The sequence below is a fragment of the Nycticebus coucang genome, chromosome 22, assembly GCF_027406575.1.
Source record: "Nycticebus coucang isolate mNycCou1 chromosome 22, mNycCou1.pri, whole genome shotgun sequence".
In the NCBI taxonomy this organism is placed as follows: domain Eukaryota; kingdom Metazoa; phylum Chordata; class Mammalia; order Primates; family Lorisidae; genus Nycticebus; species Nycticebus coucang.
In genome coordinates this window covers 40,240,400-40,484,192 of record NC_069801.1, presented here as the reverse complement: position 1 = coordinate 40,484,192, position 243,793 = coordinate 40,240,400, and the positions used below count along the sequence as shown (strand labels likewise).

The following is a 243,793-nucleotide window of genomic DNA, read 5'->3' as shown; positions in this document are numbered from 1 at the left end:
GCTTGGCCAAGGCTGGAGTTTTCCAGATCACAAACTCGTACCCAGGACTTCCTAGAGAGGCATAACCAAGATGAAAATACACATCTCTGTCTTTGGTCCGAGTTCTCTCCACCTGACTGGAAAGACCAACTGTGGAAGCTTCCCAGAGCTGTGGCCAGAATCCTTCTGAACCTAAAGTTTCCTCTGAATGGATCTGAACAAGTCAGTTCCTGCTTCCTTAGAAAGACCCTTCTGAAGTCTAAGCATTTCCTTTTTAGCCTGAATCCCGCCTCCTCTCAGGTCTTCCCCAGGCCCACATCAGAGAGATGATGATAATTACTTGTTGAATGAACGAATCACGAGAACGTATGATCTAAACAGAATCTGTCACCTTATGCGCCTATATTCACCTCATGGGTATATCAGAGGTGGGAAAAGGAAGGGGGGTGTACCTGGGTCGCTCTAGTCTTTAGAAAGCTTTAGTTTTTTAAAAAAATTCCTTTCACAACTCTTAAGTGCCTTCAGCCCCGCCTTCTCTTTTGAGGACATGCAGGCTGAGAACTACAAGTCCCATAAAGCCGGCAGACGGGAGTCACCATCTTGATACTCCCTAGCGCGCATGTCGGCAGGAGAGCAAGCATTTGGAGCCAAGAAACCCCGCCCCACCACAGCCTATTGGTCAAAGGGGCCGCCGGCGAGCCCAGCGGTTGGCCAGCGAGCCCGCCCGTCGTTTGCATCGGTCGGGGTCAGAGTGCGCGGAGGTGAGTCGGTGTGTTGTGGACTCGTGGTGCGGGCTGCCGCTGTTGAGGCGGCCGGGAACCGGCGGTGGGGGACGGGCGGAGCTGGCCCTGCTTCTGCCTAGCCGTCGTGGCAGTCGGTGCGGGCCGCGCCCGCCGCCGTCAACTGCACTGAGCGCCTGCTGAGGCCGAGGGAGACATCGGGGCCTGCACCTGGAGGGAGCCTGCTGCGCTGGCCCCGAGGAGGGGGCGTTGCCATGGCAACAGCCTCTCCTGCAACTGACGGAGGGCGGGGGCGGCCCTGGGATGGCGGGCTGGTCTCCTGGCCCCCTGCCCCTCCCCTTACGCTTCCCTGGACTTGGATGGGCCCGAGTTGGGGGCAACACCCTGGGGTGGGTTATGCCGAGTGGCCCCCAGATTGGGCCCTGCTTAATGCTTGCAGGGTGAGGGTCGCAGTGCGCACGGTTTGTGCGGCGTGGGTGCTGGCCCGTGTGCTCACCCTGGATGCATGATCTACTGAGTAATGTTCTGGTGGAGGGGGAGAGGGGCAGGGCTTTTGGAGATAAATCGGGTGAATTGATTAAGGGGGCTGACTTTGTAGGTGGGACTACTAGAGAAGAAGAAGAGAGGTTTGACCGAGAGGTTAGAAACAGCAAGAAAATGTAGATAGAGCACTCCTTCCCCCCTCCCCAACACAGACGCACACACTCAGGGTTAGCAGTTTATCTCTTTGTAAATCCGAAGCAGTGGTAGGAGTGATGGAAAGAGTGAATAAGGGCCCTAACTTGGCTAGCTTTATGTTTGCCTTTCCTGCAAATGGTCCAGCAACAAGTGTTTTCTTAAAACAAACAAACAGAAAAAAGCAGGAACTTGGATTGAGGCTTGACTGTGAGTTCTTAAAAATGAAGTGCTTCTTGGTGACTTGGAAGGTGCTGGCTGTGAGGCCCCCTCAGTAGGGTTTTGGATTTTGTCCTTAGGGATGGGTTTTGCGACTAATAGTGACATCATTGGCTCTGCTAGACATCTCTGCCTACCTTAGTGGCGTTTACTCCTGTCAGATGTTTCATCAGTCTCCCAGCTGAAGGGCATAAAACACGAATCTCACTGGCTAAAGACTATAGTCTTTAAACTATAGTAGGTTGTGATTGGCTGAATGATTTTGATTGTAGAATTTCTTCCAGAAATTGGCTTCATCAAATTCTGCTTTATTTTGACTTTATCATACACAGCATGTCTTGTTTTAGTGGGTTCATGCTTAAAGCTTAAGTATATTATACTTGAATCCCCCACCATTTAAAAGCCAATTTATAAACAGGGACTTGGAGTGTGACTCACTAATGTGTGTCTGTGATCTTGGTTAGAAACCCACTTGGCTGCCTTTCATCAGGAGGTGGGGGGTGGGGGAAGGGCTGCTAGGAAGTGATTGATAAGGTTTCCTTTATGGATTCTGTGGTGCTTCATTGGAGCTCAGAGCACTTTGGCAACTTAAGCACTCCAAATTAAAAGCTCATTAACAATTCCTGCCCAAAGATCCTGTAAATAATCCGCTACCTAGGTCATAGAGCTTGACTAAGAGCTCTCCTTCCAACTTGAAATTTCCAAATAAAAAGTGCTTTTATTCCCTTTCATTTTGAAAAGTATTTTCTTTGTGTTGTAGTAAATTGGTGAGTGGCCTTTTCCCAGGGGATCTGAGTTGAATAAAGTCTTAAATGTGTAGAATGTTAGACAGGAATATATTGGTTCTAATCCTAGGTATTTCTTTGTGCAGAGAGCATCACTAGCTTACAAGGGTATGTCTGCAACTTCTAATCCTTTGGAATATCTAAATTAGTTGATAAATATGATACATATCCATTGATGTTTTGACTTTAGGTCACCGTAACATTTTTTAGAACTTGAGGCAGATTTGGAAGTATCCTGAAAGTATTTCTCGGTCCGTGTGGCCATTTGCAATATGGCCTGTGGTTTTGTGGGAGCCAACCCCTCCATGAGTCCTGGTCCAGCCGTAATTCCAGAGTTCTGAATATTGTCGACCTTAACCAGTGTTTTCTTCCTTAACTAGACTAGGATTCTGAACTCATCCAGAGAGCTACCACTTTATGACTATCTTTCTCAGTCCTGGCTCAGATATGGTAAATGTTTAGTGTTTCTAGGAGGTAAGCCTCTGTAGGAGGAAAAGTATACTACTAGAGAACATGAAAATAATTACAAAACAAATGTAATACCAATAGCTTCTGAAATCTCTGTAGGGGCACTGTCTTTTTACATAGATAGACCTGTTATCCCAGAGTTTGAGTTTAGGTGTTTGAGATGTAGTATGATTCTTAATGTGGTTTTGATCCTTTGTGTTGAAATAGACTTGTTGCAGAGATGTGTATTTATCCACAGCATTGGGGCATTCCAGCTCTCACAGAACCTTCAGCATCCCCAGCAGCCAGTCTTGGCATCTTCGAAGTAAGAAGAGGTGAGAATCCTCATGCATGGTTAAGTTTGGTTTGACTTCTTCTAAGTACTTGGACTTGGAGGGTAGAGGGTGGGGGATGGTGCACATTGTATTTTTCTGTAATTTCTTCTGTTAATGCAGCAATGCTCAGCATGCTCAAAGCATATTGAAACTTACCCAAAGTCTGTGAAGTGGTGAGAGTTGGAGGTGGGGGAACCAGACTGAAGTTCTGTCATGATTTCTTTATGGGCATCTCATAAGCAGCCACTTTAGGTTTAGGATGGTTGTATAGAGCCAGAATAGTTCTTTACCCCCAAGAAATATACATCTTAAAACAATAGGAAGAAACACATTTATTTGGCTTTTGATAGTATATTTGACCAAGGCCTTTGGGCTCTTGATTTAATTTGGGCTGTCACCTTTGGATGGGTAGTTAATCTCAACCCATGTCCATTTTACAGGGATTGAGGTTAGCTAAAGAGATCAACTCTGCTGATAGATATCCAGAGATTTGGAAGCTGTTTGTTTAGTAACTAAGGGCCAAACACTTTGATGGTTCCTGGGATTGTGGTGGTGAACAAGATAGCCACTGTCCCTGATATTCTTGTATTCATAAGAGAGATAGATAATAAAAAGGCAGGTATGGTATCCTCTGAGAGTGCTATAGTGAGGGAACTGTGTAGATGCTTTGGGAGTACTCACAGGGGTCACTAGCCCAGACTTGTGGATGCAGGAGAAGCCTCGCAGAGGAAATAACTTCTTCACTTAGAATTAGATGAAGACATGAGGGACCAAGTATCTGAACTTCCTTGAATTTGAGAAATTAGAGTGCTTAGTGGGTATGGGACAGGAGAATATTGGAAAGATGAAGCAGGAAAGGTAAGCAGAGACCAGAATTTTATAAACTCTTAGGATTACATCTGTTTGGGGGGGGGGGGAGTAGAAAAAAGATAAAGGGGCTTGGCCCCTGTGGCTCAAGCAGCTAAGGCGCCAGCCACACACACCTGAGCTGGTGGGTTCGAATCCAGCCCGGGCCCTCCAAAACAATGACGGCTGCAACCAAAAAATAGCCGGGCGTTGTGGCAGGCGCCTGTAGTCCCAGCTACCTTGGAGGCGGAGGCAGGAGAATTGCTTGAGCCCAGGAGTTTGAGGTTGCTGTGAGCTGTGATGCCAGGGCATTCTACCCAGGGGGACAGCTTGAGGCTCTGTGTCAAAAAAAAAAAAAAGAGAAAGAAAAAAGATTAAGGGTCTGCAAACTTTCTGTAAGGGACAATATAGTAAATATTTAGGCTTCCTGAGCCTCTATCACAGTTACTCTGTGGTTATGCATGAAATCAGCCATAGATGATATGAAAATGAATGAGCGTGGATGTGTTCCAATTAAACTTTATTTATAAAAATCAGGTGGCAAATGGATTTCGCCCATGGATCATAGTTTGTTCACCCCTGGATCAGATAAGAAGCCGTTAAAAGGTTTGAAACAGTAGATTGACAGTAGATTTGTGTTTTAGAAAGTTTGTTCTAATTCAGTGTGAAGAATAGATTAAAGGGATAGACAGTATTGAAAGCAAAACCAGCATGATTGTAAGAGGGACTTTACCTAACAAATGCAATCAGTGTAACCTGGTTTCTTGTACCCTCAATGAATCTCCAACAATAAAAAAATAAATTAATTAAAAACACAAAAAAAGAAAGCAAGGCCAGTCAGGAAGCTGTGGCAGTTATATGCATAGCATTTTATATTTCCTCTTTTGTGGCAATATTTTGGCCCTCAAAACTGAATGTAACTGTTCTTTGCATATATGTGTGTATTGGTTCTCTTTACTAACTTCCCAGCCATCTGCTAGAGCTTGTAGGATGTCTATCAAAGAATCTTTTGGAGATACCAGCTCCTGTTTTACAGCCTGGAAATGATGGAGGGAGGGAAAGTTGGTACAGAGTGAATTAAAAGATTTTGGGAAGTATATTCTAACGAAGGAAGTATAGAATAAAAATGGAGCCCTGGAAGGGACCTTGGTTCTAGGGCTCATAGCTTAATGTCCATTATTTTGAACTTCTTGAAAATGGGATGACTCATTTTCCTAAGCTTTCCAGGGTACTGTCCTCATTCTATTTACAACGCGTCCCAAGATTATGAACAAGATAGGTTCTGTCGATTCTTAAACTGAATTTGTATGTAAGTTGGAACAGATATGTTTACTTTTTACTTGTAATAGCCTCCATTTGTAAGTGCGAATCCAACATCAGTCAGATGTTTGTAACTTGGGGACTTACTGTAATGACCTCCATTAAGAAGTGTTAGTTGTACATAAGTGGGATGTTTGTAACTCGGGGACTGCCTCTATGTTCTATTCAGTCTCTCCTTTCCTTGCTTGTAGCAGACCAGTGACCTTTCCCAGTTTTGAAAAAAATCTCTCAATTCACATATTATGTCAGGTGCAGGATCCAAATAAACTACTGTATTTGTTGAATGTCCATTGAGTAGGTTAGACACAATAGTACTGTGTCTGTTCTTTCCCTTTATCTCTTCTTCCTACAAGCCCCAGGTAGACTTGCATTGCTGGAGGGAAGCTTACAGGTTTCTGATGACAGTGTTTATATGACGTTGGGCAAGTGACTTACCTCTCTGAGCTTCTGTTTGCTATCTGTAAAATGGAGATAATGGGACTTGATACGGTTGATTAAAGGATTTAATAATGATAATGTAAGTAAAGCTCTTAGAACAGTGTCTTGATAACTTTTATTACTAATATTTTGCACAATAATTTTTTAAAAAGCAGCTAATAGTTGAGTGACTTGCCCTTTGACTTACTGTGTTTAGTTGTCATTGTATCCATATGATAGAAACATAGACCCTGGTAGTTAGTGGTAGCCAGCAGACAGGAGGAATTAACAAGTAAAAGAAGGCACCACTCTTCATAATGGAAAATTTTCAGACAGCAGGGGTTCCATCCATTCAGAATACCAGAACTTTTGTCAGGGTGGACCTTAGTCCCAGCACCATCAGTAATGTGAATTCAGTGAGCAGCTTCCCAGTAGAAATTCACCAAAGTGTGATCAGTCATTCCTCCCTGTCTGTCTGGGGTCATTTATTGGTGTTGTCACTCATGTGGCCCTACATCTTTGAAAAGTGCTTCTCTAATGTTTTTTATTACTTTTCACCAACACTGAGAAGTGGGTCAGGTGGTCAGCATTCTTGTCCTTGCTATCCCTGTGAGGAAACTGAGGCCCAGGAAGGTTAAGTGGGTTGCCACTTAAGGTCACTGAGGTCATGTTGGGAGGGCCTGTCAAAGCTAGTGCAGATTTGCCTTCAGATGAAATTGAGTTAGTTTATTGCTGTTATTTCTCTTCTCTTGAGTGAGAGATGCATAGTCATTGCAGAACTGCAGTCTAAGGCATGCCTTGTCTGGATTTGTTGGGCTTGATTTGGGCCCACTTTATCTACTTGGTTCTGTTGAGTTTTAATTGATGACTGCTAGGACCAGACCTGTTGGGACACAGATTCCCTTTGGGTCATTGTTTTTAGCCTTTTCCTCTTAGGGGACATTCCTTGGGGAGCTTTGGGTTAGAGGGATTGTTTTGATATGTTCAAAATTGTGCCTTATGCCCCACAGCTACAGGTAAAATCAAAAGGCAGATAATTTATGGGAGTGTCAGAGCTGGCTGCTGGCACCTCAGGAGGCCATTAGTATGCCTGTTCAGACCCTCTGTGTCCTTGCAATTGATTCCTCTTTGCATGAGCCTGATTTGGGAAACTGTAGATCTGTGGGTAGTGATTGGATGTGACAATCCAAACACCAGTCCCTAAATTAATCCTTTTAATAGTATTCTGGCCCAAGGGCAATTCTCTCTCTCTTTCTCTCTCTAACTGGGGAGGACAGAATAGGATAGGCTAGGAGGAAAGATAGAAAGAAAGAAAAAAAGCATTGTTTGGTGCTTAGACCCTGCTCTGTTCTTTCAATGTTTTAATTCCAGAGCACTTGGCATCATGACTTGGGGCATATTAATTCATTGAGCAAACATTTACTCACACTTTGTTCCTGGTCCTGTGCTGGGACTACAGAAATAAATAAAATGTGGGCCTGGCTCTTAAGGATCTAGCTCAGTGTTTCTTAGGCTTTAAAAACTCATGTACTATTTAGATAAAAAAGAAAAAAAAATGAATTTCATGCTATTTGAAAATTTAAAATGCAATAAAGGTCTGACAAAAACCAAGTCAAAGAATTATGCTAAATATGCTTTTTACGTACATGTACACATACACCTTTATGGCTGTCTTCCATCATTTCCCCTAACTCTTTGAAACATTACAACATAGGGAGATAAAAGTGAAATAGGAATAAGTCTGCTACTGGATCACACTTAACCAATTAACTTTATGATGGGGTATCAGAGAACACTACTAAAATGGGGATTATTTGAGCTGGATTTTGAAGGAGTAATAATTTGCCTGGCAAGAAAATGGAAGTGAATTCCAAAACTGAGGGAGTACCACTCAACCAAGGCACAGATTTACAAAAGGGAACATCAATTTGGGGACCCAAGTGAGAGCTAGTTGTAACCCTGCCTCCTACAGATTCTCTTCTAAGATGGAAAGATTTGGTCCTCTGGAATTGTGTTTTGAGTTGGAAGCTTCTAGTTCTTGTGCTGAAGTTGTGTTAATTCAGGGCACTTCTTTCTGTTTCTGCTTTTGTGCTCAGGGGTATACTTTTTAAAGTATAAAACAGTTAATGAATAAATTGGGATGATTTGGACACAATTATTACTTAAAAGTTGAGTTACTTTTAGTAAAGTTTTTTTACCTCTGAAGAAAAACTGAAGTTGATACACCTTGTTGCTCTATGGTTGATGGGGGAATTAGTCGTGGGGACCAGTAAACACGGTGGAGACCAAGACCCCAAAGAGCTGAGCACCTCAGCCTTAGTTTCCTCATGTATTGATAGTTGGGAGGATTAAATGAGATAAATTATGTAAATGGCCAATATAGTACCTGGCTTGTGGTGGATTTTCAGAAAATGTTTTCTCTTTTCTCTTAAATATTAACAACAGTAGCTCCCTTCTTTTATAGAAGTATTTAATAATTCTAGATGTCTCTCTGTGGAGTCAGATGCTGTCTACAAGAGTGGGAGGTACTTAAAGGGATGATAGTACCATACCCTGTCCTCCCTCCACTTCTAGCTTATTTATAGTGTGTTAGGAAACAAGGCTTGGCCCTCTTAGTGTGCAGTGGGGTCACAATTGACTTGGAAAAAGATGTTCTCTGGCTTTCGCCCTTGGAAGGAGTTTGCTTGAGCTACTGGGGAGTGGCTGATGGTTTAGCAAAGGGTAGGCAAATCGCAAGCAGTGGCCTCTTTTTATGTGCTTGAGCTGCTGAGACAGGCCAAAATTGGGAGCAAACCTGCGATGTTGCCACAGGTGTTCCTGAAAGCCTGTAGTAATTTTAGCTCTGCATGGAGTTTGGGATTAGCAGCTGCTTCTAAGCTGGGAGAGCGTTCCCTAGCTGTGCCTTGGAATAGAAGCAGCTACAGCTATAAGCCATGGCAGCAACTGGTTGTAGAGAGGAGGAGACTGTTTTGTTGAGGTGAGAAGCCAGTTTTAGAGTTCCTGCTTCCTTTCTACTGTGGGAACCTTCAGAAAGTTCTGGGATGGGAACTAAGGAAACTATGAGTAGTCCCAGGTGCTTCTAGTCAGCTGGGCTCACAACCTGCTTCTTGTACCTTGAAGTTTCTGGGGAATGTACCCTTGCCTCCCAGTCTGGCTTTTAATGGAATGGATTGAATCCAGGGATGGTTCATACTCTACACTTCCAGAGGGTTCACACGTATGTGGCTGGGGAGGTGTGGTGGGAGTAGAGTAGACCACGTGTTTCATATGGGCCCTCTTCTTTTCCCATGACTGAGGCACCCCTGGCCTGTTGCATGGAGGTTAAAGGATGACCCTCTCCCTTTGTACTCCCTTTCCCCCTCCAGTAATGGAGGCTGTAAAATGTCTATTTACCCAAGACACCAGAACAACTCCTCTGTGGTCCCACTAATCTGGTGATTTGGTGCTTCTTTGGTCTCTCAGGTAAATACAGATTGAGTCTTTTTATAAAGGCATATTATTCCCCTCATTAAATGTGTGTTTTGGCACATATGTTATTTACCTGATAGACAGTAATGGCTGCAGAGGAGTCATTGGTGTCTGTTGTGTAAATACTCTGCACAGAGACTGTCCTCCAGGGGCTGTGGTTAGGACTGTTTCTCCAAATTGGGCTGGCTCTGTGGCCGTCCCTATTTATCCCTCCCCTGTTCCTATTGGGGGGCTGGTCCCTTCATTTTGAGGGGAGAGTCATTGATTTTCCTCCATGCCACAGGCTGTTACCTTTAATTTGCTAGGAGAAAGAAAGAGATGTCTGAGATTAAATGTGTATAAATCTTGGTCTCTGATGAAAGATAGTGTGTAGAAATACACAGAATCATAAATTGTTTTGTTTGAGTTCTGGTCCCAGTTGATGTTATAAGCTATAGACTTACATTCTACAATCCTGTGACTAAAGTATAAAGCATCAATAGAAAAAAGAAATCCTTAGGATGCCAGGGGGTACAAGGGAAGATGGGCTGTTGCTGTAGGGGTACATGGGTGTTTCCTGTTGAGGCTTTATGGTGGCAGGAGTGCCAGTGAGGGCCACTGAGTGGTACTCTTCTGATAGAGATTTAGCTAGGTAGAGAGAAACTATTTGGGTTTAGAGATGCTTTGAGGGCTGGTTTTTGCCTGCCTCCCTGCTAGAGAAGAGTGTGCAGCCTACCTATCTTCTTGGGACACAACAGGAAGATCTCTCCCTCACATACCATCTGTTCTCTGTTTTTAAATTCTCTTTAACCATGTTGCACCTAGATTTTAAAAAATAATTTTTTAAATGTTTGAAATAGCCCTAATTTATATTAAAGTTGGAAGTACAGTACAATACTTTTTCCTCAAACCATTTGTTGGTTAAACTGCTGACCTGATGCCCTATCACCCTGAATATTTCCTACAAGCAAGGACATTTTCCTACCTAGCCACAACACAGTCTTCAACATCAGGGAATAAACATTGAGATGTTACCTTTCTCTAATCCTCAGACACCATTCAGGTTTTGTCAGTTGTCCTGGAATGTCAGTTGTCCTAAAATGATCCAATTTAGAATCATGGGTTGCATTTAGTTATCAAGTCTCTTTGGTCTCCTTTAGCTGTCCTCAGTAAACATTCCCAGGCTGGGTATGGTGTAGATTGTCCCTAAATTAGAATTTGTCTGACATTTTCTCATAGTTAGATTTAGGTTGTGCATTTTCAGCAGGACTGTCACAAAAATGATACTTTGTTCTTCTCATTGTATCCTTTTAGATGTTGTGTAATTTTGATTTATCCCATTATTGATGATATTGATAACTTATTAAGATAATGTTTTTCAGCTTTCTCCATCATAAAATTATTTCTTATTATAGTTAAGAAGTATTTTGTGGGGAGATAATTTGAAACTATGTAAATATCTCCCATCAAACTTTAATTACTCTTTTTGTGGACTCATGGTTTTGTATTTTGTTCAATCCATTATAGTCTATTACTGTCGTTGTTTATTGGCCACCTTCATGGTGCCTTCTGTGTTCTTTAATATGTTCCCATCATTCTTTGGGCATTTCTTTGCTTTCTGGTGCAACAAAATGTTCGAGGCTCATTTTGTACATTCTTACCACAGTCCTGGAATCAGCCATTTCTCTAAGGAGCCCTAATTCTTTTAGTGGGGAATGGTATTCAGAAGGCAACTGGGTGCTAAGTATGCTCATTGCTATTGAGTGTTGCTGCTATTGAGTGTTGCTGCTTCCTGACCCTTCCTTAGACAGAGTTAGAAAATGTATATGCATGTGTGTATATTTGTGTGTGTGTATATATATTCATATTCACATTTAGATTTATGTCTATATTAGAAACGATGAGTTCATGCTCTTCCTGCCAATTCCAATCCAATGACACAGATTTTCTCTCTTGCCATATTTTAACTCCTTGCTCTAACAGTGAGAAACCTGGTTCCTGTTATCCTTAATATATGCACTTCTTTAATCAATCCCTCCCATTGCTGTCACTGCCCTTTACTCCTCACAGGTACCTCTTTTACCTTGCCTATGACTCCCCACATCAGACTGCCTCTAACATGGATGCTGTCTGCACCCCCACTTGGCTTCCACATGCTACACCATCCCTTCTCTACTCCATGTGAATGTCCTCACCTTGCCTGGGCTCTGACACTCCCTCCACACCCCTCCAGCCACCTAAATGACTTTAGGATTGAATTTTTCAGGTAGGAAAGAAGAAGAGTTACTCTGTATCTTGCTTGAGCTGAACTTGGTTGTTAGAAGTAAGGGAAGTGTGGAACCCAGTGATTGTGGATATTTGGAGGTCTGGCCTTCTAATGTCTGCTTTCAAGACTTTCTATAAGAGCTTTTCGATGTGAGTGAAATCAGGTGAGAGAGCCAGGCCTTCAGGAAAGAGGACCACTGGCCATCAGTGTATTGTCCATGGAGGGAACAGGGCATATATAGTATATTCTATGGAAAGTCAAGAACATTTTAGAGATGCAGGAGATATCAGTGCTACTCTCTGACACTGCCTTATGCACTAATTGGATTTATAGACCCAGAATATGGGAATCTAGGCTTAGCCAGGCAGGCAAAGCCTAATACGATAATAGTAGTAATAATAATAGTAGGCTAATATTTATGTGCCAGACACTGCTCTTAGTGCTTTATATGTGTTGTCTTATTTTATTCTCACTTAAGGCATAGGTGCTATTATTACTGTCATTTTATAGGTGAGGAATTGAAGAACAGAGCTTACCCAAGGTACCATGGCTAATAGTGGTGAAAACAGGATTCAAACTTGTAAAGCCTCCTTAATCACAGTGTTTAATTGCCTGTAGTGTTTGGCAGACGGGGTGACTATGTACTGTGTGCATACTGTACACACATTGGAGAACATTAAGACTTCCAAAAATCTTTATGCATGGCTTGACTTCATGGGGTTAGAGGAATTTCCAAGGCCTTGAGTAACTTAAGATCCAAACTCGAATGGGTGATTTGAGCAGCCTCGTTTCTCCCATCTCAGCAAGACTTCCAGTACTATTTAGGAGTGAGTGATGTAAAGAGTTATATTAGCTTCTGGCTTCCAGGGGATATTATCTCCTTTGCCTTCCTGGGGATTCCTTAGTGAAACTCAAGCCAGCCTTTGTCTACTGGGCTGAGAAGTTTGGCTGCATTTTTGGTGAGGCTATAAAATAATGGTGGAAACAAGTGCCATGCTTGCTGACCTTGAAATATTTTCAGTCTTAGTGCTACTGAATCTCCCTGAAACCTCACTATCAGAATAGCAAAATTGAGGACCTAGGCTAGTATATATCCTAATATGCAGGCAAGTATCTGTAGTTTACTCAGTGTGTTAGGAGAGAGGTTGAAAGAAAGGTGATACTTGGCATTGTCCACTTCTGCTCAGGTGGTAGTGACCTTGTTGATTTGAATGCTCTGGACTTTACAAGGTTTTATCCCTCCACCCTACATGGAGGGAGCCCAGTGTCTACTCACAGCCATTCAGAGGCAAGCCTTTTTTTAGAATGGGGCTTCGGAGAGCATAAACTGTGGCCATTGCTGTATTAGTGGTGAGATTTCTTGCTTGAGGATTAAAGTAGAGGGAAATTTGAATGTTGGGTATAACGGGGGAAGGACACAATATTGCTGCTTTGTTCTTTTTTTCTTTTTAAGGAAGCTTGAGTTATTTGTGAGTAAAACTTAGGCTTTGATTTTTATATTTAGCCCTTTGAGGAGCAGGGATTCTGCAAATTTAAAGGGAAAACTTAAAGGAAAAAAATGATTCAATTTTTTTTTTTTTTTTTTGCAGAGGTTCACTCAGAAAACTTTACTGGACTTTTAGTAATGTTCCTGTTACTTCCATATCTGGGTTTTCTTGTTCTTCCCTATTTAAAAAGTCCTGCATTCATTCAGGGCCTCTATGTACAAAGTGACTCTAAAGGTAGAAAATGAGAAGGCCTAAGGCTGTTGCCAGCTGTGCTCTCCAGGCCCTGTTCATCCCCCCAGGGTGCCACTTACTGGCGTGGGGGTTGGGGAATCACCAGAATGTTGGGAGCAAACTCCCTTGTGATTAGCTTTGTTTGCTTTCACCTTGGGAAAAGGGAGGACGCTATGGAGAGATGTCAAGAATCGGACCGGAAAGCCAGGGGCAAATGGCTCCTAATGGAGCTGAGGAGAGAATCTTGGACATTTCTGCTGTGTTACTGTGTCTTATTTATCTCCTAGGACTGGTCACCTCATGTTGCTTTGGGACCCAGAGCTTTAATGTTAACTGTTACCACCTGAGAAGTGACAGCAAAATTTTTCTTTTTTCTCTTTTGAACTTTAGAGCTCCATTTAAAGATGAAGGCCAGTGTTGCATATTGTTTTGAGGATGATCCAGGAGACTCAGAGCTGTAATAATGCTGCAGGTGCTGGTATTAGGATCTTGAACTTTAGTAATAAATGCTATGATTTAGAAACACAAGGGAGCGGCTCATGTTGCCTGGATATTCCTGAAGAGGGACCACAGTGGGAGGGAGTAACCCAGGATCTCTGTTCTTTTTTTTTTTTTTTTTTTTTTAACTTTCCTCCCCTAAGTTTTAGATGCTTCTGGATGTTCAATGCTAGCACCTTTACAGACTGGAGCAGCTCGATTTTCTTCGTATTTACTTTCAAGAGCAAGAAAAGTGCTGGGCTCCCACTTATTTTCTCCCTGTGGTGTTCCGGAGTTCTGCTCCATATCCACCAGAAAACTGGCGGCCCACGGCTTTGGCGCATCCATGGCGGCAATGGTGTCCTTCCCTCCCCAGAGGTATCACTACTTTTTAGTGCTGGACTTTGAGGCCACGTGCGACAAGCCACAGATTCATCCTCAGGTAACTGTTGTATCATTGCTTTAGAAAAGGTGGGGTGGGCAAGGAGGGAGGGAGGATAGTTTTGCTTCCTGGGACCCAAAGGAGCTTTGTCATATCTTCTTAGCTTTTAGCTACTCATTTGGAGTTCCTGCCTAGGAAGCAGAACTTGGTTCAGGTTTGCTAGGATAAGGTAGACCTACAAAGCCTCTGGGGAGAATTGGGCACATTGTTTCACTCTGGTCTGAGCTTTTGGAAATCAAAATATTTCCTTTTCTCCCATTATTTCTCTCTCCGTTTCTTCTCTCCTCCCTTCTCCTGTCACTACTACTTGTTCTTTTAAGGAGCACTGTGGAGCTACCCTCTGTGAAGACCCTAGTGATCCTTACTTCCTAATATCACATGCTTGTAGTTCCCTTCCCACACTGATTCAGAGAGAGCTCTGAATAACTAATGGAGTATAATGGAAGAAATAATGTGTGATTTCTAAGGCTAAGTTCAGGAGAGACCCTCAACGAGACCAGCCAGCTGAGCCACACCCAAACTCCTGTCTCACAAGAACTGCGAGCGATAACAAATGATTATTGGTGTTTTTTTTTTTTTTTTTTGTAGAGACAGTCTCACTTTATCATAGAGGGTAGAGGGTCATGGCATCCCACAGCTCACAGCAACCTCCAGCTTCTGGGCTTAAGCGATTCTCTTGCCTCAGCCTCCTGAGTAGCTGGGACTACAGGCGCCCACCACAACGCCCAGCTATTTTTTGTTGCGGTTTGGCCAGGGCTGGGTTTGAACCCATTACCCTCGGTATATGGGGCCAGCGCCCTACCCACTGAGCCACAGGTGCCACCCGATTATTGGTGTTTTAAGGTACAAGTTTGGGGATAATTTGTTATGTAGCATTAGGTAACCTGAAGGGGTACTGTTGGTCTGCAAAAAGGATGGTTTCTTTGCTTGCTTTTTTTCCTCAGTCTTCCACTTTGTTCAGAGCTTGGATTAGCAGCTAAGAGGCACCTAAGCTAGGTGATATCCAAGAGCTAAGTGTTTGCTTTGAGGGAATGGTTAGGGGCTGATGTGGCAGCTCAATTCTAGTGCTGATGCCAGGGTATGCCTGGCTCTGGGACTGTAACTTTTTCCTCAGGGCTAGGTTTTAGGGTGTGTGATTTGCTTTGGGAGCAGCATTCGGTATTAAGAAGGAGGGGAAGAAGAGGACCTCAACATAGAGCAGTTGGGAGGTGGGGATGAGTATCCATTCAGAGATAAATTGGGTTCATTTCTCATGATTGTTTTTTTCCAGGAAAGGGTCTGTCTGTAGAATGGTAGATTATTTTACCTAAAGACTCCACAACTTCTTTGTTCCCTTTCTCCTCTGCTTTTTCCTATTCTTCCTTAAGGTCTGCCTTTGGGGCATTGGAATAATGCCTTCTAAGGCTAAGAAGACAGGAGCTAGGTAAGGAGAATGTCCTAAGGGAAGGAACTTTGGCTGAAAGGGAGTGCAGCTTGGGAGCCACCTAAGCCACACTTACTTTCTCGGCCTTTTGTTCCTCCCTGTGCTACAGAGTCTTCTCTGCCTCCCCAAACTACTGGAATTTCTCTAGCATGGTAGGGGTGCATGAGTAGTGGGTTGGGAATTTTGCTTATATAGATTTTTCCCGGGTTGGGAATTAGAGATTCATATCCTGATATGCCTTATTTCCATACTGAAGTAAATTTCAGTCACTGAGTAAGCCCTAGTGGGACATGTTAAATAAACTCTAACACATTTCTATTGTATATGATTCATCCCCCTTCTGAATCCTCGTAACTGCTTGGCACTTCCATTATGGCATTTACTGCTTTTCGCTTCCTGGCATGTGCTTGTGTATGTGTGTTTCTTACCTTTTCAGTTAGATTATAAGCTCAGATAATTATGTAGCTCTGTTCTTGTCCTGCAGAGGGTCCAATGTTCCTGAAGGTGAAGCCTGCAGGAGTCATGTCTTAATTTGGTCTGGCAGTGTCATCTTTCATCTCTCTTTCAAGGGCATTGTTTTTATTTATTTATTTGTTTGTTTGTTTATTACAGTGCTAATGATATATTGCAGTACAGATTAAAATAATTTGTATTACCAACTGCCTTAGAATCAGGCACAAAGACCTTTCAATGTAGGCTGAGTTAGGCCTTCATGTTGTTTACCAGGATCTGGGCCTGCTTATAGATTATCTCCAGAATCAATGAACCCTGATGATGTGATTCCAAGGACACTTAAGGAATTGGCTGCCCTGGTTCATTATTAGCATAGCATTAGCTGTTGTTTTAGAGAACTCAGGAAGAAGCATTTGCTGTCTTACTTATCTTTAAAAGGAGAATACGGATGATCTTGGAAATTATAGACCCGTTAGTTTACTGTGATTCTAGAGAAGATACTTGACCTGCTCGTCAGATAATCAATCAGCAAACAGCTAGAAGAGTGTAGGATACTGAGTAATAACTTACATGGGTTTGTGAAGAAGAGCAAATACTGTCAGATCAATCTAAGTTCTTGCTGTGACATAGTGATGGATTTGAGTGGATCTAGGGCAAGTGATAAATGTAATACATCTTAACTTCATTAAGCCTCGACAATACTGTGATCAACAGGTGGGAAGGTGAGTTTGGGGCTAGATGTCTTTGTTGGACTACCCATCAAACCACCCTCAGGAAACGGGTGGGCAGCTTGAGATTTGATGTTAGTGGCAACTTAAAAGTCTCCCTTTTTTGGGGAAGGGGGTGCTATTTAGAGGAAGCTTGGAAGGTGGATTGAAGATGTCATCAGTCCCAGATAGGATAGCATCCTTCCATTGAAGTTATTGTAGGTTAGATGAGAGAGCCTCTGTGCTATTTAGGTCTTCTTTTTTTTTTTTTTTGAGATAGAGTCTCAAGCTTTCACCTTGGGTAGAGTGCTGTGGCATCACAGCTCACAGCAACTTCCAACTCGGGCTTAAGCAATTCTCTTGCCTTAGCCTCCCAAGTAGCTGGGACTACAGGCACTCGTCACAGCACTTGGCTATTTTTTGGTTGTAGTTGTCGTTGTTTGGCGAGCCTGGGCTGGATTCGAACCCGCCAGCTCTGGTGTCTGTGGCTGGTGCCCTAGCCACTTGAGCTACAGGCGCTGGACCTATTTAGGTCTTCTGGTAACAGGGAAGTAGAGAAGTTGGAAAAGCACAGAATGAGAAAAAAAAAGCATTAGAGGCACGAAAATGGGACTTGGTAAGAAAAAAAATAAATTGAATATAGTTTTGGTGACTGATTTTTTTGTCCAGGCTAAATAAATTCATATGTGAGGAATAGTTCCAAGGAATACAATAACTCACTTTTCATTTTAATAAAGACCAAAATGAAATGAATATAAATGGAAGCAAGAAAGGTTGGGATTTGGCATAGAATGAACTTCCAGAAGAGAAAGTAAAAGGACTAGAATAAGGTGGGCAAATTAGTTCAGCCTTGCTGAGTGCTCTTGTGGTGTGGCTTGATGACTGTCCACTTGACAGAGATTCTTTATGGGTAGGGTCTGCATACATGCGTCCTGGGGGTAGAGCTCGAGTTGTAAATGAGAACCATCCCAGCTCTCCTGACTAGCTTCCAGGAACTTTCAATACCCAAGACCTCTGTATAGTATACTTCTGGTTCTTATGAGAATGTTTTATACCTTTTAAGTGTATAAGAGGCAGAAACAGTTTTGGGCCAGGGCCTATTTGGAGGCTCATTTCTCTCTTCTGTCTCAGGTTTTCAGAAGTCCCTGAGTCTGCTTATTGGGACTATCCTAAAGGAATGCCATCATGAAAAACTAACAGGTATAAGCTCTTTTGTACTTGGGTGAGTAACAATATTGGTTATAAACATGGTAAAACATGTGGTATTTTTCCTTTCTCATCATTTTTGCTGTTTATTTTTGTACTTCATTCAACCAGGTGAAACTGGAGATGTCGGTTTGCCAGTAATAGGCTTTCTTTTGTGTTCTGGTTTTTGCACTCATTTTATATGTTTTACATGTTTCAATTCTGATTAACATGATATATAGGTTGAATAGTTGACTTTTTTCATGTGGAAACATTTTTTCACTTAAACATTAATTTAGATGGTTTATAGTGTTTTAGAGGCTCTAAATTTTAGAAATGTGGTTCCTTTCTTGTTTAGGAATTGTTTTCTGATTTAGAAGTAGATTTTTATCTGGTTTAGGAGAATCTGGCTCCTTTGTCTTTGCTTGCAGGAGTTCACGTTGTTCATTTTGGTGTGGATGTGCATCAAATGGTGGTTGTTTTGACCCTGAGGCCCAGAGAGCAGCCTGAAAGCTTTGGTGGGATCTTTAATTGTGCATCTTTAACCTTGGGGCAAGTTCTTTCACCACCTCAGTGTTCAAAAGAGACCAAAGCAAATGTAAGTGAGGAAAATGAGGTATAGGCCACAGCACGTGGGGGAGGAGGAAGTAACCTCAGCTGTCTGGATGGCCAGGAGGGAGGGGGGCAGCCCAGCTCTCGGCATCCTGGGAGCTGCTGTCCTGCTGCTGCCTACCCTCCTTCCCTGGTTCTCTGTGGCCATCCATCAGGCTCCTGGGTAGTCTTTTTCTCACTGCTTTGCAGCAGCCCTGCTGATGGTTTGCTTTCTCATGTGTATTCTAGTGCCCATAACTTTGGTGAAAAATGACCTTTGGGGTTGAGGTTTTCTAGTGTTTGGTCTTTGTCCACATGGGCTTTTTTCTTTTCTTTTCATGGAAACTTTGAAGAGACTCCATCTGCATTTTGAGTTAGAACTATGAGTAAAGGAATTTCTCTTTTATAGAAAATTGTCCAGATGCTAGGCTATTTTTGAAGGGTAGAGTAGGGGGAGGGTTGATGGTGACAGAGGAGAAGGAATAATATAGAAGAGAGACATTTGGAGGATTTCATTATGACCTAGAGCTGGCACATCATTATTAGTCTTGTGTGAAAGAGACATTTTGGAAAACTTTACAGGAAATTGGTTAAGATCTCTATAAAGCAAACTATATTGATTCCTTTTTCTTCCGTTCAAGACTGAAAGACAGGAATCCCCTTGACTCTCCTCCCCATTACTCTTTGCTCCTCATTTAGCTTCTTTCCTTCTCTCTGTTCTTGGTTCCTGTAGTTTCCAAGTGGACAGAAAGGCAGTTCCCTAGAGAAGGAATCCACTGTTCACTCCCCATTCACTTGCCCTGGTTGCAGCTCCTCCAAGTGGGAGGGGTTGGGCCAGGCATTTAGCCCAAGAAAGCCTACTCATTGGATTGTGGTCCCTCTGCTATGGCGTGCATTTTTTTTCTGTACAGACAGGCGAAGGCACTGATGCTATTCTTCTAAACTGGGAAATGAAATGCAAAACTGACATTAATGTAACATTATGGTTGAGATTAAATGCACCAAAATCAGGAAATTCAAAGTTATGCTTCCCACAGCAACTATAACTCAGCCTCATCTGGCGTGTGTAGTATTTTGTATTAGTGTGGATGGTGTTATATGTTAAGACATTAAAGTTAACACCATAAGCAGAGCACAAAATGCTTGAGGGGGCTGAGTTATGATGACTATGTGAGCTGTAAGTGTTCTTGCACAGGCTTCTGACTCCTAGAATAATTTTCCCCCTGCCCATCAGTCCAATTATTGCCTTTCTTTTTAGTTATATCTCTGCCTTAACACATCGCTTCTTTTAGGGTCACTATAAATGAATTTCTGTATTGGTGACCAGTGGTGGCCCACTGTGCCCTTTTGTCCTTTTAATTGCTGCCTCCATGGTGGTGCAAATGTGTGCTTTTCCCTCCCCCTTTCCAAAGCGGTCTTCTTCCAGAGGCTGCTGCTTCCTGGTGGTCTCTCACAGGGATGGGCCTCCCCCTGACTCTTGCTGTGGCTCCTCACTGGAGCTTCTTGAACTGCAACAAGCATTAGCTCTGTCCTGTTCTTTGCTGGATTATAACTTCACATGAAAGCCGAAGGGTCCTTATTTATTTGGAGCAGACATAGCAATGTAGAAGTAAAATATACATCTTGGGGATTGAAGCACTGATGGATAGTGAGTGACACTGCCTCTTATGTTTGGCATAGCAGGAGTGTAGTTAGACTATGGAGTTGCCTGGAGGTGGGGTGGGGAACTTTCCTTGGGGAGACACTGGGTCACTGGTAACAAAATCACCACATAATTTAGTGCAAATCAGGAAACACCTCCCTTCCCCAGCTTCTTATTATCCTGGTGGCCTCCCCAGGGCTGAGACAGCTGTTGGAATGCAAATTTAGTTAGGCATGGGGCTAAGGTTGATGGTGGGGAAGAGCTCTAAAGAATAGGGCCATTGATAAATGGTGAATGAAATCAGGGACTGTAAAATAATGGTGACACTGAGTTGCCTTTTAAAGTTTTTGTTGAACATGACAAAACCAACTAAGTCAGCAAAGGAATGGGGAGGACCTAATCATAACCACTTTAGAGGTCAGGAAAAGACCTCTTTTTACTCTTTGGATAGCAACTTCAAGCTCAGTGTTAGATGCTGGGCATTTGAAGATGAGGAAGAAATGGTCCCTACCCTCAAGGAGCTCATAGTCAAGGAGGGTAAATGTATATATAACAACCCTTAGGCAGTATGACAACTAGCATTATGTAAGTAGGTTCCTGGTACAGTGGGGGCACAGAGGATGGGAGAGATCAATGCTGCTCACGTGGGGGAGGCGTTGCATAGGCTGTGCAGTATAAGAAATTCAGGAGCCTGGAGGGGCCTCTCAGAACTATTATAGCAGGGATAAAAGAAGGGGCTCACAGAGTAAGCTGGGATGGTTGCTCTAAGTCTGAAAAACTGACCTTGATTGCAGGCTTGTTTATGGGAATGTTGAAAATGAGGGAGAGGGCGAATGAAGACTTTGAACCTGGCAAATGTTTCACCATTCAGTTAGTTGGGTTATCTGTATCAGTTATAAGCTGTTTCTCACAGTCAGGTTAGATGGTCTTATTGGGATGCTGTGAGAGTACAAAGGCTAGAAGAAACTTAAGAGCATTTTAGCCAATAAAGTGAGGGTCAAAGTGGAAATATGTGAGCCAAGGCTCTGAGGCATTTTCAGGGAGGTTAACCTGATACCCTAGCTGTCATTGAAGGTGGCAGTTGGGAGGGTGGCTGCCAGATCTCTATGGAAAGGCAAGGGCTGGAGAATGACATGACTTCCCTCCCCCCCCCCCACCAAAAAAAAAAAAATTGTTAGGAGTTTGGTTCTGGATCTGCTAGGACCCACCTTCAGTATACCAGGGAGATTTAGACTGTGCAAACAGATAAATGGCTGGCAGATTAACACTGAGTGAAGTGTGGAAGGAAGGATTAATGGAGAGGCAGGAGGGTCTGGGTGGCAAGAGAAGACTGGCAGGAGCAGAGGTGACTTGCAGATAGAGGGGTGGGGGCTGAGCTCCCTCTGAGCAGCAGCAACAGGTATAGCAGTAGGAAGAAAGCTGAGCAGGGGTAGTGGGGGAAGAAATCCAAAGGAGTGTTTGGGCTCAGTCCATAGGCTTCACAGAAGCCGCCTCACCCCCATCCTATCTTGTTTTCCTGTCCCCTCTGTTGATTACATTTCTTTTCTAGACTGATCTTTGACATGAGGAAACCGATATTAGGAGATCTTTTCTCCATCTCTGTGTCTTGTTGGGGAAAAGGATCCTGCATCATTTTGATTAAGATGCCATTGGGATGATTATTTGTTATCCTCTTATCCAGGGTGTTCACAATACTTAAAGAGCCCCCACAGTCTTATATTTATGTGATGAGTTTTGAGCTCTAGCTATGAAAATTGAGCTGTAGCCTAAAAGCCTGAGATGAGAGTGTTCCCAGATTGACACTAGTCCTCCCCCAGGCTGGCAGATCTGCAACAGAAGGGTAAATAGGCTGGCACGTATCAAGTGCTACCATGGGCAAAGCCTGGTTAGGTGATGGAAGAATGAGAAAGGAGAGACAAACATCAAGGAAGCTTTTATTCTGAAGTAGTGGTGACTTGGGATGGGCTGCCATTCTGGCCCTGTTCTGCATGTAGTTGGCTAGTGTGAGATCTTGAAGATCTGAGGGCAGCAAAATGGGTCATTTACATGAGTGTGTCTCCTTCTGTGGCTGTGCTGTGGTCAGTGCCTAGTCCTGGGGAGGCCACTCCAAGAACTGATTGATTTGAGGGTTAGATGCTGGCAGAGGCTCTTATTTGGAGATGCCAGTCTTGCTCTAACGAAAGGAGTGTGGAGATTCCACAGTGAGGTTGAGGGCAAAGCTGGTGAGCCAGAAATGGAAATTTGAATGTATTGTTAAATGGAAGAGAAGAAAAAGAAATAGATGTTGTAAGCCAGAGTTGCAACTATGTAGGGACATATTATGTGAGAAAGATGTTAGTGAGTTGGACTAAGGTGGTGATGGTGAGAATGGAGTGAAGTGATATAATCTTTAAGTGTGCTAAGAAAGTAACAAGTTTGAGAACCATGCTCTTACACAGCTCATAATTCTTTTGGATACTGCTGGGCTACTGGGTAGTCAGTGGTGCTAAGAAATTTGGTAAGGAGTGGAGTGTGAAATTGATAATTGTTGTAAATGAGGTGCTTTGAGTTAAAGATCCATATAGGGACAGCATAACAGGCAGAACTGTTATAGATGAGTTCCTTAGTAGTAATATAGGTAGTTGTTGTTCTAGGGTCTGTTTGGTCATTGGGCCAAAGCAGGTAGGCAGTTATGTTTAGGTTGATAGAATGGTAACTGGCTAGGAAGATTGAAATCTTTTCTCTCTGAAAGTGTAGTAAAACTGGGAGCCATGATTTGAGATTGCAGTGTCTGAAAATGGAGTCCAGGGACTATGTCTGCATTGTTCACAGTTTGTCCAGCGCTTGCAACATTTGAAAGGCCAGTTGATCAACTGAAAGGAATTGATAGTTGGGGTCAGAGGAGTCAGGGGCTGATGAATGGTATAAAACATCCCATTTTGATAAGGTCTCCTTTCACTGTAAAGGTAACATGACTAGAGAAACAATGTCGGGGGACGCCTGAAAGGAATTTTATAGTGATGGTGCAGAATGTGGTGGTTGGTGGTGCTGTTAAGGAATCCCCAACTTGGTGGCTCAGGACATACAGGAATTTCTGTGATCCTTGATCCTGTACAGATTTGTGGGCAATGTTAGGGAGGCCTTTCTCAGGACTGGAGACGGTGAAATAGACCAGATAAGCTCTTGGCTTATGTCTGCCATGAGAGCTTCATAGAAGAGGCATCCAGCCTTGTTTTCTGATTCATCTGGACAGAAGGAAGGTGTTTTTCTAGAGAGAAGACCTCCCGTTAGCTCCCTGACAGAGATGTGCCAACTTGCCCTGTAAAGTACTTGGATGTGACAGGCCAGTTTTTCTGCCCTGGCAGCAGGGAGGGTAAAATGTCTGATGGCAAGAGCCAGGGATAGTTAGCAGAGCTAAAGGGCTTGACCAGGTGCTTAAAAGTGGGTCAAGTAAGGGTTTGTTTTGAGGAGAGAGCTGAGAGCCTTGGGCTCTGATTCTTACTTGTTCATTACCTTTGTGGTAAGGAGTTAGTTACATTAAGGTTCTATCTAGACTACATTTTTGCTATTTAAAGGTGTTCGAGAACCAGCAGCATCATTATCACCTGAGAGCTTGTTACTAATGCAGAATTATGAGGCAGGCCCTTTCCCTGAGCTAAACAGAACCTGAAATCCAACAAGTTCTTCAGGTAATTTGAAGTCTGAGAAACAGTTCTGCTTTAGTCTGAACTAGAGGTTCTCAAACTCCCATGAGCATAGAATCACTTGGAGGGCTTGCTAAAACAAAAAGTCCCACTTCGAGGGTTTCTGAATCAGAAAGTCTGGGATAAAGGCCAGAAGTTTGCATTTCTAACAAGTTTTTGAGTGATGGAATGCTACTCTTGAGGGACCATGGTTTGGCAACTCCTGACTGTCTTAGCATTTTTATCTGTAAAATAGGAGAGTAATTCTTGCCTACTTACAGAGATGTGGGATTATATGAACCAATGTGTGAACAGAGTGTTCAGTGCATTGTGGGCAGGATGTCTGTGTATTGCTTGCTTACTGGTCAGTGAATTTAGCACATCTGTCTGCTCTTCCTGGCTTCTGGCCATCACTTGTGGATAGAGAATAGGGAATCCGTGAATAGAGAATAGGGAATCTGTGAACCACCTGTGGGATGAAGTCTTCTGTGACTAGATCAGCAGTGTCCAGAGTTGTGGTTGGGGTGCCTGAGCAAGACCTCCTGAAGCCCAGCCAGCTTCTCTGGGCTCCTAGCCAAGTTGCCTGACCAGAGCACTCAATCTGCCTACATGAGTCTGGTCCTGTCTTGATCACCTGCCATCTCCTCACCTCCAGCTTATGTATCTTTAGGGCAGTATTTAGATTGATTTGGAAAACAGCCTTGGTCTAATCAAGCTTATGATTAGTCGTGTGATCCATAGCAAGTCTCATGACTTTTCCCTGCCTTGCACTTTGGCTGCATGTGCCCAAGTCCCAAAATGTGGACTCTGGACCCCCAGAGTGAGAGGAGCTGAGGTAGAGACTTTGATCAGTATAGCATAGTGGACTCTGGGGTTGAGTCTTGTCTCTATTACTTACTTATAGAATGACCTTGGGTAGATTATGTATGCCTCAGTTGTCTAATTGGCAAAATGGGTTTAATAGTAGTACCAATCTTATAGAACTGGTGGGAGGATAAAATGAATTAACATATTAATGCTCAGAACCATGTCTGGCATGTAGTGGCTATTAAGTGTTAGCTCTTATTAGTAGAACTAATACTGGTATTGTTCTGACCCACGGTCTCATAGGAAGCTCTTGGGGTACAGCAGGTGGCTGGGCGGCAGGCCTTACTTCTCCAGAGAGAACCTTTAGGCCCTCTGTCAACACAGTGGATAAAGTCTATACTAAGCAGAGAGATTTTTCTCCCTCCATTGGAATGGTAACTTGGGCTTGGCACTCTTCCACTTCCATGCCCTTCTTTTTTGCAGCCTTCAGGGACCCTCTCTAGCAACACAACCTGAGATTTGTTTAAATTAATTTCATGACACACATGTATGTATATATGTGTAGGTAGCTACAAAGAAATTATTTGGTTGTTTGCTACCCTGAAGGGTCAGCTTCATAGAAGCCACTAATATCTGAAATTATTTACAATTGAATATATAAACATGTTTGAACTGTGGCTGTTTCTGTGCCTATAGGGGTAGACACAGGCCATGCACACCCCTGAGTGAGAATATGGTTTCTAAGACTTGGTCCTTTTCATTTATTGGTGTTATGGTTTTTTTTGAAAAATTTAGATTTCAATAAAAGTAAATTATAATTCACATTATACCCTTACCCTCCTTGAATAAAAAATAGCATCTATTTTCAGCCTCTTTTATACATTTTAATTGCTTTGGGGTCTGTGAGAATGGGTGGAGGGGGACATGTAGGTGAAGAATCAGCCTTTTAAAGCTCTGATTTTTTTACCCTTCCTTGTCCTGAAACTTGGAGCATCAGCTCTCATCTGTCAAAGTGTAAATCAGCAATTAAAACCCAAACAGCCAAATGCCAAAGATGACCCGAAGCACAAAGCAACTGACAAACAAGTCCGGACAAATCGACGGGTAATTTATAAGCTTTGCCCTAAAATCTAATTATTTGGCAATTCGAATTTGCAGCCAGCCAGGGCTCGGCAATAAATTTAACCCGCCATAAATTATTTAGGAGCAGGCTGTGGTGTAAATCAAAACCACGAGTGTTTGTTTAAGAAATAAGCTCCTTGTGCATAAAATGTCTTTTTTTTTTTTCCCCAAGGGAGAAACTGTTAAGTAAACCATGCCCCATTGCCCAGTGTAGCCCTCACTTCTCCCATCCAACTTCCTCTCTTCCCTGTGGCCAGGAGGCTCCTTAATCTCTTGAAGAACAGTCTCACCTTTGCATGGCACTTTCATCTAAAGTATTTGGATAGAACCCACATATTTGCCAAGGACTGCTTTTTCAAGTGGTGTTGCTTTTCAATTTTAACAAATGTGTCAGTGCAGAGGTGCACGCTTTTTGGAATTTTCAGTGGTTTGAAGGAAGGGATAGATTAGTTGTTACTATCTCTGGATTGAGGTAATGGCAGTTTCTTCTTCCTAAATTGAAAGAGGGAAGCTGTGAAAAATGACTTCCTCATTCCCTTACTTCAGATAGGACCATAGAAACATCAACCTAGGCAGAGGAGAATCTGTGCTTAGGGAAAAAGGGGCCGGAATACTATACTGTTAAACTCCCATTCTAACAGTCTAACCCAAGTCCCTTCTGCTTAAAATCTTTTTGTTGTTGCTCTCTACGGGGATAATCTGATCACTGCAGACACTTTAGTTGAAGGGAGTTTGAATGCCCTGAAAGCAACCTACACATTTATTTCTTGTAATCTACTGATTGTGGGTGTGAAATTTCATTTGAAGTGCTGTGGCTGATTTTTGTCCTTAATTTATGGAGGGAATCACTTGGGGGTTTCTAGCTGAGCAATTAGAAAGCAGATGGGTTGAGACCCTGTTCCAATTCACTTTAGAAAGGCAAATAGCTGGGTGTGGGGCCCACCTGTAGGCCCAGCTACTCAGGAGACTGAGGCAGGAGGTTCCCTTGAGCCCTAGAGATGGAGGCTGTGATGCGCTATGATCATACCTATAAATATCCACTGCACTCTAGCCTGGGCAAAATAGTGAGAGTGGGGGTGGGTGGGTGGGTAAATGAATATTTTCTTGGTGCTTCCTTTTTATTTCTCTGTCTTTTGTCCCCTCAACAACAACAAAAAGATTTGCAGGGAAAGAGAAGGTATAATACTTTGGATACTTAGAAAAATCCAAATTCTGAGGTTTTTGTCTTTAGTTGTAAACTTGTGGCCAGTTCCCATCTACCATCAGCAGACCAGCGTTTTGGATAAATAGTGCTTTGCCTTTGTGTGTGGTATAGGATGACCAGCTGTCTCAGTTTTAGCATTGAAAGTCCTGTGTTAGTAGTGCCAAAGAAGATGAAATATTTGGGAGTATACCTAACAAAGGACGTGAAAGATCTCTACAAAGAGAACTATGAAACTTTAAGAAAAGAAATAGCAGAAGATGTTAACAAATGGAAAGACATACCATGCTCATGGCCGGGAAGAATCAACATTGTTAAAATGTCTATACTACCCAAAGCAATATATAATTTTAGTGCAATTCCTATTAAAGCTCCATTGTCATATTTTAAAGATCTTGAAAAAATAATACTTCGTTTTATATGGAATCAGAAAAAACCTCGAATAGCCAAAACATTACTCAGCAATAAAAACACAGCGGGAGGAATCACGCTACCAGACCTGAGACGGTACTATAAATTGATAGTGATCAAAACAGCATGGTATTGGCACAAAAACAGAGAAGTAGATGTCTGGAACAGAATAGAGAACCAAGAGATGAATCCAGCTACTTACTGTTATTTGATCTTTGACAAGCCAATTAAAATCATCCAGTGGGGAAAAGATTCCCTATTTAACAAATGGTGCTGGGTAAACTGGCTGGCAACCTGTAGAAGATTGAAACTGGACTCACACCTTTCACCATTAACTAAGATAGACTCTCACTGGATAAAAGATTTAAACTTAAGACATGAAACTATAAAAATACTTGAAGAGAGTGCAGGGAAAGCTCTTGAACGAATGGGCCTGGGTGAATATTTTATGAGGGGGACTCCCCAGGCAATTGAAGCAGTTATCAAAAATACACTACTGGGACCTGATCAAACTAAAAAGCTTCTGCACAGCCAAGAACATAGTAAGTAAAGCGAGCAGATAGCCCTCAGAATGGGAGAAAATATTTTCAGGTTATACCTCTGATAAAGGTCTAATAACCAGAATCCACAGAGAACTCAAATGTATTAGCAAGGAAAGAACACGTGATCCCATCTCAGGGTGGGCAAGGGACTTGAAGAGAAACTTCTCTAAAGAAGACACACACACAATCTACAAACACATGAAAAAAAGCTCATCATCCTTAATCATCAGAGAAATACAAATCAAAACTACTTTGAGATATCACCTAACCCCAATAAGAGTAGCCCACATAACAAAATCCCAAAACCAGAGATGTTGGCGTGGATGTGGAGAAAAGGGCACACTTCTACACTGCTGGTGGGAATGCCCACTAATACGTTTGGAGAATACTTAAGAGACCAAAAATAGACCTGCCATTCGATTCTATAATTCCTTTACTAGGTTTATACCCAGAAGGCCAAAAGTCACAATATAACAAAGATATTTGTACCAGAATGTTTATTGCAGCCCAATGCATAATTGCTAAGTCATGGAAGAAGCCCAAGTGTCCATCGACCCATGAATGGACTAGCAAATTGTGGTACATGTATATTATGGAATATTATGCAGCCTTAAAGAAAGATGGAGACTTTACCTCTTTCATGTTTACTAAACTAAAAAGCTTGAACACACGGATGGAGCTAGAACATATTCTTAGCAAAGTATCTCAGGAATGGAAGGAAAAGTACCCAATGTACTCAGCCCTACTGTGAAGCTAAATTCTAGCTTTCACATGAAGACTATAACCCAACTATAGCACAAGACTATGAGGAAAGGGCCAAGGTAGGAGAAGAGAGGGGGGAGGTTAGGGTGGAGGGAGTGCAATGGGTGGGGCCACACCTACAGTACATCTTAGAATGGGTACAGGTGAAACAATACAAATGTCTACATACAATAACTTAAGAAAATGCCATGAAGGCTATGTTGAACAGTTTGATGAGAATATTTCAGATTGTATATGAAACCAGCACATTGTACCCCTTGATTGCACTAATGTACACAGCTATGATTTAACAATAAAAAAAAAAAAAGAAAGAAAGAAAGTCCTGTGCTCTGGGAAACCTTTGGTCCTGAGAAAATGGGACAGTTAGCTACCCAACTGTCTTGTGATGCCTAGCAAGTCTCATGACTTTTCCCTACCTTGTGCTTTGGCTGCATGTGCCCAAGGTAAAATGGATTTGGTGGTTTGTAGCAGTTGAGGGAGGAAACCACTTAGAGATGAGAGTGGACCTAGTAGAAAGTGCTTTGGAGTGTTCTGGGTTTGAATCCTCACACTACTACCTACCATCTTTGTCATCTTAAGCAAATTATTTCTCTTCTCTGATCCTGTGGAGAGTTTTGTGACAGTATTGTCTCCTGTTACAGCCAGGTCCTTGGTTTGTATCTGCCAGTTATTGGCTCTTTTATATGTTTGCTGAACAAAAGTTGAGAGAGAACTGTGTGCTGGAATCAGAGCTAGGTTTCGGAGATGCAAACTGAAGGCATGCTGTCCTGTACTCCCTGAGCTCATAGCCCAGTGCCATCTGTGTTGCTGCTGTTTCGTGGAGGATTGTCAGCAGCATTCCTTTAGGACTTTTCTGCCAGGATAGTCCACATTCATTGCTGTTATGAGAGCCTCCTCTCCTTCTAGGAGACGGTAGACTGAGTGCCCTACAGGTAGTCTTTCATACTAAGAGAATCAGATCTTTGTTAACCCATTAGATTTTGAGAGCTACTAGTCTTCCCATTAATACTGTCCTTAAGTCTCCTTTTTTCCATTTGGAGTCCTAACTCTGTCCCTTATTAGCAGTATAATTGTGAGCAAGTGATTTCTTTGGGCCTTAGTTTATTTGTGAAATAGGGATAATGATGATTCCTACCTCTTGAGTTGTTAGGAGGATTAAATGAGATCATTCCTAGAGCACTTAGCACGGTGTCTGCTGCTTAGTAAACAATAAATGGAAGGAATAAAGTGATTCCATTCTTCACGTGACTTGGAGTCCACTTCCTTTCCACACTTTGCCCAGACTTGAGCATCTCAGAGAGAGGAGCCACATCACATTGTACTCATCTGTGTGTCCACTGCCCATGCCTGGTAAATAGCATATGCTTAATAGTATTGGTTTATGACCTCATGATAGTAATGATGATGATGATACAACATATCTCCTAGGGTTAATAAGGGTAGAATAAGAAAATGTGTGTGAAAGCACACTTTTTACGTTCCTCCACTAAAGCACTCATCATAGCGTACTGTTGATTATTTGTTCAACTATCTTTTCTACTCCCTAGTCCCTGCACATCTCCAAAGCAGAAACTACACCTTATTGCTGAAATTCCCCCAATGCCTGTATGTTATCCTGCACAAAGTAGGCACTCAGGTAGTTTAAATAATTGCATATGGCATCCCAAGGAAAGGGAATCATGAAGCTATGATTAGGGGAGGGAAAGGGCTAGAAAAACAAACTAGTTCTTCCTTCTTTCCTGGCACTAGCTTTAAATTAAACTAAAAACTCTCTTCCTAGGGTTGATGAAATTGGATGAGAGGAAAGGAGAGGGGGTGGGATTAACAGTTTCATTATCTGAGCAACTAGACCTACATGTGCCTTGTGCACATCTTCACAAATCCTTGGATTGGAATTAATGCTAGCAACCTGTAATATGGGGGTTATGTCTCTGATCATTATTAGTTAAGAACTTTCAAAGTGTTTGGCATGCCCCAGGTCTTCTGGCTGCAGAGTTGTACCAACTTGGTCCAGATTGGGGCTCCTTTCCCATGACTAGGCTGTTGGTGCCAGTAACTTTGAGGTTCTTGGCTTGCTGGGCTCTATGGGATGGTGAGCAATACGTAGGTGAGGTCCTCTTTGCTCTTACTTCTCAGAGGGTCTTCTGTCAGAAGTTCCTCTTTTGCATCCTCAGTGGCTCACATGAATCTGCCAGTGTGCAGGCCCCTTGTTATAACAGCGCCTGATACTGCTGAGGAAGGGCCCCTGCAAAATCACGTTTTGAGATTGGCCCTTGAAAATTCCTCTTCTTGGTCATGGGGAGAAGGTCTGACAGATAGGCTAGGAACATCAGAGAAGTATGTTTATAATAGACCCTATCTGATGTATATTCAAGGCATTTCAGGGGTCTCCCTCCCCTTTTTTTTTTTTTATTTGCATGGAGCTAAGGCTGGCCTGGTCTTTCACTGATGGTACTGGTGGCACTTACTTTGAGCACTTAGGTTGGCTCTATTTCCCTATAGGTAAGGAAACCAGTAGCAGGAAAATTTGGATAATGAGCTGCAGTGGGGAAACTCAAAGGCCAAGTTTTCAGAGAGACTTCTGGGGATGCTATGTTGGTGCTGGTCAGAGCAGGAGCTGAAGCGTGTACTATTTTATAATAAATACTAATGAAATTCTAGATCTATAATAGCATTTCACATATCTAAAACAAACCATGTGCTTGTAAAAAAGTGGAAAGAGATCAGCTTTAAGCCATAAATTCTTGGTAATAGAGGTGTTTTTTTTTTCTATTTATGTTTGATAGATATTTTTGTTTCTAGAGGAATGTCAACTCTTAATTTCATAATGTATCATGGGCTTAAGAAAATTGAATTTAATAAAAACCAAAGATGAATGGCATCCTTAAAGGTCCCAACACTTGTCTTTATTAGCAGGACAAACTGCAGGTCTCCAAACACTGCTTCTCTCCAAATGAAAGTTTAAATGAAAAGTACAGTTGTGTCACAGGTTAAATTTCATTGTGGGCCAGGCTAACATTGTTAGTGAGGAGCTGGCTGTATTTGTTTCTTTAGACACCAAGGGCAACCAAACTCATTGGGCTACAGAGCTCTTTCTACTGGTGGAGTGTTCTTTCTGCTTAGTGGGAGACAAAGGATATATATCAAAAATTCAGAAGTCAGATGAGCCAGATTCAGATGAGCTATACCTCAGAGTTGGCTCTTGATTATCTTGCATATCTGATTTTTTGGGGGATCAATGTGTATTTTGTGTGTGCATGTGTTCAATTTTGATATTCACGGCAAAACTCCCCTTTACTTGATCTGCTTTGTAATAATTTGTAGGGAACAAAAGGTCCAAGGAATTGGGAAGAGATGTGTCATCTAGTCTAAGCAGCAGCCTGCACTTCTTCTCTGTCTCCCTCTATCTCAGCCTTGTAGCCATTGTGCCCTTTCTATCCTTGGGAATGAGCTCCTGTCGGCTTCCTCATCTTTGGGGATCAACCCTTAGAGACCGGACAATCAGAACCTTTGATTGGCTTGAAATCTGATTGACTTGATTTGGTTTTCAGTACTGCTTTTATGTGTCATATTGAAATAGATGCTTTAAAAACAAGCCTAATATTTAATATTAGTGGGTGTGTTTTTTGGGGAGGATACCTGCCTTCTCTGGGACATCGAAGAGATTGACTGTTTCTCCTTTTGTTTTCCCATCCATTCATTTTCTAAGTGCAGTCAGGTGTCATCAGCTTCTGTGTGGCTTCTCCAGGCAGTCTCTGGAGAGAACCAGTTTGCCTCGATCTTGGTGATACTGGAAAGGTCCTTTCCAGAACAGGGGATGAGTGGTCGGAGTGCCACTGAAGCGGACCATGGGGCCACTGAATGGGCAGAGCCCCCTTTCTCTGCAGTGGAGGCCCCTTTCCACATGCTAATTTTACACAGAGAATTTAGCCTTTTTTTTTTTTTTTATTATTTCCTATTTGTCTCTTCCAGATGTTTTCAGGGCAGTTTTTTTGTGTTGTAAACTAATTCCATTCATGTTTTAAAAATTTATGAAAGCACTAATAAAAATGTCAAAGTGGTAAAAATGTTAGCTTTTCCTCTGCTTTGATTAAATTTTGCAAACTGTTTTTGAATATTAAAAAGCAATATTTTTTTTATTCTCTCTCTTTGCTTTCCCTCTTCTCTCTGGTGTGTGCAGGCTCTCTCCTGCCCTCTCCCCCCTCCGGTGCGTTCCTCCCTTCCCAGGAGCGATGTATGAGGCATGCTGCACAGCCAGCGTTCTGCAAGCCTGTTTGCACACCAGGACCTTGGTGCTGTGCATCTCTATTAAATAACGGAGACAAATTAATCTTAGAGACACCAAACAAATTGTCACTCCTCCTTCTTCCATTATGTTTCAGTGGACTGGGAAGGGCTGGCTAAGCAATTGGGCTGGGGGTTGGAGGTGGGAGATGGGGGAGGATGTACAGCCTGAAAAAAAGGTGGGAGGCACTAGCTCCTATTACTCTTATTCAGTTTTCTCCTCTTTGGGATCCCCTTTGCCTTTATTTATTATGTATCTTTAAAAAAAATCTAATGAAGAAATTCACCAGCTCTATTTAAACTGTGTATGAGGAAATCTGTGCATTGGTCTGATGGCTAGTTGTCTGTATGGCTTTAGGTCAAGACCTACTCAGGACAGAGACCTGGGCAAGGAGAAGGAGAGCCTACTTTGAGGGGGGGCAAGTAAGCAGGCCTCTGCTGGAGAACCTGTTGGTGAAACCAGAGCAGATTATACCGCTATCTTCCTTCTCTTTTCCAGAAACACTGGGGATGGGGTTATGTCTTGTCCCTGGGACCTGTAAAGGTGGTAACAGTGGGAAGGTTGGAATTGCAACTGTGCTGATACCATCTCACTCAATCTTGGGTTTGGCCAGACAGGGGCTAATGAGCCCAAAATACTCAACTCTTTCTTGACTTGGAGTTGTTGTTTGACATGGTTGGTTAAAATAACTTATTTTTCCTTTTCTGTGTCTTTGACCCTCTAGGAAATCATTGAGTTTCCCATCCTGAAGCTAAATGGCCGGACCATGGAAATCGAGTCTACCTTTCACATGTATGTCCAGCCTGTAGTCCATCCACAGCTTACCCCTTTCTGTACAGAGGTAAGGGCCCTGGAGCTGGGTAGCAAGGGCTGTGGGGATCATTGGTGGTCTACACAGGCCACTTAGTGAGAGCTTAAGTTTCACCAGTGGTCAAGGCACATTGGACCTAGCAGTGGCTTTTTATAAAGCCTGCCCTCTACTTGGACCCCTGGAGACCTGGGAGAGCAGTGACACAATCTGCGCCAGTTTCCCCAACATTTTCCCTTCTTATCATCCCTGGCCATCCTGGCTCCTCTTGCACCTGGAGCCCAGGAGCAAGATGGTGCTTCTGGGGCTCAGGCTCTTTCCAGTTCCATTTCCTTCTGGAGCCTTGGGCAAGAGGTAAAGATTTAGAGATCTGGAAGGAAAAGTTAACATTTAAGCCTTCTTAGCTTTCTGGCATTGTTACTCTGTCTTTCTGTAAAGTGGCCCCACATGAAGCATAGGTAGAGTTTGTAGGAAGCACATTGTTACCAATGAAAGAGAAAGGCAGTCTCAGTGGAGCATGAGGACAGGCCATGGCTGAAATGTCCTTATCCTAGTCTAACTGTACGTAGCCACCTTGTCAGCAGGTTAGTGTTGTTGACCCATTTTACAGATTGTAATACTGGGATTAATTGAGATTTGATGCTTGTTGGAGGCTCAGAAGAGCCATTGGCAGAGGGGAGAAAGCCCTGAAAGTCCTGACTCCCAAGACTATGTGGTCAAGAATGCTTGGGAGCAGATGGATGAGAAAACATGAGAATTTCTGGATTCTTTTCAGAGTTTGGGACTGAGGTACATTAGAGACTTTGTGCCTTCATTTAGAGACCTACCTTCTACATATGAATGAAATAGGTGGAAAGAAGTTCTTGTGTAATCCCAGTCTCCTTGGTGTGGAAGAAGTTGGAATGAGTTTACCTGGTGGGAGAGCTCAGTGTGTCTTGAGGCAGAAGTAGCCCAGATATAAGGCTATCTGGAGGCTATATCGAGGGTTACTCCTGGTCTTGATGCCAGTGTTTGCCACCTGACCCAGGTGGGTCTTTTTTTGTAGGCATCCATTTGTTAAGGTACCTATCTGCTGAGGCAACTGGTCTCTTAAGCCTTTGTTATTCCAACTAATGATGTTGAGGTTCTGGTTCCCTCCCTTGTCTATTGGTTTTCTTCCTCTCCTTCCTCCCTCGGAATTAACTATACCACCAGGGGGCACTAATCTGTCTTTTCTGCCCTTTTTGAAAAGTCACCATTTTATTTTATTTTATTTATTTATTTTTTGAGACAAAGTCTCACTTTGTTGCCCCTGGTAGAGTGCTGTGGCATTATAGCTCACAGCAACCTCAAACTCTTAGGCTCAAGTAATTCTCTTGCCTCAGCCTCCTAAGTAGTTGGGACTATAGGTACCTCCCATAATGCCTGGCTAGTTTATTAGAGATGGGGTGTGTGTGTGTGTCTCACTCTTGCTCAGGCTGGTCTCGAACTCATGAGCTCAAGTGACCCACCCACCTTGACCTCCCAGAGGGCTGGGATCACAGGTGTGAGCCACCGTGCCTGGAGAAAAATCACCATTTTAATGATGATGAGAATCTTCTCCCTTATGGAAAGGGAAGAAAAGACTTCCTTCTTTTAAACCAGCCAGTTACCTGAGTCCTCCAGTGGCCTGAAAGTCTAGTATCCTCTTGTCCTTTTCTTCTTCCTTTCTGTATGTGGCCTGCCCCTCTGTGAGGCTAGGCTACTTGGCATTAGACAGGTAGGCCCAAAGTTTAGAAAGGTTGCTGCCTGTTTAGGAATGGAACGGAGTGCTGCTGGAGCTGAACCCAGGATGTAAGTATATCGGGAAAAGAGGGAGTTTTCTCAGAGCAGGACTGCTGCTAATTCTTTTTGAGGGCAGTAGGAGTGGTGGTTGGGATCCTTGTTACAAAGCCTATTATGAATTGCAAATGTGATTATGCTGCAGGGACTGGGCCTCCCATTTTGTCTCAGGCTTCTCAAAACTCTCTGGGACCTGTTCTTTGTTGTCCCTCCTCTTTTGTCCAGCCTCACATCTCCCTGCTTCATCTCTCACCCAACTCCTTTTATACAGTGTATCTTTTTGCGCAATGATTCCTCTGTTTGTGTATGCTTTTCCCACTCTCCACCCCTAACTTGGGCTATCCTCTAAGACTCTACTCAGGGTCACCTTCCCTGGAAAGTCTTCCCTGATCCCCAGGTTAGTTTGTGCTTACTTACCCCCTCCTAGTTACGCTGTAATTATTTATCTGTCCCCTCACTGGACTATGAGTTCTTTGAGAGCAGATCCTAGAGTTGATCCATCTCTGTCCCATCATTAGGGTCTGGTACCAAATAAACACTTGACATGTATTTCTTAAATGAATGAGTATTGTCAAGGAGATTTTCTGTCTCCTCTGAAAGCAACTGTAGTGCTGATTTGCTCTTTTGAATAAGTAAAGTCTTGTTTTGAAAACCTCAGATCATCTAAATATTGCTGTGTCTCCATACCATGTGGAATTGTATTGCAGAGAAAAGTTTGGACATAGGATGGGGGCTGTAGTTCTTAGACCTTATCTACCCTTGGGGTAGCTGCCTTTAGAGCTAGGGATGGAGGTCATTCCAACCAGAGACTCTTTTATTAGTAAGTGCAAGGAACAACCCTGTCTTAGTCTGTTTGTGCTGCTTCTACTCATGGTGGAAGGGGAAGTGGGGGTGTGTGCGGAGATCTCATGATAAGAGAGACAACAAGAGAATGAGGGTAGAGATCTTTCTATAAAGCAGCTCTTGAGAACTAATAGAGTGAAAGGGAAGGCATTAATCTATTCATGAGGGATCTACGCCCATTACCCAGACACCTCAAATTACAGCCCACCTCCAACACTGGAAATCAAATTTCTTTCTTTTTATAATTTTTTTGAGACAGAATCTTACTTTGTTGTCCTGGGTGACAGTGCTGTGTTGTTATAGCTCACAGCAACCTCAAACTCCTGGGCTCAAGTGATCCTCCTGCCTCAAGCCTCCCAAGTAACTGGGACTAGGGGTGCCTGCCACAATGCCCAGCCAATTTTTCTATTAGTAGAAACAGGCTAGATTCCTGAGCACAAGGGATCCTCCCTCCTCGGCCTCCCAGAGTGCTAGGATTACAGGCATGAGCCACGAAGCCTCACTGGAAATGAAATTTTAGTATGAGATTTGGAAGGGTCAAACCAAGTCTGAACTATAGCAAACCCCAAACCTCTAGATTGTACCTATGTAGCAACCCTGTCAGTATTTCCTCTCTTTGCACAAGAGGAAATACTCTCTAGTGTATGTACACATGCACATACAATTGTACACACATGAGCACATGCTTGTGGGGGGAGAGAGGCAGGCTTAGTGCTGGACTATAGGAAGTAAGATTCTGCCTTGAGTCTGTGGCCCATATGCAGACACTTAACTGCCCTAAGGAACATGTTATTAGCCTTCTTCAGGTCCTTTCTTAGTTCTAATTGATAGTCTGCCTGGTGACCTGGTTCTAACATACATGATGAGGTATGTTTCATTCCTCCCCAGTCCTTTCCCTGTGACCTCTAGAATCTGCTCCAACTCATCAGCTCTCTGGCTCTAGCAGCTGGGCTGCTGCACAGTCTTGACCATGTGCAGTTTTCTTTTTGTTGTTATTGTCATGAAAAACTAGAAAAATACCCACTTTGCTAAATGCCAGTGAAGGGTTTTGTCTTGCACCTGTACTACTTCTAAAGGATGAGATTTATTGGTCTCTTTGTCTGAGGAGAAAGAGTGGGTCTGATTATCAGATTGCACACCAGAGACAAGTGCTTATGTAATCAACAAACTGTCTTGGTGTCAGAATACGATCGTGTTGTAGATAAACTCTGAAAGGAGAAAGCGCTGGATGATGACATGCTATTGGCACTGAGTTTCCTGGGCTGCTGCCTGTAGTTGCTAGCTAGTGTTTATAATGAAGCCAGCTCATTCATGGTAAAGCCTTTGTGTGGGTAGGGGATCTCAGTAGCCAGCCATGTTATTGGTCAGGGTCAAAAGCCCCTTGCCTCGTGGTTTCTGAGTCTGGAGAAGTAGGAGTTAATCTGTAATCCCTCAGTGAAAGGAGCCACGGAGCACACATTAATTCTTCCTCTCACCTCTACTGCTTTAAGTGGTTAAGGTCTCTGAGCTCTGTTTAGCTTGTGAGCCCTGGTTCTCAGCTTAATAATACTTGGCTTTGCTGTAGTACTTTTCATTGTGAGGATGTGAAAGCTTTTTACAAATATATATTAACCCAAGTGGGAATGAACTCAAACTATAGCATGACAGATTTAAGTTAGGCATAAGATAGAACTTCCCAGTATTTTGTAAAATTATGTCTCCCTCATGGCTTCTTATGTAAGTCTTACAGTTAATTTATAGGTTGTTAGTATCAGGTGGAGGGACTGACTTCCTTAATTTCATCCCCTCTTTATCCAGTGCTTTGGCAGAGGTAGTCCATCCTTGGAGAGATTAACACAGGTGTGTGAGGTCTTCCCCTACAAGGCTGTGAACTAGTTGAGCCAACATCACAAACTTTTGTGTCTCTGGGCTTGAGTTCAGACTCTTCAGGCTCAGCTTGAAGGCTCAGCTGTGAGTCTTGCTAGACCACAAATAAAAATACCTGTTTTCTGGGAAGCAGAAAACTCATTAGGATCCACCCAGGGTGAAGATTCTAGCATTGCTGAGCACTGGGGTGCAGTTTGTGAAAGTCTGAGGATGCTAGTGCTGCAGCCCTTGGGTGGGAAGAGGTAACCAGTCAACAGTGAGGGATCCCACAGCAGGATGTCAGAGCAGCATCCTGGTTTTCCTTTTTGGCATAGTGATTTTCTTGCCCCTAACAGTGGTTTTTCTGGGGCCCAAGGCAGGCACATGTTGGATACACAGGTATTGACCTAAGCCCCATCTTCAGGGAGGAAGGGTTCTTTGCATAGGTGCATTAATTTTCTCTTTGAGACTTTTTTTTTTTTTCTTTTTTGGGCCGGGGCTGGGTTTGAACCCACCACCTCCGGCATATGGCATCCTACTCCTTTGAGCCACAGGCTCTACCCGACTTACTTTTTTTTTTTCTGAGACGGAATCTCATTATGTTGCCCTATGTCGCCCTCAGTAGAGTGCAGTGGCATCATAGCTCACAGCAACCTCAAACTCTTGGACTTAAGCGATTGTCTTGCCTCAGCCTTCCAAGTAGCTGGGACTACAGGCGCCCACCACAACACTTGGATATTTTTTGTTGTTGTCATTGTTGTTTAGCAGGCCTGGGCTGGGTTCGAACCTGCCAGCTCCTATGTATGTGGCCAGCGCCCTGACCACTTAGCTACCGGTGCCGAGCCCCTTTGAGACTTATTTATTTATTCATTTTAGAGTCAGAGCCTCACTTTGTCACCCTTGCTAGAGTGCTATGGCATCACAGCTCATAGCAACCTCCACCTCTTGGGCTTAGGCGATTCTCTTGCTTCAGCCTCCCGAGTAGCTGGGACTACAGGCGCCTGCCACAACACCTGGTTATTTTTTTGTTGCAGTTTGGCTGGGGCTGGGTTTGAACCTGCCACCCTTGGTATATGGGGCCGGTGTTCTACTCACTGAGCCACAGGTGCCGCCCTTTGAAACTTCTCTGAAGCTCTTTGGTGTTAGCTTACCTGAGTGACTCTTGGTGGGAGCCAAGAGAAGTGGATCTAACTAACCTTGTCCCATTAACCTCAGACCAGACAGAAGGCTGACTGTGGGCCCTCTTTTCTAGGATAATCCTGACCCTAAGCCCCAGCTGTAAGGTTGAGGGCGTATTTCAGCCCTGGACTTAGCAGGAGAGAAGAATGGGCAAGAATGCTTAGTGGTGGGTGCCTGGGTGTCAGTCAGTAACCTGGATATTGGACCCAGAGTTGGGAACAAGTCTGCTCTTGACTCTCTTTGGCACTTGTGTGCCTGAGACAAAAACATGGGGCACCTGCCCACTTAGTTTGTGGCTTTGGAAGGTGGATAGGCTCTGGGCACTGGTGGGGGCTGAGCATGGGTGGGGGCCTGGCAAGGACCCACATTCCATGAGGGCAACATTTTTAGGTTTTTCTTCCCTGCTGGATCCCCAGTTCCTACAGTGGGCCCCAGCACCTAGTGGGCTGTCTGTGAATAGCTATTGACTAAATAAAAGGAGTCCTTTGCACTCCAGGATTATTGAAGCTGCTGACCCAGAGCACATCTCCATCCCCATCCCCCCAGCCTATAGCGGACCATCTTTTCTCTTTGACTCAGGCCCTCCCTCTGCTGGGCAGTTCTTTGGTCTCCCAAGCAAGGAAAGGGTGTGGAGGTGCCAGCCGGGCGGGCACACTGTGGGTTAAAACCTTGCAAAACAACAGTGTAGTTAATCTTTCTAATTTATTTTCCTTTTAGACCATGGGAAGTCTGTAGGCAGCAGCTGTTACCCAATTAAAATACAGATTAATATAAAAACAGTTTCTGGAATATAAAATAGAGTGGCTGTGTCCTTACACTTCCTTAAAATACCACCTAATAATGACTTGATGAACTACAGAAACCCACCTAGAGGAACTCAGCGTTCTTAAAATGAAAATTTCTTCCCTAAAAGGTGTGTATTACCATTCCATGTAAGTCTATGAGAAAATAACCTTCCCTCTTGGAGCCAGCGGTTTCTGTGAGTTGGGTATTTGGTATTCATTAAATGTAATTATGGTTTAATTGGAGTTTAATTCCCCCCTTTTAAAAAATAGGAAGTTTCCACACAAGCATGAGATACTACTCTTTCTGGAAGTAGCCAGGGGCATGTTGGACACGATGATTTCCATTTTGTGTCCAGGACAAGGGGACCTTACGCCCTCAGATCCTTTTAGGCATTCTATCCCTAGTCTGTGTTTCAGGGGTATTTTAAAACCAAAGCAAAACAAGGAGTATTTTAAAACCAAAATAGAACACAGCAAAACAAGCTTGTTTGAACCCAGGCCTGACCTAGGAAGACCATAAGCCTGTAAGCTAGAAGTTCTCCAAACCAGATTCTGTCCATTAGGCCTTTTAGTCTTAGTTTCCCTGTTGATTAAAGATGGTTCTGTTTCCTGCTTGGCTAGTTGGTATTGAGGACCCAGGTCTGCAGGGTGAGGGATAGACATCTGGAGGCCTTCGCTGATGTTCACTGATGATGATGTGGACTTGAAACAAGTGGTGCCTGTTCTGTATGAGCACTCCCCAAGGTTTATAGGAACTTCTGTGAAGCTAGGAGTTGAATTTAGATTGTAATTTGTGGAAAATTATTGGGCCTATTGAATAAAAAAGACATGTAAAATAAATTTTTTTGCAAAATGAGAGCAGAAACCAGTATGAGAACACACTCTGTGGCCAGTAAGTATATATGTTTACCTTTATTTCAGAGCAGGATTTTGTGGGAGAAGCTCTTACTGTGTCCTAAGGCACACACACTAGGCTTTTAGTCAGGTTCTGAGCCTACAGCTGTGCCAGGTTAGAGCCCTTTATAGTACAAGGAGAAAAACAGAAAGTAAAGCATCCAATTCAGCTTTGAGTGTCTATGAGGTGGTTTTCCGCCCATTGGCTATTTCTCTTTTCTTTCAGCTCACCGGGATTATTCAAGCCATGGTGGATGGTCAGCCAAGCCTGCAGCAAGTGCTAGAGGTAGGTTGAATGACCTTTAATTCCTGACCTTTGACCCCTTCCTGCTGCATTACTCTCCCTCCCCTCCTGAGAATGTAGCCATGTAATTTGACTATGATTATGGCTTGATTAGAATAACATTTGCTGTCACATCAGTGACATGCTGTTGAGAGTATTGAACCATTGATCTGTCATCTCCAGCTGTTCCCGTCAGGGTTACTGACAGGATGTCCAACTGCTGCCAGGAGTCGGGCGCAGGGTCCCCCACCCCTTTCTGGCCCATGGTCCTGTGTGCTCAGGGAGCCTGTGGGGGACTTGGGGAATAGGGGAGCTGAGCTGTGGCATTGCGGGACTAGCCCCGGGACTGGAGGTGTTTTTGTTTAGCTTTCGTGTTGGCTTCTTGTGGCATGTGAGCACTTCATTAACTTAACCAGAACTCCCCATCGATGGCTTTTGTTTGCTGTGAGCTACTCCAGGAGCTGTGGCTGGGCCCGCTTGCCCCTCTGCAGCTTGCTGCTAGATGTATTGTGCCTGTCAGGGGTGCAGAGGCTGCACTGGGTAATGATTCCTAATCAGAATAATTACAACAATTGCCTATGTGAGGGAAATCAAATTAAAGACTTTAAAACCCTTGGCAGAGACCACACTTCTAGGATGTTCTCCTTGGGGAGCTGGAAAAGGTTAAAATGCTGCTTCTTATACTCTAGCCCAAGGGAATAGGAAGGGCAGTGCTTGGCCTCAGCTTATCTCGCACCCTGCTCTGGCCTGGAGGTTTTCACAGGGGGAGAAGGTCCCCTTCCCATATCCTCTATAGGGGGAGGAAAGAAGGAGAAAAGCCCCTTGGATCTCATTAGGTGCTTTAAGAGAAAACAGAGTATCTGGAGGAATACAGGGCACATCTGCATTGGAGGTAGGCAGCTAGAGGAGGTTGGATAGTGACAGGGAAAGATACCTTCCTTCACCCAAGAGATCCTGTCATGGGGGAGGGAGATGCAGACTGGATTTCCTGGGGCTCCTCGGGATGAACTAGGGTCAGAGAGGCAGGTTTAGGTTCATTTCAGTGGCAGAGTACACTCCCTGTTCCTGGGAGTATAAGAGCCTAGGCTCTGTGACCAGTCTGGTTAAATCAGGGTTGAGACACCTGCATTAGAGTGGTAAAGGATGAGATGAGCTCTAAGGGACCTCTTAGCCCCATGGACTCTCTTTTTTTGAGGGGAGATTCGCTTTGATGACTGAGAGAGCTCCTTAGTTTTCCTTGCTCCTGTCAGACCAGACTCCAGGAGAAGGAGGGGACCCATCCTTCCCTGTGTCCTGGCCAGCTTCCCCAGCCAGGAATGGCTCCTGAGGGATGCCAGAAAACACAGGCTTCCCTGCCATCTGTGGCAGAGATCCTGGGAAGAGGAAGCTGTTGAGGTTATGGGTTTTTTCGCGTGGCTCCAGCTGAAGACGAGATGTGATATTCCATGCCAGCCCTAGAGTGGGGTGCTCAGAGGATTCTGAGTCGCACCCAGGAAGCTACTTTCTGCTACTTCTGCATACTTTGTGTCTGAGGGGGCAGATTCCTGGCGTCATCCTGAATAGGGAGTTCCTGGCAGTTGGGGAGACCAGACCAGGCTGTGCTTTGTCTTAATAGCGCTGAGTTGGTTATAGAGCTAACGAGGTAATTTTTGTCCTGACTACCGCCCTGAGTAGGAAGCCAGGTAGATGTTTGCCTCACTCATTTGTTCTAAGTAGAGCTCAGGTTGGACCCCTGGACATTTAGTAACTGGGTTGGCTGGCCCACCTGATCGGGTTGTCTTGGTGTTTCTTCCAATCCTTTATTCATTTAAACAGAGAAGAGAAGGAAAAGGACAGGCCTGATTCCAAATGTAGTATCGTTTCCCTAGATAGTAGTAAAAGGTGCTGACCAAATATCTGCTGTGTGAGGGATGACTTGGGTCCGAAGCTTGCAGGGACCCCAGTGAGTGTTAAGTTTTTCCCATGGTGAAGGCCTGGTCTTTTTTGGGTTAGTCTCCTGAAAGTTCTGTTCTGTTCTGCTCTCTTCCACTGTGTAGGAATTGGGGCATTAGGGTGCCCCTCTAGCACACGGGGCACTTACTTTGGGGATGTAAAGTCAGTGAATTGGAGTAAGAGGTTATGCTAATCAAGGGAGCTCCAAGTTTGTTTTATATCTTTAGAAATTTTTTTTTTTTTTTTTTTTTTTTAGTGATAGGGTCCCACTCTGTCACTCAGGCTGAAATGCAGTGGTGTGATCACAGCTCACTATAGTCTATAGTCTCAAACTCCTGGGCTCAAGCGATCCTAAGCCTCCTGAGTAGCTAGTACTATAGGTGTGTACCACCGCACCTGGCTAATGTATTTTTATTTTTTATTTTTTTATAGAGACAGGGTCTCAGTATGTTGCCCAGGCTGATCCTGAACTCTTGGCTTCAAGTGATCCTCCTGCTTTGGCCTCCCAAAACGTTGGGATTATAGGCATGAGCCACCATAGGCATGAGGCCAACCTTACCTCTTTTCTTTTGTTAAGTCTGCCTTATTTTCTCTAGGTAATCCTGGGTAAAGGATTCGGGGGAGTGTGTGTATATATACATAGGTGTGTGTGTCTGCATGTGCATGCAAGGAGTTGGGCCAAAGCGACTAGGGGGACAGACCATTCAGCAGTTAGAAGGTCCAGAGTTTAGTTTCTGGGGAGACACAGCCAGGATATGATCTGTGTAGTCTGGCACTAGGGAGTAGCTCTGACATTCTGAGTGATATGACTGCTCAGCCATAGGACTCAATAGGATCTTTGGCCTCACTAAGCACTGCTTTAGTCAGGGCCAGGCCTTCAGCATCTCTAAAGTGTCCAGAGAGATTGCCTGTCTGCTAGAAGTAATGGCCTGTCTATTACATGCTGAGCAGATCAGGCCCTTCACAGTCTGGCCTAACCTAGTCCCTCAGCCTCATTTCCTGCCCCTTCTTTCTATATGCTATGGACTTTGATCACACTAAACTCTTTGTCTATTCTGGTTTCCATTCAGTCAACAAATACCTCTTGAGTAGATACTGTGCTGGATGAGTATTAAAACATTGAATAAGACAGAGACCCTGCCTTCCTGATACTTATAGTCTGGGAGGGAAGGCAGACATTAAAGAGATAATTGCTTCTCAAATATAAAATTATTGTGCCTTTGCCTCTGCCTTGTCAAGCAAACCCAACCGTCAAGTCCCTAGGTCAATTATCTTCTTTGTGAAGCCTGTCTGACTCCTTTCCCTGTGAAAGGTAGAGCTAGCCATTTCCTCCTCTTGGCCCTACAGCCACTCTGTTCACTTCTCCATTGCCACCCCTTGTCAGCCTACTACTATTTTGTGGTAGGCCCTTAATTAATCACATTTAATTCTCAAAACAACTCTGAGATTAATCATCCTATGCCATCTTATTGATGAGGGAAACTGAGGTTTAGAAGGGTTAAATGACTTTTAAATGACTTCTGATCAGTGACACAGCCAGGATATGGGGAGAGCCAAGAGTTGGAACCTAGATGTGTCTGAATTTCAGTCCTGCCTTTTTAGCTACTATGTGAGATAGCCTTAAAACAAATAATTCTCTTGCATGAGTAGAAGCAGAGGTGTGATCTGTTGCACTCCCTCTCCATGCCTGGGATCTTCTGAAAAATAGGAAATGCTTCATGAATTCTTTATGATAATTCTCTTGCTATATACTGTTTTTAGTATTTGTACTTCCAGTGTGAGTACAAATAATAAAACCAATCGAAGGGATGAAGAGAAGGAAAAACTTAAAGTGTGTTTAGGAGCGTTTTCTTTGCCTGTGTAGGAATTGAGCTGAGCCTTCAAAATATTGTGCTGAATTTGAATCCTCAACCAGCAAGAGGAGAAATACAAAGCTTGATTGGGGGCGGGGGGTTGGAGAGACAGTTTATGAGCAACTGGAGCAGGCAGCACTACCCCAGGTGTCATGATGGGGCTCCAACCCTGAGAAGGGGGCCTCTTCTGAAGGTGAAAATTTTCTTCACTCTCATTTGCCAAATAATCCAGTTCATAAATTTGGTTAATAAACATTTGGTGGAGGGTTAAATGAACAAATGAATGAAAGAAGCTGTGGGTTTGAGTTCCTACTTGGAGCCTCATCTTAGCTTGTTGTTGTGGCCCAGGATAGCCTGTGTTGGTGCTAGACTAGGCCTTTGTCTGAGAACTAATGAATGAGTAACAGGGAGGTCAGAGCAAAGTATTTGCACTGATCTGCTGGGATCTGGGGCAGGTTGCTAGACAGTGGGGGGCTGGAGGGTTCCCTCCTCCCTTACCCTTGGGCTTGTGGTATCTTCCTGAGGGATCATCCTCCAAGTGCCTCCGAAGTTCCAAGCCAAGGCTCAGCGCCCAGAGCAGAGCCATGGCTGGGTAAGATTACAATTTTCTCCTGATCTGATTACAAGCAGCTTATTGGCATTTTACTGTTGTGGCTCTTCACAGGTTCGGGGGGGTGGGGGGGGAAGGGAAAATCTCATCTGTTCTTGTGTACTTTTCAGAGGGTCGATGAGTGGATGGCGAAGGAAGGCCTCTTAGATCCAAACGTCAAGTCAATTTTTGTCACCTGTGGAGACTGGGACTTAAAAGTCATGTGAGTATGAGAAGGGCTGCTTTGCTGGCAGAACTTGGAATCTGTGGGACCAGGTTTTACCTTTTGGAAGCTTAAATGTTCAAGCCTGCAGGGCAGTTAGGTCAGGGCTTCCCAGGGTCCTTGAGGCTACTAGGGCTAGAAGAGAGTTGGAAGCCCTGCCTTTGCCTCTCTGGGGCAGGATGTGTACAGGTCAAGACTCTACCTGGATTGCTGTTGTTGGTGCCTTCCTTCCTTTGCCAAGTTTCCCTACTCATGACAGCCCTTCCAAATTTTTTTTTTAACCAATACCTAGTATATTTCTCCATGTAATGAGAAATAGTAACTTATTTATCAACCCTATAAAGTAGGTATTATTATAACTATTTTATAGCTGAGTAAATTAAGGCACAGAAAGGTCAAGTAACTTGCCTAAAAACACATAGCTAGGATTCAAACCTAGGCAATCTGGCCCCAGGGTCCAGGCTCTTAACCATTATACTATGCTACCCTTTTATCTGACTTTTAAGACCCTGGTGCACCAACTGAGAGCCCAGTGGTAGGATGAGAGAAGCCTACTGCTGGGAGTCAAAATCACTAGCCTCTTCCTTCTTCCTTTGTCCCCCTTAGTTTTTCTCTTTTGTCTCCTGACCCTGCCCCAGTTTTGGAAGACAGAACTGGTTCCTTTGCTGGGTGGACACGTCTGTATTTTGTCTGCCTTCATGGATACCTGGCTTTATATAGCCCCCAGGGAACTAAAGTGGGCTGGAAGTGGGGGGCACAGTTTGCTGAGGATTGACAGAATCGATACCTCTGTGTTCTCTGTGACTGAGGACAGCAGCAAGCATCTTGTGTTGTGTGTGTATGTGTTTGAACCTTTGAGCATAAGGTGGAGTGTTGGTGAGGGGTGGGGAATAGTAGCCCTGGAGTGACATTTCCTTCCACATCAGGCATCATCTCTCACCATGGCCCTCTTTGTGCCTTTCGGACACTGGATGTTGAGATGAAGTTATACACCCAGGTGGGTGTCAAGTGTGCCATTGGACCTCAACTCTCTAGGTGAAGACAGAAGGAAGCACAAGGCCGGATCACAAAAACACACATGAACCTCATCTCCTATGCCTTTCGGATTGTGTACACACACTACACACCTCTGGGTTTACTCTAGAGGGTGTCTGTACTCCCAGATGCCACCTATTTGTCAGGGAAAGTATACAGGCAGGGACTAGTAGTGCATGTGAATCGGGGAGGGTCCATGGAGAAGGTGAGTAGAAGGAAGGCTGCTGTTGTTGTTTGTGATGTCCTGGAGGGCTTTGAGCCCTTCAAGCTGGGAAGGGACTGCTCTTCTTGACCTGCTCTGTGGAGCTCTGCAGCCCAAAAGAAGCTTTTCAGGGTGGGATTGGTTTCAGGCTGACACAGAATTCTGGCATTCGTATGGCCCAGGAGGAAGGCTCATTAGCCTAGTCCAGAGGTCTAGTTCCTCTGAATACCTTTACCAAGACTTCTACTCTTCCAGTCTTTTTCACTCTCAGGTTGTTCATTGTCCAGACACTTGAATTTCAGCTTCTTCTGTTGTAACTCTGCATGGTGTCACCTATATATGTATGTGAAAATTTTTCATTGCCTGGTGTTGAAAACTATCTGGCTGGGCCTCCCAAGCTTGGAGCTGATCTCCCCATGAGTTGGAGAGGGAATTCCGCAGGGTGTTGTCTTCTTTGGATCTGGCCTATTCTGGCCCACAGTACTAGTCCACACCTTGGACCTTATACTACACTGCAGTATACTGGGGCTCTGCATTGAAGTTGGGGACTTCGGAAACTGCTTGGCATCTTCACAAGAAATGTCATCAAGAAGAGGGATTAGGTGGCAATACCCGTAGCTCAGTGGGTAGGGTGCCAGCCACATATACCGAGGCTGGCGGGTTTGAATCCGGCCTGGGCCAGCTAAAATCAATAGTGACAACTGCAATAAAAAAAATAGCCAGGCGTTGTGGCAGGTGCCTATAGTCCCAGCTACTTGGGGGGCTGAGGCAAGAGAATTGCGTAAGCCTAAGAGTTTGAGGTTGCTGTGAGCTATGATGCTACGGCACTCTACTGAGGGTGACATAGTAAGACTCTGTCTCAAAAAAAAAGAAAGAAAGAAAAGAAGAAGAGGGATTAGCTTGGGAATCCAAGCATATCTGAAAGGAAACCAAATTTTAATGAGCACATACCTTATCTCATTCAGACCTCTTAACTACCCTTTCTGGTAGGCAGTATTATCTCATTTACAGATGAAACAAACAAAACAAAACAATACAAACAAAAACCCCCTGGGACTTGGAAAGGTAAAAACTCATAACCTAGACAGAATTGAATTCTAAGACCTGTAGTTTCCAAAAGACATGGGTAGGGCAGACTTTGGTGGCTGCTTTGGGTTTGGACTAGGAAGGCCAGTGAATTTCTGGAAAAGAGTGTGCAGGTGGCTGGTGGCAGGGCTTGGGGGAGAAGAGCTCTGTGGCTGCCTCTTAGAAGCAAGAGTCTGGGTAACTGCTGGGAAGGCTCTTAATTAAATGTGTAACAAAATAAAAATAGCCAGAGAGGAAACCTAAGTAGTTCTGCGTGACAGTGCACAACTTATCGGTGTTCCTGGAAGCTCTCATCAGAACCATCACCTTTTTATGTGCCTGGTAAAGGCTGCTGATGAGCCTGACAAGCATGGTGTTAAATTGACACTCACAACTTGTTAGTATGTAGCTTACTTCTTATTTTGACATCCATTTTCAGATTTAACTAAGTCTAAGGAATTCAGCAGATGTTTTCATTTCACACTCTAGTTTCTGGGAGCCACAGACCCTTCTCATTGCTGTTCTTAGCTCCCCCCGCTCCCCACTACACTCTCGCAATACAGCTTCATATCACTTTGTTAGAAAGGACCTGATTAGTGAGGCACTGAGAAATGGAAACCGAAGTGGCAGTAGAAATCCCACTAGAGAAAAGAAATCTGCTCTCATCCTGACAAAAATCATTTTGTGTCCATCTTTGGTCAAAGCTGGATGAGTTTATACTCCAGGTTTACTTGGCCTTTGATGCTGTAGTCACAGATCCTTCTAAGGTAGGCTTTTATTTAGTGGGTATAATTTTAATTTTTCCTCTTAAGTTTTTAAGAAATGACACGTCATGTGTTTTGCCCTTGGTCAGCTTGCCTTTTGTACATGGTCTACCTTTCCTTCACATTATCTGGTGTTTCTTAAAGCTCTCCATGGCATGTAGTCTTGTTTCTCTTCTTACTCAACTAGGGAATGACTCTTTCAAGGGGTTCATATTTGGCATGGTGGGGTGGGGGTAGGGCTGCACAGGCACCCACTTGAGGAACTTAGATTTTATCATGTAGCTTAAAGATTCAGATTCAGGAGCTGAGTAACATAGTGTGGTGGAGAAGCTAGACCAGGTGGATTGTGGGTTTGAGAAGAAGAGCAGGTCAGGAAAAAGAAAAGACTGGCGGGAAAGAGTGAGCCTGAGGGAGACTCTGGGCTTGGTACAGTTTGGGAAGAGGCCCTTCTGGAGAGGGTCAGGGTAATCGGTGCTGCACTGTCATGGAGAAAGAACCAGAGGCCTCTCTGGGTTTGGTGAGAGGGTCCTCAACTAGGTTCAGCCTCAGCTTTGAAATGGGAAGTTTTCTTCTGCTGGAGGTTGGTGTAAATGCTGGGCTGGCATTTGACTTCAGTTTTTTCCTCACCTTCCTGGGTGGATGTGTGTACTATACCCCTCTGCCTGTGGTGCACACATGTGGATCTGGAGTACTTCAGGTTTTAGAAAGTCTGGAGATTGAAAGATACTTGCCCAGATTAAGTATCCCTGTTGGAGCATGTCCTCAGCAGGGGCTACTGAGTGCAGTCAAGTGCTCAAGGCCACTGAAGAGAGAGGTTGCTGTTACCTGGAGTGAAGGCACGTTGATGGAACCATACCTCTGGCAAGCACTGAGGTGGTGACTGTCCTGTGGGTTGTGGAAGATAGCTGAAAGGGTTGCCTGGTGACATGTTTGCTGCCGGTTAGGCTTGCCTCCTTGGCATCATTCAGAGAAGTTGACTACTTCATCCTTCTTGAAATAGTATTTATGTTTAATTTTGTTGTGTCTTCTGTTTCTCTGGCTTTTCCTCAATCACTTTGGCAGATATTTCTTTGATCTGTATTCTAATTATGTTTTCTACACTGTCATACTTACCAGAGTGATCTCGGCCTTTGATATCAGAATGATCTCATCTGTCTTCTGTATGCTGATGTCTCCTCATTTTTTTCTCCACCTGTAGAAAAGAAATCTCCATCTGCTACCTCAACGCCAAGCCTGCACCTCCACTTACATGCCCACAGTCAGGGGTTATTCTCCCTGCACCCTGTCCTCCAGCATTCCCTCAAATGATGACTGGTTGTTCTGTCAGAAATCTGAGAATCTTTCTTTATCTAGCCATAATCAATTAATTGTCAAAGCCTGTTGCTTCTGCCTCCCAGAGGTTTCTCAAATTCATTCCTTTCTTTCCATCTCCCTGCCACTCTCCTAGTTAAGATGATCGTATTTTTCTTGATTACTACAGAAACCTTCTAACTAGTCTCTTTGACTCCTGCCTTACTGCTTCTGTTTTGTTCTCCTAATTGTAGCAGATTATATCACACCTCTGCCTACCGCCCTTCAAGGTTTGCCCTGGTCTTCAAGGCAAAGGCCACACTGTTTATTGAGTCTGTCAAGGCAGCTTCACCTGTCAATATGCATCTTCCACAGCCACATGCTGCAGCTGGCCAGTTCCTAATGATCTCTCTTAACTTCCTTCTCTAAGTACCTTCTTTTGTGTTCCTAGAACACATGTACTTATTTATAAAATTGTAGCTGCCTCAATTTGTCTGTCTCTCTCACTAGCTTATGAGCACACATGGTAACCTGGGGATGAGGCTCAGCATGTAGTAATTATTCAATAAATAATTGTTGAATAAGTGAAAACTAAATAAATGGAATGGTCTCATGGAATGTCTGCTCAGGAGAAATGACAGATGATATGCAGTGGATAGGCTCAGAGAGCATTAGTTGCCAGTGTATAGAACACGTGGACCAGAAGAGGAAATCTTGGGCCTTGTTGCACCAGCCCGCATGTGAGGAGTGAGGGGATTAGAATGTACCAGTAATGTAAGGAAGCTCCTGGATTTTTTCACTGTCAGTTTGTGCTCTGGATCCTCTGAAGGAGGTACTGGGTGATCTATCCCGCGGCCTAGGCCAGGGGGGAGGAGCGTGGTCCCAGGAGCAGTGTGAAATACTTTCTTGAGAGATTTGTGCTTTCAGAATTGAGGGTTGGGACTCTTCTGGAAAAGTGAACATCAGAGAATAAAGATAGCCAGTGTTTAATGAGCACTCATTACATACCAGGAACCCTGTTGTGCTATTTACACATATTATTTACTCTTTACCAGGATCTTATGAAATAGGTTCTTTTTATAACCCTTTTTTAACAAATTAGGAAATGGGGGCCTAGAAAGGTAAGGAATTTGTCAAGAACATACAACCTGTTTGTGGCAGGGCAGGGATTGGAACCTAGGCATTATAACTCCAGAGCCCGTGTGTTTATCCATTGTCCCATTCTGACTATTGGCTTCTGTCCTTCATGGTCCACGGCCTGGTGATGTGGTGGGAATGCCCTTCTTCTCCTTTATCAGCCACTGAAGGGCAGAGCCTTGGGAGATTCTCTCCCGTACTAGGTTTTCGGTTCCCACTCTGGTGTTGGAGGTTTGGACTGTCATGTTCATTTTGCATATCAAAATGAACCTGGTTGGCCAGGAGATGTGGTGAGAGGTGATTTGAGGCTTCCTGAAAGCCTTCTTATAGGGTTACAAATAAACAAATCCTCAAATCCATTTTAAGGAAACCATAGCCAGCTTGATGCCTGTAGCATAGTGGTTATGGCACCAGTCACATACATTGAGGGTGGCGGCTTCAAACCTGGCCTGGGCCAGCTAAACAACAATGACAATTGCAACAAACAAATAGCTGGGTATTGTGGCGGGCGCCTGTAGTCCCAGCTACTTAGGAGGCTGAGGCAAGAGAATCGTTTAAGCCCAAAAGTTGGAGGTTGCTGTGAGCTGTGACACCACAGCACTCTATCAAGGGTGACATAGTGAGACTCTGTCTCAAAAAAAAAAAGGAAACCACAGCCCTCATCACTTTGGACACCATTATGCTGTATTTATGTTTGGAAGCACATGGGGCATTTCATTGTGTCAGTAAGCTCACAAGAGTCTTGTCCCTTGCCCATGAATGTGCTAGTTGGTCCCAGTACTGAGCTGCTTCGCCTTTGATTAGCAGCCTGCTGGGGGAAGGGGCTTGAGTAAGAACTCCCTGCTACTTCTGACTTGTCTCATTTCCCCTTTACTTTTATCTGTCACTGAGAGTACTTGGGCTCCCCTGCTGAACTAATTAAGTTTGCATGTGTTTAGACACATTGCCAAATAGGGCTTAGCAAAGCGGAACTGAGCTACATCTCTTTCTGAGTAGGGAGGGAAGGGTATACGAATGCTCCTCTTCAAGGGCCAGGGACAGGTGTGGATGAGGGAGTCATTGCATGTGCAGATGATAGGCATCTGCTCCAGCTCTCCTAGGGACATAGTTGGCCTGCAAAGTAGCCTTCTGATTGGCTGACCGGGTCAGCCTCCCCCACCCCCTCTGCAAGCTCTTAGTGAATTGAGCATTGTAGGGAGACTGAAAGCGGAAGGAGGACAGGTTCTAAAATATGTTTTTTCTCTGACCAGGTTTAGTGGGATTTGCATGGGGAATTTGTAGGGCTGTGTGGTATTTGTTGCCAGCTTGAATCCACCTGGCTTCTAGGCTTATAACCACCTAAGTGGCTAGCAGAGTACAGAGTAGCCTTCTTTTTAAGTCTGTGAGAAGTACCTTGGAAATTTGATAAATGAAAGGCTCAAGTTTTCCTTTTTTGCCAAGAAGATCCCAATTACCCCTGCTCAGCCAGGGGGAGATGGAGGGACGGAGAATAGTGTTGTCCAAAAACTCCCCACCTGGGAGGTGGGATTCGGCTTAATGGATCACCTTAGTGAGGTGATGACATGTTTTTGTGTTATACTGATTCCTGGTGCCTGCTGTATGGATAGATGTATGAGATCTATCCATACAGCAGTTATGAGGGAAAACAGTGTTTGGACTCTTTCTCTGAGCTAAGGAATGAGAGCACTGCTACAGAAAGCAGAAGAGCCAGCTGAAGGCCACGGTCAGGACATTGGTCCTGTAGATATGAGGGCAGTGGACCAGCTTCCTGGCCACAAAGAAGCTCTTGACAACAAGATCAGTTCAGAGTCAGCTCAGGCTTCGGTGCACACGAAGTGTGTGGGGGCAGGGGGAGGAAGTTCTAGAGGTTGTATAGGAATTCTGGGCCTTGGAGTTGTAGCCTAAGCCCAGAGACAATGGCAACCAAGACCTTCTGCTCTCCCTTCAGTTTCCCTAGAGCCCTCTCGTCAGCAGAGGTACATCAGGTTAGCCCCAAGAAGGCAGCTTGAGTTGATGAGGTCATGTTTCAGCAGCAGCTAATCCAAGTCACTCGATATAAATCTCTCCCTGCTGCCTCTCCCCTCTCTCCCATCACTAGCCCACAGACAGGGAAATGAATCCTGGCCCTCACCCTGAATACATCATGGCAGGCTTGCCTCTAATGAGAGAGGGCCATTCATAGTGGGGTAAAGCTCCCTGCAGAGCCTGGGATGCCATTAATTAAAGAAAAGCCACCTGAAGCCAGTCGTGCAGTGCAGCCTGCCATGCTCAGATGGAGTGGTGGTGGGGTAGCCTCGTTAGCCTGACAGCTCCTTGGGCTGAGAGTTCTTGGGGTTAGAGGAGCAAGGGCTGCTCCTCTCCCCGCCCCTTCGCCCCCCAGGCTACTCTCAAACATATGAAAGCCCCCTCCTGCACATGTCCTAGGTCTAGAGCTATCACTAAAGGAGCTGCTGATTGTGGGCTTGGCTAGGGATTATCCACTTCTGTGTGCTGGCCCTGGGGCAGAGCAAGTTTCTGTGGAGCCAAAGCAGCTCTGGTTCCTAGCCTTGGCTCTGTTTACACTTCTCAGTGTGGTCCTTGAGCTGCAAGTCAACAGGCATCTTACCCTGCATCCTTCCCTCAGAGGCTAAGTTTGGGATAGGTGCTCTACCCTGGAAGGACTTTGTGCCTGGATACATGCTGGGGAAGAAGCTCTGTTGCCTAGTCAACAAGCACGGCCCCTTCCTGGCAGGCAGAGCCTCTGGTGTTCCACTGTCTGGGCACTTCTGGGACTCCAGTGATAGTCTCCTCTCCTCATACTCTTAGAAGGTGTCAGAGGGTCTAAATCATTTTAGTGATTATAGGAACCCCTGGAATGGAAATTTGGCTCAGTTAAAAACATTGATAAAAGATAAAGATATTTGCTTAATGACTGATCAGACTTTGAGATATTTAGGTGGTGGGAAGGTCATGCTTAGGCCTGCTATAGAATTTGTGACTGAATAGTTTTTACTGCTTGATTGGTCCAGAAGTAAGGATTGCTGCCTAGGTTCTGGCTCAGGTTTGATGTGTGGAGCTCCCCTTGACCATCTCTGAGGGTCTCATCACCTCCTCCTTGCTGGCAGGAGGGGCCGTGTGCCCAGAGACCTTTGCCTTAGCCCAGAGTTGGCTAGCTTAGTCTCTACCTGGCTTGTCAGGCAGACAAATTGGATCCTATGTCTATGGCTCTTTAGGGCAACCTCTGGAGGTCTGGTTCTGTACTCTGGCAAAATCTGACAGACTGCTTCAGAGGCCTCAGTACCAGCCAGCATGTGGCTGGACTTTATGACCCATCTCTGCGTCCCTAAAATTCACTTGGCCAGGGATAGAGACTCCATGCAGGCTCCCACCAGGCCATGACCTCCCAGGCCTAGGACTTAGGCTGTACTCCTTTGTATTTTGAACATTTTTTTATCTTCCTAGGTTGTGGTTGTTTGTTTGGGCCCTTCTGTCCTCTGTCAGATAGAGAGTGAACGCTGACAGGCCTTGTCTCCTAAGCTCTAAGAGGAAACCACTGGTGCTTCTGAGAAATATTTTCCTTTCTCTGAGAAAGTTCCCCAAAAGTTCTCTTGTGCCCTTTCCCAGTAAGTGCTGCCCTCCCCTTGCTAAATAACCTTTGTTCTGACTTGTTTTGCTGATTCTTGACATTCATATAAATGGAATCATACAAGATGCACTCTTGTGTCTGGCTTTTTTGGCATAACATAACATATGGGAAATTTATTCATGTCGTATGTATCAGTAGTTTAGCCTTTTTGTTGCTTTATATGTAGCAGTATTCCATTGCATGAGACTACATTTTATTTACCTGTCCTTCCTTTGTTGAAACATTGACTTCCTTTAGTTATTCAGTGAATGTTTGTTGATTATGTGAGTATTCAATCTGATATGAGAATCCTCCTAGGTCCATTAGCTTGTCCCAATACCCCTCATTTTTTAAGCCCTAATTTCAGGCCTTTGGCCATGTGGTCATCCCTGTCTATTCTGGAACCCACACTGGCCTCCTTCTCTGAGGTCTTGTGATAGGTAGAGGCTGGCCTTGGGTCTGTGGAAGTGGTCTTTGAGCCATAAGAGCTCATTTGTTTATTCTTACAGCAGATGTGTGTTGACAACCCATGTGCCTGCATTGTTGTTGGTATTGAGGATACAGCGGCAAACAAAGAGGGAACTTGCTAAGACATCTTGCCTTCATGGAGTTTGCATTCCAGTGCATACAGCTGGCACTGTTTTCTGCCTTTTGGGCTCCAATGCCTGAAGAATCTTAGTCTTGTTGATGTTCTTCTATCCTTAGGGATTCTGTAGAAGCTAGGTAGCAGTGGCCCTTGCCACTTTTATAGGGCTTCTGTAGGGCTTGTGGGTTTCAGCCTACTGATGCTGGTAGAGGTGGTGTTGGCTGCTTATTGCTGTTGCTTGGAAGTGAAAGGATTTCTCAGTATTGGTGCTTCTCTTCCACTATCCTGGAGTCTGATTCCCTCTGTGAGAGGGGAGAATTAATCTCCAACTTTCCATGCCTATAAGGTGAGTGACCTCTGTTTGTCAGTGCTTGCCAATCTGTACTCTAATTCCCCAGCAGGGTAATGGAGACATTACTTTGTGCGAAAGCAAGCCATCAGTTCTCTTGGTGCAGATGTTGTGCATATCCAGGCACTGGGAAGGAGAGATCAGCTCCGTGGGTACAGGCATATGGAGGCTGGAGGGGCCTTGACACCTGAGCTGCTTTGTCCCTGAACTGTGGTTGGTGGATTCAAGAAGGGAAGATTCCCTGCCATCATATTCCCCCTGTTCTCCATCCATGCCAATAGGGCAGCTGCTTCAATTTGGTCTATTATGTTTATTTTGTCAGTTTCTTGAGAGCACCTGAGAAGCTTTGAATGCCGTGGTAAGGAAGAAGAGTCAGGGAGCAGGGGTCTTAGGATTTGAAGGCCAGGGAACTCAAGGCTTCAGTTGGCATAGTGGCCTGTGCCAGAGTGATTCGTGGACTCTGAGGGCTTAGCTTTGTAGGGCTTTAGGAAGGGTGGCTATGAGTGGGTGAGATAAATTCTCAGTGTCCCTGGCTAAAGGGCCACATAGCTCAGACTTGCTAGTTCTGTAAAACTGTTTCTTCCAAAGCCTGTGAGGATGTTGGTTTGGGGAAGAAAGCTAGCCAGCCCAGAGAATCCCGAGAGCCTGACAGGCCTTTTTCTCTGCAATTCTTTCTTGCAGGCAGCCCGAGGCAGGCTGTCTCTTTGTTAACAGAGTGACAGCAATGTGACACCATGGAAATAATTACTAACAAATCACGGTGCTGACTGCAAACAGCTCTCTGTCTTCAGAGGCATGTCAGGGTGCATTAGAGCAGGACTATAGGAGCGGTGCGTGGGGGGGCTGAGGCGCAGCCTGCACTCAGGCACTCTCCTCTTCTTCCCCCACCCTGACCCCTTTCTGCAATGTCTGACTTTCTTGTTCTTGTCCTTTTCCCACTAGTTCAACTATGGGCCAGCCGGACAAGTGGCATGTGGTTGGTATGACTTCCTCTGGGCAGGTAGTTAGGATCCCCATCTTTGCTAAGGAGCACCTGGGTGACGATGACAGCCAGAAGTTTTTCCATTATGGGGTCCCCAAAAGGTAGAAGGCTGCTCTGTTTCTCTTATTTCCTCTCTGCCAGTAGTTTGGGGTTTAGGGGTGATGGTATTTGCTTCCACTAAACCAGAGTATGGGGGAGATCCTTGCATCTGTGGCAGTTCAGTTCCCGTCTCCCACCAGCCCTGGTTTCTTCACTTCTCAGTCAATTTTTGGTAAGTCGACTTTGTCCATTCCCTCTTGGTTAGCAGAGTGATTGCTTTGACTGTCAGGCTGTAAATAATGTTTCTGGTATGTGTGGCTGGAGGCAGTGGGGATGGGGAAGGAATGGAAGGAGGAGCAGTGCTCACCCCCTCCCCTCTCATACAATATTTATCCAGGGATGAGAGTCAGATGCAGCGACCTCAGGGGTCACCCAGTTAAATAGCTTCTGAACCTCCCTGCATTCTAATTGCTGCAGTTGTCCTTTGCTCTGGAGACTTCTCCTCCCCATTGTCTGCTGAAGCACACACTAATGGCTGTCCTTCCTGGCCCTGCTGAGAAGCATGGGGTGGGGGGTGGAGAGGAGAGAGCTCATTGCTACCTTCTTTTCCCCAGGGATGAGGGAACCTAGGGCCTATTAACAAGTGGCTTTAGCCAGGAGGAGAACAATCCCTTTCCTCCCTCCACCCCCTCCCTAAAGCTGGCTAGAGAAGGAGGTCCAGGCGGTGGGCTTGGTTGATAGGGCCAAGGGGCTTTACCCTATCCCAGGCCTATCACCAGACCCATGAGACTAGTGACTCCTCTACAGGCTATAGGAATGTAGGGGCAGGCCCAGGCCCTTGAATAGTTGGCTGAGGAGCATTATCCTGTGTTTTCATGGTCCCACGTTTGGGGTTTATAAGCTTCTAATGAGTAATATTTCCTGTTGGAATATGTTGCATTTTGCCAGAGATTGGCCAAAAGTCTGTTTTGTCCCCTGGAAGTTAATTTAGATGATTGATCATGGTAGCAGGTATGCCCCATCCATTGATTTAAGAGTGGCATGTGTCACATGTCTTCACTAGGACCTTCTGTAAATGTCAGTTACTTTCCACTGCAGCTCTTTCCCTCAAGGAACACTGTTGGAAACTGCCATCGAAGGTGCTGGCAATCTTAAGTCATCCCTGTTGAGAGCTGCTCTGAGCTCAGTAAGTTCTGTGCTGGGGACGATAGGGCCTGTCAGGTTATCAGGACAGAGAGAACTGCACATTCATAACCAACTACAGGGCCGATAAGGCTATAAAGAAGGCACAAAACAAATGCCATGAGAACCCAGAGGAACACTGTTGAGAGACAGAATGGATAGTATTTTTTTAGCAGTAAACTTTTTTATGAACAAAATAATTAAAGTCCAATATTAAGGTGAGCTGTTCTAGTTGAAGCTGGAGAAAGGCTCTGCCCATTCTTTTTCCTCCCCTGGTCCATGAAGTAGCCTGATGTCCCTCCTTAGAATTTTGTAGAGCACAATTTTAAAAGCCACTAGCCTGTTCTCATGCTGACCCATGAGTTTGACTCTGTATAGGCCAAATGCTTACACGTCTTGAAGGAGTCTGGGGAGCCGGAATCAGGGCAGAGAAGATCAGAGCCTATATAGGAGCAGAGGTCACACATCCTGAATACTAGCAGGATGCCTCTCTGTAGAGCCTCCAGAGGGCATTGTAGGCCACACAAAGGCAGGCCCTGGGGTCAAGATAGCCATAGGCCAGTTGGAGACAGTGGGTGGCTGGATAAACAAAGTATCTTGGGAAGCAGCTCAACTTACCGAGAAGCTCCTGGTTTCCCTGGCCAAAAAGTGAGTAGCTCATCAACTAAGGCATGGACCACAGTGCCTGAAAACTTCCTGTCACCTGTTCAACCTCCTTCCTACACCCCACTCCCTGTGGGGGCTTCTGCCACTCCATCTGGGAAAGAAAACTCTGGCCAGGTCCTAGTGGCAGCTCCAGCACTGCCTGTAGTCACACCAGGTGGGGGACTGTACCCTTCCCTGGAGGAGTTATTAAGGGAAGGATGCTGGAAAAGTGCTTGTCTTAATTGTTTCCTGAGAGAGGGGTTGGGGATATATAGGATTTCAAGGACTATCTGTAACACTGGGGAGGTGCATGTGATTCTGTTCCACAAGGTGTTTGTGGCACTGGTATGCTTCATGTGGACTCTGGGGAAGAAATAGGGTTAGAGATAGTTGGTTGGCAGGTGGGCTAAAGAGCCGTGGAGCAGGGACGTGCATACATACACACACATACACACTGCCTTTTGGAGACTTTGAGCAACTGTTTGGCAGTAGGTATTCGAGGTTGGTTTTCCTTAGGAACACTAGCAGCCTGGACTGTGGGGCATCCCTCTGCACCCTCCTGTGTTCTGGTTTCTGTTGGGAACTCTCCAAAGCAGCCTGTCTGGGAATACTTCCAGCTGTGCTACCAGACCCAGACGCAGGTGATGGCCTTTCGTCTGTACTATAGGAAAACCAAGAGGAAATTAAATGTCATTTGCCCCCTGCATAGCAGGTCGCTGCCAGATCAGACACTGTTGATCGGAGCTGTGCAGAGGGTACTCGAGGGAAGGCTTATGCCTGCAGCCATGTCCTCTGAGTTGTGGAGACTCCCAGGTGATGGCCTGGCTTGCTTCCAGGGCTTTCTCTGCCCAGCTGGGTTCACCATGACTTGGAGCCCAGCCCAGTGCTACATGGCACCTGTGGTACGTGCCAGGCCAGAGGTGTGTGTGTACCAGTGGGAGGGAATGGAGGGGCAGGGCAGGGCCTGGCAGTAGAGGACACCCAGGAGACAGTCCTTCCTCATTGAAGCTGCATCATATTGTGAAAAGAGCTAGATCTTTAGAATTAAAAGAGCAGGTTTAAGTCCCAGTGCATTAGTTTCTAGTTGTACGATCTTGAGAAAGTCACATCACCATTTCAACCTCCAGTTTCTCCTCCATAAAATTATTAATATAAACAGCTCTGCATCCAAATATTTGTGGAGGAAGTAGCTTCCTATTAGAACTAGAATCTTCTCGCCCTCCCCCACCCCCACCCTCAGTTCTAAAGGATGGCCTAACTCCCTGCCATGGGGCCTCACTGTGAAGTGAGTTAGTTGAAGCTGATGTAAAGGGTGGTGAATCTGGCCAGGGAGCTATAGCTGGGCATCTCTCCCTGCCAGTACCTCATACTTTATAAGTATAGGTGATGGTGGTAACATGAGGTGGGAGATTTGCCAGAGGTCACCCATCATAATGATGGGGCTCAGCTGGCTCCCTCCAGCCTCACATTTGTGGACAACAGGGCTTACCCCAAGCCTTCCCTCCCCTTAAAGTCCTAGTGGTGGGTTGTAGTTCTCAGCTCTACAATGACATTTATTAACAGGATTCTGGAAGAAGATGTTTTAATACTGCGAGAGTTCTCCCTAGAAAACTCCACCCCACCTCACCCCCCATCTGAAGCATGGCTGCTGGTGGTGAAATTCATTAGTGTTCCCTGACAGGCAGTGGCGACAGAGGCGCTCATCGTCTGCTTCCTGCTCACTCACGCTCATGCTCCTGCTTCGTGCACACTGATATTTAAAGCTGATGGGCTGCTTATAGACTTCTTGTACCATGACAAGTTTGGGGAGGGGGTGAGGGAGGCAGAGACAGACAAGGAGCCAGCTGTCACACTGGTATTTCAAACAGTACTCTTGCCTGACCCTTTGCAGGCTCTAGCAAGTGTATCATCTTTCTGAAGCCTGTGGTTGGAATTGTAACCTGCAGCTGTCTTGAGGATGGGGGCAAGTGAGGGGCAAAGTGGGCTGAGAAGTCAACATGCATTCCCCTAGGGCCGTGGGCAGGCAGAGAAGAATGGAGGGACAGCGTGTGACTGTGTGTGTGTGTGCGTGCACATGGAATTGCTTGAGCAATTGCTTAGCAAGCTGAATGCAGTTGAGTCTCTCTAAGTGCCTTCTACATTATCCTCCCACCACCAGAAGTGACATAGCCCTTTCTCAGCAGTCTCTCCTACAGGGGATCAGTCTGTTTATGTTGTGGCTACTTCTAGATGGGCCTGGAAGCTCTCTGAATGTAGGAATCAGGTTCAGTTTGCCTCTACCTTGAGGGTCCTGAGTCTCTACAGTATTCATACATATGAGGCAGTCGATTAAGGTAGAAAGTTCTCTCATTTTGTGTCTAAACTAGAATCTTGGCTTTTGTTCCTCTGTATTTGGAGAATGAGTCCTAGCTGCCTGCTCCATTCATAACTCCTCCCCTCAGTGTAAGCTTTTTGGAGTTCATTTTTGCAGTTATGGAGTGGTTATGGGAGTTTCCATCTTCCTGTCATCCCAGTAAACCTTCTCCAGTATTCTTTTTTAAATTTTTTTTTTTTTTGTAGAGACAAGAGTCTCACTTTATCGCCCTCAGTAGAGTGCTGTGGCGTCACAGCTCATAGCAACCTCCAGTTCCTGGGCTTAGGCGATTCTTTTGCCTGATCCTCCCAAGGAGCTGGGGCTACAGGCACCTGCCACGATGCCCGGCTATTTTTTTGTTGCATTTCGGCCAGGGCTGGATTTGAACCTGACACCCTCGGTATATGGAACCGGCGCCCTACTCACTGAGCCACAGCCACTGCTCCTTCTCCAGTATTCTTTTCCTTAGGCAGTGTGTTCTCAATGCAGGTGGTCTAGAAGCATCTCCAAAGGCTATTGCAGGTTTGGGGTCAGTTGATCTCTTTAGAGTCAGAATCCCTTTCTTGAGACCTTATTTACAGAGCATATTTGCTTTGACTGGCTCCTTTAACTCTCACAGAGCAGGGCATGGAGGTGATATTTGCTTAAAGATACATGGTCCCTTGACCAAGTTGTCTCTTAGAATAATGGAGCCGTGGTGCTGGATGGCACTCCCTGCCATCAGGGCCTTTTCAGCTCCAGGTCCCTTAGTAGAGGCGATCTCTCCTCTCTGCTCTTTTGCCTTGTCAGTGCCACCAGTGCTACCTTTACTATTGGTGTCCTGTTTCAGGCACAGTAGCGTGTGTATCTTTCTGGGGAGAGGGGTTACTTATAAAACATTCTGGAGATCATCTGTTAGAGGGTGGAGCCAGAATGCTTTTCTCTCTGTAGATTCAAGTGTATTCTTGAACTGTCAAGAATAACCTTTAATGCAATCATCTCCTATAACAGCCCCAGTCTCTGCTCTCATACTCCCCCTCCCCAGCACCGTGTCCTGTAGGCTTCTAGCAGGGGGTTCTGGCTTGGTGCTGATGCCCCTGGGCAGCACCTTTCTTTCCGTCCTGTTCTGGCCAATTCCTACATTGGCTAGAAGCATCGGGGCTAAGCCTGCCTGGGGCAGAGTGGGCTGTTCCATGTCTTCTGACATGGTGTGTCTTGCAGGTGAGATGGATACTAACCAGCTTTGATAAGTAGGAAGCTTGAGCATTAATTTTTTATACATCAGCAGCAGCCAAGTGAGTGAATTCAATTATGAGTCTGCTTTCTTCTCACCCTCCTCCCCTCAATGTGGTGGTTCAGAGCTGAGACTGAGGAACCTGTTGAAATGAGAAACCCCTATTTCCTACCTTGACCCCCTCACTAATTCGGGTTAAATTGCTATGCTATTGCAGTGGTGACACATTGTGTCTGCCTCTGTTTGTATAAGAGGATGCAGTGGGGGAGGAAGGACCAATTTGTGCAGAGATAAAAGGTGTCATGGGCAGATAACTAACGTCCCAGCCTCATGCCTGCTCTCATTGTTGCTCAATTTGCTCCGTGTGTAAGCTCAGCCTTCCCCTCTTTCTTCCTTCCCTCCCCTTGGTCATATTTTACCTTGATGCCACAGTGTAATGATGCCCTGTGTAGTGGGGGAGGAGATAGGCACCTCTGGCTGACAGCCCTTCCTGATAACCAAATTCCAGCCCATCCATCACTAGCTACTCTTCTCAACTTGAGGAAAAGTGATCGTGAAAGGCAGGCCGTTTATCACCCAGGGTCTGTTTATCTCCTCTGGGTGGGGGAACAGAAACAAGAGAGACAAAGAGCTGTGTCCCCAGCTACCCAGCTACATGCTGCCTGGGTAGGTGGGTGGCCTGTGCATGCTGGATACAGACTCACATCATGCAGACTGGGTGCTCTGAATAGGTAGGACTTCAGCCTGGGGTCCAGTGCAAATGGGACCTTTTCTGAAACTGGGGACTTGGAGAGAAGCGTAGGAAATTGTGACAGTTCTGAGATGCAGGGCAGTTAGGGACAGCATCCTTTGAGGGTGTTTTTATTGGAATGAACAAATGTGGAAACCTTGCATGGAAACATGCCTTACTTGGCTGGCTGCTAGGTAGCTGGGCCTTCTGTGCTGCCATGGTCCAATGGTGACAGTGCCTCTCTCCTTTTCTTCATCTTTGCTCCCCAACACTCCCCCATATCATAGGAACATAGTAGTTTCCTCCTGCAGGTGAACAATAGCCTGTCATGGATTATTTGGCACAGGACTGACAGCCCACATCGCTCCAAGATCCAGGTCCCACAGCCTTTCCTGAGAGGCAGACAGGGTCAGGGATAGCTCCAGAGTCTACTGGTTCTCCTCTTTAAGGTCTTGGATCTGCTAAAAGTGAGAGTGACATGCATCTCCCTGAGTTGGGTCTGGCCCTAAGACTTGAAGAGAGAAAAGCTGGTGCCTGCTTTCTTGCTGGTCTTGGCTGTTGTGTCCATCTGGGAGTCTGTCTGTCAGACTTCTATGGAGGTGCTGGTCTCCTTGTCTCAAGCCTAGCAGTTCTTCCCCAGCTCTGTTTCACCTAATCTTCAAAGCTGAGCTCCTGCTTGCAATGGCTCCATCTTGACCATACCCGTTAGCCAGGCGGGTGTTTCCCTAATGAGCTACTCCCCTGCCTTGGCTGGCGCCAAGCTAACCACACCTGTTTGCCATCAGGACTGTCTGGGCCCCGCCAGAGAGGCTCAGTTGCAGGTGGTAGGGCTGAATGAGGGTTGGGGTGGAGAAGGCTGGGCTCCTTTTACTTTGTGCTGTGTGCTTGGGGAGGGTGCATTTTCTTAATAATTCTCTTCTCCCTATATTGTTCCCTTCTTTTGAAGGAAGGGGAAGGCTCTCTGCTTTCTTTTGTTTTACTTGAAAGGAGTAATAAGAGAACTGAAGGAGTACTGATCTTTTCTAACTTTCCCCTGGATGGAGTAGTGAGGAGCCAGTTAGAGTGTGAGGGTTGGTTCTGATGTTCTGTTCTACGGAACAACTGGCCTCCTGTTTCTGAGGGGCCAGTTGATAAGAGCAGGGCCACAGGTAAATGCCAAGGGTAGAGCCCTTTTCTGGCCCTAGGCCCATAGTACTTGAAATGTAATCATGTGCCTCAGTTTAGAGCCCACAGGCAGGACTGGGGAGCCCTTCCTTAAAGAGGCCCCTTGCATTCATGAAGCTGAAGAAAGTTTTGATTTGGTTGAAAAAAATCTCATTCCTTTTTATGGCCTGGACATAATTGGCTCTTTTCTATTGGCCATCAGTGATGTCATTCCGACCCTCATAAAGAAGGGGAAATCACACCTGTGGACTCGGTGCATAAAATTTCATTGGGCAACAGTAATAAGCATGACCAGATGATGTTTGGGCAGTTGGGGAGCTTTGTGCCCAGTGACTCCAGCTGCAGGGAGACCTAGGCACCATAAACCTGCTTACATATTCATACCTGCAGGCCAGTCCAGGGCCCACTGCCAGTGGCTCTTTTCTTGGGACCAGTAGCTGGTAAGAACTTAGAGCATTCAGGCCCTTTGTATTAGGAGGACTTCTGTCCTTTTTCTTTCCAAATTGGTGGAACCATGTGCTCCCTGGTCCCTACTGACCCTAGCCTTAGGCTCCTAAGAACCTTAAACCCAGATGTAACCTTGAGCAGTGACCACCATGCTACCACTCTGAGGCCTAAGGCTTTGGTTTCCCTGGGACTGTAAAGAGCTCTAAGTGCATCTACATAGTTGATGCCTGTGCAGTCAAAACCTTGGATTCCATTTCTAGTTTTTCCTTTGGCTTGTTATGATTGAACAAATCCTTTTCCTTCTCTGAGCCTCAGTTTCCTCTTTTGTGTACGGAGTGACAACTACTGTGCCCCACCTCTCTTCACAGACATCATCTCTTGGTGCTTTCTAAACTGGGGTAAGGGTGTGTGATAGGGATGTGTAGCTGTCTTCCCATGAGGCACCTGAGAGTTGAAGTTTAGGCATCTGGCTTTGCGTCTGTCATGAAGATGGGTCTGGACCCTGCTATATCTGTCTGCTTGTATCTTTTTTTTTTGTTGTTGTTGCAGTTTGGCCGGGGCTGGGTTTGAACCCGCCACCCTCGGCATATGGGGCCGGCGCCCTACTCACTGAGCCACAGGCGCCGCCCTGTCTGCTTGTATCTTAGAGTCAGAGAGCTAAGACCACCCACAGGACCACTCAACAACCTGAAGGCCCATGAATGAGTCTGCAATCTGCACATGTACCTACAAGGATAGGGACCCTGACTGAGAATTATAGTCCCCATGTGCCCCCAGGGAGACTTGGGTACAGAAGGCTGCTCAGGATTGCTACTGAGCCATATCTAAGGCTGAGTATCCATTCTGACAATCTGTTTGGTCTGCCCTCAAGGTGGCCCCTCTGATATAGGTCTCTCAGAGGAGGAAGTAGAATCCTGCGACCTACACCCTTCCTAACTGGGTAGAAATGTATACAGTTGTTGTCTACCCTTGAAATCCTGCTGAAGAGGGAGCCCCCCCAAGGCAGGCTAGAGCCAATTCGACTTCTGGCCTGGGTCAACTAAAATAATTAGGGAATGCTGGGGTTGGCTGAAGTAAGAGAGGGGCTCCCTACCTTTTGCTGGCCAGTCTCCTAGACCTGTTCCTTGGCATATCATGCTGCTTTGGGTGGCCTCCTTCACTTAGAGAGCTAAATGTTATTTTTCTAAAATTATTCGGCTCAGCAAGCATTTTCACAAATATCAAGGATAAAAAATTAAAATATATTAAAAGAAATAAAATTATTGTCAGAGTAAAGTTCTACTTCTTAGGCAAACTGCATTTCCTAACTCCTCTTTCTTCCAGTGGTGTACTGAGGGCGAGGCCGTGGGAGCAGTCCCCTCAGTTTGGGCAGAAAGGATATACACTACATGTAGAGAATTATATTTTATTATTATTTTTTAATTTTTATTTTTTGAGACAGTCTCACTCTGTGCCCTGGGTAGAGTGCCATGGTATCCTAGCTCACAACCACCTCAAACTCTAGGGCTTAAGAGATACCCTTGCCTCACCTTCCCAAGTAGCTGGGACTACAGGTGCCTGCCACATGCCTGGCTAGTTTTCTGTTTTTGGTGGAGATGGGGGTCTCTCTCTTGCTTAGGCTGGGCTTGAACTCTTGAGCTCAGGTGATTTACCTGCCCTGGGCTCCCAGAGTACTAGGATTACAGGCATGAGCTACCACACCCCCCATGTAGAGAATTTTAAAGCAATAATAAAATTGACTCAAATACTGGTTTGCTCTAGGCCTCAGATACGCTCAATATTACTGCCTCCTTTGTGTCTATCTCAGCAAATGGTCTGAAGCTAGCCGTGTCATACATCTTTAAATTGTGCTCCACTGCATTCTTTCAATGGGCCCCACCTCCCATTTGCTGTCCAGGGTTTCCCTTACATCTCATGTCTGTTCCTTGATCGCTCTCTCTACCACTACTGTCTCTCCTCCCCTGCTACTCTGCTTTTTGAGTCTATATTTTTTTTTGCTGCCCCAGACCAATCTTGATGAATCACAACTCTTCAGAGGCTCTTCATTGCCTATGGCCAAGCTCTTCCATAGAGCACTGTGATCTTTCCTAACTGGTATTTCTTAAACTGTCTTCCGCCATCCTTCCGTGTGCCCCCATGCTCCAACTTAAGGATGTATTTGTCTTTTTCTGTCATTATCCATTCCTCTGAACAAACTGAACCCTTTTTGGGCAGAGGTTCAGTCTTACTTTTTGAGTCATAAGTTCCTGACCCCCATTAAGCATCAGTGCAGGTTTGGTTGAATAGATTTGTGTGGGTAAAATGGCATCATTAGCTAGAAGTGGAGATAGTTAGTAAATTCTAACTTAAAGAAAAAAGCAAAAACAGACCCTTGGTTTAAATTCTGACCTCTTCTTATCCTTCTGCATGGCCTCTTCTCTACCTAAAAAAGCCTATAGACAAAGGCTTTAATGTGAGCTGAAGCCCATACCCCTCTGTCTCTAAATCATTCGCTCTTTCTCTCTTCCTGTCTTGTCTCTTTGCCTCTCTGCTATAACAAAACCGCAACAACAAATCGGCACCTGGAAAGAACATAGGTGTTGGAGTCAGACATACCTGGGATTAGGTCTTGGCACTGTCATATTTTGGCTGTGGGACCTTAAATAACCTCTCTGAGTCTCATTTTCTCATTCATAAAATGTAGACTATAGTATCTACCTCACAGCATTGCTTTGAAGATTTAAATGTGAAAAGGTAAGTAAGATTCTTAGCATATTATAAGCTATTAGAAAATAGTAGCTGCTGATATTATTTTGAATAGAGTCTCTGGGTTCTTATATTTGAATCTGAGCTGAATCTGGAGCCCAGTGACCATGGTGTTAGAGGAGGGATCCCTTTTTTGGGTGGGGTGGGACCCATGGCTAATGGGTTGTCCTTTTGGCATCTATTTGTCCTGTAGACTCTATTAGACTTCATAGGTTAAGACTCTGTACCTGGGAAATAGATGTGCCCAACTTGTTCTCTCTTCCCTTTTTTGTAGGCTCCCAGGCCAGTGCCAGTACTTGGGCTTGCCAATCGCGGATTACTTCAAGCAGTGGATTAATCTGAAAAAGGTACTGTGTCTGAGATCCACCTAGGTGCATCCTCTGATTCTCTTGGTCCTCTGAGCTTCCCTCTTTTGCTTTCTCATCTTTATTCCTTTTCTTCTTCTTTTTTGTTCTCTCGGTTCTGAACATCCCTCCTTCCTCTTCCCTAGCTAACATGCACTGAAACATTGTGGTTATTTCTGAGAGTGGGGAGCTGCTTGGGGACCAGGCTACTGGGTGGAGTAGGACATTGTCCTGGTTGGTGTCACCCAGACATACAGAGAAGTCTCAGGTAAATCTTATTCAGAGCTGAATCTCCTGGCTGAGCTGTGTTGTCTCTCAAAAAGAGATGTGGTCTAGCTGAGCCTCTGGAGAAATATTCTCTTTTGATATCATAATGAATATGGCCTCTGAACCTCCTGATTGGCTATATCTCCCTCTTGTTCATTCAAGTTCAAAGTTGAGATTCAAGCTGGCTTTGGTCCTGCTGAGCTCCAGCAGAGCCTTGCTCATGTGAGGCAGAGCCATGGAAACTAGAACCTAATTCCCACTGGGCATGAGGGAGGAGGCTGGCACTCAAGTGGCACCAAGACCCTGGAGAGTTGTGCTGAGACTGGGGGTGGCAAGGACCCTATGTAGCTATGATGGTGAGTCCTGGCAGAGAAGGAATCACCCAGAAAACTATACTTTCCTAGTGTGTGCTGTACTTTCTAGATTAGCAGAGGAAAGGATATGTAGGACTAAGCCCCCTGTCCCCCACCCTGGTTCCTACTCTGGGGGGATCTTTGCTCTAGGAGACCCCGTCCACTAGGGAGACTCGCTCCCATAAGTCATTTTGATCTAGGGACAACAGCCCTGGAGCAGCCTCAGGAGCCCCGTGCTACCAGTCAGCTTAGTGATTCCAGAAAGCTAAGAGAAGGTAGTAGCTCTCAGGGGCTCAGAAAAGACAGACGTCATTGAGGGGCCAGACTAGGTATTATGGGGATTAGAGTCTTGAACTGGGCATTCAAGGAAGGTGGGCTATGGACATGAGGAGGAGAGATTGCTTTCTCAGCAGGGAAAGCAGCATGCCTTTGGTGTGTTTGTGGCCTGGAGCTAAGCAAACACATGTAGGAGCAGTGGAAGAGAAAGTTTTATTAAGTATTTATGCTACACTGAGAATGACCTTGGACTTAGTTCCATGTTTTATGGCAGCATTTGTAAACTACTTTGCACTCTGGCTTGTCTGCACTTTGACCCTTACCCACTTCTACTGATCTCCCATACAACTGAGCAATTGCTGCTACTTCTCTTTAGCTGAGGAGGCTGGGCTCTGCCCTAGCATTGGGCCTTGGCTGGTGGCCTTCCTTCTATCTGACATGTCTCCTAGTCATCTTCATGAGGGATATGCCCTCTCCTCAAAGATTTGGCAAGGGTATCACATCTACTGAGAAGTTCAGTCTCTTGTTTTGAAGCACCTTGGCACTTGGGATATCAGTTATCTCAGTTGATACCAAGTCCATGTGTGTTTCCTTCCAGACATGTTCATCACAAACACAGAGACTAAATCTATTTCTTCTCTGTGTCCCTGGTGGCTAGACCAGGGCTAGATATAGAGTATATGCTAGTGATGGAGTATGCGCTAGTGAATAATTGCCCATAACTCATCTCTGAGAACTGGCTTCATAGAGGCCCTCACAGGCGAGGCTTGGTGGGGCTAGGCCAGTGGGTGTGGCTTGGCAGTAGCTCCTGGAAGACAGAGCGCCAGCTGTCAGAGCACATCTGAGGCAGCTTGCTGGCCTCAGCAAATGCAACGTGAAGGCCCGGCCAGGCAAGGCAGGCACTGACCATGAACAATTACTTTGTGAAGTTCACTAGACTTTTTGGTATATGGATAGCTCCCCGCCTCTAGGTTCCTTGGCAGAAAGGCAGGAAAGCAGCTGATCCGTGTGGTAATGTTGCTACTCAGGGCCATGTTGGGGCTGCTGGGCTTAGAGGGGTGGAGGCAGTCTATCCTGAGTCTATTCAGCTTTGTTCTCTGCCAGACTATGCTGCCATAAAACATGGGTATGAGGGGAAACTGAGGACTCTGTTCCTAGTCGGCCTGTGACTTCCTCTCATGAAGTAAACTGTCATATTCCAGGCATGGTTAAGTGCGCAAACAGAAATGATGGCTTATCTCTGGACTAGCCTGTTTCTTACCAGCAGCTTTTTTTTTTTTTTTTTTTTTTAAAAGAGACAGAGTCTCACTTTGTCACCTTGGTAGAGAGCTGTGGCGTCATAGCTCACAGCAACCTCCAGCTCTTGGATTTAGGCGATTCTCTTGCCTCAGCCTCCCAAGTAGCTGGGACTACAGGCACCTGCCACAACGCCCAGCTACTTTTTAGTTGCAGTTTGGCCGGGGCCAGGTTCGAATCCACCACCCTTGGTGTATGGGGCCGGCGCCCTACTCACCGAGCCACAGGCACCGCCCATTACCAGCAACTTTTAAGACACAGAGGCTGCAGAGTTCTAGAAGCCCAGGGGCATGGTAATATTCCTGACCTTTATACTGTGTGACCTAGTGCAGGTGCACTATGATTCCTGCTCCCTTAAGAAGAATGATGATAAAAGGAAAACCAAAGAGGTTATTGCCAAGATTGTAGGAGTATTATGTAAAAGCCTTATTCCATGTCTTACCTAGGCTCTGGCTATCTATAAGGTCCTGTCTGTTCCTTAATCTTACTTTATCTTTCCTCTTTGCCTTTTTTCTCCCTTCCTCCTCAACTCCCCTAGCAGGGCTTTGCCCCAGAAAAAGTTGGGGAGGGTTCTGGTCTGATTGAACAGTGAGTGAACAACTGGGACTGAATTCCCTGTCCTTATTTTGTAAGGCCTCTAATCTGAGCAGAGGCAAAATGTTGTCTTTCAGCTTCCCTGTCCTCGCCACAAATGGTGTGGGTTGCTTCGGGAAATAATAACTTTTGTATAGCCATGTTTCCACATCTCCTGTCTTCACCCACTTCCCCTGTAGCAGAGTGGAGCAAGCCAGTGTTTGCTGACATTTGGGATGTCATTGAATGATCTTATATTCTTATTGAGCTGTCAGTTTAGAGAAGACTTGGGGTCCTGCCTCCAGTTCCCTCAGGAGGTCAAAGCTGTCACTGAGGGCTCAGAAGAATATGTGCAAACATGTGTGCACATGCATAAATATATGCATGTGAACTCATGTGAATGCATATACCCCAGTGAGTAAACTCTAAAATTGTATGTCCATATCCATATTTACATATGCACATATTCACACAGACATAATTCCCTGAAGAAATATTTGGAAATATACCCAGACATGAATATATTTATAAATACATGAATATCATAAAGTGTGAAGACACATGCATATAGATAAACATATATGTCTTCATCGATAAGCAGATATTCTTGATTGTCTTCTCTGTGCCAAATACTGTGTGAGATCCTAGGGATATAATAGAAAATACGGATGTTGAACAAATAATTTCAACGGGTAACACTAAGCAATTCGTAGTCATAGATCATACAATAAGGAATTGCCTTATTAGGGTGGGGTCAGAGAATAGTTCCCTGAGGAAGTGATGTCTAAGCTGAGACCTGAAGGTTGCATAGGAATTGGCTAAGCACCGTCAACAGCATGTGGCAAGGCCCTGAGATGAGGAGGAGCCTGACAGCTTTTTGGAACTAGAATGTTAAGTTTCAGGAATTTTCAGAATTTTTGTCTCCTTCCTTCACTGCTCTAACCTTGTCAGTCTGAATAGTTCCTAGCACACAGATGTTTAACTCTTATTCGTTGAGTGAATGACTACCTAAAGCATGCTGAAGGCAACAAGAGGAGTGGTATGAGATGAAGCTCGAAGAGGAGGTGGGAGCCTGTGGACTGCAGTTTGATTTTGACCTTTATGTTTAGGGTGGGGGAAGCTCTTAAAGGGTATCAAACATAGGGCAGCGCCTGTGGCTCAAGGGAGTAGGGTGCAGGCCCCATGTGCCAGAGGTGGCAGGTTCAAACCCAGCCCCGGCCAAAAAAAAAAAAACTGCAAAAAAAAAAAAACTGCAAAAAAAAAAAAAAAACTATATAAAAATGGGTGGCGCCTGTAGCTCAAAGGAGTAGGGCGCCAGCCCCATATACCGGAGGTGGCAGGTTCAAACCTGGCCCTGGCCAAAAACTGCAAAAAAAAAAATGGTATCGAACATAGGATAGGCATCATCTGATTTGCATTTTAAAAACACTCTCTCTGGGCCGGGGGTGGTGGCTCACGCCTGCAATCCTAGCACTCTGGGAGGCTAAGGCGGGTGGATTGCTTGTGCTCACGAGTTTGAGACCAGCCTGAGCAAAAGCAAGATCCCCTCTCTACTAAAAGTAGAAAAACTGAGGGCTCAAGAGGATCTCTTGAGCCGGAGTTGGAGGTTGCTGGGAGCTATGACACCGTGGCACTCTACCCGGGTTGACAGCTTGAAACTCTGTATCCCCCCCCAAAAATAAAAAAAACACTCTCTCTGGCTGCAGCATTGAGCTATGAACAGATTTGGGAAATTAGTTACTGTTTTTTCTTTTTTTGAGACAGAGCCTCAAGCTGTCACCCCGGGTAGAGTGCCGTGGCATCACAGCAACTTCCAACTCCTGGGCTCAAGCAATTCTCCTGCCTCAGCCTCCCAAGTAGCTGGGACTACAGGTGCCGCCACAATGCCTGGCTATTTTTTGGTTGCAGCCGTCACTGTTGTTTGGCGGGCCCAGGCTGGATTTGAACCTGCCAGCTCAGGTGTATGTAGCTGGCTCCTTTGCCGCTTGAGCCACAGGCACTAAGCCTACTGTTTTTTCTTAATGGGGCTGTGTTTGACATTTTGGGGGTGAAACAAATCATTGTGTGGGTGACATTGCTGAGCTTGTAGCATCCTCAGCTTCTCTTCATTGAATGACAGTAGTGCCCCTCCTCAAGGCAATCAAAAATGTATCCCACTTCTATACATGTCCAGTGGAGAGGGTGGAAGGGGGAAAGTCCTCTCCTTGGTTGAGAACCACAGAATTAGACCATTGCTGTAGACTAGGTAAAAGATGATAGTTACTTGGTTTAAACTGATAACAATGGAAATGTAGAGAAATGGACTGATTTTTGAGTTAAACAATATAGTTAGTTCTGGTGTAAAGCAACATATGGGTTCCTAAAAATCACCATGCTACAGAAAGTTGCGTAATAAAAATTTTGTTAGGAGTACAACACTCAAAAACTTCATCAGTGACACATAAAAGAAACGTTAGGAATCTAATGAACATGGTAGGGTAGTTTTACACATGTTAAATGGCTAAGAAATACATAAGTACTATAATAAATATGGCACTTTACCTTGAAAAAAGACCCATAGATGGTGCCTGTAGCTCAGTCGCCAGGGCGCCAGCCACATACACCAAAGGTGGTGGGTTCGAACCCAGCTGGGGCCTGCTAAATAACAATGACAACTGCAACCAAAAAATAGCAGGGTGTTGTGGCGGGCAACTGTAGTCCCAGCTACTTGGGAGGCTGAGGCAAGAGAATTGCTTATGCCCAAGAGTTTGAGGTTGCTGTGAGCTGTGATGCCACAGCACTCTGTTAAGGGTGACAGAGTGAGACTCTGTCTCAAAAAAAACAAATAAAAATAAATAAGAAGTGTCGTAGCTTGTGAGTTATTGTGAAGTGGTGGAAGAAGGTAGTCTGAAATCAGATGGGTAGTTTTAACCAGATGAATGCAGTCTACAGCACGTATGATCTAGCTGGCTGGGTGACGTTTGAGGTATGTGCATGCACGTGTTTTGTATATTCTTACACAGCTCTGTTCAGCTGACTATAGTTTCCTGTGTTTATCTAGTGTTTCTCACAGACGAAATTGCAATAAGTGAATGCAAAAATTTCATTATGCTAAATTGTTCCCTAATACATCACTTGCATTGGAACAAATTTGCTCTTTCTGAGTGAGTGTTATAGCAGCACTGACAGTATAACAAAGAGGAAGTGATGATTGATTGGCCATGGGGTTGAGGATGAAGGATCATGACCCTAGAAGTTATGATTTGAGCAACTGGGTGAATTGGAATAAATTTAGTGAAATAATAGAAGAAGTTTTAGAGTTAGAAAAGAAGATGAATTCAGGTGGGGGATATTGAGTTAAAATGCTTTTGAGACATTCTTGTTAAACTATTGAGTTACTTGAGAATATAGGTCTGGAGTTCAGGGGTGAAGTCTGGATAAGAGATGCAGATTTGGGGGACTTATTGATGTTGAATGATGATTAAAGAAAGCATGGAAGTAGATGGGATTGCCAAAGAAGAGTGTACAGGGTAAGAAGAAAAGACAGCCTAGGACAGGCCGGGCACGGTGGCTCACGCCTGTAATCCTAGCACTCTGGTGGATTGCCTGAGCTCACAGGTTTGAGACCAGCCTGAGCCAGAGTGAGACCTCGTGTCAAAAAAAAAAAAAAAAAATAGCCGGGCGTTGTGGCAGGCACCTGTAGTCCCAGCTACTGGGGAGGCTTGAGCCCAGGAGTTTGAGATTGCTGTGAACTGTGATGCCACAGCACTCTATTCAAGGCGACAAAGTGAAACTCTGTCTCAAAAAAGAAAGAAAGAAAGCCTAGCACAGAACACTGAGAAATACCAACATCCCAGAGATGGAGGAGGAAGCATCAAAAACAGAGAAGGAGTGATCACTAATCATAATAATAGTTCTTATTTATTGATTGCATTTGTATGGCTAGACCTGTGTTGTCCAAAATAGGTAGTTTCCACTAGCCGCATGTGGCAATAGATCACTGGGAATGTAGTATGACTGAGGAACAAAATATGAATTTAATTTTAATTAAGTGTAAATTTGAAACTTTCTTGAAAAACAAATTTTAAGTATGTTTAGAACAACCTGGATTGGTGAGTCTACATTTTAAATTGTTAATTGTATAAAATCTAAATATAGATAGAGTATTTATTCTGAAGATTTAGCATCCCAATTGACATATGCAGTAGGTATAAATTACATGTTAGATTTCCAAGGCTTGATATGAAAAAATGTAGAGTATCATAATTTTTTATTTATTACATGTTGAAATATTTGAGTATTAAATAAAATACATTATTAAAACCATTTCTTCTGTTTCATTTTGCTTAGTAATGTGGCTACTAGAAAATTCTAAATTTCGTGTGTGGTTTGCTTTATATATGTATTGGACAACGCTGTGCTAGACACCATACGTATGTAGTTGCGTTATCTAATCCTCACCACAAGACTCTGCCATAGTTGGTATTATTTTTTGCATTTTAAGGTTGAGAAAAACCAAGGCACAGAGCAATGATGAAACTTGCTTTGATGTTTTTATGCTAGTATGTGGCAGAGCTAGAACTTAAATTTCATTTTGCCTCTTTGTGCTAAAGAGACAGAGAAAAGAGTGGTAGAAGAAAAGAGATTATGAGAATGTGGTATTGCAGAATCCAAGCAAGGAGTTTCAGAAAAAGAGGAGTGATCACTTCAGAGAGGGCCATACAGTGTAAAGACTGAAATATGAACACAAGGGCCTCTGAGACCTTGGTGAAAACTCTTGAGTGGCATGGTAGGCACAGGAGCCAAATTGGAGAGAATCAGGGAATAAATGAGAAATGAAGCTTGGCGCTTGTAGCTCAGTGGTTAGAGCTGGTGGGTTCAAACCCGGCCGGGGCCTGCCAAACAATGACAACAACAACAACAAAATAGCTGGGTGTTGTGGCGGGCACCTGTAGTCCCAGCTACTTGGGAGGCTGAGGCAAGAGAATCTCTTAAACCCAAGAGTTTGAGGTTGCTGTGATCTGTGACGCCATGGCACTCTACCGAGGGCAACATAGTAAGACTCTGTACCCCCCACCCCCCCAAAAAAAAGAAAACAGAGAAATGAGGTGATAGAGAAATGTAAACCTTTTCAGGAATATGGCTTTAAAGGAGAGAGAAAGGAAAAAAGCTAAGGGAGGGGCAGGTGTGAGGTTCAGACTGGCTGTTTTCTAAGATGGAAGATGTGGGCTTGTTTGTAGAATCTGTTAGAAAAACAAGGGTAACAGAAAGTGAGAGGGAATCAGTAAAGGAGGTCTCTGAAGTGAGAGGAGATGGGATAGAGAACCCAGGTTCTTGAAAGTGTCTCTCTTCAGGAGGAAGGTTCCCTCTTCCATTGTGATGGAGGGAAGGAGAAGAGATGGCGGCAGATGGATATAGGCAGGCTTGTAGATTTGGTTGTGGCAAGTTGAGGTGTTTCCCATCCCAAGAGGCAATTTTTGTCTATGAAACAAGTCATTTGCTGGTAACTAATAACTGAGAGCTGGGTAGGATTATAGAAAGCAGAGAGAATAGTGTAGTTTTAATAAAGAACAGATGTGTAAGCTAACTTGAGAAGAAGTACAGTAGGATTTCTAGGCAATGTAGAGAGGTTCCAGTTGAGGTTGAAGACATTAATTCATACTGGAGCTGCTCTGTTTGGTTGTATGACTTTTCAATTTCAAACAGTTCTCTCTAGTTTAACTGTTGTCCCTATCATGCCACTCGTGTTTTCACCAAAGTCACAGGGATCCTTGTTACCAAGTCCAGTGCTTAGTATTTCAGTCTTTGCCTTGTATGGTCTTCTCTGAGTTGAACATCTCTCTTCTGAAACACTTTCTTTGCTTGGTTTCTGCAGTACCACACTCTTACGGTCTTTTTTCTGTCACTCTTTTTCTCTCTTTCTCTGTCTCTTTAGCATAAAAAGTCAAGCAGAACTAAAGTTCTTGATGTGAAAACATTGAACAAGTTCATCATTTCTCTATGCTTTGGTCTTTCTTAACCTTAAAATGTAAAAAATAACTGCTGCACAGGGTTGTTGTAAGGAGCTCAGCCACCTGGTTGTGGGTGTGGACGCAGTAGATGTTTGACTCATTGAGGGGAGAGATTTTCCTCGAGATATGATGAAAAGAACAGGGCATTGAAGATATGATAAGACAGCAGTTGACAAGACCTGCTAGCCCATGGGAGGACAGGACCTGACATGGACCATGGGATTTAAGCTAGATGTTGAGAGAAGAGAAGATAGCCAGGGATCTGATGGATATGGAAAAAAGTAGTTAGGTGCCAATAAGGTGAGGAATAGGTGTGCTGGGTATGGTTGAGCATGTCAGACAGAAGGATTAGGGATTATGGTTAGAGAATAGAATGTCTGAATTAGTGATTCGGAGATGGGATAGTGCTAGGTGTTGGAGGTTCCAAGGTATAGCCGTAGGAGTGTAGCTAATATTGGGTTGAAGAGAATGTTATTATTAATAAGGAATCAAGAAACAAAAAAGTTTCTCTTTATGAGACCTCTATAAGGATGTTTGCAGATATATACATGCACACATAAAATATGTTTACCTACTCCATATGCACAGACACTTGTGTAAATACACATACAAATGCATATCTACACTATTTGTGTACATTCAGACCAAGTCTTGCAAATGTGTGCATACCCCAAAACTGTCTTAAGTGGTGTTGTGGTTTGGATGTTTGCCCCCTCCAAAATTCATGTTGAAAGTTGATTCCCAGTGTTGAAAGAAGGGTCTAAAGGGTGGTATTTGGGTTGTGGGGGGCAGATCCTTCATGAGTAGAGTAAGGCCCTTCTTCGAGGTTGAGTGAGTTCTCATTGTTAGTTCCTGAGAGAGATGGTTGTTAAAAAGAGCCTGCCACCTCTTCTCTCTCTCTTGCTTCCTCTGTTGCGGTGATCTCTGTGCAAACCAGCTCCCTTTCACTTTCCACCAAGAACGGAAGCAACCTGAGGGCCTCACCAGATGCCCAGTCTTAAACTCTTCCATACATTAGAATCCTGAGCCAAAGAAACCTTTTTTTTTTTGAGACAGAGTCTCACTATGTCACCTTTGGTAGAGTGCTGTGGCATCACAGCTCACAACAAACACAAACTCTTGGGCTTAAGCAATTCTCTTGCCTTAGCCTCCCAAGTAGCTGGGACCACAGGCACTCGCCACAATGCCTGGCTGTTTTCTTGTTGCAGGCAGGGCTTGAACCCTCCATGTTCAGTGCATGTGGCTGGCGCCGTAACCACTGTGCCACAGGCACCAAGCCCAAAGAAACCTTTTTTCTTTATAAGTTATCCAGCCTCTGGTATTCCTTATAGCAATGCAAAGCAGACTAAGACAGGTGGATCTTTGGAGAAGCAGACATCCAATCTTTGGAGGATTCTTAGTCATTCCCGGCAAAAAGGGCTCAGCCAGTTATGCCCAGCAGTTGTAGGGACAGGGGCCACCTAGTATTTAAAAGACCCACATATATTAGGGTATGAAGATTGCTACTCTTCCTCTGCCATCTCTACTCTGTGCCCTGCTATAATTTCTGAGTGATCTGGAGTGGGTGGGGTTGGGACCAGCTCTTAGAGTAAGGAGGAGGAGACTTTCTTGGGTCCTTCCAAGGAACATTCTGTATCCCCCACTCCCCTGGCAGGGGGACAGCAGGAGAAACTACTGAAAGGAAGGGTTGGTATCTATGATTGAATATGACTTTCCTGACCTTGGAGCATTCAGAGTCCCAATCAGTGCAGTAATAAATTAAGGGCTTATGGAGGAATAAATTCTCAGCCTCAATGAAGTTCTTTGCTAGGGGCCATAGGCAGGTCAGCAGGTTGGGATGATGCAGATTGGAGGCTTCAGTAAGTGGGCTGAGCTGGCTGGAAAGTGTCAGGAGTGAGAAGATCCAAAACTCTGCTAATCAGGTCACTTTTTAGGAGCTGTGGGGATAAAGCTGCTCAAGTGATGGGCAGCTGAATGGAAGCTAGGACTCAAAGGATGACTGCAGGGTGGTAGCCACAGAGCTCTTCAGAGCTAATAGCTTTTCAGAGCTAATTTGGGAAAAACAAGAGCAAATAAAAATGAAAGCCAAGACAGGTATAATTATCTACAGGCCCGGCAAGGTGTTAATTTTTTTTCAATTTTGGAGGGGGACAGTTTGCACTGAGGGCAGATACTTCTGGGTGAGTCAGTGGTCAGAATCAGGCTGGGGCTGTGGTCCCAGGTCTTTGGCATCTTCCAAAGTAGAGAACATTATCCTTGGGGTGGTGGGGCAACTGTGGGCAGGTATCCTGGTGAGAGTCAGCTCTGCAGGCCAGGTAGATCATGGCTTCTTAACCTCCTTTGAGAAGAAGTCCACGCACAGAGTCCAGGACACAGAGCCCTACATATAAATGAGGAAGAGATGGAGGCACAGGCAGGAGATAAGGAGAGAGTGGGTGGGAAAGCAGCCAGAGTGTGTGCTGCTGGGTTTGAGGCTGGAACACTGGGAGGGGCCAGTCTTGAGGGCTAGAGGCTACTAAATTAGATCCTGCGTTCTTTCCTTTTTCATCTCACCTTCTGTGACATCTGCCATGGAGGATAAGCTCTTAGGCTGTAGTCAGAGGTAGAAGGGGGAATGGTGCTATGTTGGGAGTCAAGGGCTGCTGGAGCTAGAGGGAATATCTCCTTTCTTCTTGTCTCTCTCCCCTGTGGTGTAGTGCCCAGTCTGGGCTTTTCCTTTAAATATGTCTTACAGCTGTCTGAACTCTGAAATTTCTTTCACTCCTTCCCTCGCCTTGTTAACATGTGTTGCCTTTGGGGTAATCAGGGAAAAAATATTATGTCCTTTTACAATTACCGGGTTTTGGAATATTAAAATGTCTCGCTGCATCGGCACTGTTATTTTGATTGGTATTCTAACCTTTGACTAGCCCATAAAGCGCGCCGCTCCTGAAGCCAATATTGCAGGACTGAAATTTAATTCCGAAATGATTCCAGATAATAGGGAGACAGATAATATATGCATGAAGGATATTATGTTTGGACTAACTGCAGCAGGGCCAGGGCTGGGGAGCTGAATAATAGCCCAGAGTGAGTTATAATCTGTGGGACAGAAATGCCTTACTGTCAGGGCCAGGAGAGGAACTCTTAAATCAAAGGCATGGAAAAGGGTGCGATTGTAGGGTTCTTGTTTTGACAGGAGGAACACTGGAGCCAAGAGGGTAGGTATCAAAGGCTATGCTCCATCTTTTCTCTTGAGCAAGATAACCAAGGCCCTGAAAATCTAGCTCATTACAACATCCCTATCTCCATACCTGTTGTCCTTCCATAACGTTCCAGCCATATCAAACTTCTGTCTGCTCTTCAAGTATGCATAACTGTTTGCCTCTCATTACTTACGCTGTTAGCTTTGCTTACATTGCCTGTCCCCTTTCATTGTGTTGGAAAAACTCCTGTTCATCCTTCCAAACCCTTTTGTGTGATGCCTTCTCTGACATTTCCCCACTAGAGAAGTAAAGTGATTTGCCTAAAGGCACATAGCTAGGAGGAGGTGAAGCTAGGATTTGGTGTGCTCTTTCCCCAGACTGTGTATCTTAGGCAGTGGGCAGGGAAGGAGTTGGACATTTAGGTAGAAAGACAGAAACTCACTTCTAGGACTCCTTCCTTCTGTAGCCCAGGACTTGAGTCCTCTTTGCTGGAGATTAGTTCTTAGCATTCACAAGACTCAACCTGGAAGGGATTTTGCCTCCTCCTGCTCCTGTTGACCTTTGGACGGTTATTCCACATAGAGATTCCACAACAACCATAAGGAAAGTATCTTGGGAAAGACAACTAAATTTGGTTTTGGAGCATCTGTAGGGAGGTAGACAGGCAGAGGACACAGAGTCCTTAGTGATGTCAGAAAACTTCATAGACTTCGCCTTTCAGGATTTGGTGGAACTTGTATATTGGGCATATAATGATAGAGGAAGGACATAATGATAAAAACTACAGTAAAGTTCATTAGTTTTTAAATGAATTTGTATTTTATTAATTATGATGCTATCTACAAAACTTGGACAAATAGTGTGACTGTATATGAGACTTACCCTTCATTTAGTCTTCAGGTGAAATGCGGTATATACACTAGGCCCTAGGGGTGTGGGAAGTGGCTCACAGGCTAGAAATCACTGGTGCAGGAGAAAGAGCTTGGGAGCTAGAGAAATCTGGCTCAGAAGTCAAATATCACAAGTAACTGTGTAATCTGGAAACAAGTCCCTGTCTAAACCTACTAAAGATGACTAATACCTGACACATATGACTTAGCCTCTGGAGTCCAGTAGGCCTCTTTAGAATCTTAGCTCCATACTTACTGTGGGGTTTTAGGAGAGTCACTTCTTTGAACCTCAGTATTCCCCTCTATAAAATAAGAAAAATAATACCCATCTCCTAGAGTTGACCAGGAAGAAATGATAGCCCTATGCTCCTACCCTTCCCTTGTCCCAGTACTGACCACTGAAGACAAGATGACTAGGCTACGGGGAGAAGAGAAGTCGAGGAGACATATGAGCTCCTTGTGGGCTGTAGCTGGGAAAAGGAGACTCCCCTAGCAGAGTTCCTATGAGCACCAAGGTCGTCACAGCTGACACTAAGGAAGTCAATCATCTCATGTCCTTGATGCCAGCTGCCATCAGGGGAGTGCAGAGTCACATTCCCTTTAAGGCAGTTCCTGACTCTGTCACCCACCCTAGATGCTATGACCTTAGGCAAGTTACTTACCTTTTCTGAACCTTGGTTTCTTCATTTGTAAAGTGGAGATAATCAGTAATAATAATAAAACAGCGGCTGTTTTATGTGGCTTTATGTGGCTTAACACAATCATATAGATGAGGAGACTACAGCACAGAGGTTACTTCCACACAGTCCAACAGCTAATGAGTGATGAAGAGGTATTTGAATCTAGGCAGTAAACTCCGGAGTCCCTGTTCTTAACTGCTTTGCTCTGCTGCCTCCAGTGCAAAGGAAAGAGGAGTCAGTTTTACCTGGGGTGGTGGAAAGAAAGTGAAGAAAGTTTTCAGTGAGGAGACACTTGAGTGAATCTTGAAAAATGAGTAAGTTTTCGGGTGACAGGGTAGAAATGGTATCTAGACAGAGGGAAGCAGAGAAGGCCTGAAGTGTAAGACAGCTTGCTGGATTGGGGAACTGCAAACAGTAGTTTTCAGGCTTTTTAACTACTGATGTGGACTGGCTGTGTATATGCTTTTTACCAAAAGAAAAGCATAGTGACAGCAAGAATGAGAATCAGTGAGTGCAGTAAGGAATCATTGCCCAATGTCAAAAGTGATGCCAGCCTAAGCTACCCTCTGAGAGTGGTGCAGTAGCTTCAGAAACCTGCTATGTTTATGTCTGTGCATGGGAAGAAAGAGCCTGTGGACCAGAGCAAGCAAGGAGAGAAGTGGCCACCCTGCCTTGTAGCATGTTGGCCGTGGACAGTCTTGAGACTGCTGGACAGAAGACCTCTATTCTTATGGTAAAATGTGGGAAATGACAGTGTGAGAATAGATTAGATTTCATTGTGAAGTTCTTAGAGGAGTGCTGGTCTCTCTGTGGGTGGGCAGTTTGGCACACCGTCAGCCAGGGAGCCAGCCTGCTTTGGTCTGCATCCCTGGTGGGTGTGGCCACAGGGGATCAGCAGGGAGGAAATCAGCTCCAGGCAGCTCAGATTCTTTCTCCCTCTTGATTCCCTGCAGCTGCTGCAGATTGACCTCTGCCCTGGAGTTCTTGCATTGCCCTCTGTGGTAGGTCTTTATAACCAGGCCTGCCCAAGGTCTGTCTGCCTCTGGCTGGGTGTTGCTCAGCAATGGTGCAACCTCTGTTCCCTGGTCCCACCATGAGCCCCCTCTGTCTTTCTCTTGTGTCCTTGAGGAAGTGAATTCTGGGCTCACTCTGAAGCATAGGAGAATGGGGAGCTCCCCAGAGTCTGTCTGGGGCCTGGATTTTAGCCTAGGTATCTTGACTATAGAATGTTTACTCTAACCCAGTTACTAGGGCCCAGCATATTCCAGAGCCCACGCCTCAGAGTTACTGTGTGTGGCCTAGTCTGTCCTTGTGAGGGACTATGAGTCACTTGAGGAAAGGGACTAGATCTGCTGCTTTTCTGTATCTGCAGAGCTAGGGAAGCAGTGGGGGGGGTCTCAGTAAGCTAATAGAGGCATAAATTACGTGGAAAGCTGAGGACAGTTTGGGAGAGAGGCAGGGCATGGTGTTAGTGGAGAGATGGATTCATCAGTTCTCTGTTAAGTCTGAGAGAGCTAAGGGAACATTTAGTTCTACTCTGCCTTCTCCCCAGGTTTTTTTTTTTCCTTCCTTCTTTTGACTTTGTTGTTGCTACTACTCTGGGCCTTGGAAGTTGGAAGAGTTGCAGAAAAGGACAGGAAAGGACAGGGAGACTTTCCTGAGAATACAGCCCTCCCACACCATCCTCTAGGCACTCTGCAAAGTGAAGTTTGACCATGTCTGTCAGTCTCAATAATGATAGACCACCAGTGCATGGAGCCCTCTTTGGTGCCGGCCTCGGTGCTAGATACTTTACACACATTATTGCATTTAATCCTTACAGCTCCTCAGCAAGAAAAAGGCTTTGTTCCTATTTTATAGGTGCTGGAATAGAGACTCAGAGAGATTAAGAAGTTTGACCAAGGCCAGGAGAATGTAAATCCAGTTTCTCTTCTTAACAGCTTCCCCCTGTACTTGTCTCAGTAGATACTGGCCTGGTTTCAGCTGGAAGCCCAAACACACAGCAGCCATTGTTGTAACAGTTGTATGGTCAGTGAAAGCCAGTGATTAGGGAAGGCTAGGAATTGGCCTTATACTTCTGGTCTTGTGAGAATGACTTCTATTGTTTTTAATGGGGAGCTGTGCATGTAAAAGGGTGCACACGTGTACATGCATGTATGTATGTGTTTGAAGACGTGTATCCCCCCAGTTGGGGAGGTTTGTGCAGGCAGGCCTGTGTTTGTCTGTGTGTATTCTGGTATGTACACGTGCCCACAAATGGGAAAATGGGTGAAGGTGTTGGTATGGGATTTGTAGTCTTATGTTAGGCCCTAAAGGTGGGCAGATGAGGCTTTGTCTCTAGAGGGCAGTGTGGTACAATACAAAGACCCCTGGACTGAACGTGAAGCTAGAAAACAAATATTTGGGTGAAGCTAGAAAACAAATATTTGGGTACACTGGTGTTGAGTCACTTGCTTTTCCTGAGGCCTCAGTTTCCTTATCTAATAAGGGAGTTGGATGAGGCAGTTTCTTCTTATGATCTCTTCTACCTTTGCCATTATGAGATTTTTCATGGTACCTTAGGTTCCCCCTTTTTGCTCTCAGCCAAAAATGAGACAGATGCAAGGAATGTGGGAGAAGCCCCTCTTCACCCTTACCTACATTTTTTTTGGGGGGGAGGGGGAAGATAAAGTCTCACTGTGTCGCCCTCAGTAGAGTGCTGTGGCATCACAGTTCACAGCAACCTCAAACTCTTGGGCTTAAGCGATTCTCTTGTCTCAGCCTCCCAAGTGGTGGGGATTACAGGCAACCACCACAATGCCTGGTTATTTTTCTGTTGCAGTTGTCTCTGCTGCTCAGCTGGCCCGGGCTGGGTTCGTACCCGCCAGCCTTGGTGTATGTGGCTGGTGCTGTAACCACTGTGCTACCGGTGCCAAGCCTTTTTTTTTTTTAAACAGGGTCTCAAGCTGTCACCCTGGGTAGAGTGCCATGGTGTCACAGCTCACAGCAACCTCAGACTCTTGGGCTTAAGCAATTCTCTTGCCATAGCCTCCCAAGTAGAAGGGACTACAGGTGTCCGCCACAATGCCCGGCTATTTTTTTTGTTGCAGTTGTCATTGTTGTTTTTTAGCTGGCTGGGCTGGGTTCGAACCCACCAGCCTTAGGTGTATATAACCGGCACCCTACCCACTGAGCTGTGGGCAATGCCCACCCTTACCTACTTTGATCTCTAGCCTTGGGACTTCACAACTATCCCACTGGAAAAAGCTGAGGGTCCAGAGGAGGCAGGCATTGCCAGGCATCAGGTTAGGAGAGCTGGGGACTCAGTAGCTGTGGAGGCCTTTGGTGAGTTGGTACATGTCAGTTTGGCATGGCAAGACTGAAGCAGAATGCCTGTAGGCTTTGGGCTTCACCATGAGAATATGGGGTAAGGAGAAGCTTATTGTCTACCTGCTGCTTTGGGACTGCAAAGGAAGGGGCCTTGATGGCCAGGTGGAGATCAGCAAGAGTACTAGATGTGTGTTCATATTCATATAGGATTATACTGGGTAAACCTGTGGTTTTTCTGTGGGGGGTGACTTGTCTGCTTTCAGCTCCCTGGGGGTAAAAGTGGTTTCAGCTTGGGTGCCTTAATTTTCTTTGACTGACTCCTCAGAGCTGAGCTGGATGGATGGCTCCTATAGATGGGACCTTTGTCTATCTTAATCTGGGATTAAGCAGACTTAAAAGTGGGATTATAGCAGGCTTTTATTTATGTTGTCTTATTAATCAGCCTCAGTTTGCTATAATTTCTGAATTTGACTAGCAGAGTCACTAGAAAATGTGGACTAAGTACAGTGACCTCAGCCCTGGTGAAGATGTCTCTCTGATTTGGCTTGGATCATTCTGGACCTAGGCCTCGGGTAACAAATGACCTGTGGTCTTCCTGGGCCAGGACATTTATGTTCACCTCTAGCTACCAGTCATTCCCTCAAGTCCTGTGGGTTGGGGCATCTGGACTCAGAGGTGAATCAGACCTGGTCTCTACCTGTACAGAGTGCCCAGTCTGATAGGGAAGGTGGGTGGATCAATAGGTAGATGGGGAAAAATATAATCGAAATGGTAAGTACAGTGATAGAAATAGAATTTATTTCAAACTCAGCTCTATATTGAGTTAAAATTTATAAAACACAGAGGGTCCTTGTAAGCCTGTCTATGTGTCATGTACCTTCTGCCTGTGCTGCTTTAAAAGCTTTGAGTTACTCTAATGAGCTAGTCCCTGCTTGTGCCTATTGTGACTTCTTTAACGGCCGTAAAGCAGGGTCCTCATGACACCCTAGTTGGAAAAGAAGAGCACCTCTCCTGGAGAGTTTAAGTTTAGGCTGGTTGCTCAGGAAGTACTTGTATGTGGTTGTGGGCAGGTGTGTTTGTGAGTGTGCACTGGCATGAGCCCAAGTATGTATATGGCAGCTGCCAGTGTTCTGTCCTCAGCACCACCATGACAAGATCTAATGGTGCTAGACCTGGGCTTGGTACCTACTTAGCCGCAAGTAGGCAGGGAGGCTGCAGGCAGATCCCAGGGCAGGCCTGAGGCCTCCCCAGTGGTGTGTTTGCTGTGCCTAATTACCCAGCAGTTGTTTAACTATGCAAGCTGCATGCCTGCCTTTATTGCGCTGTGATTGCTGAGCTGTCTATGGGGAGTGTCATAAAAAGATATAAAATGGCCATTATCTGTCTGAGGCCCTCCTCCTGGACTGTGGGTGTTTGTGTTTTATTTTATTTTTATGGCTGGAGGGAAGCTCTGCAGGAAAGAAAGGGAGGAAAAAAGAGGGAAGGGAGGGGAGGCCCTATAGAAATTGGGCACTGGGAGACTGAGGAGCCCCTTCATACTGTGGTCAGGAAGGTTCTCCTGACCAGAAGGGAGATATGGAAATGGCAGGTCTGGGTGGTGCCTGTGGCTCAAGGAGTAGGGCGCTGGTCCCATATGCCAGAGGTGGCGGGTTCAAACCCAGCCCCGGCCAAAAACCACAAAAAAAAAAAAAAAAAGGAAATGGCAGGTCTATGGATCAGGACAGAGTGCTTAGGAATTAAGGCTTACATCTTCCTGTCCCCATCCACCTACAAGTCTTGTAGCTTCTGTTTCCATCTTACCTGTTGGCCTCCTTGCATACTGGCCCACTGCCTTAGGTGCAGGACAGTCTGCAGAAGGCTCTGAAAAAAGTTTTTCATTTTCACTCAGTTCTTTACTAGCTTTTATGAATCAGATTGCCTTCTGGCCTCCTAGAGCATCGTGGCTTCTTTTGGGCAAATGCTGTGGGTACCACCATCTGCTCCTATTGCTCTGCTGAAGGCTTCCATACCTATAGCTCAGCTTCCCTTCTCTTGCCAACCACAGTGACGTGTTCAGGACTAGCCTATCTAAGAATTCATTGGGTCTTGGGGAAACCTCCTGGAGGAGAGAGAAGGGAATAAACACAGATTGAGTACACCCTCCCCCCCCCCAGTGCCAAACAAAAGCTATGTAAGTAAGGCACTGAGGCTAGAAGTCAGAGCTCTGACAGGATCCCTACCCGTAAAGAGCTCACGCTGTATAACTAGAGTACCAGGGTTTATGGTAGGTGTTCAATAAATGTGTGTCAAATGGGATTGAATTCAAATAGTCATTCATTCGTTTTCATTCAGTAAATGGTTTTTGAGCACCTACTGGGTCAGGCACTCTGCCAAGCACGGAAGATAAAATAGTGAGTGAAACAGACAAAATCCTAGCCATTGCTGGTCATTAGAGTTTATTGGGAGAAAGACTTCAGGATATCATGACTCCAAAAACCATACCCTTGGCTTGGCGCCTGTGGCTCAAGCGGCTAAGGCACCAGCCACATACACCTGAGCTGGCGGGTTCGAATCCAGCCTGGGCCCGCCAAACAATAATGACAACTACAACCAAAAAAAAAAAAAAAAATAGCCAGGTGTTGTGGTGGGCACCTGTAGTCCCAGCTACTTGGGAGGCAGAGACAAGAGAATTGCTTGAGCTCAGGAGTTTGAAGTTGCTGTGAGCTGTGATGCTATGGCACTCTACCCAGGTTGACAGCTTGAAGCTCTGTCTCAAAAAAAACCCAAAAACCATACCCTTTTAGCTATAATAGGTTGTTTCCCATGCCTGCCTGCATCATCAAACCACTGACTATGCTGTACTGATCTTCTGTACTTGAAAATTCTTAGTGTTGGTGGCCCCTGTAGCTCAGTGGGTAGAGTGCACCGGCCACATAAACGTAGGCTGGCAGGTTCCAACCTGCCCCAGCCAGCTAAACAAAAATGACAACTGCAACAACAAAAAAAATAGCTGGGCATTGTGGCAGATGCCTGTAGTCCTAGCTACTTGGGAAGCTGAGGCAAGAGAATCGCTTAAGCCCAAGAGTTTGGGGGTTGCTGTGAGCTGTGATGTCACAGTACTCTACAGAGGGGGACATAATGAGACTCTGTCTCAAAAAAAAAAAAATTCTTGGTGTCTGTTGGATGAAGTAAGTATGTGTTCTCTAGTGTGGCCTTTGAGACACCCAAAGTGCTTTTTTAACTCTTCCAAAACAGCCTATATGGTATACTTCCAAGCCTTCTTTTTTTGCCCAATGCAAAGCTGGGTTTTATATTATAACTTAAGCAAAATAGCTTCCATGCCATGTACATGTACTTCATATTACCTTGCTTTTTTTTTTTTTATTGTTGGGGATTCATTGAGGGTACAATAAGCCAGGTTACACTGATTGCATTTGTTAGGTAAAGTCCCTCACTTCCAAGCCTTCTAAGCCTGGGAAGCCCTTTGCTACATTCTTGCCTAGTGAACACCTGCTTATCTTTCAAGTGGTAACTCTGCCTATGTCCTCTGTGAAGGCTTTTCCAGTTTCCCAATGGAACTTCCTCCCTCTTCACACACCTATGTCACCTATATCTGTGTCTTTAGAGGGCTAGTCACCGTGCTAGAGCCCTTTCTGACTGTATCCACTGTTTGTGAGCCTACTGTGGGCTCCTTGCACTTCTTTGGTGATAGTACACTTTTTTATCAGAAGTTTTATTGAACTATCCATATACTATACAATTCACCCATTTAAGATGTACAATCCCTGTTTCTTAGTATATACACAGAATTATCTATCTTACCATTTAAGTTTGGAACACTTTGTCCCCTCTGAAAGAAACTCCATTAACAGTCACTTCTCTTTCCCCCCCGGACACCTCAGCCCTAAGCAACTACTGATCTACTTTCCATCTCTATAAATTGGCCTATTTTGGCAATAGTGTATATTTATTGGATGTGGCCTTTTGTGATTGGCTTCTTTATTTAGGATAATTTTCAAGATTATCCATTTTGTACCATAAATCAGTACTTCATTTCTTTTTATCACCAAATAATATTCTATTATATGGACATATAACATTTTCTTTATTCACTCATCTTTATTCATTCATTATTCACTCAAACAACCCATGATTGACATTTGGGTTGTTTCCACTCTTGGGCTGATATGAACATTCATGTGTAAGTTTTCTTTATTGTTTTTGCCTGTTTTGTTGTTACACTTGTCTGTCTTTCCTAGCAGATTGTGAGCCATGGGAGTAGGAGTCACTACTGTATTATTCATTGCTGTTTTCCCACTGCTTAGGCCTGTGGTCAGCACTCGGTAAACATCAGTGAATAAAGACACTGTACTTTCTAATTCTTTTTCCTTCTGGGGATGGAATAGCCAGGACCTGTTTTAATCCCACAACCCACTCTGCCATGAGTATAACTGTATATACATGTCTGCCACCCATGATGGAGTGTAAGTTTTTTCATTAGGATCCTGGCCTAAGTCCTTATCAGTCCACTGTTGGCCTCTCTAGTTAAGTCTTTGCCCAACAACAGGTGAGAAACTTCCCTGAGTTGCTCCTAAGGTGGCAGATATGGTTTCTAGCTAACTCAATACTGATGCCTCTATTTTCTTTCCTTCCCTCTTCTTCTGAGGGGCTCTGGGTGGTTTTATGCACAGAGGGTGGGATCTGTGGGAAGACTCTGGAGAGGGGGAGTTGGGCTGGGTGGCCTCCTGGCTCAAGGCCAGGCTGGCTTTGTAATCACTCCAGATGCTTGGGCATCTAAGCAAGAGAAGCAGCTGCACCTGCCATTCTAGTCAGTAACCAAGAACCAGGTCTGTGGGAGAAAAGGAATAGAGCTAGTCTCTTCTGAGAGATTAGTAAAACCAATAGTTCTCTTTTCTTTGCACTTAGTCACCCTAATAGTTTAAGCCTGTAATTAGAATTGGGCTTTATTAGGCTAATTAGGAAGTAGGAATGATGGCAGGAGGGCATGCGGAGATACATCAGGATGGTGGGCAGTAAATCTAGGGTTTTAATAGGTTTGTTCCATAATCAGATGGTTTGGAAGGCTGACTGGGTGGGTGCCCCCCTTCTATTCCCACCACTCCTTGAAGTGGCCTTCACACTTTGCTGTCCTTGTCCTCGATGCTGGCAGCGACACTGGAATGTAGGGGCTCAGGAAGGAGGGAGGAGACCCCACCCGGAGCTTCATTCCCTATGCACGCGCTGTCCAGCCTGGCGGCATGATTACCTTGCTGAGAAATCCGTCCAGGCGCGGGGCTGCTGATAGCAATCATTGATTAAGAGGGTAATTGTCCTGAAAATTCAGATTGATCAGAAGGCAGAAATGATAACTTGTGTAACTGTGTTTAAAGCCACGTCCTGTCAATAGAAGAGACTGAGATGTATCGCGCCGAGAAGGGGGCAGAACGGATGGGTGTATGCGGGCGGGTGGGCGCTGCCATCGTTCTCTCAGGGCTGAGCAGGATGTTTCTTGTCAGTAACCTGGACTATTGGAGATTCAATCACTTTTATCCACCCTCCCCCCCAGTCCAAATGCCTTTTCATATTAGGAAATTAGAATCGGCCCTGCTCATGCAAGATTTATTAGCTCTGCTGAGCAGTCGCACCAAAGAGTAAATGATTTTGCTTTGCTGGAGCTTTTTACACATTAGGACCTAACTTCTCCTTCTCTGCTCTGTGCCGCTGGCTGCCTGGAGGAGTGAGCTCTAGAACTAGGTACTCAGGGAGTAAGGGAAAAGCATCACTTGGATCTGGCTTTGTGATCTGCCAGGGACCCTTTTATGTCTGACTGACTTCTCTTACTGATTCCCAGACGGGTCCCCTACTGGAGTTTAAGGTTGTCTCTCTCAACAGAAAGCCCAAACCTCCTGAGGAAGTAAGGCTTATCCCTCAGATTTGGATGGCTTACCTTGGGAGGAATAGCCCAGAGAGGGTGAGAAGAGTTGGAGGAAGCAAGGTCAGGGGAGGAGTGAGAGAGTGCTTTGGGTGCGGATTGGCAATAGAGGCAGAAGCTGGAGGAGCCACTGTGACTTCTCTCCTCAGAATCTGGGCCTGGTCTGCTGCCTGGAGCTCTAAGGGCTGGAGCATCTTTCTGAGCCCCTGGGGATGCTGTCTAGGAAGCCACCTAAATGCTTAGAGTGTCAAAGATGTTTAGAACAAGGCTGGGGGTGTCGGGGCCTGCTGCCTGCCTATACCTAGGGGACTGCAGAGTTGACTCCAGCTGAGACTATCTGACCTGCCAGCAGCACAGGCTGTTACAGGAAGAAGGACCTGAGATCCATGTTTCTGGAACTCTCCTGTGACCTTGGGCTCAGAGGCAGTGTGTGCCTATATGGTCACTTGGACCTAGCCTGCCATGAAGGCCAGGACACCAGTAGGCTAGGCTGGTTATAGGGAGGATTATTCTTCTTCACTGAGATTGAATAATTCTCTCTCCTTCTTGTTCTTCTTCTTTAGCTCCCCTCCCCCTTGGGTCACTTGGGCCCATGGATGAACATCAGTCACTGTCATTCTTCCACACTCCCTATTACAGCGATCTGATCTTAGGAGCCTGGTGGGCTAGAAGACAATATGGAAAGTCCTTCTGATATGGCGGCTGAGGGAAGGTTAATGGAACTTCTGGATTTTTTATAAAATGGATCCCAGGGACTTCCCCCCTACCCATTTAAACATCCCTTTCCCCTTGTGCTTTGCTCTTTTACTTGACCCTATGAACTCTCTTTTTCTCTGAGCCTTCAAGTTAATTTCCATAAATAGAGATGTAACTGGGCAAACTTAATACTTGTGGCCAAAAGTGATGGGGTCCCCAGAAATGAATGATGGGAGGAACAGCAGCCATTTTGGCCTGAAAGAGGGCTGTCTTTGGGGTGGGGGGGGGGAAGGATACAGTGAGGGAGACTTTAGTGGAAAGAATCTGGAAAGTGTCTGCAAGATAGTCAGTCCCTAGATGAGACCTGCCTCTAAACAGAGCATCAGCTATCAACTTTCTACCTAAGGTCTGCTTTAGGTCTTTCCTGTCTACCATCTCTCCTTGTAGAAGCCTTGACTTTCCTGGAGGGCTCCTTCCACCAGGCTTTGTGTCTGCTTTACCTTTGACTTTCTGCTCCATTGCAGGTAGGAGTGGGGTGGGCCAGCTGGTAGGCTGGATTGAGCAGGGCCAGGCCTCCTCCTACATGCACCATCTCCCACACAACCCTCTCAACCACCTTGAGTGTGCTGAGGGATAGAATGGTCCAGCAAGCTTGGTGCAGCCTTGCCTTTCCTCACTCTGATAGATTGTGCATACAGTGGGTGCTCAGGGCCATCTGGGCTTTGGCTCCTGCCTCTGAGCCAGGCTGGGCAGCGGCCTTGGATTACTTTGTAGTCTAGAGGGAAAGCTGAGTCATGTTTGGCTAGGGATACTTTAAAAAGAATCAAGAGCAAGTGAAAGTGCTAAGCCATAGGCAACTTGGACCTGGGAATAAGAACCAGAAGATAGACCCTCCCAGTGGAGTGCAAGAAACACATGTTCACTGCAAGTTAATGTAAGTGATATTCCATTCCAGACCCCAGACTGGGAGCAACTGAATTCTCCTGGAAGAGCTCAGATGGGCATCCAGGAGAGGGAACCCTTGAACCGGGTCTGTGAGGAGAACAGGGAGTGTGCAAAGGAGACAAGCATAGGTGAGCATCCTGGCAGATAGAACAAGAAATGCCAGAGATCAGCCATGTTAAGGTAGGATTGGGGCCCAGTGGGCATTATGCCCCCCATCACACTTTTCCATCATAATTTGGAGGTATAGACTGACCTTTGCTTTAGCAAGCTTGAGGGGTGCCCACCTTCACCATCTGGCTGGGCTGCTGGGGACTTAGAGCCTTGGACTGGACCATCTGCAGCCTAAGGTTGGAATGATGTGTAGGGAATAGACCCCAAACCCTCCCTCTGCTTTGTTCCCCTTTCCATTCTGCTGAAAGAGCAGGGAAGGGGTTGAGGATTCAGGTTAGGGGAACAGGTCTGGTGAAGCTTTACGCAATCTTGTTCCACCCTTGCTAAACCCATTCCCGGCCCTGTCTTATACCCAGACCTAGCCCTGCTACCAAGGACCAGGTTGGTTCCCTGGGCCTGGTCGTAGGCTGGGAGGAGATGGGGAAAGCCAGGAGACTCATTTTCATTGGAATTTGACCTAACGCAGGTTTGGAAGGGAAGAAAAGAATTTGAACAAAAGTACCGGCAGGAAGGAGCTGTTAACGAGCCTTTCTTTCTCTTTGGGGATGGAGCGGAGCTCATAGCGGGGTGCAGCCGCCAGCTCTCCTCAGAGCGGCTCTCTAAGGTAGCTGCAGTCTCTGGCTGCTGCCTGCTCTCGCTCTCTCTCCTTTTTTTCCCTCTCCTCTTTCTTGGCTCTCTATTATGGGGACTTGCTCCAGCTCTTTCTCTCTCTTCTGTCTCTCCTTTTGTTCTCTCTTTGTCTATTTATCACACTGTGAAGGTTGAAAGAGATGTTATTAATCTGGGAGAATGAAGGCAGGATTAGTGGTATGAATCGGATTTTGAGAGGTGTAATGATAGAAAGACTCGCTCGGCTGGCGGCCTGCGTGAGCTTGATAAATGGGGAGCACTCCAGACTGACTCGCGCCTTCCTCCGCGCTGTGCGCCCTGCCCGCTGGGGCGTGCCGCACTCTCAGATCTGCCAGCCGGCCCACCCCGCTCCTACCTGAACCGGAGCAAAAAGCCAAGGGTAAAGCAGACACAAATATCTCCCATTGCACTTGGAGACATCATTGCTTTTAGCACCCTTTTCAAGGGAGTCCTGTTGAGTTCTTATAGGACTGTGGGCAGAGGGAATGGGGACCTAGACTTTAGGCAGGAACAGCATCGGTCTGCTCCTAGGACCTGCGAGAGTAGAGCTTGCCTTCTGCCCCCAAAATGGATGTCAGGGATCAGCGAGTGATAAAGCAGTCCCTGGACCCATCAAGTAAGAATATCAGACCACATGTAATATATGTGATTAAGCAAGTGCTGTTGGGAGAACTTGGTGCGAAAGTCAGGGTGGGACATGTAGGAGGGGGAAAGAAGAATCATGAAGGGCTTCTTGAAGGTGGTGTTCTTGTCCTGGCAGACAGGATTTGGAGAGGGTAGATGGAGATAAATGTTTCAGGCGGGGAAATAGTATAAGCAAATATATGGGGCAGAAATAAGACTGACTCTTGTGGGAGATTGAATGAAGTGCCTCAGATCTGATGAATTTCAGATCAGGAAGGGATCCAAGAAATCAAGGAATTAAAGCCCTCATTTTCCAATTAGGAAACCGAGACCTGGGGATTAGACTTGCCATTTCCTGAAGTGATTTTCCATCCAAATCCTGTTGTTTGTTCCAAAGGTGCCACCTTTCACTCATCCTGGGACTATACACGTACAGTGAGCCTTTCCCTCTTTTCTCTTTTGTGGCTTTGGTCACATCCTCTCAACCTTCATCTTTGTAAGCAGAAGATCCAGGCTTAGAGTCACTGCTGCTTGGACTCCAGCCCCTTCCCTAGAGTCTTGGCACAGCCTCCTCCTCACACTTCTGCCCCTGCTCAGTCTGTGGTCTGTATGGGGCATGCTGTCTCCGCCAGTCAGCTGCTGCCAATGCAACAAGGTATGGGTCTGGAAGCAGCATCTTTTGTTCTAATCTCCAGAGGCCTCTGGGCCTGTTCACTTTCCTCCTCTGTGTCCCTACTGTGGTTCTCTCAACTCACTCTCTGTCACAGTTATGGTCAGTTATTGGTCAGAAATAGGGGACAGGGCCTCTGGCAGATGGTGAAGATAGGTACCCCTCAAGGTTGCTAAATCAGAGGGCAGTCCATACCTCCAAATTATGATGGAGAAATGTGATGGAGGAAATAACGCCCACTGGGTTCCAGTCCTACTCTAACACAGCTGATCTCTGACATTTCTTGTTCTCTCTACCACCACGCTTACCAGAGTTCTATTCTGAGTTGCCAGGGTTTGTCAGGCCTTCAGTGAATGTGTGAATATTCAGTGAATGAATGCTTGTGTGGTTTCTTCCTCCCCTTCTAGATAGAAAATACTTGTGGTTCTCTATTAGTTTTTCCCAGGCCTGTTTACCCTTAGGAGTAGGAAGAGGTAGATGTGCAAAGAAAATAACTTTTAACATTAGTACCCCATCTCAAGATCATGGGAGATATCAGCGTGATAATGGGAGGAGGCCTTAGATGGCCTTCAAAACCACTACAAAACCCTTATTGCAGGGGCTATGTACCCTCCCTTCCTCCTCAGCCACACTTTATGCTTGCTTTCTGTGCTCTGGAGATGCTAGCCTTGATTTCACTCTTTCCAGGTCCCATTTGCCTAAAGGTCATAACATGTCCCCAAACAATTTGTCCATCCAATTAGTCACTTTTGGCTTACCTGTCCTTGGAGATGTGTTTCCCAAGCAGGTGGCTTCTCTCTTCCATCCTGTCATAAAGCTTTCATTTCTTGTTTGAGCCCAGCCCTTCTTTGAGCATAATTCTCTTGGAAAAAGCCCTGTACGCTCTCTATAGACAGTATTGTGTAGACTCCATTGCTGTAGTTATGTACATAGCCTGGCACACGATAGGAGCTTGGTAAATGTTTGTTGTGAATGAGTCAGTGTGATCTCAAAGCTGCACACTTCCATCGGATTTCACCTGGGTAGAATGAAAACTGATTTGACAAAGGAGGACAGGATGTTGGGTATTCCCCAGAAAGAAGGTATTTTTGGGTTTTAGCTCTGAAGGCTCTAGTGTTCAATCCTCTCATCTTTTCAGCCTTCCTTTTTTCCCCTCTCAACATCAGGGAAGAGAAGGGCTTTATGTAACTCTCAAGGGTTTTATTCTCTTTCTGGGTGATCTTATCCACTCTTAGTTTCTTGACCCACTCATCTGCTTCTTAGGACTCTTCTTCTCTCAGCTCAGATGATTGAACTGGGCTCCTAGTCTGCATGTCTACTTTCCCTCAGCACCCTACCTAGTATGTCCCACTGAAGGCCATCTTGGTTCTTCTTGGTGATTTCTCTCCAGTGTTATCCTGCAAGTGTGTTCACATGTCTTTTCTTCTAGCTTGGGAGGTTCTTAAAGGCAGTGGCCTGGTCTGCTTCCTCTGTGTATCTCCAGCACCCAGCATAGGGCTTGGCACATGGTAGTTGCTCAATAAATGTGTTACATGAGCAATTGAATGAAAAGGAAAGAGGATCTGGGATGAATGTTTTGAACATCCTTCTTTTCTCCTTCATAAAGTGAAGGTGCATGTGCTGTGTGCAAGTATGCACATACCTCTGTGTGTGAGGGGTGGGGGTAGTGTCATATGCTCAATAAAGGATTATATTTTAATTTGGAAAGCACTTTAGAAACTTGAAGTGCTTTGCCTAAGTGCTGACTGCTATTAGTGTCTCCTTTTTATTAGGAAAAAGGACATGATTTTTCTCTTTTATGTTCAGGCCTGTCCAACTTCTGAGAGTCAAACTTAGCAAAATGCCTGCCCCTCACCGAGGACTAGTTACATGCCAGGTTCAAAGCTTTGGTCTTGAAACACAGAATTCTGCTTTGCAGACTGGTTCTGACACCCCTGAGGAGATTAGCCCTAACAGCTCAGTATCAGGAAGAGGGGTGGGGTTGGGGTGGGAGAGACGGGGTCATTTGACACGGTTCAAGCTGCAGTCCCTAGCCCCTCTTTTCTCCATCTAGGCCTGGACGGGAGGCCATAAGAACTTAGACTGTTGTGAGGGATGGAGGAACAACCCCAGTGGTTGTCAAAAACCCACTTGTCATTCAATATGAAGAGCCAGAGTTCAGAGGGAGAATTGGAGAGGAATGGCCCCAGAAAGAATTAGGTTTGGTCAGCCTCATCAGGGATGATAGGACCGAGAGGCAGAGGCACCCGACTGCTGGATCTGGTGCTGTTAGGAGCAGTCAGGGTGCTAGGTTGGGGAGTGGGGATGGAGTATGTGTGGCAATAGTAGGAGGAATTCTGGTGCAAGAGCCCATGGGAAGGAACTTGCCCTATGCCTTACAAGCATCTTTGAGGGCCTAGCTATTGGAAGAAAAGGTAACACCCTTCCCTGTAGAGATGATTTGATGCTTCAGTGGCAGGAGTTCTGGAAAGCCCACGTGAGCCTTGTAGTTGGGTCTGGCTTTTGCTCCACACTCGTACTGAGCAGTCACAAGATAGACAAACGCCCTGGTCTCAGTCCAGACTCTCACTGCCAGCCCTGGATGCCAAAGGTTCTTCCCATGGCTGAGGCATTGAGGGTGGGGGCTTTGGCCCAGTTTATAGTGCCTTGCAGTTGTAGTCTCCACCCCTACTCAAGTCCTAATCTGGAGGTGCGAAGTTGGGGGTGGGGTGGGGGCAGTACATTGAGCCCACTACCTTAACTGAATTTCCATACCTCCTGTTGTTAATTATAGAGATGTAATAATGCGATTAGTGCACGATTAAAAAAAATCCCTGATATGATTACTATGGATTTAATATCACATGATGTATCATTATATCGTTATACAGTGACAGATGTAATTGAAATACACTTATTGGAGCCGGGGGTGGTGTTTCATTCAATCCCCAGCATCCCGGGGAGGAAAGTGCTGGCTAAAAGAAGCAGTGGGACAGGAAATGGTAATGAAAACAAAGAAAACTTACAGTTTAGCTGTCACCCTGGGCAGTTGGCTTAGACTGACTGACCTGCGGTCTTAGACTCTGTGACAATGCACATGGAGCCCCAGACTGGGTACCCTCCTCCACAGGGGTTGAGGCAGCATGGCTCAGGAGCTACTTACCTGGTTTGCACCCCAGAAACTTCAGTGTCCCCAAGTTCCCTCTGACTCAGCAGTGAAGCCAAGGTATCTGGGAATATGAAGGAGATGACTCCATTTGAAAACGCATTATTACATCTCTATAACTAACAACAGGAGGTATGGAAATTCAGTTAAGGTAGTGGGCTCAATATATCGCCCCCACCCCACCCCCAACTTCACTCCCCCAGATTAGGACTTGAGTAGGGGTGGAGACTGCAACTGCAAGGCACTACAAACTGGGCCAAAGCCCCCACCCTGAATGCCTCAGCCATGGGAAGATCACATGGGAAGATCCCTAATGGGATCACACAGAGCTAGCAGCTGGGCCCTCAGTGCCAAATGCTGTGGAATGTAGACCTGTAGCACAACCCCTGCCTTTGCTGTGGTGGTGGCCAGGCACACTACAGGCAGCAGTCTTATTGCAGGCAGTGAGCAATAAGGTTAAGGATGCAGAGAGGACAATTATCTCACTTGAGTTCTGTGATGGACAGAGGCAGCAGCAGCTCTGGGGCCCCTGAGGTATGCTGATAGCCAGAGGACACTGTGCACACAGCAGAACCACCAGCTGAGAATGGGTTTTGTCAGCTGATGCAAGTGCCCATCATTTTGTTACAGTAGATGTGCTGGCCAGGTCTCTGTTGGGCCTGAGGAATGGTGTGAGGGTTACCCCGAGACTGAAGAGTTTGGAAAGGAGAATGGGCCAGGAATAGGCAGCTGAGCCCCAGTTCCAAGGATGGTTATGGAAGGCTCACTGCTCCACTAAGCAAGAATAGCAGTGGTTCCTGAAGGAGACAGGGTAGGGCCAGGACAAGTGGCAGTTCTGGAAACCAGGCTTCCACACCTGCCAGAAGTACACCCAAGGAGGTGTTCTTTCCTCCATTCCCCTTCCCTCCCTTTCCCTTTTCTCAAAGGAAACCATTCACAGACTGCAGATACATCCCTTGCCTTTAAGAATTTCCTAGCATGGCTTGGCACCTGTAGCTCAACCGGCTAAGGTGCCAGCCACATACACCAAAGCTGGCTGGTTTGAATCCAGCCCGGGCCTGCCAAATACTAATAACAACTACAACCAAAAAATAGCCAGGCGTTGTGGTGGGTGCCTGTAGTCCTAGCTACTTGGGAGGCTGAGGCAAGAGGATTGCTTAAGCCCAGGAGTTTGAGGTTACTGTGAGCTGTGATGCCAACACACTCTATTAAGGGTGACAGAATGAGACTTTGTCTTAAAAAAAAAAAAAAAGGAGGAGTATGTATTCTGTTAGGAGAAAAAGCAGGAGAAGGCAGAGGACATTCTAGGCATGCTTAAGGAGTTGCTTGGGTAAAGTCTTGGAGGCATGAAACAACACTGCCAGGACTTGGTGGGTAGTAAGGAAGAGGAAGGAATCAAAGTTGAACCCCACATTTCTGGCTCAGTAAGCCAGGTAGATGGTGATGGCTTTCACTGGGATCTGGGAACTCAGGAGAAGGAGCAGTTGAAATGGGATGTAAACATATTGAGAATCAAGTGTCTGTGTGACATCCAGGTGGAAATGCCTGGCAAGCAAGAGAATATTTATGTTGATATTCAAGTAGTGATAAGAAATACAGATTTGGGTGTTAGAGAGGTTGAAGACAAGAGAGTTGGGTAAATTACCCAAGGAGAGTGGTAACGTGCAGAAAAAAATAGGAAGAGAGAACACAGAGTGTGTGAGTGCATACATAAGATGACCAAAGGCAGGCAGCGCCTGTGGCTCAGTCAGTAGGGCGCCGGCCCCATATGCCGAGGGTGGCGGGTTCAAACCCAGCCCCGGCCAAACTGCAACCAAAAAATAGCCGGGCATTGTGGCAGGCACCTGTAGTCCCAGCTACTCGGGAGGCTGAGGCAAGAGAATCGCTTAAGCCCAGGAGTTGGAGGTTGCTGTGAGCTGTGTGAGGCCACGGCACTCTACCGAGGGCCATAAAGTGAGACTCTGTCTCTACAAAAAAAAAAAAAAAAAAAAGAAAAGATGACCAAAGGCAGAGGAGACTGTATGAGAGGTTGTGAGGAAACACCAGAGAGCTAGGAAAACTGAGTAGAAAGTCAAGAAAACCAAAAAAGGCTTTCAGAGATGGAGCAGGCTTCACAGTGGGGAGGGCAAGTAAGAACCTGAACTGTCCACAGAGATGGCCAGTTTGGTTGGGGTTGGTGACCCCGTGGAGCCAAGTGGCATGAGGGGGTGGAGACCAAACTGCAGGGACTGAGGGTGGGGACCAGTGGAGGCAGATCTGAGAAGTTTGGCTATTACCAGGAGAACAGTAGCAGCTGGATGGGGGTGAGTAGGGTGTGGAGGAAACATAATAATCTAATACTTAGCTTTTAAAGAGCCAGGCAGTGTTTTAAGCACTTTACATACAGTAACTCATTTAGTATCTCACATTAAGTATATGGGGTGGGAACTATGTTATCCCCGTTTTATAAAGAGGAAATTGAGACACAGAGAAGTTAGATGATTGTGTTAGAAATTCATGCGTATGCATATGCTGATGGAAGGAGCCATCAGTGAGAAAGGGTTTCTGGATTTAGAAAGAAAGGGGATGCTGGGTGGAGAAAGGGCCTGAGGAGGTAGAAAAGGGTGACATGTAAAGCACAAGTAGGGGATTGGCTTTAGCCGAGGAGTGAGGTGTCTGGAAGAGAAAAGGTGAAAGAGCTGGTGGGGAAGGGAAGGGAAGGATGGTGGTACATTTGAGGATGAGGGGCACGCAGTTGAAAGAGTTCTGCCTAGTAGCTTTATTATCTTTGAAAGCAGGAGAGAAGTAGATTGTTGAGTACTATTGAGTGTTATTAAGGTTGTGATCTTGGATCTGTAATAACCACTTCCCAACATGTAAGAGTGACTTTTTCTGGCATCACTTAGCTCAACTGTAAGTGAAGAGAAACAGAGGGTGGTGCCTGTGGCTCAAAGGAGTAGAGCGCTGGCCCTATATACCAGAGGTGGTGGGCTCAAACCCAGCCCTGGCCAAAAACTGAAAAAAAAAAAAAAGAGAGAAACAGAACCATAGTTGGCGTTTTTTGGTGAATGGGTGCTAAGATAAGTGGGTAGGGGAGTTGCAGATTGGGGAATGGGTGATTGAAATGATAGTTTCATGGGGTCAAGGCTTAGTAGAAAAAGATTGAAGCCAGAATGGGTTGGATAGACTGGGGGAAAAAAGGAAGGATAGAGGGAGGGAGTGTACAAAATCTTTGAGGATAGGAAGCTGGGGTGAGAGTAAAATCTATCATTGGGAGATTTCAGAGAGAGAACAGTTCTAGGTGATAACAAGGTCCAGGGTGTAGGCATGGGGTAAGATGGCTGAGATAGGTAGAGAAGAGGAGAAGGTCATTAGAGCACAGGGAATTGAGAGGCAAGTTTCATGGGTAGGTTATCCTGGAGATACTGAAGTTGCCCAGAATGATGATTTGCAATGAAGTCACAGAGGGAAAGGAAGAACAGTCTAGAGGCAGCAGGAAAGAAGAGTTTGAGAATATTGGCACAGTGTATACATAAATGAGTATGTATTGGTTTTCCAGTTAGTATTGTTGCATAATAAATCACCCCAAAACTTAGTGACTTAAAACAATAACACGTCAGGCAGTGCCTGTGGCTCTGGGAGTAGGGTGCCCACCCCATATACCGAGGGTGGTAGGTTCAAACCGGGCCCTGGCTGAACTGCAACAAAAAAATAGCCGGCATTGTGGCCGGCACCTGTAGTCCCAGCTACTTGGGAGGCTGAGGCAAAAGAATCACCTTAGCCCAGGAGTTGGAGGTTGCTGTGAGCTGTGTGATGCTTCAGTGGCACTCTACCGAGGGTGATAAAGTGAGACTCTGTCTCTTAAAAAAAAAACAACAATAACATGTATTTATTTTATTTTGTCATTATCTTGTGGTTTATTTTATTTATTTCATTATCTCATGGTTTCAAGTCAGGAATCCAGGAAGGGCTTGATTGTGTGGTCCTGGCTCAGGATTCTTGTGTAGTCAGTTAGTGACTAGAACTGATGCACTGTGTTGGTGGATCAACTAGACCAGTGTTTTTCAACCTTTTTTATCTCGTGGCACACTTGAACTTACAGTTAAACTTCCACAGCACACTTAAATTATGTTGATCAAAAAAAAAAAAAAGAAGATATACTTACTGTGCTTTGAACTTCTTTTAAAAATAATTTAATTAGGGCCAGACATGGTGGCTCACTCCTGTAATCGTAGCACTTCAGAAGGCTGAAGTGAGTGGATTACTTGAGTCAAGAGTTTGAAACCTGGCTCGGCGGCCGTAGCTCAGTGGTTAGGGTGCTGGCCACATACACAGGGGGCTGGTGGGTTCGAAGCTGGCCCGGGCCTGCTAAACAACAATGACAACTACTACAACAACAAAATAGCTGGGTGTTCTAGCGGGTGCCTGTAGTCCCAGCTGAGGCTGAGGCAAGAGAATTGCTTGAGCCCAAGAGTTTGAGGTTGCTGTGAGCTGTGACACCATAGCACTCTTACTGAAGGCAACATTGTGAGACTCTGTCTCAAAAAAAAAAAAAAAAAGAGTTTGAAACCAGCCTGAGTAAGAACGAGACCCCATCTCTAAAAAATAACCAGACATTGTGGCGGGCACCTATAGTCCAGTCCCAGCTACTTGGGAGGCTGAGGCAAGAGAATCAGTTGAGCCCAAGAGTTTGAAGTTGCTGTGAGCTGTGATGCCATGCCACTATACTGAGGGTGACACAGTGAGTCTGTCTCCAAAAAAAAAATAATTTAATTAATCATCTTTAAACATTTTCATGGCGCATCAGTATGTCATAGCTTACGGGTTGCAAATCACTGAACTGGGGGCTAGCCAAGCATCTCGTTGTTCCTCTAATCTCATGGTTTTGCTGTGTAGTCTCCCTGCATGGGTTGGTTTGGGCTTCCTCACAGCATGGCTACCTTGGGAACAGTTTGATTACTTACTATAGTAGCTCAGGGCTCCAGAACAAGGGTTCTAGCAATTAAAGTGTAAGGTGCCTAAACATTTCTGCAGTGGCCTTGAGGTCACTTTCCTTCTGTGTTACCCATAAGTTGAAATAGTCACAAAAGCCCACCCCGTTTCCAATTCAGGAGAGAGGGTGGACTCTCTGTCTTAATGACAGGTACATCAAAGTCTCAGTGTATGTATAGCATGTGGGAAGGGAGATGGTGTTGCGGCCATCACTGGAAAATACAGTCTGCTATAATTGGTGTTATGCTGAACCTGGAAACAGGAGAGGAAGCAATATTCTCACAGGCAGTGTGCATTTGAATGATGGTTTCGAAATATCTGAAGGTGGCAATGAGAGTGTTTCAGGGTGATCTCAGGTATACCTGGGGAGAAGTACTGTCATCCCATTTTATAATACAGGAAACTGAGACTCAGAGAGATTTAATAACTCATCTAAAATTATATTGCTAATAACTGGCAGAATGGGTGGATCAAATCCATATTCATCTGGCTTCTGAGTCCTGAACATACTGCCTTTCTATGAGACTGTTGGGTATGTCATAAGTATACATGGCTTATGCCACCCTAATGTTTACCTGTGGCTCACCAGCTTGGAAGAGTTGGTTAATTGGATAAAAAGTTAAGTAGTATTTATGTGTCAGATTTTCTCTTCCCCTTCCTTAATCTAGAACATACCATCTTTTTTTTTTTTTTTTTTTTGAGACAGTCTCATTTTGTCATTCTCTGTAGAGTGCCATGGCGTCATAGCTTATAGTAACCTCAAACTCTTGGGCTCAAGAGATTCTCTTGCCTAAGCCTCCCTAGTAGCTGGGACTATAGACGCCTGCCACAACACCCAGCTATTTTTAGAGACGAGGTCTCGCTCTGGCTCAGGCTGGTCGCGAACCCGTGAGTTCAGGCAGTCCACCTGCCTTGGCCTCCCAGAGTGCTAGGATTACAGGTGTGAGCCACCGTGCCTGCCCCCTAGAATATCATCTTTATAGCTTCATCTCTGTTAGGTGTTAGGGGAATGGCAGGTAGTATGATTTGGTCCCTAATCTTGGGAAATGGCCTATGAGCCTTACGTCTACAGGGTAACAGGTCATCCAGATGTGTGGTTAAAGGTCTGCTCCTGCCCACCTAATGGCAAGGCTGCATAGACTGGATGTGCTAATGCTGGCTTGGAAGCTCTGGGTTTTCTGGAAGTTTCAGAGCAGTCTGTTCTTCCACATACAGGCTGAGCTGGGCGCTAGCCCTTTAACCGAATTGCTGCCCTGCCCAGTCTGTATCCACTCCACTCTTGGGGCCCTGATAGGTGGTGTATGGATGGGCAGAGACACCATAGCAGTTGTTAATGCCTCTTCTTTCCTCTTTGAAGGATGCTGCTGCCTATGAGGGCTACTTCATCTATTAAACCCAATACACTTGTCGCAGCTGCTAAGCCCCCATAAGCCACCGGGCGCGGTGTTTGTGATGGGACTGACAGTGCATGGAGGAGGCTGATTATACACGATTCCATTTCGCGGGCCCAGCAATGTAATTTCACAGGGCGATCAGCGTTTGCATGTAATAGCAGGCTGTGCTGAGGTGTCAGAATATTAAAGGCGCTAATGGCAAAGCTCCCTGTTACACAGGGGGCCACCCACCGCGTCTACAACAGGGCTGTGCGGCAGGCCTGTTGCAGATGGCTGGCCACTAAGCTAATGGGGCAGCAGCCAAGGCGGGCAGAGCCACGAGAGGGGAGAGCCAGCCAGGAACAGCTCAGCACCTGCTTCCCCGCACATGGAAATTACAGCAGCCCAGGGAAAGGGAAGTGTGCATGCCTGCCTGGCAGAGGGCTGGGGTGGGTTGGTATGGTAGCCGGCCTCTTTCACCTCAACCCCACCCACCTCAGTGGCGCAGCACCAGTTGGTGCTGGCTGCACCACTTGCAGGTGTGCCCTGAGGGCTGACAGAGGTGCAGCTAGAGAAGTGGCACCCAGAGAGTTTGGAGCCAGCGTAGGGAAAGAGGCTCAGGAACCAGCCTTTGGAGAAAACTCTAAAAACAGATTTCTACCCCACATTGAACAAGGGCAGCAAGCTTCTAGGCCCCTCTTCCCAGTGTCCTACAGGCTGGTGGGAGAGAGGGAAGGAGCAGAGTAAAGGGATAGATGCAAGTCCCACTGATGCCTGCTTTGCTGTTGGCACATGGAGTTGGGAAGAGGTGCCTCAAGATGTGGCTCCTTCTCTAAGTTGGCTGCCCCAGCCACACCCAAGCCCTTGTGCTCATTCCTGCCATTCTCCTTTGTCCTTGCTGAGCCTTCTGCCTGGAATGTTGCATTCTCCTGCCATCTGTCCGACCCTCTTGGCCTTCTAGTACCATTCCTTCCAGGAAGCTTTCCAAGCCTCCTCCAACTCAACATGACCTGCTTCTCTTCATTGTCCTCCATGGGCAACCCACAGGTTCAGCCTTCCTAATCCCCCTTGCTGTGATGAGTTCCTGGGTGCTGGCTTTGACTTCACAGCTAGACATAACCCTTATCACCTTGCCCTGAGCTGGATTTCCAGGAAGGGCTCTCCTAAGACGTGTAGACAGATGTAATGTTTTAAAGAGAATGTGTGGAGGGAGCAAGGCATAAGGACAGACAGAGTCACCTGAGGGGGAGTCTGATGCATGTGTGGTGTGCCGCATATGTGTGGTTGGGCCATGCTGTCATCTGCATATCTGAGGAGGGGCAGGGCTTTAGAAGTGAGTGCCAGGGGTGGTGGTATATGGGTGCAGCTGCAGCGGGGCAGCAGATGGGAGGATCTAGACCATACATTGGCATAAGCACAGATTGCTGTAGGACCCTCGGTGTTCTCTAGGTGGCTGGCTGTCTGTTGCTGTACCTGAGGGGTCCTGAGATGACAAGAGCTGGGGGAAGCTTGATGTGCTGAGTCCTCGTACTGTGCCTAGGGTGGTTGTGTGAGGCTGGTGGTCACATCTAAAGGTTAAGCTCTACAAGGGTGTATGTCACTACCTGGGAGAGACATGCCAGGGTTCTCAGCAGGGGCAGCAGGGGGTGAGTCCAGGCTGAAGGAGAGCAGTTTTAATTAACCGTTTTTAATATCATTTTGGACTTTGGCTGGTATGTGAAGGCCCCGCTGGAAGCAGCATTTGTAAAAATTAAATCCCTCTTATTAGGAGCTTGGCAGACCCATGTGCACATACTGCTCTTCCCCCCGCCCTGTGCCCCCCTGAGGAAGTGCTGGATGAGGCCATGTCACGGCAGCAATTGGTTATCACGCCTTATCTGGGAATATGAAACTGTGCAGCATGACACCCGCGGCCGCAGTGGAGACGCCAATTCATCTCGCCCTCGCTCTGACAAGCTAGACTGCCCTTCCTGAAAGGCATCTGTCAGGCGGGACGGGCTACTGCCTTGCTTGGCACCTCCACTTTCCTTCCAGGGGCTCCAGCTTGCCCTGGCCCAGCCTGGCCTTCCTGGGCTCTGCTGCCCTCCATCCCCCTCCCACTCAGTCCAGCCTGCAGAAGATCTTGGGGAATCATAATTACAATAATAATCTAATCACAGTGACGCGCAGAGCAAGCATCTAATGTTATCTGAAGTGGTCTTCCCGCTTAGCTGCGATAAGACTCCGGATGACGTTCAGATAACGTTGAGCTGCCTTGTCCCCGAGCTTCGAGCAGAGCAGAGGGGCCTCAGCAGCCCTGCCGCCTGCCCGCTGCTTTAAGCCAGGAAGCGGCAGCACCTGCTAATGCAAGTGTTTAATATTTGATGGGCTGGGATAAAGCAGGATCACCTTCGAATTGAATTGAGTGTCAGCCGAGAATCTATTACTGAAATTCGGGTGTGATTTGACAGCAAAGTAGACGATGTTATTCTTCACTAGTTACTGCAATCTTCTCCCCGACATCACTTAAATATTTTTTTCTTTGCTTGAGTAAACACACATTATCCTTCTTTTTTCCCCCCTTCCTTCCCTTTTTCCTTTTTAGAGGGGGAAAAAAAAACCATCCAGCTCGCCTTCTCCAGGCTGATAGAGTAGATTGTTATTTCTTTATTTGTCCTATTAAATGGAATTTCTGATCGTTTAATCCGGCCTTTGTAAGTGATTTTAAAGTACTTGAAAGGCCGCTGCCACTGTTCTCTGGCCCACTGCGCTCCAGCCTCAGCCCTGACCAGGCGAAGCAGCAACTGCAGCTGTGCACCGCCCACTGGCTGGTTGCCTTACGGCCTGTGACCCAACTCAGCCCTGGCTCTAGGCCAGCATCTTCTCCCCTGTCCTTGAGACTCACAGTCAGCCTCTGATTTGTGGGTTCAGCTGATGCCTGGGAGAAAGCTGGCTGGGAAATTGGGCTGAGGCTGGAACCTCTTTGGTCAAGAAATTTGGCTTTGGAGGGTGCTAAGGTTTCAGTATACTGGTTTCTAGCCTCCTAATACCCATAGGACTGGAAAGGAATGGTGGACATAGTCTGTGCCCTGGGCATTGGCACAGTATCTGACCATGGCTGGTATTCACTTTGGTTCCATCACTGGACACCACCCCGCATTGTAACTTCTGGAATTCACCCAAGCTTCATTCCCAGTTATCACCGTCCTTCACGCTGTCCTGATACTGGGAGAAGGGCAACCTGGTGTTTAGGAACTTCTAAAATGAGGGGATGGGTAATGTTTGAAGATTTAACTTACTACCAGGCCCACTGGTAGAAACCTAGGACTTTGTCAGTAGACCAATTTGGAATTAAATCCTCTTCAGCCACTTCATAGCATTCTAAGCCATGTAAGTTTCTTCTTTCTGGGCCTCAGTTTCCTCATCTGTGATATTAAGTCAGTCATGCCAAGGAAAGGTGCTGTCCCCTTCCTGCCCCTATGTGTCCCCCAGGTGGAGGTTGCTGGTGGAAGGGTGGTAGGCAGTGGAGGGGGGCAGTGGAGTGCTGGGGGCCTGAGCAGATCGATGCCCCCAGCACTTTCTTCCCCAACCCCAGGAAAACAATTAAGTACAGATCGATGGGTGGCCGCTTTGAATATGCATAAGTGAGCACTTGACCTTCAGTAGAGCATCTGCTCCCCCCACACATACACACACATACTCTCTCTCTCTTTCCTCTTCCCCTTCTGTGCTCCGCCTCATAGCTGCTTCAAGCCAGCAGGTGACCTTATTCTACTCCTCAGTTGAGCCCCCACATGGTGCTCAGAGCCTGCCACCTCCTGGCCTGCTCTGAGTCAAAAGCACCATGACTGCAAGCAGGGTCTCCAAGGTCCTTCCTGAAGCCAGTTTTTGTGATCAGTAATATTGTGGGGAGTGAGCCCAGCAAAGTTCTTGAGCTCTGGAAAAGGGAAAATCTAAGGGGGTGCATGGTGAAGGGGGGTGCCCTGGTGAGAGGAGGTTTCCTGATGAGGAAGATCCATGTCAATAGGAACTCTGTAGAGAGGTGCCCTGTGAGGGCTGGGGACTCCCATGGGGAGAAGCCCTGGAGAAAGGGAACTCTGGAGAGGGAAGGGATTTTCTGCTGGGAGTGCCTTAGTGGAAAGGGGACCCAGCATGGGGACTAGGTAGCATTATGATGGTCTGGGAGTTGGGGGGACCTGGTGAGTGGGGTTGGTTCAGGAGTCAGGGCCTTTGTTAACCACTCTTGCCTCCTGTCTTCCAGGCTTACAGCTTCGCCATGGGCTGCTGGCCCAAGAATGGACTTCTAGACATGAACAAGGGCCTCAGCCTGCAGCACATAGGTCGGCCCCACAGCGGCATCGGTCAGTCCCTTCGCATATCCCTCTGGCAGCTTAGTCAGTCCCATGCCCACATGCCCTAGTCCCCTGACACACAGAGGGATTCAATGGCTTATTCACTAACCTAGCGGGCTCTCTCCATAGAAGAGAGAAGTGGCAAAGAGATGGAGTGAGGGGATTCCTGACCAGAACCACTGGAAAGGGAAAACACCTCTCTAAACAATGTTTTGGAGGTAGCTGGGGTCTTGCCTTTGGGTGAGTCACAGGTAGCCTTGGATTCAAGCTGAAGTTCCCCCCTTGCTTGCATCCCTAGTGGGCAGTATCCTCAGGGGGTTGGCACATGGCTGTTTAATATTGTTTCAAGTCTGTGGCCACTAAACTGGACGATCAATGGGAGTTAAGGAGATGAATTATTTAAGCCTCACCAGCTTTTAATTAGTCGGGGTCCTTCTGACTGATGGCTCCGTCCACAGGGTATTGACTCCCCTGCAGGAGAAGCAGGCTCCATTGAGCAGTGCCTGGATTGGGAGGGGACACTTGGGGTACCAGGTGGGGGTATACCCTCAGGAGGATTCCTAGTTGGTAGGGGAATGGAGTGGCTATGATTGCAGATAGTTGGAAGCTGTGCTAGCTTCTGTTCTATCAGTATGAAGATGTGTCTATGAGTATCTGTGCGTGTGACACCTTTAGCTGTATGTCTCTGTGTGTCTAAGAGTGTAATGCGTCTGGGATTATACATATCTCTGTGTGTATAACAATATACCTGTATTTTTCTGAGGGCATGTGTCTGTGTATGGAAGCAACCACCTGCCTATGTATATGTTTCGGAAAGTATCTGTTTCTGTGTCTTACCTAGGCACATGTGTGAATGCAAGTGCTTTCAGATTGGGTACTTGGCCAGGCATAGGCTTTGTTTCAAGTGGGGAGCGGCTAGGGTATTCCTGGATGGTGCTGCAACATTGTCATAGCCTGTGTACCTTTGGGTAGGTATCATTATGGGGAACTAGAGCGAAACACCAGAAGGCTGAGAACCTAGGAGTGGCTTCTCTGTCCATTCCACAGACATTCACTGGTACCTAGTGGGTGTTGATCATGCTTAGTAGAAGTTCCTGTTCTCAGGGAGTGCACATCCTGGAGAGAGACAGTGAAACACATGCTTGTCACCCTGGGTACTAAGAGCTGTGATAGAATCCCCTACATCACCCTGTTCTCAGTTCCCAAGGTAGATTCTGCTTCTTTAGTTACATCTCACTAACTCCTGGGATGCCCTATGTCATTCTATTTAGGACATCTCAAGGCTCTACTGGGATTCAGGGGGAAAGAAGAAGCAGTCAACAGGCCTGGGGAACTGGGGGTGCTCCCCTGTAACTGCTGCTCCCTCCCATAGAAATTCTCCATGCAACCTAGGGAAGATACCAAACCAAGCAAGGTGATGTGCTTGGGAGATCAGCAGAAAGTTTCCTAGAGAACAGAACACTTGAGTTGGGATCTCTAAAGGACGAATAGTAGTTTGCTAGGCAGAAAAATGGGGAAGGGTATTTTAGGTAGGGAGACTATATGTACAGATGCCTGGGGGCACGAGAAAGCCCAGCATATTAAGAGGACAAGTTCAGAGGACAAGTAGTTTCCCATGATTGGAGTGGAAAATTTGGTTGAGGGAACAGCTAGAAAATAAATGGACATAAGCAGGGCCTTGAATGCTGCATGGTTAGAGGTTGTGGATTTTTCCTGAGGTTCTGAGGAGATGTAGGAGGTTTGTGAGTGAATTCACAATCAATGAGTGATTCAGAATCAATGAGGCTTTTTGCGCTGCCAAAAAATAGTTCTCAGTGGGCAGTGCCTGTGGCTCAGTGGGCAGGGCACTGGCCCCATATACCGAGGGTGGTGGCTTCAAACCCAGCCCTGGCCAAACTGCAACAAAAAAATAGCCAGGCGTTGTGGCAGGCGCCTGTAGTCCCAGCTACTCAGGAAGCTAAGGCAAGGGAATTGCCTAAGCCCAGGAGTTGGAGGTTACTGTGAGCTGTGTGATGCCAGGGCACTCTACTGTGGGTGATAAAATGAAACTCTATCTCTACAAAAAAAAAAATTCTCAGTAGGTGCTCAGTAAATGCATCCAGATGGATGGATGGATGAACAAGTGTATAAGTAAATGAATCCATGAAAAAGTGATAAGGGAGTGATGGGAAAGGTAGAGACTAGAGAGCGCACCGGTGAGAAGTCTTGCTTTGGTCCAGGGAAGGAGGAACTGCTAATGCTTGAATCTGGCTGGTGGGAGGGGCAGTGAGAACCAGGTTAATGGACCCAGCCTGGATCTGGATGCCCTGCTTCTGTGTATTTGTCCCAGAGAACCTCTTTGTGAAAAGATACACAGATATACTGTTGGTGTCTCAGTGATGCTCCTCCTGTCTGTTCTCCCTGTTGACCCTGGGTTAGGACCCTTCTTCCTCCAGAGAAGAAGGTTTCTCTACCTGGGTAGGTCCTATGGGGGCAGCCCAAGGCTCTGAGTGACAATGGAGTAAAGACTTTGGAGCCACAGGAAATTCTGGTTTCACCACCCAGGACCCTGTGGCATAGATGAAGGACAGTGCCAGCTGCCTTTCAGGGCTATCAGGAAGGTTCAGCAAGTCACCTGTGTAAAAAGCTTGTGCAGTGCCTGGCACCCAGTGGGTTTTCAAGGAGCTCCCTTCTCTGGTGCCTTGTCAGCACCAGGGGGCTCCCTAGGGGGTTCTTGGCACTTAGTCTTTGTAGTCTTTGAATGAAGAGGGCTGCCCTGCCAGCTCCGGGCTGCCTCTGAGGTGTGGGTGAAGGTGCTTGGAAGCGGGGGAGGATGCAGGGCATTAATTGGGCTGGGAGAGGCGGAGGCATGGGTTTTGAACAGTGAGGTTAATGGCCTTCGCACCAAAGAGACAGCTTTAATGAGCTTCAGCTGGCTGTGCCCCGAGTTACTGTGCGTGCTAAAAGGGTCGCGCTGTAAGAGTTTGATGTGGACTGCTTCCCAGCCCTGGAGTCAGGGGTCAGCTCCTGTCACTGGCCACTCAGGCTGGTCCTCAGTGACATGGAGCTAATTAACTGTGTGAGGAGCTGCCAGCCTGGAGTGGGGAGTGGTATGTATATTGGTTGGGGGAAGGCAGCATTGGGTGATGCTGGGCAAGGATTCTGCAGATCCTACAACTTTACAACTTAGCCATCTCTAGTGTCTTCTTGGTTCCCCTGCAGCGCTGTGGGGGTGTGGCATGTATGGTGTGGAGGTGCCAAGAGAGCAAAGGAGGCAGGTTAGCAGTAGTGTTGGGGTGACAGGTGTGGGGCAGGGCATCAGCAGTAGAATGGGAGAGGGCCAGTCGGCACAGTCATGCATGGCAGACTGAGATGTTTGAGGGGGAGCTTTTGGAACGTTTGGGGCAGTGGATAGATTTGATCAGAATTGGGCTTCAGTCATTACAGTCTTGTAGTTGGTACAGGAAGGACTCATGAGGAGAAACTACAGGCAGGTAATTTCCCAAAGGAAAGGTACAATAAGGTAAGCAAGAGGTCATGGCTAATTTAGAGCTAGGGCAGTGGCCGTGGAAATGGAAGCAGGGGACTAGGTAAAACTTTCATTCAGTATACGTTACCTTGTACCTACTACGAGTCAGGAACTGTAATAGATGTTAGAAATGTATTGGTAAAGATGACAATGCCCCACAGAGCTCACAAGTAGAATCGTGGGCTTGGCCCTGGGGACTGAGGGGGAGGTAGGTTTCAGAGATGGCTAAGGACAGTTCAGAGGTGGTGGAGCAGAGGGCACAAAGGCTGTTGGAGGCTTGTTAGCATGTTAGGGGAGGGACATTCCTCCTGGGGTACTGGATTGGCCTTAGGAGCCTGGTGAATAGGGTGGTGCTGGAGCAGGTTGCTGGTGAGAACTCTGTACTTAGAATTGCTGTTTTCTGGGCCTACCAGTGAGCATCCTGGGTTTGGGCCTTAGGCCATGTCAGCAAAGCAACCACATTACTTTAGGGCACTTTATATTAACTAATTTAATTTTCACAATAGTAGGATGGAATGAAAGCAGGCATTAACATCATCGTTCCCATTTTATAGATGAGAAAACTGGGGCTTAGTTAAAAGTGACTTGCCTACGATCACACAGCCAGTTGAGTCGAGGAGTCAGGATTCAAACCCAAGTCCATTTGAGGACAGAGCCTATGTTCTTATTGCTGTACTGAACTATCAAGTACCTTTTTAGTGTCAGGCTTTGTGCTGCCAGCGGAGCTCCCGTCCTTCATTTCCCTCAGCAGCATGTGAAATATGCAGGCCTTGACAAAGCAAAGCCTCAGAAGCAGCAGCTGAGGAAGAGGGGAGAGGCGGCGTTGCCCCTCCTTCATGCTCCTGCAGTTGCCTTCAGAACCAGGGCCCTGCAGTTGTGGGCAGCTGACCTTCTCTGGCTTTGACAGTCCTTTATGACTTTAGTTTGCTCTCTTCCTCTTGGCCCAGGAAAATTCTGCCCATCTTCCAGGGGCCACCTCCTTTGGGAATCTTGCTTGGCCATCTCAGTCTGAGTATACAGAATACATACTTGGACCTGAGTATAATTTGTTGGAGGTAATGACTTGGCCCTTACATACTTGGATTCTCTAAGGGCAGGGCCTGGGCCTCTTTCCTTTCTGGAAATCTGCACAGGAAATGTCAGTAAAATCTCACCTGTTATTGTATCATGGAGGCCCCACAGACTGCTGGTTTCAGTGGCTGGGAGAGTAACTGGAATGTTCTTTGATGCCCAGCTGGGTGGTCCTGCCCTAGTCCTTCTGCTCCGGGACTGAGGAGGATCCCTCTGAGGCATATGGTACAGGTGGCATGGCCAGAGACCAGACCGAGTGGACTTTCACAGGAGCTTGCACCCAGCACAGTTTGGCAAGAGAGCTGGGCTGGCAGGAGGCAGGGTGGGGCCTGGTCCCCAGGAGAGCAGTGCTGGCCTGTGGTCTCTCCTGAAGGAGTGGGGTGTCTATCAAGAGTCCAGTCAGAACACATTAGCTCTGTGACATGGATCTCATTAGTGCCCGTGAGAGGTGTCACTGCGGGGGAATCGTTGGCTCAGGGAGATGCTTGTACCAAAAGGAAGAAAGGACAGTGACAGCCTTTTCTGTGCCGCCTCTGCCGCCACGCTCACTGGGCTGCCCTCCCTCTTCCTCATGGGGGGGTGGGGTGGGGGTGCTGGCTAATGAGCTCGTCTGCAGTACAGCTTTGCCTTCTCCTCCTTGAAGTTTCCCAGGTCCCTCTGAAGACCTCAGGCCCAGGATTAGCACACACCAAACGCCAGGCCCTCTCTCGCCCAGCAGGGAGTTCCTTCTGATCACCCTGCTCTTGCTATCATAGGCAAGGGAAAGGGGGTGGTGTCAAGACAGCCATAGCAGCCAGGAGAAGGGGGGCTCACACCCTGGGAAGCCTCAAGCCCCTCTGTACCCTTGGCAGAGTGACCATGGCCACCTCTCACAGACAGCTCTTGCTTCTCAGAGCTGCAGTCATCTCCTCCCAACTTTCCCTATGACATCTAGCTGGGCAGTGTCCCCTTCCCTGTAGTGACCCCCGCCCCCAAGTCGGGAAAGATTGTAAGGACTCTGGCTGAGGGTTCAGCAGGTAGCATTTAGATCTGATAGACCTTTCGGGCTCATTTGGAGTCTGCAGGATTCCCAGGGTCCAGGCTTTGAAGGGTGAAGTGCTTATGCGAGGCTTTTGCAGACCTTCATGTCCCTCTCCCCATCTCTCCCAGAGAGGTTTCCCCCCCTACCCAGTTTTGGCCATCTTCAGGGTTGGGAGGGAGGAGTCAGTCCAGCTGCCTTATGGGGAGGGCAGAGAACACAAGAGTGTTTGCTTCCCCAACGCTATAGCCATATAGAGCTCCCATCTAGCCCTTTCTGGCATGGCCTTGAGAAAGTGAGAAGCCTGGAGGATGGATGGGATAACTCTAGGTGTCTCCACTGTCTGTGTGGGTAGTGCTGTTGGAGATGGGTGCTGGCTCTTTCCTCCCTGAGCTGACCCCTTTGGCATGCCAGGGACATCTGAGGAATTGGTTCTTGTCAGATACCAGGTTCTAGTCTTCAGTAGCCACCACAGACGGAAAGATGGATGGATGGTGAGCTGGTTGGTGGGCAGATAGATAGAGGAAGGCTGGGGGTGGGGGGGTGTCCTGTGTGTGCCAGATGCATTGGGAAGTACAATCTTTGTTTCCCTACTTTCCTAGCCCCAGGCCCCGGCCTGGCCTCCCCTTGTCTCTCTCTGTATCTCCTGTCAAACCATCGCAGACTAAATGACAAAGAAATCAGAAAGACAGATCAATGCCGGCCAAATTAGCACTTGCAGATAGACTGTGTGGGGATGTCAGCGCCCTGACCCCTGGTGATCTTGCAGCCTCTGCTGCTGATATTATGCAAATTGCATCCATCTGGCAGGACCAAGTGCTGGCTGCTTCTACTCAGAGGAGTAATGGGCTGGGGGTGGGCGGGAGTGTTGGAGCAAGAGTCAGTGGAGTGAGTGTGTACATGTGCATGTGTGAGCATGTGTTTGAGAGGGTGTGCGGTGCCCACTGAGCACTGGGCGGTGATTGAGTGATTGACAGGGCAGATAAGGGACTGCATTGGATTCCTTTGGGCTAGGGGATTAGGAGCAGCCACAGATGGGAGATAACCAGACTTAATTTCAGTTTATTTTCCTCCTTATCCCCTCTCCCCACCTTTGCTCAGCTCCCCGAAAAACACAATCTCTGTACTTTTCCATCAATATTTGCAAGTCATTACCACTGGTTTAAGGTGAGAGACAATGTCAGGGCTCAAACCAGGCCAGCCCCTCCCCCACTCTCCAACAGGTCTGCTGCCCTGAGCATAAGTTCCTGGAGTGGTCAATAGCACCTTCACTCCATCTTCTGCCCAGCAGCCCCTCCTGTGGGCCCACAGCACTCACAGCTGTCCACACCTTGTTGGCCAGCCCTTGCTACCCACCTCACCTGACACTCCTTAAGCTGGGCCCTGCCCCTCCACCTGAAGCTACTGCATTACATCTCTGCCTCCTGAGTACTACCTGTGCCCACTGGGACTGGACTGTTTCCCCATAGCTCCTCTCATCCTGGACGCTACTGACCAGGGCCCTAGCCCCAAGTGGGGAAGATGAGGTCTGTGGCCATTGGAGAGGGGAATTGATTTGGTCTAGTCTGAGTCACAGCAGTATCATTGCACATTTGCTGAGTGCCAGGTATAGTACAGAGAGGACTATGAATCTGTTATTTCATTGAGTTCTCAGACTGTGATAGAGGCTGCCATCTCTGCTATATACGAGGAGACTGAGGCTCAAGAAGCTTGTCATTCACCCAAAGATACTCAGCAAGGAAGTGGGAGAGCTAACACAGATTTCTCCTGGTCCAGAGATTGAGCTCTTAACCACCAAGCCCTACTGTTTGATAGCCATTCCACCAGCCACACACTGGACATATCACCATACTTGGATCCGCTTAAGTGAGCCATCCTTGTGCAGTAGGCAGACAAGTTCCTTTAGCTAGTGGCTTGTGAACATACACTCTGACCCAGACCCAGACCTCCTGCTAGGCTGACCCAGCCCAAGCCAGGCTGAAGCAGGCAATGGGCAGAGGCTGTGTAGCCAAGACAGCTAGATTATAGCGGGAAGGACACACAGAGGACAGAATGTACCCAGTGGCTGAGCCAGCCCAGGAGTGTGTCCCAGTACACAGTATCCAGGCTCCTGCAGCTCAGGCAGGCCAGCTGCAGTAGCTAAGGGTAGAGCTGTCCCAGGTGTCCCTCCAAAACTGGGTCCCTGCAGTACCCTCCCACCAGCCCGGTTGGGAGCTAGGAGTGCTGGGGATATGTCCGGGGACACGTGTGCAAGGGGAGCTTGTCCTAATGAGGAGAACATGGCTGCTAGTTAGGCAAGGGGCGGGCGGGGAGCCGCAGAGCTGATTGAAGGCAGGGGCAGGGGTCAGACAATTAGGCCCAGATCCTGCCGTTTGATGTGAGTTCTGAGGCCTCAAAGCCTCCCTTCAGCCGGCTCCCTCCACTCCCTCCTCTCCCTCCTCTCCCTCCTCTTTCCTTTCTTCTTCTGCCCAAAGGCAGGAAGGATGGAAACGCTTACACTCACTGTTACTATTATTAAACCCTGCGGCAAGCCAGCCAGACCTCAGGACTTCTGCCCACAGGGGGCACCCCAGGCACCCAGGAGGTTCCTTGGGCCCCAAAAGGGACATCTGGCCAGAGGCCAAGGTCAGGCCAGCTGAGCCCAAGGGCAGAGTATCCTGCCTCTCTTGCTTCTGAGGCAGGAGAGTGAATGGGGCCACCCAGCAGGAATTTGGGATCTGGGCTGTTGGGGCCATAGCCCAGACCTTGCTTTGGCCATCATGTCTTGCAGCCACTTAGCTCTTTTCTGTCTTGTCCTGGGGGAAGGGTTGAGGGTGTGGTTCATTCACACTCATATCCCATCATACAGATAGTCATCTGCAGCAGTCACATCAAAACCTTGTCCCACAAGATGAAGATACATAGAGCCACACCGCTCCACAGCACTGTCACACCCCCCAAAGCAGAGCCTGCCCCCACCCCCCAACCACCACCAGATGTCACAGCCTCATGTACCATCACAGGGTCCCATACTCTGGTCAGACCCACAGGTTCTTCCATAAAAGCCCTGACTGTCCCCTGCCACTACCAAGTCCCACCTCCAGCACAGCTGGAACTGTAGTCAGATCTTATGTCCAGGGTTGGGGGGGTGCCAGGGCCCCATCCTAGGAAGTAAGCTTAGAGAGCTGGTCCTGACCAGAGAGTGGGAGGAAACCAGACTGGGGGGGCTGTGGGAAGAAGGAGGGTGGGAGCAGAGATAAATGTTAGCTCATTTCTTCCGTAATTAGTTACTCCCTCATCCCCGCGTTGTAATTGTGAACAAGCTGTAATGTTTAATTAGTCTGTAAATGAAACCCCAATTTCATAATGGCCTGGCTGACAGGGCTAAATGAGCAGGGGAGGAGGTGCAGGGAGAGAGCAGGTTGTGGGAGCACTTCCTTGTCAACCCTAGCCTGGCCTTCGTGAGGGAGGCTGTGGGACTGGGCTCAGTCCTGCACTCTGGCCTTTAATATCCTCTCCACTGGCCCTGCTCGCTAGGACGTGGAGGGAGACTTCTCCCTCCCTCGTTGCTTCCCCCTTGGTTCTCTGGTTGGGATACCTCAGTCACAGCCTAGTCCAGTCCAGATACTTCTGGTTGGAGAAACTGACTGGATGTCGCTGGGCCTTGTGACTCCAGCAGGGATGATGCCTCCTCTCTGGTGACCTCTGCTCAGCAGCTAGCACCTCAGGATGCAGTCCTACATACCTAAAAGAACTAGTGATTGGCTTAGGCTCCTCCCCAACCTTCCCCTGCTAAGGCCTGTCAGGCCTGTGCTGACACCCAGTCTTCTCGCACCTCACTGTCTGGACCTCACTGTCAGCAGCCACCAGCACCTAAGCCTGTGATGAGAAGGAACTGCCTCAGGGGGGAGCCCCAGGCCCTGCCGCTGCCTCATTGGTCTCTCCCTGTCTCCCTCCCCACATCCTCACCGCCGGCACACGCCCCCGCCCTGCCTGCGCAGCCATAAATCTCAATTTACAAGGGCAGCTCTGGTGGGGGAGGGAGGCAGCACCGCTAATGATGGCTCCTCAGCCGGATTTTTCATGTTGCACAGTCATAAATTTTTAAGAACAGCATGGGCAGCACGTTAGCAAGTTATCGAGGCTGCCTCCATGCTGGCTGCCTAGCTCGGAGAAAGAAGGCAGAGACCAGGTAGGGCCAAGGAGGTACTTGGGACAGAGGGACAGGGAAGCCAGATGAGTCTTAAGGTAAGGGTAAGGCTGGCCCAGGTGGATGGCTAGGGCTAGTAGAATGAGCCTTTGCACAGGGTGAGATCATGGTGCCACAGCAGGTGGAAGCCAAGGACAGTCACTCAGTGGGGGGAGAGGGAGAGTTCAGGCATGTGGGCATACAGACCTTGGTGTTCGGGAGCCACTGATGGATGCCTGTGCTCTAGGACTTGACACCATGATGTACAGGGAGCCTGAAGACATGGATTTTCAAAGTGGCCACTTTGAATAGAATTATAAACGCTGAGCATGTGCACAGTGAGGCCTCTGCCCACAGAGCTGCACATGGTTCAGAAACCAGGCATCTATTAGGTTCTTTCTCAGGAGCTGGAAAAAGAAAAGGAAAACCCACAGAGGGCGCATACCTCTGAGTATGCTGGAACCAGGCTGACCTCGTTCTGGTTAAGGCTAATCCCTTCCAGGTTGAGTGATCCTGGGTAAGTCATTCACTTCTGCTTCTTTCTCTCTTTTTTTTTTTTGTAGAGACAGAGTCTCACTTTATGGCCCTCGGTAGAGTGCCGTGGCCTCACACAGCTCACAGCAACCTCCAACTCCTGGGCTTAAGCGATTCTCTTGCCTCAGCCTCCCGAGTAGCTGGGACTACAGGCGCCCGCCACAACGCCCGGCTATTTTTTGGTTGCAGTTTGGCCGGGGCCGGGTTTGAACCCGTCACCCTCGGTATATGGGGCCGGCGCCTTACCAACTGAGCCACAGGCGCCACCCTGCTTCTTTCTCTTTTAAAGCGGGGTTGGCCAGGCACCGTGGCTCACATGTGTAATCCCAGCATGCTGGGAGGCCAGCCTGGGCAACATACTGAGACCCTGTCTCTAAAAAAATAAATAGTAACCAAGCAGGGTCAATGATAGCTTCTAACTCTCAGGTTCAGTGAAAGTACTGTAAAATCCTGAGTACATACTAGCCCCTTTGTCTATTTAAACCTCCAGAAAATTTTCTGAGGGAAGTGTGTGTCTGGGAAAAAGATTTTTTTTTTTTTTTTTGAGACGGAGTCTCACTATGTCACCCTCTGTAGAGTGCTGTGGCTCACAGCAACCTCAAGCTCCTGGGCTTAAGCGATTCTCTTGCCTCAGCCTCCCAAGTAACTGGGACTACAGGCGCCCACCATAATGCTTGGCTATTTTTAGAGACGAGGTCTCACCCTTGCTCAGGCTGGTCTCAGGCAAACCACCTGCCTCGGCCTCCCAAGTGCTGGGATTATAGGCATGAGCTACCGTGCCCTGCTTGGGAAAAAGATTTTCATGGGAAATGGTGGGATTTTCACTTAGTTCAGTCATTCTTCACAAAATATTTGCTGAGGTGATTTGGATGTCCAGGCCAGGACTAGGGCCTCAGAGATGAGGAAGTTCCTGTGGGGGTGGGGGGTGGGGTGGGGTGTGTGTGTGGAGCACTTTTATCTGAGGAAGGTCAGTGTTCCCAGCGCTGTGCCTGGTTCTACCAGAGGGTTGAGTGCCCAAATCCAGCCCTGTCCTTCCATGGGAACACTAAAACCTTCAGGCTTCTCATAAGTCCCCAGGCCAGATTCTCACCTGAGTTTCCAGATCTATCCTGCTGAAGGTTAAGATCTTGACCACCAGAGGGTGGGCAGGAGGAGCAAATAGAATCAAGGATTCCTTGGAGGGGGAGAACCTAGCGCCAGGGACAGCCTCCAAAGGCTCACAGCCCAAGGTCAATCGGAAGTTGCTCCAATTAGCAGACCTGGTGTGAGTGTTTGTATTGGGTATTCCATTCCCAGCCTTGTTGGCTTAGGGGAAATCTCCGTGCACTCATAGCCTCTTTCCTCTGCTGACCACTCCAGTTCCTTCTCAAGCCAGTCTCCTTCTGCTCCCTAAACTCGGACCCTTCTCTCATCTCCTAGAACCTTCCACCCTTCTCTCACCTCAGGACCTTCCCATGTGGCCTAATTAGCTCCTGTTCATCCTTCAGAGCTCAGCTCCAAGTTTGGTTCCTCAGGGAAGCCTCCCCTAATTCCTAGACTTGGTCAAGTCTCTCTACCCCCGTGTGCTTTCACATAACACCTTGCCCACCTTTATAGCATTTAACCACAGTTGTAATCGAGAAGTTACTTTGATAGTTTGATAGTTGTTTAAATTCCACTCTCCCCCACTAGATTGTAAGTTCCCTGAGGGCAAGAGTTTGTCTGTTTGGTTCAGCTTTTGTTCCCAAAGCACAGAACAGTGTCTGGCATGTGTAGGCAGATAGTAAATAAAATGTGGTGTTTTGAATTGAGTTGAACTGAGCTGAGATGTCCCTGGCCCACCCCTGGGTGCCAGGGCAGGGGGAGGCAGCTAGGGAAGTGCCTGGAGCTGAGGTGGTTCCCATTAGTCCTCATGATTAATTCACAGCCATGCTATGATGGAGTGGGCTTGTCCCCAGTCAGCGCCTCCCCTGGGGCCCACCTGTTAGTGACAAACAAACAAAGGGGATAAATAATGCATTGGGAGCTGAGCCAGGCAAGGCGGCAGTATGGAAATTAATAGGGATTAGCTGAGCAGCTTGAGGATGAAATATTTACCAGGTGGGACTGGGCTCGGGAGGGCAGCCCCCCTTCCCAGAATCCCAAGTCATCAGTAGCCTTTCTCAGGAGTAGCATTGACTAGGCCTGGGAGCCACAGAACCTGGCTGCCCTGATTTGTAGGACAGGCTGGCAGGAATGGTGAGAGCTCAGACCCCAGCCAGTCTCCTGGCACAGTGAGTCTTAGGGAAACCAAGATGCTAGGAGAGAATGGAGGAGGGGAAGAGGCTGAAGCCAAAAGCTGGAGACAAAGAACATGCTCAATTACAGGCATCCTCAAACTTTTTAAACAGGGGGCCAGTTCACTGTCCCTCAGACCGTTGGAGGGCCAGACTATAGTTTAAAAAAATAAAAAAAACTGTGAACAAATTCCTATGCATTATTTTGAAGTAAACAAAAGGGGAACAAATACAATCACACCGCCTCATGTGGCCTGCGGGCCGCAGTTTGAGGACCCCTGCTCAATTTGTAGGGCCTGGGCATGTTGAGACTTTAGGTGGCAAATGTCGGATTAGGAGTAAGTTCACCTGTGTCCTGCCCCTCTACCCTGCTCTCTTTTTCCTTCAATTCTTTGTTCTTTCTACTCAGTACCTGTTTCCTGAGAGCCTCTGTAGGTAATATTTGTACTGTCAAGGGTTTTGTGGTCTAGCAGGAGGTGACAGGCAGTTGTGGTAGAAAGAGAATCGGGTGGTGTGGAAACACACAAAGGTGGGGCTGAGGTTAGGCACCCCAGAGGAAACTGGCAAGCTTGTGCCCTGAGGGATAAAGGGGGTAGTGCCAAGAAAGAATTGAGGGGGAATTTTCCAGACAGAAGGCAGAGCACATGAGAAAGCCAAAAGACAAAAGAGCATCTTTGTAACAGGAGATCAGAAGTGATGAAACCGGAGCTTTAACCAGGGCCAGATCCCTAGAATTTTATAAAGTTATGTGGATGCTGTCCTGAGCAGTGAGGAACCATTGCTGGTTTTGTTTATTATTATTTTCTTTTTTTTAAGATAAAATCTCACTCTATCACCTTGGCTAGAGTGCAGAGATGTCACCATAACCTCACTGCAACCTCAACTTTCTGAGCTTAAGCGATCCTCATGCCTCAGCCTCTCAAGTAGCTGGGACCACAGACCACAGGTGTGTGCCACCACACATGGCTAAGTTTTTTTCTATTTTTTATAGAAACAGGGTCTCAGCTAGTTTTTCTATTTTTAGTAGAGAAGGGTTCTCAACTCTTGCTCAGGCAGGTCTGGAACTCCCAAGCTCAAGCGATCCACCCACCTTGGTCTCCTAGAGTGCTAGGATTATAGGTGTGAGCCACCACACTCAGCCTAATAGCCTCCAGTTCTATATATATAAGCTGCTGCAAAAGACATTATTTTATTCTTTTTTAATGGCTGAGTAGTACTCCATGGTGTGTGTGTGTGTGTGTGTGTAAAGACACAAAGGGTGCCCCCAAAAATGTATACACATTTTAAGAAAGGAAAAAACTGTACTAAAATTGTAATAATTAATAGCTGGGCGTTGTGGCAGGCGCCTGTAGTCCCAGCTATGTGGGAGGCAGAGGCAGGAGAATCGCTTAAGCCCAGGAGTTGGAGGTTGCTGTGAGCTGTGATGCCGCGGCATTCTACCCAGGGCGACAGCTTGAGGCTTTGTCTCAAAAAACAAAAAAAGTTGTAATAATTGACATATATCAATAATGTTTGTTGTCTTGTATATTATACGTTTTATCCCTTATAATTCCAGAAGTCAAACATGACTTGAGTACTACCTGTGTCCCTTAGGTGGTCAACTCTATGTATGTACATTTATATATACAGAGTGCCAAAAAATTATTTTTAAGAAATTAAAAGACTATATTAAAATTGTAAAATTATAACACTCAAGTCACATTTGACTTCTGCAGTTACAAGAGGTGCTCAAATATGACTTGTGTTCATCTTTTGTTATTAGTAAATATTGATCATTACAATTTTAACAGTTTTTTTCTTCTTAAAATGCTCATCCTTCTTTTGGTGACTTTGTGTTTTTGTGTGTGTACAGTAGAACCTCTGTAAATTGACCACCCAAGAAGACTTTAACAAACTGATCAACATGTGGAAGTATTAAACATAAGGAACTAGGCCTACTGTACTGATATATACATGTAGTGTATGTCTGGTCTGTGAAAATCAGGTCAGTGTGTATGGAGGTTCTATGCATGTATGTATGTGCATACAGGTCACATTTTCTTTATCTGCTCATCAGTTTGGGCACTTAGGTTGATTCTATATCTTTGCAATTATGAATTGTGCTGTGATAAAACATTTGGGTGCAGGGGTGTCCTTTTTATAAAAGTACTGCTATTACTTTGGGATACCCAGTAGTGGGATTGCTAGATCAAATAGTAGGTCTACTTTTAGTTCTCTGAGGAATTACCATACTGTGTTCCATAGAAGTTGTATCAGTTTTCAGTGCCACCAACAGTGTACAAGTGTACTTTTTTTCCTGCATTCATGCCAGCGTCTTTTGTTTTTTGACATTTTAATAGTAACCAGAAGTAAGGTGATTTTAATTAGTATTTGTCTGATATTGAGCATATTTTCATGTTGCTTAGCCATTGAAGGGTTTTTAAGTCAAGGGAATGAAATGATCAGATTTGTGGTTTAAGAGGACACCACAGAGAAGAGATTTGCAGGGGTACTGCTGTCAACTAGATGAGAGATGGTGGTGGCCTGGATCAGAACGGTGGTAGTAGGAATATGGATTTAAAAATTATTGGATGCAGTGCCTGTGGCTCAAGGAATAGGGCGCCAGCCCCATATACCAAGGGTGGTGGGTTCAAACCCAGCCCCGGCCAAGCTGCAACAAAAAAATAGCTGGGCATTGTGGTGGGCGCCTGTGGTCCCAGCTACTCGGGAGGCTGAGGCAGGAGAATCGCCTAAGCCCAAGAGCTGGGGGTTGCTGTGAGCTGTGATGCCACGGCACTCTACCAAGGGGGACAAGGTGAGACTCTGTCTGTTAAAAAAAAAAAAAAAATTATTGGAAAATTATAGTAATTAAATTCCCAGGAGTGGATAAGTTAGTTTGCCTGGGGAAAGAGTAGAGGGTGAGGAGGGAGGAGAGCCAATGACAGCTCTGAGCAACACCGCATCTAAGGAGTGGTCTGAAGAAAAGAAGTGTTCAAAGAAAGTGAGGAGGATAGCATGAAAAGAGAGTGGGGGCTCAGCGCCCATACTCAGTGGTTAGGGCACATACACCAGGGCTGGTGGGTTCTAACCCAGCTGGGGCCTGCTAAACAACAGTGACACCTACAACAAAAAAATAGCCGGGCATTGTGGTGGGCATCTGTAGTCTCAGCTGCTCGGGAGGCTGAGGCAAGAGAACCCCTTAAGCCTAAGAGTTTGAGGTTGCTGTGAGCTGTGATCTGTGAGGCCACGGCACTCTACTGAGGGCAACAAAGTGAGACTGTCTCCAAAAAAAAAAAAAAAAGAAAGAAAGAGTGGGGTCCTTGAAGCCCGAGGAGGAAAGCTTCAAGGAGTAGTCCACTGTGCCCATCCAAACCTAAAAAGCTTCACTCCATGAGTCATAGGGAATATTAGATAAAGTAGTTTTGGTAAAGTGATTATCAGATTGCAAGGTGGAAGAAGAGGAAATGAGACCTTGAGTGTAATTAACTCCGAAGTTTGCCTCTAAAACTGTTTTTAGAGGAGAGATTGGGTACCATCCATAGGGAAGGGGAGTTAGAAGACTTGTTTTCTCACAAGATTGGAAAGATTTAGTATTTCTTTTTTTTTTTTTTTTTTTTTGAGACAGAGCCTCAAGCTGTTGCCCTGGGTAGAGTGCTGTAGCATCACAGCTCACAGCAACCTCCCACTCCTGGGCTCAAGCGAGTCTTTTGCCTCCGCCTCCCAAGTAGCTGGGACTACAGGTGCCCACCACAACGCCCGGCTATTTTTTGGTTGTAGCCGTCGTTGTTGTTTGGTGGGCCGCATTTAGTATTTCTATGCATGCTTTTTTTTTTTTTTTTAAAGATTGTCTCACTTTATGTGAAAATTAGTCACTATTTTCTATTCTTTTCTTGTTCTTTTTTTTCTTCTTCTTTTCCTTTCCCTCACTCCTTCCCTCCTTCTCTGTCTGCTTTCCCCTTCCCCCATGCCCCACCATGTCACTAATTGTCTTCAAATAAAAATTGAGTACATAGGATTCAAAAAAAAAAAAGACTGTCTCCACTCTGTTACCTGGGCTAGAGTTGCATGGTATTAGCCTAGCTCACAGCAACCTTAAGAGTCTTAGGTTGAAGAAATTCTCTCCTACCTCAGCCTCTCAAGTAGCCTAGACTATAGGCACCCACCACAATGCCTGGTGAATTTTTTCCTGTTTTTAGTAGAGACTGGGTCTCGCTCTTGCTCAGTCAGGTCTTGAACTTCTGAGTTCAAGGGATCCTCCTGTGAGGCCTCCCTGGAGTACTAGGATTACAAGCATGAGCCATTGCACCCAGCCATATCTACGTACTTATATGAAGGAACTAGGGTAGAAGAAAAAAAATTGAAGCTGGGTCAGAGAGAAAGGGGAGTATTTAGTAAGGTAAGGGCCCAGAAAAGGCCTGGGTTCTGGTTGGACACCATCCAGGTGGAGTGGAGTTATGCACTTAGGAAGTGACGTCAGGATTGGTCCCTTCATGAGAGGTGGTGAAGATAACTGATATACAGATGCAGGAGGGTGGCTTCTGTGTGCTCTTGTGAAGGAGAGAAAAGACTGTATGAGCAAGGGAATTGGGTGATATTGGGGGCCAGGAATTTGAGATTTATAGCAAGTAGAGAAACTTGAAAGTGCCACTAGGGATGAAGAGAGAGTGTGCACACTAATCAGGAATGTTGAAGACTGGCTGGGCAGTCTTACATAAACAGCTGAGGCTGATGACTCTGATCTTGTAAGTGGCACTAATCTATGTAGTTGAGATTTTCTCTAGTCACACTCAGTCTAGGAGCAGGCATAGAGAAGCAGAGTTTGGGTTTTTCCAGGGAAGGGTGACAAGAGGAAAAGGGAACACGAGAATTGAGGATATTGACAAGAAAAAGAATTGGGCTGGGCTCAGGGGCCCATGCCTGTAATCCTAGCACTCTGGGAGGCTTGGTGGGAGGATCCCTTGAGCTCAGGAGTTCAAGACCAGCCTGAGCAAGAGTGAGATTCTCATCTCTACTAAACACACACACACACAAATTAGCTGGGCAACCTGGCTGACACCTGTAGTTTCAGCTATTCAGGAGGCTAAAACTCCTGAACCCAGGAGTTTGAGGTTGCTATGAGTTAGGCTGATGCCATGGCACTCTAGCCTGGGGCAACAGAGTGAGCTGACTCTGTCTTCAAAAAAAAAGAAAAAGAATTAATTGAAATGGTGGGCCATGGTCTCCCAGCTCCAAAGGGAGGTTTGTCAGTTCTGTTGCTAGGACAGAAATGACTTGGTACATACCCACTATGTGGTTTCTCTTCTTTCTTAGTAAATAGAGCTCCTGTATAATTAGGGACATCAGTGTATACCTAGTTAAAAGAAGTAGCCTCAGCATGGTGGGTCACACCTGTAATCTTAGCAATTTAGGAGGCTGAGGCAGAAGGATTACTTGAGACCAGAAGTTTGAAGGCAGCCTGGGCAACATAGCAAGACCTCATCTCTACAAATAAAATTAGCTAGGCAAGGTGGTACCACCTAAGGAAGAGGCTGAGAAAGGAGAATTGCTTTCAGTGAGCTGTGATCCTGCCCCTGAATTCCAGCCTGGGTGACAGAGCAAGCCCCAGCTCTTTAAAAAAAAAAAAAATTACTATTTAGTTTCTCGTATAGCTAGGTAAGCTAAGTATAGCCGTGTCTCTGAGCTCTGGCCAGTGACATAAAAAAATATGTGTTGTGCAGGGCCTCTAGGAATAATACTTAAAGAGAAATAACTCAGCTGGGACATATACTATTCTTAACCTTTCCCATCTTCCTCCTTCCTTTTTCCTGGATTGTGGATGCAATGGTTGGAACTCTAGCAGTTTTTCTGGACCATGAAATAGTCTTGGGATTGGAAGCTGCTGAAAATAGCAGGGCAGAACGAAAGAAGAAGCCTGAGTCCGATGACTCTGTGGAGTTACGGGGCTTTTAGTCCACTCACATTGCAAACCACAGGCATAAAACACCTTGCTTAGTAAAGTTTTGTTTTCTTGCCTCAGTTTTCTTGTGGGTTTCAGTCAAAACCTGACTTTAGCCTTTTTTGGTGATGTGGTCGGTGTCCTGATATACAGCAAAGAATGATTTGATGAAATGTTTCAAGAAAACATAAAAATGGTTATTGACTTCCCAGCCTGACTTAGCAACACCCTCTTTGTACTTTGCCCTGCCTTCTCTAGCCAGTCACTTTTTTTTTGGAGACACAGTCTCATTATGTCACTCTCAGTAGAGTGCCGTGGCATCAACCTCAAACTCTTGGGCTTAAGCCTTCTCTTGCCTCAACCTCCAAGTAGCTGGGACTATAGGCGCCTGCCACAGCGCCCAGCTATTTTTTGGTTGTTGTTAGCCCGGGCTGGATTCGAACCCGCCAGCTCCGGTGTATGTGGCTGGCGCCCTAGCCTCTGAGCTACAGGTCCCTAGCCACTAGCCAGTGACTTCTATTCTCTAAGGTTCATTCCTAACATCATTCACCTTCCTGCCTCTACATTGTGTCAGTATACTTTCAGCTATAAGAAAAAGTCACTGCTGATCTTCTAAGTGGCACTAATTTAAAACATCTTAAATAATAAGGGAACTTACTATTTCACAAATGAAATTTAGAGGTGAGGTGATCCTTGTTTTGGTTAGTTCAACACCTCAGCAATGTCATCAGGGACCCAGATTTATTTTTCATTTTCTTGCTGTTGTATTTTCGGCATGGTCCTCACAGGCTGACCACCTCAAGGTTGCGAGATGGCGTCTACAGTCCCAGATATTATGTGCAGATATGAAAACATCCAGCAGAATATAAAGGACTATTTTTCTCTCCTGCTGCTCTTCATAAGAGTAAAGAAATTTTCCTTAAAGCCCTGTTAGCAAACTTGCCTTCATGTCTCGGTAGCCAGGGACAGGACCACCCCTACACCAGTGACAGCCAAGGGGAGATAGGATCACTAGCAATGTCTCAGACCACAGAGGATTAACCCTGGTTACCTGAGGGAGTAGTGGGCTCCTACAGCATGGTGCACAGGGGTAGCTATTGGGTACACAGTCAAAAGTAGGCAAAGAAAAGAGGATAGGAGGGATGATATAATATACAGAGAGGGTAGAGTTATAAATAGTTTCAAGGTTCCAGCGAGTGAGATAAAAAGTATATAGAGTGGGCTTTTCTTTTTTCTTTCTTTTTTTTTTTTTTGAGACAGAGTCTCACTCAGTTGCCCTGGGGTTGAGTGCTGTGGCATCATAGCACTCACAGCAACCTCAAAACTCTTTGGCTCAGGTGATCCTCTTGTCTCAGTCTCCTGAGTAGCTGGGATTAGAGGTGTCTGCCACAAAGCCTGGCTAGTTTTTTTTTTTCCCCCTGGTTTTTAGTAGAGATATGGTCTTGGCTTTGCTCAGGCTGGTCTTGAACTCCTGAGATCAGGCAATCTACCAGCCTTGGCCTCCCGGGATGCTAGGATTATAGATGTGAGCCACTGAGCCCAACTAGGTTGGGCATTTCTAATCTGAAAATCCAAACTACGAAGTACTCCAAAATCTAAAACTTTTCAGTCGCCAACATGACATCATGAGTGGAAAATTCCACACCTGGTCTCGTGTGATAGGTCATAGTCAAAATGCAGTCTAAACTTTGTTTAATGCTCAAAATTATTAAAAATATTCTATAACATTACCCTTAGGCCATATGTATAAAGTTTATATGAAACATAAATGAATTTTTTTTTTTTTTAAAAAAACGAGTTTCACTTTGTCACCCTCGATACAGTGCTATGGCGTCACAGCTCACAGCAACTTCCAGCTCTTGGGCTTAGGCGATTCTCTTGCCTCAGCCCCCAGAGTAGCTGGGACTACAGGCGCCTGCCACAATGCCTGGCTATTTTTTTGTTGCAGTTTGGCCAGGGCCAGTATATGGGGCTGGCGCCCTACTCACTGAGCCACAGGCACCGCCAAACATAAATGAATTTTGTATTTAGATTTGGGTCCCATCCCCAAGATAATCTCATTACCTATATGCAAACATTCCAAAATCTGAAAAAAATCCACACTACTTCTGGTCCCAAGCATTTTGGATAAGGAATACTCAACCTTATTATCATCAGAGACCAGGGCTATTTGAATTTAATATATCAGAGCAAGAATAGTAGTATGTTGAAAAGGTTGACCGTGAGATACAATGGAGAAGGTCATTAGTGCTGTGGTCAGAGAAGAAAGAGGCTGGCAACCAGGTTCTCAAAGGTTAGGATATCGAGCCTGACATCTGTTGGGAAGGAGGTAGCTATGGTCTAGAAAGATTATAGCACATGCTTATAAGAGAGACTGCAGCTGGACTTCTGGCATGGCCCTGGTACTCTCCAGGTCTCTGGAGGGCCTAACCTCTCTCTACCTCAGTGTCCTGTCTCCAGTTTGGAAAGAATCTGTCCTGGTCATGCAGGCCATTCTGTAAGAGGATGAGGCCCTGACACCTTCCCAGTGGAACCACTGAAGAGCCCAGAAGCCTGTCCTGTGGGAGACCCTTTGGGATAGGGTCAGGTAGAATCTTGGTTGGGGCAGATGAAGCTGCCAGAGATGGTAGATCTCAGCTGTTCTCAGTAGTCACCTCTTTCCCGCTTCCCTGGACAGGCCCCCTTCACCTGGCCATAGGTTGTCTGGCTATACTCTGGCTCTTCAGCTGTGGCATCCCAGTGCCAGGAGGAAGGTGAGACTTCCTGGCCTCTCTACCTGGATGGGCTGGAGCTGGGGGAAGTAGGCATCTGTTGTAATGGCCAGAGCGACCGCCCTGTTACTACAGCGTATTTCACTTTTAATTCTGACATATAATGTAATGATCTTTTTTAAGGCCCAATGATATTATCTGCCTGACTAGATTATTGAGTCTTCATCATCTCCAGATAAATTTATGGCCAGGACGAGGCTCAGGATTTATCATCAGTCAATAGAGCTCGATACTCTAACAAGGCGTGTAATAAGATATACATATTTAATGATCCAAGGGGAGGAGCGCTAATGGGAGCCCAGAGTGAGTGGTTCTTGGAGCTGGGGCTCTGCCCTAGGGCAGCCATGACTGTAGGGACATGGATGTGTCTTTCTCAGAACTCCCTTAGTCTCCTTCCTAAAACCCTGAGGAAGGGACAGGCAGGGAAAAGGAGAGGCAGCAATAGGCTAGGCCAGGGTTGGGGCCCAAGCATCTTCAGGGCAAAGGGTACACACATGCCCCCAAACTCCTCTCCTGCTTCCAGGCCTTGGAAGGATTGAGGGTATCCTTAGACCCATATACTCAGGCCCCTGAGCATTAGGGTGGGCCTACAGGGAGGGGGTCCAGGGCCTCGTACTCAGGCTGCGCTGATGGTGACGGATGGTTTTTCATTATAGCCTCTCAGGTCCTGCCCGTGCCCTGTGTGGAAATTCTATTTATTCCCTAATTTGTAAAAATTCCCTCTTTATCTGATCCCAATCAGGGCGGGGTAATTGGCTCTCTGGGGCAGCGGCTGGGGTCCTTGATGAAGAGCTATGTGGATATACCCAGCCAGGCCCCCACCTGGCCTGCCACCAGGGCCCACAATTAATAATGATTTGCAAATGGCAGACAAGCAATAACACAGAAAGATGTGGCGTCCATGCTGCCTCTTCATTTCCTCCCCTCACAGATATAAATGACCATAGAACAAAAACCCAGCACTATAAATTTTAGAATTAGTTATTCGCTGGGATAAATGGGGCCTGGAGCTATCAGCTCCTCTCCCTGCTACCCTTGTTGTCTGCTTTCCTTGACCCAGGTTCTGTCCCCAGCTCTACTCCTGAGACTGGCCCCTGGCTCAGTTCCTTAGCTTCCTCCCACCACTCTGGTTACCCACTCTTGTGTGGCCTTGGCAGTGGTCACCTGGTCTGGGTTTATAGCTTCCTGTGCAGCTACTGAAGCCAGCCGGTGGGATTCACCTTCCACGTCCTCTAAGTGACCTCTCTGGCTGTCCAACCTGGCTTCTGTCCTCATCTTGCATTGGGGTTTGAATGAAGTTGACATATCTTGCCAGGCTTGGGAGTTTGGATCGGTATGATCTTGGGTTTCTTCTTTGACATTTGGGACAAACCCAGTTTTTGCCTGGCCAAGTCTGAGATGAGCTCCTGGTGGCCCAATGTGCTGTAAGTAACATAAGGGGTTTGATGCTGTGCTTACTGGTCAGGCAGTGCTGGGATGTTGGCACAAGCTTTTCCAGGCACCATGCCCTCTCGGCCAGTCGCAGCCTCACCCTCACCCCCCACCCCCACCCCACCCCTGCAAGTGGCTGTGAGCTGGCGGGTAATGGGCGTGTAATGGCCTCATTTCCATGCCCGGCCTCCAGGAGCCGCGGTAAGTGTTTGATTGCCTTAATTTCCAAACACATCATTATCCCAGCTTTACCAGCGCTTAATAAACACTTTATGAGGATTTTTTTAAAAACATCTTCGGTCCGCATACTTCTCCGAAGTGATAAACTCTAATTAAGTCTAATATTTAAAAATATGGTAATGGTGAGTTGTTTGAATAAGTGGACTGCATTTCTGTAATTTCATTATTACGTAAAACACGCTAATTATTTGGAGCGCGCTTATTACAGAGAGAGAAATCGCCTGCTAATCAAGATGAAATTGCCTTTTCCCCTTATTGTAGAACCACTGTCATCCTTCACCATCAGCCCTGTGGCACCTCCAGGCACCTCGGTTGGGTGGAGGGGGTTGGGGGAGGGACTGAAAGAAGGGGTCACTTCAGAGTTGAGGCTATAAGGACCCTATCTGGGGGAGGGGTACGAAGCTACGAGAGCTGTGTTGGAGAGTATTGTTGGGTGGGCCAAGGTGGCTATGAATAGGGCCCCAGGAACTGTGTGGGCCCTGAAACAAGAAAGGGAAGTATCAGGATATTATTGTTGGAATAATAACAGTATTATTATTATTGGATGTAATTAGAATAACAATGACAGTAATTATAACCCAGCTACTGTTTTAAGCACTTCACAAATAACTCATTCCATCTTTTTAACAACCCTTGGAGGGAAGTAGTTGGTATAATTATCATAATTATTGCCATTTTAGAGAAGAAGAAACCAAAACAGTGAGAAGTTAGATAAAGTTGAGAAACTTGCTCAAGTTCACAGTTACTAAGAGATGGGGTTTGGATTTGAACACAGAATCTGAGGATATATAGGGGCCCTCTGTTGTCTCAGTCCTAAACTCAGTGCCTTGGCCCTCTCTCTTCTTTTCTGAGCTAAAGTTTGCTGCTGAACCCTGATCTGTCCCTAGCTATAGCTTGGGATGCTAGCCCCCATGATAGAGTTGTCAGATTTTAGCAAATAAGATTATAGGGTACCAGTTAAATTTGAATTTCAGATAAAATTTTTTTTTTTTTTTTGAGACAGAGTCTTACTCTGTGACCCTAAATAGAGTGTCCTGGTGTCATAGCTCACAGCAACCTCAAACTCTTGGGCTCAAATGATCCTCTTGCCTCAGCTTCCCAAGTAGCTGGGACTACAGGTACCTGCCATAACACTGACTATTTTTAGAAATGGGGTCTCACTCTAGCTCAGGGTGGTCTTGAATTCTTGAGCTCAGGCAATCCACCTGCCTCAGCCTCCCAGAGTGCTAAGATTACAGGTGTGAGCCACCGCACAGCCAAAACAAATAATTTTTTTGTGTAAGTATATATATACCGTGTGGGGCTGAGGCTGCATTTAATCTGGAAATCCTCTATCAAGGAGGCCCAGGATTAACCCACTGGTGCTTTGCTCTCAGGGCATTACTGCTGCAAGGATGTCCAGACAAACAGATGTGGCAAAAAAACAAAGTTCTAAAATATGGACACATTTGCTGTCTCATCTTTACCATGCTCTTTTTACTCCTCACCACCCCCAGCCACCTCACCCTATCTTTTCCTGGTCTCTGTTGTGTAGACTGTGGCCCCTTTCCTCATCAGCTCCTGAAGATCACTAATAAAGTGTGTTAGCAGGCTAAACTTTTTGTTTTTAGAGACAGAGTCTCACTTCGTCACCCTCAGTAGACTGCTGTGGCGTCACAGCTCACAGCAACCTCCAGCTCTTGGGGCTTAGGTGATTTTCTTGCCTCAGCCTCCCCAGTAGCTGAGACTACAGGCGCCCGCCACAACGCCCAGCTATTTTTTTTTTTGTTGTTGTTGTTGCAGTTTGGCCGGGGCCGGGTTTAAACCCGCCACCCTCGGCATATGGGGCCGGTGCCCTATTCACAGAGCCCCAGGTGCCACCCCAGGCTAAACTTTTTAGGCTGGAGGCCTGAGGAGACTCCAGTGAACCTCATGATGTGTCTGTGGGTTTTTTAGGCCACACTGCCTCTCAGCCCCAAGTCTGTGCCACTGTGCTGTCCCTCTTGCTTCCCTAACTTGATTTGCCTCTTTGATCATTACATGTTCATTCTTTCCTATCTCTGACAGACCGTGTATGGGAATTATATGATATATGTATATATGATATGTATATATGTATATATGATATGTAGAGAAGTGTGGGGAAGGTGTAGAAAATTTAATCAATGATAGGACAATTGGCTATCCATTAGGGAAGAAAAAGTTAGATCTTCTATTTCTTAAATCCCCCCCACATGCCAGGTTAAAAAGTTAAATGTAAAAAAATAAAGTATTAGAAGAAAATATAGAGAAGGTCGAGATATTAATCTTAGAAGCTATAAGGAAATGCCTGACAAAATTTAGACATCCCTCAGGAATCTGACTTAACTTACCCAAAACTAAGTTCATTATTGCCCCCAAATTTATACTTACTCTGCTTTGCCTTATCTTAGTGAGTGGTGCTAAGATCCTAGACTCATCCCTCCCCCAGCCATCCTCATTAAAGGTTGTTCATTTTACTCCCTAAAAACTCTCTTGCCTCCATCCACTTGTGCACATCATCAGTATATTTTCACCTCAATCTCTACCATCACTGGCCTAGTTCTGGGCCACCATTTCTGGCCTGGACCACAATATAGTCTGCTAATTGATCTCTGTGCCTTCAGGGTTAACCCCCTCCAATTCTTTCTTTACATCTGAGGATAATAATTCTGAAACACTGATCTGGTCCCCTCCTTCAACATGCTAATGTTCATTATTCTCAGAATAATAAAATTTTAAGCTCCTTAGATTAGCATTTGGGTTCCTCAGGGTTTCCTTTAGTCAGTCACTGACTTTGCCAGCTTCATCTCTAACAACTCCCTTGCTGCTGCTTCATCATCCTCCCCCTTACCCTACCATCTGGTAAACTTAATTTGTGTGTGTGTGACATTCCACATTTCACCTCCAGAAATGTACCTATACTGTTCCTCCTGCTGAGAATGTCTTCCTCACCTCAACCCCAACTTGCCAGGCTAGCTCCCTACCCCATCCCCTAAGATCTCTGCTTAACTTCTAGTTCTTCCAGGAATGCTTTCCGGATCCTCACATAGAACTAGGCAACTTTTCCATGCCTCCTTTTATCATAGTGCTTCATCCCTGGCAAGGCTGTTTCTAAGCAACTGGAGGGCAGGGAGCTACAGAGTCTTGCACATCCTTCCAGGGGTCCTCAAACTACGGCCTGCGGGCCACATGAGGCAGTGTGATTGTATTTGTTCCTTTTTTTTTTTTTTACTTCAAAGTAAGATATGTGCAGTGTGCACAGGAATTTGCTCATAGTTTTTTTTTTTTTTAATTATAGTCCGGCCCTCCAATGGTCTGAGGGACAGTGAACTGGCCCCCTGTTTGTTCAAAAAGTTTGAGGACGCCTGCGGCTTAGACTTAAGCATGGCCTGTGAGCAAACAGAAGGTGTCAGTACATGTTGCTGAATGAGTGAGTGCATGAATGAATGGTCCTCCAAGAGCTTCTTGGGTCCCTAACCTCCTGAGGGTCTCACTGGCTCAGGCCCTGCTTCCTGTCCTCTACTGTGCTATTTCCAAACCAGTGCAGCCAACTGGAACATGTCAGCCCCAGGTTGTTTGCCCCGTGTCAGCTCTCACTTGGTGTCCTAAGTGATGCGAGCCACAGTGCTGCTTTGCCAAATAGATAAACTGCCCTGGAGTTCACCCAATAAGCTTATCCTTCCCTGTTAGGTGCTAGTCTGCTCATCTCCTGGCTGAGGGATTTATGCAGCTGTATCCCTCCCGATGTGGTCTTGGCAATATAAAACTGTTTCCAACATTAAGAATGTTGGGTGGCTCCTGTGGCTCAGTGAGTAGGGTGCTGGCCCCGTATACCCAGGGTGGCGGGTTCGAACCTGGCCCCAGCCAAACTGCAACAAAAAAACAGATGAGCGTTGTGGTGGGTGCTCATAGTCCCAGCTACTCGGGAGGCTGAGGCAAGAGAATCGCCTAAGCCCAACAGCTGGAGGTTGCTGTGAGCTGTGATATTACAGCACCCTACAGAGGACAACAAAGTGAGACTCCGTCTCAAAAAAAGGAATATTAATGCCCCCCAAAAGAAAAGTGTTATCTTATCACAAGTTGATGATCCTACAGAAACATAAAAACAAGTTAGCCTTCTAGAATTTGAAGGTGAGGAAGATCTACTCTTGGGAGTTCTCTATTATGAACCCAAGGCTGTTACCCCATAGTAGCTTTGCTGGCCTCATTAGCATAGTGAGAGGTGCCAGAGGCAAGTTTACTAACCCAGGTGGCCCCAGAGCTTCAAACAGGATTCTCCAATAGGCTATGTTGTCACCAGACTCACCCTGCTGCTGTCTCTCTCTGAACTTTTGGCCCATTACATGGCCTAGGTCTTACTCTGGTGGTGATTCTGCTGAATTTCCTCATTTTGTAATTGTGCCATTTACTTTAAAAAAACTACTCAGAGGGCGGCGCCTGTGGCTCAGTCGGTAAAGCGCCGGCCCCATATACCGATGGTGGCGGGTTCTAAACCTGGTCCCGGCCAAACTGCAACCAAAAAATAGCCCGGCGTTGTGGCGGGCGCCTGTAGTCCCAGCTACTTGGGAGGCTGAGGCAGGAGAATGGCTTAAGCCCAGGAGTTGGAGGTTGCTGTGAGCTGTGCGAGGCCAGGGCACTCTACCGAGGGCCATAAAGTGAGACTCTGTCTCTACAAAAAAAAAAAACAAAACAAACTACTCAGTAGTTTGCACATCAAACTTTAAGGCTTCAAGGCCTAGAAAGAGTCTCGAGCTGGAAGCCCTGCCATTCCATTGACTTGCTAGGTGAGCTGGAGCAATTTTCTTCCTCTCTCTGGGTCTCTCTTTTTTATAGTGGATCAGTTGCAACAAGTGAGCTCCAGAATCTCCATTAAACAGGATCAGTAGTCAGGGTTTGTGGAGTGATGTCAGTTTCATCAGGTGTGCTGGCCCATATTTGTCATCTGTGCCACAGATTATACAGAGTATACTTTCTCACCATTGGCTCAACCAGAAAACTAGCATCTTTGCCATCTCTCTTCAGGAAGCATAAAGGACAGCAAATGCAAATACATGTGGCTGCAACATCTTGCTCAGGCTTCACAATAATGCTAAGGCCATTATCACCCCTTGTGGAGGAACCTGCAGTTTAGAGAAAACAAGCACTTGCTGCAAGCTGTGCAGCCAGTGGGTGGAGTCAGGATTGGAAACAGGTCCCTCTGACTCCAAAACCCACTTTGTCATTTTCAGAAAATAGTGGTTCCTTGGGATAGAAGTGAGGGATTGGAGGTAGAGAGTAGCAGAGACCAGAAATAGCAATCAGTTTTTGCAGAGCTTTTCAGATATATTAAAGTGTAGAATTTCTTTCCTTTTCTTTTTTTTGTCAAAACAGAGTTCTCGCCTGTGTCCTGAGCAGAGTGCAATGGCGTCGTAGCTCACTGCAACCTCAGATGTGGGCTGTGGGCATCCTGCTGCCTCAGCCTCCGAAGCTGCTGGGATTATAGGCGCTTACTTAGACCCCTGGCTGGGTTTTTCCATTTTTTTCATGAGTCGGGGTCTCAGTCTGGCTCAGACAAGCCTCGAACTCCTGAGCTCAAGCAGTCCTCCTGCCTCAGCCTCCCACAGTGCTGGGATTACAGGCATGAGCCACTGCACCCAGCTATTTATTTTTTTGAGACAGAGTCTCACTGTCACCCTCGGTAGTGTGCCGTGATGTCATAGCTTACAGCAACCTCAAACTCTTGGGCTTAAGGGATTCTCTTGCTTCCGCCTCCCAAATAGCTGGGACTACATGTGCCCACCACCATGCCCAGGTATTTTTTGGTTGCAGTTCTCATTGTTGTTTAGCAGGGCTGGGCTGGGCTCGAACTCCCAGCCTTGGTGTATGTGGCCGGTGCCCTGCTCACTGAGCTACCAGCACTGAGCTAAGTGGGTAGAATTTAAACTTCGGACAAGGTGAGCCACTGATCAGATTTAAAGAGGGAAGAACATGATCAGATTTGTGTAAGAAAGATCAGTTTGGCTACAAGAGAATAAATTAGAGCAGCAGTTCTCAACTTGTGGGTCACGACTCACAGGAACTGTATTAAAGAGCTGTGGCGTTAGGAAGGTTGAGAACCACTGGATTAGAGGGAGAAAAAGTAAGGCTGTTGTAGTAATCCAAGCAAGAGATGATGACATATTCCAAGTATATATAATTCAAAAAGGGAGAGAGATGATGGGGTCTGGACTAGTTGGGTGACTGGCTGCAGAACGAAGGGAAGTAGATGATTAGAGTAAGCAGAGAATATCTGCAGAAGGTACTGCTTGATTAGATTTGAGGAGTGAGGGAGAAGGCAAGGTGGCCCTCTGACTCCTCAGGTTTCTTGTTTGGGCATTTAGGGTGCAAAATGGTGTTGTTCATTGGGATGGGAAACACCAGTAACAGCTGGGGGAGGAAATTAGGAAATTAGTTTATTGTTGGACATAATGAGTTTGTATATCTAGAAAGAGATGTTCAAGGGGCTTAGTATGTGGTCTGGAGCCCAGGAGAGATCCAGGCTGGAGATAGTGAACTTAGAGTTGCTGAAGCTCAGGATTTGGATGAAGTCATCCAGTGTATGAAGTAGGGAGAGGTCAAGGACAGAGACTGGGGCATGTGGCCAGGCACAAAGGAAATCTGTGCCTGCCCACTGGATGGCTGCTGTTCTGGGGGTCGGGGCTAGGACATTCACTTGGGCCAGGGGAAGCAGATTGAACGATTTGTCTAGCAATGAGGGAGGAGCCAGATAAAGTCAATAGAAAACTAATTTTCTTTTCTGCTGGAAGAAATGAGGTGTGTGGCCGCTGGGTAATTGCAGATAACGAGGGGACTTATTCTTAATATGCACAGCAGCTATGGTCCCTAGAGTGCAGGAGACAGGAAGGATTGGAGGTGCCCTGACAGGGCCAGGTTTATTTGGGAAGAAAATCACCCTATCATAGCCCCTCCACCAATGCCATCTCAGCCACTGAGCCCCTCATAAGCCCTCCCCCTCCCCCTCCCAGGCCACTTCCTGTCCCATTCCCCTTCTTACCAACTGTCCAGCTCCTCCTGCCACAGCCCCTCCCTCTACCACCCTCTACCCCCACAGCACAGGCATACACACTAAGGGAGACAAATGACGGGGCCTCAGCTGAGCGGGGCGCATGTTCGGCCCATAAACCACGGGGATGGGTCACGTCTGGAGTTGCCATGGCCGCCACTACCCACCCATCTGTCTATCTGTCTTCCCACTGTTTGGCCACACACCAGACTTCATGGCTTCCTGAGTCCCTGGGGAAACATGGTGTCCTCTCTTCATGCCCACTTCTCCTGAAGGTACATCCACACTGAACCCCGCAAGACAGGTTAAGCAGGGTCCACAGAGCTGGTGTGTAGCCAACCACAGACTCCATTTTCTCCCACAGCCCTTTTCTCATACTGGAGCTTCCCCCTACCAAGGCTAAGATCCTGGCAAGGGTGGGTCTAGGGCCTCAGTGGAAGGGGTTGGTCTTTGACAGATGCAGAGGCCTCCTCATCCCACTTTGATGTTACCCTCTACCCCATGCTTGACTATGACATTGATATGCGCTATTTCCTCAATCACAGCCTCAATTCCATGAGGGTTGGTGGCAGCTGAGGCCCTGGTTATGGCCCAACAACTAAGAGAAGTGGGAGAGGAGTAGGAGGTGAGGGGATGGCAAGTGGTAGCTGCTCTGGGCAGCTGAAAGAAAAACTCTGGCTGTTTCCTTCTTGGCTTACTCCAGTAAGCTCTGGGCAGCTGCACCTCCTGCTGGTGGTGGTGGTAGTGGATGGAACAAGTCCTGGTCCATGTCCATGATTCTGAGCCTCTGGAGTACCTAACTCTGCAGTCTCCAGGATTCTAGGACAGTTGAACACTGCTTGTGACAAGAGTCTGACACACGTTTTACCTGAGGTATGGGCAGAGACAGGGCCCAAGAAGGTGACCAGCAGCCACTTTGAGCCTACTGGAATGGAGGCAGGACTTAGGCTTATGTACACAGGAGTGTCCAATAGGGAGTGGATGGCCAAGGCTGTGAGGACCTTCCCCAACCTGTCTGGGGGCTGCACAGGAACAGATACGTAGGCAAGGAGCTGTCTGAGCACTCAAGCCTGGGGCATAGGGCCTGGTGCTGAGCCTTGTGCCTTGTCACTAGTGATTATGGCTTGGGTCACGTCTCCCACACACACGAAAGTGCCAGCAAAGTCACCCTGGCCATGGGCGTGATGAATGGCCGCACAGTAATGAAATGGAGACATCAAGGCGGGTGGCGGGAAGACGGAGTGTGGCGGACGGGCCGTCCTCACGCGGCGGCAACAAGAAGGATCGCCCAGCGGCCGGGGGCCGTCAAGGGAGAAATTACACATTTACTCTGCCTTTTTCTTACTGCGACGGCACCCATACATCACCACTGCGGCCGGGGCGGGACACGCTGGCCAATTTCCAGCATGAATTATGGGACTGAGAAACATTGAGACCAGGCTTCCTGCTGGCCCAGCATCACCCAGCCCAACCTGAAGCTGGAGGTGCTGCCACCAGGGAATAGAACTTCTAGCTCTACAGCCTGTCACTCCTGAATCCAATCCTGTTTCTCTCCCTTGTAAGAGCATCTTTGGGCACAGGGAAAGGATCTGGGGCCCATCTAAATGTCTTCTCTTCTTTTTAGATGACTGCAAGAACATTGCCAACATCATGAAGACACTTGCATATCGAGGCTTCATCTTCAAACAGACATCGAAGCCATTTTGATTGGCCAAGGACAGGGCAACTGTTTGGCCTAGTCCAGAATCCTCTCCCTCTCTAGAGGGGAAAAGGGAGAGTGGCACAGCTCTGCATCCAGAGTGTCCCCCCAGTTGCCCTGTTGGGTTTATGCCCTGGGCAAGGGCTTGGCCAACTTGGCCCCTCTGGAGCACTTTTTGTCCCCCAACCCCACCCCTTAATCTCAGCCCAGTATCAGCCCTTCCCATTGTGGGCCTGGGCTAGGGGGACCCAGGCACTCACTGCCTCCTCCCTGGTATACAGGCTTCTGCTGGGGCACCTAGCCCCCTATGCCCCTTCCCATCCATAGTGCATGGTGTGTGGTGCCTCCAGGGCTCCAGAACAGATCAGGCCCCACCTTGTGTCTACCCCATCCCCGCTGTGAACGTGCCACTGAATAAAATCGGGGAAACGAGGCCCTGGGTGTGTGTGTAAAACCATCTGTGTGTGTTAAGGCTATTGCTGTGCCTGGCACTGTCAGGCTGTGAACGTGGGTAGTGTGCTTCAGCTCAGGCTGCCTCTGTGCCCAAGGCCATCAGCAAGTGACTGTGATACCCTCACTGAATATACACAAGTCTGTGGAAGTGTGGGGACCGTCTAAGCTCAAAGCTGCTGGCATCTGAGGTCATTGCTGTATAAAACTATGGAGGTTCAAAGGTGCAGAAGGTTTGACAAAACTAGTAGTGGTTAGTGGTCAGAGGGCTGCTGAAGGGCCTGAATGCAGGCAAGCCCCACTACCACCCTGTGCAGTGGCAGTGTGATCCCCTCTTAGCCTACTTCTCACAGCCAGAGACAAGAGAAGTGGTGGAAAGGAAAAGGAAAGAAGGCCAGTCCAACTTAGCAGATCTATTTACACAATAGTGTCACCCATGCACCGTGTGGCCTCTCATGGCTTCTTGGCTTTCTTCACAGAAGATGAGCTGGAGGCTGACTCCCTTCGCTTCCTCTGAGGAGACACAGAAAGTGTTGAGGTCAGTGGCCCCAGGGCCTGAGTCAGGTGGCGGTGTGTGCACGCGCGTGTGTGTATAACACTCTTGGGAGGATGATGCCTGCCTGTTCCACCCTCAGTCTCAGACACATGGGCGGGGGGGGGGGGGTGATCATTCCTGTTGCAGCACTAGAGGGAGTGGATCCAGGGCATGCTCTCCTAGCCCAACCAGGTTCTTACCGAATTGGGGGTGAGGGGCGCGCCCACCACATCAATGATGGTTTCCTTGGTGGAGTCAGGGCCAAGTCCAGGTTCAGGCACCGCTGGCTCAGCAGAGGCTGGGGCTGGGCCCGATGCTGGTGTGGTGGGGCCCCCCAGCACGCCGGCCCGGGCCAATGCCTCATGACGGTGCCGTAGCATCTGCAGCTCATATTCACAGTTGGCACACGCCTGCTTTAGCTCATAGAGCAGCACCAGGTCGCTTCGCAGCTCATTGAACATGTGCACCAGCTCCTCCGTTGGTGTTGGGCTCAGCTCTGCAGGTGGTGAGCAGCACAGGGTAGAGCTCGCTATGGTGGGAGGCCAGCACTGCGAACCCTCCCTACTACCCAGCCTTCATCCACAGTCCTGGGTAGATATAGCCCATGGGGCTATCTCCACACTCACCCACACCAAGCTCCAGTAGCATCTGTTCCAGGGCCTTGATCTTCTTCTGTCCCACAGAGCTTGGCAGCTTCATCTGCAATGACCCAGGCAGCTAAGGTCTCTCCCCAACAAAAGGCTTAGGATGAAGGGGACTGAAGGCAGCAGGGGGTTAGGGGATGGAAAAGAGAAAGTAATCCATGAAGGTAGCTATGGGCTAGAAAAGGGAATAGCCAGGAAATGGAATGTAGTGAAAGCTGTGGCCTCGGCTTGGCTATATCCTCCTGAGATCCTGGGGAGGCCACAATTGTCTGCAGCAACCTCTCCTACCACTCCAGCCCCATCTGCCTGCAGGTCACAGGACTCAGAAAAGTCCAGGGCCCAAACATTCCACAGGAGGTGACCCACATACCCGCTGGCTCCGCAGTGTGACACCTGCAGACTTGAAATCTGGAAACTTGATGCCTGCAGTCTCAGGAACAGCCTGGAGAAGAAGGCATTATGGAGACCAAGGTGTTGCAGGGAATGGGCCTAGGATTAGTTTCAGTACCCCACCAGCTCTAGGTGCTCTTAGAATCCTCCACTTGTGTGGGGCCCTATGCCAGGCAACCCTCTACCCTGAGCTGGGCTGGCTTAGCCCCCACACCGGTTTCTCAGCCTCCTTTTTCTGGGGTAGCTTCTTCTTAGGGGCCTTGCGTTCTGTGCGCCGCTGCTCTGCAGTGGTGTCTGCTGCTGTAATCAACTTCTGTAGGTCTTGGCTACGTTTCTCCCGCTCCTTCTTCCGTGCTTCAATCTTGCGCAGCTCTTGTAGCAGGTACTCCTCCTCTGCCACCTGGGGAAGTGAAAGATGGTAGGTGTGAGGGCAGGTAGGGTGGTGATGGATGCTGGGCTGCCTGTGAGGAAACATGAGAAGTGAGGGATCATGAGGGAGGTGAAGGGCCATGAAGAGTAGGGGAATGACCCACATAGGAATGGGTAGGGGCAGGTAACAGCATATCTAGGGAGAGGGAGATAAGGGGATGGAGAAGAAGCATGTGGGGCTTGGGCTGACCTGCTCTGGGGTCCGGTTGTACAGACGTTCTAGCTGTTCCTTCCGCCGTCGCTCATGTCCAGCATCAAATACTGGTATCTTGAGGTCTGTACCTGGCACAGCCCGCACATTGGCAAGCTTAGCACAGATGTGGTAGTATCGCTCTTTCAGGTCCTCCACAGAACGCTTCTGAGGATCAAGACCAGGCATGGGAATGAACATTCAGGGGCACTTGGAGGAGACGGCATGAAGGTCAGTCCCAAGGGTTGGGCATACATATGCAGATGCACAACAGCTCACCTTGAACTGCTGGTGGTCATACCGGTCGTGGATAACTACAAAACGCAGGTCAAAGCGGCGGCTGAGGTCAAAGAGGTGATCAGTTTCTGCCTTAGTCCAAGCATCATCATGGAGATAGAGCTGGTACTCCTGCTCCGAGTACACAGGCACCTGCACAGTCTACTGGCAAGAAGCGATACAGCAGAGACATGTCCCCGTGACCACAGCTACTTCTGTTTATTACCTGCTCCTGGGCTAAACAAAAAGAAACCCTCTGCCTGTTCTCTGCAGGGCCGGCCTGGCATGAGGAAAGAGCCCGTCTGTTTGACCACAGGCCCTTAGGAGGCTTTGGACCTGCAGGCTGCCTGATTCAACCCAGGACCAACTTTATTCTGTCTTCAGCTCCACAGCCCCAGCAATGGCACACGCTCCTGCCCCCATGGTTAAGGGCCCCACATGTGAGCGCTTCTGTGGAGTCCCCAAAGTCAACACTGGGGTAGGGCAAATGTCTAACACCTGGAGAAAGGCTCAGGAGCCTCTGGTCCATGCAACTCTTATCTAAGGCACTACTGCCACCCAGTGGTGACCGGGGGACTTGCAGCTTCCCCAGACTCATCAAGGTCACAGAATCCAGGCCTGAATCCTAGTCTCAACATATGCAACCTGCTGATACCCCTTCCTCTCCTCTCCATCCCAACTCCCAGGACTCCCTTAGAGACAAACAGCATCACCAGCTTGATCTGGCAGAGATCAAAGAAGGAATCAACGCTAGACTGGACCAGGGAGTTTCTCTTCTCTGTTAAAGACCACAACTGGCTCTGAACCTTCCCTCAAGACCTGTATTTTCCAGCTGCCTCTTAGACATTTTGAGGTTCACACATACCTCAAACTCAACATGCTCAGTACTGAACATCACCTCTCCCCAAATATTTATCTTTTCCAGTCCAGATCTCAGTCCATGTCACCATCACCCAACCTAATTGCCCAAGCATCTTTAATTCCTACTTTTCCCCTTGACTCCTCCCCTTCACCAAATCTGGCTTTTACCTCCAAAATTTCTATCTCCATTGCCACGTTCCAGTCCAGAACACCACTATCTTTTGCCTGGATCAAAGAAATAGCCTCAGTACTGGTCTCTGCCTCCACTCAATCCTCCTCCAATCAATTCTCCATCTGTAGACTTGGATCTCTTCCAGGGGTCCTCGAACTTTTAAAACAGGGGGCCAGTTCACTGTCCTTCAGACTGCTGTAGGGCCGGACTATAGTTAAAAAAAAAACTATGAACAAATTCCTATGCACACTGCACATATCTTATTTTGAAGTAAAAAAACAAAATGGGAACAAATACAATCACACCGCCTCATGTGGCCCATGGGCCACAGTTTGAGGACCCCTGCCAGTGCTACTTAACAGGTAGTCTATTGCTGTTTGCAGTTACCACTGACCTGTAAGAATGGAAATTGAAAGTAGGCATGGAAAAGTTTTATAAAAACTATAATCTAGTTATAACATACTATAATCTAGTATGAAGAAAACAGATTTGTATCAATCTCTGATGGAAACCAAAAAGAAAACATCCTTGACCACAGATAATTTTTTTTTTTTTGTAGAGACAGAGTCTCACTTTATGGCCCTCGGTAGAGTGCCATGGCATCACACAGCTCACAGCAACCTCCAATTCCTGGGCTTAAGTGATTCTCTTGCCTCAGCCTCCCAAGTAGCTGGGACTACAGGCGCCCGCCACAACGCCCAGCTATTTTTTGGTTGCAGTTCAGCCGGGGCCGGGTTTGAACCCGCCACCCTCGGTATATGGGGCCAGCGCCTTACCAACTGAGCCAGAGGCACCGCCCGACCACAGATAATTTGAGACACACTATCCTGGTGTTCTAGAATACACATCTCATCATGTCATCCAACAATCCCTTATTAGACCACGTGGGCAAGCATAGTGGCTCACATCCATAATCCTAGCGCTCTGGGAGGCTGCGGTAGGAGGATCACTTGAGGCCAGGAGTTTAAGACCAGCCTCAGAAAGAGTGAAACGCTGTCTGTATAAAAAAACAGAAAAATTGGGTGGCACCCGTGGCTCAAAGGAGTAGGGCACCGGCCCCATATGCTGGAGGTGGCGGGTTCAAACCCAGCCCCGGCCAAAAACTGCAAAAAAAAAGAAAAATTACGGCTCAGCACCTGTAGCTCGGTGGCTAGGGTGCCAGCCACATACACCGGAGCTGGTGGATTTGAATCCAGCCTGAGCCTACCAAACAACAATGACAACTATAACTAAAAAATAGCCAGGCGTTGTGGTGGGTGCCTGTAGTCCCAGCTACTTAGGAGGCTGAGGCAAGAGAATCACTTAAAGCCCAAGAGTTGGAGGTTGCGGTGAGATGTGACGCCACAGCACTCTACCCAGGACAACATGGTGAGACTCTGTCTCAAAAAAAAAAAAAAAAATTAGGTGTTGTGTAGTCCTATCTACTTGTGAGGCTGAGGAAGGAGTTTGAGGTTGCTGTGAGCAATAATAACACCACTGCACTCTAGCTCAGGCAATAGAGTGAGACTTTGTCTCAAAAAAACAAACAAACAAACAAAAACAAAACAGGGCGGCACCTGTGGCTCAAAGGAGTAGGGCGCCGGCCCCATATACCGGAGGTGGCAGGTTCAAATCTGGCCCCGGCCAAAACCTGCAAAAACAAAAAACTCTCAAAGGGTAGGGCGGCACCTGTGGCTCAATGAGTAGGGCACTGGCCCCGTACACCGAGGGTGACGGGTTCAAACCCAGCCCCGGCCGAACTGCAACAAAAAAATAGCCGGGCCTTGTGGCAGGCGCCTGTAGTCCCAGCTACTTGGAAGGCTGAGGCACGAGAATTGCCTAAGCCCAGGAGGTGGAGGTTGCTGTGAGCTGTGTGACACCACGGCACTCTACCCAGGGTGACAAAGTAAGACTCTGTCTCTAAAAAAAAAAAAAAAAGCTCTCAAAGGCTCCACCTCCAACATAAAGCATCTTCTAGATCAGTAATTCTCTACCTGTGGGTTGTGACCCCATGAAGAACTGTATTAAAGGGTCACAGCATTAGGAAGGTTGAGAACCATTGTTCTAGATAATTCAGAAACTCTTCAAGAGCAAGGGTTATCCAGTTCATTTCCTACCTTTAGGGCTCAGCATATTATAGGTAACAACATTTACTAACAGTATAAACACACGAATAAATGGTCTAGCTCCCTCCCATAGCCACTGTCCCTCAGGGGTTTCCAGCCAAATGACTAGCAATTTCTGGAACATACCAGCCCCACGTACTCCCCCCTCAGCTTTTGTTCTTGCCTGAAATGTTCCTTCTATCTATATAACTTTTTCATTCTTTTGATCTTTTTCAGGTATCATCTCTTCTGGAGAGTCTCTCTAGTTTTCCAGGTGTGGTTAAGTTTTCTTCCTATGGGCTTGGCACCTGTAGCATAGTGGTTATGATGCTGGCCACATACAGTGGGGCTTGCGGGGTTGAATCTAGCCTGGACCAGCTAAACAACAATGACAACTGCAATCAAAAAATAGCCGGGCATTGTGGCGGGTGCCTGTAGTCCCAGCTACTTGGGAGGCTGAAGCAAGAGAATTGCAGAAGCGCAAAAGTTTGAGGTTGCTGTGAGCTGTGACACCATAGCACTCTACTGAGGGCGACACAGTGATACTGTGTCTCAAAAAAGTATTCTTCCTGGGCGGCGCCTGTGGCTCAGTGAGTAGGGCGCCGGCCCCATATGCCGAGGGTGACGGGTTCAAACCCAGCCCCGGTCAAACTGCAATAGCCGGGCGTTGTGGCGGGCGCCTGTAGTCCCAGCTGCTCAGGAGGCTGAGGCAAGAGACTCGCATAAGCCCAAGAGTTAGAGGTTGCTGTGAGCCGTGTGATGCCACGGCACTCTACCCGAGGGTGGTACAGTGAGACTCTGTCTCTACAAAAAAAAAAAAAAGTATTCTTCCTATGCATTTTACTTGCATTTCATTAAAAAAAACCTTAGGAACTATGTAGCCAGTCCTCTCAAGGAGGTCATAGTTAAGTAAGGAAGACATTCTCTCATCCATTTCACAAGTATTTATCATGGGCCTGTAATACCTATACAGAGACACAGTGGTAAATGATGACAGATGAGGGTCTTAGCCTCTCAGAGCTCACACTCCAACTGCAAAAATAATTTTTTTTATTTATTTTTGCAGACAGTCTCACTCTGTCACCCTGGGTTATGGTGTCATAGCTCAAACTCTTGGGTCAAGTGATCCTCTTGCCTCAGCCTCCCATGTAGCTGGGACTACAGGCACCTGCTACAATGCCTGGTTAGTTTTTGTATTTTTAGTAGAGATGGGGGCCTCACTCTTGGCTCGGGGTGGTCTCAAATTCCTAATCTCAAGCAATCCATCTGCCTCAGCCTCCTAAAGTGGTAGGATTACAGGTGTGAGCCACTGTGCCTAGCTTGTAAAAATAATTTTAGTACAGTGCAGCAAATTTGATGACAGAGGTATACTTAAGAGTATAACAAGTGACACCTGATCCAGCCTGGGAACAAGAGATAGTCAAAGACGTAAATTAGGCCTGGGTTCAGTCTTACAGTTACATAGAAGTAAACTAGTGAGGAAGACAGAGAATCCTGGGCAGAGGGAGCAATACAAACACAGCTATGGGAGAAAGACAGCCTAATGTGCATGGGCTTGGTAATCAGAGACATGTTGGGAAAACAAAGGGAGACAAGGCAACACCTGTGGCTCAGTGGGTAGGGCGCTGGCCCCATATACTGAGGGTGGCGGGTTCAAACCCAGCCCCGGCCAAACTGCAACAAAAAAATAGCCAGGCATGGGGCGGTGCCTGTGGCTCAGTCAGTAAGGCGCTGGCCCCATATACCGAGGGTGGCGGGTTCAAACCCGGCCCCGGCCAAACTGCAACCAAAAAATAGCCGGGCATTGTGGCGGGTGCCTGTAGTCCCAGCTACTCAGGAGGCTGAGGCAAGAGAATCGCTTAAGCCCAGGAGTTGGAGGTTGCTGTGAGCTGTGTGAGGCCACAGCACTCTACTGAGGGGCATAAAGTGAGACTCTGTCTCTACAAAAAAAAAAAAAAAAAAAATAGCCAGGCATTGTGGCAGGTGCCTATAGTCCCAGCTACTCAGGAGGCTGAGGCAAGAGAATCGCCTAAGCCCAGGAGTTGGAGGTTGCTGTGAGCTGTGTGACGCCACGGCACTCTACCGAGGGTGATAAAGTGAGACTCTGTCTCTACAAAACAAAACAAACAAAACAGGGCGGTGCCTGTGGCTCAAAGGAGTAGGGCTCTGGCCCCATATGCCGGAGGTGGCGGGTTCAAACCCAGCCCTGGCCAAAAACTGCAAAATAAATAAAGAAATAATAATAAAGAAAAGAAAAAAACAAAGGGAGACAGGAAGAGCCTGGCCAAGTTAGCAGAAGCCAGCTGCCACAAGACCTGTCTCCTGCTGAGGAGTTTAGAATTCATCCTGAAGGTGATGGGAGCCAATAAGGTTCATTTTGGTCATGTTTCTCTTTAACAAAAACCACACTGGCAGCAGTTAGGACAGAAGAGTGACACAAGTCTAAGAGACCAGGTGGCAGATTTTAGAAATAATGCAGGTAAGAACTGAAAAGGTGGGGAGACTTGTGACTTGGGTCTTCCCCTTTGCCAGCTCTGGTGCTTTTTACTCCTTCTGTATTCCTTTCTGTCTAATAAAATCTTATCTTACAACTAGAAAAAAAAGAAAGAAAAGAAAAAAGAACTGAAAAGGCCTGACCTAAAACAGCACAGTGAAAGTCAGAGAAAGTACAGACTATAGAGATAAAAAACCATAGGACTGGGTGGTGCCTGTGCTTCAGTGAATAGGGTGCCGGCCCCATATACCGAGAGTGGCAGGTTCGAACCTGGCCCTGGCCAAACTACAACAACAACAACAAAAATAGCCAGGCATTGTGGCAAGCGCCTGTAGTCCCAGCTCCTTGGGAGGCTGAGGCAAGAGAATCGCTTAGGAGTTGGAGGTTGCTGTGAGCTGTGATGCCATAGCACTCTTACAGAGGACAATAAAGTGAGATTGTCTCTAAAAAAAAACAAAACAAAACCATACGACTTGGATGTGAAGGGTGAGGGAAGATGCTATCATAGGTGATTCCCATGGTTCTGGCATAAACAAAAAGTGGATGGAGAGTCACTGAATGAGAATAGGACACCCCAGGAGAAGACATACTGAAGAGGAAGATCATTAATTCACTTCACTCCAACCTCATTCTCCACCCAGTAGTTACCATCATCTTTCTAAAATTTAAAACTGATCCTTGGCTGGGTGCAGTGGCTCATGCCTATATAATCAAAACATACTTGGAGCAAAGGCAGGAGGGTAACTTGAGGCCAAAACTTCAAGACCAGACTAGGCAATAAAGCAAGATGCCATCTCTACAAAAAAATCTGTAAAAATTAGCTAGGCATGGTGGCATTCACCTGTAGTCCTAGCTGTTTGGGAGGCGGGATCACTTGAGCCCAGGAGTTTCAGGCTGCAGTGATCTGATTGTGCCACTGCACTCCAGCCTGGTGACAAAGCAGGCCATTGTTTCTTAAGAAAAGTAAATAAATAACTGATCCCGACACTATTTGCTTAAAGTTTGCCCCTGGCTACCTAAAGACATCAGAGCAAAGCCCAAATTCCTTAGTCTGTTTGCCAAGGCTCAACCTGGCCTGGCCCCTGCTGATCTCTCAATAGCCTACCCTGGGTTTAGACTTCAACAACATGGAAATGCCCACAACGTCCCATACATATAACCTTTAAAAAAGGTTTTATTTATGCCTTTGCTCATACTGCTCCCTCTGCCTGCAAGTCACTGCACTCCTTTCCTACTACTATCTGGTGACAATATCCTTCAAGACTCAACCCAGGCTCTAACTACTCCAAGAAGCTTCTGTGACCTTCGAGTACTCCCAGTATAGCAGATAGCCCACCCCTGGCCCTAATCCCAACAATATGGAGAAGTTTTTTGAGGGCAGACATTGCATCTGATTAATTTTTGTGACCTCAATACCTAGGGCTCGACTTGTCATGGAATGGTATTTACTAAATACAAAATGAGGCTAGGCGCCTATAGCTCAGTGGCTAGGGCGCCAGCCACATACACTGAAGCTGGCAGGTTCGAATCCAACCTGAGCCTGCCAAAACAATGACAACCACAATCAAAAAATAGCCAGGCATTGTGGCAGGTACCTATAGTCCCAGCTACTTGTGAGGCTGAGGAAAGAGGATGGCTCAAACCCAGAAGTTTGAGGTTGCTGTGAGCTATGACACCCAGCACTCTACCAGGGTGATAGAGTAACCCTGCTTTAAAAAAAAAAAAAAAAAAAAGATTCAGTTCAGGTTCTGACTACTCCATCTACTCTGTGTGTATCTGCCACAGGGACTGAGTAGGTAACCATGGCTGGGCCTCAACATGCCCCTGGATCCAACCCTAGGAGACTGGAATGCTTACAAGAGTGGCTCAAAGTGAGAGGGCAAACCTGGCCTGTTTCCGAATGAGGCAGCTCACCTTATTGAACCTGGCAAAGGGGTAGTCCTTCCCTTCCTCCGCTGCCCGTCTCCAGTGGAAGAACATAGCTCCATCCTTGCGGGCTGGGTTGGTGAATGGCATCCATTTCCAGGGCCGCACCTTCTTGGAGCCCAACTTGGCCTTCACTGTGCGGTAACCCTGACCAGTGTCACTGGGTAGCAGTGGAGGTGCATCCCTGGAAGTAGGGTTTAAGGAGGTGGGAGGTTAGAATCAGTAGTTGTATAAGAGAGCACTTGGGCTCAGGGAGCTGATCTACCCTTGAGCAAGAAGTCAGGTCCTAAAGCAATAGTCTGAACTTCTCCTGCATCCCACTAAGCAAGCAAGAGCCCTGGCTTAGGAGGGTAGGGGGAAAAAAGGAAAGAACTGGAAGAGAAAACTAAAAGTTAGGGACATGGCAGGTGAGTCAGGGGCCAGAGCATGGGGACTTGGGATACCAATACTTGCTTCTTGTCAGAGTAGAGCAGTGCATAGACCTCCCGATGCATGCCCTCTGGCCTCTTGAAAGTCAATGTCTCAGAGGACTTCTTGGACTTTTTCTGAGGAAGGAAACCACAGGAAGGAACCACTGCCTAGATCCCCTTTCCTGAAAATTCTTTAGTCCAGCTCAATCCCCAAACAAACCAGTACCACAGGTACAATGACACACATACTGACATACCATAAAGTCACAGAAACCCACTCACAGGGACTTCCCCAGTCTAAGCAGGCCATTCCCCTCACCATCCCACCATCTCTCAGACTGTTATAATGTCTCTCACCACCCAGTATCTTACAAATGCAATACCCTCGTGATCTCCATCCCACGGAGTCTCACCTCTTCTGTCCCATCTCATCAAATGCAACACATACTCTCGGTCCCTTTATGTCACACCTTTTTACCGCCCATCTCCCCAGAAGTGTAGCACCTCATCACTTCCCCCATCTCTCTTCCGTTGTCAACCCTCCCCACCGCGTCACTCCCCCTACGCTCTCAGAAGCCCCTGCTACCTTGTCCGGGTTGATAATATCCTTTTTGCTGATGGTGCCAGAAGCTGCATCCCCTTCTGGACCCCCGAGTTCTAGAATGTCCCGTACATCCGCGCCCGTAGCCATCGCGCCGGGGAGATGGGGGAGCGACCCGAGGACAAGGGTCAGTGCCTGAGGAGGGACCAGGCTCGGGTCAGGGGACAGGGGACAGGGTCCCTGCAGACCCAAGTGGGGGCGGGGCGAACAGGAGAGCCGGGAGGAGAATCGCTTGAGCCCAAGAGTTTGAGGTTGCTGGTCCGGGTCAAGTCAAGCTTCTGGCTGTGTTTTGCCTCTTGAGTGTTCCTAACGGATCCATCAGCCTCCTCGCCCCTAACCCCCGCACCTGGGTCCCCCGGTTGCGTTCTCTGCTTCCGCTCCCCTATCCCAGCAAAGCCGCGAGCAGACAAACTTCCGGCCGTGCTCATTAGAAATGCGGCCGACCCGAACACTTCCGGTCTGTGGTGGCGGAAAAGGAGTCGTCTGGTAGCCTAGGGTGCGCCTAGCTCGTCACTGTCCTGTCCTGTGAGCCCGCCAGGGTTGGTTCGCTGTCTGCTTTCTAGCATTTTACCTATACGTCGTTCGGTTGCATCTCAGACAATGAAAAGAAAGTCCAGAGCTCTGCGACCTTGAGAAGCCACTTAATTTATCTGAACCGGTTTCTTCCTTTGCAAAATGGAAATTGTTATGGTACCCGCCTAAATGAAATAGCAATAATGCATGTAAAACATTAGCACAGTGTTGGGAACATTTACTTTTTTTGTTAAATGAATTAATGATATTAATTGCCCCTGTTCATTAAGTAATTTTTTTTTTTTTTTTTTGAGACAGAGTCTCACTACGTCGCCCTGGGTAGTAGAATGCTCACAGAACCTCAAACTCTTACGGTTACTCAAGCGATTCTCCTGCCTCAGCCTCCCGAGTAGCTGGGACTACAGGCGCCTGCCGCAACGCCCGGCTATTTTTTTGTTGTTGCAGTTGTTGTTTAGTTGGCCCGGGTTGGGTTCGAAGCCGCCACCCTTGGTGCATGTGACTGGCGCTGTAACCACAGTGCTAGGGGCGGGAGCCTGTTCATTAAGTGTTTGGTGTTTTTTTTGTTGTTTGTTTGTTTTTTTGCGGGTTTTGGCCGGGGCTGGGTTTGAACCTGCTATCTCCGGAGCCCTTCTCCTTAGAGCCACAGGCGCCGCCCCTGCTCATTAACTGTTAATGTGTACCAACCACGGTGGTAAGCTTGTGAATGAAGAGATAAACTGTGATAAGCTTGGAGGTGAAGAAATGAAAGCAGCTTACCAGGGTGACTGTCAGTAGGGAGTAACCTCACTTGCTCCTCCGCTGATGGAGGTGGCTATGGGTAATGGCCTTGTGGGCTTTGCGGGAGCTGGCTTCCTGGAGCTTCACTAGTTCAGGAGATAGCTGCACTAGTTTGAGTTACAAAGAGACTCAAAACACTGCCCCAAGCAAGCAACAACTAGAAGATCCCTGGAGAGAGACAGACAGGAGATCCTGAAGAAAGGCAGAGGGACAGGGGAAGCAGCTCCCAGCTTTGGCCTCTGCAGATCAGCCTGTTAACATAGCAAACACATGGGCAAAAAGTGAAGGGGAGAGGGGTGGGGCTTGTTAAGGCATTAAGGAGGCCAGATCCCAAGCCAAGACTTACTGAAGGAAGATCCCAGGCTCGGCACCTGTAGCTCAGTGGTTAGGACGCTGGCCACATACACGGGGCTAGAGGGTTTGTACCCTGCCTGGGCCTGCTAAACAACAATGACAACTACAACAACAACAAAAATAGCCGGGCATTGTGGTGGGCGCCTGTAGTACCAGCTACTTGGGAGGCTGAGGCAAGAGAGTTGCATAGGCCCAAGAGTTTGAGGTTGCTGTGAGCTGTGACCCCTTGGCACTCTACTGAGGACGACATAGTGAAAATCTGTCGCTAAATAAATAAATAAATATCCCAGCAGGGACTAGAGGAGCAGACAGCCCGCACAAGTTAGTTATAAATGTTGTAGCCCAGTGGTTCTCAGCCTTCCTAATGCCTCAGCCCTTTAATACAGTTCCTGTGGGTCGCAAGGCATAGGTTGAGAACAGCTGTTAGCCCATTCTGACCTAGAGGATGGGGATACAACAGTTGCAGCCATGGCCTGGAAAGACTCCAAAATTTTGGAGAATGAGGCCTGGAACTACAAACCATGCCCTGTTCTTGGGGCCTGATTTTTGTGTGGATCCACTGAGTTCCAAACAATTTCTGGGGAAAGCCACGGTTTTCCAGCAGAAATTGCCCACAGGGTAAGAAAATGGTCCCTGGTGGCATAAACAGAGAATTGAGAGAGGGCCTCTTGCCTCTGCCTCAAACTCTTGGCCCAAATTGGAGTTGATTGTGTAATTATTTGTTCAATATATATCTCCCTTGATAGACTCATTTCTGAAGATAGGGATCAGAAATGAATGTATGTGCCAGGCTTTATTCTAGATTCTGGGGCTGTAGTGGGTAAATGAGATGCAAATATCTCCTGGTGCAGCTTATATTTAGTGGAGGAAGAGAAAAACTGAGCATATAGACAGTAAAGTTGATCATGTAAGTTTTGATGACAAGAGCTATAAAGGAAATAAAATAAGAATAAAAGGATGGCTGGGGCGGCGCCTGTGGCTCAGTCGGTAAGGCGCCGGCCCCATATACTGAGGGTGATGGGTTCAAACCCGGCCCCGGCCAAACTGCAACCAAAAAATAGCCGGGCGTTGTGGCGGGCGCCTGTAGTCCCAGCTACTCGGGAGGCTGAGGCAAGCTTAAGCCCAGGAGTTGGAGGTTGCTGTGAGCTGTGTGAGGCCACAGCACTCTACCGAGGGCCATAAAGTGAGACTCTGTCTCTACAAAAAAAAAAGGATGGCTGGACGTGGTGGCTTACGCCTGTAGTCCCAGCACTGTGGGAGGCCGAGGCGGATGGATTGCCTGAGCTCAGAGGTTCGAGACCAGTATGAACAGCAGTGAGCCAGAGTAAGACCCCATCTATAGTAACATCAAGAACATCGCCAGAGGAATATAAAAAAAAAAGAGCACTTCAAACGAAGAAGAATGAACAAGGAAGTTGAAATTAAAAATAAAAAAAAATTAAAAAAAAAGAATAAAAAGATGGAGGACTACTTTACTTGGTGTGATTAAGGAAGGTTTCGGAGCTGGGATTTAAATGATGGAAACAGCCACAGAATATCTGGGGAAGGAATGTTTTAGGCAGGAGGGAAAATATGTGTAAAGTCCCTAAAATGGAAAGCACTCTTCATATTGAGGAGCTAACTCAAACTTTTGGCTCAAGTGATCCTCTGGCCTCAGCTTCTGAAGGAGCTGGGACTACAGGCACTTGCCATGATGCCCAGCTATTTTTAGAGAAAGGATCTCGCTCTTACTCAGCCTGGTCTCAAACTTGTGAGCTCAAGCAGTCCACCCGCCTCGGCCTCCCAGAGTGCTAGGATTACAAGCATGAGCCATTGTGCCTGGCCCATAATACTTAATAAGATATGGATAAAATAGACACTAACATACACTGTTAGTGAAAATGTAAATGATCTAATGTTCATTAATTTATTCAATAAATACTTGTTTGGTACTTAATGTGTACCATTAGATACATCTCACTATATGGCAAGCACTGGGCAAGCTCTTGGATATACAGCAGTAAGGAACACAACCATGGGCTCGGCGCCCGTACCACAGTGGTTATGGCACCAGGGACTACACCAAGGCTGGCAGGTTTGAATCCGGCCTGGGCCAGCTAAACAACATCAACAACTGTAACAAAAAATAGCCGGGCATTGTGGCGGGCGCCTGTAGTCCCAGCTACTTGGGAGGCTGAGGCAAGAGAATCACTTAAGCCCAAGCATTGGAGGTTGCTGTGAGCTGTGACACCACAGGACTGTACTGAAAGTGACATAGTGAGACTCTGTCTCCAAAAAAAAAAAAGAACACAACCATGTTCTCTGCCTTCAGTGAGTTAGTGGCTGCCTCTCCCTTTTATAAATGTGTATATGTAGAGAAAAACTTCTGGAAGGGAATAAGGTAAGGTAAAATGATGGCATCGTTTTTTTTTTTTTTTTTGGTTTTTGGCCAGGGCTGGGTTTGAACCTGCCACCTCCGGCATATGGGACCGGTACCCTACTCCTTGAGCCACAGGTGCCACCTCGCATTGATTGTTTTTATATAGGCAGTTTATATTTTTTTCCTTCAGTCTATAGGCATTTTCTTTTTCTTTTCTTTTTTTTTTTTTGGAGACAGAGTTTCACTTTGTTGCTTTCAGTAGAGTACTGTGACGTCCCAGCTCACAGCAACCTCCAGCTCTTGGGCTTAAGCGATTCTCTTGCCTCAGCCTCCCAAGTAGCTGGGACTACAGGTGCCCACCACAATGCCCAGCTTTTTTGTTGTTGCAGTTGTCATTGCTGTTTTAGGTGGATGGGGTTAGGTTCAAACCTACCACCCTCGGTATATGAGGCCGGTGCCCTACCCACTGAGCCACATGCGCCACCCGGTCTATAGGTATTTTCTAAATTTTCTATAATAAATGTGTATATCTTTTTTTTCTTGAGATAGAGTCTCACTGTCCCTGTACTAGGGTGCTGTGACATCATAGCTCATAGCAACCTCAAACTCTTGGGCTGAAGTGATACTCTTGCCTCAGCCTCCGTAGTACCTGGGACTACAAGTACCCCCCATGATACCGGTGAGTTTTTTTCTATTTTTAGTAGAAACAGAGTCTCATTCTTGCTCAAGCTGGTCTCTGACCCCTGAGCTCAGGTGATTATTCGCCTTGGCCTCTCAGAGTGCTAGGATTACAGGTGTGAGCCACAGCGCAGACCTTTAGAGGGTCTTTTATAATACAAGGGAAGGAGGGAGGGAAGAAAGATAGACTCTTATGCTATAGAGTGTGGATAGGGCCAGACTGAGGAGACTGATTAAGGGGCAGCTGTGACTGTTTAGGCAAGAGATGCTGGGGAGCTGAACTAAAGCTGCAACCATGGGACAGATTCCAGAAATGTTCGGAGATAGATGATTATATTATCTGCAAATAATGATAATTTTATCCCCTCCCTTTCAATTTCTACACTTCTTATTTCTTAATTCTTTTGCTTTTAGCATTTGCCAGGACATCTAGTCATAGGTTAAACAGCTTAAATCAGCCTTCATTTTTTAATTTTTATTTATTTATTTATTTTTACAAAGTCTCACCCTGTAACCTTGAGTAGAGTGCCCTGGCATCATAGCTCACATCAACCTCAAACTCTTGGGCTCCAGCAATCCTCTTGCCTTAGCCTCCCAAGTAGCTGGAACTATAGGCACCCAGCACAACAACCTGGCTAGTTTTTGTATTTTTATTAGCAAAGGGATCTCGATCTTGCTCAGGCTGGTCTTTAAGCCCTGAGCTCAGGTGATCAGCCTGCCTTGGACTTCCAGAGTGCTAGGATTATAGGCATGAGCCACCACACCTGGCCCTTGATTCATTTAAAGAAAAAAGAGAGGGCGGCGCCTATGGCTCTATGGGTAGGGCGCCGGCCCCATATACCGAGGGTGACGGGTTCAAACCCGGCCCCAGCCAAACTGCAACCAAAAAATAGCCGGGCGTTGTGGCGGGTGCCTGTAGTCCCAGCTACTCGGGAGGCTGAGGCAAGAGAATCGCTGAAGCCCAGGAGTTGGAGGTTGCTGTGAGCTGTGTGAGGCCACGGCACTCTACCGAGGGCCATAAAGTGAGACTCTGTCTCTACAAAAAAAAGAAAAAAGAGAGAAATAAATAAAACAGCAGCTATGATCATGGGTGTTCTTGTCTTATTACTGATCATAGAAGGAATGCACTTAAATTTTTTCTATTAAACATAATGTTTGTTCTAGGGTTTTGGTATCTACTTTCCCCAAATAAGAAACATTACTCCTCTTAGGTTTCTAAGAATTGTTTATTCCTTAGTCGTAAAAAGGTGATAATAGGGCTGGGCATGGTGGTTCATGCCTGTAATCCTAACACCTGGGAGGCGGAGGTGAGTGGATTGCCCAGAGCTCACAGGTTTTGAGACCACCCTGAGCAAGTGCAAGACCCCGTCTCTAAAAAAATAGCTGGGTGTTGCGGCGAGCTTCTGTAGTCCCAGCTACTTGGGAGGCTGAGGCAAGAGAATCACTTAAGCCCAAGAGTTTGAGGTTGCTGTGAGCTGTGATGCCAAGGCATTCTGCTAAGGGTAACAAAGTGAGACTTTGTTTCAAAAATAAGTAAATAAAGAAATAGACTCTGGGCGGCACCTGTGCCTCAAAGGGGTAGGGCATGGGCCCCATATACTGGAGGTGGTGGGTTCAAACCCAGCCCTGGCCAAAAAGAAGGAAAGAAAAAGAATAAGCTCAGCGCCCATAGCTCAGTGAGTAGGGCACCAGCTACATACACGGAAGGTGGTGGGTCCCAAACAACAATGACAACTGTAACAACAACAAAAAAATAAAGTGGTGGCTCAGCACCTGTTGCTCAAGTGGCTAAGGCACCAGCCACATACACCTGAGCTGGCGGGTTCGAATCCAGCTTGGCCACCAAACAATGTTGGCTGCAACCAAAATAAGAAAAAAAAAAAAATAGTCGGGCGTTGTGGCAGGCGCCTGTAGTCCCAGCTACTTGGGAGGTGGAGGCAAGAGAATGCTTGAGCCCAGGAGTTGGAGGTTGCTGTGAACTGTGACTCCACAACTGTACCCATGGGAACAGCTTGAGGCTTTGTCTCAAAAAAAAAAAAAAAAAACAACCTGGTAAATCCCACCCTTCAAAAAAGTATGTTTTTATTTATGAGTTATGATTTAGATATTGAAAGTTGCCTGCTTTGGCTCAGCGCCCATAGCACAGTGGTTACGGCGCCAGCCACATACACCAAGGGTGGCAGGTTCGAACACAGCCCAGGCCTGCTAAACGACAATGACAACTGCAATAAAAAATAGCTGGGTGTTGTGGCAGGCACCTGTAGTCCCAGCTATTTGGGAGGCTGAGGCGAGAGAATCACTTAAGCCCAAGAGTTTGAGGTTGCTGTGGGCTGTGACCCAACAACACTTTATCAAGGGTGGCAAAGTGAAACTCTGTGTCAAAAAAAAAGTAAGTAGGGCGGTGCCTGTGGCTCAGTGGGAGGGCGCTGGCCCCATATACCGAGGGTGGTGGGTTCGAACCCGGCCCTGCCAAACTGCAACAAAAAATAGGCAGGTTTTGTGGCGGGTGCCTGTAGTCCCAGCTACTCGGGAGGCTGAGGCAAGAGAATTGGCTAAGCCTCAGAGTTGGAGGTTGCTGTGAGCTGTGATGCCATAGCACTCTACTGAGGGCAATAAACTGAGACTCTGTCTCTAATAAATAAATAAATAAAAAGGTGATAACATTTAGCAAAGTTTTTTTTTCATCAATTGATGTAGTCATAAGAATTATCCCCTTTAGCCTATTAATAGAGTGAATTAAAGTGATAGATTTACTGATGCAACATTCATGGAATGAAATTCACCTGATCGCTATACATTTTTAAAGAAAGTACACTACTGGATTTAGTTAGCTAATATTTTACCTAGGAGTTTAAAAAAATCTGTTTACAACTGAAATCAGCCCATAATTTTATTTTTTGTAATATCCTTATCTGATTTTGGAATCAATATACTAGTGTCCTCAGCTGGAAATCATCACTCTACCATCTAAACAATGTATAATACACACACACACACACACACAACTTCATATTTATACAAGGTGGACATAAAGTTCGTGTGCACACAACAACTTTAATTTTAATCACACACAAACTTCATGTCCACCCTATATTTTTAGTTTTGTGGAAATGACCCATGAGGGCCAGGCCCAAAGGCTATAATCCTGGCACTCTGGGAAGCAGAGACTGGTACATTATTTGAGCTTAGAAGTTAGGGAACAGCCTCAGCAACACTGACACCTCTGTATGTACTAAAAATAGAAAAACTATCTGGGCATTATGGTGGGGCCTGTAGTCCCAGGAACTCCGGAATCTGAGGCAGGAGGATCACTTGAGCCCAGGAGTTTGAGGTTGCTGTTACCTAGGGTGATGACACATCACTCTAGCTTGAAGCAACAGAGTAAGTTTCTATCTCAAAAAAACAAAAAAAGACTCATAAGCCCCTCAGGCCTTTTGGGGACAGGGGTTGGGGTAAAGGGAGGTTTTAAGGATTGTTTCAATTTTGTAACACTTACTAGTGTGTCTCATCTTGATTTCTTTTCTTTTTTTTCTTTTTTTTTTTTGTAGAGACAGAGTCTCACTGTACCGCCCTCGGGTAGAGTGACATGACATCACACGGCCCACAGCAACCTCTAACTCTTGGGCTTACGCGATTCTCTTGCCTCAGCCTCCCGAGCAGCTGGGACTACAGGCGCCCACCACAACGCCCGGCTATTTTTCTTTGTTGTTGTTGCAGTTTGGCCGGGGCTGGGTTTGAACCCACCACCCTCAGCATACGGGGCCGGCGCCCTACTCACTGAGCCATAGGCGCCGCCCCTCATCTTAATTTCAATATTGGTAGTTTATGTTTTCCCCACAACAATGGCTTAAAGTAAAAAGACTGACAGTATCAAGTTTTGGTGAGGATGTGGAGCCACAGTACTCTCAAGCATTGCTGGTGGGAATTAAATTATTATTATTATTATTATTTTTAGAGACAGAGTCTCACTTTATGGCCCTTAGTAGAGTGCTATAGTGTCACAGCTCACAGCAACCTCCAACTCCTGGGCTTAGGCAATTCTCTTGCCTCAGCCTCCCGAGTAGCTGGGACCACAGGTGCCCCCCACAACGCCTGGCTATTTTTTTTTGCAGTTTGGCCAGGTCTGGGTTCGAACTTGCCACCCTTGGTGTATGGGGCCGGCACCCTACCCACTGAGCCACAGGCACCACCCAGGGATTAAGTTATTAAACCACCTGGGAACATTGACACTATCTACTACATTATACCTGATGTCACAGCAGATCTACACCTGGCTATATTGCCAAGAGAAATAAGTGCTTATGTTCAACAAAAGAAATATGCAAAAATGGCCATAGATGAAGCATTATTCATAATTGTCCCAAAATGGAAACAATTCAAAAGTATCTTTACAGTAGAAATAAATTATGTTGGCGGCACCTGTAGCTCAAAGGAGTAGGGCGCCGGTCCCATATGCTGGAGGTGGTGGGTTCAAACCTAGCCTGGGCCAAAAAACCAAAAAAAAGAAAAGAAGAAATAAATTATGTTATATTTGTGCAATGACATATTACAAGTCATGAGAAAGAATAAACTACTGCCACATGCAAGAATATGAATCAGATGGGGCGCAGTGGTTCACGCCTGTAATCCTGGCATTCTGGAAGGCCAAGGCAGGTGGACTGCTTGAGCTCACGAGTTGGAGACCAGCCTGAGCAAAAGTGAGACCCTGTCTCTACTAAAAATAGAAAAACTGAGGCAAGAGGATCGCTTGAGGTGGAGTTGGAGGTTGCTGTGAGCTGTGATGCCATGACATTCTACCCAGGGTAACAGTTTGAGACTCTTGTCTCAAAAAAGAAAAAAGGAAAAAAAGAGTATGAATCAATCTCACTGACACAATGTGTGAAGAAGTAAAGCACACGTGAATTCATAATGTAGGAGTTCATTTATAGGAAGTTCAAAATCAGGCTTATCTGTCATGATCTAGGTCAGAACAGTGAGAGGGGCACCAAAGAGAAAGAGGCATAAGGGAGCCCATTAGACTGCTGGGAAAGCTCCGTATCTTGATGTAGGTGGTGGCGTATGGTTGTATACATACATATGTACATGTAGGGAAAATAGGGCCCTGACCTTGACCATAGGCTCACTTTCTGCTTGAGAGACCTAAAGAGTCATGAGAATGAGTTGTGTACGTGTAGGAGGGCAGAAAACTTACCTCCAGGAGAGAATGTATATGTCAGGTGTGGCAATAAAGATTCTCTGGATTCCAAAGGTCTTTTGACTCTGAAGGCAAAAGTCATGCTCAAGGTCTGCGGTTTTCCAAAAACAAGGTGGATACATTCTATCTGATCTCCATGTCCTCCCTAATCAGTGCTGATGCCTAATAAGCAGTTTTTATCTACTTCTTGATTTGTGAGAATGAATATGGACTGAGCTTTGCTCGAGAGGACTCCTTCCTGAGCTCCTCAGTCCCCCGGCAGAGACTCTGTGTCAAGCCTCTTCATTCCTCTTACCAAAAGCCCTTCATGCAAATACTTATCAAGCTGGTACATTTATAAATGTATATTTTATTGTATGAAAATAATACCTCAATTGGCCAGGTGCAGTGGCTCACACTCTAGGTGGCTGAGAAGGGTGGATAGTTGAGCTCAGGACTTCCAGACCAGCCTGAGCAAAAGAAAAACTAGCGAGGCATAGTGGCACATGCCTGGAGTGCCAGCTACTGGGGAGGCTGAGGCAAGAGGATCTCTTCAGCACAAGAGTTTGATGTTGCTGTGAGCTATGTGATGAGGCCAGGACATTCTACCCAGGGCAACACAGTGAGACTGTCTCAAAAAAAAAAAACCCTCAGAAAATAAAAACACTGGATCAAATCAGAAAGCACTAAACAGACTTACATGGGCAAATTTGTGCTTATGTATAGGAATCGACCCCAAGGAAGAATGGAACAAAAATGCTATCTTTCTCTGCCTCCATTTTGAGTAGGTGTGCAAATCACATACCCCAATTAGGGGGAGCACTTGTTCCTGGGTATAAACAAAACAAAAACTAAGCCACACTGACTAGTCCTAAACCCACAATAAATGAAACTATAATCCTTTCCAGTACATTGCTGACTCTCTAACAAAGACTTTATTCCTGATAGTTGCACTGCTGAGCTCTGACAATATCTGATGCTCTTTAGATATAATTATGTGAGAGAATTGCTGTTTTTCCACCATGAACAAATTGGTCAGTTTGCTTATCTTCTTTGTGTTATATATATATGTATATATATATATTTTTTTTTTGTGGTTTTTGGCCAGGGCTGGGTTTGAACCCACCACCTCTGGCATATGGGACCAGCGCCCTAGCCCTTTGAGCCACAGGCGCCGCCCAGTGTTACATTTTTTTTATTTGGTGAGCCAGTTCTTCTAAAGTCTGCCTGTCTTACAAACTTCTTTGCAAGTCAACTCTTGCTTTTCTAGACTAAAGAAGTAAAAATAAAGTAACAGATAAGGTGATACATCTTGTACCACCTTGAAGTAACTCTTGAAGTAAGTGTTACAAATCTCGGGGGTCTTTGGTTTTGGAGGCACCTGTACTACATTGGTCATCCTCTAACTCTTTTACCAGGTCACCTATAAATTTTGAGGGTGGCCTGCCTCATAAAGGGGTTCTAATGCAGAGCAAGCACTGTTTCAAGTCTGGTCATCCAATAGAACCAATGATGTCGGAAGTATTTTGTGACAAAGATCTTATGTATGTTCTCTGGCAATCCCAGTAGCAGAATCATAGCACAGCTACCAGAATTCTGCCATTAGGCTTGAAAAGAAACCACTTGAGTGTGGCGCCTGTGGCTCAGTCGGTAGGGCGCCGGCCCCATATACCGAGAGTGGCGGGTTCAAGCCCTGCCCCGGCCAAACTGGAACCAAAAAAAAATAGCCGGGCGTTGTGGCGGGCGCCTGTAGTCCCAGCTACTCAGGAGGCTGAGGCAAGAGAATCGCTTAAGCCCAGGAGTTGGAGGTTGCTGTGAGCTGTGTGAGGCCACGGCACTCTACCGAGGGCAATAAAGTGAGACTCTGTCTCTACAAAAAAAAAAAAAAAGAAAGAAAAGAAACCACTTCAAAAGTGGTTTCTGCTTTACACCTGGCCCCTGGCAGAAGGAAATGCCTGACCACGAGAGACCAATCGGAGCTGTCTGGTGTGACCTGAGAATCATCCAACCCACTTGACCATAAATTTTGGAATGCATTCCAGTATAAAATATCAGCATTCCGTCATAAAAATGTACAGGGTATATATGAGACTTCCTTCTTTTCTTTTTCTTTCTTTCTTTTTTTTTTTTTTTGAGACAGAGTCTCACTGCATTGCCCTCGGTAGAGTGATGTGGCGTCACAGCTCACAGCAACCTCAAAAGCTTGGGCTTAAGCACTTCTCTTGCCCCAGCCTCGCAAGTAGTTGGGACACAGGTGCTTACCACAATGCCTGCCTATTTTTTTGTTGCAGATGTCATTGTTGTTTATCAGGCCCAGGCTGTGTTCAAACCCCCCAGCCTCAGTGTATATGTCCAGCACCCTACCCTCTGAGCTACGGGTGCTGTCCCATTACAAATGTTTAAAGCTATATATTTTACTCTAATAACTGCTTTAGCTGCACCTTGAAAATGGTTATTTTTTTTCCTTAGTGTGTGTCTAAAGAGAGAGAAATAAAGAAAATTGTTACATTTTTATTATCATTCTAATTTCCCTTGTACTTTCTGCTTGGATTCACATATTATTTAAAGATATGTTGGTGACTTTCCAAATATTTGGAGTTTTCTACAGGGTGTCCCAAAAGTTACCAATGAAGTCACATTACACATAGGGAAAATGAGAAATTGTAGTTAAATGTACCTTTATTTACCAAATATTCATAACAAAATTTCACAAAATGTTCTGTATGTCTTGGCCACCTCTTTGTATCATATATGTCTCTTTTGATTTTTTGTTTCATCTATTCTATCAATTGATGAGAGGTTGACTGTGGAATTGTCTATTTCTTTAATTCTGTTCATTTTTACTCAATATATTTTGAAATTCTGTTATTAGGTGCGTTTATAATTATTACATCTTCCCAGTGAATTGTCCTTTTTATCATTATGAAATATCCAGATTTATCTGTGGTAATAATCTCTATTTTTAAAAAAACTTTATTCAAATTAATATGCAAGTACAATATTTAGGTTACATTGTTCTCACTTCCATTTGTAGAAGAGCCCCTCACCCACGGGGCATGTTATACACTCTCACAATGTGCACATTAGGTGAGGTCCCACCTCATGCCCTCCCTCCATTTGCCATACGGCCTCCCCTCCCCATCCCCCTTCCTGTTTCCCTCTACCCCCAAACTGGACCATAAATAATCTCTATCTTGAAGTATACTTTATCTGGTATTATAACTACCCCAGCCTTCACAGACTTACTGTTTGCATGGTATATTTTCTTTTCATTTCCTTTCAACTTACTTGTGTGTTTACATTTACAGTGCAGATACTTGGGTTTTGCTTTATTTTACCCATTTAAATGATCTCTTTCTCTTGAGCCTATAGGTGTTTGTTCATAGATGGGCAGCAAAGGAGGACTTGCTTTGGCCTGGTCTCATTCAGGTGGTGGAATGCCAGGGAACTTTACAGACTTCGTAATGAGTCAAATAGTTTGCAGGTATGAGGGCAGTTCAGGTTGCAAGGCAACCTGGTTATCCCAGGCACAAGCATTCAGTCTCTACTGGGCCCAAGGAGCAAGACTAAGCTGCTTCTCAAAGGAGACCAGTTATTTACCAAAAAAGAGAATGGCTTGCTAGGGGCTTCTTCTGCAATGTTCCTCTTGGGTTTGTTGTGGACTCCATCTGCTTGGTGATCTAAACATGATTGGATCTAGTGGGCTGTGGAGACAGGGGCCGTATCAATTTACATTGCAGCCTAGACCAACTAGAGAATTTTCTCTTACTCTGGTGTCTTCTGAAAGCCTGTCAGGTTACTGAGTAAATATGGAACATCCTGATGTGATATATGTTGCCTCAAAATTCCAAGAAAACCACCAAGAACCACATTTCAACTAATCTAAGATGCCCCTCAACTGTAAGGTGCACCTTCTTTTATATTCCACTATAGAAGAATTTTTTTTTTTTTGTAGAGACAGAGTCTCACTTTATGGCCCTCTGTAGAGTGCCGTGCGTGGCCTCACACAGCTCACAGCAACCTCCAACTCCTGGGCTTAAGTGATTCTCTTGCCTCAGCCTCCTGAGTAGCTGGGACTACAGTGCCTGCCACAACGCCTGGCTATTTTTTGGTTGCAGTTTGGCCGGGGCCGGCGCCTTACCGACTGAGCCACAGGCGCCACCTGAATTTTTTTTTTTTTTGAGACAGAGCCTCAAGCTGTTGTCCTGGGTAGAGTGCCGTGGCATCACAGCTCACAGCAACCTCCAACTCCTAGGCTCAAGCGATTCTCTTGCCTCAGCCTCTTAAGTAGCTGGGACTACAGGCGCCCGCCACAACACCCAGCTATTTTTTGGTTGCAGCCGTCATTGTTGTTTGGTGGGCCCGGGCTGGATTAGAACCCACCAGCTCAGGTGTATGTGGCTGGTGCCTTAGCCACTTGAGCCACAGGCGCGGAGCCTATAGAACAATTTTTTTAAACACTAGCAACTGAACCATGACATACTACCAATTATATGATCCATTGCCTGGCTGGCGGCTATAGCTCAGAGGCTAGGGCCCCAGCCACATACACTGGAACTGGCAGGTTCAAACCCAGCCCGGGCCTGCCAAACAACAGTGATAACTACAACCAACTACAAATGGCCGGAAATTGTGGTAGGTGCCTGTAGTCCCAGCTACTTGGGAGGCTGAGGCAAGAGAATCACATAAGCCCAAGAGTTTGAGGTAGCTGTGAGTTGTGAACCCATAACACTCTATCAAGGGCGACATAATGAGACTCTGTCTCCAAAAAAAAAAAAAAATAATAATAATCCATTGCCATTTCAGAGATATAAAAATGTGGGGCATTTGGTGGGGGGGGGGCAACAACCTTGTGAATATACAAAATGATACTAAATGGTTAATTTTATGTTATATGGATTTCACATTTTAACAATGTTGATTCTTCCCAGCCATGAGCATGGTATGCTTTTCCATTTGTTAACATTTTCATCTATTTCTTTTCTTAGAGTTTCATAGTTCTCTTTACACAGATCTTTCACGTCTCCTATGTTAGATAAACTCCTAAATATTTTATTTTCTTTGGCACTACTATGAATGGAATAGAGTCCTTAACTGTTCTTTCAGCTTGACTATTGTTGGTGTATTTAAAGGCTACCGATTTATGAATGTTGATTTTGTAACTTGAGACACTGCTGTATTCCTTGATCACGTCTAGGAGTTTTGTAGTAGAATCCCTGGTGTTTTCCAGATATAAAATCATATCGTCTGCAAAGAGTGAAAGTTTGATCTCTTCTGACCCGATATGGATACCCTTGATCTCCTTTTCTTCCCTAATTGTGATGGCTAAGACTTCCATTACAATGTTAAAGAGCAGTGGAGACAATGGGCAACCTTGCCTGGTTCCTGATCTGAGTGGAAATGATTTCTATTTAACTCCATTCAATACGATATTGGCTGTGGGTTTGCTGTAGATGGCCTCAATCAGTTTAAGAAATGTCCCTTCTATACCAATTTTCGTAAGTGTTCTGATCATGAAGGGATGCTGCATATTATCAAAAGCTTTTTCTCCATCAATTGAGAGAATCATATGCTCTTTGTTTTTTAATTTGTTCATGTGCTGAATTATATTTATAGATTTACATATACTGAACCAGCATTGAGCCACTGGGATAAAACCAACTTGGTCATGATGTATAATAGCTGAAAATGTTAACAAATGGAAAAGCATACCATGCTCATGGCTGGGAAGAATCAACATTGTTAAAATGTCCATACTACCCAAAGCAATATACAATTTTAATGCAATCTCTGTTAAAGCTCCACTGTCATACTTTAAAGATCTTAAAAAAATAATACTTTGCTTTGTATGGAATCAGAAAAAAACCTCGAATAGCCAAAAAACCTTTTATTTACTCAGAAATAAAAACACAGAAGGAGGAATCATGCTACCAGACCTCAGACTGTACTATTAATCAATAGTGATCAAAATAGCATGGTACTGGCACAAAAACAGAGAGGTAGATGAATGGAACAGAATAGAGAACCAAGAGATGAATCCAGCTACTTACCATTATTTGATCTTTGACAAGCCGATTAAAAACATTCCGTGGGGAAAAGATTCCCTATTTAACAAATGGTGCTGGGTGAACTGTCTGGCAACCTGTAGAAGACTGAAACTGGACCCACACCTTTCACCATTAACTCAGATAGACTCTCACTGGATTAAAGATTTAAACTTAAGACATGAAACTATAAAAATACTAGAAGAGAGTGCGGGGAAAACTCTTGAAGAAATCAGTCTGGGTGAATATTTTATGAGGAGAACCCCCCGGGCAATTGAAGTAGCTTCAAAAATACACTACTGGGACCTGATCAATCTAAAAAGCTTCTGCACAGATAAGAACACAGTAAGTAAAGCAAGCAGACAGCCCTCAGAATGGGAGAAGATATTTGCAGGTTATGTCTTCGACAAGGGTTTAATAACCAGAATCCAAAGAGAACTCAAACGTATAAGCAAGAAAAGAACAAGTGATCCCATCGCAGGCTGGGCAAGGGACTTGAAAAGAAACTTCTTTGAAGAAGACAGGTGCATGGACTACAGACATATGAAAAAATGCTCATCATCCTTAATCATCAGAGAAATGCAAATCAAAACTACTTTGAGATGTCATCTAACTCCAGTAAGATTAGCCCATATCACAAAATCCCAAGACCACAGATGTTGGCGTGGTTGTGGAGGAAAGGGAACATTTATGCAGTGCTGGTGGGAATGCAAATTAATAAATTCCTTTTGGAAAGATGTTTGGAGAACACTTAGAGATCTAAAAATAGATCTTAGAAGATGGCAGCCGAGTAACAGCTTCCCTGCAACTGGGCCTGGTGAGTGAGACTGGGGAGATAAGACTCCAGGCATCTCTGGCTGCTGGGATCTGCCTATAATCAGACCTTTGAGGATACAGGCAGTCAGCAAGGGACTTCTGGACCCCAAGAGGAGGACAAAAACAGTGGAAAACTGGCGAGTGGTTGCGTGTGTTCCATCAACCTAATCCCACCGGCAGCCGTTTAAGTACAAGCAGCAGTGAGACTGCAAACCGGAAAGGCCTTACCTATGAACTGTTTCAGTGTTTTTGGACTTGGCACTCAGTTGAACAGCCTTGGGGAGAGCTTGAGCAGGAGTGCAGAGAACTTTGGGCATTGTCTAGGGCCCCAGACTGAGCCACTGAGCCGGACACAGCTAATAGTGTTCAGCTGTGGGCCACAGGTAGCCACTGTGAGAGAACTGCCCCGGCAAGCTCTGCCCTCAGGGTTGCAGAGCAAGGATCGGGTGGGAGCTTGTAACCTAGTGACCGAGCAGCCTAAAGGCGGGGAATGAGCTGCCTTACAGTCTTAACCCTCAGGGGCAGAGTGTGACCAATTTTGGCACACTGGAGCTTTAGGCTGTTGCCCTAGGTAGTGTGCCGTGGCATCACAGCTCATAGCAACCTCAAACTCCTGGGCTTGGTGCCGCCGGAACCTCCATAAGAGCTACACCGCGACCCCCCGACCCGAAACCCATGCCCGCCAGGCCTCCACATGCCCTGACCAGGAACTGCGGGAGCCGTGCAACCCTGCGTTCTCCCTCCTGTACCCTCCCTGCCTCCACACCAGCCTGCTCATCTGGCCAGGGACTCTGGTAGCCGCGTGCCCTCCAGAGCCCTCCCTGCCTCTGCGCAGAGCCCTTCTCCTGGCCAGAGACTGCTGGAGCCTTGGGCTCTCTGTGCCAAAGTCACTGGGTGCCAGGCACTCCCAGAACCATGTGCACCACCTCCCGCCCTGTCGCTGGATCCGGGTGTGTCACACTCTGGAGGTGCTTCCACAACCAGAACTCCCTGGCTGGGGCAGCCCCAGAAGAACTACACAGGATCACTCCCTACAAAGATCCAGCAACAATAGAGTGATCCTGCTGGGGTCTAATCTTTGAGAGACACCTCCCCAACTGAGGCCAGCCAGAGGCAACTGTGGAAAACAATCATGAGGTAAAATCAACAGAAAAACTCTGGCAATATGAATAATCAGAGTAGATCAACTCCCCCAAGGATCAATGGGGCAGACAGAGCACAAGATCCCATGCACAAACAAATAGCTGAGATGTCAGAAATCGAATTCAGAATCTGGATAGCAAATAAGATCGAATTAGAATTCCAAGCAGTAACCCAAAAGATATCTCAAGAATTCAACGAATTCAAAGACCAAATGACCAAAGATTTTGACACATTGAGGCAAGAAGTTGCAGCCCTCAAGATCTCAGAAACACAGTAGAATCCCTGAGTAACAGAATGGAGCGGGCAGAAGAAAGGATTTCTGACATTGAAGACAAAGCTTTTGAATGCTCCCAAACTCTCAAACAGGAAGAGAAATGGAGGGCAAAAACAGATCACTCTCTCAGAGAGCTCTGGGACAATTCGAAGAAAATCAATATTCGTCTTGTAGGGATCCCCAAAAGCGATGAAGTGGCTTCACAAGGCACAGAGTCTCTTCTCCATGAGATTATGAAGGAGAACTTTCCAGACATGCCAAGAGATTCTGAAATTCAGATAGCAGACAGTTTCAGAACTCCAGCACGACTCAACCCAAATAAGACATCCCCCAGACACATCGTAATCAATTTCACTAAAGTTAATATGAAGGAGGAAATTCTGAAAGCAGCCAGATGAAAGAAAACCATCACCTACATGGGGAAGAATATTAGAATGACTGCAGATCTCTCTGCTGAAATCTTTCAAGCTAGAAGAGGATGGTCATTGACTTTTAATCTCCTAAAACAAAATAACGTTCAACCCAGGATCCTGTACCCAGCTAAACTGAGCCTCATTTATGATGGAGAAATTAAGTACTTCAATGCCATTCACATGTTGAAGAAATTTGCCATAACTAAACCAGCTCTCCAGGATATTCTCAGACCTATCCTCCATAAAGACCAGTGTAATCCTCCACCACAAAAGTAAACCCACCCAGAAAATTTTGATCAAATTCCAACTTCCATAGTCGCAAAAGGACTAAAAACGTCCACCGGACTCTCGAAAGGCTTATCAATATTCTCGATTAATGTGAATGGTTTAAATTGTCCTCTAAAGAGGCACAGGTTGGCTGACTGGATACAAAAACTCAAGCCAGATATCTGCTGCATACAAAAATCGCATCTTACATTAAAAGAGAAATATAGAGTCAAGGTGAAGGGATGGTCATCTATACTCCAGGCAAATGGAAAGCAGAAAAAAGCAGGCGTTGCAATCCTATTCGCAGAGGCAATAGGCTTTAAACCAACCAAAATAAGGAAGGATAAGGACGGACACTTCATATTTGTTAAAGGTAATACTCAATATGATGAGATTTCAATTATTAATATTTATGCACCCAACCAGAACGCATCTCAATTTATAAGAGAAACTCTAACAGACATGAGCAACTTGATTTCCTCCAGTTCCATAGTAGTTGGAGATTTTAACACCCCTTTAGCAGTGCTGGATAGATCCTCCAAAAAGAAGCTAAGCAAAGAAATTTTAGATTTAAACTTAACCATTCAACATCTGGACTTACCAGATATCTACAGAACATTTCATCCCAACAAAACTGAATACACATTCTTCTCATCAGCCCACGGAACATACTCCAAAATCGACCACATCCTAGGCCACAAAATCTAACCTCAACAAATTAAAAAAAATAGAAATTATTCCTTGCATCTTCTCAGACCATCATGGAATAAAAATCGAACTCAATAACAGGAACCTGCATACCTATACAAAAACATGGAAGCTAAACAACCTTATGCTGAAGGATTGATGGGTTATAGACGAGATTAAGAAGGAAATCACCAAATTTTTGGAACAAAACAATAATCAAGACACGAATTACCAGAACCTCTGGGATACTGGAAAGGCATTCCTAAGAGGGAAATTTATAGCACTGCAAGCCTTCCTCAAGAAAACAGAAAGAGAGGAAGTTAATAACTTAATGGGACATCTCAAGCAACTAACACTCCAACACCAAACCCAGCAGAAGAAAAGAAATAACCAAAATCAGAGCAGAATTAAATGAAATTGAAAACAAAAGAATTATACAACAGATCAATAAATCCAAAATTTGGTTTTTTGAAAAGATCAATAGAATAGATAAACCTTTGGCCGACCTAACCAGGAAAAAAAAGAGTAAAATCTCTACTTTCATCAATCAGAAATGGTAACGATGAAATAACAACAGACCCCTCAGAAATTAAAAAAATCCTTAATGAATACTACAAGAAACTCTACTCTCAGAAATATGAAAATCTGAAAGAAATTGACCAATACCTGGAAGTACGCCACCTACCAAGACTTAGCCAGAATGAAGTGGAAATGTTGAACAGACCTATATCAAGTTCTGAAATAGCATCAACTATACAAAGGCTCCCTAAAAAGAAAAGCCCGGGACCACATGGCGTTACATCAGAATTCTACCAAACCTTTAAAGAAGAACTAGTACCTATATTACTACACCTCTTCCAAAATATAGAAAAAGAAGGAATATTACCCAACACATTCTACGAAGCAAACATCACCTTGATCCCCAAACCAGGGAAAGACCCACCAAGAAAAGAAAATTATAGACCAATATCACTAATGAATATTGATGCTAAAATACTCAATAAGATCCTAACAAACAGAATCCATCAACACATCAAAAAAATTATACACCACGACCAAGTGGGATTTATCCCAGGATCTCAAGGCTGGTTCAATATATGTAAATCTATAATGTAATTCAGCACATAAACAAACTAAAAAATAAGGACCATATGATTCTTTCAATTGATGCGGAAAAAGCTTTTGATCATATTCAGCATCCCTTCATGATCAGAACACTTCGGAGAATTGGTATAGAAGGGACATTTCTTAAACTAATAGAGGCCGTCTACAGCAAACCCACAGCCAATATCGTATTGAATGGAGTTAAATTGAAATCATTTCCACTTAGATCAGGAACAAGGCAAGGGTGCCCATTGTCTCCATTGCTCTTTCACGTTGTAATGGAAGTTTTAGCCACTGCAATTAGGGAAGAAAAGGTGATCAAGAGTATCCACATAGGGTCAGAAGAGATCAAACTTTCACTCTTCGCAGACGATATGATCGTTTATCTGGAAAACACTAGGGATTCTACTACAAAACTTTTAGAAGTGATCAAGGAATACAGCAATGTCTCAGGCTACAAAATCAACATCCATGAATCTGTAGCCTTTATATATACCAACAATAACCAAGCTGAAAAAACAGTCAAGGACTCTTTTCCTTTCACAGTAGTGCCAAAGGAGATGAAATGTTTGGGAGTATACCTAACAAAGGACGTGAAAGATCTCTACAAAGAGAACTATGAAACTTTAAGAAAAGAAATAGCTGAAGATGTTAACAGATGGAAAAACATACCATGCTCATGGCTGGGAAGAATCAACATCGTTAAAATGTCTATACTACCCAAAGCAATATATAATTTTAATGCAATTTCTATTAAAGCTCCATTGTCATATTTTAAAGATCTTGAAAAAATAACCCTTCGTTTTATATGGAATCAGAAAAAACCCTTGAATGGCCAAAACATTACTCAGCAATAAAAACACAGCAGGAGGAATCACGCTACCAGACCTGAGACTGTACCATAAATCGGTAGTGATCAAAACAGCATGGTATTGGCACAAAGAGGAGAAGTAGATGTCTGGAACAGAATAGAGAGCCAAGAGATGAATCCAGCTACTTACCGTTACTTGATGTTTGACAAGCCAATTAAAAACATTCAGTGGGGAAAAGATTCCCTATTTAACAAATGGTGCTGGGTAAACTGGCTGGCAACCTGTAGAAGATGGAAACTGGACCCACACCTTTCACCATTAACTAAGATAGACTCTCACTGGATAAAAGATTTAAACTTAAGACATGAAACTATAAAAATACTTGAAGAAAGTGCAGGGAAAACTCTTGAAGGAATCGGCCTGGGTGAATATTTTATGAGGAGGACTCCCCAGGCAATTGAAGCAGTATCAAAAATACACTACTGGGACCTGATCAAACTAAAAAGCTTCTGCACAGCCAAGAAAATAGTAAGTAAAGCAAGCAGACAGCCCTCATGGGAGAAATATGGGAGAAAATATTTGCAGGTTATCCCTCCGATAAAGGTCTAATAACCAGAATCCACAGAGAACTCAAATGTATTAGCAAAAAAAGAACACATGATCCCATCTCAGGGTGGGCAAGGGACTTGAAGAGAAACTTCTCTAAAGAAGACAGACACACGATCTACAAACACATGAAAAAAAGCTCATCATCCTTAATCATCAGAGAAATGCAAATCAAAACTACGTTGAGATATCACCTAACTCCAGTAAGAGTAGCCCACATAACAAAATCCCCAAACCAGAGATGTTGACATGGATGTGGAGAAAAGGGCACACTTCTACACTGCTGGTGGGAATGCACACTAATATGTTCCTTCTGGAAGGATGTTTGGAGAATACTTAGAGACCTAAAAATAGACCTGCCATTCGATCCTACAATTCCTTTACTAGGTATATACCCAGAAGACCAAAAATCACAATATAACAAAGACATCTGTATCAGAATGTTAATTGCAGCCCAATTCATAATTGCTAAGTCATGGAAGAAGCCCAAGTGCCCATCGACCCACGAATGGACTAGCAAATTGTGGTACATGTATACCATGGAATATTATACAGCCTTAAAGAAAGATGGAGACTTTACCTCTTTCATGTTTACGTGTATGGAGCTGGAACATATTCTTCTTAGCAAAGTATCTCAGGAATGGAATAAAAAGTATCCAGTGTACTCAGCCCTACTATAAAGCTAAATTATAGCTTTCACATGAAGGCTGTAACCCAACTATAGCACAAGACTATGGGGAAAGGGCCAAGGAAGGAGAAGGGAGGGAGAAGGTTAGGGTCGAGGGAGGGCAATGGGTGGGGCCACACCTACTGTGCATCTTAGACTGGGTACAGGCGAAACTTACTAAAGGCAGAATCCCAATGCCTAGATACAGTAACTAAGAAAATGCCATGAAGGCTACGTTGAACAGTTTGATGAGAATATTTCAGATTGCATATGAAACCAGCACATTGTACCTTTTGATTACACTAATGTACACAGCTATGTTTTAACAATAAAATTAAGTAAATTCAAAAAAAAAAGCTCATGACAGAGAGCATGGCACTTAGGATGACCTCATGTGTTGGCTATGGATTTTATTAGCTATTCTGATGGAGACAGACTTTGAGGTAGGCACAATGGAAAACTTTAGGCAAAATAGCCTGTCTTGGCCTTCAGTCCTTGCCTCTCATTTTTGGTTTCCTTTTCTTTCTCTCATCAGTTTCTTTCTCACACATTGGCAGTTGCACAGGCTACCCCCCACCCCGTTTGCTCTCAGTCTCTACTACTCCCTCTATATGATGTCCCTCGTCCTCACCTCCAAATGGTCTGGTCTGTCAGTCTGTCACCCTCACACATGGCCTCACTGAAGTCCCCACCTGTCTATATCATGCCATCTCCCATGACCACCTGCTCCATCAAGACATGACATTATTTATTAAGGACCCAGCTGACTTCATTCAAGGGACATTCTCCCAGCCCCTGACCCTTCTGCTTCTTCATTTGAGGTGGAGACATCTCAAACCAGCTTAATAAGGTGGCTGACAGGCAGCTGGTTCCTAAGCCTCTCTGGGAGGCTCCAGTGAGCCATTATGCAAAGGAAGCAAGAAGCCAATACATTTGATGGACTTCTGGTCTCAGGGAGAAGCAAGTCAGGTGCTCCAGGAGGGGAAAGGGCTACCTCCCACCTACACTTGCAGGAAGGGTCCACAGTTGCAAAGAGGAAGAGCTGACAGGGTGAAGCAGCTACAGAGGGTAGTGACTTGTCCTCCCTGCTTGGCCCCCCACTGGCTGTTTAACCTCAGCTAAGATGCTAGACCCCACATTCACAGATGAATTTGACCAGATGCTTTGTCAGACCTTAACATTCTAGAATCCAGGCAGAGCAAAGCCACCTGTTCAGGGATAGACAGGAAAAAAAGAACAGAAAAGGGCTAGCTACCATTTATTGAACTTGACAGAGACACCAAGACACACACACAAAAAAAAATAAATTTACTGAGGTTAGACTTGTGACCTAAGATGTGATTGATTTTGGAGCATGTTCTGTGGGCTGTTGAGAAGTATGTGTATTCAGGTTTGTTGGGTTGAAATGTTCTGTAGATGTCTGTTAAATCCAAATGTTCGATGGTTAGGTTTAAATCTAAAATTTCTTTGCTCAGTTTGTTATTGGAGGATCTATCTAACACTGGCAAACGAGTGTTAAGATCTCCGACTATTATGGAGCTGGAGGAAATCAAATCGTTCATGTCTGTTTGAGTTTCTCTTATAAATTGAGGCGCATTCTGGTTGGGTGCATAAATATTAATAATTGATCTTATTGAGTATTACCCTTAACAAATATAAAGTGACCATTCTTATCCTTCCTTTTGTTGGTTTAAAGCCTATTGTATCTGCAAATAGAATTGTAACACCTGCTTTTTTCTGATTACCATTTGCCTGAAATATGGATGATCATCCTTTCACCAAGTATATATTTATCTTTTAAGGTAAGAGGAGATGCTTGTATGCAGCAGATATTTGGCCTGAGTTTTTGCATCCGGTCAGCCAACCTGTGCCTCTTTAGAGGACAGATTAAGCCATATTAATAGAGAATATTGATAGATCTGGTAAAATTTTGGGTATTGTGTTTTTTGAAAGTCCAGTGCACATTTTTAATCCTTTCACCACTGTGGAAGTTGGAGTTTGATCAAAAGTTTCTGAGTGAGTTTACATTTGTGATGGAGGATTGCACTGGTCATTATGGAGGATAGGTCTGAGAATATCCTGGAGAGCTCATATGGTTATGGCAAATTTCTTCAACATGTGAATGTCACTAAAGTATTTAATTTCTCCGTCATTAATGAAACTCAGTTTAGCTGGATCCAGGATCCAGGGTTGAAAGTTATTTTGTTTTAGGAGATTAAAAGTCGATGACCACCCTCTTTTGGCTTGAAAGGTTTCAGCAGCTTTATCTGCAGTCATTCTAATATTCTTCCCCTCTTATGTTATGGTTTTCTTATGTCTGTCTGCTTTCAGAATTTTCTCCTTCATATTAACTTTAGTGAAGTTAATTATGATGTGCCTGGGGGATGTCTTATTCGGATTGAGTTGTGCTGGTGTTCTGAAACTCCTATCTGAATTTCAGAATCTCTTGGCATGTCTGGAAAATTCTCTTTCATAATTTCATAGAGAAGAGCCTCTGTGCCTTGCAAGCCACTTCATCGCTTTCAGGGATTCAATGAGGTGGATATTAGCCTTCTTCAAATTATCCCAGAGCTCTGTGAGGGAATGATCCTTTTTTGCTCTCCATTTCTCTTCTTCTTTGAGAGTTTGGGAGCATTCAAAAGGTTTGTCTTCAATGTCAGAAATCCTTTCTTCTGTTTGCTCCACTCTGTTACTCAGGGATTCTACTGTATTTTTCAGATCTTTGGGGACTGCAAATTCTTGCTTCAATGTGTCAAAATCTTTGGTGGTTTTGTCTTTAAATTCACTGAATTCTTGAAACAACTTTTGAATTTCTCCTAGAATTTCTAATTCCAACTTTTGAATTGCTCCTCGAATTTCTAATTCCAAATTTTCCTCCATGTATTCATCTTGTTTGCAATCCAAATTCTGAATTCGATTTCTGACATCTCCGCCATCTGTTTATGAATGGTATCTTCAGTTACATCTGCCATGTCTTTCCTTGGGGCAGAGGGGTTGATCTCCCCTGGTTATTCATGTTAGCATAGTTTTTCCGCTGATTCCACTCCATGATTATTTTCCACCGTTTGACTTTTCCCCTGGAGCTTTGCCAAGGACCTGTACAGTGCTATGGCCTAAGAAACTGGGGACCTGTTTGGTGTGGTGGGGTTAATTGGATCTGTCTTGTTTTCAGCTGGTCTCTGTCTGACCCTAGTGAAACAGTTACTCTGGGTCGAAGTCACAGCTGTGGAGAAATACCAGCAATTAAGTCACCCCGCCCCCCCCACAGGCAACAATTGGAAAAGGAAAATCAAACCATCCTACAACCACACACCCAGGGCACCACTTGGATAGTCCTTGGGTGATTGGCTCAGTTCAAAAGGCCCAAATCAATTGTCTGAGTCAGCACCTGTCTCAGATGGAAAAGTTTAAAAGGTGTCTGGCAACTAGATCGCAGGGGTCTGCTGACAACTCAAATATGATTTGCTCCGGTGCTCTGTGAGGTCAGGAGGACCTACCCAGCAAATAGATCAGTCTGGAAAAGTTGATGCCTCCTTTCCCACCTTGTACCTCTGTCACATCCAGTCACTGATAACCCTGTAGGGCTGTGACCCAATTGCCTCCAAGAAGCAGATACTCCATGGGTTTGCACCTGTCTAAATCATAAGAAAATCTATGTCTCCTCAGCCAGGCCGCTGCTCTCTGCCAGTATCCGGCAGGGGGAGGTGAGGCCTGACAACCTCAGGCGCTTGATTGAGGCTAGGGGTGTTCACTCAGTTCCAGCCCCACCACTGATTGATGTTACTGACAGAACAGAACAACTTTACGGAATTTGTTTATGTCCCAGCTAAATTCCCCTGCAGAAGAGAAGCTGTTTTGAGTTGACAGAACCTGCACCTCAGGCCCAGTCTTTGCTGCTGCAGGTTTGTATTCACAGCACGGTTAGCTGTCAGTTCTAGCCTCCTGCCCTCCTTTGTCTAGGGATGATCCCCTGAGGGCTGGGTGCGTATTAGGCTCAGAAAAGCAGTCCTCTGGGTCAGCCCTGCCTGGGAGTCTGTAGCACTGCTCATGCATTTTCTAGTCCCCGCTCTACACCCAGGCTGGTACCGCCTCAGGCAAACCGTTTTCTCTCGGGGCCTACGTTTCTGTCCCGGATCTGTTCCGCAGGTGGTTGCCATCTGAGAAGATGCCTGGCCTTCTCTGGTTATCCAGGGAGACTGGGGGTGTGACTCTGGAATATCCAGGGGTGAGCACTACTGTTGCCAAAAACGGCTGCTGCTCTGTGCCTCGGGGCACTGCTGTTCCCGTGTGGTTCCATCTCAGCCTACCATCCTCTGTTCACACCCTTGACGCAGAATCAGCACTGACCAGCAGTAGTTCAGGCCCTGTCCATACCTCTTGAGAAAACACCCAAGAAACTGGACTCCTGGGGGACAGGCCTCCAGACCTCAGAGTGAGAGTGGAGGGGAGTGCTGGGAGCTCAGAATTGCAGGTAGAGAATATATACAGTTTTACACAGTTGCATGCCTGGAAGGAGAGCGCCATGTCACCCTAGAAGGGAAAGTAGGTCCAATTTTTAGAGGGTCTCTCCCATGGAGTATAATGGGAGGACTTTTGAACTCTGTTCGTTTGTTTATGGGGTACTCAAGCCATTCTCATGGGAGAGAGGACTCCTGTCCGCTTGGTGATGGACTTTGTACCTTTTGTTTGTATGCTTGGGGTTGCAGCTCGCCTCAGCAGGGTTGATGTGCATTCTTCAACCTTCTCTCTTGGTGCAGCTCTAATCCACCAGGTTACTTGCTAAATTTCTGTCCTTTAACTCTCCTTCTGGATGGGAGCCTCTGTGGAAAGCTTGCTTCAGTCAGCCATCTTGTCTCCATCCCTCTTATTTGATTGTTTTTCTATTTATTAATTTTTAGAGACAGAGTCTCACTTCGTCACCCTCGGTACAGTGCCTTGGCATGACAGCTTACAGCAACCTCCAGCTCTTGGGCTTAGGCAATTTTGTTGCCTCAGCCTCCTGATTAGCTGGAACTACAGGCACCTGCCACAATGTCCATCTATTTTTTTGTTGCAGTTTGCCTGGGGCTTGGTTCAAACCTGTCACCCTCAGTATATGGGGTTGGTGCCCTATTCACTGAGCCACGGGTGTTGCCACTCAATAAATTATTATTATTATTTTTTTTGGAAATATGATGATATTTATTTACTCAGTATCCATTTTTTTTAAGATGGTAACCTTTTTCTGTTTTTTTGTGTTCTGCTGTTTAGTTGTAGATACATGTGCCCTTATTCTCTTGGACTATATTCATGCTTCCTCAAATTTTTTTTAACATACCTTCACGGCATTTTCTTTTTCTTTTTTTTTTTGTAGAGATAGAGTCTTACTTTATCGCCATTGGTAGAGTGCTCTGGCATCACAGCTCACAGCAACCTCCAATGCCTGGGTTTAGGTGATTCTCTTGCCTCAGCCTCCCAATTGGCTGCGTTCATCTCTTGGTTCTCTATTCTGTTCCATACATCTACCTCTCTGTTTTTGTGCCAGTATCATGCTGTTTTGATCACTATCAATTTATAGTATAGTCTGAGGTCTAGTAGCATAATTCCTCCTGCTTTGTTTTTATTTCTGAGTAATGTCTTGGCTATTCAAGGTTTTTTCTGATTTCATATAAAATTAAGTTTGTTTTTTTTTTTTTGAGATCTTTAAAGTATGACAGTGGAGCTTTAATAGGGATTGCATTAATATTGTATATTGCTTTGGGTAGTATGGACATTTTAACAATGTTGATTCTTCCCAGTCATGAACATAGTATGTTTTTCCATTTGTTAACATCTTCAGCTATTTCTTTCTTTCTTTCTTTTTTTTGGCCAGGGCTGGGTTTGAACGCACCACCTCCAGTATATGGGGCCAGTGTCCTACTACTTTGAGCAACAGGTGCCACCCCGGATTTTTTGAATTTCTGAGAAGTCTGCTGTTATTTTGTCTTTACCATTTCTGATTGATGAAATTAGAGGTTTTACTCTTTTTTTCCTGGTTAGGTTAGCCAAAGGTTGGTTTATTTATTTATTTATTTATTCATTTATTTTCAGGCAGAGCCTCAAGCTGTCACCCTGGGTAGAGTGCCATGCATGACAGCTTACAGCAACCTCCAACTCCTGGGCTCAAGTAATTCTCTTGCCTCTGCCTCCCAAGTAGCTGGGATTACAGGTGCCTGACACAACACTCAGCTATTTTTTTTGGTTGCAGCCATCATTGTTGTTTGGTGGGCCCGGGCTGGATTCAAACCTGCCAGCTCAGGTGTATGTGGCTGGCACCTTAGCCACTTGGGCCGCAGGCACTGAGCTAGGTTTATCTATTTTATTGATCTTTTCAAAAAACTATCTTTTTGATTTATTGATCTGTTGGATAGTTCTATTGTTTTCAATTTCATTGAATTCTGCTCTAATTTTGGTTATTTCTTTTCTTCTGCTGGGTTTGGGATTGGAATGTTCTTCCTTTTCTGGGTGCTTGACAAGTCCAGTTAAGTTGTTAACTTCCTCTCTTTCTGTTCTCTTAAGGAAGGCTTGCAGTGCTATATATTTCCCTCTTAGGACTGCCTTTGCAGCATCCCAGAGGTTCTGATAATTCGTGTCTTCATTGTCGTTTTGTTCCAAAAATTTGGTAATCCCTTCTTAATCTTGTCCATTACCCAGCTATCATTCAGCATAAGGTTATTTAGCTTCCATGTTTTTGTATGAGTATGCAGATTCCTGTTGTTACTGAGTTCAACTTTTATTCCGTGATGGTCTCAGAAGATGCAGGGAATAATTTCTGTTTTTTTTAAATTTACTGAGGTTAGACTTGTGACCTATGATGTGATCAATTTTGGAGTATGTTCTGTAGGCTGATGAGAAGAATGTGTATTCAGTTTTGTTAGAATGAAATGTTCTGTACATGTCTGTAAAATCCAAATGTTGAATGGTTAAGTTTAAGTCTAAAATGTCTTTGCTTAACTTCTTCTTGGAGGATCTATCCAACACTGCCAAAGTAGTGTCGAAATCTCCAACTATTATGGAGCTGGAGGAAATCAACTTGCTCATATCTGTCAGAATTTCTCTTATAAACTGAGGAGCATTCTGGTTGGGTGCATAAATGTTAATAATTGGAATCTCATCATGTTGAATGTTTCCCTTAACAGATATAAAGTGACCATCTTTATCTTTCCTTACTTTTATTGGTTTAAAGTGTATTGTATCTGCAAATAAAATTGTAACCCCTGCTTTTTTCTGATTTCTATTTGCCTGAAATATGGATGACCATCCCTTCAACCTGAGTCTATATTTATCTTTTAAGGTAAGATGAGATTCTTGTATGCAACCTATATCTGGCCTGAGTTTTTGTATCCAGTCAGGCAACTTGTGCCTCTTTAGAGGACAATTTAAGACATTTGCATTAATCGAGAATATTGATAAGCCTGGTAGAATTTTGGGTATTGAGTTTTTTGGAAGTCCAGTGCACATTTTTAATCTTTTCACCATTGTGGAAGTTGGAATTTGATCAAAAATTTCTAAGTGAGTTTACTTTTGTGGTGGAGGGTTGCACTGGTCCTTATGGAGAATAGGTCTGAGAATATCCTGGAGAGCCGGTTTAGTTATGGCAAATTTCTTCAACATGTGAATGTCATTAAAGTATTTAATTTCTCCATCATAAGTGAAACTCAGTTTAGCTGGATCCAGGATCCAGGGTTGAAAGTTATTTTGTTTTAGGAGATTAAAAGTCGATGACCACCCTCTTTTGGCTTGAAAGCTTTCAGCAGCAAGATCTGCAGTCATTCTAATATTCTTCCCCTTGTATGTTATGGTTTTCTTACATCTGTCTGCTTTCAGAATTTTCTCCTTCATATTAACTTTAGTGAAGTTAATTTTGATGTGCCTGGGGGATGTCTTATTCGGGTTGAGTCATGCTGGGGTTCTGAAACTGTCTGCTATCTGAATTTCAGAATCTCTTGGCATGTATGGAAAATTCTCTTTCATAATTTCATGAGGAAGAGCCTCTGTGCCTTGCAAAGCCACTTTGTCGCCTTCAGGGATTCCTATGAAGCAAATATTAGTTTTCTTTGAATTATCCCAGAGCTCTGTGAGAGAATGATCTGTTTTTGCTCTCTATTTCCCTTCCTCTTTGAGAGTTTGGGAGCATTCAAGAGCTTTGTCTTCAATGTCAGAAATCCTTTCTTCTGCTTGTTCCATTCTGTTACTGGGGGATTCTACTGTATTTTTCAGATCTTTGAGGGCTAAAAATTCTTGTATCAATGTGTCAAAATCTTTGGTGATTTTTGTCTTTGAATTTGTTGAATTCTTGAGACAACGTTTGAAATGCTCCTTGAATTTCTAATTCCAATTTTACCTCCATTCTATTAATCATATTTGCAATCCATATTCTGAATTCAATTTCTGACTTCTCAGCTATTTGTTTATGAATGGGATCTTCAGTTGTGTCTGCCATATCATTCCTTGGGGTAGTTGATCTACTCTGGTTATTCATGTTATCAGAGTTTTTCCACTGATTCCACCCCATGATTATTTTACACTGTTTGTCTAGATGAGCAGATAAGGTGAAGTTGGGTTGGAGGGTTCCTGGAGTAGTGAATAACCAGCTCTTTGCCCAAGATCTGGGACTGGTGTCTGTACTTTTTCTTCTAGAGCCTTGCATAGGACTTGTACAGTGCTACAGCCTGAGATACTGGGGACTTACTTGGTGTTGTGGGGCTAAATGGCTCTGTCTTGTTTTCAGCTGGTCTCTGTCCTACCCTAATCAATCAGTTACACTGGGTTGAAGTCTCAGCTGTGGAGAAATACCAGCAATTAAGTCATCCCACCCCCCACAGGCAACAACTGGACAAGGAAAATCAAACCTTCCCATAACCACACACCCAGGGTACCACTTTGGATAGTCCTTGGGTGATTGGTTCTGTCCGAGAGGTCCAAATCAATTGTCCCAGTCAGCACCCAGTCTCAAGTAGGAGAATTCAAAAGGTCTCTGGCAACTAGATAAGAGGGGTCTGCTGGCATCTCGAGTATGACTCGTTCTGGTGCTCTGTGGAGTCAGAAGGACCCCCCCCCAGGAAATGAATTAGCCTGGGAAGTTTGATGCCTCCTTCCCCACCTTGCACCTCTGTCACACCCAGTCACTGGTAACCCCGCAGGGCTGTGGCCCAGTTCCCTCCAATGAGCAGATGCTCCTCAAGGGGTTTGTACCTGCCTGAGTCACAGGGAGATCGTCTCCTTGGCCAGGCCTCCACACTCTGCCACCATCTGGCAGGGGGAGCTGAGGCCTGACAACCTCATGTGGTTAATGGAAGCTGGGGCGGTTCACTCATTTCCAGCCCCACCCCTGATTGATGTTGCTGACACTTATGTTTTCACAGAATTTTTGATTCTGTCCTGGCTATATTCCCCTGTGTACCACGTACTGTTTAAGTTCACAAAAACTGTGACTCAGCCCTGGTCTCTGTCGCTGCTGGGAGCTGGTTTATCTTTTTCCGCTGCAGTCTGTGTTGGGGTGGGTGTGGTTAGAGCTCACAGTCAGCTGACTTTCAGCCTCTGCCCACCTGCCTTTGTCTCAGCTATGATCCCCTTAGGGCCGGGTACTTCTTAGGCTCACTAAAGCAGTCCTGGCTCAGCTCTGTCCTGGGGTATGCCATCTCCACACACATCTTCTATTCTCAATCCCCACCATGCCCCACCCAGGCAGGTACTGCCTCAGGAATACCCTTTACTCATGGGGCCTGTGTTACTGTCCCAGATCTTTTCCAATAGTGTCTGCCACTGGAGAAGATGCCTGGCTTTCTCTGGTTGCCCAGAGAGACAGGGAGTATCTCTCCAAAATATCCCCAGGGGTGTGAGCCCTATTGTTCCCGCTGCTGCTGTTGCTGCTCTGTGCCACGGAGCACCACCTCTCCATTTCCTGTATGGTTCCTTCAGCTCACTGTCTTCTCCTTACCCCCATGCTGCAGAATCAGCACAGACCTGCAACAGCCCACACCCTATCTATAACTCTGGAGAAAATGCCCAAGAATCTGGACTCCATCGGGGACAGGCTTCCAGACCTCAGGGTGAGAGTGGAGGGGAGTGCTGGAAGTTCAGTATTGCAGGTAGAGAATATGTACAGTTTTATACAGTTTTATGCCTGGCAGGAGAGTGCCATGGCACACTAGTAGGGGAAGGAGGTCTGGATTTTAGAGGGTCTCTTGTTGTGTGACCAGAGACGCAAATGAACAGCAGCTTTGCCATGGGTGTAACTCACTCCTGTAATTATTAAGTCAAGAAACAGACTATATGGGATGGGATGGCATGTAGCGAAATTCTTTATTCAGGGTTTTGATTTTATACCGTTCTAGTCACGTACACACTTAATTTATTATCTGTTAGTTTCACCATTACCTCATTTTACCTATCTGAAATTAACTTGAAAGGAAATATCCTGTTACTATATCAACACAATCACTTTTGCAGTAAACATCTTCTAGACACTGACTATTCTCTGGGCAGGTATCTAAATAAAGATCACAAAGAAGAAAGTAGCCACAGGAGAACAGAGTTAATGGAAGAGTATCTTTAAGTGTTCACTCAGTTTGCTCAGTATGAAGTAATGACTGTGTCTTTTCCTCAGGGCAGAGCACCTATAGACCTCTGACAATATGTTGTTAAAATACGTCAACCCTCCGGCCCATATCTCTGAGGAAGGACGGCATGCCCTTTGATCTCAGGTGTCACGGGGTGCATAGCTTCAGAGAATGTGCTTGTGGAATTTTTAACTCCAGGCAAGCTAACTCTGCATGTGTCCCAGCGGGGCCCAGGTCCCTTAAGGCTCTGGGAAAAAAGCAAGCCATTTTAAACTCACACTGAGTTCACTTTGTGTGCTTGATGTAGGATATGTTTATTTCTAAATATTATCCTACATCTCTCCCATGGGCTAAATGGGAGGATATTTGAACTCTCTCCTCGCTTGTTTGTATAAAGTATACTGCGAGCCATTCTCTTGGGGGAAGGGACTCCTGTCCATTTGGTAATGGATTTTGTACCTATTGTTTGTATCCTTGGGGTCACAACTCACCTCAGCAAGGTTGATGTGCATTATCCAACCTTCTCTCTTGGCTCAGCTCCAAACCATCAGCTTACTTGCTAAACTTCTATTTTTTAACTCTCCTTCTGGATGGGAGCCTCTATGGAAAGCTGGCTCCAGTTGGCCATGTTGCCTCTGCCTCAATAAATTATTTTTTAAGGGTGAAAAACATGTATCTTACAATTAATGACATATTGTATTATTCCTCTGTTATATGGCATGGGGGTGTAAGGTGAAACAGCTTGTACTTGGGTGGGGACATTGTAACATGCCCTATGACATTGGACCTCCAAAAGCATCACTGAGATGTATTTTCATGAGGTTTATAGCAATCCTTCAGTATATGTGGGGGATTGGTTCCAGGATCCTCGTGTATACCCAAATCTGCTGTGTACTCAGGTCCCACAGAAGAGCCTGCAAGCATAGGAAAATTCAGCTCTCCATATGCGTGGGTTTTGCATCCCTCATATAAGTGGACACACACAGTTCAAACCCATGTGTTTAAGGGTCAACTGTATTTCATTGAATCTAAGATGCTTAATCCTAGTGCATTCTTTATTTACCAGAAGGTGTCAACAGAAGGCTTCCATAGAACTATTTCCTCCTGCCAGCAATGATTTTAAGTCATCCATTAGCCTCCTTATAAGAGGAGCCATTGCTGCTGGCAAGGGAGGATCAACAGGGTAGTTTTGAATGATCTGAGTTACCTAAATGCTTTCTAGTCAGTGCCCTGACATTCACATAAGAGACTGGGCAGTGTGGGAATTTGGCTAATATCATGCAACAGTAATTCTCAGGATCAAACTTTGAATTTGATTTTCAGTTATAATTAGCCCCATGACTGTGAGAGATAAATTATTTTTATTACAAGCATAGAAAGTCAATGATTTGTGTCTTAGGCCACAATTTTAGAGTATTAGCTTCTTCTTCTTTTTTTTTTTTTTTAGAACAGTTAAAAGAAACCCCCTTTCTCTGCACAGTTCACAAATTCCTTCTGCCCTCCATGCTATTCTATGGCACAGGCTATTTAGATGCTTTGCCTTCAGTGCATCTTTCATTCAAGTCAAATTGACAGCAGGAGATAAATCTAATAGCTGTAGGTCCAGGGTTACCTTTAGCATTTGCTAGATTTTCTTTCTTTCTTTCTTTCTTTCTTTCTTTCTTTCTTTCTTTCTTTCTTTCTTTCTTTCTTTCTTTCTTTCTTTCTTTCTTTCTTTCTTTCTTTCTTTCTTTCTTTTTTTTTGACAGAGTCTCACTTGGTCACCCTTGGTTGAGTGCCATGGTGTCACACAGCTCACAGCAACCTCCAACTCTTGGGCTTAGGCGATTCTCTTGCTTCAGCCTCCCAAATACCTGGGACTACAGGCTCCCACCACAATGCCCAGCTCTTTTTTTGTTGCAGTTTGGCCAGGGCCAGGTTCGAACCTGCCACCCTCAGTATATGGGGCTGGCGCCCTACTCACTGAGCCACAGGTGCTGCCAAGCATTTGCTAGATTTTCATTGCTCAAACAAAAATACCAAATTCATGGGACACAATTATAAGAGGGACTTTATCTAACAAATGCAACATTGTAATCTAATTCTTTGTACCCTCAATGAATCGCAAACAATAAAAACAAATACCAAATTCATGACCATTCTAACACTGGCTTAAGTTTCAGCTACAACTAGTAGTTCTTAGTTATATTTTCTAGGAAGTAAAAGTAGCCAAATTGTTCCAAGTAGAGTTGGAGAACCAAATGGAGAAACAACCATAGAAAAGCAAAACCTATTGTTAGTGAGCTACAATTTTGAAAGGTAACAAACAGGCTGAAAATTATAAATAAGTGAGTTCTATTTGACCCTCAAGTAGCAAATTATGCCTTGTTTATAAAAGTTAACTTTAGAGTATGTGAGTTCAAAATTTTCTCAACTTACAAAAATAGCACAATAAAAATACCAGAGCCTAACAGAGAAAAATCTTTGAACAATACATAATTCTCATGTGTGTAAAACTATTTAAGAAAGTAAGAAAAGATGGAAAGCCACCCAACACATTTTACTGACTAGTATATTCTGAAACCAAAGCCAGATAAGAACAGTAACAGGAAGATAATATACATGACCCCATTTATGAACAATGAAGCAAAAATCCTAAATAAAATGCCAATAAATTAAATCCAGCAAGCGTCTTAAAATAATAATTCATCATTAGCCAAGGGTCGTGGTGAGTGCCTGTAGTCCCAGCTACTTGAGAGGCTGAGGCTTAAGAATCACTTCAGCCCCAGGGTTTGAGGTTGCTGGGAGCTGTGACACCACGGCACTCTACCATAGTCAGAGTCTGTCTCAAAAAAAAAAAAAAAAGAGAAGAGCAGTAAGTGGTATGGAGAATAAGAGGCAATAGTGATTGTTTACAGATGATACTATTGCCTACATAGAAAAACCTTAAAAAAACAATTGACAAACTGTTAGAACTAATAAGAGAATTCAGCAAGGTGACCACATGCAAGATCAATGTACAATAATCAATACCTGGTCCAGGCACGGTGGCTCACGCCTGTAATCCTAGAACTCTGGGAGGCCAAAGAGGGTGGATAGCTTAAGCTCAGGAGTTAAAAATCAGCCTGATCAAAAAGCGAGACCCCATCTCTGCTAAAAATAGAAAAAAACTGAGGCAAGAGAATAGCTTGAGCCCAAGTTGGTTGGAGGTTGCTGAGAGCTATGACCCACAGCACTGTACCCAGGGAGACAGCTGAAGACTCCATCTCAAAAAAAAGGAAAATCAGGCTTGGCGCCTGTAGCTCAATGGCTAGGGTGCCAGCCACGTACACTGGAGCTGGCAGGTTCGAATCCAGCCCTCACCTGCCAAACAACAATGACAACTACAACCAAAAAATAGCTGGGCATTGTGGCAGGCACCTATAGCCCCAGCTACTTGGGAGGTTGAGACAAGAGAAGTGCTTAAGCCCAAGAGTTTGAGGTTGCTGTGAGCTGTGACGCCATGGCCCTCTACTGAGGACGACATAGTGAGACTCTGTCTAAAAAAAAAAAAAAAAAAAACAAATAGCATGTATTTCAGACCTTTAAACATGGGTTCAACATGATAGAGTTCAGTATTGGGGACTCTATCAATCTAATTGATCACATTGATAAAATAAAATTGAAAACTAGACAATTACATAGCAGTGGAGAAAATTTAAGGAACATACTGGTAAAGACACTAAGCAGTGCAGCAGCACACACACTAAAAGCAAAGTAATACAGAGATAAGAACAGTTCCTATCCAAGGATAACACACAAATTTGTGAAAAGTTTCATATTATTTTTTAAAATGCCTAAGCAAAACAAGATCCAAAGGGTATTTCCTAACATGACAAAGAATTGTGTATGGCCAAGTGCGGTGGCTCACGCCTGTAATTCTAGCACTCTGGGAGGCCAAAGTGAGCAGATTTCCCAAACTCAGGAGTTGGAAACCAGCCTGCGCAAAAGTGAGATCCCGTCTCTAAAAATAGCCAGGCTTTGTGGCAGGTGCCTGTAATCCCAGCTACTTGGGAGGCTCAGGTAAGAGGATGGCTTGAGCCCAAGGGTTTGAAGTCACTGTAAGCTATGGTGATACCAGGGCACTCTACCCAAGGTGACTGGTGATACTCTGTTGAAAGAAAAGAAAGAGGAGAAAGGAAAGGGAGAAATGCAGCATAACCACAGCAATACCTTTATGGCAACATTACCTTTAGAAGAAAGAAAGAAAAAATAAAAGTTGTATATGTGTGCTGTTTTCAAAAACTCCTAAGAGCAAACATCATATTAAATGTCTAAATATTAAAGGCATGGCCATTAAAGTCATAAACAACAGGGACCATCACTATCCCTTGAAAGTGTTTTGTGTAAAAATGACATAGGAGATTTGACCGGGCAGCACCTGTGGCTCAGTGGGTAGGGCGCTGGCCCCATATACCAAGGGTGGCAGGTTCAAACCAGGCCCCAACCAAACTGCAAGAAAAAATAGCTGGGCGTTGTGGCGGGTACCTGTAGTCCCAGCTACTCGGGAGGCTGAGGCAAGAGAATCACCTAAACCCAGGAGCTGGAGGTTGCTGTGACCTGTGATGCCACGGCACTCTACCAAGGGCAAGAAAGTGACACTCTGTTTCTAAAAAAAAAACAAAAAACAAAAAACTTCATATTACAGAGAGCTTGCCATAATTAGGAATGCATTCTCTTTAAGAACAAGACTCCTTTGATTTTACATTGCACTTAGGATGAAAATTGAAATTTCATCCAGAGACAGAGACTGGTCAAAAGTGTCTTTCCTTTTTCTCCCCTATCAAAGCCATTGCTGAGCCCCATTCAGATGTTGCTCACATGGTACCTGCCCGCTGATTGAAGGAAAGAATTTTTGTTTTCTTTTAGAGAGTGAGTCTCATTTTGACGCCCTCAGTAGAGTGCTATGCTGTCACAGCTCATAGCAACCTCCAACTCTTGGGCTTAGGCAATTCTCTTGCCTCAGACTCCTCAGTAGCTGGGACTACAGGCACCCACCACAACGCCTGGCTATTTTTTGTTGCAGTTTGACTGGAGCCGGGTTCGAACCCACCACCCTCTGTATATGGGGCTGGTGCCTTACTCACTGAGCCACAGGCACTGCCCTAAGGGAAGAATTTTTGATTGTCCAAAGAGTCCTAAGACCCAGAGCTGGTTTTGCTCAGGTATCAGTGGAGTCTGATGACACTGGGTGCCTGAAATGCAGTTAAGAATCTGTGGGTTGGATGTTGTTTTTGAAGTGGTAATTTGGTTGAAAAAAATAAAAGAAAGAAAAAAAAAGAAAAAGAGAGAAAGAATCTGTGGGTGGGAGCCAAACCAGTGGGAACGGAACTCTAACACCTTCTATTCCTTTCTCATGTTCAGAAACTGTAAGCACATTTTGAAATCCTATCACTCTTACCTTGTTTTGCATATTGTGGACTAGGTTTATTCCTATTTTTTAAAGAAAATACAAACCACCAAAATAAGTTCTAAACAAAGTTGGTTGGGGGTCTTTTAAGCAGAGGGTTAACTGAAGTTACGTGTTTGCCTCTTATCTTTGGAAAGAGCTCACACACCTACCTCTAGAGCAGTGGTTCTCAAACTTCCTAATGTTGCGACCCTTTAATTCAGTTCCTCATGTTGTGGTGACCCCCAACCTTAAAATTATTTTTCTTGCTACTTCATAACTGTAAGTGTGCTACTGTTATGAATCGTAATGTAAATATCTAATATGCAGGATGTATTTTCATTGTTACAAAGGGGTCACAGCCCACAGGTTGAGAACCGCTGCTCTAGAGCAAGACAAGAGTAAGGCCGGGCACTGAGGCTCACGCCTGTAATCCTAGCACTCTGGAAGACTGAGTCGGGTGGATTGCTTGAGCTCATAGATTCGAGACCAGCCTGAGCAAAAGCAAGATCCCGTCTCTACTAAAAATAGAAAAACTTGGCTCAGCACCCATAGCACAGTGGCTAGGGCACCAGGCACATACACTAAAGCTGGAGGATTTGAAACTGGCCCGGGCCAGCTAAATGACAACTGCGACAAAAAATAGTCAGGCATTGTGAAGGGCCTATAGTCCCAGCTACTTGGGAGGCTGAGGCAAGAGAATCGCTTAAGCCCAAGAGTTTGAGGTTGCTGTGACCTGTGACAGTGACACCACAGCACTCTACCAAGGGCAACATAGTGAGACTCTGTCTCAAAAAATAAATAAGTAAATAAATAAATAAAAATAGAAAAACTGAGGCAATATCGCTTGAGCTAGTGTTGGAGGTTGCTGTGAGCTCTGATGCAAAGGCACTCTAACTGGGGCAACAGCTTGAGCCTCTGTCGCAAAAAAAAAAAAGGTGAGAGTAGGTGGGAGGTAAGATGGGAGTTGGTAGAATCTCTCCATATCCCTTCATGAAAATAGAATGCCAGGAACAGACAATGAGACTCTGTCTCAATAAATACATAAATAAATAAATAAATTTCATTGTTGTGGTGGTGATTCTGTCTTAAAAAATTTTTTAATTAAAAAACAAAACAAAACAGGGTGGTGTCTGTGGCTCAGTGAGTAGGGCACCGGCCCCATATACCGAGGGTGGCGGGTTCAAACCCGGCCCCGGCCAAACTGCAACAAAAAAATAGCTGGGCATTGTGGCGGGCACCTGTGGTCCCAGCTACTCGGGAGGCTGAGGCAAGATCATTGCTTAAGTCCAAGAGCTGGAGATTGCTGTGAGCTGTGATGCCAGAGCTCTCTATGGAGGGTGACAAAGTGAGACTCTGTCTCTAAAACAAAACAAAACAAAACAAAACAAAACCCCAGGAATCCAGGCATGGTGGCTCACACCTGTAATCCTAGCACTCTGGGAGGCTGAGGCAGGAGAATCCCCTGGGTTCAGGATTTTGAGACCAGCCTGAAGTTGAGTGAGACCTTGTCTCTAACAAAAATAGAAAAATTAGCTGGGCATCACAGTGGTTGCCGATAGTCTCAGCTACTAGGGAGGGTGAGGCAGGAGGATCACTTGAGCCCAGGAGTCTGAGGTTACTGTGAACTGTCAGCACTGTGACGCTGACACTCTGCTGAAGTTGACAAAGTGAGACTCCATCTCAGAAAACTAAAACCAAAACAAAACAAAGTAACAAGGAAAAGGAAAAAAAGTGGGCTTAGCGCCTGTAGCACAGTGGTTACAGGGCTGGCCACATGCCATGACCGAGCATGGCAGGTTCAAACCTGGCCTGGGCCTGCTAAACAACAATGACAACTGCAAACAACAAATAAACTAGCTTAACCAGGTTGATGAAAACATTTCAAATTGTATATAAAACCAGCACATTGTACCCCATGATTGCATTAATGTATATAGCTATGATTTAATTAAAAAAAAAAACTAGCTGGGCATTGTGGTGGGCACCTGTACGTCCAGCTACTCTGGAGGCTGAGGCAGGAGAATCGCTTGAGCCCAAGAGTTTGTGGTTGCTGTGAGCCATGATGCCACAGCACTCTACCAAGGGTGACAAAGTGAGACTCTGTCTAAATAAATAAATATAGAAAATAAAACCTATCAGGGCATTGTGGTGGGCACCTGTACTCCCAGATACTCAGGTGGCTGAGGCAAGAGGATTGCTAGACCCTAAGAGTTTGAGGTTGCTGTGAGCTATGATGCCACAGCACTCTACTCAGGGTAGACTACACAGTGAGATTCTGTCTAAAAATAAATAAATAAATAAATGAATCTTTTAAGAAAAGAACATAAACAGTCACTAATGTTCAAAAACCCCAACAAATAGGCTCAGCGCCCTTAGCACAGTGGTTCGAATCCCGCCCAGCCTGAGCCTCTTAAATAATAGTGACAACTGCAACAAATAAAATATAGCTGGGTGTTGTGGCCAGCGCCTGTAGTCCCAGCTACTTGGGAGGCTGAGGTAAGAGAATTGCTTAAGCCTAAGAGTTTGAGGTTGCTGTGAGCTGTGATGCTACAGTACTCTACCCAGGGCAACATAATAAAATTCTGTCTCAAAAAAGAAAAAAAAAAAAATATATATATATTCCTCTAAGAACATTAAGACTTATATATAAAAAATAAGGAACGAGGCTACATAATTACAACAGACCTCACTTAATTGCCTATGGTCAATCATTTAATTTATTCAACTGGTTGTGTCTAACCCTATGTTTATGGCTCAAAACCATTATACAGCGTAAAATTGTCATTTTTACTCTTTACCTTTATTTTCCCTTTTTAAAATTTAAATCTATTATTGTCAAATTTTTACAAAAAGAAAAGAAAAACCAACATTGAGGAACATCAAACCCTAACTACAAAATAATTTATCAGTAATAATAGTTCAGAAAAGGATCTTAATCAAAAACATTATATAAAAGTTGTCAAAATCAACCTCAAACTCTTGGGCTTAAGTGATTCTCTTGCCTCAGCCTCCCAAGTAGCTGGGACTACAGGCACCCGCCACAACACCTGGATATTTTTTGGTTGTAGTTGTCATTGTTGTTTGGCAGGCCCGGGCTGGATTTGAACCCGTCAGCTCTGGTGTATGTGGCTGGTGCCTTAGCGCTTGACCTACAGGCACCGAGCCATACCCAGTTATTTTTTCAGTTGCAGTAGTCCTTGTTATTTTAGCTGGCCAGGGCCAGGCTGGAACCCGCCAGCTTCAGTGTGTATGGCTGACGGCCTACTCACTGAGCCTCTCTGTTTGTTATTTAAATTGATATTTACAAAGCCATCACTCTGACAGTCGGGATGCTTTGTTTACAAGCCTTTAACTTCAAGTCATATGACTGGTTGCAGTAATCTCTTACACTGAGTGTGTGAAGTCAAAAAGTAATCAGTAGAAACTCACCTATGTTCTATATTGCAAGGGTACATGTCAAATCTGTTAAAAGAGTAGAGTATGACTGTCTTTTTTTTTTTTTTTTTTAGAGACAGAGTCTCACTTTATTGCCCTCAGTAGAGTGCTATGGCATCACAGCTCACAGCAACCTCCAACTCCTGGGCTTAGGCGATTCTCTTGCCTCAGCCTCCCAAGTAGCTGGGACTACAGGCACCTGCCAGAATGCCCGGTTATTTTTTTTGTTGTTGCAGTTTGGCCTGGGGCTGGGTTCGAACCCACCACTCTTGATATATGGGGCCAGCACCCTACCCACTGAGCCACAGGCGCTGCCCAAGTATAAATGTCTTAACAAGTGAGGTGAAGGCTATGTTAACCAGTTTGATGTAAGCATTCCAAATCAGCACATTGTACCCCATAAATGCATTAATGTATACAGTTATGATTTAATAAAAAATAATAGAAAAAAAGAAAATGACTTTAATAGGTTCAAAGAAGCCTCCAAAATGAAAGGAACATTCTATGCCATCTCTCTTTTTTTTTTTAATGCCATCTTTTTTTTTTTTTTTTAACTAGGAAGTATGTATTCTAGCTTGGCAATGGATATTAAGTAAAATTGAAGTGAACGATAAATGAACTTGGAAAACAATAAAGAAAAATACACTGTGTGTATATGGGGAGTTTGGGGGAAGCCTGTCTTAATCTTGGCAGATTTTAGCCCTTTGTTCACCAAAAGCTACAATTTTGTTCTGAATGTGCATTCAATTTATTCCAGTTCATTTACTCAATTTATTAGTTTGGCTTTTTTATTAGACCAGTCTAACTATCCAATATGTGGTTCTTTTTTTTTTGAGATAGAGCCTCAGGCTATCGCCCTGGGTAGAGGGCCACAGCATCAGGGTTCACAGCAACTTCCAACTCCTGGGCTCAAGCAATTCTCCTGCCTCTGCCTCCCAAGTAGCTGGGACTAAAGGCGCCTGCCACAACGCCCGGCTATTTTTTGGTTGCAGCCGTCATTGTTGTTTGGCAGGCCCGGGCTGGATTCGAACCCGCCAGCTCAGGTGTATGTGGCTGGTGTCTTAGCCACTTGATCCACAGGTGCCAAGCCGATATGTGGCTCTTTTGTCTTCTATTTAGAAATCTGTTGTCTATTTTATTTATTTATTTATTTTTTCTTTTGAGACAGAATCTCACTTTGTCACCCTCAAGAGAGTGCTGTGGCTTCATAGCTCACAGTAACCTCAACTCTTGGGCTGAAGACATCCTTTTGGCTTAGCTTACCAAGTAGCTGGGACTATAGCACCTGCTGCAATGCCCAGCTATTTTTAGAGGTTGGGTCTTGCTTTTGCTCAGGCTGATCTCAAATGCTTGAGCTCAAAAGATCCACCTGCCTAGGCCTCCCAGAGTGCTAGGATTATAGCCACAGCACCTGGCCTAGATCCTGATTTATTTATTTATTTATTTTTTGAGGCAGAGTCTCACTATGTCACCCTCAGTAGAGTGCTGTGACATCTCAGCTCACAGCAACCTCAAACTCTTGGGCTTAAGCGATTCTTTTGTCTCAGCCTCCCAAGTAGCTGGGACTTACAGGCACCTGCCACAATGTCTGGCTACTTCTAGATCCTGATGTAAATAAACCACTATGAAAATACATTTTGGGACAATTGGGGAAAACTAAACAAGAACACATATCATTATATGACATTAGGGAATTATCATTAATTTTTCTGGGTATAATCATGAAGTTGTAATGTTATTATTATAAAATTAGTCTGTGTATGTAAGAAATATTTACTGAAGAATTTATGAATAGAGTGATATGATAGATTGCTTTAAAATATTCCAGCAAAAGAAAAACAGAATGGTGTTGAAGAGGATAGACTATAAATAAGAGCAGTAGAATGTGGATAATTCTTGAAGCTGATGATAACAGCACAGAGGTTTATTATACCATTCTCTCTGTATGTTTGAAATTTCCCATAACAAAAAGATAAGAATTCCCTCACTCACATGTCTCTGGGGTGAAGACTGTGAGCTCAAAAATCAAGTGTTAGATCAAATAAAAATTTTAATATTAATTACTTTTCTTTGAGTTGCTTTCTCTGGTCTTAGAAACTTTTTAACAGGGTGGCGCCTGTGGCTCAGTGAGCAGGACGCCGGCCCCATATACTGAGGGTGGAGGGTTCAAACCCAGCCCCGGCCAAACTGCAACAAAAAAATAGCCGGGCGTTGTGGCGGGCGCTTGTAGTCCCAGCTGCTCGGGAGGCTGAGACAGGAGAATCGCTTAAGCCCAGGAGTTGGAGGTTGCTGTGAGCTGTGTGAGGCCACGGCACTCTACCGAGGGCAATAAAGTGAAACCCTGTCTCTACAAAAAAAAAAAAAAGAAACTTTTTAACAGATGAAAGTTAAAATATCATGGAAAAATATAAGATCATTGTCACAATCTGTTAATCCAATGTGCTTCCCGTGAGAAGGATAGTTATATGGGCAGATTTATGGGATTCGGAGCCCACTATAGGAAAAATTTCCCAAGTAATTCTCTGAACTGTTTTTACTCACATCACTTCTGATGCTGATGGGATTCGGAGCCCACTATAGGAAAAATTTCCCAAGTAATTCTCTGAACTGTTTTTACTCACATCACTTCTGATGCTGGTGTGTGGTGATTTTGCATATCAACAACTAATTTTCTAACTCTACAGACACCAACTAGGTGTCCTGCAATTCGAATAAATTCTGACTACCTGGAGGTAGTACAGACCCAGCAAGTTAAGGGCTCAGTCCCACAAGACCACCCCTCACCTTCAAACGCCAGTCAAAAGTCCCAGTTACTGGCTGGGCACCCATAGATCAGTGGTTAGGGCACCAGCCACATATACTGGGCTGCCTGGTCTTGGCCTGCTAACCAATGACAACTGCAACAAAAAATAGCCAGGCATTGTAGCGGGCGCCTATAGTCCCAGCTACTTGGGAGGCTGAGGCAAGAGAATCCCTTAAGCCCAAGAGTTGGAGGTTGCAGTGAGCTGTGACATCACAGCAATATACCAAGGGTGACATAGTGAGACTCTGTCTTAGAAAAAAATAAAAATAAAAATAAATTAAAAACACTTGGTATCAGCCAGATGTAATAATGCCTAAAAAGAAAAAAGAAAAAAAAAGTCCCAGTTACTTTCTGTACTTAGAATTTTTGTTTGTTTGTTTTTTGAGGCAGAATGCAGTGGCATCATCCTAGCTCATTGCAACCTCAAATTCCTGGTTTCAAGCAATCCTCCTGCCACAGTCTCCCCGTAGCTGGAACTACAGCTTCCCTCCATGATGCCCAACTAATTCCTCTATTTTTAGTAGGGATGGGATCTTGCTTTTGCTTAGGCTGGTCTTCAACTCCTGAGCTCATGCGATCCTCCTGTCTCTGCCTCCCAGATTGCTAGGATTACAGACATCAGCCACCGTGCCCAAGCCCTGTACTTATACTTCTGACCAACCAAATATAAATCAGAGTTCTCACAACTCTCTCCTTAGGTTCGATGATTTTCTAGAATGGCTCTGTTGTTTCTGAGAGAACACTTAATGTTTATTAGTTTATTATGAAGGATATTACAAAAGATAACAATGAAGATCAATAAAGAGGTACATGGGGCAAGTTCTGGCAGGGTCCTAAATGTAGGAGCTTCTGTCTCTGTTTGGTCTGGGGTGCACTACCTTACCTGCCTGACACATGAATCTATTCACCAAACCACATAACCTTTGAACTTTTTTGTTTAGGGATTAGTATAGAGGTTTCAATACAAAGGCATAATTGATTAAATCATTCGCCAGTAGTGATTTAATCAATCTCCAGCTCCTTTCCCCTCCCCAGAGACCTGGGGAAAGTTCTAACCCTCTTATCACAAGGTTGGTTACTACCACCAGCCCTCATCCCGAAGCTTTCTAGCGGTCCACCAAAAGTCACCTTGCTAGCATAAACTCAGGTACTGTTGAAAAGGGCTTGTCATACATTTATTTTTTATTTATTTTTATAATAGACAGAGTTTCACTTTGTCACTCTCGGTAGAGTGTTGTGGCGTTACAGCTCACAGCAACCTCCAACTCCTGAGCTTAGGTGATTCTCTTGCTTCAGCCTCCAGAGGAGCTGGGACTACAGGCACCCTCCACAATGCCCGGCTATTTTTTTTTGCAGTTTGGCTGGGGCCGGGTTCAAACCTGCCACCTTTGGTATATGGGGCCAGAGCCCTACCCACTGAGCCACAGGCGCCGCCCCAAAAGAGCTTGTTATACATTTAAAACGATGCTCCTGGGCAGCGCCTGTGGCTCAGTGAGCAGGGCGCCGGCCCCATATGCCAAGGGTGGCGGGTTCAAACCCTGCCCCTGACAAACTGCAACAAAAAAATAGCCGGGCGTTGTGGCGGGCGCCTGTAGTCCCAGCTACTCTGGAGCCTGAGGCAGGAGAATCGCCTAAGCCCAGGAGTTGGAGGTTGCTGTGAGCTGTGTGACACCATGGCACTCTACCGAGGGCAATAAAGTGAAACTCTGTCTCTACAAAAAAAAAAAAGATGCTCCTATCACCCCATCATTCAGAAAATTTCAAGAGTTTTAGGAGGTCTGTGTCAGCCACTAGGGGCACAAATTAAATACATATTTCTTACTGTATCACAGGGACTCTATTGCCCTATACTTACTTCCTTTTCTTTCTTTCTTTTTTTGAGACAGAGTCTATGTCACCCTTGGTAGAGTGCCACGGCATCACAGCTCACAGCAACCTCAAACTCTTGGGCTTAAGTGATTCTCTTGTCTCAGCCTCACAAGTAGTACTACAGGCGCCCACACCTGGCTATTTTTCGGTTGTAGCTGTCATTGTTTGGCAGGCCTAGCTGGGTTCGAACCTGCCAGCTCCGCTGTATGTGGCTGGCGCTCTAGCCACTGAGCTCTAGGTGCCAAGTCATTCCTTTTCTTTTCTTTTTTTTTTTGTAGAGACAGAGTCTCACTTTATGGCCCACAGTAGAGTGTGGTGGCCTCACACAGCTCACAGCAACCTCCAACTCCTGGGCTTAAGCGATTCTCTTGCCTCAGCCTCCCGAGTAGCTGGGACTACAGGCGCCCGCCACAACGCCCAGCTATTTTTTGGTTGCAGTTCAGCCGGGGCCGGGCTTGAACCCGCCACCCTCGGTATATGGGGCTGGCGCCTTACCGACTGAGCCACAGGCGCCGCCCCTGAAGTAATTTCTTATTTGACTAGCCAAAGGAAAGAAAATATGGGGGCTTTTGGCCTTTAGTTTGAGATACTCTGGTTTGATATTACATATGTACATTAAGGCTACAAGGACAATCTTTTGACATTTCCAGGCAGGACTAGCTTTCCCCTGTTAAATAGAGCACCATTTGGAAAGCATGTCCTCTTCAGCAGATTCTGCCTTTGAGAGCTGGCACCCAGCTTGCTCCTGAGCTCCAGGAGAGTATAGATACACTTACCTTGGGGCTTCAAGATGGCCCAGTACTTGCCTCCTCCACACAGAATGACCAAAACAGCAAGTAGATAACCAACCACATGTCAGATAGAGCTGTAAGAGCAAACAAGGGAATTCAGAAGGAAAGGGACGGGGAATCTCTGAGGCATGGAAGGAGAAGGAAGCAAAGTGGCGGGGCCAGCCAGGATTGGCTTGGAATTCTTCAATGCAGGGACACGGTCAGTGAGAGACACACAGTCCACATTCCCTCCACAGACTCCTGCAATCCTAGCCAGGAGGCAGCACTTGACACTAGGAGAGAGAGCCACCATATGATGGCACTGCTCCAGAAAGGGAGCACAGGCTGGGTACCACACACCTCAGAGACCCAAGTAGCTGCAACATGGCACCATTTTGAGGGCCCAGGCCCCACAGACTACATCCTGCCCTAAGGTCCAACAGTCCCTGAGCACCACATCCCTGGGACCCTACGACATACCCCCCACATACACCCAGAGGTCTGCAGCATCACAACACCAGCTGGACCTGGCAGTGTAGCCAGGTCCCCACCACTCTAGGTCATACAATGTCCTGCACTCCAAGGAACAGGTGGTGCAGTGCACAAGAGATGCTTTCAGCAGGACAAAGGGAATCAAAGTATCACAGTGAGCTCTGTTCGGAGCCTGAGAGCTGACTGCTTCAGCAACTCTACCTCCTCCAGTGGTAGGACTTCTGTACACCTGCATGTACCTTCAAGAGAGTCTCGAAATCAGCCCACCTCTACGCTGTCCTGGGACTTGCGGAGAGGGTATGCGTCCCAGTGGTGCTGGAGCATCACCAGTCTACAGGTACCATCCAGAGGGCTGAGAACAGGTCCACCCTGCCTGCTACCACTGCCCACATCCACTGTGCAGTGACCTGCTCCATCTACTGACACTGGTACACATGCACACCATCCAGGAGCATTGGATGGGCTGCCCCCCCAAGGACACCCATGTTTACCTCCTGGAGGGCCAAGGTCTGGTCTTCACAACTTGCTACTCCTGACACTGCTGGCAGCCATGTATGCTGCTCTGGGGCATGAGAGTTGTCACACTGCCACTGCTACCACTACCAATGCCATGCCTGCTATCTGCAGATCCAAAGAACTGCCCACTTGGCCTGCTGCCACCACCGCTGATGCTTAACAACTGGCCCACAAGGCATCCCACAGCAAAACCTCACCACAGACCCCAATAACAACTGTAGCCTAAGTTGTGATGCTGAGAAATTCACAGCTAACACTGATGCTGATTATGGGTGAAGATATGAAGATATTATATAGAGACTACACTACTGTACCCACTCAACAAAAAGTCTCCAAGAAGCTAAAGGAGGGTGGTGCCTGTGGCTCAAAGGAGTAGGGCGTCGGCCCCATATTCCGGAGGTGGCGGGTTCAAACGCAGCCCCAGCCAAAAACTGCAAAAAATTAAAAATAAAGAGGTAGAGGCTTGGCACCTGTAGCTCACTGGTTAGAGCACCAGCCACATGCCCTGGGGCTGGTGGGTTTGAACCTGGCCCAGGCCTGCTAAACAACAATGACAACAACAATAACAAAAAATTAGCTGGGTGTTGACTGAGCACCTGTACTCTCAGCTACTTGGGAGGCTGAGGCAAGAGAATCACATAAACGCAAGAGTTGGAGGTTGCTGTGAGCTGTGATGCCACAGCACTCTACTGAGGGTGACATAGTGAGACCCTATCTCAAAAAAAAAAAAAAAAGGCGGGGAAATGCCGCAGACTCGCGTCCGGGAGCATCTCTGAGACGGTGAATAATAGCTCTTCAAGTGTGAGATAAAAAATGGCCTCCAATAAAACTACATTGCAAAAAATGGGAAAGAAGCAGAATGGAAAGAATAAAAAGGTTGAAGAGGCAGAGCCTGAAGAATTTGTGGTGGAAAAAGTTCTGGATTCATGAGTAGTAAATGGGAAGGTGGAGTATTTCCTGGAGTGGAAGGGATTTACAGATGCTGACAATACTTGGGAACCTGAAGAAAATTTAGATTGTCCAGAGTTAATTGAAGCATTTCTTTCTTTTTTTTTTTTTTTTTTTGCAGTTTTGGCTGGGGCCGGGCTTGAACCCCCTATCCCCGGTATATGGGGTCAGCGCTTTAGTCCTTGAGCCACAGGTGCCGCCCAATTGAAGCATTTCTTAATTCTCAAAAAGCTGGTAAAGAAAAGGATGGTCCAGGCTCAGCGCCTGTGGCTCAAGTGGCTAAGGCGCCAGCCACATACACCTGAGCTGGTGGGTTCGAATCCAGCCCAGGCCCGCCAAACAACAATGACGGCTGCAACCAAAAAAAAAAATACCTGGGTGTTGTGGCGGGCGCCTATAGTCCCAGCTACTTGGGAGGCAGAGTCAGGAGACTCGCTGTGAGCTATGATGCTATGGCACTCTATCCAGGGCAACAGCTTGAGGCTCTGTCTCAAAAAGAAAAAAGAAAAAGAGAAGGATGGTACAAAAAGAAAATCTTTATCTGACAGTGAATTTGGATGATAGCAAATCAAAGAAGAAAAGAGACGCTGCTGACAAACCAAGAGGCTTTGCCAGAGATGTTGATCCTGAGAGAATAACTGGTGCCACAGACAGCAGTGGAGAATTAATGTTTCTTATGAAGTGCAAAGATTCAGATGAGGCAGATTTGGTGCTGGCAAAAGAGGCAGACATGAAGTGTCCTCAAATTGTTATTGCTTTTTTTTTTCTTTTGCCCGGGGCTAGGTTTGAACCCACCACCTCCGGCATATGGGACTGGCACCCTACTCCTTGAGCCACAGGCGCCGCCCAAATTGTTATTGCTTTTTAAGAAGAGAGACTAACTTGGCATTCTTTTTTTTTTTTTTTTTTTTTTGTAGAGACAGAGTCTCACTTTATTGCCCTCGGTAGAGTGCCGTGGCCTCACACAGCTCACAGCAACCTCCAACTCCTGGGCTTAAGCGATTCTCCCGCCTCAGCCTCCCGAGTAGCTGGGACTACAGGCACCCGCCACAACGCCCAGCTATTTTTTGGTTGCAGTTCAGCTGGGGCCGGGTTTGAACCCGTCACCCTCGGTATATGGGGCCGGCGCCTTACCAACTGAGCCACAGGCGCCGCCCTAACTTGGCATTCTTGTCCAGAAGATGAAGCTCAATAATTGTTTGCATAGCTTTTATTTATTTATTTACTTTTTTTTGTAGAGACAGAGTCTCACTTTATGGCCCTTGGTAGAGTGCCATGGCATCACACAGCTCACAGCAACCTCCAACTCCCGGGCCTAAGCAATTCTCTTTCCTCAGCCTCCCAAGTAGCTGGGACTACAGGCGCCCGCCACAACCCCCGGCTATTTTTTTGGTTGCAGTTCGGCCAGGGCCGGGTTTGAACCCGCCACCCTTGGTATATGGGGCCGGCGCCTTACAAACTGAGCCACAGGCGCCACCCGCATAGCTTTTTATATATATTTATATATATATATAAAATCTGGGTTACAGGTTCATACCCAGCCCCAGCCAAAAACCTAAAAAAAAAAAAAAAAAAAAAAAAATCTGGGTCTTGGGAGTGTGAAGAAATAACTACATTCTAATAAATCAAGTTTGATATGTTCATTTTGAAAGTAGTACTGGGAGAGTCGTTGGGGGGGGGGCTTGCATCAATAGCACTGGTTACTTTGAACAAATAAAAGCTTTCTCTAGTTGCTTCCTTTATCAGAAAAAAAAAAAATCACTTGATACCATGTGTTTCTGAATACTTAGTATTTAGAAAACAGCTTTTCTAAATACTAAGGGAAATTTCCATAGCCATTATTCAGTAAGAACTTGGGTTTAACTCTGCCTAAAGACCATTCTGGGTTTTTTGTTTTTTTTTTTAATTTGTTTCTGTATGTGTATATGTGACATTCATATGTAAATGTTTTCTTTGTTTTTAAACATTCACCAAAACAAAAACCACAGGTAAGCCCACGTGTCTGCAATACCATCATTCTGAACAATGTAATAATAGAAAGTTTTCCTGAAGCCATAATGTTTCAAATTAAATAGTTGATTCTTAATTTGACAATTTAAATGGATAATTTAAAAGCAGCCATGTCAGAATCTGTATGTATAGTCATATAAATGCAAAACTGTGTTTATAAAATTTCTAAAGGAAAAGCTTTATCATAACCAATAACCTACCCACTCATATGAGGAAACTAGACAAATCCTGGTGTGTTCTAGTGAGGTAAACAAATAAGACTTAGTTAAATGGTCATTAAGATTCTTGTAGTAGGGCGGCGCCTGTGGCTCAGTGAGTAGGCTGAGGCAAGAGAATCGTGTAAGCCCAAGAGTTAGAGGTTGCTGTGAGCCGTGTGACGCCACGGCACTCTACCCGAGGGCGGTACAGTGAGACTCTGTCTCTACAAAAAAAAAAAAAAAAAAGATTCTTGTAGTAATCCATTCCTAGGCTTGGCTTACAGAAACCTAATCAGATGGTTAAACCATGTTGGCAGTTTCATACCTTTTTACATAAATGTGTGAACAAAGTCTGTAATCTAAAACTGTTGACGTGCATGTTTTTTCCTTTTTTTCTTTATTTTTTTTTTTATTTTTGCATGTTTTTTCCTTACTGCAACTTATTCCTTACATGTAGACTCAAACTTTTCAGTATTTGGGTTACTGGTTGAGCAGAAACCATAAAAAAGTCATAATAATCAGAATGTTATCTAATTGTATATAGTTTACTTTTATTGTAAATAATAGTGAACAGTGGTCAATAAATAGTTTTATATTCCTTTAAAAAAAAAAAAAAGGTGGCACCTGTGGCTCAGCGAATAGGGCGCCGGCCCCATATACAGAGGGTGGTGGAGTCAAACCCAGCCCCTGCCAAACTGCAACAAAAAATAGCCAGGCCTTGTGGTAGATGCCTGTAGTCCCAGCTACTCGGGAGGCTGAGGCAACAGAATCACCAAAGCCCAAGAGCTGGAGGTTGCTGTGAGATATGATGCCACAGTACTCTACTGAGGGCGATGAAGTGAGACTCTTCCTCTAGAAAAAAAAAAAAAAAGAGGTAGATAGCATGAAAAAAGGCAAAACAGAAAGCTTGTAACTGATTTGGCACCTGTAGCTCAGCGGCTAGGGTGCCAGCCACATACACCAGAGCTGGCAGGTTCGAATCCAGCCTGGGCCTGCCAAACAACAACTACAATCAAAAAAGTAAAAAAAAATAGCCTGGCGTTGTGGTGGGCACCTGTAGTCCCAACTACTTGGGAGGCTGAGGCAAGAGAATTGCTTAAGCCCAAGAGTTTGAGGTTGCTGTGAGCTATGATGTCACAGCACTCTACCCAGGGGGACAGCTTGAGACTCTGTTTCAAAAAAAGAAAGAAAGAAAAAGAAACCTTGTAACTAAATTCAATGAATAAAATCAAACATTCTTTTTTTTTTTTTTTGACTGAGTCTCACTGTGTTGCTCCAGGCTAGAGTGCCAGGGCATCAGCCTAGCTCACAGCAACCTCAAACTCCTGGGCTCAAGCAATCCTTCTGCCCAGTCTCCTGAGTAGCTGGGACTGTAGGCCCTTGGCACAATGCCCAGCTAATTTTTCTATTTTTAGTAGAGACCAGGTCTCACTCTTGCTCAGGCTAGTCTGGAACTAACTGCTGAGCTCAACCAGTCTTCCCACCTCAGCCTCCCAGAATCCTGGGATTATAGGTATGAGTCACCATGCCCAGCTGATCTCAACAAATTTTAAATATATAACCACCTACACACTCGTACATATGGCAAAACATAACTATAGTCCAGAAAGTAGAAGGGAAGCGGAGAGAGAGGAGAGGGGACGGGGGATACAGGAGGAGGGAGGATATTTGGAGGGACCTCACCTAATGTGCATGATGCAATGGTACATTTCAAAACTATTAAGAAATGTGTATAATTGTGATGGACGTGTTACTTAGTTCAATGTACGCATTTCACATTGTATATCGAAGCAGTACCCTAAACCCCATAAATGCATCAATGTAAAAGTTACCATTTAATACAAAATAATTTTAAAAAACAAACAAATTTTTAATAATTGAAAACATATTAAGTATCCTCTCAGACCACAATGGAATAAACTAAAAATCATTAACAGGAGGATTTGTCCAAATACATGGAAAGTAAACAACATGCTCCAGAACAACACTTGGGTCACTTAAAAAATTGAGAAGGCAGTCATAAAAATTTTTGAAACTGGGGCTGCGCCTGTGGCTCAGTGAGTAGGGCGCCGGCCCCATATGCTGAGGGTGGTGGGTTCGGACCCAGCCCCGGCCAAACTGCAACAGAAAAATAGCTGGGCGTTGTGGCGGGCACCTGTAGTCCCAGCTGCTCAGGAGGCTGAGACAAGAGAATTGCGTAAGCCCAAGACTTAGAGGTTGCTGTGAGCCGTGTGATGCCCCGGCACTCTACCCGAGGGCGGTACAGTGAGACTCTGTCTCTACAAAAAAAAAAAATTTTGAAACTGATAAAAATGGAAACACAACATACTAAACCCTATGATATAATAATAAAAAGTAGTGCTAAGAGGAAAGTTTATGGCAATAGATGCCTACCTCAAGAAAGTAGAAAGACTTCAAGTGGCTCAGTGCCCATAGCTCAGTGAGTAGGGTGCCAGCCACATACACCAAGGTTGATGGGTTTGAGCCTGGCCCTGGCCAGCTAAACAACAATGACACCTGCAACAAAAAATAGCCAGGCATTGTGGCGGGTGCCTGTAATCCCAGGTACTTGGGAGGCTGAGGCAGGAGAATTGCTTAAGCCCAAGAGTTTGAGGTTGCTGTGAGCTGTGATGCCATAGCACTCTATCGAGGGTGACATAGCGAGACCCTGTCTCAAAAAAAAAAAGAAAGAAAGACTTCAAGTAAACAACTTAACAATATATATATATATATATTTTTTTTTTTTGTAGAGACAGAGTCTCACTTTATGGCCCTCGGTAGGGTGCTGTGGCCTCACACAGCTCACAGCAACCTCCAACTCCTGGGCTTAAGCAATTCTCTTGCCTTAGCCTCCCGAGTAGCTGGGACTACAGGCGCCCGCCACAACGCCCGACTATTTTTTGGTTGCAATTTGGCTGGGGCCAGGTTTGAACCCGCCACCCTCGGTATATGGGGCCGGCGCCTTACTGACTGAGCCACAGGCACCGCCCTGACAATATATCTTTAGGAACTAAAAAGTCAAGAGCAAACCAAACCCAAAATTTATAGAAGGAAATAAATACTAAAGATCATAGCAGAACTAAGCAGAACAAAAACTAAGGGGAAAAAAAAAAACCAGCAAAAGGGCAGCACCCATAGCTCAGTGGTTACGGCGCAAGTCACATACACCGAGGGTGGCCACTTTGGGCCTGGCCTGGGCCTGCTAAACAGCAATGACAACTGCAACCAAAAAATAGCTGGGTGTGGACGGTGCCTGTGGCTCATTGAGTAGGGCGCCCACCCTTTATATTGAGGGTGGTGTGTTTGAACCTGGCCCTGGCCAAACTGTAACAAAAAAATAGCTGGACATTGTGGTGAGTGCCTGTAGTCCCAGCTGCTTGGGAGGCTGAGGCAAGAGAATTGCCAGCCCAAGAGCTGGAGTTTACTATGAGCTATGACGCCATAGCACTCTACTGAGGGCGACAAAGTGAAACTATCTCTAAAAAAAAAAAAAAAAAAAAAAGTCAAAAAGAGGTTTTAAGTCTCCAGTAGTAAGCTTTAACGAGGGGCAAAGCCAATTACCACCGCCTAGTAATTGTTGAAAATCATTTAAAGTAGTGAGATTATCAGTGTGAATTTGGAGTTTTTGTGGATGAATTTGTCTATCCTCAATGAGTTGACCTAAATACGAGAAAGGAGGAACACTGTATTTTTTCTGGGGCTCTACATAATCCAAAAGCAGTTAATGAGTCAAATGGTTCTCTCTCTCTCTCTTTTTTTTTTTTTTTTTTTTCAGACAGAGTCTCACTATGTCGCCTTGGTAAAGTGTAGTGGTGTCACAGCTCACAGCAACCTTAAACTCTTGGACTTAAGTGATTCTCTTGCCTCAGCCACCCAAGTAGCTGGGACTATAGGTGCCTGCCACAATGCCCGGCTATTTTTTTGTTGTAGTTGTCATTGTTTGTTTTTTTTTTTTTTTTTGAGACAGAACCTCAAGCTTTCACCCTGGGTAGAGTGCTGTGGCATCACAGCTCATAGCAACCTCCAACTCCTGGGCTCAAGCGATTCTCCTGCCTCCACCTCCCATGTAGCTGGAACTACAGGCGCCTGCCACAACACCCGGCTATTTTTGGTTGCATCTGTCGTTGTTTGGCAGGCTGGGCTGGATTCTAACCTGCCAGCTCAGCTGTATGTGGGTGGCGCCTTAGCTGCCTAAGCCACAGGCTCGGAATCTAGTTGTCATTGTTTTTTAGCAGGCCCAGGCCAGGTTCAAACCCACCAGCCCTGTTGTATGTGGCCGATGCCCTAACCACTGAGCTATAGGCACTAGGCCTCAAATGCAGGGGTCCTCAAACTATGGCCCATGGGTCACATGAGGCGGTGTGATGTATTTGTTCCCATTTGTTTTTTTACTTCAAAATAAGATATGTGCAGTGTGCACAGGAATTTGTTCATAGTTCTTTTGTGTGTGTGTGTGTGTGTGTAGAGACAGAGTCTCACTTTATGGCCCTCAGTAGAGTGCCGTGGCCTCACACAGCTCACAGCAACCTCCAACTCCTGGGCTTAAGCGATTCTCTTGCCTCAGCCTCCCAAGTAGCTGGGACTACAGGCACCCGCCACAACACCCAGCTATTTTTTGGTTGCAGTTCGGTCAGGGCCAGGTTTGAACCCGCCACCCTCGGTATATGGGGCCGGTGCCTTACCGACTGAGCCACAGGCGCCTCCCCATAGTTCTTTTTTAAACTATAGTCCGGCCCTCCAACTGTCTGAGGGACAGTGAATTGGCCCCCTGTTTAAAAAGTTTGAGGACGCCTGCTCAAATGGTTTTCAAAATCTGAAGAAATCAAAGAGAGAGAGAAAAAAGTAAATGTTTTATAAATTTTTGCTCATACGTACATTGTTGAAAGCTACAAGTAGCTCAAAAGACAGAAACTGGTTTTCTTGACTTCCAGAAAACAGAACACAGAAAGAATCGGCAATGCTTCAAACAAAAACCCATAACAAATGAGCTTGGTTCCATGTAACTGATTTCTGTTCTGTTTGAAGTTAGGTTAGCAATAGTCATGGGCATGTAGGTTTCTAATTAAAGTCCTAGAAGTTTGCTTTTAGCCTGACAGTATTTATGTATGTATGTATGTATTTATTTTTTTGTAGAGACAGAGTCTCACTTTATGGCCCTCGGTAGAGTGCCGTGGCCTCACACAGCTCACAGCAACCTCCAACTCCTGGGCTTAGGCGATTCTCTTGCCTCAGCCTCCCGAGTATCTGGGACTACAGGCGCCCGCCACAACGCCCGGCTATTTTTTGGTTGCAGTTCAGCTGGGGCCAGGTTTGAACCCGCCACCCTTGGTATATGGGGCTGGCGCCTTACCTACTGAACCACAGGCGCCGCCCTATTTATTATTATTATTTTTTAAAGGTAACGTATGTACATTTTATTTCAAGAATCGGAAGACAAACAGCATAAAGATGCCCACATGCCCTAAAGATAAATACATTTTCTTTCTTTTTTTTTTTTTTTTTGTAGAGACAGAGTCTCACTTTTTTTTTGTAGAGACAGAGTCTTACTTTGGCCCTCGGTAGAGTGCCATGGCATCACACGGCTCACAGCAACCTCCAGCTCTCGGGCTTACATGATTCTCTTGCCTCAGCCTCCCGAGTAGCTGGGACTACAGGCGCCCGCCACAACGCCGGCTACTTTTTTTGTTGTTGTTGTTGCAGTTTGGCTGGGGCTGGGTTTGAACCCACCACCTTTGGTATATGGGGCCAATGCCCTACTCACTGAGCCACAGGCGCCGCCCGATAAATACATTTTCAAAGATTCTCATTAAAATGAATCTGTAGTTGGGCGGTGCCTGTGGCTCAAGGAGTAGGGCGCTGGTCCCATATGCCGGAGGTGGCGGGTTCAAACCTAGCCCCAGCAAAAAAAAAAAAAAAAAATGAATCTGTAGTATTTTTTCCTGCAAGCAAAATACCTTTCTTTAAATTAAAAAAAAAAAAAAAAATCAGTATTCCGAATTGCAAATGCTTTTGCTTTTTTTTTTTTTTGCAGAAAATTTTCCATGATTATTATTTTAATGAGTAAGGATTTTCCACAAAACAGGCTTGCTCTACATGCTAGATTTTTAAATATTTCAGTGACACATTATGCTAACTACATACACAACAGATAGTAAGAAAACACACAACCTGATGAAAAGTTAAAATCTTCCCTAATACACTGAAAATTGACATAACTCATGCCTTTAAAATAAAAAATACAAGGGTGGCGCCTGTGGCTCAAGGAGTAGGGCACCAGTCCCATATGCCGGAGGTGGCAGGTTCAAACCCAGCCCCGGCCAAAAACCACAAAAAAAAAAAAAAAAAAAAAAAGAAAGAAAATAAAAAATACAAGAATTAAATGTTTTCCTAAAAAGATTTCCTTATTTTAAGGATTCATTTGAAAATGAAGCTGCATGTAATTTGTACAGTAAGTTGTATAAGTAAACAGGTAATATACATAAAAAATTAATTGACATACTCAATTATCAGTTGTCCACCTTTAATTTCCAACACTGCACTTTTTTTTTTTTTTTTTTTTTTTTTGGCCGGGGCTGGGCTTGAACCCACCACCTCCGGCATATGGGACTGGCGCCCTACCCGTTGAGCCACAGGCGCCGCCCAACACTGCACTTTCTTAACAAGCATACAAAATATCAAACTTCTCTTTAGAAAAAGTGCTGTTTTTGACATCCTTTACATAAAAACAATTTGAGCCTGTGGCATGTTAATGCAGTTAAGAGGCAAAGCATACTAACTTTTACAGATTCTACCTTCCATAAAAAGCCTCCTGAAAAGGAGATTACATGCCACTATAAAAATATCAATCTCTTGTGGTAGCTGCATTAGAGAACCAAGGCTTGCAGACTAGAAAAACCACCATGAGAGCATGTTAACTGCATTGGTGGCTTGGGAGCGTACTGTGCCACATACAATAGGGGTCAAATACTTCCCAGTCTTCTTCAGAGGTGGCCTCTGCGTGGGCTGATGAATAACCACAGGATTATGCATAGCTACTGTTAGGTACCAAGACTGTTACACAGAGTTTTAAATTAATTGTAACTAACAGCATAACAGAGGTACTACCAGCCCATGCAAAATAAAAACACTGAGTCACAGCCAGGCGCGGTGGCTCGCGCCTGTAATCCCAGCACTGGGGAGGCTGAGGAGGGAGAATCGCTTGAGCTCAGGAGTTCAGACTCGCCTGAGCGACAGTGAGACCCCGACTCGTGAAAAAAATGGAAAAACCCAGCCGGGTGCCGCGGCAAGCGCCTGTAATCCCAGCGGCTTCCGGAGGCTGAGGCAGCGGGGTGCCCGCAGCCCGAGTCCGAGGTTGCGGTGAGCTACCACGCCCACTGCACTCTGCTCAGGGGCATGGGGTGGGACTCTGTCTCAACAACAACAAAAACATACTGAGTCACTGCGCTGAATACTTCTTTCCTGGAGAAAACCAAAGGCAGCAGTAATTAAATCAAGCCCAAGAGGTGACCAAACTCATTCTACTCAAAGATTGGTGAGCACAATGAAGTCTGAGGTATACCTCTATCCATTAAATCTGTGTGCCATTGCAAGATATTACCATCTGGGAATACATGCCATCACAATGGTTTAAATGTTTTGAATATTAGTCATTCATATATTCTTATCTACCCAGTCTCTTGATTTTTGAAAAGATTTCGCCTACAGTAGAATATTACAGAAACAAAATATAAATGCATGTCTTCTAAATGAAACTTACATGCACTAAAATACAGTATTTTTTAAACAAATATACAATATGTAGGCAAAGCAGGAAAACAGCCATTCAAATGTATAATAAAAAACTAAAAATCGACTATTTCCAGAAAACTACAAAGCGCCTCAACTAAAAGGAATGCATAATGAAATTCTAATCTAATATAGGTCAAAAATGTAAAAAGATCATAAATCTTAACAGGAAAAATAAAACAACTTTTACTGGCCACTCCTGTTGAAATGAGAATTGTAAAGTAACAGAAAAGTGGCTACAAACCCACTTAGAGCACCAAACAGAGACAAAATAAAAGTCAGTTTCATCTCTGTTGTTATCATAAAATCCTATGTAAGTAACCACAGATCAAACTGCTGGTGGCAGAAACAGAATTCTTTATAAACTGCAGATGCTCTGTACATAAAAAGATGTCACTGGAGTTGCACTAGTTCTAAAGACTCTTCTGTTTTAGCCTACCTACTGTATGTATTCAATCTGAGATAGATAAAGTCTCTTTCTGTAACCCTTGATTATTATTGGGCACCAAAGATAAGAAAAGCAAGACGGGGTACAAACATGCAAAATTTCAACAGTAATGGCAATGTTTTTGTCTTAGTCCAAAAGGGTCCTGCATTCTCTCCCCCTTCAGTGATTTGGTAAGTCTTTGTACTTAATCTGGGGGCAGCAAATCATGCAAACAAAATCTGTCTCTCATGTGAGGTCAAACATCTTCATTCAGTTCTACAAGCTTCTTCAGAAATGGAATCAATTTTAGGAGTTCATTGTCATTTTTATCCATAAACCAGCTTTTTATAGCTTTCCATCAGAAAGCTGATATGCAGGGCGGTGCCTGTGGCTCAGTCAGCAAGGCGCCGGTCCCATATACTGAGGGTGGCAGGTTCAAACCCGGCCCCAGCCAAACTGCAACCAAAAAATAGCCGGGCGTTGTGGTGGGCGCCTGTAGTCCCAGCTACTCGGGAGGCTGAGGCAGGAGAATCACTTAAGCCCAGGAGTTGGAGGTTGCCGTGAGCTGTGTGAGGCCATGGCACTCTACCGAGAGCCATAAAGTGAGACTCTGTCTTTACAAAAAGAAAAGAAAGCTGATATGCAAAGGCTTGTGGTGAGTTGTCAATTATTGTAGTTTTTGAAAGATCTCTTCCAAGGATATTTAAGTCTTTTATTTTTATTTTTTTTTATTTTTGTAGAGACAGAGTCTCACCTTATCGCCCTCAGTAGAGTGCCGTGGCGTCACACAGCTCACAGCAACCTCCAAATCCTTGGGCCTAGGCGATTCTCCTGACTCAGCCTCCCAAATAGCTGAGACTACAGGCGCCCGCCACAATGCCCGGCTATTTTTTTGTTGCAGTTTGGCTGGGGCTGGGTTTGAACCCACCACCCTCGGTATATGGGGCTGGCGCCCTACCCACTGAGCCATAGGCACCGCCTGATATTTAAATCTTTTATATAGTTTCCTTGTACACACACATAATGTTCACGGAAAAGCCGGTGCCTGACCAGTTGCTTTTTAGGGTCGAGTATGTTCAGAAACTTGTCTGCATACACCTTCTTAGAAGCAGTAAAAAGAATGATCTCATACATCTGAGACATTTGTTCCAGGAATTCCCTGAAGGATGGTCTTAATCTCACATACACCTGATAAATGACATCTTGGAAAAGGACTGGAAAAGTAAGTGCTGCATCTTCTAGCTCTTTTAGACTACAGTGCACTAGTGTTTCATCCAGGTCTAAAACTAGGGAAAATTCTGGTGTGCTTCTTGTTTTCAATGGAAGAGCAGGTTTCCTATTTAATTGTTCTTCTGTTAGCGGTGGAACATGATTGATGAAATAATAGGGATCAAATACTTCCCAGTCTTCTTCATAGGTGGCCTCTGCGTGGGCTGATGAATAACCACTATCTGGAGTTACTGGTGCTGTAAGGGGTGGGATATCACGATTAACTGTTTCTTCTACTTCTTCTAAACCAGGCGTCCTCAAACTGCAACTCGCAGGCCACACGAAGTGGTGTGAATTGTATTTGTTCCTGTTTTGTTTTTTACTTCAAAATAAGATATGTGCAGTGTGCATAGGAATTTGTTCATGTTTTTTTTTTTAAACTATAGTCTGGCCCTCGAACAGTCTGAGGGACAGTGAATTTGCCCCCTGTTTAAAAAGTTTGAGGACATGGGCGGCGCCTGTGGCTCAAAGTGGTAGGGCACCAGTCCCATATGCTGGAGGTGGCAGGTTCAAACCCAGCCCTGGCCAAAACCCACACAAAAAAACAATACCTACCTCATGGAGATTTAAGGGAAGATTCAATAAGATGATGCATATAAACCCCTTGGTATTTGTAAGTTCTCAATAAATATTTAAAAAAAAAAAAAAGTTTGAGGACGCCTGAAAACCATCATTTATTGATGGCCTCACTTGAACTGCTTGATTTGAGTAAACTGCTCCATTAGTTGATGTAGTAGTACTGGTAGTGATCTCATCCACCTGTTCCATATCAAGTTGTTTTACTATTTCTTCAGCTTCCACAGCCTGCCCTGGAGAATCCGATCCTGATGTTCCATTTTTATTTGCTGGTGAAAAAAAGTTGAGGACAGGTGAAACTATAGTCCCCAACAATGTAGTTCTTGTGGACTGCCAGTGGAAGGATTATCTTCTAATTTTCCATTTTGTTTTACATGTTGATTTGTTATTTCATAACTACCAGCTTCTCCATTTACTTGACTTTTCTGTCTTACTCGAGATATCTGTTTGTTAGGCTTTTCTCCTGCTCTTGGTGTTGATGTGATCAAATTATTATGTATATCACGTTCAATTCTACTCCGTTTTGAAGGATTTTTTCTCTCTTCCTTGAGTGTGCTTCCTTTAATGAATTTTTTAATCGAAGACAACAAGCCAGTTTCTTTTTTTTTTTTTTTTATTTATGCCATTGGCTTTTTTTTTTTTTTTTTGTAGAGACAGAGTTTCACTTTATGGCCCTCGGTAGAGTGCTGTGGCATCACACAGCTCACAGCAACCTCCAACTCCTGGGCCTAGGCGATTCTCCTGCCTCAGCCTCCCGAGTAGCTGGGACTACAGGCACCCGCCACAACGCTCGGCTATTTTTTTGTTGCAGTTTGGCCGGGGCCGGGTTTGAACCTGCCGCCCTCAGTATATGGGGCTGGCGCCCTGCGCACTGAGCCACAGGTGACGCCCAACAAGCCAGTTTCATTCTTTGGTGGTTTTTCTCCTCCTGAAGGGAGGTTATCATCAACCTCTGAATATTTCCTCTTTGCTCTGGCAGTGCGTTGTGTTTTGATTTGATTAGATTGCTGAGAAGCTTTCCGTGTTCTCAGCCTCATGTTTTACGGGTGCCACATGTAAAACTAACTGTGATGACAGAGAAGTGTCCTCAGGCTCCAGCGATGGTCCAGACTGCACAATGTGTGTTGTCTTTCCTTCCCGCTTAGCCCGCAAAAGCAACAGAACCAGTTCCTTCAGCCAGTTGCCATTTCCTGCCTCAGCCTGACAGTATTTAATTTCCAAAGTCATTTCCCTGGAAGGGCAAACTTTGAATTCAGTCAGCTACAAAAACACTTTCTGAAATAATTTAAAATTATTATTGACAGGGCAGTGTGGCTCAGTGAGTAGGGCGCTGGCCCCATATACCAAGGGTGGTGGGTTCGAACCGGGCCATGGCCAAACTGCAACAAAAAATAGTCAGACATTGTGGCAGGTGCCTGTAGTCCCAGCTACTTGAGAGGCTGAGGCAAGAGAATCGCCTAAGCCCAAGAACTAGAGGTTACTGTGAGCTGTGACGCTACAGCACTCTACTGAGGGCAACAAAGTAAGATTCTGTCTCAAAAAAAAAAAAGAAAGAAAGAAAAATGATTATTGACAACATATACTAAGACAGACTAATATTTTATAATATTGGAATATGTATAAACATAATTCACAGAAAATTAACTATCACTTCATATTTGACAATATGTCCTATACATTTTTAACATATCAAATAAGCTTAATATGTCTTTCTCAGAATTTCCATGGTCTTAACATTTCAAAAAGACCAAATTTAGAGTTTTGATTTTGGAAGGTTTGTCAAATATCAAAGGCTTAAAACATTTGTTCTAACAGGATTATAACTGGACCACATGCAAATTCTTTCACAAATTTCTCTTTATGAATCTTATTCAGTCCTGCACAGACAATTTGCAAACATTCTAAATCTTGTTTGCCCTCCCTTTCATTTTCTTAAACAACCATTCTGTTTCAGGACAAAATTTACCACATAGGATCCCTTTTTTTACACAATGCCATTTTCCTTTCTGTCTAATCTTTTTTACTCTCAGAAAACCACCTTTCACAAAACAGGATCACAGTTTACTATGAAGTTTATTATACACTTGGCTAAACTGATAATTAGAAGGTTTAAAGGAAAGAATCTGATTCTTTGACTATAGGTGGAAAGCCTATATGTGCCTTTACTTGAGCCATGCTGGAAAGGCAAGTAAAAAATATTTTTTAGAACTCTCTGTGAGGGACCGGGATACAACTCCATAAAAAAGCCTAGAGCTTCGTCATGGAGGCAGTAAATTGCCTGGGAGGCAGAGGCTTGCACACAAGCAGCTGTATATCTCTCCAGTTTGTTCTTTGAAGATGATTTATAGCCACCAGATGGTCTGGTAAAAGGTTAAGGGTATTCAAGCAAGCTTCTCCTCCTGAGTTCTTATCTTTGTTTTAGTGACGTAGTTTAGAGTTTTAATTAAAAGTTAAAATAGTAACTTTGAAATAAGGTAGTGGAATGTATATCAGTTAACTGGTAGACTGTTAGGCACTGGGCACAGCTGGGCCTGGTCATGAGACCAATATTGAGAACTGTTGTCATTTATTGATTAATGATACATATGTGCAGTAATAAAGATCACCACATACCATGAGAAAGCGGTGGTCCCCTTTATTACCATACAATTTCAAAAGCAGGATTTATCCTCTCTGTCCCCGCCCCCATCTGAGAAACCTTCACGCAACATTTGACAAAGACTCAGTTTCCCAAACAATTAAACAACTAAATTATTATATTTTACAAAATGAGAGACATTTTATGGATAGGATTTCCCCACTCAGGGCTGAACAGGGAACCCCCCATTCTTTTCTTTTTTTTTTAGACAGAGCCTCAAGCTGTCACCTTGGGTAGAGTGCCAACTTCTGGGCTTAAGTGATTCTCTTGCCTCAGCCTCCCAAGTACCTGGGACTACAGGCACCCACCACAATGCTTGGCTACTTTTTGGCTATAATTGTCATTGTTGTTTGGCAGGCCTTGGCTGGATTTGAGCCCACCAGCTCTGGTGTATGTGGTTGGCACCTTAATTGCTTGAGCTACAGGTGCTGAGCTGGAACCCCCATTCTTTAGACACAAACAGGCTGCCCTCTCCAGCCCACCACCCTCTGGGCTCTACCAAGGTCATGAACAAAGCAGCCTGATATATTTTGGGTGGTTCCACCTAGATCAGGGAGTACACACCCTAATCCTTTCCCTGAGACCAAAACTATAAAGACCCAACAACCTTGCCCCAGGGGAGGAACTGCATTCATTCATTTGTTAAAACAATCATTCAACTTATAAAAGTGTTTTTCCACAATCAAATCCTGGCCAAAATTTCCCTTTCGGCCAATATTTACCTCAAGACAAAGGACCCATGCAGGAGGGCTCTGACTTGGGTCTTCTCCCCCTAAGTCTCACATGGCCACATGGAATAAAAAATGGCCGCCAAAGACTGGACTTGTGTCTGAGACAGAAAGTAGAAAACCCAAAAATCCAGTTTTCTCAGAATACTCAGGGGACAAAGTGGGAGCAGGGAAGAAGAGGCCATATGGGTTAGACTGCCTGGAGCTCCTCACCACAGTCATTCTAGAGATCAGAATTCAGATCTAGTGATCAGATAAGCTCACCATTAAACACTTGAACTTTAATAACAGGTTTAAGATTAATTTTATCTATCGAAGAATACTAAAGCCACCTGAATAAAAAGGGATTGAGTTCCTCTTGTTTTTCTGATAAAAAATGTAAATGCTTACACCATCTTTTTTTTTTCCTTTTTAGCCAATTAGTTAGAACTCTTTTCTTCTCTTTCTTTTCTTTTCTTTTCTTTTGAGACAGAGCCTCAAGCTGTTGCCCTGGGTAGAGTACCTTGGCATCACAGCTCACAGCTCACAGCAACCTCCAACTCCTGGGCTCAAGCGATTCTCCTGCCTCTGCCTCCCAAGTAGCTGGGACTACAGGTGCCTGCCACAATGCCTATCTTTTGTATATTTTGGTAATGAAATATCATAGGCACATGACATACAGACTTTATTATGTTTGCTGGCTTCTAAACACTTTTAAACATATATATATATATATTTATTTTTTAGAGACAAAGTCTCGCTTTTTCTGCCCTCGGTAGAGTGCCGTGGTGTCACACAGCTCACAGCAACCTCCAACTCCTGGGCTTAGGCAATTGTCTTGCCTCAGCCTCCCAAGTAGCTGGGACTACAGGCGCCTGCCCGGCTATTTTTTTTTTGTTGTTGTTGTTGTTGTTGTTGTTGTTGCAGTTTGGCCGGGGCTGGGTTTGAACCCACCACTCTTGGTATATGGGGCCAGCACCCAACCCACTGAGCCGCCTAAACATATATTTTTAATCAGACTTTTTTTTAATTACCTAATTTATGTATTTTAGCAATTCACCTAGGTTCTAGTTATCGTTTTAAATTATTTTTTTGTTAACCATTTGTATATCCTACAAATTAGAAATATAAATATAGTTGTTTTGTTGTTGTTTTTGTTTTTTAGAAACAGAGTCTCATTTTATCACCCTCGGTAGAGTGCCGTGGCATCACAGCTCACAGCAACCTACAACTCCTGGGCTTAGATGATTCTCTTGCCTCAGCCTCCTGAGTAGCTAGGACTACAGGCACCCACCACAATGCCTGGCTATGTTTTGTTGCAGTTTGGCTGGGACCAGGTTCAAACCCACCACCCTCCATATATGGGGCCAGCGCTCTACTCACTGAGCTACAGGCACCGCCCATAAATATAGTTTTAATTGCTGCTTTTGAATTCATAAATTCTATATATTTTTTGAGACAGAGTCTCACTATGTCACCCTCAGTAGAGTGTTGTGGCATCACAGCTCACAGCAACCTCAAACTCTTGGGCTCAAGCAATTCTCTTGCCTCAATATCCCAAGTAGAAGGGACTTCAGGTGCCCACTACAACACCAGGCTATTTTTGGTTGCAGTTGTCATTGTTGTTTAGCAGGCCCAGGCCGAGCTTGAACCTGCCATCCTCGGTGTATGTGGCTGGCACTCTACCCACTGACTTATGGGCACCAGCCTCATAAATTCTATTAAGAGAAAACAAACATGGGTGGTGCCTGTGGCTCAGTGGGTAGGGCACCAGCCCCGTTTACTGAGGGTAGCAGGTTCGAACCCAGCCCCGGCCAAACTGCAACAAAAAATAGCCAGGTGTTGTGGTGGGCGCCTGTAGTCCCAGCTACTCGGGAGGCTGAGGCAAGAGAATCGCCTTGAAGGAAAGTACTACCAAATCCAAAAAGGCGGGGGGGACCGGCCATGTAGCAGCACCTCTCGCCCCCTACCATAAGAATGTGACCTTTTGTAACTGTTCTAGGAAATAGCCCCGAGCTGAAGCAGATAACTGGTAACCGGTTCTGAGAAAGAAAAAAAGCTAAACAAATGTTTAACTGCTGATCTTATCTTAAGACAGATGAGTAATGAACCAGAGTTATTCTTATCTGGAAAAGCCCCTGCTATGTCTGCTACCCCTCCCCACTTTGTGGTTTTTGCCTTTATAAACTTGTAAAACCTGCTGTTCAGGGCTTGACTGCTCTGCTCCTAAAAGAGTTGCGAGTTCAGCCCCAGCATGCTGGAATAAAATCCTCTTGCTGATTGCATCAAGTGCCGTCTCTTGCGGTTGACTGGGGTCGTCGTCGTTCAGGACAGAGTGGGGGGTCCTGCCCCAAGTCTTTCAGCCTAAGCCCAAGAGCTGGAGCTTGCTGTGAGCTGTGATGCCACGGCACTCTACCGAGGGTGACAAAGTGAGACTCTGTCTCTAAAAAAAGAAAGAAAGGAAGAAATTTGTTGCCCAGGCGCAGTGGCTCACGCCTGTAATCCTAGCACTCTGGGAGGCTGAAGTGGATGGATTGCCTGAGCTCACAGGTTTGAGATCCGCCTGAGTCAGAGCAAAACCTCATTTCTAAAAATTTCCAGGTGTTATGGCAGGCACCTGTAGTCCCAGCTACACCGGAGGCTGAAGCAAGAGTATGGCTTGAGCCCAAGACTTTGAGGTTGCTGTGAGCTATGACGCCATGGCACTCTACCAAGGGTCAGAGAGTGAGACTTTGTCTCAAAAAAGGAAAAAGAAGAACTTTGTTTTCAGAAGTGTTAATAGGCATGAAGAATGTGTTTTTGATTTGGTGCTGACACAATAGGCCTCCTAGTCAGGAGCTAAAGCTGCCACAGAGGCAAATTCTTTGCGCTTTTCTGGAGGAGGGCATGAAAAGGGGCAAGACGAAGCAGGTTTAGGTAGATTAGATATAGCATGTCCACTAGGAAGAGGCAGAGGCAGGAATGTTCCCTTACATACTTCCTCGTTCCTCATCTTGTAACTCTTTTTTTTTTTTTTTTGTAGAGACAGAGTCTCACTGTACCGCCCTCAGGTGGAGTGCCGTGGCGTCACACAGCTCACAGCAACCTCTTAACTCTTGGGCTTACGCGATTCTCTTGCCTCAGCCTCCCAAATAGCTGGGACTACAGGTACTACTCACCTGATACAACACCTGGCTATTTTTTGTTATAGTTGTCATTATTGTTTAGTAGGCCTGGGCTGGGTTCAAACCCACCAGCCCCAGTGTATGTGGCTGGCGCTGTAACCACTGTGCTACAGGCACTGCCCATGTCATCTTGTAACTCTTTTTGGAATTCATGGAGAAGGCATTCTTCTGCTGGAGCAGAAGGGCATAAACCCTGTACAGACTGGAGAGAGGGGGTCTAATTGATTAATATGAATAGGACAGCCCCTGGTTTTTAACATATATTTTAACATTTGAGTAAAGAGTTCTTACTTCTTTGAACCCACCACCTCTGGCATATGGGGCTGGCGCCCTACCCCTTTGAGCCACAGGCGCCACCCTTCTTGCTTCTTTGAGCCTGACTATCCCATAATTTTTTTTTTTGAGACAGAACCTCAAGCTGTTGCTCTGGGTAGAATGCTGTTGCATCAAAGCTCACAGCAACCTCAAACTCTTAGGCTTAAGTGATTCTCTTGCCTCAGCCTCTCAAGTAGCTGGGACTACAGGTGCCCGCCACAACGCCCGGCTATTTTTTCGTTGCAGTCGTCATTGTTGTTTGGCGGGCCCAGGATGGATTCGAACCTGCCAGCTCAGGTGTATGTGGCTGGCGCCTTAGCCACTTGAGCCACAGGCTCCGAGCCAGACTGTCCCATAATTTATTACTCCTGACAATGATTACCACCTCCAAATTAAACTGCTCAGTTTCACTTTTCTTCTCACGGGGGAGGCCCTTACCTGTGTGTACCTACTGTCCCATACCCTGGTCCTATTAGGGGCACCAACTTTCACAAGCTTGTGGGGAGAAGGGAAAAGAACCAGAGTGGAAGGGTGGGGATCGAGGAAAATAAAACATAAGAGAAGACAAAAAAGACAAAAGATGGGGTTGAGAGGTTCTACTCAGCTGGTGACTGCAGCCAAACACAAATCAGCTTTATTCTGGCTTGGCGCCAGTTGCTCAGTGGTTAGGGTGCTGACCAAATACATGGAGGCAGGCAGCTTTGAACTCGGCCCGGGCCAGCTAAATAACAATGACACCTGCAACAAAAAATAGCCAGGCATTGTGGCGGGCACCTGTAGTCCCAGCTACTTGGGAGGCTGAGGCAAGAGAATTGCTTAAGCCTAAGAGTTTGAGGTTGCTGTTATCTATGACACCACAGCACTCTACTGTGTGTGACATAGTGAGACTCTGTGTCAAAAAACAAAAACAAAAACACACACACACAAAAAAAAACCCAGCTTTATTTTATCTCTGCAGGGTTGTTTGCTGGGAAGTAGCATAGACAAAAGTCATATTTTGGGTCTTATATTATGATTGGAAAATGTAAATAACTTTATCAAAAATAAATCATCCGGTTAGTGGTTTCTATTTAACTTCGTTAACATACTGTTAAAAGGTAAAAAAGGGAAAGATCACAAGGATTTCTGCATGGTTTCTAAAGATTAACTATATAATGAAAGGGCAACGCCTGTGGCTCAGTGAGTAGGGCACCAGCCCCATATACCAAGGGTGGTGGGTTTGAACCTGGCCCTGGCCATACTGCAACAAAAAAGAATATCCAGGGCGGCGCCTGTGGCTCAGTGGGTAGGGCACTGGCCCCATATACCGAGGGTGGCGGGTTCAAACCCGGCCCCGGCCAAACTGCAACCAAAAAATAGCTGGGCGTTGTGGCGGGCACCTGTAGTCCCAGCTACTCGGGAGGCTGAGGCAAGAGAATCGCCTAAGCCCAGGAGTTGGAGGTTGCTGTGAGCTGTGTGAGGCCACGGCACTCTACCGAGGGCCATAAAGTGAGACTCTGTCTCTACAAAAAAAAAAAAAAAAGAATATCCAGGTGTTGTGGTGGGCGCCTGTAGTCCTAGCTGCTCGGGAGGCTGAGGCAAGAGAATCTCCTAAGCCCAAGAGCTGGAGGTTGCTGTGAGTTGTGACACCGTGGCACTCTACTGAGGGCAACAAGGTAAGACTCTGTCTCTAAAAAAAAAAAAACAAAAAAAATATATACAAAGAAAGAGCTACATAAGTTCTGGCAGAGGGAGCATGGAGAAAGGAATATTGTTGTTTTGGGAAAGGAGGAGAAGCAGTTGGGGGGGGTCATTCTTGGAATGATCGAGAGGCTATGGGGTCCCTACCATCTTAAAGCCCACTCTCCACAATATTCAACTTATTACTCAGGTCCTAGCCAGTGTAATCAGGCAAAATAAAGAAATAAAAGGAAAAAAAAATAAAAAGAAAAGAAAGAAAGAAAAGGCATCCAGATTAAAAAAAGAGGAATTAAAAAAAAAAAAAAAAGAGGAATTCAGGGGCAGTGCCTGTGGCTCAGTGAGTAGGGCGCTGGTCCCATATACCGAGGGTGGCAGGTTCAAACCCAGCCCCAGCCAAACTGCGGAAAAAAAAAATAGCCGGGCGTTGTGGTGGGCACCGGTAGTCCCACCTATTTGGGAGGCTGAGGCAAAAGAATCGCCTAAGCCCAAAAGCTGGAGGTTGCTGTGAGCTGTGATGTCACAGCACTCTACTGAGGGTGACAGAGTGAGACTCTGTCTCTTTTTTTTTTTTTTTTTTGTGGTTATTGGCCGGGGCTAGGTTTGAACCCGCCACCTCCGGCATATGGGACTGGCGCCCTACTCCTTGAGCCACAGGCGCCACCCGAGACTCTGTCTCTTAAAAAAAAAAAAAGAAAGAAAGAAAGAAGGAGGCACCTGTGGCTCAAAGGTGTAGTGCATCGGCCCCATATACCGGAGGTAGTGGGTTCAAACCCAGCCCTGGCCAAAAACTGCAAAAAAAAAAAAAAAAAAAGAGGAATTCAAATTGTTCCTCTTCACATATGGCATGATCTCCAAAGAAAAACTTAAGCTGAGTTCAATGGCTCACACCTGTAATCATAGCACCTCAGGAGGCCAAGGTTGGAAGATAACTTGATGCCAAGTATTTGAGATCAACTTGGGCAACAGAGTTAGATCCCCTGCTCTACAATAATTTAAAAATTTGGCTCAGCACCTGTGGCTCAAGCAGCTAAGGCACCAGCCACATACACCTGAACTGGCGGGTTCAAATCTAGCCCAGGGCCCGCCAAACAATGACGGCTGCAACCAAAAAATAGCTGGGCGTTGTGGCGGGCACCTGTAGTCCCAGCTACTTGGGAGTGGGAGGCAGGAGACTCGCTTAAGCCCAGGAGTCCAGGAGTTGGAGGTTGCTGTGAGCTGTGATGCCACGGCACTCTACCCAGGGCAACAGCTTGAGGCTCTGTCTCAAAAAAAAAAAAAAATTTTAAAAATTAGCTGGGCATGGTGGCATGTAACTGTAGTATTAGCTTCTCAGGAGGGAGGCCATGATTTCTTTGAGGTTGCAGTGAGCCGTAATGACACCACTCCACCCCCAGTGTGGGGGACAAAAAGAACGTGTCTCTACAAAAAAGAAGGAGTGTGTAACAGAAAGAATGGGCTAAAAAGGGTAAAAATATTTTCTCTGTCTTTGGAACCTACTTGCCTTTTTTGAGAACTAAAACCTGCGTTCCTGCCTGAAGCCAGTGATCAGAGAGGCAGAGGAGTGTTCTCTGCTCTTTGTATCACAGGAGATGGCTCAAGAGAATTTTCCAGGGGTTGGAGGTCAGGATCATCAATTTTTTTTTTTTTTTGAGACAGAGTCTCACTGTGTCGCCCTCAGTAGAGTGCTGTGGCATCACAGCTCACAGCAACTTCAAACTCTTGGGCTTAAGCAATTCTCTTGCCTCAGCCTCCCAAGTAGCTGGGAATAAAGGTGCCTGCCAGAATGCCCAGATATATTTTTTTTATTGTTAAATCATAGCTGTGTACATTAGTGCAACCAATCAGCTATTTTTTTGTTATAGTTGTCATTGTTGTTTAGCAGACCCAGGCCAGGTTCAAACCCGCCAGCCCTGGTGTATGTGGCTGGCACCCTAACCACTGATCTATGGGTACCAAGATAAGGACCATCAATTACAGTTCAAACAGGCTGAAGATGATAACCCTCCCTTTAAAAACTTTGTATTTCTGCTTATAGATAGGATAATGGTACTTAAGATGGGAGTTTGGGCGGGTTGTGGTGGCTCACACCTGTAATCCTAGCACTCCTGAAGGCTGAGGCAGGTTGGTTGCTTGAGCTCAGGAGTTTGAGACCACCCTGAGCAAGAGCAAGACCCCGTCTCTACTCAAAATAGAAAACCTAACTGGATATTGTGGCAGGCATCTGTAGTCCCAACTATTCAGGAGACTGAGGCAAGAGTATCACTTGAGTCCAAGAAAGATTTCTCAATCTTGAGGTTGCTGTGAGCTATGATGATACCACGGCACTCTACCCAGAGTGACAAGTGAGACTGTCTCACAAAAGAAAAAAAAATAAAAAGAAAAAGATGGGAGTCTCAGGGCGGCACCTGTGGCTCAAGGAGTAGGGCGCCGGCCCCATATGCCAGAAGTGGTGGGTTCAAACACAGGCCCTGGCCAAAAACTGCAAAAAAAGAGAAAAAGATGGGAGTCTGTAATCCTCCTCATGTGCTAGCAAATAAATAAACCTCCCTTTTTTTCTCCTCAAACCACTTGTCCTCAGTCTCCTGATGTGGCCTCAGGAACAAATGCTAAACTTGCAGGAACACCTATGATGTATTAAGCCCTAGATCTGGGGGGTGGGTAACAGTATAGGGATCCATTATTTCACCTTATGGCCATCCAAGATGTACCTTCTATTCGTAAGTGCTTATTAAGTTTTTCTTTCTGAGAAATTGGATTTGTTAGCCTCTTTCTCCCACCTCTCAGCTTCTTCGGCCTTTGGGGACAGGTTTGCACATACCTACATGCACACTGTGAAACATCTGGGGAGCTAGCCAACAGCTGACAGACCAAGAAATGAGTTTGGAGATTGAAGCGCGCATAGGGGAGATCCCAGGGCATCCAGACATTTCTATGCAGAGTGGAAAGGCTCACCTTATAGATACTTGGTGGACCACCATGTGAGTACAGGGATGTCCTGAAATCGTGCCGAGGCTTAGAGCTGTTGTTAACTGGAACTATCTATTCCACTGCAGCAAGGAGGGCAGAAAGCAGCCAGTACAGTGAGATGGCTGCTTCTCTAGGCTTCCTGTTTGGTAATGGAAGTCCAGCCAAAGAGCTTCAGTAGGAATGACAATCCAAAAAGAGGTGTTTTTTTTCTTGTTTTCATTTTCAGAGTCAGGGTCTCACTGGGTTGCCCAAGATGGAGTGCAGTGGCTATTCACAAGCAAGATTCCATTACTGATCAGCCATGGTGCCCCTAAAAGAGTCAGCACTTCCATGCCTTAAAATCAAAAGTGGGGAAGGGTGGGAAAGGAATTCTCATAACCCTGACAGGAGTACAGGCTTATTAGAAAACCAGGTCAGAAACCAGCAATCTGGTCCCCAGATTCCCGGGCCAAGAGTCCCTGGAAACACCCTACCCCTATTCTGGCTGATACTAGGGATAAGCCACTAAGCCTGACCTGCTCTAGACAAGAGCCCCAGGTGGTACTGGGGCTCGCTTCCCCATTCCAGCTATACTGAAAAGTCTAATTAATAAAGGCTTTTGCAACTGTTTAGAAGCTGAGCGGACTCCTGGTCAGACTCCATTTGGCTTTTCCCCTCTGTTTAAAGTCTTTCCTTATCCATGGACTGGCCTCCTCTCCTTTCTTGTGGACCGTCACCCTGCTTTTATGCTGGAACTGAGAAGTTTTTACAGAGAGAGAACAGAGGCCTTAAAAGGATATATATGTATACATATATAGTCTAAGCACCAATTCTAAGTAATTTGACTTTAGACCATAGAACTCTTTAAAGAAAGAAAAAAAAACAAAAAACCTCCCACACCATGGAGGATCCCTTGAGTCCAGGAGTTCTGAGCTGTCGTGGACTATGCCAATTAGGTGTCCACACTAAGTTGGGCATCAATGTGGTGACCTACTGGGAGGGTGGGAGTGGTACCATTTGCATAAGAAGGAGTGAACTGGCCCACATCAGATCCTCCTGTCTCAGCCTCCCAGGTAGTTGGGACTACAGGTGTACACCATGGCATCTGGGGCATAGCGGGGAGTTATCGGGGTTAGGAAGTTTTGGTGTTATCTTGAGTGAGTCTCTTTTATTTTTTTTGAGATAGAGTCTCACTTTATCACCCTCAGTAGAGTGCCGTGGCATCGTAGCTCACTGCAACCCCAAAGTCTTGGGCTCAAGGGATTCTCCTACCTCAGCCTCCCAAGTAGCTGGGACTATAGGCACCTGCCACTGTGCCTGGCTATTTTTTAGAGATGGGGTCTTGTTCTTGCTCAGGCTAGTCTCGAACCCATAGCTCAGACCTAGGGAGACACAAAGTAAATCAAGAAGTAATGGGGTGAGTAGAAGTAAGACCCAAGGGAGCCAGCTTTGTGAGTCAAACCAGTATTGCCAGCTGTTTTTTCTTTGTCTTTGGAGGTTGGCAGCCCATTCAGCTAATTTCTTGGCCACGTCTCTGAAGATTCCAGACTAGTCGACATAGAAGCAGCATTCTTCATCTAGGAACAAACACAAGCCTCCCTTTTCTGTGGTGAGAAGGTCTAAGCCAGGTCTATTTTGGAGGGTCATGATCATTAAGGAATATATTTAGTCTTGTATTTTCATTAGGTTTTTTTGTAGGTCTTGGGAAAATATGCAGAAAAATGTAGAGAAACCCCCATGTTTCTAAGTTCTGTAGCTATCCCAGGGTGGTGAGGAGTGGGATTAAGATGGGGACTTTTGGGGGTCTGATATGTGTTTTCATTGGAATGGGTAAAGGTTGATGAGGAGGGACCCTGTTTATACCAGGAGACAGGCTAGAGTACAAGTGTCTATCCAGTTGGTGAATAGGCAAGAATATGTCTTGTTTCCTGTACAATTTTAACATTTCAAAAAACCCTTATGTATCTCTTTTAGAATTTGGGTGAAAAAAAAAGAATTTGGGTGGTCTTAATATTTAAAATGGTAGTTTGAGGTCAAAAAACTGAATTTTAAAAAGATTTTAAAGGCAATACAGAGGGTTATATGGATGTAAACTTTAATTTTTTGGAAGTTTAGTTTTTTCAGGCCAGTTACTGGAAAAGGTTAAAAAATAAAAAAAAACAGGCTTGGCACCTGTAACACCATGGTTAAGGCACCAATCACGTACACCAAGGCTGGTGGGTTCAAACCCAGCCCAGGCCAGCTAAACAACAATGACAACTGCAACAAAAAACAGTTGGGCATTGTGGCAGGCACCCGTAGTCTCAGGTACTTGGGAGACTGAGGCAAGAGAATCACTTACACCCAAGAGTTTGAGGTTGCTGTGAGCTATGACACTACTGCACTCTACCCAGGGCAACATAGTGAAACTCTGTCTCCAAAAAAAAACCAACCCCAAAACAAAAGAACTACAACTTTGTACTGTGTGTATATTTTCTTTAGAGAGTCTCACTTTGTCACCCTTGGTAGAGTGCCCTGGAAGCATGGCTCACAGCAACCTCAAACTCTTGGGCTTGGGGTGGCGCCTGTGGCTCAAGGAGTAGGGTGTCGGCCCCATATACCAGGGGTGGTGGGTTCAAGCCCCACCCCGGCCAAAACTGCAAAAAACAAAAACAAACAAACAACAACAAAAAAAACCCTCTTGGGCTCAAGTGATTCTCCTTGCCTCAGCCTCCTGAGTAGCTGGTACTATAGGCGCCCACCACAACACCTCGCTATTTTTTAGAAATGTGGTTTTACTCTTGCTCAGGGGCTGGTCTCAAACTCCTGAGCTGAAGCAGTCCAAGTGCCTGGGCCTCCCAGAGTGCTAGGATTACAGGCGTGAGCCACCACATCCTTTTATTGTGTGACTTTTAAAGGGAAATTGGTCATGTATTTAATCAAGAGTAAATTAATATTTTAACAAAATTTTGTTGTTTTAACAAAATTTTATAAATTATTTTAAAATAGGATTACAGTTTACTAAAATGTTAATCATTAACTTAGCCAAACAGATAATTAGAAGTTTGCTTAATTAGAAATTTTTAAAAATTGTTTTAGGTTAATTGAGGGTACAATGAATTAGGTTACAATGTTTGCATTTTTTTTTGAGACAGAGTCTCACTTGGTCACCTTTGGTAGACCCATGGTGTCTTAGCTCACAGTAACCTCAAACTCTTGGGTTCAAGTGATCCTCTTGCCTCAACCTCCCAAGCAGCTGGGACTACAGTTGCCTGCCACAACACCAAGCTATTTTTTAGAGACGGGGTCTCGCTCTTCTTCAGGCTGGTTTTGCACCTGTGAGCTCAGGCAATCCATCCACCTTGGCCTCCCAGTGCTGGGATTATTGGTGTGAACCACTACACCCTACCCAGGAGACCTCTCTTTGAAGTGGGAGGGGGTAAGGTGGCAATAAGTTGTTTCTGTTCCCGAGTTAAGCTCTGAGTAGAAGGGGTAAGAGCAATGTTGGGGTAAGAGCAATGTTAAGGTAAGTGACCTGGGTCTTCATTAACTGAGCTTTTTCTTTGGATGAAATCCCATAGCCCAGATTCCCAAGGTAGTTTGAGAGATGGTACCAGAGATAAAAGCAGTGAAGAAAGGACTTCAAAAGAGTAAGTCATTTATTTATTTATTTGAGACAGAGCCTCAAGCTGTTTCCCTGGGTAGAGCGCTGTGGCATCACAGCTCACAGCAACCTCCAACTCCTAGGCTTAAGCGAGTCTCCTGCCTCTGCCTCTCAAATAGCTGGGACTACAGGCACCCATCACAATGCCTGGTTATTTTTTGGTTGTAGGCATTATTGTTTGGTGGGCCCAGGCTGGATTTGAACCCGCCAGCTTAGGTGTATGTGGCTGGTGCCTTAGCCGCTTGAGCCACAGGCGCCGAGCCTTATCGATATATTGAATAACAGATGATAATGGCTCAAATTTTTTGAGATCTGAGGCCAGGGCTTGGCCAAAAAGGTGTCAGTTGTCTCTGAATCCCTAGGGGAGGACTGACCAGGTTAGTTGTTAGTTCATTTGGTGTCTGGGTCACGCCAGGTAAAGACAAATAAGACTTGGCAGTTGAGGTGGAGAGGGATAATGAAAAGCCATCTTTTGCTGGATGCGGTGGCATGTGTCTGTTGTCCCAACTACTGGGGAGGCTGAGACAGGAGGATAGCTTGAGTCCAGGAGTTCTGGGTTGTAGTATACTATGCCCGTCAGGTGTCCTCACTAAGTTTGGCATCAATATGGTGATCTCCCAGGAGCAGGGGCCACCAGATTGCCTAAGGAGGGGTGAACCTGCCCAGGTTGGAAACAGAGTAGGTCTAAACTCCGTACTGATCAGTAGTGTGATCACTGCACTCCAGCCTGGGCAACATAGCGAGACCCCCATCTCTTAAAAAAAAAAAAAGCCGGGGTGGCTCCTGTGGCTCAGTGAGTAGGGCGCCGGCCCCATATGCCGAGGGTGGCGGGTTCAAACCCAGCCCCGGCCAAACTGCATCCCCGGAGATGAGTCGGGGAATGTGGTTTACTAGCAAATGATTAATAATTGGTTGAAGTCCCTTTATAGCATGGGGTTTAAGGGGATATTGAGGTCTGTTGGGGAGATAAAAAGGATCAGAAAGTGGGGCAACAAAAAAATAGCTGGGCGTTGTGGCGGGCACCTGTAGTCCCAACTGCTCGGGAGGCTGAGGCAAGAGAATCGCGTAAGCCCAAGAGTTAGAGGTTGCTGTGAGCCGTGTGACACCACGGCACTCTACCAAGGGTGGTACACTGAGACTCTGTCTCTACCAAAAAAAAAAAAAAGCCATCTTTGGCTCGGCGCCTGTGGCTCAAGCAGCTAAGGCGCCAGCCACATACACCTGAGCTGGTGGGTTCGAATCCAGCCCGGGCCGCCAAACAATGACAGCTGCAACCAAAAAATAGCTGGGCGTTGTGGCAGGTGCCTGTAGTCCCAGCTACTTGGGAGGCAGAGGCAGGAGAATCGCTTGAGCCCAAGAGTTGGAGGTTGCTGAGCTGCGAAGCCATGGCACTCAACCCAGGGCGACAGCTGGAGGCTCTGTCTCAAAAAAAAAAAAAAAAAGCCATCTTTTAAGCCCAGGACTGTAAAGTGTGTGATGGAAGTAAGAATAGTAGAGAAGAAGGTATAGGGCAGGTGTCCTCAAATTGCAGCCCGCGGGCCACATGAAGCGGTGTGAATTGTATTTGTTCCTGTTTTGTTTTTTACTTCAAAATAAGATATGTGGGTGGCGCCTATGGCTCAAAAGAGTAGGCCACTGGCTCCATATGCCGGAGGTGGCAGGTTCAAACACAGCCCTGGCCAAAAACTGCAAAATAAGATATGTGCAGTGTGCATAGGAATTTGTTCATAGTTTTTTTTTTTTTTTAAACTATAGTCCAGCCCTCCAACGGTCTGAGGGACAGTGAATTGGCCCTCTGTTTAAGAAGTTTGAGGATGCCTGGTATAGGGGTTTGGGACAAGGGGAGTTACAGGGACAGTGGTCGCTTTGACTTCTCACAATCTTGGACTAGTTGGAAGGAGCTGTAAGGTATGGGGACAGCCAGAATAGGAGTGTTGCACGGGGAGGAGATGAGTCGGGGAATGTGGTTTACTAGCAAATGATTAATAATTGGTTGAAGTCCCTTTATAGCATGGGGTTTAAGGGGATATTGAGGTCTGTTGGGGAGATAAAAAGGATCAGAAAGTGGGCCTATAATGGGCCGATGGTGTAGAGTGATCAAGGGTGTAGAGGTGTCCTAAACTTCAGGATTGACTTGACCTAAAGCCTCTGGGAGGGATATTTGTGTAGACAGGGGAGAGGCCCTAGAGGAATATAACAGAAGTGTGTGGAGTTGAGAGGCATCATTGGTTTGGGGTGATAAGTGTAAGGTAAAAGCGGCTTTGAGTCTAGATAGTAGTTCCAAGTAGGGGAGTGGGGCATTTACAAATTATTAGGAAAGAATAGGAGAATGTCAGGTGTTCTTTTTTTTTGTAGAGACAGAGTTTCACTTTATTGCCCTCGGTAGAGTGCCGTGGCCTCACACAGCTCACAGCAACCTCCAACTCCTGGGCTTAAGCGATTCTCTTGCCTCAGCCTCCCGAGTAGCTGGGACTACAGGCGCCCGCCACAACGCCCAGCTAGAATGTCAGGTGTTCTAACTGACATGTTAGAGGTAGAATTTTCAGTGGGGTAGACAGGATTTCCTTGACCCCAACCACAGAAATGGAAGAGAAGAGTAGTGGCCCTGAAAAATCAGGCAGTACCAAGCTCATGGCCCCTGTGCCCAGGAGGAAGGAAATTCTCTTGATGGCAACCAGAACACAAACCTGGGGCTCTGCCAGTGAGATGGCAATAGTGGGGGCCTGAGAGCCTGGCCCTTTCAGTTTTTGGTAGCTAGTCCCAGGAGTTCAGGCGCTCAAATCCTGGCTCAGTCACTGTCTTGGAAGGGGTGGCTCCAGGCCCTGCAGCCCAGGGACACTCATCCTTCCAGTGACCCTGAACATTATAGACCGGGCATGGTCTAAGTGGAACTGGAGGGTTGGGGCAGGTGCAGGCCCAGTGATCCCCTTTGCAACTCAGTGGCAAGGACCTGGAGGCTGTGCAGAAGGAGGCGTGTTTCCATCGCCTGGTACAGAGGGCCTCTGGTGCTTGGCCTGCTTAGTCTTGGCCACCTCCTCCTCTCTGCTGTTACAGACCTCGAAGGCCAGTTTAACTAATTCCTTTTGGGGAGTCTGGGGTCCATCCCTGAGTTTCTGATGCTTTTTTCCTGAAATCTGAGGCTGACACAGAGATAAAGTGGAGTTTAGGTATAGCCTTCCAGCCTCAGATTCAGGCTCAAGGTTGGTATATTTGATGAGGGTTAAGGTATCTGCCAAAGCTGTGGCTGAAGCCCAAATACGGTTTTTATTTTTTCCTCAGGAGTAGTGGTGGAGGAAAGCACTATGTAAATGTCTTTCCATGAGAGGTCATAGGAATGGGTTAAATACTGGAATTTTTTGGCTGGGCTGGTGGCCCACACCTGAAATCCCAGCAGTCTAGGAGGCCAAGGAGGAGGATTGCCTGAGCTCAGGAGTTTGAGACCAAACTGAGGAAGAGCAAAACGCTGTCTCTACTAAAAGTAGAAAAACTAGTTGGGCAGCTCCGCTTCTGTAGCTCAAGCAGCTAGAGTACCAGCCACATACACCCAAGCCGGCAGGTTCAAATCCAGCCTGGCCCCGCCAAACAACAGTGACAACTACAAACAAAAAAATAGGTGGGTGTCCTGGCAGGCTCTTGTAGTCCTAGCTACTTGGGAGGCTGAGGCAAGAGGATCACTTAAGCCCAAGAGTTTAAGGTGCTGTTAGCTGTGACCCCATGGCACTCTACCCAGGGTGTCAGCTTGAGACTCCGTATTTAAAAAAAAAAAAAAAGTCTTTTATTAGCCCTATTGTTATAGCTGGAATGGGGAAGTGAGCCAGAGTAAGGCTGGGGGCTCTTCTCTAGTGCAGTCGAGATTATGGGTGTACCCTTAGTACCAGCCAGGATAGGGGTAGGGTGCTTCCAAGAAATCTGGCATTGAAGCACTCCAGGAATCTGGAGAGGGGATTGCTGATTTTTTCAGATGGCTGCACTCCTGTCAGGATTATGAGAATTCCTTTCCCACAAGTACCATAAGCAAAAAGGCCTGTGGATCTGTCCTTCATGTAATATTAATTGCACGTGCTACGTAGGAACCAGTAGGGATTGCTTGAACCCCCAGAGTGTAGAGTAGGAGCGGAAGAGTTGGTGGGAACAAATTCTCTACTTTAAAGCCCCCTGTGCAGCCTTTACTGGGGCTTGGGACAAAAGCCTGTGAGCACCTCCCAGCGATGGCTATTGGGTCTTTGCAGTAGAGAATTTCCACTTTAGGGGCATTTACTGCTTTGCTATGGGATGTTAACTGAAGCTACTGAGAATGCATACAGTGAGAACAAGAGTCTGTCAGGCTAGGCAGACATGACACCTGGTCTGATCTGTTTAGGTCCTGCCTGACCTTCATCCCATCTCCCATTCTTACTGTTTTGTAAATTTAGCTCCCACCCTAAAGAGGTAAGGTGGGAGCTATCTACTATCCACAGTAGTTTAGGTGGACTGATTTAGGAGTTTAACTTTTGTTGTTTGGGGTCATTGGTTATACTGATTATTGTTTACTATGGGTCATGGATTCTGCCAATTATTGTCTAAGATAAAGGTTAACATGGTCTTCACTTTGAACTTAAACATATAAAACTGTAATTTGGAGGCTCAGGGTCTGTAGCACAGTGGTTATGGCACCAGCCACATGCACTGAGGCTGGCGGGTTAGAGGCTGGCCTGGGCCAGTTAAATAATGACAACTGCAACAAGAAAATAGCCGGGCGCTGTGGCAGGGGCCTCTAGTCCCAGCTATGTGGGAGGCTGAGGCAAGAGAATCGCTTCGGCCCAAGAGTTGGAGGTTGCTGTGAGCTGTGACACTAAGGCACTCTACTAAGGGCGACATAGTGAGACTCTGTCTTAAAAAACAAACAACACCCCGCCCCCAACCCTGTTATTTGGAAATGAAAGAAAGGAACAGTGTTGGAGACACTCCTCTCACTATTCTGCAGAATCTCGGCCTTCTGACAAAGTTTGGTGGACCTATCCCCATCTCTGTATATAGGCTGACAGTGACAGGTGGCAGGACCTTCTTCACCCGGTAACATTGCTCCTACAACCGAAAGACACTAAATGAATGATCTTGACAATTCAAATACTCATGTTTTCCTAGGTGATGTCAGAAAAGTGCCGGGTTGGCAGTTGTCTGTGTTCTTGGTTCTTGGCCAAAGAATGACCAAACCCAGTAAAAGCAAAGCAAGCATGAAACGAAGTTTACAATGAAAGAGAAAGATTCACAGAGCAAGAGAAAGGTAAAGTGTTACAGAGCAATAAACAAACAGGGGCCCACGTGGTAACAAAAAGGCTCTGGTAATTGAGAGGGTGAGTGAGTGAGTGAGAAAATTAAAAACAAAAGAAGAAAAGGTTCTGGTAATAGTCTAGGGTCCTGTTTTACAGTGTCTGGATTGGGCCAGCTTGTGGTTCAGACTTCACCATGGAACCATTTTGATGGACAGTTAACAATACGATAGATACTTAGCCTTCGGTTACTCCAGGTCATGTTCCAAATCCTTTTGTGTCTGGGCTGCCTGGCCTGACGGCTGGGGAAGTCCCTGCATTGTTTTGCAGATTGGCAGGGGTCCCTCCTTCTCCCAGGTGAGGCAGTTGCTGAAGAGGATAAGGTGGGGCAGATACACAGCAGCGATAACCTGAACAGTAGAAATATAATGCACACAAGGATTATAATCGAAAGAGATCTTGTATTCTAAACTGAAGAAAGAAACTCTTTCATGTTTAATGTTGTAGTCGTCATTGTTGCTTAGCAGGCTTGGGCCGGGCTCAAACCCACCAGCCCTAAGCACCCCAAACAAGAAGAAAATAAAATCTTGTTCTTGTTTAGAACTGTGGCCAGTAAATAGCTGTAACTTTAGCAGTAGTGAATTGACAAGAGAAGAAAGACAGGTGGGGGCAGTGGGATTCCAAATGAGGGAGATTTGCAGGTTTAGTCGAATCATCTCTAAGATCTGGGTCTCCTCAGAAGAAGTGAAACTGTTTTTGTCTGCTCAGGTTGCCATAAGTAAGTGCCAGACTGGGTGATTTTTTTTTTTTTTTTTTTGAGACACAGTCTCACTATGTCACCCTCAGTAGAGTGCCATAGCGTCACTGCTCATGGCAACCTCAAACTCTTGGGCTTAAGCGATTCTCATCCCTCCTCAGCCTCCCAAGTAGCTGGGACTACAGGTGCCCACTACAACACCTGAATATTTTTTTGTTGTGGTTGTCATTGTTGCTTAGCAGGCTTGGGCTGGGCTCAAACCCACCAGCCCCAATGCATGTGGCCGGCACCCTAAACGCTGAGCTGATTTAAACAACAGAAATTTATTTTCTGACAATTCTGGAGGCTAGAAAGCTACACTCAAGGTGACAACAGGGCTGGTTTCTTCTGGGGTCTTTTCCCTTGGCTTATAGATAGCCATCTTCTTCCTATGTCTTCATATTGTCTCCCCTCTATAATGCTTTCTGTCCAAATTTCCTCTTCTCATAAGGACACCAGCCATATTGTAAGTGTATTGGGTCCTACCCTAGTGACCTCATGTTAAGACCCCATCTCTCCCCGTGCCTCAGTGAGTAGAGCGCCAGCCCTACCCCATATACTGAGGGTGGCGGGTTCAAACATGGCCCCGGCCGAACTGCAACAATAACAACAAAAAAAAAGAGACCCCATTTCTGTATACAGTCACATACTTAGGTATTGAAGGTTAGGATCTCACAAATGAATTGGGAGTGTGGGTGGATACAATATAGGTCCGTTGAGAACATGTTTTACTTCAGGTAGCGGTCACTGTTGGGCCCACCCACATGCCTTCAGGTCCCTTTTATCAGCTTTGTGTCCATCTTCCAGCCTCTGCTTGCTTTACTGCTAAAAGCTCACACTGCACCCTTCTGAGACACTACTAGATCACCACCCCCACAGCCTCCACACCACTGTATAGAGGTTCGGAGGTGCCTGGCTGTACATAAACATCATTTTAAAATGTCTCAATTTGAACTAAACAAAAATTAACTTATTAACACATACATATATGTGTTTGTATATATATATGTGTGTGTGTATATAATATATATACATATATTAGCCCTGGGTAGAGTGGCATGGCATCATAGCTCACAGTAACCTCAAACTCGTGGGCTCAAGCGATCCTTTTGCCTCAGCCTCCCAAGTAGCTGTGATTATAAGGGCCACAGCACCTGGCCATTAGTTTTTTATTTTTAGTACAAAGTCTGGATTTTGCTTAGGCTGGTCTTGAACTCAAGAGCTTAAGCAATCCACCTGCCTACACCTGCCAGAGTGCTAGGATTACAGGTGTGAGCCACCACTCCCAGTTATTTATTTATTTATTTTTTGCAGTTTTTGGCCAGGGCTGGGTTTGAACCTCTGGTATATGGGGCCAGCGCCCTACTCCTTTGAGCCACAGGCACCACCCCTTATTGATTTATTTCTGAGACAGTCTCAAGCTTTGCCCTGGGTGGAGTGCTGCGGCGTCATAGCTCATAGCACCTCAAACTCTTCAGCTTAAGTGATTCTCCTGACTCAACCTCCCAAGTAACTGGGACTACAAGTGCCTGCCACAGCACCCAGCTATTTTTTGGTTGTAGTTGTCATTGTTGTTTGGCAGGCCCAGGCTGGATTCGAACCTGCCAGCTCTAGTGTGTAGCTGGCACCCTAGCTGCCGAGCTATAGGCGCCAAGCCTATTAATTTATTTCTTTTTATTTAATTTTTTTTTTATTTTGAGACTGAGTTGTACTCTGTCACCCTCCGAGTGCAGTGGCATCACAGCTCATAGCAACCTCATACTCTTGGGCTAAAGCGATTCTCTTGCCTCAGCGTCCCAAGTAGCTTGGACTACAGGCACCCACCACAATGCCGGGCTATTTTTTTGTTGCAGTTTGGCTGGGGCTGGGTTTGAACCCGCCACCCTCGCTATATGGGGGCGGCACCCTACTCACTGAGCCACAGGTGCCGCCCTCAGGCTCCTGCATCAGCTTCCAGAGTAGGTGGGAGGGACTACAAGCACCTGCCAAAACACCCAGCTAGTTTTTGTTGTTTTAGTAGAGGCGGGTCTTGCTCGTGCTTAGGCTATCTCCAACGAATGAGTTTAAGCAATCAACCCACCTCTACCTCCCAGAGTGCCAGGATTACAGGGGCTGAGCCACCACGCCTGGCCTCTAAACCAAAACTTAATTGGATTCAGCCCAAGGCTAATATAGAGTGTTGAGGAGTAGGGTACTTGCTTGGACGAGACAGCATGGAAATAAAAAGCAAAGGAGAACATTTTTCTCTGAGGTACCATTCTCTTTCCTTTATACATTTCTTTCTGTTTTCTTTTTTCCCTTTCTTTCCTTTTTTATTGAGGCAGAGTCTCACTCTGTTGCCCAGGTTAGAGATTTAAGCAATCTTCCTTCCTTAGTCTCCCAAGTAGCTGAGACTACAGGCACCGCCAGAATGCCTGGCTAATTTTTCTATTTTAGTAGAGATGGGGTCTGGCTCTTGCTCAGGCTGGTCTTGAACTCCTGAGCTCAAGCAATACTCTGCTTTGGTCTCCCAGAGTGCTAGGATTACAGGTTTAAGCCAGGAGGTTTTTTTTTTTCTTTTTATTTATTTATTCATTTGTGGGTTTTGGCCAGGGCTGGGTTTGAACCCGCCACCTCCAGTATATGGGACCGGCACCCTACCCCTTTGAGCCACAGATGCCGCCCCCGGTTTTGTTTTTTTGATAGAGGGTTGCACTCCATCATCCAGGCTAGAGTGCAATGGCATCACCATAGGCCACTATAACATCAAACTCCTGGGGTCAAGCAATTCTCTTGCCTCAGCCAGGAGCACACCACCACACCCAGCTTACATTTTTATTTATTTATTTATTTATTTTTTAGAGACAGAGTCTCACTTTGCCGCCCTTGGTAGAGTGCTGTAGCATCACAGCTCACAGCAACCTCCAACTCCTGGGCTTAGGTGATTCTCTTGCCTCAGCCACCTGAGTAGCTGGGACTACAGGTGCCCACTACAACGCCCAGCTACTTTTTTATTGCAGTTTGGCCAGGGCCGGGTTCGAACTCACCACCCTTGGTATATGGGGCCGGTGACCTACTCACTGAGCCACAGGCGCCGTGCTATTATTTTGTTTTAGAGGTGGGGGTCTTGCTATGTTACTCAGTCTGGTCTGGAACTCTTCTGCTCAAGCAAACCACTCCCCCATGGCCTCCCAAAGTGCTGGGATTACAGGCAGGAGCCTCAGGGCCTGGCCAAAAATTTGTATTTTAGTAAATTCTCCAGGTAATTCTTCGTTTAATTATTTTAATTATTTTTTTAAAGCAGTGGGAGTGGAGAAGGAACAAAGAAATTTGTAACTGATTGTGATCAATTAGCTGTAAACATCACTGCAGTCTGGACCACTGCCTATAGGTAATTCTTACAAATAATAAAGCTGATGCAAAAATGCATTATTTGGGGTCAGTGATTTTTAAAACATGGATTGGAGCCAGGCATGGTGGCTCATGCCTGTAATCCTAGCACCTGGGAGGCTGAGGCATGTGCATAGGCTGAGCTCACAGGTTCGAGACCAGCCTGAGCCAGAGCAAGACCTCATCTCTAAAAAATACCTGGGTGTTTTGGCAGGTGCCCGCAGTCCCAGCTACTTGGGAAGCTGAGACAAGAGATAACTTAAACCCAAGAGTTTGAGGTTGCTGTGAGCTAATGCCACAGCACTCTACCAAGGGTGACAAAGTGATAACTCCGTCTCAAAAAAAAAAAGACATGTAGGGCGGTGCCTGTGACTCAAAGGAGTAGGGCACCGGCTCCATATACTGGAGGTGGTGGTTTCAAACCCAGACCTGGCCAAAAACTGCAAAAAAAAAAAAAAAATGACATGGACTGGTCATTTTGAACCAATTCGTCATCTTCATTTTGAACATCATTAAGAACAAATATGCAGTCAATAATATATAGATACCAATTCATTTTAAGGGCGGTGCCTGTGGCTCAGTGAGTAGGATGCCAGCCCCATATACCGAGGGTGGAGGGTTCAAACCTGGCCCCAGCCAAACTGCAACAAAAAATAGCTGGGCATAGTGGTGGGCGCCTGTAGTCCCAGCTACTAGGGAGGCTGAGGCAAGAGAATCGTCTAAGCCCAAGAGCTGGAGGTTGCTGTGAGCTGTGATGCCATGGCAGTCTACTGGGGGCAACAAAGTGAGACTGTCTCTTAAAAAAAAATTCAATTCATTTTAAGATTGTATGGAAACTATGAATGTTATTTTCTCCTTCTCCCTGAATTTTAATTTTCTTTTTTCTAAAATGTAGAGTGCATTGGCGTTACAGCTCGCAGCAACCTCAAACTCTTGGGCTGAAGTGATTCTCTTGCCTCAGCCTCCAAAGTAGCTGAGACTACAGGTGCCCACCACTATGCCCAGCTATTTTTAGAGACTGGCTCTCGCTCTGGGTTAGGCTGGTCTCCAACCTGTGAGTTCAGGCAATCCACCTGCCTCAGCCTTTCAGAGTGCTGGAACTACAGGCATGAGCCACCACTCCTGGCTTCAAGAAATCTTCAAAGAAATTAAAATTCAGGCTGGGTGTGGTGGCTCACACTTGTATTCCCAGCACTTGGGAGGCCGAGGCAGGTGGATTGCCTTCATTCACAAGTTGGAGACCAACCAGAGTAAGAACAAGACCCTGTCTCTATAAATAGCCAGGTGTTGTGGTGGGCGCCTGTAGCCCCAGCTACTCAGCAAACTCAGGTTCTTGCTTGAGCCCAAGAGTTTGAGGTTGCAGTGAGCTATGATGCCCTGGCACTCTACCCAGGGCAACAAAGTTAGACATTATCTAAAAAAAAAAAAGTTTTCTTGAGAGGCCAGGCTTGGAGTCATGCCTGTAATCCTAGCACTCTGGGAGGCCAAGGCGGGTGGATGCCTTGAGTTTAGGAGTTCCATACCAATCTGAACTAGAAAGATATCTAAAAATAGTCAGGCATGTGGCAGGTGCCTGCAGTCCCAGCTACTTGGGAGGCTGAGGCAAGAGGATTGCTTCAGCCCAAGAGTTTTAGGTTGAGCTATGTTTAGGTGGGCTATGACACCCTGGCACTCTACTGATGGTGACAAAGTGAGACTCTGTTTTAAAAAAAAAAAGATTTCTTTTTTTTTTTAGACAGTCTCGCTATGTTGCCCTGGGTAGAGTGCTATGGCATCATAGGTCACAGCAACCTCAAACTCTTGGGCTTAAGTGATTCTCTTGTTTCAGCCTCCCAAGTAGCTCGGACTATAGGCACCTCCAACAAGGCCCTGCTATTTTTTTTTTTTTTTTTGGTTGTAGTTGTCATTGTTTGGCAGGCCCGGGCTGGATTCGAAAGGACCAGTTCTGCTGTATGTGGCTGGCACTAGCCACTGAGCTACAGGAACAAAGCCAAAAGATTTCTTATTAAACAATTATTGCTAATTACCTCAATATTGTGTCAGTCCAGGATCCTAAAGTCAATTACTCATTTTAGATAACATAATCAAATTGCAAGTAAGGAATAAGATAATCTCTGCTAATAATGAAAATCTGACAGAGAACATAACCCTTAAAATGTTACCCTGTTAGTGTAGGCAGGGTAACTCCTTAGGTTCACATTATTTTCAGTTTTACCTGAGATTTGCAAGGGTTAAAAAAAAAAATTAGGCCTGGCATGGTGACTCATGCTTGTAATCCTAGCACTCTGGGAAGCCAAGATGGGCAGATGGCTGGAGCTCAGGAGTTCAAGACCAGCCTGAAAAGTCAGAGTCTTTTTTGGTTTGTTTATTTTTAAACACAATTGTATTAGAAATACAAATATACAAAAAAATTGCTGACCAATTAAATATCAAGGTTTCCCTTGGTATGCCATAACTTTCTGAAAAGAAAATACCAGTAATTACTCAATTTTAATAATGCTTTGTGTTCTATAGAATTGAAAAGTGTGTTGGTGGCGCCTGTGGCTCAAAGGAGTAGGGCGCTGGCCCCATATGCCGGAGGTAGCTGGTTCAAACCCAGCCCCGGCCAAAAACTGCAAAAAAAAAAAAGGTGTGCTGAGTAGGCTCCTGTAGCTCAGTGAATAGGTCGCCGGCCCCATATACCGAGAGTGGTAGGTTCAAACCTGACCCTGGCCGAACTGCAACAACAAAAAAAGCCAGGCATTGTGATAGGCGCCTGTAGTCCCAGCTGCTCCGGAGGCTGAGGCAAGAGAATCGCCTAAGCCCAAGAGCTGGAGGTTGCTGTGAGTTGTGATGTCACATCACTCTACCGAGGGCAATAAAGTGAGACTCTGTCTCTACAAAAAAGAAAAAAAGAAAAGTGTGCTGAAATGTTTGAAATGCTATGTGTCAATCTTCTTTAAAAATGAATTTTACGTGTGGATTAGGTACAGATTACTTTTCTTTTTTTTTTTTTTTTTTTTTTTGGCCGGGGCTGGGTTTGAGCCCGCCACCTCCGGCATATGGGACCGGCGCCCTACCCGCTGAGCCACAGGCGCCGCCCCAGATTACTTTTCTGTAACGTTGCCATCAACCAGAATGCTCTCATGGTAACAAGACATCTAACAGAATAAGAGGCGGGTAACTTTCTTTTCCTTTTTTTTTTTTTGTAGAGACAGAGTCTCACTTTATGGCCCTGGTAGAGTGCCGTGGCCTCACACAGCTCACAGCAACCTCCAACTCCTGGGCTTAAGCAATTCTCTTGCCTCAGCCTCCTGAGTAGCTGGGACTACAGGCGCCCGCCACAACGCCCGGCTATTTTTTTGGTTGCAGTTTGGCCGGGGCCGGGTTTGAACCCGCCACCCTCGGTATATGGGGCCGGCGCCTTACTGACTGAGCCACGGGCGCTGCCCCCCTCCCCTTTTTTTTTTTGAGACAGAATCCCACACTGTTGCCCTCAGTAGAGTGCCATGGCAGGCATCACATCTCACAGCAACTTCAAACTCTTGGGTTTAGGGGATTCTCTCACCTCAGCCTCCCAAATAGCTGGGACTACAGGTGCCTGCCACAACGCCCAGCTATTTTTTGTTACAATTGTCATTGACGTTTAGCAGGCCTGGGCTGTGTTCGAACCCGCCACCCTTGGTGTATGTGACTGGCACCGTAACCACTGTGGTATGGGTGCCAAGCCAAAGCAGGTAACTTTCAATATCTAAATCATAACTCATAAATAAAAACATACTTTTTTTGGGGGGTGGGATTTACCGGTTTTTGTTTGTTTTGAGACAGAGCCTCAAGCTATCCCCCTGGGTAGAGTGCTGTGGTGTAACGGCTCACAGCAACTTTCAACTCCTGGGCTCAAGCATTCTCTTGCCTCAGCCTCCCAAGTAGCTGGGACTACAGGCACCCGGCACAACTCCAGGCTACTTTGTTTTTTTTTTTTTTTTGGTTGCAGCCGTCATTGTTTTGGTGGCCTGGGCTGGATTCGAACCCCCTGGCTCAGGTGTATGTGGCTGGCGCATTAGCTGCTTGAGCCACAGGTGCCAAGCCACCAGTGTTTTTTTTTTGTTGTTGTTGCGGTTGTCATGGATGTTTAGCTGGCCTGGGCCGCTTTGGAACCTGTCAGCCTCCATGTATGTGGCTGGTGCCTTAACCACTGTGCTACTGGCACAAGCCTTTTTTTGTTGTTGTTGGGGAATCATTGAGGGTACAAGTTACCAGGTTACACTGATTGAATTTGTCATGTAAAGTCCCTCTTAATTGTGTCTTTCCCCCAAAAAGTGTGTCACACACGGAGACTCACCCCCCTCCCTTCTTCCGCTCTTCCCTTCTCCCAGTCCCCTCCCTCTTTCCCTCTTTCCGCTCTTCCTTTCCCCCAGCCCCCTCCCTCCCTCCCTCTCTCTCTTTCTCTCTCTGCTCTCCCCTTCCCCCAGGCAGCCAGAGTCCTACTCTGTTGCCCTCAGAGAGCCATGGAGTCAAAATTTACAGCAACCTCAAACCCTTAGCAAGTTGTTTTGGAGTAAGTTTACTTTTAAAACCACCTTTTATGCTGCCTTTGAATTGATTAATTTTTTAGTAGAGACAAGGTCTGGCTATGTTACGAGATTGATCTCAAGATGCTGCTGTCAAGTGATCCTCCCACCTCAAAATGCTGGGATTACAGGCAAGAGAACGGGAGGTCACCCAGGAAAATCTGCATAATTGAGCAGCTGATTGGATTTCAGGCTTCGTATGGGTTTAAGACCTCAAGAGCAAAACTATTTGAGGTCAAACCTAGAATTCGTGACTGACTCATTGTGATTTACAGCAAATATTTAACCTATCTGAGTCTCAGTTTCCATTTTCACATAACAATGATAAAATTCACCTCACAGAACTAGAGCAGAGGAAATGGGCTAATTAACGTAAACTGCTTTCTCATCTGTGAATACAGCTAAGGCTTTAAGGCCGGTGGGCCTGGAGCGGGGCTGGTAAGGGACGTCTGTCCAAGAGATCAAAATTTCCCAGGTGTCTCCTAGAAGGTATCTGGGCCCCACCTCTAAGGCGTGGCCGGTGGAAAGCCCGCCCCTCCTGTGGGTATAAATTGCCTCGCCCACCACTTGTTAGGTTCACATCTCTTCTTCATACCCTGGTAGGCTGTGATTGGCGCTGTCCCGCTGCTGCACTGCGCATCCACGGGAGAGGATCTAATGGTGAGTAGGCCCTTCCAAAACAGTCCATTTATTGAGGGACGTAAATACTGAGCTTCCCAAGACGTGCCATTTACCAGACAGATAAAGGCTAGCAGAGACCCTTGGAATTGGCCCTTACAGCTGATGTGGTCCCAGTGAACCCCTTGGGCACAAGCACTTAGCTTGGTTGAGTCTTTTTGTGTGTGTGTGTGGTTTTTTTGGCCGGGGCTGGGTTTGAACCTGCCACCTCTGGCATATGGGACCGGCGCCTTACTCCTTGAGCCACAGGCGCCGCCCAGCTTGGTTGATTGAGTCTTTAAACCACGGTCTTGTACTGGGCTCCTGCAAATGTCCGTGGGTGGATAATAGAAACTCTGGGCCAATGAGAGGGGACCAGGTGGGTTCAATTACAAGTATCAGAGCTCAGGAAAAGCCAGTGTAGCCCTCAGATGGGACTTTTCTTTCTTTCTTTCTTTTTGAGACAGAGTCGCTTTGTCACCCTTGGTAGAGTGCTGGCATCATAACTTACAGCAACCTCAAACTCTGGGGCGTAAGTGATTCTCTTGCCTCAGCACCCGAGTAGCTGGGACTATAGGCGCCTGTCACAATGCTCAGCTACGTTTAGAGATGGGATAAGGCTCAGGCTGGTCTCAGTCTCCCAGAGTGCCAGGATTACAGGTGTGAGGCACAGGAATCATTTTTTAAAGTTTTTTTTTTTATTGTTGGGAATTCATTGAGGGTACAAGAAGCCAGGTTACATTGATTGCATTTGTTAGGTAACGTTCCTCTTAAATTGCATATTGCCCCCAAAAGGTGTGTCAAACACGGAGACTCCCCTCGTCCCTCCTTCCCTCTGTTCTTCTCCCATCCCCCTCCTTCCCTCTCTCTGCTCTCCCCTTCCCCACCCCCCACCTCGTATCAAAATTGAGTCCATAGGATTCATGCTTCTCCATTCTTGTGATGCTTTACTAAGAATAATGTATTCTACTTCCATCCAGGCTGTAAAGTCTCCTTTTTTAATGGCTGAATAGTATTCCATGGTGTACATATACCACAGCTTGTTAATCCATTACTGAGTTGGTGGGCA

General features: G+C 45.7%; 2 protein-coding genes and 2 pseudogenes across 12 annotated transcripts; 2 read left to right on the top strand and 2 right to left on the bottom strand.

Annotated features, from left to right (window-relative positions):
- The first annotated feature begins 719 nt into the window (after positions 1-719).
- ERI3 (ERI1 exoribonuclease family member 3) lies at positions 720-140,186 on the top strand. Of its 10 annotated transcripts, none has more exons than XM_053577431.1 (10): positions 722-740; positions 3,105-3,180; positions 13,836-14,113; positions 33,631-33,747; positions 41,287-41,346; positions 45,849-45,940; positions 67,747-67,819; positions 92,198-92,315; positions 108,012-108,111; positions 139,679-140,186. In XM_053577431.1, the coding sequence occupies exons 3-10, from the start codon at positions 13,859-13,861 to the stop codon at positions 139,680-139,682; spliced, it is 819 nt and encodes a 272-aa protein (XP_053433406.1). In that variant the 5' UTR covers positions 722-740; positions 3,105-3,180; positions 13,836-13,858; the 3' UTR covers positions 139,683-140,186. The 10 variants fall into 10 exon arrangements, with proteins under 10 accessions (XP_053433408.1, XP_053433406.1, XP_053433399.1 ...); XM_053577424.1 differs by having other exon boundaries at positions 733-1,108; XM_053577425.1 differs by lacking the exon at positions 722-740 and adding an exon at positions 745-1,108 and having other exon boundaries at positions 13,842-14,113.
- Positions 135,984-151,653, bottom strand: DMAP1 (DNA methyltransferase 1 associated protein 1). 2 transcript variants are annotated; one of them, XM_053577423.1, is made up of 11 exons: positions 151,201-151,616; positions 150,658-150,749; positions 150,193-150,388; positions 142,671-142,829; positions 142,392-142,559; positions 141,987-142,172; positions 141,753-141,824; positions 141,365-141,437; positions 140,939-141,234; positions 140,625-140,716; positions 135,984-138,347 (listed from the first exon to the last, which is right to left on the bottom strand). In XM_053577423.1, exons 1-10 carry the CDS (start codon positions 151,303-151,305, stop codon positions 140,657-140,659), a joined length of 1,407 nt encoding a protein of 468 aa, XP_053433398.1. In that variant the 5' UTR covers positions 151,306-151,616; the 3' UTR covers positions 135,984-138,347; positions 140,625-140,656. The 2 variants fall into 2 exon arrangements, with proteins under 2 accessions (XP_053433398.1, XP_053433397.1); XM_053577422.1 differs by lacking the exon at positions 135,984-138,347 and having other exon boundaries at positions 140,602-140,716; positions 151,201-151,350; positions 151,562-151,653.
- A 48,958-nt stretch (positions 151,654-200,611) lies between these two features.
- LOC128575617 (chromobox protein homolog 3-like) lies at positions 200,612-201,941 on the top strand (annotated as a pseudogene).
- Positions 201,942-211,370: 9,429 nt separating this feature from the next.
- Positions 211,371-214,113, bottom strand: LOC128575615 (CTD small phosphatase-like protein 2; annotated as a pseudogene).
- Between the last annotated feature and the right edge of the window lie 29,680 nt (positions 214,114-243,793).

What these genes read in the sequence shown, in the direction of transcription:
- ERI3 (XM_053577432.1), top strand. Translation starts at nt 974, where the DNA reads ATGGCAACAGCCTCTCCTGCAACTGACGGAGGGCGGGGGCGGCCCTGG. An exon ending in AGCCACAGATTCATCCTCAG is followed by an intron (nt 14,114 to 33,630) that starts GTAACTGTTGTA and finishes TTGACCCTCTAG; the next exon opens with GAAATCATTGAGTTTCCCAT. An exon ending in TGCAAAGGAGACAAGCATAG is followed by an intron (nt 92,316 to 108,011) that starts GTGAGCATCCTG and finishes CCTGTCTTCCAG; the next exon opens with GCTTACAGCTTCGCCATGGG.
- DMAP1 (XM_053577422.1), bottom strand. Translation starts at nt 151,305, where the DNA reads ATGGCTACGGGCGCGGATGTACGGGACATTCTAGAACTCGGGGGTCCA. An exon ending in CCTTTGCCAGGTTCAATAAG is followed by an intron (nt 142,830 to 150,192) that starts GTGAGCTGCCTC and finishes TCTTGCCAGTAG; the next exon opens with ACTGTGCAGGTGCCTGTGTA. An exon ending in ACAACCGGACCCCAGAGCAG is followed by an intron (nt 142,173 to 142,391) that starts GTCAGCCCAAGC and finishes TCACTTCCCCAG; the next exon opens with GTGGCAGAGGAGGAGTACCT.